The 288,358-nt window shown below is 46.8% G+C and overlaps 1 protein-coding gene across 2 annotated transcripts; it reads right to left on the reverse strand.

Annotated features, from left to right (window-relative positions):
* Window positions 1-6,445: 6,445 nt before the first annotated feature.
* FAM83H (family with sequence similarity 83 member H) lies at window positions 6,446-234,676 on the reverse strand. Of its 2 annotated transcripts, XM_078686617.1 has the most exons (6): window positions 234,509-234,676; window positions 116,507-116,994; window positions 100,395-100,559; window positions 63,274-63,398; window positions 13,439-16,419; window positions 6,446-7,154 (listed from the first exon to the last, which is right to left on the reverse strand). In XM_078686617.1, exons 2-6 carry the CDS (start codon window positions 116,960-116,962, stop codon window positions 7,144-7,146), a joined length of 3,738 nt encoding a protein of 1,245 aa, XP_078542743.1. In that variant the 5' UTR covers window positions 116,963-116,994; window positions 234,509-234,676; the 3' UTR covers window positions 6,446-7,143. The 2 variants fall into 2 exon arrangements, with proteins under 2 accessions (XP_078542743.1, XP_078542742.1); XM_078686616.1 differs by lacking the exon at window positions 6,446-7,154 and having other exon boundaries at window positions 10,892-16,419.
* Window positions 234,677-288,358: the final 53,682 nt, after the last annotated feature.

Genomic DNA, 288,358 nt, shown 5'->3' on the forward strand with positions numbered 1-288,358 from the left:
CGGGCGGGAGCGGGTGTACTGCCCCCAGCCCCTTTCTGCCCCAGGCAACGCTGGGGCGGACTGCTAGTACGCTATAAAAGGATGGTTAATACTTTTAGAACATGCTCAGTGGAAGGAGAAGATATTTAGCAAACTGAGTTAAAAAGGGATCATGTGAACAATATACATTTACTTAATGCCAACAACCAATTTCTCTAGATGACGTTTTCCTAGTGCAGTGCAGTGACCCAACAGAAGTTAGAGAAAAGAGGATTAAAAAGCAGAGGATGAAATAATTGAAATAAGGTGACTGGGAAACCGAACATCAATCAAACAATCTAGTGGTGTGTGGAACATTAGGGGCCCGATTCACAAAACTAACTTCCGACAAAATCCTCAACTTACTACTCATGGTATTCACAGAATGCACGTACGACTGTCCTGAGTTTACGTCCGTACTCGGGCCGGAATTTCCGCACCCACAGTGCATGCTCCACACCCGGAGTGTAAGCTCCACACCCGGAGCGGAATTTCCACCATTAGACCAGTATCTCCGCTTCCGAGCCGGAATACCCACAATCTGGTGTTAATTGACTATATCTGATGCATTGTGGGTATTCCGGCCTAGAAGCGGAGATTCCGGCCCGATGGTGGAAATTCCGCTACGGGGGTGGAGCTTACACTCCGGGTGTGGAAATTCCGTCCCGAGTGCGGACGTAAACTTAGGACAGTCGTAAGTGCATTCTGTGAATACCATGAGTAGTAAGTTTAGGATTTTGTCGTAAGTTAGTTTTGTGAATCGGGCCCTCAGTCTGGGTGGAATGTTGGGGGTGGAATGTGGAATATAACAGGCAGGAATTCTGAGTATATTAGTTGGTTCATGGAAGTTGGTTCTGGCAGCTTAGCTTCCGGACGTGCCTGCCCCTCTCCTTTACTTACCCACATCGTGATATGACGTTGTTTCCTAGACCTACCTGTTTGGATCTTCATTTCCAGCAGAATTCAAGAGAAAAATCGAAATTTCGAAAAGAACCAAAATGAAAATGTCTCTTCAGGGAAAAAGGACTTGAACATTCATCAACAAAACTATAGATAAGACTGAGACTGGGATCAAGAGCAAAAACAAAAACAATAATAATTGGCTAAGACAACAGGGCTGGATTTAACCTGCTAACATACAAAGATAATTTCTGGATGGCTTTGTTTGCATGTGTTAGTTCATTAAAGCCTAGGCTTAGGCAATGCTTTTTTAAGAGAAAAGGGAGGGGGAAGAACAATTGATAACCAATGGTAAAATTCATACAGGGGAAAATGTATGGGAAATAAACAAAAGTAGAAAGTTAATAGGAAATCCAGGGAGCAGCAAGAAATCAGAAGGTAGACAGGGAAAACACGCACACAACTTCGGACTAAAACATGAAAAAACTGGTAAGATGAGCAGCAACACAACAAACTAGCATTTCCAATGCAATAGGTCTCGCATTAGGAAAGTTTGAGCTATTGGTATTGTAAATGACAAATTTTTTATTTATGTTTTGGTTTTGAAAATAGCTAAATTAATAGCGTTGTCATTTACAATGTCAATAGTTTTAACTTTTCCAAATGTGACAACTATAGCATTTGTAATGCAATATGTGTTGTATTTACGTGACTTAGATATATTGATATTACAAATAACAATGGCTTTTAATTTTTTTAATAATTCATACTTAAAAAAGGTATTATAATTTATCATGGCAATAGCTTAAACTTTTGTAAATAACTTTTGTGAAGATTATGTTAAGTGTATTTTATTGTGACAAAATCCAAGAACAGAAGTGAAATATCAACATCTTTTTGTGACATTTGTAATAAAGCTTGAAACATTGAGAGAACATATTTGAACCAGTTGTTGTTGAATGGTTGCACAGATTGATACTGTGGTGGCTCTGAGTGATGTTGTGGTGGCGACGAGTGATGCTGTGGCGTTCAGTGATGCTGTGGTAGCGCATAGTGATGTTGTGGTGCCCCTGAGTGATGCTGTGGTGGTGCTGAGTGATGCTGTGGTGAGGCGATAGATAGATAGAGTGAGGGCGATAGATAGCTAGATAGAGTGAGGGCGATAGATAGAGGGAGGGCGATAGTTAGATAGAGGGAGGGCGATAGATAGAGGGAGGGCGATAGATAGAGGGAGGGCGATAGATAGAGTGTGGGCGATAGATAGAGTGTGGGCGATAGATAGATAGAGGGTGATAGATAGATAGATAGATAGAGTGAGGGCGATAAATAGATAGATAGATAGATAGCTAGAGTGAGGACGATCGATAGAGTGAGGGCGATAGAGTGAGGGCAATAGATAGATAGAGTGAGAGTGATAGATAGAGTGAGGGCGATAGAGTGAGGGCGATAGAGTGAGGGCGATAGAGTGAGGGCGATAGATAGAGGGAGGGCGATAGATAGAGTGTGGGCGATAGATAGAGTGAGGGCGATAAATAGATAGATAGATAGATAGCTAGAGTGAGGACGATCGATAGAGTGAGGGCGATAGAGTGAGGGCAATAGATAGATAGAGTGAGAGTGATAGATAGATAGATAGATAGATAGAGTGAGGGCAATAGAGTGAGGGCGATAGAGTGAGGGCGATAGAGTGAGGGCGATAGATAGAGTGAGGGCGAAAGAGAGATAGATAGAGTGAGGGCGATAGAGAGATAGATAGAGTGAGGGCGATAGATAGAGTGAGGGCGATAGAGAGATAGCTAGAGTGAGGGCGATAGATAGATAGAGTGAGGGCAATAGAGTGAGGACGATAGATAGAGTGAGGAAGATTGATAGAGTGAGGGCGATAGATAGAGTGAGGGCGATAGATAGAGCGAGGACGATAGATAGAGTGAGGGCGATAGAGTGAGGGCGATAGATAGATAGAAACACTACAGAAAACATAAGCTCTTGTGAATTAGAAGGCCAAGATTACTATGGGCAGTCAGAGATGCAGGGTGATGCAGGGCTTTAAGTGGGAATAAAATAAACTTTCGGGGGGGGAGGGTCTTTTAAACGGGTGTGGCCCATGTAACTAATTGCATTTATATAGTGGTTATTACAATTGATGAGGCGTCAAAGTGCTTTTTCGGCGATTAGTTTACCATGCTACAGGGTTTCTTTGTCATATCATAGACATTTTTACCAAAACATGTAGGCACGCTTTAGGAGCAGAGAACCATTACACACAGATTTTTTAGAGGCTGGACTGAAAGAAGCTAGATGCAGTGACCTCCAATAGCGAGCTGCAGTCTTGGGGGCTGTTTCCTCACAGTCGCTGGAAGAGGAACATCCAGTTAGCCAGTACCAGGCTATTAATGATCTCGGGCAATCATGGTGCATATGTGAAGCATGAGGTCTTCACAGCCCTGTTGTAACTTATGGAGGTGCTTCTGACGAACCAGAAAAAAACAAAGATTAGTGGTGACCGTCTTGGAAGGGGACTGTCCTTTGGAAATAAGGTGCCCACTTAAATGGTGAAATACAAAATTGCTGGGCCACACATTTAATGTGTGCACATACAAATATTGAGATGCTGTCCGGGCCTTTCTGCCTCAATATTCTGGAATTTAACTGTAGCATCAAAGAATGAGGGGGGTTTAAGTTATTAATGAGAGGGGTAATGCAGACACATACCCGACCGGGACCAGTTAATGTAACGCTTGTTGCCTGTTGGCGTAAAGCTTATTTTTCTTAGGTAATGCAGACATGCACCCAGCCGGGGCCTGTCAATTTGACCCCTGTTGCCTGTTGGCGCAAAGCATGTTTTTTTCTATTTATACTCTTTCTAGAATGGTTGAAAGTGAGTGCTGAGAACTGCCATGACGGAAACGTTGATGGGGTGCTTGCCACAGAATGCTTTTGAAACACCGCTAATGCGAGAACACCGTGGCCCACTCGCCAACATTCATTGCCCAAAATGTTTCAAAAGCTTTGATAGCTGTGGCCACCAGTTACAGTACTGACAGAGTCAGGGAGGCCAGGGCCAGGAGATTGGAGGCCTACATTTTAACACCATGATCTGTGAACAACATAAGTTTGTGAACAGTGTGCCACTAATTACATTGAGGTGCAGTCGCACATGTAAGCAAATATAATTAACAAGCCTTGGAAGAAGATCTGAGACTTCCGCATGCCCGACCTCAAGGGGTGATAAGAAAGGGCTGTGTACAGGGCTCGCCAGGCCTGAAGGTAAAAGTCACACTTCAAAGAATAGTAAAGAAGAGCAGGAGAAGGAAGCCTTTCATGACGACAAGAGAGCAAGAACTCATGAAGCCAAGGTGGCGGGAGAGGGGAGGTGGGGTATGGGGACAGGTGGCAGGGTGGGTTGCTGAGGAGGCCTCAGTGGAGATGGCGTTAACTGCTCGAAGGGACAGCTCAGAGAGCGAGAGGGGGTGGGGAGGGCGATAGACCGTGTACTGCCAGGGACATCTTAGGCGAGACCTAAAAAAGAAAGACGAAAAAGGCTGTTCTGCAATTTTGCAATGTGTTTTTCTTGCAATGCTGATGATATGTAGCCCAGAGCGGTAATAACATAATGAGAAGATCTCTGAATTCCACTGCAGGTCTGTGAGCAGACTCCGTGCATTTTACACCCCAGAAACGAGTGCAACGCCTCGCATGTTATGAATCCCATGTTTAAAAAAAAAGCATACAGCCTGCTAGGTGCCAGCAGGGACTGAATACACAATGGTCCTTAAGTATTCTGGAGACAGCGTACAAACATTTAAAGGGAAAGTATGTATGAACAGCAATCGGAAACACACATTAAAAAAAGCTGTGCTTACTGTAGCCAGGGAACTTCACAAACAAAGGTGAAGGTTTGCGTTGAATTTCACACTTTTGCTTTTTTCTGCTGCACAGAGCGTGTAGCCAACAGTCAGCCGTACATTTTGTCATTACACTTTTTCTGAGCCATCCGCCGTCAGGAAATCGATTTTTGTGGGGGTGGGGGGTCTATATAAAGGCACAGACCCCTTTGCAGCAGTATTATGAGTGCACGCACCGTACTGGATTGCGGGTGGGGGGTGTAAAAAACAACGGAGTGCGGGCAGGGGCGACCCAGGCGGCCCGCACTCACAATGCGCGATATCGTGGGACGGAGGGAGCGACCTGAGCCACATTTGACAAAGTGAAAGTCACCCGGCAGCTGCGCCCTGAAAAAAAAAGAAAGGAATGTGCGCGGCGTACCCTGGAGGATTCAAAGCAACATCGCCTGCATGCCAAGTGTCCTGGTGAATCACCATAGTGTAGTGGAGCCTGTCTGAGGTGAGCCGTGGAAGGCTCACATTGAGTGCGGGCGGACGGAGGAGGTTTGTGAAAATTCACATAAGGCACAGACCCCTTTGCAGCAATATTATGAGCGCGCGCACCGTGCTGGATTGCGGACGGGGAGTGCAAAAAGAACGGAGTGCGTGCGCTCAGAATGCACGATTTTGTGGGATGGAGGGAGCGACCTGAGCCGCATTTGACAAAGTGAAAGTCACCCGGCAGCTGCGCCCTGAAAAAACAAGCTCTTGGCATTGCTATTGGGGGGCGGGCGGGAGCGCATTGCAATGAAGTCTCATGGCGGGGGCGGGGGAGCAGCTTGGAAGGCAGCATTCCATTGCGGTGCGAGGCTGATGGGTTTGTGCACGCGCGTCTCACACGAGTGCATCACATGAACTGCACATAATCCGTGCTTGTTCAAGAGTTTGTTTCGCCTTCTATACACTCGGCTATTAATCCCTGCGGGATATAATAGCCGAGACCTAAAAAGATAGATTGCTTTCTATATACAATACATATGTAAGAGACATAGTTTAATGTATGAATATATCGTGTACTTTTGAGAATCAAAATAGACTCTGTTGCATTGCAATTCAAGCACTGGTGAAATGATACACCTAACAGCCAATAGAATGAGGTGTGAGAAATATATTGCTTCGATCAGAGCCAAAGCCAACTATATATATAGTAAACAATTAGTAACTATCGAGTAACATACCCAATAAAGACCTGAAAGAAATAAGTCCTTTCATGGAAAGTACTCAAGCATAAGGGATGAAAATAATGAACATCAATCAACAAAGCTATTTGAAAGGAATAGTAGTTCAAGAAAAGAAAAGAAAGAATGCCCCCCATATGCATTTTGGAAACTTAAAGATTCGGTAGCGAATATGTAAAAAAGTAAAGTTTTCTTGTTGTGGAGCCATAAACAGGAGGTAAAGAAATTCCAAACATTTGCTTTCCATTTTTTTGGTCTTATTTTTGTCTTTGTAGTCGTCACAAATAGTTATGTCTGTAAAATCAAGAATATGCAACTTAGAATTTAGATCTCCATTTAATTCTACCAAATTTTCCAAATATACTAAAATTAAACATATCAGGAGCCATCAAAAGGAAACACAAGAGCAACAGACATCAGGGTCAGAAAAAAATCCATGGATAGATATGACAATGAACATGGGTATTTTTTTAAAAAAGGTGCCTTTATTCAGGAACAGTTTTAAAAATGCTTATTTATTCAAGAACAAGGTAACTGTGCAGTTTTGACAATGTACAGATTTAAAACCAACCGTGCCCCTACCCCCGCTCTTGTTTTCCAAAGAGTACATCTATGGTTTGGTCCATGATACAATGCCCACTTCCTCCAGGGCTGCTCGACAATGAGCAAAGAAAGGATGGCAGCCGAGGCAGCCGCGAGCCCGCAGGGTTATGGTCCGCCACGTAACACTGTAGGAATGGCTTGCGGCCATTTCTCAAGATCAAGTCGCACGTGCTCTCTGAAAAAATCCTAGGTAAGTAGAAGAATTCTAAGACCTTGTGCATCCTTGTTCCTAGGGTAGTTGTAACAAAAGTGGTCCAGGCCGAGGAATATTCACACGTTCTTCTTTAGTCTTATGTTACCGGATACAGTTAAGCTAAGACTTGAGGCCATGTTTGCCTCAGATACCAAAGTACGTTCAGTGAAGAAAAAAGGATACCACAAAGAATGACCAGGGAGTGAATGGAGTAATCATTAGTAGAGGAAGAAGGTGGAAAGAGTGATCTTCAGACACAGCTTTGACAGGCAAGAAGATGGAGCAGCAGAGGCTGTAGTCCCAGTTGATCATAGGGAGGTAAGAGTTTGAGCCATACCGGAAAATCTTTAGGTTGAAGTTCCTTAGCTTAACTGTACCCTGTAACATAAGAATAAAGAATTTATTTGTATCTGTATTTGTGCCTGGACCAACTTCATTACACAGTTCTTCAATAGCTTGGTCATACAACGCCTCTACACACTTTCGACAGCTCTGCAGTACCACAATGTGCCGGATAAGAGTGAGAGTAACAAAAGACTGAAACTACCTTTTCCCTGACGTGTGAAGAACAATGGATATTTAGGCAGGTGGGAAGCAATATGAGCAGCCTTAAGCCATTTTGTGTAGGAAGAAAATTCCCTCAAGTACAACCAATTTAATTAAATTATGTTTTAAAGCGAGCTTCCCTGTATGCACAAACCTCTTTACGCCCACATCGTGGTACGTGTGACCTCAATGTTTGGAGCGGTCACATTATTCCCTATGTCAATTAAAAGTTAGGGATATCCTGTCTTACCCAAACCTACAGCAGGTCTATACCGAGTCATTTACATCTGGTCCCAGTGCACGTCCACGACTAATGCTTCCCTAAACTACTTCACTCTGAAGTGAAGACCTCCTCCTATGTGCCCCAATACATGTCAATTGTTCATTTACCTGAATCCATAACTATTTTTTGAGTTACTTTTAAATTTACAATCTTCCTAATTTATACCCCCTTTCGGGTGGTAAAAGCCAATGGAATCATAAAACCAATCAAAAGAACCACTGTGATCAAATCAAACTTATTTTTAACTTGCCTTCTTTTGCAGTCTGGTTGCCTATACATTCATTTACACCAAAAATAAATTTATCTAAACATCCATTTACATCTATCAATATATCTACATACCTAGCCATCTGCTTACCTACCTACCCTTCTATTTGCATGCTTATCTTACCAGGGGACTCAGTCTAACAGTAGAACGTCTACACACCTTAATAGAGGAATACACCTGGGCATAGGGGAAGCCGCCGTCTTAAAAACTGCTGAGTGAATTCTGTTTCAAGGCTCTACAATGTCAGAGAAATAAATTTCCAGAACCTGAAGAAGACGCAGAGACGACTATATTAGCGCTTCTGTGCACACTTCCATCACACTCAAACTAGCCTGGAACTCATAGCCGCACCGTTTGAGGAAAATTAGCTGATAGCAACTATGTCATTTAGGGTTCACTACAGGTTGCAACTGTGGGATCTTTGATATGTTTAAACCTGCCCTTTACTAGCTGATTAAAGCGTTTGAAGTCATTGGGTACTTTTGCACTACATAAGGATATTTTAATCCAGGTCACAGGCTATGTAATGTCATTCTTGTTATGTCATTAGAGTCAAAGGTCCTATGGGGGTCATAATGTGTAATGTCACTTCTGCTGCCCCAATGATGTTAGTCAAATGCTGACAGCAAAAAGTGGTCAATCTTGTTCTAGGAAGGCAAAATCCTAGAAGTAGCTTGTGATGATCAACATTATTAGGCTTGGCAAAACTCAATGTGTCTATCAACATCAACTTGACATGCGTGAACTGGCAACATGTTAACAATATTCGTGTTAAAAGTGCTGGTGGTTGTCAAGGAGCTACAACATTAGCACTACCGAACGCCAACAGAGTCCACAGGAACTTATTTAAAGCCTGTTGGAGGCCCAAGAACTACATTCTGGACCGAAACGCTATTTTTGCTTTCATTTATAGGTGTTTTCAGAAATGTCACGACGATTGATAATCCTAAGAAAGTGGTGTTTGCTTCACGTGTAATCCCTCAAAAGGACTGCTGTGATCAGTTTTGTAGAGGACAAGTATGACTCTTGCTCAACAGATACTTTAAGTAATCTCTTGCCACCCTTTACGTTCTACCACCTTTTAATTTCACCCCCACTAATATCAGTTCCTTTCACCGGCAACCCTCCTCGAAGAAACCAGTGTTAAGTTGACAGCATTGTACAGGCTGAAATCCGCTCCCCACCCACAGCATGAGCCTATGATCTGCATACTTGCATAGGGGATTCTCCCACCACAATGCCCATTTAGCCTGCCAGGGTTTCTCAGGAAACAAAAAAGACAAACAATATACCCAATACAAACCATTACGGTAGAAATTACAGAGAAAGGATTCAATTCTGGGTTTTGGCACCAATGCTGGGTCCGGAACCAAAATTCTGACGCTGTAAACAAGCTTGCTGTATTTGTAGTTCTAGTGGCTGCCCCTCGAGGACCTAAACACCCCAAGTAAACATTATGCTGTCTGGAGAGGATTTCTGAATGTATATGACCTACTCAAGAATACTACAGAGCAATTAGTGTGATTATTAAAACATTTGATCATTTCTGGAGTTGCCATGCGACGCGGAGTTTGACCAGCTGCTAGCGAATGGTGCCTTAAGTGAACCATGCAACTATCATGCCCGCTCCAAACCCGTTTTTGATTTTTTTTTTTTTTTTTTTTTACTTTGTATCCTAGTGGGACAGCCTAGTTTACCTTTAGGGATGAGGAAGCCCTGCGTAGCATTTCAGCTCAGGCCGACAATCTATAAACTAAATGTGTACTCGCTTTCGACATACAAGCATCTGTGAAAGTATGCCTGGCCAAGATATACTCCTATCAGGCAGACTTGTGAATGACTTGTCCACAGGAGCATGGCTATTCAGAGGTGCGTACCTGTTGTGGGGATCTGCTGGTATTGCTGGCATGTCTTAGTAGAGCACAACTCATAAATGTGAGAAGAGCACCTTGGATTCAAAATCAAATATTTGAATAACTGTTTATAAACTGCCAGGCCCATCTCTAATGCCCCTGGAATGCCTACATTTCACACAAAGGCTTTACCTGCCCTTAAGCTATACCTAGCTTTAAACTGCTGTGTTGTTATCCTGCTTCTGTTTTTGGACAATTTTTTATTCATTTACTTTTTTAGAACTTTGCCTGTCTCAGTCACATCTTGGTGTCTTTGTGTGGGACTGATTTAGCCTACCACCTCACTAATAGCTGTTGAGCTGCCTAGAGTCCCAGAAATGCAGGAGCTCTTGTAAAGAAGGTCTTCCGGCAGCCTGACCATCAAACACCCTGGAGGAGGAGTGCTGTAAACACAAGTCCACAAGAAGAAAAAAGAGACCACGCCTTTTATTCCAACAAAAGATGGCACTTCGTAAATCGAGGGAGAGGAATCTGCAGTTAGGAGACTGTTGAATAACATTAAGAAATAGTCTAAGAGAGGGCTAAAACTTCAAATTACAAACCATATGTGCTCTTGTAAACACTGTGCATTAGGACTACAGGGATGTGACAACAGGCACATTTTGACCACCAAATGAAAGACAGCTATGACCCCCTGGTCCATCTTTGATCACTTAACTGTCTCCTGTTTGCTGCTGCAGTGCTATGGAAAGAGTAAACATTGCAAATCACAGAATTTACAACTCTGTTTACTTTCTGTTCTTGCCGCAGCTTTCAGGCCCCTTGAGTCAAGGGGTGGCTAGGGCAAGCAAGGGGTGGCATCTGCCAGCACTGGCCCCCCTTATATACCTCCATACCTGCAAAGAGGAAGCACCTTTGTGCTAACCTTTTAGCCGGATGAGATGGCCTACCACAGAGAGTAGCCACTTCCATGCCCCTTTGGACATCATCCTAACTTTGGTCGCCATGGTTGAGATGGTGTTTGAGGGAAGGTGGCCGGGCATTGGGCAGTTACTGTCTGGAGAAGTTCGCTAAATGTTCACTTCTTTCGAGTTTTTTGACCTTCCTGTATTGCATACTTCTTTCCTCATTTGATGTTACCTATGCCGGTGAAGCAGCCAGATTCTTTTAGTTTAGTTCTTCCATGAAAACATACACTGCAAAATATATTTATAAAATGTATTCACTCCAAAATATAGACTGCCAAAATCTTCACCTTACATAGATATCTTTCTACAAAAAATATTGAGGCGGATTTCACGCTTAAATCAACACAAACTCGCCTTCCATTCAATTTAGGACTGGATTAAATTACTCTTCTAATCTCAATCATTGTCGTAGAGATTTTTGCCCATGAATGGAATCTTGGAGCGGTTGAGAGACCGCAGATGCATGCTGTGATCCATCTTGGTGAGTCTCATGTTATTGACCTTGAGTGGATGGCAATAGATCCGCCGGAATCCACCACAAGGCACTATACACATTTGCATATGGTACTATGTTTATTTGATGGGCCTCCCGCACATAGGTAATAAGCAACATGTGTAAATGTATTTGTCGAAGCCTCCCGGCAACATCCCCTATTACGAAAATGTATAGAACTCTAACCCATTGCCATCGTAGAGACTCCTGCATCGGGCATGTACCCCATTCCATGCAGTCAAGACCACTGGATATTTGTTATTTTGTGGCTGTGCCGTTTTCTGCATAGTTATGGATTTGCTGCATTTGCCTCATAATTGATCATCTGCTGCATATTTTGCAAAAAACTGTTTCTAGCTAGATCGGATAAAAATAACCTGAAACGACAACGACGTATGTTGCCGTGCAGTGAAAGGCCCTTTTCGAAAGCTGCATGGTTGGTCACCTTTCAATACCTACTGCTGCATTTCAGTGTTAAACTGTTACTAATGAGATGGGACCTTTGCCTAGGCAGTGTAAAACGTGTGTAAAAAACAGACAAAATGTGGCAGTAATACTGTCCTAAAATGTACTGCAGTACGCCACATAATATGGCTTTTCTTACCAAATGATTTAGTCAACCCTGCCACATAATTTGGCCTCCCCATCACATAATTTGTGCATAAGCACAACATTCTTTCATTCCAAGGCATAAGTGGGCTGTGCGCGTGAGGTCACTTCCTGTAGGCGTGACGGATCTGCTGAGACTTCCTGCTTGTGAGACTGGGGCTCCCGTTTGCTTGGGAAAGTGAAAGAACTGTGCTGAGCATTGGCAACAATGTTGGACACCTGAGAATCAACCCGAAATTAATCTGCCTTACTTCTTTGTGGTCTGGGCAGGGGCTTAACACAGGCCCCTGCAGTTCTTGCAGTACAGGGGGCTCCATTCTTCAGGGGCCCCCCATTCAACCCAAGGTCAATGAATATCTGTGACGAGCCTACATCTATTGGGCATGAGACTTCTGCCAAGTTACCACTCAGATGACAGAAGGCTTCGTGCCGCCTTCCAAACCCCCAAATTGGGTGTAAACCTGACCCTGAATATTAAGTGCATTAAGTGAGATCTCATGGCATTGCCCACAAGAAGAATGACCGAGCACTGGAGGGCTCTGGTTACCCACTGCTTTGGTCTCTGTATCACTTTCCATCCCTGAATTTAATTTTTCTGTCTGGTCTTAAAATGTGCATGGGAATAGTAAATTATACATCCGTACGGACCCTACCCATCATTATAAATTCATTTTGGAGTTTCATAAAGCGCTACACCTTGGTAAGTGCCTTTAGGACAACAGCTCAAGGCGATGCTTCTGTCCCACTGATCCACCGTGCACCATCATTAAGGTCTGCATGGGCCCATCTCATACAGCCAATGGTTAATGATATGTAAGGATTCTATATTGGACAATACTTTCTAGACCTGGGCATTCCATAGGTCTACGTCTTATGGCATGAGTGCCCGCGGGTTGTCCAGTGTCTACAAGTATGTACCACAAAGCATATCATGTTTGATATCAGACTAGGAGTAACTGGGGACATTCTTCTGGGATCTACAGCGTAGCTTCAATCCTGCCACTCTGAACCCATTACAGCTCCTCCGGAGAAACCACATATTATGATCATGGGGGTAAGCGGGGGACTCTAAGCATCACTTGGTGGCCAACGCAGGAATGTGGCAAACACAGGGAGAATCGCTATCCTAAAAACAAGAAAACAAGGGGATAAGGGTTTTGGAAAAGGCAAATTATGTTTTCAATCACTCATGGTTTTCCCAGAAGCTATGGTTCTCACGCTCGTGAAACACAAACGAGTCCCTGGTGTGGGCAGTGTCTCTTGAAGGTGGTTCATTTACACATTCACTTCCAGGTCACTTGACGTAAACATCAAAAGTGATTGTGCAACATCATAAATAGCATTACGCTTCAAGTAGGCCTCCAGTGAAAAGCTGTGCGCCTGCGCTACCTGAATGGCCCATTGGGCGCTCGACAAGCCTAGGTGAGCCTGTCGTAACTATGGCTTTTTCAACGGAAGCAGCTAAATGCGATTATAACTACCCCCCCTATTCCCCCCGCCCCAATTCCCATTCTCCAATAAGATAGTTGTGACCCTGGCGTTCCCGAAGGACAGGGTCGCTTAGATCATTTTTTGCTTTTAAAGGTGCCTAGTAGTTTGGGCATGAATTTGCTAATCCTCTTGTCTTTGTGGTCTGCCTCACCATCAGATTCTCCATTGTTTGGCTGCTCCTCTTTCTTGCAGAAGACCTCGAACCTGCTGTAGACCCGTTTCTCCTTGCGCATGCTTTCCATCTTCTTCAAGATGGTGTCCCTGTCCTCGGTCGATGTCTGGGGCCTCATGAATCGACTGCGGCTTATAAAGCTGTCAGTTCTCGTGAGGGCCTCGTCCTTTGGAGGGGCCTCTTCCTTTTGGTTGTCCAGCGAACTGTTGCTGCTGGTCAGTTTGGACTTTTCATCATCGTTGTTAGCCACGAGGGCCTGCTGTGCTTGTTTGGCCATCTCGGCGCGATTCTTCTGGCTGTGAGCAGATATTTGCTCCAGGATCACCTTGGTATCATCACGTAGATTGCTGCTGTAAATGACATTGGATGCTGAAGAGGGAAATCGGCTTTGGGGAGACTGGCTGGTCTTTGGCGTTGGAGCTGGCATGGGTGCTGGCGTGGGTGCTGGAGTGGGTGCTGGCACTGACGTGGGTGCTGGCATTGGTGCTGGCGTTGGTGCTGGCGTTGGTGCTGGTGTCGATACAGGTGGTGGTGCAGCAGGTTTTTTGAATTTATCATCAATCTCAGTCCCTGCTATTGACTCCAGAACATCTCCTTTCGAGTGGCGCTTATAAGCCAAGCCTTGCTTCTCTAACTTGGCGTTATCAGAAGTTGATTCTTCCTCTACTTTTTTGTCAGCTTTTGGATTCAAGAACTGCTTGAACTTTAATGATCCTTTCCTCAAAAACTCCATTGGCGACTGCTCCGGCTTGTCTTCTTCACACTTATTCCCAGCGTTTGATGACTCCGGATTCCTTGACAGACTTTCCAGCGCATTACCAAAAATCAATGCAGAATTTTGTCTGCTGGGTGGCTTCTTTGCCTCAAGATTAGACTGTTTTGGGGGTTCCTCGATTTCTGCCACCGAGGTTAGACTTTCTCTAATCTCTGTAAGAGCAGGTTTGCTGCTGTCTGTGGTGAAGAGTTCAGAGGACATATTTTCAACCTTGCTGCTCATGGTAACTATGTGATTGTCAGTGTTTGGAAGATCCGTAGTATGTGAGCTCACTGAAGACATATTATACTGTGCATTCAGAAGTGTACGACTAAAGGGCTCCATCGAGTCCAGCACCGTGGACTTAATGGTTTTGTTGTACTGCATGGTTTCGGTGCTGTGGCTCTGCGTGCCCTGGGAGTCTTCTTCTTGAACTCTGGAGACCGTCGCCCCTTGGCTCACGGACATGCTTTCTGTGTCTTTACCGATGGATTTGTACTTCTCCAAAATTTGTGCTACTTTAGAGGACATGATTCCGGCTTCGGTTTCATTGGTAACCTCGCTGCCAGTTTCCTCCTTCTGGAAGCGCTGCACTTTGACTGTTGCTGAGGCATGCTGTTCAACTTTGGAAGAGCTAAAGATCAGAGAAGACCTCAGACGCGAACTCCTCTGAATCAGCGGGTTCATTCTGGACCTAAAGGAGTCATGCCGTACTATGGAGGTTTCCTCGCCGTCTTTCTCCACCACTGCCCCCTCTTTTGCTTTTTCTGTCTCCAAGGCAGTGGTGTTGAACATGCCAGTAGGTCTGAATGGAGGAATCGGGTCAATGGAGTACCTTGCCAGAGTTTCACTAGTGTTCATTGCTCTCTCTGTTGCCACCACTGTTCCGGAGTACTTTGCCAGTATTTCACTAGTATTCATTGTTCTCTCTGTTGACGACACAGCTCCAGAGTACTTTGCTAGTATTTCACTAGTGTTCATTTCTCTCTCTTTTTGCACCACAGCTCCAGAGTACTTTGCCAGATTGTCACTAGGGTACATTGATCTCTCTGTAGGCACCCCTGCTCCGGACGTCCTGTATGGGGGAATGTCATCCACTGAAAACTTGGCCAGTGTTTCACTAGTGGGAACTGCTCTCTCCGGAGGAACCAAAGCATCGTCATCGTAGTCTGGCTCTATTGCCATCTGGAGGCCCTCTTCTGAAGGATCAGGCTGGTAGGCACTCATGTAAGATGAAATTCTCCAGTTCCGCAGACCCTGCTTATTCTCTTGAGGCTTCTTGTCCACCTCTTGGTCTTGTGAGAATTGCCTTTGCTCCAGACTCTGCTTCTGAGTTGGAGAGGTCTGGCACATGTACTTCTGGCCCACATTTTGCCTCTTCTGAATACCGTAACCCAGTCTACCCTCTGGTCCAAGGTTCACCTTGTCTGAGCCAAGTCGAGCTTCTCGAGAGGAGCTAGAGTGCACGTAATCGAGTCTCATAGGATAACCTTCCTGCATGTAATTTGGTTCAATTGGCGGAGGCTCCGGTAGGAAGCGCGGATCATTTCCATATTCATCCAGCTCTGGGAATCCCTGGCGGCCCGCTCTGATTTTCTCAAACAGACCCTGTGGCCGTGTAGGTCCCAAATTGCGCTCGGCTTGGTAGAACTGTTCTTTCTGGAAATGACTAGACTGGAATCGATACTCGTCGTTGTTGTTGACAAACATCTGCCGGCTGTACTGTTTGGCGGCAGAATAGTTCTCGTAGGTGCCCTCTGCAAAGCTGTGCCTCTTCAAGCCATCTACCTCCAGCTGTCGGGTTCGTAGAAAAGCTCTGCTCTGCTCCATCTCCATGGCCATCTTCTTCTGATCCGTTCGCATAACGTTGCCCTCCATTGTGTGCCGCATCATGTCGTCACGCCGAAAGCCCTGCAGGTAGTGCCGGTCTAGGTCGACCCGCTCGGCATATGTAGGGAGGGAGTTCATTGAGCCATCATCTCTTGGGAACATCATGTGAAGCTTCCTTTGATACAACGGCCGGGCTCCGCCGTAAGGGGTTATTTGAAATGGGTTATCCATCTTTATAATGGGGGCACCATCCAGAGGAACCAGGGGTTCGGACTGGGCAAAGAGTATCCGAAATTCCTCATCGAAACTGGAGACCAATTCGCCTTGGAAGACATGAGCGATGCTGCGGTGGATCTTCTCATAGGACCACATGAAGCTGCAAAAAGAGAAATAAAAGAGAAACTTAAAATGCTGCTGACAAATCAGTAAGCAGTTCTATTAAATCAACACATCAGATGCATAAAGTCTTATATTTCATAAACCTCATAAGTTGCTTTCTTCATCTTTACAAATATCACATACAACACAACCTTGGATTTTGAAGAGGCTGGAGCCAAATCAGTTCAGCCATTTACAGCCACCAGGATGTTGTATTGCTCATCAGTAACTCAAAAGTGGTTGAACCAACCCAACCACCCAAAAAGGCACTGCAGAACGCAAATGATTTTGAACACCGTAAAAACAGAACTACTTTTTTTTTAATAGAATTTCAGAGTTAAATGTAATAATTTGCACAGCCATGCAACGACTATGCACATCCTTCTTTAAATGTATGGAAAATTAAATTTAAAAATGGGACACGCTCCATTTGAGCTGCTTGTGTCTTTATCTTCAGAAGTAGGAACTTCTCGAAGAGCATTGAATTGCAAGGAAAATAGAGCAAGCTGGTGGGTTAATGTGACTTGCACACCATTCCCCCATCATTGCTGTTCTAGTGTTTACAGATGATACTGTGACATTCAGCGTCACAGTGCACCCCCCGAAACAGTCGAACTACTGACTTGTCACCCTTCCCCTATCAAACATGCTGTATCATTGATGAAAGTAAAAATCGATACTGGTTAAACAAGCAGCTTTGAACACGAAATAAATTATAATGCATCAAACGTATAAGAAACTTATATTAGAAATGTACCCTCACATCTGATATCCCCAAGAAGGCCAAGCCTTTAAGAGAGTATAAATGTTTATCTCAAGAAAGCCCCAAAGAGTTGATGAAGGAAAAATGAAATGCCGCAGCAACATCTGTTTTGCAGCTTGAGGTGTATATAGATTCACCTGCTGTGCATTATTCCGCCATCTAGTAGTTCGCTGCATCAGTTATTCTTCAGTGGCAAAGTATTTCTTCACTGTTTGAAGAAAATCCTAATTGCCCACCATGTTGATTCAAATAATCTTCAATTGTTGATCACAATAGGGATAATGATTCCCAACATGATGGGAGAAAATAGAGATGAAAGATGGCGATGAAGTTGTTGGGCATTGTGGATCAGGCAGGGCTGCTCCGTAATAGCGGAGGAGCGTCGTCCCACTGCCAGCAGATGAAAAATGTAATGATAATAAAATATTTGTATTATTATTTTATTTATCACTGCCTGAGAAGCCTGAGCTGCTGCGAGCCCGGGCCATGCCAAGGAGGAGTAGCGGTGAGCACTTATAAGTGAGCATACCAGTTTGGCCGGCTGTCCTAGGCTGGCCAAACACACATACGCTCTTAAATTTCGCCAACCGGGTTGGAGAAAAGCTACAGGCTCCCTGTGCCTGAGTGAGCATCAAATCAGCCCGCTCTGGCCCATCCAGGCGCCTCTCTCATGCTAGATATAGCGTGAGAGAAGCATCTGGATTGGGTAGGGAGCCTGTGCTGTGGCACATGGACTGCTGGGAGGAGAGAGGTAGAGGAGCACTTACGCGTCTGGCAGGTCAATCATTATATATATATATATATATATATATATATATTATCATTCCTCTAACATGCTCCCCCCCCCCCGCTCCCATCCTCCACTCTAGATTGTCAGTGGCCGCCACTGTTGTGCATTGAAAGTTTATGTCGTCACATCATACAGACTGCGCCCACAACTTAAAAGGTTTTACTAAGGTGCAACCGCTAAGTGGCAGTATAATGTACAGAATGTGAATCTAGAGTCGGGTCACGCTGTAAAACACCTCCTCGTGCATTAGCTGGCTGTAGTAAAAAGCTATTGCTTTTCTAAGGTCTGAACAACCTCTACATAGCACCAAACCATACCCGCCTTTGGGTCATGCTCCTACTTTATAAAAAAAACAAAAATAAAATAAATACCATTCCAAACCGTAAATCAATCCCCAGCAATTTCTTCATTCACAATCTTCAAACCAATGAAAATAAACACTGGCAATGCCTAAAGATCTGGATTTAAGGCGCTATTTCCCCTGATAGAGGTGTCTTTCATTGTGTATCTTGCTGTAGCTGTACAACATGGAGCTTTACGCAGTTGGCTGCACCAGCCCACAGCTGCTGGTACCAATTCACAATGTCATAGGGCGCTCAGTCAAAGAATAAAATATATATTTGCCTTCTCTCATCTATACTACTATTATAAAGGAAGAACTTTGAACCTTTGAGGCGGGTAAACTCGGGAACCACAGCGCCAATCCAAACACCCGATACATCGTTGTAATCGTCAGGGTGTGCAGATGGACATAGGCTATATAAACGTAATAAATATACGTTATTTAAAAAATTTACCGAAAAAAAAGTAGTCCCTTGGAAAAAGCGCCGACCGCGACGTGCGTGCTGACGTGAGGAGCGCGGGGAGGAACGGCATCCAGGAGCGCTAGGAGGACCGGCGGACATTGCGCGGGGAGGAGCGGTGAGCGGCGGATGAGGTAGGTTATTTGTTTATTTATTCAGGAGCGGTGAGCGGCGGAAAAATTAAGCAAAAATGACAATCGTGAGCAAGAGGAAGCAAACGGAGCATTACAAAAGTGACCCAAACGGTGCATTACAGGAGGAAAAAGTTACGTGTGCAGGTTACAAAAGCGTACATCGTGAGCAAGAGGAAGCAAACGGAGAATTACAAAAGTGAGCCAAACAGTGCATTACAGAAGGAAAAAGTTACGTGTGCATGTTACAAAAGCGTACAAAGTAAACATAGAGGTATAATACTGCATTACAGGAGGAAAAAGTGATGTGTGCAGGTTACAAAAGCGTACAAAGTAAACATAGAGGTATAATACTGCAATATATGGAGGAAGGCTCCGGGGGACCCACGGACAACTTCGGGGCAGGCGGGGGCCCTGAAGCCTAATTGCTCCCGGACAACGTCGGGACGGGCTGCTAGTTACAGATAAAGAACGTGTGCAGGGATCTTCAATATCATATGACACCCTCCAAGCATCACTGCCCTCTTTCCCCCCAAAACAAGGTCTACCTTCCCTGGGCTTTGAATTGATTAACATATTCATGGGAACTATTAAACACTCCACGATCAGCTTTCTTCAAAGAGCAAAATACAGGGCTGCTCACAATTAAATTGTTACTTACCTGTAGGTGCAGTTTTGCAGCTTGATGAATTTTCCCAGATTCACATGCTCTGCATTATTCTGCCATCTAGTCGTTGAGTCTGGAATATTGCTCTTTTTGTCCTCTTTCTCTGTCTTTTTTTTTTTGTTTTGGGTGTGTGCATCGTCTGTCACCATTTAGTGGTATGACCGTCCCGTACCCATTGTGATGTCAGACGTGCACCCTGCAGCCGTAGATGCTTATATGATATACCAACCCAGATGTGCGATACTGCAAATCTAACTACAATGTAGCGAGAATTAGGTGCTTCAGTAAGGCGCTAAAACACTGAAGGTGTATCCGTGCTAAATGTGATGGCAAATTGGGAACTTCAACAAAGCCAGAGGTGATATATTTCAGGGACAATGGTCAGCCGTTAAGGTTCTTAAGAGGCTGTGGTGTGATATCCTCACTTGTAGGGCTGCTCCTGAGATCAAATATGATTTATTGCATCACTTGGTTGGCGCATAGGTTTTTCTGAAGCTTGGTATATCCTCATTCAGTTATGACTGGGACGAGAAGGACGAGATGAGAGGGTAACGATCCAGTTACTTACCAGTAATGTTCATTAGCTTGATTCGTAATACTCCTTGCCCAAGTCCACAGCCTTTCCTCCCTTCCAAGTTTCAACTTCCATCTTGAGGTTGTGCAAGTTACAGGAGGAGGGGTGGTGGGAGGTTCATTCGTCTACCAGTATCGGTGGACATAGAAGAAGGACACAAGAAGTGAGCTAGGAATCCCATAGCGTGTCAGGAGCTCTGCCTGAAAGCAGAATCGCCTCATTCAGTCACAAATGGGACGAGGAGGACTACGAATCAGGGTAATGAAGATTACCGGTAAGTAATAGGATAATTTCCGTACGCTTAAACCCCACACCGATCAAATGCTGCTACCGCCCTCTCCTCCAAGAGGGTCAAGACATGTCATAGGTGCTGTCCCTCCCATTTAGCGAATGCCTCACATGGTGGCCTTGTAAACATTAGCCTGCAAGACAGCTGAAATGGCTGATGCACCTGCAAATGGGATCTTACACGAGCAGAACCTCACAGGTAAGCCACAATTCTAGTACGGTAGCTGAGTGCGTTGGTGCCCTGGTAGGAGACACTTGCTAGTGTAGCCAGCAGGCTCGAATTCCAGCCACACCGCTATGAGGTGAGCCGAATCAGCCTTTCACCCCATTAAGGCTGATAATGAATTATTTCCACCTGGTCAGGTAGCTGTCACTGCTATTAAGGAAATCACCAATAAACAATTCAACTCATGCCATGACATTCATGAACATTTGTGCAGCAAATAAACTATGCAGAATACGTGTTCTGAACAATTGCGATATTCTTGGCGCTTAACGCAGTTCGCTGCACCATTCCACAGCTGCTGGTCCATATGAGGTTCAACGATGGAACTTGATTATTTCCAATTGTTGCATACACAAATTTTTATTTTAACATTTTGTTTGTTTCTTTCCAGGATGTGACAGGCTTTTTTTTTACTTTGCATGCAATACACTAAAATCAAATAAATCTCTCAAAGAACGTGTTGGTGGTTCTGAGAGGGATGGTGACGTGGATGTGCATTTAATTTGCTTCTGTTTGTGCTGTTTATGACCAATCGATGCTGAACGTGTGGTTTTGGCTGGGTGCAGAAAGCTCGCCCAAATTCTCTGTAAAAACATCCTCTCCTGTGTGGTGAGGGGAGCATAAACATAAAAGAGTGATGACTGCTGACCCTGTGAATTGTTGTCATTACTGTGCACTACACTGCGTCATTGTCTTTCAACGTGGAGGCCATCTTGAGTGAGTGAACTTCCCTCCAATAGGAGTGTAAGCAGCACTCTCTCAGCAGAAGCATACACATTCTGCCCAATCAAATGGTGTACCCAGATTAAACAGCATATTGGCGGAGCCAACACCCCCTCTCGAAGTGCTTCTTAAAGGTCCTTTTTCTGATGATTACACAAGGTCCTGCAATAGCTACGCTCTCAAGCCAGACCTAAAGAATGGAGATGACAATACGAGTTTCAAAGTGCAGTGGGGCATGTGTCTAAATGCAGGCGTGAAAAAGACACGACCTACTCTTCTGCGGATGTACGTTGTTACGACGCGTGGTATTACCACGCGTAGCGTTACAACGCGTATTTTACAACGCAAGTCGTTACCACGACTTGCGCGGTAGGGGTGCGGACTTAGGAATAGTTTAATTTACTATTCCAACACCAGCCTACATACAGTAGGGAAGGTGTTAGAATAGTAAATCTACTATTCCTTGTCCTTTAGCGCCTCCAGCGCAAGTCGTGGTTACGACTTGCGTTCTAAAATACGCGTTGTAACGGTACTACGGGGTAACATCCGCGTCGTAAAGGATGTTCCCCCTTGCTGCAGATGTGACCACCCTGACAGCCATTTCTACACGGTGCACGCCCAAGCTGGAGGAGACGTGCAGTCCTAGCGCCCGCCTAGAAACTAGATGACAGAGCCAATATTATCCAAAATACTGGAGGAGGCAGGCACGGAATAGCTGCAAGGTCATGCAGAGCTAAACCACCTTCTTAACACCTGCAAAGGGAGCCCAGACCTCTACGAGCATCCTCGCCCTGGTCGAATGCCAGCAACCTGCTCTGAGCGCCACACGGCACGGCGGAACAATACACCCTGCAGGACTGAAGCAACGGGGAGCACAGAATAAAGTGCAGCAGAACGGATCTCACTGGTTCCTCTTGGAGAAACAGCCTGGGTTTGCACTAGATGCAAAGATTTTAATGTGATTACTTTAAGTGTTTGTTTATATAGCACAAAATGAACAAGATAGCTGTTTGGGAGCTACACTACATAGAAACAGTGCTTTAAATGGGAAAAAATAAGTGCAGGTACTCATCAAATTGAGCTAGGGGGCAGGGCAAGGGGCGGAGCTGAGGGCGGGGCTTGATTTTATAAAGACACTACTGCCATCTATCAAGTAATCATTTTGTCCTTGAATTACACTCATCAATAGTCTCAAATTTCCTGCATGTGCAAATTACCTCTGCACATGTGGGCATGGCATATGTAGACAATTAATAACCTGTCTCCTACTCTGCCCCTTTCAACTGTGTAAGCCGTCCATTGCATTTAAAGGGACATGTTAGTTACAGTAGTTTCAGCACACACCAAAACACATGATAAATGTATGAACATAAAGTGGTTAACTCAGGGGGGCGTGGCTTGAGCGCCGAGGGAAATGGCGGCGTGAGCCCGGAGCTCCGTGCCTATTCCCTACATTCATCCTGTAAAAGGGGCCGCAGAGCCAAGGTGTGCCCCGGCGCCGCACTGACCCTTCACGGAGACTGGCTGGGCGGCATCTGACCGACTAACGGCTACACGGTGGGCAGAACGACCGCCGATTGCGGCGCCCACCTGAGCGGAGTGACCGAGAGCGCCGCAAAAGATGGCGGCCGCGGTGCAGATCTAGGACTCCGGGGGACAAGCGGGGATCCGCGCTGCCGGAGCTGGAGCGCTGAGCGCGATCGCCGGCTCGGGGCCCCGGGCGGCGATCCCCCTGCTGTGGCGGCCGATCCTTCACCCTTGGCAGCTGAGCGCGGAGACCGCGACCGCGGGAGGCGAAGATCCGCCCGAGGAAGCCGGAGCGGGTGGTGCGAGCAGACGGCCCCCACCGCGGCAAAGACGAGCAGTAGACCGGCGCCCCAGCTCTGGGCCCAGGACACATCAGCAGGTGAGGGGAGGCTACTTTGAGCAGCGCACCACGAGAAACGGTGCACAGAGCGTATTACTGGGGGCCCCCTCCCCCCCCCCCCTCGCCTCGCTGCGGATGCTGTGGAGGTGTGCAGGGGCATAACGGGGGAGCCCAAAACCTAGTGGAGGATCCTCGGCGGCGCCGGTCCCCTGTGGCGATATGCACCAAGCGCACTAGCCCAGGGGGGTGGGAGCGGGCAGCCACAGGCCACAGGCCCCGGGGGACGAGCCACGAAGCGGACGATCCTCTGGTGCACGACCTCAGCGCAGAGCCACCCCATAGCGCACAGGAGAGGGCCACGTGGCAGGGGCCCGGAGCACCGCGGACTGCAGGGGAGGTCGGTAGCGGCGAGGCCTACTGCGATGGGGAAGCCAAAAACCAAGGCGGAGGAGGCGGCAACTTCTGGGGCGGCGGAGGGGGGCCCCACCGAGCAGACAGACCTGCAGCGGTTGCAAGATCGAATACTGGAGGCCATAACGGCCACCCGAGACGCACTCCACAATGATATAGCGCAGGTGGCATCGGGGCTGGGCTTGCTCCGGGCGGACCACGACAAGCTAAAAGACAGGGTCAAGGAGGCCGAGACGGTGATCAAGGAGCTAGCGCCGGCCCATAAGGTGACCGAGAGACAGCTAATGGAGGCCCTGGATCGCATACGCACCCTGGAACGGCGGGCGGAAGACGCTGAAAATAGGAGCCGGCGCGGCAATGTGCGAGTCGTAGGTGTGCCGGAGACGGAGGGAGCAATGGACATGGTTGCCTACATGGAGGAATGGCTAAAAACAGTGGTGGCACCGGAAGGACTTTCGCCATTTTTCACTCTGGAGCGGGCCCACAGGGTCCCCTCGGGTCCTCCCAAGCCCGGGCTTCCGCCCAGACCGATAATAGCCAAGGTGCTCCACCACAGGGACAGAGATCTTCTCCTGCGGAGGGCTCGGGAGGATGGCCCCTTTCAGATTGCGAACAGCAGAGTTACACTTTTTCCGGATTTCACTTTTGAGACACAGAAACAGCGGGCCTCCTTCCTCACAATCAAAAAAGAGCTGCGGACTGAAGGGATTGCCTACTCCTTACTTTTCCCTGCCAGGCTGCGAGTCGTGGTGGACGACAAGGCGGTCTTCTTTAGCACGTCGGCGGAGGCCTGGGACTGGTGGGAGACATACAAAGCTGGCACCGACGGAGCCAAGGCGCGAGAGGAACGGGAGAAGGAGCGAGAACGCCCACCGGCACGGCTGCGGAAATCACAGAGGCTGAGGAAGCGAGGGAGGGGGAAGCTAGGACCGACGGCCTCCCAGACTGAAACGGAACGGCGGGCCGCGATACAGGAAGTGGAGAAGCAGGCTCGGGCAGAGGGCCCCGACTCCAGAGGGGCCACGGACTCGGACACTCATGCATCGGCCTCGGGCTCAGAATCGGACCTTTCTGGGATTCTTCGGACTGGAGGGCCGCTGGTGACACCGCAGACGGCGGACGAGATCCTGAATGTCTGAAACACTGGCAGGACAAGATGGGTAAAGTTTGGGTGCTGGGAAGTGGACCCATGCCCACGAGTATAGCGGGGACCGGGGCACACCAGAGGGCTCAAAGCGGGGAGGACATGTGGACTTGGGGAGGGGGCAGGGAGTTGGGTGGCGCAGCACCCCTCGGGCCGAGTCCGCGCTCCGTAGGCCCTTAAGGCACCCACGGCTGCGGCTGTGTAGTCGAGACCTGGGTCACTCAGGTGTGGGAGTTTGGATGGGAACTAGTATCATGATATTGGGGCCTGTTCTGGGGGTGGGGGGGGGTTCCACAGTTGGGGATTGTTTGTTCTTCTTGCAGGTGTTGACCCTGGGTACACCGTGGGTAGGACTGTTGGGATGTTTTGTTTTGTTCAGGGGGGGCACCACCACCACCGACGGGCGAGAACTGGAGGGAGGATTTCGACCAGATCACTGGGACAATGGCTAATGTACAAAAGTTGAACTGTATTACCTGGAATGTGCGGGGCCTACATACTATGCAGCGCAGACACAAGGTACATGCCTATTTGGTACGAAGGGGAGTGCACATCGCGATGCTTCAGGAGACACATCTTACACGGCAGGAGGGGGCGGCGCTACAGAGGAGATGGCGGGGGCAGGTTTACCACAGCAGCTATTCAGCCTATGCTAGGGGGGTACTAATATGGATTAGAGCAGGCACACCTTTCCAACTAACGCGCCAGTGGATAGACCAGGAAGGGAGGTATGTGGTGGTGGAAGGGAAGCTGGAAGGTAGGGAGGTTACCCTGGCTAGTATATATGCCCCAAATGTGGACCAGCTGGCCTTCCTCACATCGCTTTCGGGGCGACTGGCTCACTCCCTGGTGGGCCCGATCCTTCTGGGGGGCGACTTTAACTCCATTGCGGACCCCTCTTTGGATAGGTCCCACCCCCCCTTGCACGATTCCCCGGTCCACAGGCTATCTAAGGGCAGAAGGGAGTGGCAGGAAAGTTGGGAACTTGTGGATGTCTGGCGCGGACAGCACCCGACTGACCGGGACTATTCCTTTTTCTCCGGGCTCCACGACTTACATGTCCGGCTGGACACGAGACTCTGCTCCAGAGGGGTGTTGCCGCACGTTACGGGGTCTGAGTACCTGACGAGAACGATTTCAGACCATAATCCGCTATTGATCCGGCTAGCGTGGGTGGCAGAACCACCCAGGGTCCCTACCTGGAAACTGCGGCCTGAGACCCTAGAGGACCCCCTCTTCGGAGCGGCCCTAGCGGAGGGGGTGGCTCAATACTTCGCGGAGAATGAAGGAACGGCATCCACTAGGGCGACGGAGTGGGACGCCTTTAAAGTAGTAGTCAGGGGCATCTGCATTAGGGATTATGTGGGCGTGAGGAAGGTGTTGTTGGGCGATTTGGCCAAGGCGGATACCAGGCTGAGGGAGGTGGAGAAGGAGCGGCCAGGGCGCCCTGAGCTCCAGGAGACGCTCTGCACGGCCAGGGAGGCAGTAGCCGTTGAAGTGGAGCGGCTCCGAGCCTTCGACCATAAGCGCTATGTACTGCGCTCCCACGTGGAGGGCGATAAGGCGGGCACCCTCCTAGCGTGGCTCTCGAACCCCACTCGAAGATGCTCCCCCATACTCCAACTGAGGAACGCGGCGGGCGCGGTGCAACATACTCAGCTGGGCATAGTCGATGGCTTCCAGACGTATTACGAGGGCCTCTACAAGAGCTCCCCAGGCGACAGGATGGAGCTGGCGGGACCCTTCTTGTCTGGATTGCCCCTCCCACGGCTGGAGGCGGAACAGGCAAAGGATCTGGGCTCGGACGTCGAGCTGGCAGAGATCAAGGCGGCGGTGCGGCGCATGGCGCGGAATAAATCGCCGGGTATCGACGGGCTCCCCATAGAGTTCTATAGTAAGTACCTAGACGTTCTGGCACCACGACTACTGACCGTGTATAAAGAGGCCAAGGACGCGGGCCGGCTGCCTCAGTCAATGCGGGAGGCGTTAGTGGTCCCACTGCTGAAGCCTGGCAGAGAGGGTGGCGACCCCGCGTCCTATCGCCCACTTTCCATGCTCACCGCAGATTATAAGATCCTGAGCTCCATACTAGCGGCGAGGCTCCTACCTCACATGACGAGCCTGGTACATGAAGACCAGAACGGTTTTATACCGACGCGTAACACCACCATAAACATCAGGAGGCTTGTCCGCCTCATGGACGGGCTGGTCGGCGGGGCTGGGACGGAGCTGGTCCTCTCGGTCGACATTGAGAAAGCCTTCGACAGCCTGGAGTGGGACTACCTCTATGCTGTGATGGAGCGGTTTGGGCTGGGTCCGGGCTATATTCATTGGACGAAAGTCCTGTATGCGGAGGCATTAGCGAGGGTGAGAGTAGGGGCGACGGTGTCCCTCCGCTACCCGGTAGAACGCGGTACTCGGCAGGGCTGTTCCCTATCGCCGCTTTTGTTTGCGTTGGCCATAGAGCCATTGGCGGCTGAGGCCCGGACGGGGCGGCATTTCCGGGGAGTGCGAGCTAGAGACGGACAGCATTTTATTTCGCTGTATGCCGACGATTTACTGCTCTTCCTCCGCGACGGCGATGAGGATCTGCAGGGAGCGGAAGCGCTGCTGGAAGGCTTTGGAGAACTGTCGGGCCTGAGGGTCAACTGGCCCAAGACGTGTCTTTTCCCGCTGCAGGAGGGCGCGGCCCAGCCACGACACCGGTCGGAGGCGGCCTGGGAACCCGCCTGCATCAAGTACCTGGGGGTCCACATTTACCACACGGCGGAGGCCCTGTTTGAGGGCAACCTGGGAAGATGCGTGCGAGGACTGCGGGGCTGTATGGCCTTTTGGGCCACGCTGCCACTATCGGTGGCGGGCCGAATCTCTTTGCTAAAGATGGTTGCCCTGCCGAGACTGTTATATTACTTCCGGACGCTCCCGATTTGGCTACCCAGCTCCTTCTTTCGGCTGCTTAAATCTCTGGTAACAACGTTTATTTGGGGAGCGGGGCGCTGCAGAGTGGCGCTCGCCACGCTTTCTCGCCCAAAAGATGAGGGGGGACTGGCGGTGCCGGACTTTGAACTTTATTATCTTGCAGCCCAACTACAGATCTTCACGCAAGAGGTGGCGAGAGTATATCGGGGCCCGGAGGACGACAGCTTGCGGGGAACACCCAGACACATCCTAGCGTATATTACCCTCCAGCAGCGGCTGGACAGTCGGGATTTATCGCTGGAACAGCGCACGTACCGACAATGCTGGAACAGAGTGCAGAGGAGGGCAGGGGTTCGGCGCCCATACGCACCGGAGATCCCTCTGGGCATGCTCACGGCTTTGCCACATGGGGGCGACTGGTCGCAGCTTCAGGGGTGGGAAGAGGCGGGAGTACAGGTGGTCGGGGACCTCTACGAAAATGGCGCGCTGCTCCCGTTCCAGGAGTTCATGGACCGCTTTGGTGTCCCGAGAGGGGGATTCTTGCTTCATGCGGCGGTGACCAGAGCAATACAGGCCCACTGGGGGGCAGGCCTTGAGGAACCTGGGACGGCGGCAGCATGCCAGTACACTATGATGGCGGCGGGCACGATCAAGGCGGTAACGTGCCTATACAACCGAATGGTTAGAGAGGCTGCTCCCCCCCTTCCAGCCCTAAAAGCCAAGTGGGAGGCGGACCTGGGTAGGGACATACCCGACACAACGTGGGCACAGCTAATCCGTAGGGCTCGCAACAGCACGAGAAACGCTCGCTTCCAATTAATCCACTATTACACATTACACAGGGCGTACATGACCCCGGGGAGGATCAGGCGGTATTTCGGGGCGGTGACAGCAACTTGTCCCCGGTGCCCGGAGGAAGGGGCGGAATTAGTGCATATGCTATGGGCGTGCCCGGCCCTTCGGGATTACTGGCAGGAAATAGGGGAAGTATTGAATGAGGTGACAGATAGGGCCATAGACTATGGACCGGCGGAATGTCTCTTGCATTGGTTCCCCCATACCCCCAAGACCAAACTCACGAGCAAATTCATCGATATGGGGTTGATGGTGGCTAAGAGGGAGATCACTAGGAACTGGAAGGCGAGGGTGGGGCCAACTCCACGGAGGTGGCGGCAGGAATTTCTAAAATGGGCTGCGGCTGACAGCACACATAGGTACCACCTGGCGCGCAGGACCCCTACCCAAACTGCAGCAGACACTGCGACCTCATGGGAAGTGATGGTTCAAGCACTCAGGGATAATGAGGCTAACTAAGAGGAGGAGGCCCCCGACGTAGGCAGGGTGGCAGAGGCCAGTTGAGCGCCCAGTGGCAGCGGTTATGCAGGGGGGCTCTTACCAGTACCCCAGACATGTCCGTTAGAGAAGCCTTAGTTGGGAGGTGGTGGGGGGGAAGGGGCATGGGGGGGGGGGGGGAGTTGTAGGAATGGCGCAGGGGGTGGGAGTTGGGGGTATTAGCGCACAGTTGGGTAGGACTATAAACGTAAGCATGCACGTGATCCGTTTGACAGCCACTCCTCTATCTAGAACGTCAGGCATGAAAGAGCAGAGACATCATCGCCGCCCAACCCCCGGGTTGTGGGCATAACGGCTGTGTACTGGTTGACGTGCCACACTGTATACCTGCTCGCTTTTCTGACGCTGTTTCTATATGTAAAGGCCTGTACAGGTATGCTTACAATAAAAATTATTTAAAAAAAAAAAAATAATAAAGTGGTTAACTCCTCACAAAAAAATAAATGAAGACCAAAAATGTGTAATGCTTTAGTTTCTGCATCTTTTTTTTATATTTGCAGCTTCAGTTCTTATTTGTTTTATTAGGTACAGCGTTCATACATTCTCTTGCTAATGAGCACGCATTCACACACAGGCACAAGAACAAGCAGACATGCACACACAAAAAATTCCTCACATTTTATTTAAAATACCTTTACAAACTGTCCCGATGCTCTCTCTGTCACTTCCGCACTCACATACAAAAGCAGACATTCACTGGCACAAAAAGGCTCACAATAGAATTAAAGACGTTGTTTGCAATTCCTACCTCCCACGGCTTTCTTCTTGCAGTCTCTTAACCAGTTGTCTGAACTTTCAGTGCCTGCACAATTGACACTTGTGATTTACAGTGCAGGGTCTGATCGGGCCCTGTCACTCACAGCGTGATACCCCTGCCACAGTAACAAAATGTAACGTGCCGCTGCTGAATGATTCAGCAGCGGCTCAGCACAGCGCTACAGTGGCGCTTTGACTGAGAGTGGCGTTCAGATAGCCACATCCTCAGCAGCACACGCACCACTGAGCCTACCAATCATGAGTACCGGTACACTCCGTGGCAATGAAAAAGTGCCGGTACTCAGGAGGTTAAAAATGAAAAGTGCCGGTACTCAGTACCGGTGAGTACAGGCCCATTTAAAGCACTGGTTAGAAAACTGTTGTATTCTCTTATTTTGTTGTAGTGTGCATTTCACTTTAAATGGAACATTCTAACTTTACTGATGTCATGATGCAACTTGTTTCTAGACTGTCAGTTGCTTGTTAGCCTTTGATGGGAACACCAGTATTTCTCTGTTACCTTTAATAAATAACCTCAACAACTTCTATAGTATTCTTGACTGTTAAACAACGATTACATCAAAAACACAATGGCAGCCCATATGGGTGGAAGCTGGACTGCAGCGGAAGGATGCGAGCTAAAGATCACACGTAGTGTTCTCAGCCTGGTCGCACTACACGGAATCAATATCATATGTTTTCGAAATATTGCCAGCTTACCAGAGCAATTGAGAGTGAACAGAAAGGTTTTCTAAAATTACACCCATTTTGAAGAAGATCCGTATTCGGGCAGCAGAGGGCGCGGTTGAGCGTTGTAACCAATATTAGGCAAATGTACAAAGTTTCATAAGGGAAAGGAGAGGACAGGCGCTGCAGCCTGGTTTGCAAACGCCCCAGGACTTCCCAAACCAAATGGTGGCACGCAAAGCAACCAAACAACTTTAATCATGGCTTGCTTTACTATAAAACGTGTTTTATGTGCGCGGAATAAAACACTGAATGTTTTCCAACAGCTGTTCCAAGCAGACATGGCACAGTATAGTTACAACCTGCCGGTTTTTCAACTCAGAGGCACATTTTATTATAGTGATTTCCAACCTCACAGGAAATTAGGTATTTAAATGGTCTAAGATGTGCTCCACCCCCACCCTGAAAGTCGAAAACATGGACCCATGTTACACACCTCCAAGGCAAAGCTGTTGTTAAGGTATCAATTAGCAACTAGAAGTGCCCCGGAAATGTCTCCTGTCCTTCAAACCTCCCATTGCAATGAGATTACAAGAAGCCAAGTCATGGGTCACATAGGCCCAGGGTCCAACAGAAACTATTTAATAGCCTTGAATGACTAACGCCAGCCACCAGGGTGTGCCTCAACTTGAAAGTTTGACGTTGCAAAACCAGCCCTGAAAGCAATATGCTGGCACCCCGCGGAGACTGAGAGAAGTTCTACTGCAACGAATGACGGCCATACCTACAAAAACTGGCTTCACTCCGCATTCTCACCAGCAAACTGTGTTAAACCTTGCAAAATGTGATCACATGGCCCCAATGCAAGCGTGTAATACTTGTTGAATGCTGTGGAACAGTAAATCACAGTTGAACCAACCGCGCCTACTCAGGACTTCTTAAAACTGAGCTCTTCAAGAGATCAGTTGCCGTAATCAATTCTGCTGAGTATCAGGCCACACAGTTATACCAAGATAACAAACAAAGCTTTACACAACTCCGAAATAAAATAAATGGGTCGCCATCAGTCCTGGAGTAACCTTGTGTGGGCTGTTCTCAGTGCTTAATTTGAGCCAGTGGTGTTCGATGATCGCCACCGGCACTTTATTGTCAACACCGGCTTTTATAACAGCATTCCACTTGGTGGCGCTGTTTGTCTTATTTGTTTTGAGGAGCACAACATCTGTAATTTAATAATTAAATATACATTAAAATCACTAATACCTGCCACCCAAACTATAAGGATAGCTCTGGCGGCATGTATTAGTCATTTTAATGCATTTTTTATGTATTAATTGTCACACTTGTATGAGTGTGATGGCTGGTAGTGTTTGTACTGTCATTGGGAGCCTAGTGGGAGCAATATGTGGTGCAAGCTGCAGTGACCTCTTGACATGAGCCCTGGCCCTTCCTGTCATAACAAATTAAGCACTGTTTGTTCAGGTCTGTTTGGAGAGACTCTCCCCCACACTGTCAGGACCTATGTTATGCTTTGTTCTGAGCCCTCCTTTGGCGACAGAAAGACGGCCCCTGCCTCATTTAGGGCCAGATGGAGTCTGTGTCCGCAAAACTCCTGAGCTGCAGAGTCAGAGCACCTGCCCCATCATGTTCCAAGTGTGTCCAGGTCTGGGAAGGATTAGGGTTGAAGGAAGCACCTGCTTCCCTGGGACACCGAGTGCGTCCAGATCTGGAGCACTCCGAAGTCAGAGCGTACCACATTTTGTGCATTAAGCATCCCTTGCATCTGTGGGAAAACATAGTTGGGTTCTATCATTAGAATGCTAAGCGACAGAATGATAACTACAAAATGGTGATGGAAGATAGTCAATGTTTGTGCACTTACAAGAACTGAGTTACAGAGAAAAGAACGATTATGTGGAATCGAGCTCACCACAGAATGGGGGAATCAAGAATATTTATTAAGACGTATTAACGTTTTTGGATCAGTAGGTTCCATACAGTGGAAGTTGGCTTGAATATTGACTCTGAACTGCAAGTATTTTTAAAAGAATAAAGTTCCACTGGTTTCTAGTACTGATGATACACAATGGAGGCACGGCTGTGAGTTATATGGGATGTCAAATGTTCACAGTGCTATAAATGTACTTGACAAGAGCAATTTTTTTTACCATTTTTAATGAGCTACAGGATAGGGTGATAGCTGCTCAAAATTCCTTCTATCAATAAATCACGAGGGAATACATAATTGACCTCTTCGATGCGTCGGACACGCCCCAGCCATCCGACGTCACAGTGGGCGTGTGCGAAGAACGGCCACGGTCCGTCCAAACCGCCCAAGCGTCGTTTTTTTTTCAGCACAGCGCGGAATGTCCGCTCCGGCGAAGGGGTTAAAAGACAAGCAGTTCATTGAATATTGAGAGGACATTAGTCCAAACTATAGTCATAGTAATACGAGAATATAGACTATAATAGGACAGCAGTGAATACGTACTGAAGTCCCTGTCACTGTCACGCATCGGTTAACCGCCATCTTCAAAAAGACGTAAGATAGGGTGACAGATAGTTTTTGTCTACGAGTAATAGATTACATGGAATAACGTAGTAAAAAGCCTACTGTTGTACTAATCATTAGAGAAAACTAGGCTCCACGTGAACCAAGTAAAAAAAAAACTATAGTACGCTCCAAGTGAACCAAGTTTAAAAAAAAAACTATATTCGGATTGTAAAGAAAACTACGATCACAGAGTAGAAAGCTAGCAGTTTTGATTTTACGTCTTCTAGGGAAGCACAGCCATAGAGATCATGTTACGGTTTTTTACTCCAGTTGCCATTTTTATAAATTACCTGAAGATTAGTAAGGTAGTATGTGGAGAAAGAAGTACATCGTTAAAGACCTGCACTAGAGGTATACGCCCCGTTTGCATACATGCCAGCACGGTAGAGCAGGCAAGTGGTATATTTTTTAAAAGTCAGGAAAATGCATTTCCCCTTATATTGAAGTAAAGGCAATCTGCCTGAATCGGGTCTATTGGAATATATGGTGACAATCAGCCCTTCATTTTTGGCAGTTTAATAACATAGCGTAACAAAAACAGAGTTCTAAACTCTCTTTTTGTTTGCGCTATGTAAAATTGATAAAAATAAATCATTGCACCTTGTCACATGCTCTAATTACTCCATCCAAGAATTAAGGAGAAATGGTTAGTCTTTAATGTCAGAGTTAATTCTTGGAAGAGGAGATTGGAGCGTGCGTGACGGGCATCAACTTTTTATTTTTGGCAGTTTTACAAAACTCTGAATGGGTTTCCGCTTGCAGCAATTGGGAGGCGAGAGACTAGCCTTGTAGTCGGTACTCTCCCGTCTGAATAGGGAGGGTTGACATGTATGCGCTTGGGACAGCGCGTAACAACTTTGATATGGGGTCTTTAAAACCTCTGCCAAGTCTGTTTCGATAGTGGGAAAATAGGCGGATGCCGCTTAAATAATGGTTGGATGCAGTATGAAATGGAACCCTGAGCCCATCAATGCACGTGCCGACTGGCACTTTTCCACATTCCTGTGAGGCGCCAGTCAACCCTAGAGGGAACAGTGGCTAACATCCTCCCCTCTATCAGCAGGCTGCGGCGGCAGGTGAGAAGCGTGAAAACGCGCCAAGGGCACGCGTGTTTCGATAGACCCAATGAGGACCAAGGGGCCGGACCTTCGTGATGCCCAAAAGGGGCGGGGCCTCGAGATGACCAACAGGGGCGTGACCTTTGAGACGGCCAAAAGTCCACTGTTGGCCACAATCGTAACACGCTGCGGGGAAGCGCGTGTGATACCTTGACCACTGGTTCAAAGCCAGCACTCTCCCCAGCAGCTCCGCCTGTCTGCCGGTCCCCAGCCTCCAGCTCTGTGCCCTCCGTTCAGGGTTCGAGCCAGCAGCCTGTCCCTGAACCGCTGTTCCACCCCTGCAGTCTGCCCGTTTTGCTGTCAGCACCCCCCCCCCGGTCCCTCATCGTTGCCCTTGTGTGACTGTTTTTTGTTCCTGCTCATTTGTATTTTTCGTATTTCCTGCTTACATTAATCTCGCTGTTAGTTTTAGCTTCCTGTTTCCCTGTGTGCTGTGTGTAGTTTTCTTGCCGCTGCTGCCCGGCCCCCTGATCTGGCCCGCTCCTGCCCCTGACCTTTGCTCCCGCCCCCTCCCCTTGATATTGCAACCCCGCGCAACGGGCGAGCCTAAGGCATGCCCGTCTGCGCCCGTCCACGCCTGGACCACGGCCAGCGCCAGACCCCCTGGCCCCCGCGAGCGCAACAATACCCGACGCCGCTACAACACCAACACCATCGATGCACTCAACGCCGGCCGATCCTCCACCTGCTTCCAGGCCACCCTGAAGCTCACCCATGGACCCTTCACCTGCCGAAACTGCAGCTACACCTGCCAGCGTACACCTGCACGTTCTGCGCACCCCACCAAAGCAGAACACAAACATCTCAGATGCATGCTACTCAACACCCGCTCAGTCCACAAGCATACCGTCGAACTCTGGGACCTGCTCGATTCATCCTCCCCGGATGTCGCCTTCCTGACGGAGACTTGGAGGAACGCCTCGTCGGCTCTCGACATAGCCATCCCGGACGACTACAAGATCACCCGCAGGGACCAAAAGAACAAACCAGGAGGAGGACTCGCCATCGTCCACAGGAACACCATCAGAATTTCAAACAGCCCCGAAGATTCCCTCAGCAGAGGCAAACACCTACACTTTCAGATCCACGTCGATCACAACACCACCCTCAGAGGAACTCTCGTCTCCAGCAGACCCCCGGGACCCCGACCGCAGTTCAGCGACTTCATCCCCGACCTCATCAGCACGCACGCCCTCGCCTCCACAGACCACATTCTCCTCGGAGACCTGAACTTCCACCTCGAGAACACAAACAACAGCAACTCCACAACCTTGATCAACAACCTCGCCAACCTCGGACTCAAACAGCTTGTCACGACACCCACCCACTCCACCGGACACAACCTCAACCCCATCTTCTCCTCCAGCAACCACGTCACCTTCAGCCACACCACCGAACTCCACTGGACCGACCACCACTGCATCCACTTCTCTTCGAGAAACACACCGTTCACAACAAACCTCAACGAATCCCACACTGTAGCTGGAGCAAAGTCACCCAAGACCACCAACCTCGCCCGAGGCCCTCCATCAGAGCCCTCAGACACCAACACAGCAGCCCACAACTTAAGACAAGGGATCGACGACTGAGCCAACACCCTCGCCCCTATCAGGAAACCCTTAAACAGGCACACCGACACGAGAGCCATCTGGTTCAACGCCAAGCTCCAGACTTCCAAGCAAACCTGCTGAAGACTCGAGAAGCAGTGGTGCCACGACCAGACACCAGACAACCATGCAGCCCTCAAGAACGCCAGACGCAAGCACCACCAACTCATCTGATCCGCCAAAAAGACCTCCTTCAAGGAGCGCATCGACAACAACGCACACAACAGAAAAGAGCTCTTCACCATCGTAAAGGAACTCGCCAACCCCAGCTCCAATGACATCCCGCTGTCGCAAGAACTCTGCAACTCCCTGGCCACCTTCTTCCACTGCAAGATTGCTGACATCCACGACAGCTTCGACACCCAGACTCCGATGACAGACGCCGACACCCCCGACTCAACGCCCACCAAACACACCGACCTCCTGCTCTCCTGACATTTCGTCAACGACGAAGACACCATCAAAATCATCAACATCATCCACTCCGGCTCACCTTCCGCTGCCCCCAGCACATCTTCAACAAAGCAAGCTCCATCATCGCACCCCAACTCCGGAAGATCATCAACAGCTCCTTCGAGACCGCTACCTTCCCGGAGAGCTGGAAACACACCGAGATCAACACCCTACTCAAGAAACCCAAGGCAGACCAAAAGGACCTCAAGAAATTTCGACCCATCTCCCTGCTCCCGTTCCTGGTGAAAGTCATTGAGAAGACCACCAATAGACAACTGACCCTCGTCCTTGAGGTGAGCAACATCCTGGACTCCTCCCAATCCGGTTTCCGAAGCAATCACAGCACCGAAACCGCCCTCATCGCCGCCACCAACGGCATAAGGGCCCTGCTGGACAATTGCGAAACCGCGGCCCTCATCATCCTGGACCTCTCGGCCGCCTTCAACACCGTCTGTCACCACACCCTGCGCACACGCCTCCACGACGCAGGGATCCGTGACAAAACCCTGAACTGGATCACCTCCTTCCTCACCGGCAGAACCCAGAGAGTCTGCCTCCCCCATTCCGATCCGAAGCCACCACGATCACCTGCGGCGTACTCCAAGGATCTTCCCTCAGCCCGACCCTTTTCAACATCTACATGGCACCTCTCGCCAACATCTTCCGAGCGCACCACCACAACATCATCTCGTATGCCGACAACACCCAGCTGATCCTCTCCCTCCCCAAGGATGAAGACCAGCCGCCTGAAACTGAACTCTGACAAGACGGAAGTCCTCATCCTCGGCTCCACCCTCTCCGCATGGGACGACTCCTGGTGGCAGCCACGCTGGAAACTGTCCTGACACCCACCAACCACGCTCGCAACCTGGGGTTTATCCTGGACTCAACGCTCTCTATGACCCAGCAAGTCAACGCGGTCCCCTCCTCCTTCCTCAACACCCTCCGCAAGATCTACAGATGGATCCCCACCGAAACCAGAAGGACAGACACCCAAGCCCTCGTCAGCAGCAGGCTGGACTACGGCAACGCCCTCTACCCGGGAACCACAGCCAAACTCCAGAAAAGACTTAAACGCATACAAAACGACTCCGCACGCCTCATCCTCGAAATCCCTTGCCACAGCCACATCACCGCCCACCTGAGAGTTCTGCTCTGGCTCCCCTGAGGATCACCTTCAAGCTCCTCACCCACGCTCACAAAGCACTCCACAATGCCGAACCAGCATTCCTCAACAAATGACTCACCTTCTACACCACATTCCACCAGCTTTACTCCGCCGACCTCGCCACCGTCCCACACATCCGCCGAACGACCACCGGTGGCAGATCATTTTCCCACCTTGCCGCCAAGACATGGAACACCCTCTCCATCCACCTGCGACAGACACAGGACCTACTGACCTTCAGGAGACTTCTCAAGACCTGGCTGTTCGACCAGTAGCTGCTCCCTCCCTCCCCCATCCCACATTGTGCTTAGACAGACAGGCATTTGGTCTTGAAAATGGACCCTGAGAGTTCTGACACAAACCCTTAAGGAGAGCTGCTCATCATTGCGAGTCAGAAAACAACATCTACTGAGTTGTGACGTCATTACAACTAACACTGGTTGCCATTTTTCCAAAGAGGCCTCCTAAAATACACATGAAAGGGGAAGAGGCAAGGGATTAACGCAGGTGACGACTCAGATTCGAGTATTGAGTCTGCATTTCAAGCTACACTGCAGTGACGTAATCAATAGGTCGAAGTTCAAAGTCAAAAAGGAAACCGACGGAAAATGTAGTTCACCAAACACAGGTGCTATGGGTAAACACACAGGACCCGTGTACCCCTGAGGTTCCGAAGAAGATGACGTGTTCATGGTAGATACATACAAACTGCCATGTATAGACTGGACGAGAATAATACGGATACTTAAAGACCATCACGATCAGTCATTTTAATAGATTGACAAAATGATGAATTAACATCACATTCGTACTAATGCAGGTTAAAACATAATTTGGATGAAGAAAATGAGAGGAGAAATTACTAAAATATGTGTTCAATAATCTTTATGACTGAACAAAAAATGTCTATGGCTATTTAGAAAAAAAGAATGTCAAAATGTATAATGAGTAGTAGAGTCCTACGGGCCTCAGCATTGATGAAACAGTTTGTGATGATCACAAATAGGGGTGTGCTCCTCCTTTTGTACACAATTATTTATAGTCAAAATAGGTACTTTAATTAATTGCCAATTCATTGTTGCGTAATGTTACATTATGAACATTGTTGTGATAATGAGTTACAAAAGTTATTTATAATTGTGAGAATTCTTCTTTACTTTTCATTTATATTTCCAGCTGCAGAGAAGGACACATTATGTATGTTAATTGTTTAATGCTCATAAGTACTGTCATCAAAATGTTTTCAGTACTGAATGTTCTCATTGCCCTGAAGAAGTGTGACATGAAACACGTGTCGGCGCATATTAAAACTACTAAACTCAGAGAGGACGTTTACAACGTGTATGGCACATTTGGATCTTATTGGATTTAAATTTATATTGGAAGAATAAAATTGACTTTTAAACAAAAGGATTTAACCGTAAACAATTTATTCATGCATCAACTGTAATGTGGAGCAGCATGTGGGTTTCTATTGTTCTCGATACAGTATTTATAGGATAGCCCTTGGGCTTAGGTCGATTTTTTAGATAAAAGCACAAGAGTGAACAAAGGAGAGAGAGAGAGATCACCTAATTGGGGTCTAGGGTGTGTCTGAACCTGGAAAACTCCTGGGCCAGAGAGACAGCCCTGGCACACTGGGGCACAGAGTGTGTCCAGGTCGGAAGATCTGCTGAGACGAGAGAGAGCCCCCTAGCTTATTGGGGTCCAGAGTTTCTCCAGGTCTGAAGATCTGCTGAGACGAGAGAGAGCGCCCTAGCTTATTGGGGTCCAGAGTTTATCCAGGTCTGGAGATCTGCTGAGACGAGAGAGAGCGCCCTAGCTTATTGGGGTCCAGAGTTTGTCCAGGTCTGGAGATCTGCTGAGACGAGAGAGAGCCCCCTAGCTTATTGGGGTCCAGAGTTTACCCAGGTCTGGAGATCTGCTGAGACGAGAGACAGCACCCTAGCTTATTGGGGTCCAGAGTTTCTCCAGGTCTGAAGATCTGCTGAGACGAGAGAGAGCGCCCTAGCTTATTGGGGTCCAGAGTTTATCCAGGTCTGGAGATCTGCTGAGACGAGAGAGAGCGCCCTAGCTTATTGGGGTCCAGAGTTTGTCCAGGTCTGGAGATCTGCTGAGACGAGAGAGAGCCCCCTAGCTTATTGGGGTCCAGAGTTTACCCAGGTCTGGAGATCTGCTGAGACGAGAGAGAGCCCCCTAGCTTATTGGGGTCCAGAGTTTACCCAGGTCTGGAGATCTGCTGAGACGAGAGACAGCACCCTAGCTTATTGGGGTCCAGAGTTTGTCCAGGTCTGGAGAGCCCTTGGGCCCCAGGGAGTGAGACCGGTTGCATCATTGGGGCCAGAGTGCATTAGGCTCTGGAGAAGGATCGGGCCACTGAGCACCCATTGAACACACGACTCATTTATTGGTGAAAGGATGGAGTATCTTTAAAAATATATTTTTTTTCAATTAAAAACCGACAAAGACTCATCAGAAACCCATACCTAGCGACCTGGCCTGAGAGACCGCTCTTTCAAGAGTTAGCCTCATCGTATAATCATCAGGTCCTTCAGATCAATTCTGCAACCGAGGCAGCAGTAAGACATTTTCTCAGTTTGATTCTGCCCCAAACATCTGCCTGGGGGTTCCAGAGTCCTCAGGCCTATACGCGTCCCACATCTGTATTGTGCATGCATTCATCTCAGACTGAGGTTTCTTCATTTTCATCTCTATGGAAGGTTAGCAACAGCCAGCACATACAATGGAATGAAAAAGGGATGTGTGGGGGTCTTTTTAAGGGGGATGAGGCTGCACAACCTTCGCCCCTTAGGGCGTGGTCTAAAATAAGTGAACTAGAATCCTGTACTTGACACAGCACATCGCCTGACCAGGTTTTGGGCACATCTAGGTGTGTTTTCAGTAAATGCATTCAAACATATCACACAGCGAGCAGACGCACCTAAAACAAGCAAGACCTCGTGGCATTGCCAATGCTTGTTAAGCACTTATTTTCATTCATTGTCAAATGAATGAATACCAACGACTTTGTCGTGAATAATTGAAATTTAAAATTCGATTCTGAAAATGTATGATTCGAAAAAAATCTGAAAATATAAGAATTGTAATAAAATTACAAGGACTGTAGAATATGGGATGCTCCTTTCGTTGTCTCACTCACTCCCACTTTCCCCTTCACACCACTACCATCTGAAAGATCTTTGTGTACCTCAGTTGCACCCTGTTTCTCCCCACAACTCTCATTTTGAAGTTTCTCAGTAGCATGTCTGACATAAATCTTCTTCCTCTTCATCACTGTCTTTTCAATGTCTCCCTCTGTACGTGCCTCCTTTTGTCTCCTCCTCTACGCCACCCCCTCTGCCTTACACATACACTCACACCCCACTTGTAAACACTTCATCCTGTGGATGTTTCGAAACTGTGTACCTCATTCACCAATTGCACACAGACTTGTAGTTACAATTAGCACACATGTGACCATTGATGTGTGCACTTTTCAGAGAGGCCAAGGAATGGATGAGCATGTATTAGGAATAACTCCATTACCCAAATGACAGGAAAAACTCACACTGCCTTGATCCCCAACTCCAGAGCTCCCTGCTGTGCGCCGCCATGAACACTCATTCACACCCTGAACCCACCCACACACCTCGAGGCGCCTCGGTTCATATCATGAGGCATAGAAGCCACATATGTTGCATGAATAAGAAAACTATAGAAACCAAACTTATAGGAAAAATTACATCTCGTTAGGGAATGGAGACACATAATGTGCAACGTGTGAAAGGAAACAGGGACTACATTGTCGAATTTGATTACCTCAATGTTTCTTACACTCATTGACGAAAATTATCACTGTTTTTGCTGGCAAAGATAAATATATGAATATGGGGGCCTGTAGGTACCAGTTTGAGTCAGATTTTTGATTACTGCTGGTACTTCCGTACTGGCAGGACCCGCCTCACGTTAAACCCCTGGGTTCAGCGGTATGACTGCCATATAATAAACGTGCAGGTCTGGCGAGCCCATCCCAACCTTTCGGTCGGTAGCCTCGCCTGCCCCTTGAAGCCTCCCTGCCCCCTGGTCTCAAAGACCGCAAGCTTTGATTGGCGTTCCTCCTAGAAGTTCTCGTCCAATCGCATCCTCTGTAACAAATCCAGTGCAGAGCTTCAACATTCAGACCATTCACTCTCTCTCTCTCTCAAAGAGTTCAAAACTGCTCTGAAAAGACATCTGTTGTAACTGAAAGCACGAGCGTCCCCCGTCCCCCTCTGACGTAAATATGTACAGTTAAGGGCTCGAGGCTCGGTTGGCTAGCAGATGTGCTTGTCTGATATGAAAACGTAGTTTAACGCTGTAGGCTCTAATAAGCTAATATATTTGTGTTGGTCGCCTGCCAATCATTCTCTTACAATGACTCAATTATCCAAGCTTAACGGCTTTTCCATCTGCTTATTTGAAACATCCCGCCGCCTTCCTGAACTACGTTTTAGGCGTTGCTGCTTATTAGTGTGGATTCTGTGAGGTCATGCGTTTCATTTTGGGTACGAGTTATGATTTGCATGTCTGTTGTGTAAGTTCTGGTGTGTGGACTCAAACAAAACTGGTGAATTTCCGTGTTTTTTTTTGGTTTCAGTTTGTTACCATAATTGAACTTTAACCCCTTGTGTGCTGGTGACAGAACCACTTCGTCACGAGCCACGGACGCGCTGTGCTGGTAACGGAGTGGTTCCGTCACAGCGCAGCCGCCAGGCCCACGCTGATAGAATTCCGCGCCTGCGTGGCGCGTTCTATTAAGCGGGCGGGGCAGTGACGGAACCAATCCGTCACAAGCACAGCGCGCCCGTGGCTCGTGACGGAGTGGTTCCGTCACGAGCATGGCGGCGCCGCGCCTCCCCCCTAGCGCCGCGGCGAAATTACCACCGCGGCCAAGGGGTTAACTGAAGTTTGTTAAGCGAATTTCAGGGTCTTTTCTACAACACATGTTATGGTATTAAAACTAATCTTAACAATAGATTCATTTTAGGAGTGGGGTTTTCAGTGAATTCCTTGGTTGTATGGGGGGCGGGGAGATCAGGGAAGCAGAGGGGTATGATCAGATACTTCAACACGCTCTATGTATGGTCCATGGCCAGGCCCTGTGACGACACACCCTGGGACGGCCAACCCCCACTGTGCAAATCCCTGTGCTCCAAAGTGGCCACACGGCCTGCCCAAAAGCAATCACACAGTGGGCGGCAACCCCTGTTGTGTACATCCTTTAACAATGTGCAGCAGAGTTTGGCTGCATGGCCTGGCCAAAGGCCATGTTCCTTGCCCAACATGCCACGGGCAAATGGTCCCCGCTGTGCATGTTCTTCAGCCGTGCAGAAAGGGTATGGCTGTGAGAAGTTGGAGTTTGGCTGCAGTTCCTACCCAAAGGCCAAGCCTGTCCTCTGCCCCAGTGGGCATTCAATCTGCACAGTGGCCACAGGGCATGAGCCCAACCCACCGCATTCAGCCATACGGGGCCCAGGAGCTCACGGAGACAAGCTCTTTTATTGAAATGGTGGTTCTCAAAAGAACCATTCTCGGTTTTTGGGGACCACTTGTTTGTGTATTTACTGTGTGTAAGAGGCTGGCTTAGTATATGGTGCTCACTTATGTAAGTGTAGCACCCTACACTAATCCAGACAACAGTCATGGTGATTTTAGTGGTCTCAGACAAGCTTAGTAAGCTCTCTAAGTGGTAGCTGGGGAGGGCAGCCTTCAGGCTTAGTCCAGAAGGAGTGTGAAGCAGCTTGTTTACCCGAACGTAATAGATTAAGTGAGAAAGAACCACACAGAGTATTTATTAAAATATGTATTTTCTATAAGACACTTACTAACACAAACAGATATCTCCTATCTGGAGATATCGACCATGCACACACTACTTTGCAAAGAAAACAGGTAAGTATCACGATATGCACAGTGGTCAGCGGGGGGGGGGGGGCCCAAACCAAATACTAAAATAGTGGAATGTGAACTACGACTCGAGTCAAGGCTATATCCAGAAGACGTAGAAGTGCTGGGGACCCAAGGAACCACCGAAGGTAAGTAACCAGGACCCCAACGAAGGCCATGTGCAGAGTGGGAACACAACCGCATGCCCAATTCAAGCCAATTTTAAAGAAGGAGGACCCTTCCCAGTGAACCCTGAAGAAACCCCCTGGAAGACAGAAGGTTGGAGAGCCACACCACCCATGGATACCCTAGGAACTAGGATACTGTAACGGGGTGTATAGGAGGGACTCTGCGTATGACAGCTCCTCACAGCCTACGGCTCCCACAACCCCTCGGGACACCGCACCTAGCAGGGAAGGGGTTGATGCTGTGTTGCCTTCACCCCCTACTATCTCTCTCTCCTCCTCGCAGGACATGGACTGGAACCCGTCGAAGACGGCAGAGGAGGACTGGCCCTTTAATTCTTGGACGCTGCAAGGTGGGGAGGAGCCTGCTGACTACGCGTTTCCGACAAAAGGTCGGGCCCCGGAAACACAGGTGTGCTTGTACACCTGGAGGTCGGAGGAGAGGAGGTCGGAGGAGCGGAACGAGCGGAGTAGCGAGTGGGAGAAGACGGAGAGCGGGACAGAGGAAGGAGGAGGCGGGAGACGACGGACAGCGGAAGGAACAACACGGGAGACAGAAGGCGACGGAGCACGGCGAATACCATCAGAGGCCGGGGGAGTACGAGTGGAGAAACCACAGAGGGAAGCTGAGTCGGCGCCAGCTGAGGACGGCAGAAAGCCAGGAGGCCACCGTTCCTGTGAGCCGCCCAGCCACTCACCCAGGAGAGGTGCGTGGCTCGTTCAGGTGCGTGATCGCTTGCGGGGCTGGGTTAGTGGTAAAAGTACATTAGGTACCGAAGCAGGGGAGACCTAAGTCCCGGTAACCTATTCCTGTGCACTACCCCTCCAACCACGTAGGACACTGTAAATAGTTGAGCACCGGTGAATACTCCCTCACTCCCTTCCCCTTTTGATGCTCACGAGTGTACAGTACTCACACTCGGTTCCTGTTTCTTTTCTGTTTCCACCACCGGGGAGGTGTCAGAGCCAGCCGCGACGGACTCCGAGGAAGAGCCACCCCCAAGAACCCCTGAAGGACACAGGAAGAAGAAGGCCCCTAGACGTAGAAGGAGCCGCAGCAGATCGCCACGAAGGCCCCCCTCAAGTCGAAAGAGCTGTACTGACCATTTGCTTACAATAATAAACCCACAAGTAACCAAAACAAAGTTGTTGCCTATTCCTGCCGCACCCCCACTCGAGCCCCTTTTTACAGATACCTACACCAGGGAAGCCGGGTGCATAGGTGTGACGTGGCATCGGACACTGCCATCAAACTCAATGGAGGACTTCAGGAAGAAGCCGCTGGCGAAGAAGGTTAAAGTGTCCGGTGGAACCCAAAGGTGAATTCAAGAAGTACCTGCAAGCAGAGGGGACAGTGCCTATGCCACTCAAGAGTGATCAAGAGGCACGGAAGACCAATGACCACGATGACGGAAGATGCAGGAGAGCTGACGTGATCTTGAATTTGCAGCATTGTGGACCAAGCGATGCTGTGGAAGACCAGGAGTCGTTCACGAGCTGTCCACATCGGATGTCAAGAGCTGTGTGGTGTCTATATGGAGCACCAACAAGCCTTGGTAACTTCAACCAACGTGGCAAGCAAAAAAGGTGCAGTGTCGGGACCAGCAAGGTCCAAGGGACTCACCACAAGCAGAGGAGTCAGAGTAGGCCCCGAAAGGACCCACAGGCCAGACACAGGAGTCGTAAGGGGACCTCAAGCAGCTCCTCAAAGATGCAGGCCCACGGTGCAAAGGATGCAGTGAGGATGAATATCTCTGTCAGAGGATATGCTTGAGGCTGCAGCTACTTGGAGTCTGAAGATCTCTGAGGAAGAGAGCCAACAAGCCCTGGCAGCGACAAGGCAATGAAATGCACAATGGTTTGGGTCCTGCGGTTCCGACGAGGGATACTGGACTCAAACTCAGTGAGAAGACAGTGCAGGCCTCGAGGGAGTTGTAGAACCACCACCTGTGTTGCTGAACCTTTCGGAGTCTGTGAGAGCCCTGGATCAGCAGACCAGTCAGCTTGATGGCGGGTAAGCATGAAAGCAGATCCTACTTTCCTACACTGTGTTTTCTTACAAATGTCAGCACATGACCACTTACAAACACAACAATTTGTATTCTCATTGATGGAATTTCTTCGAACGGTCTTCCATCTACGTTGCTAATCCCGGGATTCTTCAGATGTTTGTTTTCCACGCCATGCAGTGAGATGCAAAGTTGCTCATATGGGCATTGTTTACTCCAATTTCCTGAAGAAACTTGTAAGGAGCATTTTGTGGTTTATTCCTGGGAAGCTGGTGTTTTTTTTTTTCTTGGCTCTTCTAGGAACTGTTTTTCATGTGTTGACTGCAGATGTTGCATAAACATTGAAGTCCTAAATGATTAGCCACCGCTTTGCCACCTTCTCAGTTTTTCACCACACACTTTGCTTGTGACCTCACCTGGCACTATTACTTTCCAGGTGGGTGTGTTAACCAAACTCCTAAACAATGGAGTGCTTTGAGGATTTTTATCCATTGGTTGTTTCGCCAGTACAGAGGATTTTCTCTTCCAGAGCTTCGGATGATACAGGAACCTCATTGTCTGCTGTTCAGTGTTTAAAGCAGCTCTACCTGTGTTTGTGACTCAACATGCATTACTGGATTTACAACTTTGGAAAATTGACTTGTGTGTGGGGGGAGGGTAAACCTGTCAGGGGTTGGGAACCTGGGATGAGTTTGCAAACTTTAAAACGTTTGCAAACTCGTTTGCAAACGTTTAAAACGTTTAAACGTTTAAAATGGATAAAAAATGTTTGATGCATGGGGAGTGTAATGTTGTGATATGTGAAGGGCGCTACAGGGAGAGGGTCATACCCTTTAACTGTCCCGGGGGCCTTCTACCCCAAGGGCCTGTTCATATGTAAAAGTGAAGGAGGGGTGTCATCCCCCCTCCCTGAGCCTTTTTTAAGCCCCGGGCATCCCAACCCCTGGGGCTAATTCATATGTAAAGGAGAGTGGGAATTTTCTTCCTTTACTCAGTTCAATCACATCATAATGTGTCGAATTTTGGTTTTAACTAGTTACATATTGTTCTAGTCAATAGCATTATACAAAGTTCCCAAGGAGTGGCGCAGCAGTGTGTTTTGGTCCTTAATGTATAGCGTCATTATAGAATGTGTTGTCTAGGGTAGAATGTAGGTGCATAGGTGGGGAGCGCGTGAGGGTGGTTTGGACAGTTGACTTGGGGAGAAGTAAGTAGGACATTCGCCTGTCTGCTCCTTTACATGATAGGAATAAATACTTATACTCTTGAACCGATCATCTCATGTGGATCCATTAATATAACAAAGTTGGCAATGGGTCAGGGGAACCATTTTGAGGTGAGGGAGCAGACAGGTCTTCCTGTACCCGGGCGAAGAAGAAATCGCTATCCGCAGCGAACTGTAAGCGGGTTGCCAAATATACTGTGATCTGAATCACCTAGCTTCCTTTTGGCTACTGTAAGGTACGTGCTACCTTTATTTTGTCGGGCTGCAAGCGTTAAAAGCTGCGAGGACTTAAGAAGCAGCAAGGGTGCTAAAGGAGGTCACAAGTTCTCGTGTGGGGTTTGTGCCAGGTCACGCAACAGCGCACGCACACAGAATCAAGCATCTAAAAGGCCTATTAGTTTTTAATAGAGTCTGATGTCATTGGATAGACAGTCTATACGCTACACGGCAGCCATCTTTAATAAAGAGTGAACACAATAGCCATTGTTATAGAGCAAATAAGTGAATGACAGTTTGAGGAAATCTCCTAAATGAAAATAAAGAAGGTACAAGTAAAAATAACGACAAAAGTGGTGAATCAGAGATACTGCATACCAAAATAGTCAGGAATTTTTATTCCATTATTAGTGAAGAAGTCTCTACTTGTTTTGTGGATTTCACAGTGAAAGAACACATGAAGTGATGTGGTGAAATTTGGACAGTGGATTAACCCCGTTTTACTGGTGAAGTAAGGACACTGAACAATTCCACAATACTTTTTGCGATGAGTCAAAAGACGTTCTCATTGTGTCCGCCACAAGCATTTTGGTCATCTGGCTCGAAACCTGGTGTGAATGGAAGGATTATTTCTTGAATTACATTGAAACTGTGAATGGAGGTGGGAAAATTAAACCAGAACACAAGAAACTCATTTTATTACATTCTTTAAGCCCAAAGGGGTTGAAAACTTTTAATCAAATGCATAAAACTGTGGTGGGCAGTGGTAATGTGAGTGCTTTCAACAGAGCCATTGAAAATCTAGATATGCACTTTGCTCCCAAAGTATGCATAGGTGTAACACACTATACGTTTTTTCAGAGAAAACAATCGAAGAATGGATTATGTTAGCGAGTTAAGACAATTATCTACTGATGCATTTTGGGGGGTGGAGAGTTGCAATAAGACATAATACAGGACCAGGTTGTCATACATGCGTGCAATCCAGCAATCCAAGAACGTCTGTGGGTCAATGGTGATGCGTGTTTGAACGATGTATTGGCAATGGTTCGAAAAGTGGAAACTTCTAGCAGATGCACCAGCGCTTTCAAGATCGATGCTAGAGAATCCAACATTGTGTCGAAAATTAAGGGTAGTACCCAGTATAAAGTATAAAGGAAACTCTTTTAAGGAACCTCCTAAATGTTATTGGTGCGGTCATTCGGAGAATTTGGCATTTACCAGTGTGTGTCCAGCAAGGGAAGTAAAATGTGGCCTTGTTGGTAATTATGCCAATATTTGCTGCAGGAAGTCCAGGAAAGTAAAGTTTGTAAATGAATGTGACATTGAGTGTGATGATTCTGCAGAAAGTGAGGAAGAAACTGTTGAGTGTGTTTTCAAGCTGAAAGAGAAACTAATTATGAATATTGAAGATGAGTGTTTGTTGGTGGGTAATATGCCTGAATGTTGGATGAAAATTTGTCTTTTATTGGGTTGGCAGAATTCTGTTCAAAACACATACCAAATTTTGCGTCAGGTTTCATGTGGGCGTTTTCCACGCAGGGGGGGCGTTCCGTCGCAGGAACGCCCCTGAAAAGTGACTCAGGGAAATCTACAAGATTTCACTGAGTCTCTTTCCCAACGCTGATGCGTCAAAACCTTGCGCCTGCTTGAAGCAGGCGTAATGCTTGACGCACCACTTTAGAGATAGGGCAAGTTGGAATAATGCTGGAGTTGTGTGCCGCACGCAACACAACTTCAGCACTGCGCCAAATTCACGACCTAGATGCGACACGCATCTGTTTATTCCTGCGCCATGGTGCGCCGCATTGTAAATGCGGCGCATCATGGGTGGCGCAAGGATAAACTTGCGTGCCGTATCTTTCCTGGCGCATCTCTGCCGATTTACAGAGATGCGTCAGGCAACATAAATCTGCCCCTAGGTATCTACATTCTTGAAAACTGTGTGCCATAAAATCCGCTATGTTTGTATAGTAACTGTTTATTGTTAATGACGATCAAGAAGCATTTCATTGATTTTTCTTATGTTCGAAAATATACACATATCAATGAATTAGTTACCATTTGATGTTTCTGTTCATTTTGTCTTTATATTGATAAAACGCATATTACATGAATGCAATCATTTAGAATATATGGTTCACTAGGAATAGTGCTCTCCACAACAAGGTATCCTTTCCTGTTCTACTTGACCTAGGAGGATGGGACCACCACCGAACCGTTCAGCATGATATGCTCTTTGTGTTCAAGGCATCTGCTTGCCCTTCCCCTAGGTAAGGGGTGACAACAAAATCATCACCTCTCTCATTGCCTGATGTTTTTCAAAGTTCACTTTTGTGAATTAGTTGTATGCTTTTTAGCATGTAACGGTATAGTTGATTTACCAAAGGGTTGTGGGTAGGTACAGTAGGTAACTCCATTGCATAGCGGAGTGGGAATACTTGCATTAATTCCGTGTTTTCGTTGAAATGCGTAGTTACCAATTAAACGCCACTTCCACTAGCGGAGTTCATTGACCAGGGTTAATGCCATGCAATTCAGGGGGATGTGTCATGGTCCTTAATGTTGTTTAGAGTCATTATGGAATGTGTGGTTGCGGGAAGAATGGAGGTGTGTAACTGTGGAACACGTGAGGGTGGGGTGGACGGTTAACTTGAAGAGACGTTTGTAGGACGTTTACCTGTCTGCACCTTACGATACTAAGAATAAATACTGTACTCTTGAACCGATCATCTCGTGTGGATTCATGAACATAACACAGTGTCACTGTCACTCATTTACTAAATCAGCTCTCGCATGCATATCACTCACACTTCGATCTTTTGTCAAGACTACTCCAATATGGCCGCCAGAGAGCATAGGCCAGCCTTCTGACCCATGAACTTGAATTTACTTCTTTTTATACATTGCTCATTACTTCCCGACTCTGATACACCATGGCATAAGACAGATAACTTTTTGACTAAAGGGACCTTTTACAAATCCCAGATTGGAGGTACGCCTACCTCGTGGCCCTCTTTCAGCAAGTTTGGTTTCAACCATTTCCAATACGGTACTTTATTGCTCCCATGTACCTTTTAGTTACAAGAACAGCGATTTCAATATGGAGGTCCAGTACTTAGCTTATCGGCACGCTGAAATTTTAAAGAATATTATTACTTTGTACTGTTAAAATACTTAGGACCGCCACGGTAGGCATGCTGCGCCAATTATTGGATTCTTGTTTTAAATGCTAAAGTGATAACCTAAATTGCATGTCCTCTCTTTAATCGACATAACTGTACTATATCTTGATGTGCACACCTTTTTCTGAGAAAATTTAAACATTTTGAATTGTGACTACCAAGATCCATAGAAAAAATCCAGGTAAACTTGTTTAGCCCATAAATACATGAGAACCCTAATAATAGGACCATCATCAGTTATGCCCTAGATTCTTTATACTCCCAGGTTCCCTTAAGATGCTTACCTCATTAAGATCGCTACCTACTTAAGAAATGAAATACTCCCAACCTGACACCAAAAACACGCGCACTAGGACACGCCTAATAGAACACCCCTTGTCATTTTTTTTTACTACTAGCATGGAGCGTTGGGCAACAGTTTGTAGCGCACAACGTACCAACTTTAGGGCATGGAGATTGTACAAATAATTATTGTTGTACAACCATAAATTAATGTTTGCGTATTCTTTTTGTTTTTTTCATTATTTTTTTTTAAATTTAATTATTGCCCTTAAACCAAAACAAATGTTTGCAATACTGGAAATGTCTTCTGACGCCTTAAGTTGGGTATGAAGAGTATTTTAACTTAAGTGATGTGAAATGTGCTGGTTACCTGCATAGTCTTTCTTTAGTGTCTGTTGTGGCTGATGCTGTTCTATGTGATGCTTTTGTCATTGTGTTTGTGTGGGGTGAATCCTTCCCCCTTGAGAAGGGGTGCTCCCCCTTGGCTGCAAGGCCTCTCTGCTGCATGCTTGGTTCATGTGCTCACACAGCTTATTTAACCTCACCCCAAGCCCCCAGCCCAGATGGCACATCTTGCTATGGCATTGTCCCTCTTAGGGTGAAATGTTTAAGGCATCTCTCCTCTGATGTGATCTATTAGAACCTGGCCAGGGTCCGCACTCCTTTACTGTTTCACCAATTTCCAACCTTTCCCGACAGACACACCTGCCTCCCTCTCACCTGTTCAATAACTTAAGTGTACTACTCCCACAGAATCACTGTTTACACTCTCTCTCCTCAGGCCCCTTAGCATCCACACCTTTGGGTTATTCTAGTACCTTTCTAGGGTGAACCTCACAGCCCTCCCAACACGTCAGGGTATATGGTGCGTGCAAGTTCCTACAAGTTGCTGCCTACTGCACCAGCAGGACTACACTGAACCTACTGCGTCTGGCTGTCTAATGGTTGCTCCACTCTTTGGGTCAACTCTATATGGTACGTACTGCATGCATATCTGTGCCTCTGGTGTCAGCTTCTGTCGCTTGTGGGTGGGCTCCAGTCAGAATTCTTTGGACTTCCAAGGGATGGATTCCTGGTACTCATGGGTAGGCTTCTCATTGTAGGCTCTAATTGCTTAACTAGACCTCAAAGGGTTGGGTTTCTATTACTCATGGGTGAAAATCCTCATTGTATTCTCTAATGGCCTAACCAGACCTGCAAGGGTTGGGTTTGTTACTCATGGGCGAGCTGTATATTGTATTTTCCGATTGCTTACCTGGACCATCAAGGGTTGGGTTTGTTACTCATGGGTGAACTCCTCCATGTATTCTCCAGTGGCCTAACCGGACCTACAAGCGCTGGGTTTCTGTTACCCTTGGGCGGGCTCCAGTGCTTAGCTTGTAAAAAAATGAGTTCTGGTGCCCAGGGCTCTGCCCACCAGCCACGGCCGGTGCTTTTAAATGTTGGTCCACTGAATACCAAGGCTGTATTCCAAAATCATCCTCCTGCTTCTTTAATCCACTTCCAGACACTCCCTGCCTGTTTATCTCACTCTTGCTGGCTGCAGATTTCTCACTCTGTAAAGCTTTTTTTCTGTCTTTCTCTTCCTCCCTTGTTCCGTTTTGTGTGTTTTTCTCTTAAGTGCCGGTGGCCTCCACTGCCTCCCACCGGTTCAAATTAAGCACTGGTAGGCTCCATATTGTATTCATCGATTGCTTAACCAGGACATCCGAGTGTTGGGTTTCTGGTATTCATGGGTTCGCTCCATATAGTATTCTCTGGTTGCTTAATTGCATCTCTAGGGTTGGGGTTCTGTAGCCATCGGAGGGCTCAGTGTACCATTCTTGTGGTGCTTAACGAGGCCTCCACATCCAGGTGTCGGTCGCTCATGGGTGGACTTCATAAACTATTTTCTGTTTGCACCCTCGGACCTCAAGTGGTAGGACTTCTGTCACTCATTGGTCTGTCACTCCATATAGTCTATTTGTTTAACCATGTCTCGGGCCAGACTAAGACGTTTAGAGGCCCTAAGCACTTAAAAGATTTTTGTGCCCCCATATCTAATTCATAACATAAACAATAATAAACCATAAAATAAAATGTTATTTGTCGAAATTAAACAAAACTTACAATAAAATGGAAAATAATGTTTATTTTCAGATACTTCCACTTTATTTATAGGTTCATTGCAGTTTTGCACCATGTGGTCCACGGTAAATCTGGCAATTAAAAATGTCTGTGGTGCCCCCCCCCATCCCTTGACGCCCTAAACACGCACCTATTTTGCTTAATGGTTAATCCTGCCCTGTCTCTAAGGACTGGGTTTCTGCTGCTGTATGGCGATAGCCTCCTAGTATTCTGTAGCTGCTTAACTGTACCTCCGGCACCTGGCTTCTGTTGTTAGTGGGTGGACTCTGTCACCTCTCCCTGACCTCTCATCAATCCCCAGAGTTGGGCTTCACTTAATCCTGGGTAGAAAGATATTAGCACATATTTACAAGGCCCTTGCACCACCAGAGCATCACCTTTTTTGACGCTCTGGTGGTGCTCAATGCTGAGCCATATTTACAAGGTCACGCAAATCCACTGTGCATGGCTTTTCATGGCCTTGTAAATATGGCCCCTTTTCACACATTACTCTGTGTGAAAGGGGCGTTACCTGGGTGTTGCTGTGGGTGTTCCCACGCAACACCCATGGATTCTGACGCATTCCCAGCTTTACAATGTTTTGTATCCCTAGGAATGCGTCAGATTCTAATGCCCCCCCAAGGGAGGCATTAAAGTGCCTTCCTGCACAAAAACAATCATCCCTGCAACACAGGCACCCTTGCACCTTAAAGGGAGGCAGCCAATTGTTGCTGTAAATACGACGCATCCCTGTACTTTTACTGCGTCTGTTTTCAAAATCTTGCAATAGTTAATGCTTAAATGCAATGATTTCACCGGACCATGCTTAGAGCACATCTGCAGACCTACCAAACCACAGGCAGCACTTTCCGTGCAGTACTATCTACAATCACCATGCACTGTGAAAGGGTGCCCTGGACCCCAATCTGAGTGCTTTGTGACTGTTTAGCACATGAAGCACTGTATAACTAATACAATGCAAAACAACTCCAAGGGTGGCAAAGAGACAGCGTGTCTGCCAAAATGAGGTGATGAGCATATACGGGTCTGGAAAACTCTTTGGGTCAGAGGGAGACAACAAAACACCTTACTCATTTGTGCCTGGATACTGTCCGGGACTGGAGAACACAGCGGGTTAGACAAATAACAGATACTGTCCGGGACTGGAGAACACAGCGGGTTAGAGGAAGAATGGATACTGTCCGGGTCTCGAAAACACACCGGTTAGAGAAAGAACGGATACTGTCCGGGCCTGGAGAACACAGCAGGTTGGAGAAAGAATGGATACTGACCAGGTCTGGAGAACACAGCGGGATAGAGAAAGAATGGATACTGTCCGGGTCTCGAAAACACACCGGTTAGAGAAAGAACGGATACTGTCCGGGCCTGGAGAACACAGCAGGTTGGAGAAAGAATGGATACTGACCAGGTCTGGAGAACACAGCGGGATAGAGAAAGAATGGATACTGTCCGGGTCTCGAAAACACACCGGTTAGAGAAAGAACGGATACTGTCCGGGCCTGGAGAACACAGCAGGTTGGAGAAAGAATGGATACTGTCCAGGACTGGAGAACACAGCAGGTTAGAGGCAGATACTGTCTGGGTGTAAAGAACACAGTGGGTTAGAGAAAGAACAGGTACTGTCCGGGTCTGGAGACCACAGCGGTTTAGATAAAGAACAGATACTGTCCAGGTCCAGAGAACACAGCGGGTTAGAGACAAATACTGTCCGGGTGTAAAGAGCACAGTGGTTCAAAGAAAGAACAGACACTGTCCGGGTCCAGAGAAGACATCAAATTGAAGAAAGAACTTATACTGTCCGGGTCTGGAGAACACAGCAGGTTAGACAAAGAAGATACTGCGTGGTGAAGCCGTGATTGTTCAAATCATAGGGAAGACTGTCACGTTAATGCTAAAATTAAAAATACACGATCACTCTAATCAACAAATGATAAACATTACCAATGTTTTAAGAGATGACATTCATAAGTCTTCCTAGGTATGTGAAGTCTAAGTCACTATAGTATATTGCTTTTTAATATCGAATATTTCTATCCATCACTTTCTAATTTTATAGTAGTGCCAATGGCTTACTTGTTATTAGGAAATTTGATGCTACTAAAATTACCGTATATGTAAAAAATAATTAATGATAGGGGCTTTGAGCCAGCCTTCTTTGTTCCTTGGTTTTTGTTGCAACATTTTTTTTTGCTTTCATCCACCACAGGATCTAACCTGGGACTATGGGTCACCCCACTTGAGCCATTGGCTTCCTTCATTATGAGTGACAGTATTCTGCTTGAGCACAAAGTGCTTTTCTGCCTACAAAACAGTCCTCTTGAGTGCCCAGGACTGTTGATTTTTGATATATTTTTTGTATCCTGCGACACTGCTAGAACGCCCCATACCGCCCCATCCCCAGCGTGAACTGCTAGAAAAATACAATCATTTAATGGCTTTTTAATACCAGTCAAGGATTAGCACCTACGCATGCAGCTGCCTGTATTTGTAACCCCTCACCCAGGTGCCTGAGTTTGAATGTGCTTCCAACCTGCTCAAAGATGGCAGAAAGGGCGAGCATGCAGGCGGTGGACATTTTTTAATGGTTCTGTAAAGCTTGACTACCGAAACATTCAAAGATGCCTGCCAGTGTGCACGCATGCACACTGTCCCATTTTTCTTTCTTTTTGCAATAATTATTTACTAAAATATATATATTTTTTAAACAACTATTGGTAAAGGAACCTAGTCTGGCAATAATCACTAGAACTACTGACTTTGCCAGTGCTTAATATATTTTCATGGTGCATGTCTGTGCTTTTTTCCTCTTTCTGTCTCCAAATTCTTAAGTGTTAAATCTGTTTACTACTCAATGATTTTATTATGCGTTTTGCATCTATTTATAATGTTTACTTCTCATAATTTTTTACGTTGTATATGGCACTAACAATATTACTCTTGAAATGCATTCTTTCAAAATCCAATTGGATTATTTGCTTGTGACTCTTTGTTTTTCTTAAACTTAAATAAACATTTTCTAAATTTGATAGAATGAACAAAAGGGTACCTGCCTCATTGGGGCACAGTGTCTCATCTTCTGGAGAACTTTCTGGAGAGTGAAAGGGAGAGAAGAAGAAAAAGAGAAACAGAAAGACAGTGAGAAAGAGAGAGAAAAACAACGGGAAAAATAAAGCAGATGGCTGTCTTATTGACAAACGTCTGAAGAAATACTGAAGTCATGATGGGAGGGAGGGCGGAAGGGAGAGAGAGAGCGAGAGAAGGAGAGAAGGAGAGAAGGAGAGAAAGATTCTTAATACTCCAAAATTCGAGTGTGCTTTGAGCAAAGAAGTGACCAGTTATCCGCGTTTACAAAAATAGTTGCGTTTCCTGTTAAGATTACAAGTAATAGTTGTAGAAGACAGACAGACGGGAAATAACCTGGGTCAGGTTCTGTACCACCTCGTGCACCATAACCATCAGTGCATAATAAGGGTTTCACATGGGTATGTCACCTATTTGTGACAGGAAAATATTCTATGTAGGGTTTTCACATGAGGACACACGCAATGGTACTCTATTTATTGCCCTGAAAAGGATGAAAGGCTGATTAGACCGAAAGGATCTTTGATCGTGAGTCAAACACACATACGTGCAATGGGTAGATCGCCCACTGAGCCCTCAGACCCGTTTCATATAGGGAACCTTCAGTCTGTTATATGGGGAAAGTTCATTGCTTCATATAGGATGTTATCAGTGCCTCACCCACACCTCACCCACAGAATGTTTAGTTTTGTGTGTTGAACACTGAGGCCCTGATTACGAGCTATTGCGTTATTTATCGCCCCTCATAAATAACGATACCAGGGGGTATGAATATGCTACTTACCAGTATGCATCTGTTCTTGGCATGTAGGGCTGCTAACATTCATATCTTTTGCATAGATCGCCGCCTAGTGTTGGGTCCGGATGATCGCACATTGTTGTCCTGGAAGAGTCTTCGAAGTATCCTGAGATAGGTGGCTCCTCCCCTGGACTACAGTGCGCATGGGCATCGGCTCCATCCCCAGATTGTTTTTAGCCATTGTGGCAGAGATGGAGTGAAAAGTGTAAAGGATGTCCATGCTAATGATTGAATGCAAGAGTATATCTGCAGCTGCGACAGGCACCGGGGAGGAGGGTGGGCAATATGAATGTTAGCAGCCCTACATGCCAAGAACAGATGCATACTGGTAAGTAGCATATTCAGTTCGAGGCATGTGGGCTGCTAAATTCATATCTTTTGCATAGAATATATAGCAGTCCCTCCATTAGCGGCGGTTGCCCGTGCCAGCTGCAGAAACCTGAAAAAGTGTCTTGAGAACAGCCTGTCCTACAGCTGCTTGCTGCTTGGAATGCACATCAACACAGTAGTGTTTTGTAAAGGTGTGCGGTGTAACCCATGTGGCTGCTCTGCAAATGTCTTCCAAAGGAATGTTCCCCAGGAAAGCCATGGATGCCCCCAATTTGCGTGTGGAGTGCGCCCTTGGGGGTATTGTTAAGGTACGTTTAGCTTTTTGATAACAGATTTGGATGCACTTAACAATCCACCTGGCTATTCCTGCTTTGGAAATAGGGTTGCCTTTGTGCTGTGGCGAGAAGGCAACAAAAAGTTGTTTTGTTTTCCTAAAGTGTTGTGTCCTGTCAATATAGTACATCAACGCCCTCCTAACGTCCAATGTATGGAGCATTCTTTCTGCCACCGTTTGTGGGTTTTGGAAGAATGCGGGCAGGTCAATAGTTTGGTTGAGATGAAACTGTGACACCACCTTCGGAAGGAATTTGGGGTTAGTGCGTAGTACCACCCTATTTGGATGAATTTGTATGAATGGCTCCTGGATTGTGAGCGCTTGCAGCTCACTGACACGTCTTAGTGACGTAATAGCAATAAGAAAAGCCACTTTCCATGTTAGGAACTGGAGTTCACACGAGTGCAGTGGCTCAAAAGGTGTGCCCATCAGCCTGGTGAGGACCAAATTGAGGTTCCACACCGGAGCTGGCGGTGTTCTTGGGGGAATGACTCGTTTCAGACCCTCTAGGAAGGCTTTAATGGCAGGCACTCTGAAGACAGAGAGATGTTGCCTGTTCTAAAGATAAGCTGCTATGGCGGATAGATGGATCCGAATGGAAGTGTACGCTAGATTGCACTTGTAAAGATGTAACAGATAGCAAATGATGTTAGGGATAGATGCATCTAGCGGGTTTATGTTATTGGCTGTACAGTGAATGACGAAACGCTTCCATTTTGCAGCATAGCATGCTCTGGTAGTGGGCTTCCTTGCCTCTTTGATGATGTCCATGCATTCTGGAGGTAAGTGAAGGTAGCCAAACTCTAGGACTTCAGGAGCCAGATCGCCAGGTTGAGCTGTTGCGGATCTGGATGCTGAATGTCTCCATGGTTCTGCGTCAAGAGCCTGGGTGTTAGGCGCAGCCTTTGATGCGGCACCACTGAGAGTTCCAGAAACGTGGTGTACCATGGTTGGCGTGCCCACGTTGGAGCAACTAGGATGAGTGTCATCGAGTGCTGCCTTAGCTTTCTTGCCACCAGCGGTATTAGAGGTGCTGGGGGAAAAGCGTACGCAAATCTGCCTGACCAGTTCATCCATATCGCATTCCCCTGCGACTGTGGGTGAGGGAACCTGGCGGCAAAGTGTTGGCATTTTGCGTTTTCCCTTGTGGCAAACAGGTCTATCTCTGGATGACCCCACTGCTGGAAGTACGGGCGGAGTACTGATGGATGTAACTCCCACTCGTGCATCTGATGGCTGTATCTGCTGAGCAGATCCGCCATCTGATTGTCCTTGCCCGGGAGGTGTTCTGCCATGAGGAAAATGTTCCTTTGAATGGCCCTCTTCCACATGCTCCGAGCCAGATGAGACGAGTGGCGAGAGGGTGCCTCCCTGTTTTTGAATGTAGTACATCGCTGTCATGTTGTCCGTCCGGACTAACACTACCTTGTTGCACAGATGTACATTGAAGGACTTGAGCGCCATGAAGATTGCCATCAATTCTAGATAGTTGATGTGCATCTTTTGTTGCTGCGTCGTCCATAGTCCCTGCACTGTGTAATTGAGCACATGAGCTCCCCATCCCTGGAGAGATGCGTCCGTTGTCAGGATAATCTGTGGCACTGGCTCCTGGAACGGTCGGCCCTTGCAAAGGTTGTGTGGATTCCACCAATGCAGAGAGTTGTACGCCCGACCGGTAACCAACACTAGGTCTGTCATTTGTCCCCGAGCCTGTGTCCAATGATTTGCTAAGCACTCCTGGAGCGGACGCATATGTAACCTTGCGTGAGGGACTATGAAGATGCAGGAGGCCATCATGCCTATCAACTGCATGAACACTCTCGCTGGAAGCGAGTGTTGCGGTCTGAACCTTTGGATTAGAGACTGTATGCTGTCTATCCTGACCTTGTTTGGCTGAGCCATAGCAGTCAGGGTATTTATTGTCGCACCCAGAAACTGCCGCACATGTGCTGGTTGAAGGTGCGACTTTGGGTAGTTCAACGAGAAGCCCAGATTGTGAAGGAGGTGAATGGTGGTCGACATGTCCGCGGCGCACTGTTGTTCCGACTTGGCTTGAACGAGCCAGTCGTCCAGGTAGGGGTAGACATGTATGTTCTGCCTCCTGAGGTGCGCCGCTACCGTCGCCAGACACTTGGTAAACACTCTGGGGGCGGTGGTCACTCCGAAGGGTAGGACTTTGAACTGATAATGCCTGCCCTGGATAGTGAACCTGAGATACTTTCTGTGGGACGGGTGTAGTGGTATGTGGAAATAAGCATCCTTGAGGTCTAAGGTTGCTAGGAAGTCCCCTTGGTTCAGCAAGGGAAGAATCTGTTGCAGTGTAAGCATATGGAAATGTTCTGACAGTATATACAGGTTGAGGGGGCGCAGATCTAGAATGGGTCTGAGGGATCCGTCCTTCTTTGGAATAAGGAAGTACAGGGAATAGACCCCTGTGCCTTCCTCCTCCACTGGCACGAGCTCGATTGCGCCTTTTTGCAGCATCACCACTACTTCTTGCTGCAATAAGTGCAAGTGCTCTGCGGACATAGGTCGTTGCCTTGGTGGAATGTTGGGTGGAGTGGACGTTAACTCTAGACAATAACCGTACTGGACAAGTTGTCTTACCCACCTGTCTGTGGTGATGTTTGTCCAGACTGGCAGGAACTGCTGGAGTCTCCCCCCGACAGGTGTTAAATGGTCGGGGGGCAGTGACAGAGAGTCACTGTTTGTTCGGGGCAGAGGAACGGGAGTTGTTGTTTCCTCTGCCACGTCCCCTGGTGCTGTTTCCTCGATAACCCCCTTTATTCTGCTTGGGGTACGAGGACTGTGCTCCACCTCTAGTGAACTGTGATTGTTGACCCATCTGTCCTCGGGTAACACCACGTGCACCTGAGCGACGAAAAGTGTTTCCCCGGAATTGTTGTGACTGAAGGGCCCCCATAGACTTAGCTGTTTCGTTGTCTTTTTTAATCTTTTCGAGGGTGGTGTCAACATCAGGACCAAACAGTCTATCAGGATTGACGGGCTGGTTGAGTATGGTTGTTTGAATGTCTGGTTTAAACCCTGATATGCGTAGCCACGCTTGTCGTCTTAGCATGACGCTAGTGTTAATAGCCCTAGCTGCCGTGTCTGCGGCATCAAGTGCACACTTTATTGCTGCGTTGGAGATGAGTTTTCCCTCCTCTATGAGCAGTTTGGTACCCTCTTGAAACTGCGTAGGCAGGTGTTGTAAAAGTTGCTCTAGGGTGTCGTAATGCGCCCTATCATAACGTGCCAATAGCGCTTGTGTGTTTGCTATACGCCAGAAATTGGCAGCCTGCGCAGCTATTCTTTTGCCCCCTGCCTCAAGCACTTTAGACTCCTTGTCTGGGGGAGGAGCTTCACCAGTCGTTTGGGAGTTCGCCCGTTTGCGGGCATTTGCGACTACAAGAGAGTCAAGAGGCAACTGTCCCCGAATATATGCTGGGTCTGCAGGTGCCGGCCTGTATTTCTTCTCGATGCGTGGGTTGACCACTCTCGCTCTGGTAGGCTCCTTAAAGATCTCCGCAGCATGTTTAAGGACACCTTTGAGCATAGGAAGTGTCTTGACCGTTCTTTCAGAGACAGAAAAAGTGTCAAATAGAAAATCTTCCTCCACTGGGTCAGCATGCATGTCCACGTCATGATTAGCAGCTGCCCGTTCGATTAGTGCATGAAATCCTGCAGAATCCTCTGTTGGGGATGCACGTGCACTGAAAAGCTGTGGGTCTTGCCCCACTGGTTGGTTTCCCTGGTCACCTGTGTCATCATAGGAATCCTGTTGTGCATCAGGGTCATTGATGGGGAAACTGTACTGGTCTTCGAGTCCCCCCTCCTCTCCCCCAGAGTGGTCGGGGGAAGGTGTTGGACTCCTCCTAGGCGGAGGCTGGATAGGTTCAACCAGGGCAGGAATGTCCTGTGCAGGCCTTTTCTTTTTCAGTGGAATAACATAGGAGTCCACTGGTTGGGAAGTGATTTTCCGCTTATAAAGGGTCAACTTGCCAGTGTCCGCGTTGATATAACGCTCAGATTCTTCTCCTGAGTCGTGTTGTCGACCCAATAGTCCGCCAGACGTGGAAGATTCTGATGTCTTTGGTGCAAAGGCTTTCGGGGCCTCCTTCGGCGGCAGAATGTATAGAAGCTTGGCAGTAGGCTTTGCAGGCACGTCCAGCGTCTTCTGGTGCGACGGCGCGGGAGCCGACGTCGCAGTAGCCTTCTCACGAATTCTTTGCAGTGAACTAGCGATGTGAGATGCGCCACCCACCGAGGCACCTGGCGCCGACGAGGAGGCCACCAACGGGCCTTCGCCTCCGACGTTCTGTGGATCCTTTGGAGGCTTAGACGTCGACGCCGCAGCTTTAGACCCGGAGTCTTTGGACCTATGAGTAGAGCCTCCGCTCTTTGATCCGAGGGATTTTGTAGACTCCGCTTTGACCCCTCGTTCGTCTAACGGTGCCCCTGTCGGCACCGAATGTTTGTCGAGGACTTTTGTGGACTTTGCCGGCGTCGCCCCGGTCGACCCTTGACGGACGACCTTCTTAGAGGACGCATCCCCCGCCGATGACTTCGGCACTGTCGAGTCGACAGTCTTCTTCGACTTCTGTGGCCCGGAGGTCGACGGAGCCGATGAGGTAGCAGGCTTCGGTGTTTTAGATGGAACGTCCGCCATCTTAGGTGCACTCGAATCCGGTAGTTTCGGTTTCGATTTGGCGTCGTCCAATTTAGGTGCAGTCGATACCGATGGTTTCAGTTTCGGTTTCGATACGGGCTGCGTAGCCCCCGCAGGTATGTCCGTGGCCGGGCCTGAAGGCGGGGCCGTGGCTTGCGGTGCAGGGTCTTGGGTAAGGCCGAGTGGCGATCCCGTGACCTGAGCCTGATCCGTGTAACTGTCGGGGCATAGCTCATCCCCTGAGCTATCTTCCGCGGCCCGATAAACTTCTTCGTCGTCCCCTACCTCGTCGACGTATTCAAGGTCTTGTTCCATGACCCCGTCGTCTTCTTCAGGATCGGCCTCGACCTCCGTCGCAGGTGGTGAGATTTGAAGATGATGGCTTAGGCTCTCTTCTTCTGGGCCGTCGAAGATGTTATCGGGTGCCGGGGCCGCCCGCTGGGCCTCGAGGCGCACCGCGCGCCGAAGCTTGAGCGTTTTCTTCGACCTGAACTTGGAGCAGGCCATGCAGTTCTCCTCGTTATGGTCTGGCGAGAGGCATTTATTACAGACCGGGTGCACGTCGATATGTGGGTATTTGGACCCACAGACGGGACAGTATTTAAACGGGCTCCGGTCCATGTTGAAAAAGTCGTGGTCTTGCTGCGATGAGAAGGCCTCGATGTCCGAAGAGTAACTCGACTCCGCAGATTCCGCCTCAAAGAGACGGGAGAAACTCGAGACCGTACGCAAACAATACCGACGTAGGTAACGAAGGCCTTTTGGCCTTAACCCCTTAATTGCTGCCGTCGGCCAACGGTCGTCACGGCCACTACCTCCCCAGTGCTGCGCACGACCGTTGGACGTCCATTCAGCACTAGTTCCAATGGACAGCGCAGCACTGGGGAGGTCTATTTACAACGCTTTAAAGGGGTTAAAGAAGTAAGTTTTCTCGGTTCCGACAGAGAGACGTCGAGACCGCATCCGAACCCAATGGCGGAAAAAAACAATCTGGGGATGGAGCCGATGCCCATGCGCACTGTAGTCCAGGGGAGGAGCCACCTATCTCAGGATACTTCGAAGACTCTTCCAGGACAACAATGTGCGATCATCCGGACCCAACACTAGGCGGCGATCTATGCAAAAGATATGAATTTAGCAGCCCATATGCCTCGAACTGTTTTTTATCTGGTGTGATAAATAGCACCTATTATGAGTTTATGGGGAATAACATGTACTTTTTGGTTTATAACCCAACAAAATCCACATGATACGATAAATACTGTTAGTTTTACCTGGTTACATTTTGGCAATTTCGACCTAACAAAATTTAAAGAAGATTGAGTTATTTAACGTATCCGGTAATTTTAGGATATGTTAAATACCTTCATACTCGTAATTGCAATCCCTGGGTAAAGATGAGTTTTTGTGTGGGTTGTAAAATTAGGAGGAACTCATAACCAGGCCATGAGTATTTCATTTGAGGAGCACTGAGAACACTCACCTGTAACTTCCGCTCAGAACTACGTTGCAGTCCACCAGCAGAAACTTCTCCATCAGCTGGCCCTTGAAGGACTTCCCCGTTCGGCAGTAGTAGGTCGGTCCTGAAACTGTCCGCACCCTCAGGAACTGTGAAACAATGGACGCAAAAAAAATTAGATGTCTTCCTACAACAGGATTGAACAAACAACGTGTTATGGTGTGTACTTTACAACAGAAGGGAAAACGGGACCTGCTTCCAATCCGCCCTGCTCATCAAATACGTTGATTCAGTGTTTAAGAGTGAAATTAAAGACACTGAGTCCAGACTGAGCTTTTACGAATAGAAGAAAAAAAACACTACGGGCGTGATTCACAAAGGTAACTTACATTTTAAGTAGTATACACTTTTGAGTAAGTTTAATACATTTTGGCTATTCACAAAGAGAAACGTCCTTTAGGACGAAGCCAGAATAACGCTGTGCCTTCCCAGCGCAGCTAATAGAACGGATGCGCCTTTAGCACGCACTCATTCAGAACGTAAGTCGGTAAAATGACTTGTTTTTTGAGGGTGTATGGGTAGAATGCTGATGAATTTAAAGTCCAACATGTTCCCTACTGTTGCGCAGACTGGAGTTGGAATAGTAAATGAAAGTATTCCAAAATCTAGCGCCCCCATAATGCAAGTTGGTATAACAACTTATGTGCTGAACGAATGTAAATGTAAATGTACAGGAATTTATATAGCGCAAATCACCAAGCGGTTTCTAAGCGCTTGCTTAGGGAACCCGTCCTGGTATTTATTTACAAATTCCCCTATTTTGCCCCCTTTCCGTCTTTTTCCCCCGAAAGCCTCTGGATGCATCTGCAAACATTTGAAAATACCTAGACTAATCTCATCACTAAGAATTTGCCGAATTAAATGCCTATTCAAATAGTTATAAGTAAATCAACAAATGGCATTTAACTGACAAGATGTACAAAAGTGTTAATCTGTCAAACCCTCGTGGCACCTTTTCCAAATGATAATGGCCCAGAAACCAGTGGACAGATTTACACCAAAGGAGCACACTTTCAGAGTAAAGATTGACTTCATGTTAAGTTTGGTGTAAATCTGTTCAGTGCTTTTGGCTGTAGGCGCGATCAAAATGTCAAATGCAAGCTAGAATTGGAAAAAAGCCTTTTTTTTTAACATTCATGTACCTTTTTCCCCATGCACGGAACTGCCTGAAAGTTGGTATACATGACCATAGTTGACTACACAACACCATTTTGGTAAAATGTGCACGCTATATGACAAATGCAGTAAATTCATTGTTATAAGTAAATGCAGTCACAAAATTCCATAAATCTACTATCCTTTACCAGTGCACACTGTTTTATTAACAATTTATTAAAAAATATTAACATTCTAATTGTAATAAGTGCCCATGTTAGCTGCACTTTGAAAAATTGTTTCTGAAACGAACTACCCCCAAAATAACCCTGTAATATAACAAGCATTTGCAATGCAATAGGTCTCGCATTTACGAGAATTTGAGCTATTGGCAGTGTTAATGACAAAACCTTTTATTTATGTGTTGATTTTAAAACAGATATATAAAAGGCATTGTCATTTACAATGCAAATAGATCGAACTGTCGCCTATTGCATTTCAAATGCACTTGGCACCCGTGCAATAATAAACAGAAAGCATTAGGACACGGCGTGTCCTGCGTGCAACAGCAAGCGGGAGAAAGCAATAAATAAGACACATTGGGACTTGAAAGCAACGTCAGCGGTTTTCTTTAAAAAAGTGACAAAGTCCCTTTCTGTATGGTCGGTCTTGGAAACTTTTTTGAGATTTTTTGACTTGCAGACTTTCACCAGGAGATATCCACTTTTTGTATCCGACCCAGGCTCTATCACAGTCAGCCATTTTTTTAACTCAATGTTCCCGGGGTTGCTATAGAATTTCAAACTGAATGCTTCACCATTTATTTTGAAGTAAATGTACTTCAGTATATATGTTTAGACCTACAAGCTACATTACTGTGTCATTTTGAATAGTCTCCATGCTGCTGCACAGCTTGTCTGTATGCAGGTGTGACTGTACTGCTGTCTAGCTTATGATTGGTTGTGTGAGTGTGTGGCTCACACGGTGTGCCCCACCGGGTGCCCATGTTTAGAGCCACCTCTCTGATTCTTTTCTACTTTTTCTGCTCTGAGCATGACTTCAGCTTCAACGTGTACATGATGTATTACTTTTACTGACAAGCAGAAACTCGCTGCGACTGTTTATCAATGCATTTTCCTTTCACCTCTTCCTGCTGTTGTGTCCAGGTTCGCGTCAGGCACTGGCGTCTTTGCTGCTGACATGTTCACATAAATGCATACTTTCATTTGAGCGCTTTTTACTCTACCCGTCCCAACCCTCCTGTCAAGCTGCTGTGGGTTTGGTTCTGGCAGACGGCTAATCCAAAGGTACAGGGATGCCCGCTCCCTCCGCCCCCGCCCCCCCGACGTTTCAACATATTCATATACGCACCAATGACCTGTCATTATTGAGGTGCTCTATTTTTGATCTCTGTATTCTCAGTATGCCACCGCTAAGGTTTGTCTAGGAGCCTAGCATTAGTACAGTCCCGGAAAAACACACAGCTGTTCTTCAATAAATGATGCCTTTTATAGGCGCAGCGCATACCTCATCTCGCTCCATTGCTAGGCCAGGCCCCCTCGGTATGCCAGTCTTGCACGCTGATATATTTAGACCAAGCTTACCAACTAGAACATCACTGTTGCTCTTTAATATGGGAGGAGTGTGTAATGAGTAAAAAAGAAATGCCGTGGATGCTCGTAACAAAAGTGTAATTTAAATAAGGGTTGCTTCATGAAGTTCATAACTCGCTTCACACAGCGCTTCGAGCACATTTTCTGTGGTTTCTACGCACTGTACAAAAGAGGTGTTGTACTTAGTTTAAAAATAAAACCCTTTCCGACCTTGGTAATGTAAGATTATGACATGGATACGAAGGTCTGATTCACAGATGTCAGCGGTGGGCGTTTAACATTTCTTACTTGAACTAATGCGTCATATCGTTTTCTCAGAACTGCTCCTTCCCCGTGCTCGCCACAGTATCATTCCATTCCACCACTTCCACTAAGACACAGTTGCATGCATTTGCCACTTTATCTCCGAAAACATAACTTCTACTGTAACCCCATAGTCTCTGCCTTCTGCACCTAATTGGATTCCCAGAGCAGATTTAAAACAAGCGAAGGATAATGTCGTGAGCATGCGCCTCAGCTGTACGGGCGCACACTCAGTCACGCTGTGCGCGTTTCCGTGTACCGTGAGCGTGCACATCGGACGTCTAGGAAGCTCGTCATCCGCGAAGCCAGCCGGAAGATTTGCAGGTGCGTGATCATAGAGAGCCTCGACTGCTGCCAAGCCTGCATCTCTGACACACACCTGAGGAGGAAAGACCGGCCTGGAGAGCAGCGGGGGAGTCCTGAGTCAGCCCGGTGAGTAGGGGGGACTTGTTTTGTGGTGCATCAGGCTAGCGAGACAGGAGATGGGCACTTCGAGTGTATGGATGTGCGTGTGTGTGTGTGTGTGTGTGTGTGTGTGTGTGCGCGTGAGCAGGTTGGGGGGGGTCACCTGTGTGTGTGAGCGTGTGTGTATACAGTATGTGTGTGTGTGTGTGCGCGCGTGCGAATGAGAGGCATGGCTGACTGACTGAGATGTGCACGGCTCGGGAGGCGGGGCATGCGCGTCCACGAGGTGCAATCGGCGCTCGTTCCCCGGCCTGTGGTCCCTTCAGAGCTAGGTGGGCAGCAATAAGTCTTTCGCTGACGCGAGACCTAATAACAGGTAATGCGTACTATTGTCTTAGACTGTATGTATTGTAATTGCCTTTCCATAGCTCTTACTAGCCCTCACGAGGCTCTAAAGTGCTTTGTGGCAAGCAGCATGCTATCCGGGAGCCCAAGGCTAGTGGTTAGTGCAGTGGTTATTGTTGATGACTAGAGTTTGTCTTTTGCTCTCAAATAAATCATTTGATGCATTTACTCTCGTTTCTTATGGTAGAGTAAATGAATAGGAGGTAGGGGTGATTATTAGTGGGTGGTCTGTGGGTTCACGCAGATGGTTGGTGGAATGCATACATAGGCTCTGGTTCGAAAGCAGGTGGAGGTGTGATCTACGCAGCGAGGCGCAGGCAATTCGCAGAAATACAATAATGGAGAAGAAGGCTGACAGTCATGCAACTTAGAGCAGGAATCAGGATGTAATCAGAGAGAGGAGGGATGCAGAGGGTGGAAGGTAAGGTGAGGACCATTTGCAGGAACAAACCATTTTAAAGTCAAGGGCAATTTTTCAAGCAGGGTTTTGGAATACAGTGAAAAGAGGCTTATTGAAATAGCATGCAATCTAAGGATTTAAACCTGCAGCAAGAAACATAATATGCAATAATTTATTATATTGAAGCATTTGCATAGCACTTACCACCCCTATGTAGGGTGCAGAAGTGCTAATCCACACGGACATTGGTCCTGGGGTTGGAAGTCTGCTGTCTTTGCTTTCAGCCTAAGTGGCCATGCTTGAAGTCCACTGAGATTCGGTTATTGTGTTTTGGGACTAAGCACTTGGCTGTCTGAGGCATGAATAAAGTGTGATATACATATGCATTTTTATAGTTTGTGGTATGCTAGCAGGGCTGCTTAGCTCTGAAGGCCCCTGTTAAGTCAAGACAAAAAGGTGCAGCAGAAGAAAGATGTATCAGAGGACTGGCTACGTCATTTGGCAGCGACCAGATGCACAACTGGTAAGAAGTTACCTGCCAACATCCTTTGAAATGTACAGAATGTTCTTCTCGGGTTCTGCATGCGTGCAGATTGTGTCGAGATGTCGCTGCACAAGAACACCAGCGCAATACACAAACACACAAAGCTAGGACAAAATACACCTCCTTTTTACATAGACAACAAATAACACATGGAGACGCACAGTACACACCAACCTGACCCACAGCACAGACCTACAAATGAGATCCAAACAGGGAAACAATAAAAAGCACACAAAGGAAAACACAATTAAGGGCCTGATTAGATCTCGGCGGACGGGTTGCTCCATCACAACGGTGAGGGATATCAGGTCGACCGAAATATAAATCCCATAGGATATAATGGGATTTATAGTTCGGCCTGTCCGTCACCGTTGTGACCGAGTAGCCCGGCTGCTGATATCTAAATCAGGCCCAAAATCCAGTATATAAGAGTTCCAACTCCAAGCAGACCATCTAGTGCAACAGGAATAAAACTAGGCATAAATTCTCACCTACACAGGACATTTTCCAGATCGGCCCGCTTACGGGCTCGAATGCAGGATGTATTTTGCCAGTCAATGGTGGAACAATTCCAGGAGGCACCTTCACTCAGAGCCCCATTGTACATAGGCCCACCACTGGCAACATCAGGGAAACACTCCGGGTGGCGCCAAGGACTTGTTCCACCGCTTGCCTCCTCCCACCTATGCAGCAGCCCCTCACACCTGTGTGGAGAAGTGTGGCTCAATGGTTAGAGCAGCAGACCCTGATGCAGAGGTCTGGCCCGGGACCAGGGTTCAATTCCTGCCTCCGCGGGTCTTGGGTTTAATTTCTTCAGACCTGATAATTCTCGCCTCTGTGCCTATTCTAATCATGGGTCCCACTCTGCAACTCTGGGCAATAGCCTGCTTAATCTCCACAACAGCGCTGGGATGCCTGGCTTCAACTTGGGGGTGCCCAGGAGTGGACATTTCACAGGGAAAAGCCAGGAAGTGTTCCACAGCGGTATGCGTTACAGTGCCAGGAAGTACAAATTACATTACATTACACCTTTATCACCAGCTCTTCATGGCCAAATCGGAGGTCACTCTTACTGACTTCCCATGGAAGTTTGATTCTTACCTTGTCACCTTCACGATTCTAACCTTCTTTTACACACTGTGGAAATTATTAAGGTTTATTTGTGGCTCTTGACTTAACAAAGCACACTTTAATGCACTTGCATTGCACTGAACCCGAATGACCAGAACTGCTGCACACTAATAGACTCCACTGGAAAATGCCACAGCCTTTCAAGATTTTGTCAAAGATAAAATGAGCAGTCTGAGAAGTTAGAGGTTTGCCACATTACAAGCTGTGTGGGTGTGCATCGCCAAGAACCATTTGTTTACTGAGAAACATCTGTTTTTCATTCAAATAGTACGTCCATCACCATTTTGTACCAATAAACGTGTGCATGGTGTTTACGTATATAGGTACATGTGATGATGCTGACCAGGTGTAAGCATCACCACAAACATTCACTACTACAAGCACGCACCACACTCACCACAAGCAATCACTATAAGCAATCACCACCATAGACAATCACAAGCAACCACCACCATAGACGACAAGCACTCACCACAAGCAATCACCACCACAGACATCACAGCAAGCAATCACAACAATCAACACTTCTAGAGTGCAGTTACCTCAGACGTGAGGCGATGCACAGTCGGCTGCTATGGTGGAACACCAGGAGTCGGGGCTTCCAATTACAACAAATTACCCGACAACAGGCGTGGGATCCAAGACTCCATGGTTATCATCATTGCTAAATCACGACGAAAAGGTGCAAGAAAGATTTATCGTACAATGGCCCACGGAGCGTGGAAAGGACTAGATGCACAAGGGGTAAGAGATTAACTTCAACATCCTTGACTCCACTGACTGTTCTACACGGTGCAGACACACCAGCTGGAGACGCCAACACATCAGGACATCAGCATGGGACACAGGCACAAACACCAGGACACAACAGTCCTTTTATGGTGATGCTAATGTTTCTTTATGTTCTCAATCCCAATTCCTTTGCTAGTTGCAGCAGGAGATCGTCCACTCTGTGATGTTATGGATCTGGAGGAGGTAACACCCGTGGGGCAGGCGGGAGTGGGAACCAGAGATCACCCTGGACAGACTGCACTACGGTGCGCATCGTCTCGGGGTTCTGGTGACATTTACAAACCACTCGCCCATCAGCCTCATGATATAGGCACAGGTATGATTCCAATGAAGAAAGAAGTAAGGACAGTGGAACCTCTTATCTAACAGCACCTAACCGGGTTTGTTTACTCTATTGGTAATTTACCCACTATTTCTGGTGGGAGTTGTGTGCACACTGTGGTGTGCACACAACTCCCACCAGACCAGGCGTGACCGTCTGGACCTGATCCAAAGCGGTCGCTCCCCCACGCTCCCTGACCACAGATCTCCGGTCTGGTATCGTAGCCTTCCAGAACTAGCGCTTTGAACTGAATATAGCGCCGAGCATCGGAGAGCCTCGCCTTGTGCTCTGACTAGTAGCGCGACATTGCTTAGTATAATTTCGTGCTCTGACTAGTAGCTTTGACTTGATTAGTATAATTGCGTGCTGTTTCATTTGCTGCATTTATTGTGATAATTTGTAACTCTTGTTGCCTCTACCCCCGTTTCGCTTTCTATTACGACCTCCATCTTACTTGTTGTTGTGCATTCCCCTGGCCCGCCTCCCCACTACCGCCTCCCAGCTGCCCCTCCCACGCTCCGCCCCCTCCACTCCCTATATTAGTCAGATGAATCAACGCGCAGCGTCCACGCGCTGCGGCCGCGCCGAAGGTGCGCCAAAGGTAAGCCCGTCTACGCCCGTCCGTGCCTGGACCGCGCCCAGCGCCGGTCCCCGCTACACACAACCCACTAGAGTCACATATGATGCAGCAACTCTCCTCGCCCTCAACCCCGGACGCACACCACAATGCTGCGAGGCCACCCCGGGACGTACACACGGCCCATTCGCCTGCCTCTCCTGCAAGTTCAACTGCTTCAGGACCCTCACCAAATCAACCTCCTCCATACACAGCTCCGACTCTAACCACCTGAAGTGCTTCCTGCTGAACACCCGCTCGGTCCACAGACACGCAACTGAACTCTGGGACCTACTCGACACTGCGTCACCGGACATCGCCTTCCTTACAGAAACATGGATGAACACATCATCAGCACCCGACATCGCCATAGCCATACCGAACCCTTACAAGATTATCCGAAAAGACCGTACCAATCAAACAGGAGGAGGCATCGCCATCATCCATAGGAACACCATCAAAATCACGACAAGCTCCGACGATAATCTTGCAACCGCCGAACATCTCCACTTCCAGATCCACACCGACCCTAGGACCACACTTAGAGGTACCCTCATCTACAGGCCTCCAGGAACTCGCACTCAATTCAGCGATGACATCACTGACTTCGTCAGCCCACATGCCCTCGCCACCGAGAACTACATTCTCTTAGGAGACCTCAACTACCACCTTGAAAACAAACACGACAACAACACCACCACCCTTTTGGACAACCTGGCCAATCTCGGACTCAAACAACTTGTTAACACCCCCACCCATTTAGCCGGACACACGCTCGACCCTATCTTCACCTCCAGCAAGCACATTTCCTTCGATCACACCACAGCTCTCCATTGGACAGACCACAGTTGTGTTCACTTCAGCTACAAAACCACCTTGACCCACAACCACCCACAACCTATTCCTCGGAGAAACTGGAACAAAATCACCTCCGACCAACTCCTCACATCACTCAACCAAAACCCTCCCACCCCCTCATTGGACCCAAATCAAGCGGCCACCCACTCAAGCAATGGATCACCCACAGTGCTGACGAATTAGCACCCCTGAAAAAGCACCGGATCAAATCAGGCAGCAAAAAGGCTCCCTGGTTCAATGATGACCTTAAAAAATCCAAGAAGCTATGCCGCACCCTTGAGAAAACATGGAGAAAAAACACAACCACCGACAACATGGCCACCCTCAAGGCAGCCACCCGCAAACACCACCAACTGATTCGATCCGCCAGGAAATCAGCATTCAAGGATCGTCTAGACAACAAAACCCACAACAGCAAGGAACTTTTCAACATCGTCAAGGAATTCCCCAACCCCACCGCAGCATCTAACGACATCACTCCCTCCCAAGACCTCTGCGATGCGTTATCCTCCTTCTTCTACAACAAAATTGCCGACATTCACAACAGCTTCAAGAACACTCCCAGCGATCAACCCTCCCCACCCCCCTCAGATCCCACACCGCTAACTAACATCCTCAGCGCCTGGAACCCAATCACTACTGAAGACACCATCCGCCTAATGAACTCAATCCACTCTGGCTCACCAACCGACCCCTGCCCCCACCACATCTTCAACAAAGCTGACTCCATCATCGCACCCCATCTCCGTGATGTCATCAACTGCTCGTTCAACTCTGCCACCTTCCCAGAAAGCTGGAAACACGCCGAACTCAGCGCCCTCTTGAAAAAACCCACAGCAGACCCCTCTGAACTTAAAAACTACAGACCCATATCCCTCCTCCCTTTCCCCGCCAAAGTTATTGAGAAAGCCGTCAACAGCCAGCTCGCCGCCTTCCTTGAATCCAACAACTCCCTCGATCCCTCTCAATCCGGATTTCGAGGCAAACACAGCACCGAAACCGCCCTCATTGCAGCGACAGACGACATCCGAACACTACTGGATAACTGAGAAACAGCAGCCCTCATTCTACTCGACCTCTCCGCCGCTTCCGACACAGTCTGCCACAGCACCCTCATACAACGCCTCAGCAACATCGGCATACAAGGAAAAGCCTTGAGCTGGATCATCTCATTCCTCACCGGAAGAACTCAAAGAGTCCGACTTCCCCCATTCAACTCAGAGGTCACTGAAGTCATCTGTGGAGTACCACAAGGATCATCACTCAGTCCCACCCTCTTCAACGTTTACATGAGCCCACTCGCATCCATCGCGCGCCAACACAACCTCAACATCATGTCTTACGCCGACGACACCCAGTTAATCCTTTCCCTCACCAAAGACCCTAACACCGCCAAAACCAATCTTCACGAAGGCATAAAAGAAGTAGCCGAATGGATGAAACATAGCCGCCTAAAACTCAACTCAGACAAAACGGAGGTGCTCATTCTAGGATCTTCCCCCTCTGCCTGGGAGGACTCTTGGTGGCCTTCCACCCTGGGCACGGCACCCACACCCACAGACCACGCACGTAACCTTGGCTTCATCCTAGACTCCTCTCTCTCGATGTGCAGATAAGTCAACGCAGTCTCATCCTCCTGCTTCAACGTACTTCGCACTCTCAAAAAGATCTTCCGCTGGATCCCCCTCGAGACTAGAAAGACTGTCACCCACGCACTGGTCACGAGTCGACTGGATTATGGTAACACACTATACGCCGGAATCACAGAAAAATTACAGAAAAAACTCCAACGCATCCAAAACGCATCAGCGAGACTCATATTAGACATTCCTCGCCAAGATCACATCACAGGACACCTAAAAGACCTCCACTGGCTTCCCGCCAACAAGAGAATTACGTTCCGTCTTCTCACCCACGCACACAAGGCACTCTACAATTTAGGACCCGAATGCCTCAACACTCGACTGTCCTTCTACACACCCACCCGCCAACTAAGATCGTCAAATCAAGCCCTCGCCGCAGTCCCGCGCATCCGAAAATCCACCATGGGTGTCAGATCCTTCTCCTTCCTACCTGCCAAGACCTGGAACTCACTCCCCACCCACCTCCGCCTTACTCAAAACCACATCTCCTTCAGAAAAGAACTTAAAACCTGGCTATTCGACAAATAATGAACTCCTTCCCCAAGCGCCTTGAGACCCTATGGGTGAGTAGTGCGCTATACAAATGCCCGAACTTGAACTGTACAGTACCCACACCACAGTACTAGTTCCCAACCGGGACCACAGTCAATTTTCAAACAAAGCAAAGGTGCACCACCCAAAGATTCTATCAACAAAGGCAAATCAAATGTCCATGCCCAAAAAAGATTCAGGAGGTCTTCGATGTTTCTTTTAATTTCTTTTTTTTCTTTTTTTCTTTATTATTGTTCCAGGAGAAACAGTACAATCAACACAACGGATAGCCGACTTGTTTCGTCCATATACAGGACTTCTTCAGGGCATGGGAAAGGGGTGGGATCAGACCCATCCAGATGTTTTCAGTAGAGCGTATAAGTTCTTACTGGTTGTCGTTCCCCATCAAGAACAATATAGTATACAAAGTAGTCATCCTAGATTCTCTTGGTAGGAAGTGAAATTGATCAACAGGGCCACGTCCACATATAAGGGCGTCGTTCCCCGACGTAAGTGGTATTTAATTGTGAGTTATTATCCTGAGTATGTCTCCCAATACTGATTAGTATTCCCAAATAAAAGATCATCCAATTTGGTAGGCGTCTCGATATGAGAGCCTCTGATTGAAGGTGACAATTGAGGAACGGCGAGAAATACCTTTTCTCTGACGGTTCTTTTAGAATCCCGTCAACTCCATCTAACAACATCTGCATGTAGCATACAAGCCTACTATGGGAGAAGCCATATTTGACCTTTCACGTGCAAAATCCGAAATAATCCCGTAGCGCTCCTAAATGACTTCCTTTTGAGTGCGATATAAGCCCGAACTAGTATGTATCGCGGAGCACCTAGAATTTGTCAATTACAGGAAAAGGACGTCCCCATAGAAGAAATTCTTGTTGGATATTAGTCCCCAGCGTGTCTCCAGATCAGCCAGAATGCGGGCATGACGATGCGGACCTCACTACGGGGGGAAACGGCGAAAGCAGCAACCTTTGGGTGGTGCACCTTTGCTTTGTTTGAAAATTGCACATGTACGATTCCATCACACACATAGAAATGCTGAGAGTGAGAAATGGGGATATACCATGGCCCTAGACAGGCAATGCCTTCGCCCTCGATCAACTATGACCGGCAAAGGCACAGACAGACACACATAAGAAATCTTGGAAGATGAGGATAGTGGAAGAGAAATTGAGAAAGGAAGCCATATCACAAAGAATACAACAACCTTCACAGGAAAGTGTCCTCCTTAGAGCTCAACTTCATTTCCAGGTACATTTTGTATTAACAGAGGACATGAAGGTGACCGATTAAATTGAAGCCCACGCGAGTTTGAGTGAAGTGATGATGCAAAACTCACCTAACATGATATTTTTTCTTTTTATGCATCCTGAGCTGCACTGATGACCTGTTCAAGCTTTTTTTCACACAATATTGAAACTGCATAAGAGACTGGAACGTGGTGTGCATGGTATAGATCAAGAGATAGTTAGGTTTCTACAGGAAACTTTAATTTCTGTTTTTGTTTATTTTGTACGGAGTGCAAATGCCCAAAGGCGTTCTGGCGCTAACACAAAAGACGAGGAAGCGGTGAGCCCTGGATCTGGCCCAGCCTAGTTTTTATTGCCTTTTGAAAGTTCCTATAACAGAAGATTGACGCCGGATGGAAGGGGGTTCTCGTGCGACGCCATTTTTAATGAAAAAAAAAAACCAGCCGATTTATCCAAAATTTTTGACTTTTGTTATTCATAACAGGGAAACACGAGCAGGTCAAAAGGAATGGACAGGAATATAATGAACAAAGAGATGTTGAAGTGCAATTATTATACAGACCTTCAAAACCTATGCAGAGGAGCTTGAATATAGCGTCTTCATTGGTAGGAAGCCAGTGCAGATTAGTAAAGTGGCTAGCTATGGGAACAGAACAGGAACGGGAGAGTGTTCCTGGCCAGTTTTGAGGTGTGGGTAGTAACTGTAGGAAGGCCCAGATAAGAAGTGTTTGTATGGTCCAATCTGGAGCCGACAATCGACTTGAATGATGTTAAAATGAGTGTGTCGAGGAAAGAAGTTAGGGCCTTCTTCAGGACTTTTAAGTGAAAGAAGCACGTGGAGCACGTTAAGATCCTGGGGTGTAAAAGCAAGATTATCATTGAAATGAACTTGCATTTTGTCCACAGATGTAGATGGAGAAAGATAACGTCGCAGGCACTCTGGGTACCAGGCGAATGACCAGATCATGGGTGGGTCCTCCTAGGACTATTACTACCTTCATATCTACATAAAGCTTCATGCAGTGGTTGTTTATCCATGCAGCTGCATCGGTGAGGCAAGCAACATCAGAGTTCCGATGTAATCTTAAAATCAGCTGAGTGTCTCCTGCATAACGCATGGTAGCCAGGCCGAAGGAGCGAATCAATTTAAACAGGAGTAATACAAACGGTAAAGTGCACAGGCCTTAGAGATAAGCCCTGAGATACTCTAATTGTCAGCAGTGCTAGAGATCGGTAGTATAGAGGTATGAAAACTTGCTAAGACCCAATCCAAGGCTTGCCCATTAATGCCCACCACATGAAGACTGGAAATCAATGCACTGTGAGCTATCGTATTGAAACTGGTGGGAAAGTCATGCAGGACAAGGGCTGTTACTCCGTGTTGGTCAATGATGATATAGAACTAATTTTGCACTTCACCGAGTGCTATCTCCAATCTATGGGCGGGACAGAAACCTGCCTGGGTAGTACCCAAAAGGGAATTTGAGAAGATGTGTGAGGAAAGATGAGCAGATACCTCCTTCTCTGCGATCTTGGCAATGAACAGGAGTAAAGAGAAGGGACACTCGTTGCACATTGTACCTACGTTCAGGGAAAGCTTTTATACCAAAAGGCTAAGACGGGCATTTTTCCATTCTCTTGGAACCCAGACAGCTGAGAAAGAAGAATTAACCAGTGCCTGGATTAGAGGGGCCAATGAACAGGCAACCTGTTGAAAAATTCTGGTGGGACACGGATCCTCTGACTTGCTAAACTACAGATAACGACCAACTGAAAGGGGTGAGAAAGTCAGAAAACCAGAATAGGAAGAAGTCCTAGGGAAGTTTATTTTGGGAAAGGAGTAAAAAATTGCCTGAATCTTGGTTTTAAAGAATGCCAATAGGGAGTCATACAACCCCAGAGAAGGAGCAATGGATTCCAGCGCACAGCTAGAGTAAGTAAATTCACACAATATTTTAAACGATTCCTGAGAAAAAATATAAGCCCTTGATATCCGGAGCAAAAACAACAGTTGATGGACAGAATGCAGAACAATGTCATACATTCACCCCAGTACAGAGATCTGGGCCTAAATCCATCGTTTTTGTGCTCACCATGCCATTCCAGTTTGAATCCAGCATATGCAAATCAGTCTTGACCCTGTGCCCCATGGGAACAGTCCAGCCCGAACTGCCAAGCCATGTCCTCCCTGGACTGGAAACAAGCATCATAGGACCGCTTTCGGACTTTCAGTCCTCATCAGCCAGGATAGCTTGATTCCAGTGGCATGGAGAGCACGGGACTCAGGTCTGAGCATACCCGTCCCACTCGGGGTGAAAAATGCAAAAACAACAGTTGGACAGAATGCAGAACAATGTCATACATTCACCTCAGTACAGAGATCTGGGCCTAAATCCATCGTTTTTTTGCTCACCGTGCCATTCCAGTTGTAACCCAGCCATATGCAAATCAGTCTTGACCCTGTGTCCCAATGGGAACAGTCCAGCCCGAACTCCAAGCCAGGTCCTCCCTGGACTGGAAACAAGCATCCTAGGACCGGTTTCGGGCTTTCAACCCTCATCATCCAGGATAGCTTGATTCCAGCGGCATGGAGAACACGGGACTCACGTCTGAGCATATCCGTCCCACTCGGTGTGACAAATGCAACAAGCATTTGCAATGCAATAGGTCTCGCATTAGGAAAGTTTGAGCTATTGGTATTGTAAATGACAATTTTTTTATTTATGTGTTGGTTTTGAAAATAGCCAAATTAATAGCTTTGACATTTAGAATGCCAATAGTTTTAACTTTCGCAAATGTGACACCTATAGCATTTGTAATGCAATATGTGTTGCATTTACGTGACTTTGATGTATTGTTATTACAAATAACAATGGCTTTTCATTTTTTTAATCATTAATACTTAAATAAAAGTTATTTTAATTTATAATGGCAATAGCTTTTGTAAATAACTTTTTTGAAGATTAAGTTCATTGTATTTTATTGTGACGAAAATCCAAGAACAGAAGTAAAATAACATCTTTTTGTGACATTTGTAATAAACCTTGAAACATTGAGAGAACATATTTGAACCAGTTGTTGTTGGGCAGGAGAGGGGTGTTGGGCAGGAGAGGGGTGACTGGGCAGGGAGAGGGGTGTTGGGCAGGAGAGGGGTGTTGGGCAGGAGAGGGGTGTTGGGCAGGAGAGGGGTGTTGGGCAGGAGAGGGGTGTTGGGCAGGAGAGGGGTGTTGGGCAGGAGAGGGGTGTTGGGCAGGAGAGGGGTTGTTGTGCAGGAGAGCGGTGAATGGGCAGGAGAGCGGTGAATGGGCAGGAGAGCGGTGAATGGGCAGGAGAGCGGTGAATGGGCAGGAGAGCGGTGAATGGGCAGGAGAGCGGTTAATGGACATGAGCACTGAAATGGGCAGGAGAGGGGTGAATGGGGATGAGAGGGGTGAATGGGGGAGAGGGGTGACTGGGCAGGGGAGGGGTATTGGGCAGGAGAGGGGTGTTGGGCAGCAGAGGGGTGACTGGGCAGGAGAGGGGTGACTGGGCAGGAGAGGGGTGTTGGGCAGGAGAGGGGTGTTGGGCAGGAGAGAGGTGTTGGGCAGGAGAGGGGTGGTTGGGCAGGAGAGCGGTGAATGGGCAGGAGAGCGGTGAATGGGCAGGAGAGCGGTGAATGGGCAGGAGAGCGGTGAATGGGCAGGAGAGCGGTGAATGGGCAGGAGAGCGGTGAATGGGCAGGAGAGCGGTTAATGGGCAGGAGAGCGCTTAATGGACATGAGCACTGAAATGGGCAGGAGAGTGGTGAATGGGGATGAGAGGGGTGAATGGGGGAGAGGGGTGACTTAGCAGGACGGTGGTGAATGGGGGAGAGGGGTGACTTGGCAGGACGGTGGTGAATGGGCAGGAGGGTGGTGAATGGGCAGGAAAGGGGTGAATGGCGGGTGAGTGGATAAGGGGTGGGAAGGCGGTGAATAAGGAGTAACAAACAGTAACAAGCAATACACACAGTTCAGGTCACAGAAGTCATCCATATTCACTAGATTAAGAAACAGGAGACCATCTCAGTGGTGTACGCTACCAAAGCTAGGGCACGGTTTGTGCCCCTCAGCCACACCAGGGCAACAGGCGTTGCGGAGAGCATATGCGTAATACATTTATATAAAAACTTTAGAACTCACTTGGACTAAAGATGACCCCAGTCATGTAAGGTTGGCCAAGTCAAAATAGCGCATGACCCCAGTTTCCAAACGTTGTGAATAACTACTCTTAAGCCCTTGTCCTATGAATGCACCGCTGTGCCCAACAACTTTACAGTCCTTTTTCGAGTATGCCAGACCAGTAGTCGTGGGCCCTGGTGCAAGCAATGAAAACTGTCCACTTGCCTGCTGCTGGGGTAGTAATAAACAACAATTATTGGCGTTCAATGGGCCCGTGCAGTCACTGTGCCCCGATGCCACTGCAGTTCCAATGGTAGCTATGCCCCTGGGTCAGAAAACTCCTAAAATTCCAAACAGTAGCATACTGTCTGGCGCAACAGTCAAACATGCCATTTCCTCAATATTTCATGAAACAGCATCTCTGCGCAGTCATGTTACTGGAATAAACTAGGCTTCGTTATCTGCAGCGCAGCCTCATCATACTGACAAACCGCTCCAGCAGCCCCAAAGTTGTCCAAACTTTGTATCCCAAGCATGTGACCCGCCAACACAAACGGAAAAACAAACAATGCTATAGGCATCCTACACGCTCCCGCCTGCGTTCCAAAGCCCAGTGTCACCCATCAGAAGAAGAAAGTCACAGTGCGTCATCTTCTAGTTCCCAGTGCGTCATTTTCTAGTTCCAGTGAATGAGACACTCATCCATCTCTCTGATGGGCGTCGGACCGCCCCACCCCCGCCCCATGACCATTTGTTCACACTTACAGCCAGTTATCTCTGGCTCACACAAGTGCCAAACAGGACGGCCAGCCTGAGACCCCAGACAAACGGGACCAGTCCCGCTACACCGCTGTCTGCATTCCAGCCTGGCCTCCTCAAGGCTGATTCCTGCGCCCGTCTGCGCACATGGTAAGGAAGTGTAAACAATAACGCAAAATGTATGCTTGCAGTTTTTTTATAGCGTGAACTTGGCCAAAGGTTATTGTTTGTAGCTTATTAGGCACTGATTTTCCCAGCATGTTGAACCGACACCGGTTTACCAATACCCAGGGCAGTAGCGCTGGACAGCTTGTAGAAAGTAATATTGCTGGAAAGTTCATGCGACAACTGTCGTGAAAAATGCATAAATACATAAATAAATAAATACCGCCTTCGGGTAAAGTCCGCACTATATAAAAATGCATAAATCCATAAATAAATAAATACCGCCTTCGGGTAAAGTCTGCGCTATATAGAAATGCATAATTAAGTAAATAAATAAATACCGCAAAACATCCTCGTTACTCTGCCGGCCTGCGACCAGGAAGTCAGGCAGGCCGGCGCGACAACAGGAAACAGGAAGTAGGAGGGCGGGAGCCTACCCCGCCTCCCATGGAAGAGCCGCGATTGGAGCCGTGTTTGGAGCACCGGAGCAGGCAGGAGTCTACCCTGCGCCCCGGTGCCGAAGGAAGGAAGAAGAGTCCTGCTGCCGGGCCCTGCAGCTGAGAGCCGCCGCACGAAGGAAGCCGGTGAGTGGGTTGCTGGGGGGTGGGCAGCGCATGTGTGTGCGCGCGCGTGCGGGGGGGGGGTGGTGGTGTCTCTGTATGTGTGTGTGTGTGTGTGTGTGTGTGTGGGTGCGGCGCGTGTGCGTGTCTGTGTGTATGTGGGCCTTCCTGCCTGCGTGTGCATGTGTCCCGGGGTTGGGGTGGGAGGGGTGGGGGCTGCCTGTGTGTGAGCAAGTTACTCTGCGCATGCGTGGCGCTGACGCGCGCTCACGCGGTGAAAACTGCAAAGCGCGTGTCAGATTGGTGTCCTCAAAACTACAGACGGGAAACATTAGGTCTGAAGCAGACAGTATGTCTGCTCGACCTAAAAACAACAGTTGATGGACGGAATGCAGAACAATGTCATTCATTCATCCCAGTACAGAGATCTGGGCCTAAATCCATCATTGTTTTGCTCACCATGCCATTCCAGTTTGAACCCAGCCATATGCAAATCACTGTGCCATTGGAATCAAGCTATCCTGGCTGAAGAGGGGTGAAACCCCGAAACCGGTCCTAGGATGCTTGTTTCTGGTCCAGGGAGGACCTGCCTTGGCAGTTCAGGCTGGACTGTTCCCATGAGGCTCAGGGTCAAGACTGATTTGCATATTGCCAGGTCTAAACTGGGGTGGCATGGTGAGCAAAAGAATGATGGATTTAATCCAGATCGCTTGACTGGGGGTGAATGTTTCGATTTGTTCTGCATTCTGTCCATCAATTGTGTGTCTTTTGCTTGATATCCGGAGGGCATAAAATTGCATTCTAGCAACTGCAATTTCTTTCTTATCAGTTTTCATGGCCGCGTTATATTGAATTTAAGCCTAGCTGAACAGTCTTGCCGCAAAAGGCGTTCGAGGTGCTTCCATCCAAGTTTAAGTCTCAGTGGAGGATTGATTGTACCGAGGAGCAAGGAGAGCTTAGCTCGCTGTGAAGTAACTTATCTGACTCAGGCCACTATGTCAGAAACTGTTGCTAGACGGTTGTAAAACTTGTCAGTATTGTGTTTAGGGACACCATTAAAGGCAAGGACCGAGGTAGATAATTCTGTGAGAGTGGAGACATGAATTTTAGAGAATAACGCTTCACAAAGGTGGTGGCTAGACCTGCCTGACCGGTGAGGAACCTCAAATTACAAAGAAAAAAATGGCACCTAGTCGGCCACAGCACAGGGAGAGATTTTAAATTAGTCAGTATGTCTCCATTAGTGAAAATTACATTTAGCGTGTGATCTGCCTCTTTTTGGGATCATATAATAATTGGGTTGGGACCAAGGATGCGCAGACCTCCTACTTCACCATCCATCCCACCCAAACAATCCCAAACAAGTGTCCTTTCCCTACAGCAAAACACCCGCCACATTTCACTAATGAATGCAAAATTTGTTTGCAACAAAAAACTTTTATCACTGATCACTTAGACAAACTCTTGCTTTTATAATCATGGTAATGCTGATACAAATTCCTGGAAGCAATGGCTGCCTTTCACACCCCTCACACAACATTTGTAACACTGTCCATTAAGAAAAAGAGCCAATGCGGGACCCGTACTCAACCAAACTCTACAAACCACCCAAATGTAGACCTCTTCCACTCAGCATTTACACACTTCTCTCCATCTACTTTAACCCAGCCTTATGTACCACTATCCAGCTCTACTACCTGGTCCAGTCAGATCTGAATTCAGTCAACTTCACCTCCTTTTTGCCAACCTTCCTCCAACAGGTCCCTTTAACCAGTTGGCACCATCAACCAAAACCTGCAGAATGGAATCTTCAGTGACTCCTCTGCTTGCTTGAACCAGGCCCCCTTCGGAACCGGAGGTGTTTAATGCTTTAGATAGTAAGTACAGAACTTTCAAAGATGAACCCTGTTATTAAGGACAATTTGCATGCACAGAAATCTTTGGTTATAGCAGACTCAGAACTGCAACTCCATCCAACGTTTTAGACAAGTGAGCTAAACCGCGGGAGACCCAAGTCAAAACAAATTCATGCAGAAATGCCTCACTTTCTCTAATGTGCAGTAACACGGAACAGTAATTTTATGCCATAGTTCGAAAAGCTAGGTTAAACTTGACAAAGTGTGGGGTTTTCTCCCTCTGGAGGCTCCTTTTGTGGTCTTTCGATGGAAAAGAGGTTGCTTCTCTCTGATGGGATAAAGAAGAACTTAGATGACACAACAGCATGGGCATGGATTGTGCCCTGTATATGCATAAACGTGCTTGGTCGAACACATATAACATACGAAGTAACACCCATGATAAAGTCATGGACTTCCTGTTCATTGGGAAGACTCTTCTCCTGCCTTTCAATGGGGTGGTCTTAGAGAAAGGCAAAACCACACATTGCATTTTATAGTCCTTAAGTGCCATCTCAACACCATCCTAAACTGGGTTCTTATCTTATCCCCTTTGAAAAACTTTAGAAATTCTAAAATAGAGTTTTCAAAGGAAAGTTGTCTGCATCTAAGAAAATGTTGAGATTTCGAACTCAAACGCTCACCGTGCCTCATAGGCATCACTAAAACCTCAGCTTGACTTCTTTCAGACGGTGCGAGGATCTTTTCTAGACATCGTGGAGATGGCAAACCCAGGGGAGGGTGGGATTAAGGGGAAGACGCAGGTGTGGGTAGAACTGTGTTGTCCTTTTACCATCATATTCGAGGATACGTAATTGGTTAAAATAAAAATGATAAGTGTGGTCTTCACTTCCTCCACCATCACAGATGAGATTTTATAAATCCACATTAGACCTCCGAGGAAAAACCGCAAAACGGTATTTAGGAGCAATATAGCTGGGTCCAGAGAATGACAAGAGGCTGGACTTTTACTTCAGATACTTTAATATCGTCAATAAATACAGGATCATCAGTCTATTAATAGACTTTCATGAATGAACCCAATCCCTATCTTTCCACATGTAGACTTCGGCTCCGATTCTAGGGGACCACATAGAGAGAAGAATGAATGATCTCATTAGCCTCCAGGACACTTAGTTTCCCATGCAGTTAAAGAGAAGCCTCATTATTGCAGAAGGTTTACAACTAGAATCCACCACTAGCATAACAGACCCTTCAGGCTAAACTCTGCCACAGAGGGTTAGTTACTTAAGCCGGCTAGTGAAGGATGTCACAATCTGTTGTACAGCCCAACCAGACATCATCAAACAAAGGAACATTCCAGAACCCTTATCGTTGATGATTGTTGATGATACCAGATTAGGTAAGTGGACAGGCTTTGTTCCTTCCGTTATATATCCCCTTTAATGCATGTTGTGTCCGTGGTGGCCACGCATCATGGCCAACAAGGAGTTCAATTGTTTCTTTCCACAGATGATTGGCCAATCAAGACTGTGGATCAACCGTTATAGAGCCTTCGGTAGCATGCAGACACCAAGCACGACCTGCGGATCTCAATGAATTTGAAGAAATCCCACCCGATTCTCTTACAAAAGGTACCATTTAATGTGATAGTGATAGAGTTCAAGACTGGAATTTTCTCCTCTGGAGAGTTCGGATCTTGAGTCGATCATTTCAATAATGCTACACATGCCCGGTCGTGCTACTGGGGTGGTTCTGGAAGCTCCAAGGATGCACGGCCTCATGCATTTATGTCATCCCTTCGAAAGTGTGCGGATGCGAACTCTTCACCAGCATCTGACTTGGAACTGCGATCAATCACTAAAGCCTTATGCTCCCAATCTTGAGTTGGGGTCTGTTTAACAGTGGACAAGAGCTACCCAGTAACACAAGCTTGATCTTAGTATGACGGGGAGTGCAGTGTCTACACAATCAAACACATGGGGCCAGATGTACGAAGGTAAGTGTTTGTGATTACCAAATAGCTAAGTTTTGTGATTCACTACTTGATAACTGCAAACAGCAATGTACAAATGTGTGTTTAACACATTTTGCGATTCCCAGTGGGTCGCAAATAGACCTACCTCATTGATATTCATGAGGTAGGTTTCGGTTTGCAACCCTTTGGGAACCGCAAAAATTACAGCGATGGTGTGAATGTTTTGCGACCGCATTTCAGTCGTAAAATATTTGCACATTCCACTGCGATTCGGTAATAGGAAAAGATGCCTTAAGCACGTCCCTTCCTAATTCCGAATCGCAAACCCAATTTGTAATTCAGTAATAGGCTACCAAATCGCAAATAAGGCCTTTGTACATTGAAAAATGCCTTTTTTTGTTTGCAAACGGCCCGAATCTGCGAATACGGCCGTTTGCAAATGAAGAAAAACTTGGTACATCGGCCCGTCGTCTCTAGTCCGTTCAGGACGAGACTCTTCACATTCCTAGAACTCAAAGCCCTCTTTATATACTTCGAAGTGGGCTTCAGTATCCTCTGGAAGAAAGTTGTTAATCTTCTGCTACTACTACGTTTTGCCTAGAAGATTTCTCAGAGGTAGTCTCATCCCCCGTTTCCAACGGAGCAATAATATAATATTAAGTTCACATCTAGAGACAAATAAGAAAGTGGGAGCCTATACTTTGAGCCGGAGCCACCAAGCTCCCATAAATAGCAGTTCAGTTACAATGAGCTGCTGACAGTTTTTAAAAGACTGGGCACACAACTTTTTGCCACAGAGGTAAATCACCAGAGCCTCAAATTTGAAGTAATGCTTGTTAGTATTGGAAAATCATTTTGCAATACCACTTGTAGGACAATATTTATTTCCAGGGTGTGACCACATCTCAAAAGTATTGGAGGACAGAGCTGGGTTTTCTCTACTGGAAATAAAAGTTAAAACATATCGAAGCATTTACACCTGCTTTTTTGCACGTAAGACAACAGACGCATAGTCTTGTGCGCGAAACCAAAGACCACAAAACCTTTGAACAATTAGGCCTGGAAAAGTGCGACTGGTGCAGGTTTTCAGATGTAACCATGAAAAGATTTATGAATTCCTGTAATACATTTGCACCCAAGCAGGACCGGTGATCCCTTGACTGAACTTTGTATCTTGATCCCTTGGACAGCTCTGACGAAAATACTGTAGCTATGTGTGATAGCTGAGGAACGTTTCACCAGGAATCAATAACAAAGCAAACTGCTTCTGCAACTAGGTAGCGGGAGACAACTTCAATCAATCAATCAGTAGATTTGGAGAGCGCTACTTGTCACCCTTGAGGGTATCCAGGTGTCTACTAAAATCCTCCTTGAATGCAACTGTCCTTCAGGGCACAATTAAATGCCTTTTCTGGGGATTGTAGCCAGGGTTGGATTGGGATTACAAATCGGCCCGGGCACGCTAAAAAATTGTTGACCACGTTTGCATATTGCCTTTCTGCAAAACACTGCTTTGGCGAAAGTTTATTTTAAAAAAAAGGGGGGGTGTAAAAAAATGCACTGATTAGTTTACACTGGTGAAACGCCTATTAACAAGTGAGGCCACTTTTGCTCAGGCCCCCTGCCCCTGCTCAATATGCACACATGAACAGGCCAGTCCAGCGAGAGAAAGGGAGTGACACCTCTACCATTGATAAAAGGGGGGTAATGGATGCCCATCTGCCTCCAGCAAGACCACGCAGGCATCCACTGGGCCTCCGGCTCAAAAAAGCAGCCCACCCTGCATCTCGGACACGGTCCCTCGGGCATTGCCCGAGTGCCCCCGTTACCAATCCGACCTTTATTGTAGCATCTTCATCCACTCATTCCAGATCCTTCTCACGATCACCAGAGGCTTCTGCCATTTGGTGTGCAGGCTTGGTCCAAAGCCAGGTATGGATCTTGCTGAAAACCTACAGACACTGTGATTCGATCAGGTAACGAATAGCCCAACACCCCTTGAGAGAGCCATCACGGAGCCACCAATAGAGCCCAATAGGTAGACTTGATGAATGCATCATCTAAAACATTTATTCAACAAAAACTATTTTCAATATACAGCAGGAGGAATCAAACCCAGAGAACCTAGAGAAATGCTCTCTGTGCAGCCCGACAACACTGCAAGGACGCCTTGAAACCCTCAACCTTCCACTTGCCCTCCCAAAACAAATCTCTCCTTGTTTACAGCCCAGGAAAAGAAAGTGAGTGTTGGCTATCAAGAGTAAAGCATCTCTTGTTTCATATAGCATAAAGCAGGATTGCCCAAAGTAGGTTGATAAGGGGCAGATTTCAACCAAATTTTTAGATTAACCACCCATCTGGTGAAAGAGTTTAATGACATGGATCCGACCGTTCGGAACTTACAATCTGATACTCAAGTCTGGACAAATTAAAATAACATTGTCTTCAACATGTCCAAAATGTTGATACTTCTGATCGACCCGGCCCTTTCTCCTTCCATCGCCTACTACAAGCACAAAAGTAGATACAACCGGAGTGGGATCTCTGAGCAAGAGCTATCCTTCATACCTCATGTTGGAGCCAGAATCAATCAATCTCTATTTGTATAGCGCAACTAATCACCCGCGAGGGAATCCAGGCACTAGGTTGATCAGAAATACAGGTCTTCAAGTGAGATTAGCCAAGGGTGTCACAGACTCCCTCCCATTTGAAAAAGAAAATAAATTAAAATACTACCTGGAGCTATTTATTCTTGTCCTCTACTTAGTGGTTTTCCTATTTCCTAGGACTAGTCCAGTTATAGTTGGTACACAATAAAGCATCCCATTTTATCTTCTATTCTAAGTTTAACCCTTTTGTTGCGCCCGTCGGCAAACGGCTGTCGTGAGCACTACTTCTGTAGTGCTACGCACGTCTGTTGGCTGACGCGGCCCCGCCCACTCAATGGAACGCCCCACACTGCAGCGAATTACCGCCGCGGTTAAGGTGTTAAGGAGCACTTGATGCCGCTACAGAAAGATATTTTCAGGCTTCCTCTGAATCGTAGGATTTAATTTGCCTCGGTGTGCAGCATCCTCAGAGTGGATACTAAAAACCTGGCCCATTTAATCTCTAAGCCTGGATCCATCACCATCTACAAAGTATACAACTGGGATCCATAAATAGAATTTTTGTGAAAAACTCCACAAAAAAAAATCAAACCTTGGGAACTCAGTTACAGGAGAGCTGGCCTCAAGTGTATTACATTCTTATGATGCCGCACAGACAGAGCTTTGCAGATACATACTCCAGTCTAGCTGTGTGCCGAGTTTAAACTTTGCATTGAAAATAGACAAAGTTGGCAAACTTTGCCCTTCTCGCTGGTTGCAAAGTTAATGAATAAATCTCCACGAAGTTGTGACGGTAAGAAAAAACGATATGAACCCTATTCCAGTTTCCCTTCAGCAGCCACCTCTCTCACACCACCACCATTTCTCACTCCCTCAAACTGTCCTTTCTACACCCAGTTTTACGGTAACCACTTTGTTCTGCAGCGCTAAGAAGTGGTTTCTCAGCAGCAGAGCGCACCATACAAACAGAAGAATCAAGTTATAGTTAAAGACCAGTGAATGGTGTGAGCAGGTTCTGCTTTGTTGCCCTCACTCTAGCAGACACCCTTTCACCATTAGTTACCTACAGATATCTCAGTCTGAGCTACACCTTCTGTGGCTGATGTGGCGAGTTACCGTAGCCCAAGGGCGCTTAATGTAGGTACAGGAGGCTGGGGCCATGTTGGATCTGCTGGGATCAATTTACCTGCATTGAGTCTAAACTAAGCTCCTTTACATAGCAAGTGGTTATCTGAATATTTGTCATGGATATGTGCCCGAAGCCCTTGCTCTACCTAGTGTACCTTGTGTCTCACACCTACTATCTTCTTCTCTAACTCCTCCCACCATATGCCACTGTCAATGTTGTCCTCGCCCCAGGACGTTATCGCCTCTCCACCATCTTCCTTTCATGCCAGCTGAATCATCTACACGCGGTACAAAAGGGGGTGGTGATGGACGAAGCATCTGAACCAATGAAACACTCACACCCAGTCAAGAGATCTGGGTTTGATCCATCACCGTTCTTTAGCCCACTCTGCCACCCCAGTTCAGACATGGCCATATGCAAATCAGTCTGACCCTGTGCCTCATGGGAACAGTCCAGCCCGAACTGCCAAGCCATGCCTTCCCTGGACCGGAAACAAGCTTCCAAGGACCGGTTTCTGGCATTTAAGCCGTCTTCAGCCAGGCTTGCTTGAATCCAGTGGCAAAGTGAGCAAGGGACTCACGTCTGAGCATACCCTGCCACCTTATGGCAAACAAAGCGGTACAAAAGGGGGTGGTGATGGACGGAGCAAGTGAACCATTCAAACACTCACACCCAGCCCCATTTTGAACAGTTTGAATCATCTACAAGGCCAATAGGAGCAGCACCCCCTGCAAACCTGGTAGAGAAACTAAGAACCTTAGGTGGTCACCACCCTGCCAGGAGATCACTGGAATTGAGGTTAAGAAATGCAAGAAGGAAGCGTCCTGAAGGCAGACGTCTTCCATCTATTGCAACCAAGAGATGGAACAACATCCCTATAAACATCAGAAAGCCTACTACCCCCCTACAATTCAGAAAGGAACTTCAAGCCCATCTCTTGAAAGAGCTCTACCTTCCTTGAGAACAGGAACCCATTCTAGCATCCTTTCTCGTAAACGAATTTAAATCGTATCGAAGACCTCGCCCTCTTGATCAGAACTCCACTACTATCCAGGTAGGTCTGCACTACACAAATACTTTCACATACAAACAGGCTGTGTCATAACTTGTAAATTACTTTTTGATGGACATGTCAGACATTCCTGTCTCTAAGAGGTGCCTGCCAGCACTTATTTACCAGCTGTTCTCCAACATTACACTCATTCCACACATCTGTACGCCTCCGCTCAACCACACACCCACTTGATCAGCTCTGTCAGGCTCAGGTGGAGGCATTTTTCACATTTTTATGACGTTCAGCATTAAAAAGAGCACCTGGCTACATCTCACTCTGGGCTCTGGGCTCCACCCATGCAGGGGATCTGGATCTGCTTGGTTTACCGAAATGAGAGATCTTGGCAGATCACTTCATCTCCCAGTAGTTTAACTTTCCTATTTTCCAGTTTGATCATGCCTTGAAATAAGCTAATTGCCAGTATTTAGCCCTAGAATACATAAAAAGTGAACACCATTAATACTACTGTAGTAAGTCGCATCTAGGGTACTCACAAAAGGAGAGGACCTTCAATATCAATTCTAGACATGTTTGATACACAATTTACACACGTCATATGCTTAGCCATATTTTCCACAACCTCACACTGCACACGCTCAACCACTAATTGTCCAAAACCGCGCAGGGTGTGCACTGTCACCACCATGCTTAGAAAAGACTGCAGGACATCTTGGACGAACACAACTGTAATTGACATCTGCTCCAGGGCCTGTACACACTCTTCTCCACACCTTCGGCCTGGCTGTGTGAACTTTTAGTCACTCTTCTGACACTTGCAGCAACTCTGACACAGGCACTCCACATTCTCAGCCACTCTCCACACTTGCCCACACAGGGCATCCCTCGGCTGAGAAAGGGGTCACGATCCATCATTATGCAGATGACACTCGGCTCTACCTGGAGGCCCTTTCTGGACAAAACATTGACGGTCAAATTGACCCCACAAAGGTAGAATTTGTACTCATTGCCAGTGACAGCCAACAACATGAAGTGCAGGGTGGCTCCCCGCAATGAATGTCGACCGCTTCCCCTCGCCGCTCACAAATAGAGCAAAATCCTTGGTATGGAACATGTGTGTGGATTGCAGGCTCTTCATGCCAGAGGTTGGAGCCATTCAAGTAGAAAGTAAATCTGTATTCCATGTAAGGCTCTTAGGTTTTCAGGCAGAACACAAGGATCCCACTGAATCATTATTAGAATCTGGGACCCCCACAGAGTCAAAACGGACACCTGGGTTTGAACCATAAAACGATACACCAAAAAAGCAGAAACAAGCATTCATCAAAGACACAAATGTTGAAATATTTGATTTAATTCAGAAACAAATATAAAACAATATCAATTTAAATTTTAATGGGAAGATTGGAGCTTTTCTAGATTTAATTGAGGTCACTCATCGTACATACATCATACTATATTCTGTTTGATGCACCTGCCCTGCTCCCACAAATCAGTCTGAGGATACCAACTTAATTTTTAGCCTCCGATTTCAGTTGCTTCACATTTGCAGAAATTTTTTAAATGTTCACTTTTACATTTTGCTTCTTTATATACACTTTCCTAATATGTTAATATTATTTAATTTTCTAAGCAGTCATTGACCCCTAGAATAGGTTTCACGGACCCCCATGGGTCCCCAGAGCACAGGTTAACCCCTTCGACGCTGATGACGAGCTGGGCTCATCATGAGGTAGCCTCCTGCTACGCTGATGACGAGCCCAGCTCGTCACGTTACATGCGCTTTAGAATATCTCAGCGTACGAGCGGAATTCCGCCCGCACGCATGCGGTTAAGAACCACTGTTCCACAGCACGCCCACTCAGCCCACAAATACACGGGCATCGAAGGTCAGAATCTCAACCCCCTTTTCTTACACACACATCAAACTGGACATGCCACGTCACTAATGGAACACCAACGCCATTGTAAGCTTCAAGAACCCCATTGGACACAAGACCAAGTCTTTCAAATCTGAAAAGTGCGGGCATTTCCATTGGAACCTGATTTTAGAGTTGCTGCCAAATGTTTGGTCCTGTCTCCCCTCGATTGTGGCAGCACCCGAGCAAGCAGGCCAGCGGCGGTATGTCCATAGGCGCACCAGAGCATGTGCATGGGCCCCCCAGCATGCCAGCCGTCGCATATAAAATATTTTTTTGCAGTAAAGTGAATTTAATTATGGTCTGCCCATGACTTCTATAACCACACCCGATGACATACCTAGGGCAGGTCCAAGGCAGCATGATGATTGACAATAGCCACGCCCATCGCAGTGAAATGAAGTGCGTGTCAGTTTGGTCGTTTCGTTTTCCACAGCACACCTGACATGCGTACTTCAGCACCTCTCAATGTAAGCTGTACAAGTGAGCAGAGACGCAGCCTCCTGGTCTCTAGATGAGCGCTGTGTCTGCCTGCCCTATGCAATCCGGGTGCTGCTTTCAGGCTGTGCACTAATAGAAACAACATGAAAGCAGCATGAGGATTGGTTTATTTGGCGGGTGACACCTCTGCGGGACCACAGAATGCATCATGGGAAACATCGCCCAGAGGTGGAGAAGCCGCGTAAGGAGCTGCCTTTGCCCGAGGGTTGGGGAGAAGCTGTGGACCTTGACGGGAAGGTCGCGACATCAGCAAAACCACCAGCTGGATCGCCCCGATAGACTGGTATGAGAAAATACCGGTTTCACTGCCATTATCGGGTAGTGGGAGGCGGGGTGTTTTCCGCTGCGCTTTCGCTTGGCAACCAGGCCTGCAGTTTTAATGGCACTTCCCTTGCCATACAAGCCAAGCCTTCTCTGCACTTTGCTTCCACAGGAGACTGGTTGCTGGAACGGGGCTGTCAATGATTACAGTGGTAAGGGAGATATTTACAGATATGCGTGATTCCGTCCAGGGAAGAGTTAAAATGGTGCACACCTGGGTGCAGTAAAATTCGGTCCATGACGAGGCAAGTAGAGTACCTCATGGTGCCGGGTCCAGTGCCGTTTCACATAAAGTGCAGGTGGAACAGCGGCCTCTTGTTTAGGTGCAATTAACGGGTCCTAACCCCGAGATCTTAAGGGGACACCTGTCATGTAAACTGCTGTGCATTTTGAGACCCCCTCACTGGAGGGGGTCTCAAAATGCAGAGGTCTGGGGAAGGTTCTACAGTTTCAATTAGGGCCTGGAAGAATACCTCGCTACATATGTCCGATGTTAAGAACTCTCTGCTTTTCTGTTCCCAGCAGTTGCTGGTGTTAGTGACCTCTGCTCTCAAAAAAAATAACAGTTTTTGGTTGGTAGTTTTATTTAACTCATACAAATTCCTTTGTTCTCTTTCCGCAGGACACTGATACTCAAATCTAAACAAGCATTTGCAATGTAATAGGTCTCACATTTCGAGAATTTGAGCTCTTGCCATTGTAAATGACAATAACTTATTTATGTGTTTTGAAAATCTGCAAGCGTTGCCTAATTACGCACTCTGTGCTTATAGTCCTTGCTTATGAACAGAAAGGCTGGCAGTAAAAGAGGTGCAGTTACTGCCAGCCTTGCTTCTCATAAGCAACGACTATAAGTACAAATATAATTAGTTGCTTTGAAATGTGAACAAATAATTATTATATAAATTCCAGATTAGGTTGTACTTTATGTAGAGCTGATGAAGGGAAATTTAATTCTACATTACCCATAATGATTTGCATGCAAGAGGTACCACAAGTACATTCAAATTGCTATGTCCATGTATACAATTAGTAGCTTTGAAATGTGATAAAATAATTATTATATATATTCCAGATTAGGTTGTACTCTATGTGGAGCTGATGAAGGGAAATTTATATAAGGTCTAGTATAAATGAGATGTGGTAGGTGCCATACAGCAAGCTGCGCCTAGCTGTCCCCAGCAAGCAAGGCAGCAGCACTACTTGTCTAGGTGCAGTAGCACAAGCTGTGCCTAGAAGTCACTAGTGAGCATCATAAACTTTGAAGATATGGTAAATCTATCCTACCCATAATGCAAGACAGTACGAGGACTATATTCAAATAGCTATGTCCGTGTATACAATTAGTAGCTTTGAAATGTGACACAATAATTATTATATTAATTCCAGTATAGGTTGTACTCTATGTGGAGCTGATGAAGGGAAATGTATAGAAGGTCTAATATAAAAGTGGGATGTGCTAGCAAGTAAAGTGATCACTGCCAAACTAGTTTAGGACTAAGTGGGTGTCCTGTCTGAAGGCCTTTAAGAAAGTAGTGCCTTGAGTTGAGGTTGTAATTAAAACCTAGGGCGTAACAACACATGTAACAAGGGGGGTGATCATGGGACGTTACAAGAAGAGACAAGGAGGTACTAAGGAGGGACAACAAAGCCTAATGACTGGTGAAAAGCCACCATTTACAAAGGAGAGGAGCCATTTAAAAAGATGGGTGGGAAGTAAGTGAAGCTTTATCCACATATCCTAAATACAGCATGTCTTGAAGAGACAGCGCAAGCGCTGCCTAGGCGAGACCTACGAAAAATACATATATTGAACAAAAATATTATGTATCTAAAGAGTCAGATGAGTGTTCTTGTTTGTATACAATGGATTTCGATCCCTACAAATGCCGGGGCATAGTGAGGGCCAAACAGGTACTTATATCAAGTGGTTCAGAGGAAGGGTACAATGGGAGAAACAAGGGGCGCGATTAGAGAAAGGGAGACACAGAGGGCCAGCGAGAGGGACAGAGTTACAGAAAAGGACAGAGACATACACAGAGAGAGGCACAGATCGTGACAGAGAGTGGCGAAAGATATAGCAATGACAGACAGAGAGACAGGCAGATAAATACATAGAAATGAATTTGCTAAGGACAGATAGTGGAAGACAGAGGCAGGAACAGACAGAAGCAGTTAGCAGAAGACAGAGCCAGGCAGGTAGAGTCACACAGAGGCATATATTATTTGGATGCACATGGATAGACTGAGGCAGAGATGCATAGATGGTTAAGAGAGATAGTTATAAAAAGAGTGTTAGATATAGATCTGAGCAGAAATACAGATAGATAGATAGATAGATAGATAGATAGATAGATACATAGATAGATAGATAGATAGATAGATAGATAGATAGATAGATAGATAGATAGATAGATAGATAGATAGATAGATAGATAGATAGATAGATAGATAGATAGATAGATAGATAGATAGATAGATAGATAGATAGAATAATGATATGGCTTGGCATAGTTTCAGAAATTTTGCATCAAAGCTTAGTACACCATTTTCAAATTTACATGAATTACAGTGATTTAACTTACATTTCGCCCAGACCTTAATTCTCACTCACTGAGTCGTCATACTAGACATTAAGACCCGGCTGTTTGAGTATATGTGGTGTAAAATCCACTATTTTAATCCATTTTCTTTCAAAATGGGGGGGGCTACACCTTCCTTTTGCATTACAGGCTTGATCGCTCATTATACTCGGTTACAAAATTTCGCCGCACCACTTTGAAAATCCACCAGCCGCCACTGACGGAGGCATTCCCGAAGCACACCGGGCTCCCTCGAAGAATGCCCTTCATGCTGAAGCTTGTCAAATGAAAAGTTGAAGGAAATATGACCGTCACTACTACTTTCAGAGCACTCCTCCAGCTCTCACTACCCTCCCGCATCACTTACAAGGCAACATATTGGTCACTCAAGCACCCTACTAAGCAGCAGCACTGCCAGGCTCCAGACCATAAACTGCAGAAAGAAGATGAGACATCAATGCTCCAGTTGTCTGAAAATCCATCTGGCTCCAGATGTGGCACGCACATTTTTGGAAACAGCTGAAAATGGTGCTTTGAAACACCTCAGCAGTCCTGCCAAGCGTCACGCAACAGGTGTGACACTCACGCATTCCAGTGCGGTGATCCGCATCACCGCACTGAATGCATTTGTCACGCATTTTGCCACCTGTGCTGCCAGCACGCCAGCAGCTCCTGTGTGCCCGGGCTCTGAGTTCTGAGACTGCTGCTTTGCCCGAGACGTGCCGAAACAGAAACCGAGACACTGCAGCTGAGCTCTCTGAGCTCGTGAGCGGCGCCGCGCTACAATGTATCTACTCTGCTCTGCCTGCCAGAGTAGAGTCTGACGACTGTTTTCTTCCTGTTGCCCTGGAAACTGAAGCGATTTGTGCAGTCGCAGGGGGGGGGGGCGGCCCGCGCCAGGCCTGCCCGCAGTCGATACAGCCTCAGAGCTGTTTATCACTGGCGCACCACAGGGGCCGCCAGTATTATAAATCCGGATGTGCCGGCCTGGGATGGGCCGGCGTCACGTCCGGAGGAAGGCAGGAAGTTGAGTTCACAGAAGCGGCGGGTGATTCAAGAGTGCAGGTTGGTGCACATCACTCTCAAGCATCATGGCCACCCGCCGCGGCCCCCCTGTGCAGCCCCCCCCCCCGCTAAAACACAGCTGCAGACTGTGGCAGCTCAGCTGACCCGGCGGCGACACCCGCCGCTCTGGCCACCAGGAAAGCAAAGCGCGGCCGTGCCGGGCCCGGGGGCCGGCGGCAGCGCCCCAGCCCAGAAGCAGCTCACTGTACTAACTACCACTAAGTAAGTGTCAGCCGGTGTTTATCATGGGGAATGGTTTTAGTCAGCCGGTGTTTATCATGGGGAATGGTTTTATTTTATATTTATGTATGCATTTAGCGCCGGACAGTAATTACCCGGAGCGCAGACGTCATCGCTTCATAGGAACAGTACTGAGTGAGTGAGAGAGACTCTGACATGAGAAAATTACAATACTACAACAAATATTACACAATTTTTATTTATAGCAAACGTTACATGAGGCAAATAAAGTGACAATCGTGAGCAGCAAACAAAAATACACAGCAAACGCGGGGCATTACAGGAGGAAAAAGTGGCATGCGTGCAAGTAGCGTGCAAAGTAACAAATAGAGCCTATAATATGTTCTAAATGGCAGACAGCAAGCACCCAAAGAAGAAACGCGGCAATGGTGCCAGAGTGGCACTTGTGCAATCTGAAGCAAACAAAATGTACGACTGGTAGCAAAGTGTGTTAAGGGAAAAGTCAAGTGACGTGTGTGCATGTTACAAAGGAGTACCTGGACACAGGTAGAAGGATAATACTGCAATAAATGGCAGACACACTCTCAACAGCACAAGAACAAAATGTTACGTAGGCAATCATGGTGGCACTCGTGCAAGACGTGTCTAAAGCAAACACAATGTACTATAGGAGGTAACAAAGTAATATTAATGTTACAAGAGAAAAGTGACACTCTCAGCAAGAGCTCAGAGCTGGTAACTAAACTTCTTTGTAGCCGCTTGCCTCCCGTGACATTGCGTTTATAAAAAAAAAAAGGCAGAAAGCACCTAGGCTGCGAATGAGGGAACAGTAGTTTTCAAAGAAATTGGGTACCGGTAGGCCAGCCAGCCTGAAGGTGAGGCACTGTCACACAGCAGCACCTAAGAACTGAGCCTTCAGCATTATTACAGCCCATTCCCCTTAGTCCTTCTACAAAGAGCACTGCGTCCAGACAGGTATTCACATCTACTTGCCTGGCCGTAGCACCACGGTGACCTTTACTAAACACATGAGTCATGATACAAAATAATTTCACATTATAAAAAGCAAGCATCGATCTGCAGGGCTGCTCTGTCTGCTCATCCTTCTGGAGTCAGAGAGCCTGCTGCCACGTGCTATCACATTAGCACCTGCTCCGAGTCTCAGATCTAGGGCTGTGAATAGTGGGTATTAGTGGGTATTATCATCAAGTCGGGTCAGTGCATGGACATAGTGTTCTTCACATGATCAGTGTCTTTTTTTTAATTTGTGTAGCCTGCCAGAAACACACTGAAGTCACACAGACGGAGTGTGTTGTTGACTAAGTTCGGTGGCTCTGATCACACTGGTTGGAGAAGCAGCGTGGGCCCGACCCGCCGCGCTATTTAACGTATGTCTTAGATTAGCATGATGCAGCACTGCATGGTTGGACTCGAAGGGAGACTCGAGGCAATAATTACACCCCTCCCCCCGCTCTGGACCGGCAGGCGAGATCGCGACCTGAGGCAGTGATTAGTCCCGGAGAATGGTCAGCAACATAATGTCCGGGCGGCATCAGAGGGCTGAGGTGTGATCACGATAGGGCGGCCGCCGAACGGGACCCGGGCAGTCACCTTGCTGAAGTGAAATTGGAGCGGCCTCGCAACAATGGTGAGTGCAGCCGAGTTTGTTAATAATCCCTAAGCGAGGGTGACTGTTTGTTTTAAACACAGAATCTAATATAGGCAGGCACCCGTTTCCAAGCAGTCCGATTTTGTATGTAACAGAGTACATGAAGATCGGGTGTGGACAAAGATCACACAATACTGATAAGTGCATATAACACTGAGGTTTCCAGATTCGATGTAGGAGTATGACAATGTATTATTGGGGCAAGATATAGAGCTTCTCTTTACTCAAATGGGTGTGATTTCATATATTTATATATCTCCCTAGTTTCGTTACATGATTTCGCGCACGAGAAAGTGTCACTCATATTCCTTGAAATGTCACTCATAATTACCCAAAAATTATGAAAATGTCACACATAGCAATCTGAAACCTTGGCAGCTATGCCTCAGTGCTCTTTGATGCACCGTAACTGGACTACAGCCAATCGCATTAGGTAAGAGCTCAAAAGCTGAGCAAAAGCGTGACTGACAATATGCCAGGCCAATGGCTGACAGAGGGTGGTTAAAGAAAGCAAATAGATGAAAGGGACAGATGGCATGCCTTCTTTCAAAACCCAGACCTAAAAAACTTTCTTATTTCAAACACTGCAAGTGGGCAAAGCTAGGCGCCTGCTGGATTACCGGCAGAGGCAAAGCAAGAAGCACATGCACCACTAAGGGATCTCGAAGCTCCATGGCTACTGCCAATGCTTAACTAATGAAAAAATTATAATAAATGCAGGGGCCTAAAACTTTTCTTAGAAGCGCACATCCAATGCTGAACACCCGAGCTGCCTGGTGGTGATTTCACTAAAGTATACAAAAAAGTGATGGATGGAATGCTTGAATGAATCCCAGTCACTGGTAATTACTCGGGCCACATCCCAAGCCATCGTTATTTTGCACACCATGCCACCTCAGTTTGGACTTATGCAAATCAGTCTCGACCCTGCTCCAATGGGAACAGTCCAGCCAGAACTGCCAGGCCAGGTCCTTCCTGAACTGGAAACAAGCAACCCAGGAGTGGTTTCACCCTAGTTAGGGCTCATCAGCCAGGTATAGCTTAGTTCCATTGACACAGTGGGCATGGACCCACATGTGGGCATACCCGTTGATTTGACATCAGGCCTATCGATTTTAAGGAAGCCCCATCAGCATTTCATATGTACTCTTTAGACGAGTGACACCTGTTGTTCGACACTACAGCGAGTTATGGTTCTAGAGAAGGTCTGTTAGCGTGAGATATTGGTAACATTGAAAATATTCAGTTTCGTGCAGCCTGATTGATGACTTTACATATCTAGCCACTAACCTCCTGTGACCTCAAATGGAATCAAATCAAAACACATCTAATCATAATACTGAATAAATGGGACCCTACCAGCGTCTGACACATGAGTGGACTAACTACCCTAGGAGAAAAACTACATGGAGATGAGAATAGCAACATAATGATGTTTTTCTATAGCGCCTAAATGCTGCCGCATGGCTGTTTTTAAGCACTATTAACAAGAGGTGTTACTAGTACCTGATTTAATGGTGCTAAATGTATTGGCCTCTATAACATGAAGGCTGAGTTGGCCACGCTTGGAGTGAGTTCGCACCAGATTTGCGTTTCACTCCCACTTCCTCTCCACCAACATTGAAAGAATTTGAACAAACATCAACTCCACAATTCCCACCAACTCTCAAAGCCATCACTGCCTAACACAAAAGTACTTTGTTCACCACCATCTAACTCACCACAATGCAGTCACACCGTGTAAAACCATGGCAAGGACACGTGGCACACGTACAGGATGGGTCTCAGAAGACATGACTTTTATACCCACCCAATAACCACCTGAAAAACAGACGTCTTTGCATCGACAAGATAACTAGAATCCCCATGATCAGGACAGAGCCCAATGGCATATCAACAAAACCACACTCACAAAACATATGCCTGTTCTCAAGCACACCTAGCGTCAACCCAACAACCATATTTCTTGGAATTATCGTTGACTCAAATCTCAGAAAAACATGGCAATCGTATGTTTAGCGTCAGTAGCGCTACTAAGAAAACCCTAAATATTGCTACTGTAAAAGTACTTTGTAAGAGCAATGCAAGCCTGTGTACTCTCCTAAGTCAACCAATCAACTGTGTTTAAGTGTATCGGACCTACCAGATTCTTACAAGTGTTGCAGAACTCGGTGGCCAGACCAATAGCGGAATCAGGAATTGGGTCATATCACCCCAACGCTATTTTGAGAGCAATGAGTATAGCATTTCGTTACTACAGCTCTACGCTGCCCTGAATGCATTGCTAATATGTTTCATTATTTTTGTAAAACTCAGCCAAAAGGAAAGATATAAGAAAACCTTTGTTTTTGACACATCCTTTTAAAGTCGCTGGCTTATGAGAACCATCTGGAGGCATTTAAAATGATTAGAATCCCACCTCCTATGCACCATTGTGCCTAACAAACAACACACCATGATGGTGCACTGACTGCACCACCATAAGATGCACAAACCAACAGGGGGACCTTAGCAGCAATTTGCGCCGAAACGTGTATTCAATTTGTGACCTTCTATGCTGCATAGCTCACCGAGATCACTAATTGATAAAAGTATTGTTTAAAATTTCCAAACATTCCCCACAGGCATCTTACCATGAGGACCCACTATGAACAAGTCGGCAACTCCTCTGCAAAAAGTGTCGCTTACCTCTGCGTAGTTAAGGTTGACCCGGCACTTCGCAGCCATCTCCATGAAGAGGTGGGAATTCATATGGTCCAGCAGGATGTAAACAGGGACTCGCCTGGCAGCCACATCCAAGATGTCACTGAAGAGGTCCACGTCAGTGAAAATATCCATCACCAAGGCAACCACCTGGAAAGCAAGGGGACACTGTAATTGGCCTCCTTGGTGACAAATGAAGAGAGGAGGTGATGACACAGCCCATGATACACAGAAAACGACTACTTTTGGAGTCATTTGGAGGTACTATATAGGGAACCGCAGGGCTCTAGAATGCTTCCCATTTGGGATCCATTTATCTTGAAAAACATGCTTGGAAAATGGTTTTGATGTTAGCCAGGTAAGTGCAAACCAAAATTCTTGATAGCTTTCAAGCATGCACACAGATTTGTTTAGTTGACAAGTAAAAAGATCACATTTTATTGACTACTCTATTGCAATGTCAGCTAGGTGTGACATTGACTTCACCTTTGGGACAAGTAGAAGAGGGATGGGAACCTAGTAACTTATCTAACGAAAGCATCTTTAAACAGTCTTAAATAACAAAGAACACCGTGCACTTCACTAGCCTGAAGTATATTTTATGCACTTGGCAAGTCAAGTTAAACTGGTTTAGTTGACACTGTGGATTAATGCATGTGCTATTTGTAACAAAAAACAGGCGCCCCTTTCATCCAAATTAATCCCACAAAAATGTCACTTTACAGTGGAAGACTGAAAGGCAGAGGTGAAAGGCAGAGGCTGACTCGCTTGCAGGCCTGGCAGTGCTGCCTGCCTTTCAAAGGCCCAGAGCTCTGAGAACTCGAGATTTCCTTAAGGGGCAATCGGCTTCACAGCCTTGAATGCACATTCCAAAAGCATGTGGATGTGAAAATGTCTCATGGGTTATTTCTGTAGAGTTTGAAAGTAGTCGACCCGTAGAGCACTTTATAAATGTCATAAAAAGAAACTTTTAAAGAAAGTGAAAGGAAAGGAGAGCCAGGGTGGCTGTAGATACTTTTGGCTATTCACCACTGTGTTTTGCTCAGTTGACCTGCCCTAGGTGGCACAAATATGACAAGATCTGGGTCCCTAGGGTGTTCCGCCCCCCGCCCCATTGGGATTTAAAGTTGCATCTCATCATTAGGTGGCCAAAAAAAGGCCAAAACATGTCTATGAGTATTTGAGTTACAATTCAGAGGAGACGAATCCTAGTAGTGTGCGAGACTAGTACCTCTGGGAAGGGCCAAGCATGATCTGCACGTGCTTGCTCTGTGTCTGTTATGATCTAGGGCCCGATGTAGGTAATTCAGATTTACCGACTCTTAAATACCGAATCATACCGATTCGGTATTTAAGAGTCGGTAAATCTGAAGCAGGCAGATGTAGGAAAAAAATTACCGAATCTGTACGAGTCGGTATTTACCAAATCGGTAAATACCGAATCGCTATTTCCCATTGATTCCTATGGGCCTTGAAGCCCATAGGAATCAATGGGGAATACCGAATCGATATTTACCGATTCGGTAAATACCGAATCCTACAAGGGTGCAGGGGGTGTCACTTTGACACCCTATAGCACCTCAAGTACAGGCATGTGTGCCATGTGGCACACAGACATGCCCTAAGGGCATGTCTGTGTGCCACATGGCACAGGGGAACATGCACAGATGTGCATGTACACCTGTATTCGGTATTTTATCACCCAATAGAATTGGGTGGTAAAATACCGGATTCTGAAGGCCTGTAGCACTGTAAACAGTGCTACCTACATCTGGAATTTACCGAATCGGTAAAATTACCGATTCGGTATTTTACAGAATCGGTAAATTTACCGATTGTGCAAAATATTGGCCCCTACATCTCACTCACCAAATACCGGTCAGTAACGGCCGAATTCGGCCGTTACCGACCGGTATTTGGTGACCTACATCGGGCCCCAAGTGAGCAAACAAATAGTGGAATGGGATGATAGATGTATCGTCTTCCCCAGCCTGGAGCAGGCATATAGATTACGCCACACACTGGAGCTGCGGTTGAGCATATCTTTATTCTCCAATGTTCCTTCGTACTCTGACCATTACATCATACTTCCCATAACTACCCCATACCACCTCCTTCCTGTTCAGAGTCCACCCAGAACCATGAGGGCCACTGTGCGCATAGCATCATCTCCCCCTTTGTTAATGAATAAGTGGCAGACATCACTCAAATTACATCTCCTTAATAAGTCTGTGAGGAGCTCACGCTTGTTTACCAGCTCGGGTGATCTGACGTGATCGAGGTCCACCCTCATCAGGCAACGGAGTCTCAGGCTCAGGAGCCAAACCTGGAGGTTTGGTCACCTCCATAGTAGCATCAGGAGCTGGTGAGTGGAAAGGTAGGAGTTTGAAGTGCGATGTGCTCTGAGTGATATATTTCTCAGGATGATGTGCTGTCACAATGTGTACATTGCACTCCACCACCTGCAGAGGATTGGTGGCGAATGAGGTGTCCATCTTTCGTTACCACATCTGGATCCACGCTGCATCTCAAGATGTGGCCAAAAAAGGTCAAAACATGTCTATGGTTATTTGAGTTCCAATTCGGAGGAGACGGATACTAGTAGTGTGTGAGACTAGTACTTCTGGGAGGAACCTAGACTGATCTTCACATGCTTGCTCAGTGTCTGTAATGATACAGTGAGCATCAAAACAGTGGAATGGAGTGGTGCTCAGGGTCTTTAAAAGTAATAAGGCATATTCTTGCATCACTTCGGCGTGGGTGTCAGTGCTGTCTCTCAGAGGTCATGTGCAGATATGGGGCTCAATAAAATCAATGTTGCATCAGTTTGGGGTGCCATGGGTCCTTGGCAGACCTGTAAGCTACAGCAAATGTGTGTATATATAGAATGCTGCCATTAGAGCAATACCCGCCTCGGATCTTAAACTGAATCCCAGGGCAGTCTTCAAATGTTTTTCTGACTTCTTTGAAATTCCATTCAACCAATGCTCAGAAACTGTTGAGTAACTGAACCCCCCCATTTCCCCCCTTCCATGTAGATAAAATATTGCTCTCCATTAGCATTCTATAATCAAAATGATATTTCTCCAGCAGCTGTTTAAAAAAACTTTGTTGAAAGCACACAGCCAGTTCTTATTTTAATGTATATGGAACTATATCACTGCCTATGCTCATAATATATGTAGTCTATTTTCACTACCATAAGGCGTCATGAGAGAGAGAGATAGAGAGAGAGAGAGAGTGGTTTGTGGATGGTAATGGGTGGAGAACTTGTAAGTAACTCCACACTACTTCCACATTGACTGTATATATGCAGACATAAAGTTTGTGCCACTGTCAGACACAACTTCCTTGGGGAAACCCACCCCGGTAGAAATCCCCATCAGGGACTTTGCCACTGCAGGTGCAGCCACAGTTCTCAGAGGGATTGCCTCTGGATACCTAGGGGTGTGATCCACCAGAAACAGGATGAACCTATTGCTTGACAGAGAGAGAGAGATATGGTTTCCACATTTCCATTTGTGGTTGAGAGTGATTTAATTAAGTGCACATGTCACCTCTCGCTGCCCTGTAAAGGACACATTGCCACTGTTCAGTATTGACATGCCAGTTTAGCAATGCCCCATTAATAAATGGAGGCGACTGAAACAGAGTTTCCACGCTTCCATTTCAGATTCACAGTCATTAGGCAAGTGCACATTGCCAGACCACTCCTGGTCTAAAAAGTACACACTGCCATTGTTTATTACTCCCATGCCAGTATGGAAATGCCCCATTAAGTATACATTTCCATGGCAGTCTCAACAGCAGTTTGGTGCATGTTACAAAGCAAAGATTTTTAACATCGTTAACTAGGGGTTTCAGCTCTACAGCTAGACACTACTGCTGCTGAAACATGGGATGGACAGGACAGGACAGGCTAAGCTGCAGAGCAGGTAAGTGCCAGCAACCACTCCCGCCTTATTGGTTGCAATATATGGTGTCCCATATAGGTTATATATCCACTGCTCTCTTCTGGGGCTCTTGTTCTTAACCACAGTTATTAGGGAAATGAGTGTGGAGATATAAAACGAAAATGATGGCAGAAGTAAGGGCGAGAAAACAGACCATATAGAGGAAAGCGCTTAGAAGCTCATGGAATGCTGGCATAGAGCAAATGAACGTGTCTTCAAATGAGTCAGTTAATAAATAGGCCAATGACCGCCTCGTTTAAACAAGGTTAAGAACTAGGGACTGAATAGATGAATGAGGAAAGAAGGTCATACATATGTCAGTTGGCAAGGGATGTGTTTGTGGCTAACAGTGGTCGCGTTAGTGAGGACATGAAATAGTGAAGGTACAAGTCAGTGAAAGCTCCTTGTGATTAAGGGGATGGGTGTGAAGGGGCCGTTTGGTGAATGATGTTACAATACAGCTCAAAAGCCAGGAACACATCAATCAAACAACACTTTAGGGCACCTAGTGTTGGGGATTGCTAGAGTTGCAGGGCAGGCAAAGAAAACGTTCCCCTTTAAATACCCATGGGCAAAGTCAACAGGTCTGGCCTTCGCTGGTGTGATGGTTAATTTTTCCAATGCAAGATATGCCACAAAAGAAAATGAAACAAAAAACCTACAGCCATCTACATTTGGCTGGGATAATCTCGCAATAAGAAAATTAAATTAAAAAAACACAAATTCACTGATATGGACGCTTTACTAATGTTTTTTTTAAATAGAAAGCATTTGTGTTTTATTTTTATTTGTAAAATACACAAGAATAAATAACCACCAAACGGAATACTCAACATGCAGGCACCTATAATGTTACTGTCACTTAAAGGCTTTATTCCAGCAAATTTAAAAAGGAGACAGAAAATAAATCGTCACTTAAGTGCATGCAAATTAAATAGCCAGTATTTGAAGTTAACAAACAGAAATAAAACAAAGCATACTTTGAACCAGTTTTGTCATTGAAAAGCAAGGAACTATTTTTAGGCGGATGTAAACAATGTGCAAGGGCTTTAGTGCAGTCACTCAGAGTGAAGGGAGCCGGTGGGTAAAGTGGGCTGACCCATTGCCCCATGCGGTATGGTGTAACTGGGTGGAAATAGTTTTGGGGGGAAAAGTCTGTTACATGAGGAAAATCTGGCTCCACACACACACACACACTACAAAAAAGTCTTAAGAGGCAACAGCACTATCAGGCCCCAGACTGCTACACTCCCACCAAGTGCTTCCCTGAAACTTAACGCCACCAAGGCAGAGTTCATTCCTATCACCAACAGCTGCAAACAAGCCCAGCTCCAGCAGAGGCCTCTGACATACAATGAGACGAGCTCACGCCACAGCTTGATGTGAACAAACACTTTATTATCAACAAACTATCCCACAGAACTCACATCACAGTGCAAACTCTGAGTGTCTACACTGTATGTTTGTTGATGTGGCTTAACATGTTTTATTGGTGTACAATTGGTAATATGTAATGCTATACAGTGCATTCCAGATGTGTGGACACTCTTCCCTCACCCTACCTCTGATACCTTTCACTTCCCTATTTTTCCTTCCCATCTTTATCCCTCCCCAAGCCACAGTTTAATTGGAACTGCTGTTTTGTTGATTTGAATGTACTGATGAATACCAATAAAAACAATAATTTAAAAAAAAACTCTAAGTGTCTGGTACAACAATCCCTCCCTGGGCAATGAAACTGTACCTGCTTTGAAAGTTTTAATAACTACTGTGCAAGGGGAAACAGCCTAAACCACGAGGTCTAAACAATGCATGGCTAAACAATGCAGGTGGAACTGCGCACGCCTAAACCACGCATATGTCTTTACCAAGCATATGCGTGGGTATGCGTGGTTAAGACGTTAGTGGTAGTTAGCGCTCTAGACTCGGGTAGAGGGTGGACTGGGTGGAGTTTCGGAGGTGACTTCCTGCCCGGACGAGGAACGTCTTGATGAGTACGATTTGTTTATTATTTATGTTGGGGAGCTTTTTCTAAAAAACAAATATTTATATCTGGGAATTTTATTACATTTTGTATTATTTATGTTTGGGAACTTTTGAAGGTTTAAGGGCTCAGGGTGGGGGGCTGGGTAGTTTTCAGGCTGTGTTTTAGGGCTTAAAGGTGGAGGATAGGGTACTTTTTAAGGTGAGGAAAGCTTTAGGGCCTAGGGCGGGGCAGTGGTGCTTTCTAGTCCTGGGGTGAAGGTTATAGGGCTCAGGCTGGGAGGGGTTGGGTCGAGTTCCTGGGTGAAGGTTTTAGGGCTCGGGGCAGGGGGGTCGGGTCAATTTCAAATCTGGGGGCCGGGTTTCAGGATTACTGAAAAAGTGCATGCAAAGGGAAAAATAATCCCTTATACCTGCATACACCCTCGGTAACCGGATCTTCTTCAGGATCCGGTTACCGAGGGTGTATGCAGGTTTCCAGTGAGTGCCTGGCGTTGAGGGCGGTGTGCCGATTTCGCCACCACCCCCCTCCCGAGGTCCATAACATGAGATTGTCTCACTATCTAAGTGCATTTTAATTTTGGAGCTCCATAATTGTGAGCAACCCTATGGGATTATTTTTCCCTTTGCATGCACTTTTTCATTAATTTTTCACTTTCACGTCCCCAGGTCAGGGTGGGCCTTAGCGTGCCCATACCGCCGGGGTTTACTTCACGATAGGTCCTGACGAATGCCAGGTAAATTAACACCTACATTGGCAGAAACATGTTGACCACCACTTAAGTCTATGGGAAACAACCAAACAATTTATTTGGCTTAGTTTCCAACACATTGTTTTTAAACATGTCCAACTGATCAATTAATAAATCTTTTTTTGATACTTTTAGACATTTTTAATCCCGCCATCAACACTATCACTTAGCACTCACAATTTCACTGTACCTGCTCCGCAGTAAATCTGGCGTTGAAGCACACTGGGGAGGCATTCGGCCTCTCCCAGTGGGGCCCGATGATGAAGAATGTCACCAACCAGGTTGGTGAGTGAGGGCCTTCTATACAAACCCAACTGGTCTTGTATACTTTCTTTGTTCTGGTTGTCTTATTGAGAGTCTCTCTACACTCTTTCCTTGTTTTGAACGATATATTTGGGGATTAAGAGTGTTTTACTACGTTTTCCCTACCTCTCTTTTTGCTGAACTCAACTGGAAAGCAAACCTGTATTAAACAAGAGAATGTGTTAATTGAATTAGGGAGTGAACGCGTTCTTACGTGGATTTTTTTAAGTGAACTTAAAGAAGATGCATTTATTTGAATTAGTGAGTGAAGGTGTTTTACGTGAAGTAGTGAGTCAGTGTGTCCTTAAATCAACTATAGAGAGAACATGGAAAAGTTGAATTAGCAAATGTACACGGTAAGGCTGTCTAATGGCTAGAGTTCAGTCAGTTGGCTGCCAGGCTTCCCACGACACAAATCTGCTGGTTAGACCTCTCAAAGCAGTCTCTTCATTCGATGTCTTTGCTCATCTCTACCTGAGGCTTTTAAATGCTGTCAAGTGTCTCCTTTCTTTATCTGATCATCACACAGATATAGTTCGCCTATTGTGATTGGAGGCTTCCACAAAAACCTTATTAAATAAATACATGAAAAATGTAAAATGCGGTAACGCTTGAATGTATTGTGTTCATGTAAAGCGAAACATGTATTACGTGAATTATTGAGCGAATACGTTCGTAAGTGAATCGGTAAGTGGAAACGCTACTAAACTAATGAAAGGGTGCCTTAATTTTTAAATAAGGTGATGAGTTAATAAATAAGAAATTCAATTAGTGAGTGAATAATGTAGTAATATCCGGTCCGTCAGTGAACAAAGGAATGAGTGAATAAAAGAGGCTTCGTTAATTGGTGCCAAATTCAAAACAGAGCCATTGTATGTAAATGTTATGTCCGGATCGGAAGTGAGACTTATGCTTGTCTTTCTAAACTGAAGCATTCGGCACCCGATACTGCAGAGAGCAGTATCTTCCTGTATCAATTGCTCCATCTATGGCCTGATGGACAGGACGCTGGTACACTCTGTGACCCTGTCTCCTTGCCTCCTCGGCCAAACCCAAAACCATTATTTAGAGGCTTTGATGGGCCAGGAAGCTTCAACAAACCTCCATGAGCGATCAGTCCCATTTTTCCACTCATGCAAACGTTTGCACAAGACGGTAGAACAATATCAATTTTGGGCAGAAGGATCTTTGGATCAGGGGATGACCAAGGGCATTCGACCTAATTCTGACCACTTTTTCAAAAGGTTTGAGCTAACCTGCATCTAAGTACCGAGCCACCTGTTCTATGCGGACCAGTGGGACTTGGGGTGCTATACCGCACTCTGCTCTACACTGTCTTCCTAGATTAGTTCTTCACAGCCCCCAGGTTTCCAGCTTCCTGATCCTCTTCAAGAACGGTCTACTTCTTTCAGCATCATGCTGGGGGCTCCAAGAGCATCCTTCTCGACGGGTATATTGGAAACATTGGACTGTCATGGGTGCCTTGTGTTGGCCATTGAAGTCTCACCTGGCTGTGTATGCCTACACTTTCCCTGCACTGTCTGTAGCATGTATTTGCATATCTTCCATACCTTTTTTTCTGGGAGCCCTAGGTTCCCACAGCTCTGCTTCCCTGTGCTCGAGGTGCTGGATGCTGCTAGGGGGTTGCCGTGTATTGAAGGTGCTTTCCTGAGGGTTTAAGTTCCTCCGTGATTGCACACTGCTCTGAAGACCAAACTGAAAGTCACTCATCCTCTGGATAAACTTGTCTTGGTGGACTCACACCTTGTGTTGTGGCCTCTTAGGGCCATCACATCACTAAATGATTCTACTTTGAACTCAGCGTAAACACCTCTCACCTCTGCAGTCCCTCAAGTCTCCCGCCCCTGGGAGTCTTGAAGGTGCGTTGATATTTCCTGCTAGGTCGGGATATGCTGTATTCAGAGCGATGAAATATAGTGATGTCTGGTCTGCTCCGAGTGATCCAGGTAAGACGTGAGCATTCCATAAACAGATAGACAAGATGACATTAAGGCAGAATAGAGATGAAGCTCCTCGGCTTCCTCACCTGTGGACCACCACAAGCTTGTAGTGCCCGGTGCCGCCGGCTGCAGGAGAGGACTTGGCCCAATCCACAATGGCCCTGTAGAAAGGCGCCCTCCATGTGACGGGCCTGTCAGCACAGGAGTGTCTGCCCTAGTTTGGACAAGTCTCACTCACTGCAGTTCCTTTAATCTCTGCCTGTAGAGGTAGGAAAACAAACTTTGATACTAAGCGCACAGTGCTTAACTCCTTCCATGCTGATGCCGGCCACCGGCCGTCATGCACCACGGTGGGCGTGTGCTGATGACGGCTGGGGGCCGTCATGAACCCGCCCACTCAATAAAAGTGCCGCACAGGCGCAGAATCGCGGCCGCGCCCAAGGCGTTAATAATAAAGAACATCTGAGCAGGAAAGCATCAGTAAAATTGAAAAGTTGATGAAACCGGCAGACCTCTCCCAACAATAGGTCACCGTGAAAATGAAAGATACAATACCTTGTTGATTTCGACCAAGACTTTATGAAACTGAAACATAAAATTAAAAACTGGATCAAAGACAAAAGGAATGGAAAATATTAAAATATGGGACATGAGCAATATATTATGAACCAACATGTACCAATGATTTTGTACGGTAGTGTGGGAAACAATAACATACGTGGATTACGACAGTTGGATATTCGGAAGCTCTTGCAAGAAGAGAGAGAACTAAACTGCGCTTTAGGGCCATATGGAGAAGAGAGTGGATGGCCTGAGAAACAGAGACATACTGTAGTTTAGTTTCCAAAGAGTCTTGGGAAATGTAGTTTTTTCAGATTGTTGTTTTACTGTTAGTGTTGGCTGCTGGGCGTCAGAAGAGATAAGCATAATCCACTCCTCTGTGTTCTTAATGGAATGTAAACTTTCATTCACTACAGCTAGAACATGTCTATTCCTAAATGGTGCAAGTGCTTATTTGTAGGGTATATGGATGAATCAGCTCCTTCAAGGACCAGCGGAGTAGACTGAGGAACCGCCTGAGTGTTTTGGTCCAGTAACCCAGGGCGTCACTCTGTTACCCAAAGCCAGCTTTAGACTAAAGGCAAAAGGAACAGTGGCAAAATTATTGCCTGGAAAAATTTAAATTTAGGTTTCTTTTTAAAGCACAGTAGGGCGATGAAGATGTCAACCCAATTTGCAACTCAAGTGTCATTTAGGGCGTCTCAACAGTCTTTATAACTAGGTCAGCGGCGGGCAAGCCACCCAAAACCAAATTCAAGCCACATTTCCGAATGGGTAAATAGTTTTCCTTAATACATAAATCTGTGCTCTGTGCGTTCACCTGGCTTGAATATCATTAAACCTGGAGTGGGTTTTACTAGTCAGTGAATCAAATTCCCAGAGGCAGCTACAGACCAGTGAAGTAGGGTCAAGTACAAGCAGGGGGCTTGGATAGTTAAAATCTTTCAAAGGATGCTAGATGATGAAGAAAGTTAGGAACAGTGTAGTGACTTTGCCTATGGAGTGTGACATTCTTTAATCAACCTGTTCTGGATGTGTATCCTATTATGTCGGGTAAACATAAGTATAGTAACTTTGCATTTGCATTCATGGTAGATGACAGTGAAGTGGTGAGGAGCTATGGCATACTTTATATTGTGAAGACAGTAAAAGGACTCAAAAGAAATGGAAATTTGTAAATTTCTTTGTCAGTAGTAGGTCTTCCAATTAGTTACTGTGCATGTAGGGTGATGCAAATGTAAGTAAGTAAAGTAAGTAAGAAATTGACTTATAGAGCGCACGAATTCCGAGGCGTCTTGGCGCTGGAGTTGCAAAGAAACGTGATGAACTAAGAGACGCCAGGTCATTTCTGTGAAGGGAATAGCCAGGTTTTGACCAATCTCCTAAACTGGGGTCTGGATGATTGAAGTCTAATATGGGCCGGTAACTCATTCCAGAGCTTTGATGTTCGATGTAGGAGACATCTGCCTCCCCATCTTGCCTTCTTGATTTTAGGGATCCGAACCAGTGCTTTATAGGCCGATCGGAGATTCAGGCGGGGGTGTACCATTGATATAGTTTCTGAAAGTCCAGTGGTTCTCCACCATAGAATGCTTTTTGCACCAATCATAGTGCCTCAAATTCAATTTGCTGTCTAACTGGAAGCCATTGAAGATTCCTAATAGAGCTAGAGATATGGTAATATTTAGGAATATTGGGGTATTTAGGAATATTGAGCAAAGTTTGTGCTGCAGCATTTTGCAGAGATTGTAATTTTGACAGTTGCCATTTGTCAACGCCTAAATACAGTGCGTTGCAATAGTCAATTTGAGAGAGAATTAGGGTGACCACAACAGATTTTTTAAGGTCTAAGGGAATATATTGCAAGATTTTATGCAACATGTTTAGAAGAAAGTAGCAGGATGACGCCACCTGGTTAATCTGCCCTGAGAAGTTTAACTGGGCATCAGACAGAAATTCTAACTTCCTCACTTTTTATACTGGGACCGGACAGGATCCTGCCACCATGCTAGATTCCAAATAGGAGGCCCATTACCAAATTCCATGACCTCTGTCTTATCCGTATTTAGTTTAAGATAGTTCTTATGCATCCATTCCATGATGTGCTCAAGACAACTGTGGAATTATCCGCACATGAGGAAATGGAAATAACAATTTTTGTATCGTCGGCGTACGATACTTGCGAGAAGCCATGAACCCTAATTAGTTTAGCCAGAGCCGTCACATAATTGTTGAATAGGGTTGGCAACAGTGCTGAACCTAGGGGAACTCCACAGGGGAGGGAGATTTGAGGTTATCCTCACACACTCTCTGTTCTCTGGCTGTCAGGAACGAGATGAAAAGGGTTAATGCAGCGTCCTTACTTCCTATTGCCTTCCGCCATTGCGTAAGTACCATGTGATTTACTGTGTCGAACGCGGCCGACAGGTCATGTAGGATAAGGACGGCTCTGCCTCCACCATAAAATAGCAAATTGATTTTCCCAGTGGCCATGATTAGCGCTGACCCCGTAGAGTGGCGCGATCGAAAACCATGTTGGGTGGAATCGAGGTGGTTAATGGTTTCAAGATAACCTGTTAGATCTGAGTTAATGGCTTTTTCCAAAAATGTGGTCGCTAAGGGTAGACAAGAGTTCGGACAGTAGTTCTTTACTTCGAATGGATTGAGGAAAGGTTTCTTTAGGGTGGGTCTAATACAGGCTTTCTTCCAGGAAGCAGGGAAATATCCTATACTGATGACATTATTCAGGAGAGGGGTTAGTAGAGTACTAACTTTACCCGAGACCAGATGTATTATGTCCGGGGGGCAGGCGTCTGTCGGGAGCCTGATTTAGTGGCTCATAGCAGGACATTGACTGTGTCCACTGTTAGGAGTGAGACACTAGTCAAATGGATAGTGGTGGAAGAAACATCTTCCATTGATTGTGCGAGCGAAATAGCAGGGGTGTAGATCCGACTTGCTAGTTCCTCATAAATTGTTTGGACCATCTGTTGGGTGATGTGGGGTCTATTGGTCTACACAAGGGGGGTGTGAGGAGGTCAGTCCCATGGTCCAGTCCATACAGATTTAATGGGGCTGTGGAGCGGGAACGACAGGATAGTATAAACTTACACTAGTCTAGTTAGTAAGTGAGGGTGTACTATTTATCTCAGGAAGTAAAGAAGCTCTTCATATGAAGTTACAGGGTCTCGTCCTTATTCATAATTCCACACACTAAAGAAAACATCCCAAATATACATCTGAATGTTCATATATGGGCAGCAATGCACAAACATACTTTGTGTCCTCATTAACCTTACACTACAATGACCCACGTTTGTGGATATTGCCCCAAAGGTGGAATCCATGTTAGTTTTAGCTGGAAACAGATGATCCTTGACCTGCCCAGGGGTTTCACACAGTTGTTGCCCTCTTTACTAGGTGTACTCGCTCTTCCTGAGCCTTAGTTCCCATGGTTGGTAAATTTGGGACCACTTAGAATGGGGCTGAACGCTGGTGTTAAGCACTGCACACATATCCAGACTGTGGAAATGCAAGATTTATTGAAATGTCTCAAAATAAGGTTCTGCCACAGTGCCTTGAACCATGTATAAAAAAAGGTTTGGGAAAAGAAAACACAGATCACCAGGACAACCACTGTTCAGACCGGGGCCGACTTTCATACTCTCCGGAGTTTCCAAGATTGGATACGGAGCTTTTCTGATCGTCGCACAAAGTCCTTTTGACACTTGCGGATGGGCGGTGTCCAGAACATTTCAGTCATTCTTGAATTTTTCCTCCATTCAATTACTGACCAGGACACCTTTACAAACAAGCTCTTTGAAATGTAAACGTAGTGTAGATCAACATACTTGATTTGTTAAGGCTGACTGTATGACATGTTGCCAATCGCATGCCTGGAAAGCCACTTTTAGTCAGTATAAATCTAAGATGGACAAATCTTGGCAGGTTCTGAGAATCAACCAGTTGAAGAATCCCAATTGAACATGTCCAATAGCAGGAGTTCCCCGAGTAGTTGTACTCACCATTATAGCTGTAGATATCCAAGTCTACATGGGACGACGAAGAGTCAAAGAATTTGTGCCCAAACCACATAGGAGAATATCCATTTATTGAGGGCAGGTCGGAACAATATGTATTGCCTTAGAGTTCAGGGTCTCCATCCCGCTACAGAACATTGTTTTGTTACCTTTGGCCTGTCTCCAGGTCAATTTTGAACATGGAACACAAGTATGCCTTGGTTTTTAAACGTATTCCCCTTAGATACAGATTTATTGACAATATTCTTTCGTAAGTATGATTTTTTTCTTACTTACATTTACTGTGAAATCTCTAAGGATGCAATATTCTTGGAAAGACACCTAGCTTTTTAGAATTAAATGGCAGTGAGAGTCAGGAGGCGTGCAAGAACGTATCTGAGTACGGGATCATGGCTAAACCAGGGGAGCTCCACCTTTTCCTCCTGACGAACTGCACTCAGATAGATAATTTATAAAGAGGACAAAAGATAGGGATCCATAGGGCAGTCTGGTCTCTTTTAGATAGTCTTCAGGTGTTTCATCAGTTACCTCAAATCTACTACAGCTATAGTTATTTGAATGAAATCTAGTTAGCTTATGCACCTGTTCAAATTCCTATTTAGCATCACAGGAAGTATCTTATTTTCTTCAAAAGTGTGCTCTTGACAAATACAACTGCATTGAATGAAGCTCCCTCACCACCTCAGCTGACTGCCACAAAATTGACCCAAAATAATTCCCATTTCTTTGCAAACTCAGGTGAAGATCAGATCTAGGAATGACTTGCAAACAGAAAGCGCTTCGTCCTCTCTCCATGAGCATTACTAACTCTTCCCTCTTGACACTGAGCTTTCCTTCAAACGGTTACCCTGCCAGGAAAGTCCAGACAGAAAGCAACTAGCTCTTACTGCTGGAGAAAGTAAATTCTTATCTCCCTGAACCAGATTTCATGTCCACTTGGATATTAATTTACCTTAAAGAACATTCCTGGTCCCCCCCCCGAGAACTGCCATTGTCTTAAAAAACTAGTACATCACAAACAAAGCAACCATACTTGGTGTTCTGACCGACGAGACACAAAGAACCACTTCATGTGCAGGCACGAAACCAAAAAGCATACAAAAACAAAAAATCTGAAGACAAGCCTTCTGTCGTTCTATACTCTTTTTATGCTCCTAGGATATGGCATAACCTCACTCCACAGCTCCACATTGCCCCTCACTTCGTAAATGGGCATCAGTGTGGGGATTATGGAACCGATATAGGGGGGAGATTTGTGTACCACCTGTGGACTCCACCTTTGATATTCCGGTTTCCCCGCAATTTCTTAATACATATGTACTCTGCTCACTGTTCCCCTCCCCTTCCCCCTACCTTCTCCGGTAAGATGTAATACAATGTGGGAGAGTGTCTCCTCTGTACTATGCCTTTATTTTTTGATGCCTTGTCTTAAATAAAAAGAAATATTTAAAAAAAAACATTGCCCCTCACTATATCGGTCTCTTCAAGGAGAGTCTCATTGGCAAGCTGGAAGTCTCCTCAGAACTCCACCGCTCTCTGGCTAGGTTTGTAGTGCATTATTACCAACACTTAATTGGTTTACACAACCGAATATATTACTTTGTCAATTACGGGAGTCCAAAGGATTGCATTTGCTTGGAGAAGATCTGATGGGATTTTACGTCCATAGGAGGCCTTCTTTATATTTTTATGAGTCAATAAAGAACAAAACGAGACCAAATCTATTGTATCTGCCTACCATTCTGGTGAACAGTGAGAAAGGATATTGTTGAAGAAGGTTAGTGGGTTGTGTTTGTTGAGGCCTGGTACGGCAATGTGGCTGTGTAGGTACCAAGCCGCAAATCCTTTTTAGAAGAAGGTATACAGGATGAGACGTGGTGCCGAGAAGGCACCTGCACGAGGTAGGAGACAATGTACTTCGGGAGTGGCGGAATGAACGGGGGTGATCAGATTTGTTCTAAATTGAGTTTCGCCAATATGGTTGGAAATTGAAGGAGTTAGAAGAGAGGGGAGGAACCTTGGTAAGAGAGAGTAAGAAACAAGCAAGGCTGGAATGGGGGACAAGCGACTGCTTGTGTCTGGAATACATGTGGGATTCAGACCGAAGGGTTGAGCTGGCGGTAGCGAGTCGGGTCTTCATTTGGAGTGAGCTGGGTTGAGCGAGTGATAAGAAATGAGTGTGTGAAGAGGAGAGAATTCAAGGAAACTGGAGCGAGATGATTGTATGACCTTGGAGACCCTCATGGGTGGCAAACAGTTCTCTAAAAATCCACCTTACCATGTAGGATTCATTGTGGGGAGCAAGTAGGTCATGTGGGAGGTAGATATGATGGAAAGTTCATCGCCCTAAACTTGCTGCCAATCACAGTAGAGAATAGGAAGAAGCAAGCTGTATAAGGATTTGCACTCTGGTCACTCATATTTTTTCCACTACTCTTCCACATTAATTTCTCTGTTCTAAGAGCAAACCCCTACCACTATCAGTCTTCCACAGAAATGTCCTCTGTCCCACAAGCAAAGCACTATCATTGTCAATCTTCATACCTGTTGAGCGCATCGGATCATCTTCCTTGCCTCCTCCTTGATGCTGGGATTGTCTGGTGGCGGCGGGTGGATGAGCGTCGTCACCTCTGTTCCCTGAAATCCATAGAACGTTGGCCAGCCAAGGTCCAGTTCAGGGGCCGCCATGTCCGATTGCATGGGCCAGTATGTGCCCGAGGAGCCGTCCACATCCATGTCACTGTTGTATAAGGGGTCCTCATCAGAGGCATCCTGTGGTGCATAATGAGGATTCTGCATGTTTTTTGTGATGTGATCAACTTCCATTTCACATAGGAAGTCGGGGAGGCCCTCGTCCGATAGGAAGCCCGTGTAGCTCTCCGGCCCATCCTCGGCCAGCCTGTCGATGGCTATTCGGTAATACTCCTTGTAATGTGGCGGGAGATAGTTCGGATCCATGGGGTTATCCCCCTGGGAGGAGCTCTGAGACCGGCGCGCCATGGCTCACCAGCAGATTGGGACACAAGTCCGACCTGGAGAGGGGGTAACAAGAGACAGATGTTAGAACAAAGTTATTGACAGAATGCTGGAGCTACATTCATTCACAGAAACCAAGGCCTACTTTCTTATCGCAAATTGGTAGGAGGCATTCGCTAAAAAAGACAAAGCTCCCTCACATGTCTACCAGACTGGCTCTGATATGACACCCACCATAAAGGAGTTTCAAAGACCTATCGACGAGTTTGAGTCGACCTACAAGACAGATGTAACGCCATACCCAACAAGGTAGAATGCATCAGGTAAAATGCTTGAAGTACAAAAATGGAAGGAGGTTAGGTGTGAAGGCCAATAGCCTGTACAACCATGTGCATTGAAACATCTGAAACAGTGGAGTTATAAAGACCTGAAGCCTCCTGTTACTGTCATAGTTATCCAGTTGGAAATACCTAATGGGTAATAGGTAGGTTAATGGTTAGCCAATGGTAAATAGGCAGGTTATTGGTTACCCAAGGCTGTTCGTAGCACACAGTCACCACTAAACAATGCTTGTTTATCATCGCCATCGAGGTTGGAGTACCAGCATGAGGCGGTGCCAGACTTGAAGTCTTAGGCTGGCATGTGATGCAGGTGGGTTTGCGCCAACAGCCACCTAACACTGCTCATCTGCTAGAGGCATGTCTTACTAGACCTCAGGGACCAGAGGGGAGAGAAATTGTTGCAGGCCAGCTTGGGTAGAGGTGAGAGATCTGTGACCTGGGAGAAATGGAAAAATTGTACTATGGACAAGCCGTATACATCCAGCAAGACACAGTGAGACGAGGACCCTAGAGAGAGGAAATTGTGACCTACCCCTTGAGAGAGGAAATTGGGATCTACCTCTAGAGAGAGGAAACTGTTCTACCCCAGAAGACAGGAAATGTGCACTGGACACAAGAAACTAGGCTCTACCTCTGGAGACAGGAAACTGTGATTTACCACTAGAGAGAGGAAACTGGGCTCTAACCCACAAGAGAGGAAAGTACCACCGGACACAGAAAACTGAGATCTAACCCTGCAGACAGAAAACTAGAAATTACCCCTGCAGACATTAAACTGGGATCTACCCCTGGGGACAGGAAACTACCACCAGACACTGGAGTCGACTCTGGGAGACAGGAAACAGGAAACTACCATCGGACACAGGAAACTGGGATCTACCCTCGAAAGACAGGAAACTACCACCGGGACACAGGAAACTGGCAATTAGCCCTGGAAACAGGAAACTACCACCGGACAGAGGAAATTGGGATCTACCCCTGGAGACAGAAAGTAGGAAACTACCCTTGGAGATAGAAAACTGGGATCTATCCCTGAAGGCAGAAAACTACCACCAGACACATGAAACTAGTTTCCACCCCTAGAGACAGGAAGCAGGACATTACCCATGGAGCTAGGAAAGTGGGCTCTATCCCTAGAGACAGGTAACTACCACTAGACACAGAAGACTACGATCGGACACAGGAAACTGGCATCCACCACTGGAGGCAGGAAACTACCATCGGACACAGGAAACTAGGGGCCTCATTTATGAGGCCTTGCGTCAGTTTTGCGCTTCCGATGGGTCACTTTTTGTGACGCATCGGCGGCGTAAAACATGCCTCCTGTTGCGCACTATTTACAAAGTGATGCATCTAAGCAGATGCGTCGCTTTGTAAACCCCTGTGCTACATTATACCTGCGTCAGGTATAATGTATGCAGAGGGGGCGTTCCCCCACAAAAAGCCTCGTAATAGTGACGCAGTGAATTCTATGAGATTTCACTGCGTCACTTTTAGGACGCTGTTGCGTCAAAATCTTGCGCCTGCCTCATAGCAGGCGTAAGACTGACGCAAGCCCTTTCACATGGGGCTTTCCCCATGTGAAAGGACGCATTGCTGGAGTTGCGTCACTTTTGTGACACATTGCCGCAATGCGTCACTTTTGCGCCTACAGATACGTCAGAAATACTGATGTATCTGTAACTCCTTGCGACATGATGCGTCATACTGTAAATATGACCCAGTGTTAGTGTCGCAGGGAGAGCGCAGTGAAAAGTGACGCATTGCTGTTTTCTCGCAGCGATGCGTCACTTTTCATAAATGAGTTCCTAGGTTCTACCACAAGTGACAGGAAAATGTCAACTACCCCTGGAGAAAGGAAACTGGAAACTACACCAGAAGACAGGAAACTTGGATAAATCCCTGGAGACTGGAAACAGGCATCTACCCCTGGAGGCAGGAAGCTGAAAACTATCCCTGAAGAAAGGAAACTGCAAACTACGCCTGAAGACAGAAAGCTGGGGTCTCGCTTGCCTTCTCACCAAACTTAGCTCTTTCTAAACTCATTTCGGCATTTGCCAATGCCATTGATTCTCACTGCCATGCCTAAACCTATCTGTGACCCCATCCCATTGGTTACAAAGCACTTTGAAGTAAATTCAAGGCCATCTGTTTGATGCAATATTAAAAGCTCAAAAATAAAAAGGATAAAGTACACCCTACAGTACATTATAAAAACCCTGCAAGTAACCGAAACAGAAAAACGACACGCTGCTCCCTCTTATAAGGTCAGAGAACTCTGGGGGAGGCTTTTTTTATACAAAGTGGGGGTATTTTCAATTCTTGGCCTTCTGATCCTTCAAAACAAAATCTTCTGGCTACAGATTAAATATAATTCAAGTGGAACGAAACAAAAATCACCTTGTGATTTCCTGCAAACTGCAACTCTTAAGCAGTTTAATGCAAGTCAGAATTAAAGCTACGTTTGCGTCTTATGATGTGTGTGTAACACACAAGCAGATTCCTGCCCCTGAATTGAACTCGAACAGTTAAATAAACATTATACCACAAACAGTTGATTTATTGTGAATTTTCCGGACAGAAGTTAAAGAAGAAAGGAATCTGCGAAGCTAAAACATGGATTTCCCATTCGGGTTGCGATTGAGTGTTATTTTCAGTAAACTGTTCACACTGTCAGCCGGTGCAGGCATTCTGATGCCACTACTCCACTGTAATAAATTATTACAGCACGAAAACGATGTGGTTTTCTTATTAAAGCTGGGTGACGATGTCACACAAACACATGCATACAAGGAGGCTCCTGTGTCTTCTTTCTATGCGCTTCTTCAGCGCTCACGTTTGCCCAAACACAACAAAGATGTCACATTTACTCTGCAGGCCGGAGGGGAAAGAACACATGGGCGACTTACACTAACACAGAACTGTAGACAAATTGTACTATCGAAGAATGCCGCAGCATTCATGAACTTTGCGCGCTTTGCATACAGTCTACTCGGGGCATTTTTGAAGAAACTCACGTATTTGTCACTTTAAACAGTTGGTGTTGTCATCACAATTTAATTACTCCCTCGAATGCACACACCGGCTCCAGGGTAGGTTGTGCCTACGCAGTTGCAATTAACATCCACTTATTTCAATAAATGCGTAGTTACTATGTACGTAGCCACGCCCTGCGGCCAAAAGCATTTTCAGCAAGGAAGAACCTCAAAGTGAGAGGCTGTCATACACAACAGTGTTCATTGACTGTCCCACTGACGCTGAGGTCCCGCGTGATGGTGTAGAAGGCCGCAGAGAGCGCGCAGCCATGTTAGCGGTGTGGGGCCTTCTTTAATAACCACAGTGCGCAGGAAGTGGGGAGGTTGCACCCTAGGGGAAGCTGTGGGGAGATTGGACCTCAGCGGAAGGCGTAGTCAGGTTTACTAAACTCCAGTGGGATGTTTAGGCAGGGTGTTTGGACCCTACTGAAAGATGTGGGGAGACTGAACCCTACTGGAAGGTGTCGGGAGACTGAACCCTATTGGAAGGTGTCGGGAGACTGAACCCTACTGGAAGGTGTCGGGAGACTGAACCCTACTGTAAGTTGTCGGGAGACTGAACCCTACTGGAAGGTGTCGGGAGACTGAACCCTATTGGAAGGTGTGCGGAGACTGAACCCTACTGGAAGGTGTCGGGAGACTGAACCCTATTGGAAGGTGTGTGGAGACTGAACCCTACTGGAAGACTGAACCCGACTGAACCCTACTGAAAGATGTGGGGAGACTGAACCCTACTGGAAGATGTGGGGAGACTGAACCCTACTGGAAGACTGAACCCGACTGAACCCTACTGAAAGATGTGGGGAGACTGAACCCTACTGGAAGATGTGGGGAGACTGAACCCTACTGGAAGATGTGGGGAGACTGAACCCTACTGGAAGACTGAACCCGACTGAACCCTACTGAAAGATGTGGGGAGACTGAACCCTACTGGAAGATGTGGGGAGACTGAACCCTACTGGAAGACTGAACCCGACTGAACCCTACTGAAAGATGTGGGGAGACTGAACCCTACTGGAAGACTGAACCCGACTGAACCCTACTGAAAGATGTGGGGAGACTGAACCCTACTGGAAGATGTGGGGAGACTGAACCCTACTGGAAGACTGAACCCGACTGAACCCTACTGAAAGATGTGGGGAGACTGAACCCTACTGGAAGATGTGGGGAGACTGAACCCTACTGGAAGACTGAACCCGACTGAACCCTACTGAAAGATGTGGGGAGACTGAACCCTACTGGAAGACTGAGCCCGGCTGAACCCTACTGAAGGTGTGTGGAGGCTGAACCCTACTGGAAGACTGAACCCTACTGAAAGATGTGGGGAGACTGAACCCTACTGGAAGACTGAACCCGACTGAACCCTACTGGAAGGTGTGGAGAGACTGAAAGATGTAGGAGATTAAACCCTACTGGAAGACTGAACCCTACTGAAAGATGTGGGGAGACTGAACCCTACTGGAAGACTGAACCCGACTGAACCCTACTGAAAGATGTGGGGAGACTGAACCCTACTGGAAGATGTGGGGAGACTGAACCCTACTGGAAGACTGAGCCCGGCTGAACCCTACTGAAGGTGTGTGGAGGCTGAACCCTACTGGAAGACTGAACCCTACTGAAAGATGTGGGGAGACTGAACCCTACTGGAAGGTGTGTGGAGGCTGAACCCTACTGGAAGACTGAACCCTACTGGAAGGTGTGTGGAGGCTGAACCCTACTGGAAGACTGAACCCTACTGGAAAGTGTGTGGAGGCTGAACCCTACTGGAAGACTGAACCCGACTGGAAAGTGTGTGGAGGCTGAACCCTACTGGAAGACTGAACCCTACTGGAAAGTGTGTGGAGGCTGAACCCTACTGGAAGACTGAACCCGACTGAACCCTACTGGAAGGTGTGTGGAGGCTGAACCCTACTGGAAGGTGTGTGGAGGCTGAACCGTACTGGAAGACTGAGCCCGGCTGAACCCTACTGGAAGGTGTGGAGAGACTGAAAGATGTAGGAGATTAAACCCTACTGGAAGGTGTGCAGAGATTGAAATCTACTGGAAGACTGAACCCGACTGAACCCTACTGGAAGGTGTGTGGAGGCTGAACCCTACTGGAAGACTGAACCCTACTGGAAAGTGTGTGGAGGCTGAACCCTACTGGAAGACTGAACCCTACTAGAAAGTGTGTGGAGGCTGAACCCTACTGGAAGACTGAACCCGACTGAACCCTACTGGAAGGTGTGTGGAGGCTGAACCGTACTGGAAGACTGAGCCCGGCTGAACCCTACTGGAAGGTGTGGAGAGACTGAAAGATGTAGGAGATTAAACCCTACTGGAAGGCGTGCAGAGATTGAAATCTACTGGAAGACTGAAACCGACTGAACCCTACTGGAAGGTGTCGGGAGACTGAACCCTACTGGAAGGTGTGTGGAGGCTGAACCCTACTGGAAGGTGTCGGGAGACTGAACCCTACTGGAAGGTGTGTGGAGGCTGAACCCTACTGGAAGGTGTCGGGAGACTGAACCCTACTGGAAGACTTAACCCGACTGAACCCTACTGGAAGGTGTGGAGAGACTGAAAGATGTAGGAGATTAAACCCTACTGGAAGGTGTGCAGAGATTGAAACCTACTGGAAGACTGAAACCGACTGAACCCTACTGGAAGGTGTGTGGAGGCTGAACCGTACTGGAAGACTGAGCCCGGCTGAACCCTACTGGAAGGTGTGGAGAGACTGAAAGATGTAGGAGATTAAACCCTACTGGAAGGCGTGCAGAGATTGAAATCTACTGGAAGACTGAAACCGACTGAACCCTACTGGAAGGTGTCGGGAGACTGAACCCTACTGGAAGGTGTGTGGAGGCTGAACCCTACTGGAAGGTGTCGGGAGACTGAACCCTACTGGAAGGTGTGTGGAGGCTGAACCCTACTGGAAGGTGTCGGGAGACTGAACCCTACTGGAAGACTTAACCCGACTGAACCCTACTGGAAGGTGTGGAGAGACTGAAAGATGTAGGAGATTAAACCCTACTGGAAGGTGTGCAGAGATTGAAACCTACTGGAAGACTGAAACCGACTGAACCCTACTGGAAGGTGTCGGGAGACTGAACCCTACTGGAAGGTGTCGGGAGACTGAACCCTACTGGAAGGTGTCGGGAGGCTGAACCCTACTGGAAGGTGTCGGAGACTGAACCCTACTGTAAGGTGTCGGGAGACTGAACCCTACTCAAAGATGTAGGACATTGAACCATACTGGAAGCCTGAACCCGACTGAACCCTACTGGAAAGTGTGGGGAAATTTAACCCTACTGGGGCAGGTTGAACCCTACAGGAGGGTGTGGGGAGGTTGACCCCTAGTAGAAGGCTCAGGCAGTTTGATTGAACCCCAGTGGAAGATGGAGGTCGAGCCGCATCCCTGACTAGACACATCAGTGGCGCTCCCAGGAGCTGCCCCAGGCTCTAAACCCTTCCTGCTGACGCCTAGGTCTGTCTGCACTCACCAGTCAGATGTACTAAAGGTCTTGTGTAAGGTGTCCTCATCTGTGAAGGCGGACAGGGCCATGGAGTGAATGCACACCAACAACCACAGGCAGCGGGACACTCGCGTCTTTCATCATCAGGGTTGGTGGGGGTTGCTATCTATGCAGCCACCATGGGAATGTATCACGGTACAACACATTCCTTTGCAATGCATGTCATTACCACACATGCATAACCAAGCAAACGCATTTACCACGTATAACCTTTACCACACATTTTTTATAACAAATTTGCCTTTACCACGTATGACATTATAACCAATTTCACTGTAAAGGCATGCACGTTAAGGCCTATGCGTGGTAAAGGTTTTCCCTGACCCCTGTCCTCAAACTGGTCCCCGGTGACCCCGCCCCCAGCTGTTTTTAAATATACCCGACCCCTGCCCTTAACCCTAAAACTAGACCCCGTACAACTCCCCCCAGGCCTCCAGACCTTTTAAAATACCCAGCCCCTGCCTTAAGCGCTAAAACCAGACCCAGTGGTTCTACTCGTCCATTTATCCATCCTTCGAAGATCAACAAAATAATCCCCAGTGGCTTGCGCAAGAATAAATATTCAGGACAGGAGGGAGCCACAATCTGAAGGAGTATTTCTTTCTGCTTGCAGAAAATCAATAAATGTATTTGTCATGTGCGAATATGGTTTGGAATCTCTTAGTTTACAGGTTTGTCACAGCATTTTGGAATTACTGAACTGTTTAGAAGATCCACCTCTTTTAGAAACCCTGATTTTTTTGTGTCCTAGTTTTTCCCTTTCATTTCATAGATATATAAGTAACTTTGCATAGTTTATTATTGTAGTAAGTTCAATAGCAAAAGTTGTTTATTATCCCTTTAAACTATACTCATTGTATGGTTGTTTCATTTTTTTTCTTGTAACAATATTGCATAAGATATTGTTGTTGAATGCTTCTCTATGAATGATTTAATACATTTCATTGTATTTTTATACTGAGTAGCTTCGAAATATAAAAAATTTTAAACAAAAAACAGAAAGAAACTCTGAGAGTGTGTCAATACTCTGATGAAGATTTCAGAATTAGGATCATATTATTGATTTGCACAATATTTTGTTATCTTTAAATTTACAAAACTAAATCTTAAGGGAAATGTCTTATCAACACTTTCAAGGCAAAATCTTTCTGACCAAGCATCTGCCAGAGAATGCAGAACTTTCAGACAAAAAATGCACACACTCAGGCTGATTGGTGGCCATGTTTGGATCAGGCACACAGGTACACTATGAAAGCACGTTAAAAACGAAAGTGTGCCTGGCATTAACATGGCTGCTGCTTGGGAGGCATCTTTGTTCTATTGCACTGGATCACGTGTGCCCTGTTTTTAACTACCATCGAGGGCACATTTCTGCGCTATCGTCTGTCCACAATAACAGCTTTATACAGTTTACCTGATGAAGCACAAGATCGTAACGGCAAAACAAGCTCGGGGAGCCTATATACGCCATGCTGATGGCACATAAGAACTGGAATTCACTGTATTTCCATGTCAACAGATTGGAAATGAAAAAAATATTGTTTCTTGGTAGTCCTTTTGTGGATGCATGTATGAAACTGTCTAGAATGAGAGAACTAGTGTTCTCGTCACACCATCACACTAACACATGATCACTCACTAAACACATCACATACCACTCCTAAAAACACTCTACACACTTGTGCACCACCACCCAGCCATCATAGGACAGCTGCCTGAGCTTGAAATGTTCAGGGCACACTCATGCCATTACAATGCTAATCAAGTGTCTTAGATAACTAGATCATTTGTGGTGCTTCTCTCCGGAAGCAGCACAGATAGGAGGAGGGCAATCATTAACCTACAAAGATTTTTAGGACTGGCTTGACTGCATTCGCAAACTAGACCTACTGGCATTGCCAATGCTTGTTTATTCAAGTAGCAAATGCTAAGTTTGGCTTTTCAGAGTTACTTAAAGAAGTCGCATTATTTTCTCTCATCAATAATAAATATCGAAGTATATTCAATCGTTCACTCTGTGGTGAAGCCCTTCCCCGAGAATTAAAAAGCGTATCTCACTTTACCTAAAAAACTTTAATTAGGCACTACATATCTCTCTAATTGTAGACCTATGCGAAATCTTGTGTCTACGGTCCTGGTCTGGTATTTGGCACATATTCCTAGATGCAAGACCCATTTTGTTTTGTATTTTGCACAGAGTGTTATGAGATTCTTTCTCAACATACTGAGTGCTAATCATGCCCTCTATTTCCCTCCTTCTCTCACTATTTCAGGTTAAAAAAAAAAGAAATGTTGTGCTTTCTACAGATCCCACCCCAGTTTGGGAAGACCACTAGAGTTCAAAAGCACTGCTCACTGAAACTGGTTTCCTCCCTGGCTCGGGAAACAGCCAATCCATCAGAAGACAGTCCAACCAGTACTTAATTTGAGCCAGTGTTTTCTGGCGCTTGGCACCAGCAGTTAATTGATAGCACCAGCACTAGTGACAGTGCACCACATGGTGGCGCTGTCTGTTTAATTTTGAAAGGAGCACAACAACTGTGTTTATGAAGTCAATTTGCTTTTGGAATTAATAATACCAGCCTCTCACGCCAGCTTTGTGTTTCCTGAAATAGTCTTAATTGTCACACTTGTAGGACTGCGATGATTAGGCGTTATGTTGGCACTTTCATTGGCACCGCTGGCAGGGGTAATGCTTTCGAGAAGGGCACTGGCACATCATTTTTTACAAATTAAGCACTGTGTCCAACCCATAGATTCTTGTATGTACTATAGCAATACAGCCCGTGGCCAAGGGTTGAAATGGTTGTTAATGGCCCTTTGCTCAAGTTAAAAACACAAGCCTCAAGCGAGGGCCTATAGCAGGTGGCCTTTAACAAGCTCCACAGTACCAGTCATAAGGACTCGAATGCTGTTAGAACAGTCCTCCCACTGACGGTAGAATGTTCCTAACTATACGAGAATCATACAAATGCACATTGGAATGTTGGAGCAGAAGGACTATACCGGCCATTATTGGCCCTCTGCCAATCCATTGTCTCCAGTGGAGCTCCCGGAATTCTATTGTTCTATTATAGCCTTAGAGCCAGACGTAGCTGGCTCTACCATCCGTTCGGCTCGGGCATTTAACAAGAGAGCGGGCCTTTAATGGCTGGTATAGCCCACCTTCAGAGGGTTCTAAGGCTATTAGAACATTCCGCCCCTAGAGGCCATAATGTTCTAATTTGTAAAACAGAGCCCTCACGGAGCCCGAGGGGGTTGAAATCCCCTCGCTTTCCTTGAGGCCTTTATTTACAGCAACAGCAACATTGGAATGTTGGTGCTCTAGGCTTCTACCAGCCATCAGTGGCATAACAAAAATTGAGGGGGCCAACCTGCAAAGTACATGGAGGGGGGCCCTCCACACTCCATACCCAGTCAGGAGCTTTCAAGCAAATGACTCGCTGCCCGTGCACATTGCCAGAAGGGGCCCCCTTCAGCTTGGGCCCCCCACACCGCAGGGGGGTGCGGGGCTTTTCTTACACCTTTGCCAGCCATTAGAAGCCCGGAGCACTCCATTGTCTTCAATAGAGTGCTCAACATTCCAGTGTTCTAATAATCCTGATGTTTGTTTTTCTTCGATCCACCAGTTATCTATCGGGTCGCAGAGGAGGCCAACGACCTGGGTTAACATCACCCAACATCTGCAACATCCACGTCTCCTCTGTGTGTCTGCAGGGCCTCGCATAGACAAGCAAGCCTCCAGCTCAGCTTTTCCTGGCACTTTACAAGTACAAGAGACATAGTCGGGTCAGTTCTCATGTGAATCAGACAGGCGCCTTCACAGCAACCTTTTAACTACAAGCACAGAAGGGAAGGAGCCAACAGGCTGGGCAGTGCCAAATTTAAAGGGTTGAGAGTTCAACCAGAGGAATGGTGGATGTTTTGTTTTCTCAATTCTTTATTAAATTTTCAAAAGAAGAAAATAAACAATGAACCACATACAGATGTCTTTACATATACTTGAAGTGTACATATTATGCAAAACAAAAGAAAAAAATAGGGAACTTATGATCGGAAATAAGTAAAAAAAATAAGTTAATAATAAAATAAATTTAAAAAGGAGAAGGAAAACTATATTCAAATACCATATCTACATATATAAAATATAAAATATTTCGTTTGCATAAATAAATAAATAAAGCCGCTAGCGTCTATATTCACAAACGTCTATATTCACAAACGTCTATATTCATATGTATAAAATATCTTTGAGAAACGTGGATCGAACAGTATTACATTATATAAACTGTTACCAGGAGCCGACAACTAGAGACACCCATATACTGGATGAGCTGCACAAGCAGGAAACCTGGGCTCCATCCCAGCTTCCCTGCATGACAAAATTGTGTGATCCTAGGCAGATAGCTTATTTCACTGTGCCTTTTTTCCTGTAATATGGCATTAAAGACCACCTTGAAATGCATTAGTTCAGTATGTGCACTGACAAAAATCCACGTTTTACTGGCCTTTACGCCACATATGGGCTATATATGAAAAATGACTTGCCACCTGGTTCACTAATGACATCATATAGCCGGTGGGTGAGGAGAAAGAATGCTTCTAAGTTCACGTTTAGAAACTTTAACTTTTAGTAAAACCACCCATTACAGTGATACAACCTGGTGCTCTAGAGTGAAACGCGCCTGCGTGTTTTTCTTAATGTTACAGAGTCTCTATCATCTATTACCTTTGTTGGAGAATTTACAGGCTCACTATATTGTAAGTTTGGCCCTTGGGCCAAGCCAGGCCCTTGCCTCGACTCGCCTGAGAATCTTCGAGCTCGCCTACCTCTAGTAGATAGTGTGCATAGAGTGAAGAATCTGGGCGCACTCCAACGCTCTTGACTGCGCTAGGGGTATATAGGCCATTGCCCTGCTTGCTACTGTACTATGGGCAGCGATGGGCAGTGTAATACAACATGTATTCACACACACAAGTCACAAGCACTAATTGCTCTTGAAGAAAAGCATGAGGTTACCAAAAACAATTTAATTAACTGTCCCAAAGAAACAGCAACCTAGATGATGGAACACTGCTTGAAATTGAATGCTGGAAAATCTGAGATCTTGCTTTTCGGCAGAGCACACCTAGTTTGGGATAACACCTGGTGGCCCCGGGAGTTGGGAGCCTCCCCGGAACCTAAGCGAGTGGCTAAAGATTTGGTAAAAACAAATTGACAATGCACTGACAATGCGGGACCAAGTCCGAGCACTGTGCGGTAAGAGCTTTGCTACACTGAAAATATTAGGAAGATTGTTTGCTTGGATCCCTCCAAACTGCAGAAAGTCCATCATCCAGGTTCTATTTTCCAGTAGACTTGACTATGGGAATGCGCTATACGTGGGTATGACCAAGTACCTCTTTTCCAGACTTCAGGTGGTCCAAAATGCTGCTGCTCGACTGGTTTGCAATAAAAGCAAATACAGCTCGGCATCCGAAAGTTTGAGGGAATTGCATTGGCTGCCCGGACGCCAAAGGGCTACGTTTAAGTTCCTGTGTTACTCACACAGAGCGCTACATAAAAGTGGTCCCAGCATCTTGCACAATAGAATAGATTTCTATACTCCCTCACAAAACTTGAGATCCAGCCATCAGGCCTTGTCCAAGTTCAAATGGACCAAGAGGGTCAGGGCAGGAGGTTGTTCCTTTTACAAACTGGCGGTCGTTCACTGAAACGAACTTCCATTGGAACTTCGCCTAATGGACGAATATTTGCCCTTTAGAAAGAAACTAAAAACATTGATGTTCCATAGAGCTTAACTGATGCTACCTACTGCCAGTCTGGCAGAAGCCCCTCCCATTAAACTGTTTGCAGTTGCCATATCAGGATAATGCTTTCCTAGCGCTGTGATGTCCCTCAGGATGAATGTTGTGCTTAATAATTATAAATACAAATACAAGGGGGGACCATGCTTTGCAGGATGGGCTTTAAAGTCTGGTACAGGCCTTCTACGTTTGTCTTTCTGGTGCTCACTTCCCTTTCAGTTTACAACATTCAACCCTCAGTGGGTGTTATGTTCTAAATACATTATTTCTAGGGTGACCAGACGTCCCGGATTGCCTCGGACAGTCCAGGTTTTCAGAGGACTGTCCCGGGGCTTTTCCTACTTTTCAATAGATGTCCCTGTTTTTGGGACATAAAGTCATTCTACAAAGCAGAAATGAAACTATGCTATCCTTTCACGAGACGCCTCTAAACTGATTTTGTTTATTATCTGTTTCTTTCAAGCAGCAGAGGAGGAGGGTGGCTGCAGGCTTGCAGCAGAGGGAGGAGTGGGGAGGCAAGCAGGGGGACTCAGGGGGGAGGTCCTTCCACAGCTAATGTTATATAAAGTAGCCTTGTAAATGTGTGTTTAAAATATAATATTTATGTACACACATGCATTTACATGGCTACTCAAAAACCGGGACAGGCCAGACATAAAAGTAATCCGAAAGACTTTAGTCCTATTTTTATGTCTGACCTGTCCCGGTTTTTGCTTCTCAAAATCTGGTCACCCTAATTATAGCCTTTCTGCCACGTGCTATACAGTAGCGGTTCTCTGCTATGGCAAAGGAGCGTCGCTCCCCTACCAGCGGCCTCGCAATTTGACAAATAACGATAATAAAACGTGTTTATAATCATTTTATTTTTCCTGTGGCTGCTGTCTCAGGATGGCCAAACCGTCATGCGCACTGACATCTCCCCAACCCGAGCTCCATTGCCGGATGGAGAAAATAGCAGGTGTAGGCTTCCAGTCCCCTTTAGAGTGGAAAACAAGCCCACTCAGGTCAATCCAAGCACTTCTCTCTTGCATAAGGGTTGACAGTGTTAGCAAATGTAAAAACTACAAAATAATGAAGTAATACTATCCCAAAATGTGCTGAATATTGCTGCATAATATACCTCTTCTTGACGCATAATTTACACAATCCTGCCAGATAATTTGGCCCCACCCTGCCGCATAGTTCCAGTGACCCTGCCGATAACTCTGGGAGAAGGCATTTAATAAATAGTATAGCCTTATGGCAAGAGCCTGTAATGCCAGATCACTCTCCAAATAAGGAAAATCATATTCCTGAGAAGAACATTTGTTTCAAACTTAAAACTGTAACCACACAGTAGATTCCAGGCATCACGACATGTAGACCAGGGATGTATTTGTATTTAGAGGGCATTGCAAAAAATAATTGTTTAAAGATTGTATTCCAGTAGGTAGCTGTGACCACAGTACTTCTTTGCCAAAACGAAAACTGAAAACATGCCTGCAGAACGGGCGATTTGCAGTCATGCAACTTACGTCACTAGACAAACCAGTTCAGACAGATCCTCAACTTTACATTTTCCATTCCAGCCGGTCTGAAAAAATGTAGCAAGTACTGACAGAAAACAACCCTTCGCTCCTCCAAAAACCATTGCAAGGGGAGCTTTTCAGCGTGCTTGAGGCTAATTACACAATTCTCGGAGGGGTCCAACTATACAACTGACATCACAAGTTAAACGGACACATTCTGCTTCTCAAGCCGTATAAGAAGGAATATTTACTAATTTTTAGGGGATCGCTTTTCAAGCGGGACAAACAAGATCCATGTACTAGCTGAGCAGTAAGAAAGCCAACAGTGATGAGACTGTAGCAGCTTAAAGCGGTTTAAAGGAAGACCGATAATAGACGTTTTCTTGAGATAATCGTTATTTCAAATTATAATTTTATTTGCACCATCGCCATCTTGAGAGAAACAATGGCGACTGCCTAGTCCCTTCTCGATGTTTATTGCATTATTCACATGAGGTCCAGGGGCCTGGGGTTTTCTACATTGTGTCAAGTTATTTCCACTGTTTTTTTGCCAGCTTCACCGGTCTTTCTGTTTCAATAAATTAAGACTGATTTTTTTGTTTGGTTTTCAGCATGACAGGTTGATATTGAAAAAGAATCACTGCACTTTCACTTACCGGTGTCATTGTTGTTTTGACATATACAGTTGAATTTTAAAAGTAGTAGACACCCAATGAAATTTGGGAGTCTGTAATAATATGTGTTTTGCTTCAAATACTGTTAGTTAGTACCCTTGAACAAACATTTAAAAATCTGAGGTGAAATAAGAGTTGGCTTAGAGAACTGAACAGCGGATCTTTCAAAAATAACTATAGGCTATGATGACAATTTGCATATTATTAATCATTTAAGTCAACATTTAATATAGAACAGTTATGGAAACTGACACCTGGCACCTGTAGGAAAGCCGTAAACAGTGCAGCTCCTCAAAGACACTTTACAGACCTCTGGCTGAAGATGTCCTTCAAAATGGCAGCGCTGCCGCAAAGAACTTTGTTTTCCAATAAACACACGCCGTGTTTTGATTTTAGCATCTCTGTCCAGCTGGCCTGGGTTCTTCTTTACCATATCTGAAGTCAGATTTGGTTGGCTGCAATTGTTTGTAGTCTGAGACCTCCATTAGTGACGGTACCTGTGGAACCAGTTCTGGTAGGATCCGGTTCTTTTGACCCAGCTTTTCCCAATCCTAACGCTATATATTTGTACCTCAGTTCTGGCAGGTTTCGACTCTTCTGAACCCGATTTTCAACTTACTGATTGCACCGCATCTCTCATTGAGGGTATTCTTCATACCCTGTTAATTCCCGCTTTCTGTCTATTTCAATGCTCTCGGCTCTCGTAGACTTTGGCTCTTGAGAAGAGTCTGTCTTCCAAATCTCTGGTTGTATTCACACAGGCTCTCTGAACTTAACCAGCCTCTTAAGTCTCCATATCCGGTTATCCCACTCTTCGTTGGACCTTTACTCTCAATTCTGGTGGGATCTCCACCATCTTAGTCCTGATTATGCCTACACTCGCTATTTATTTATTTATTTTTATATTGAAAGTTTTATATAGCGCGAACAAGATCTTTGCAGATATCAGAGCACTTTATGCAAGGTACCGGTGGGCTGCGAGTCCTCCAAATGTACTCTTGCCTCCTGACTTTGATTTCCCAGACTCTACCAACATTGCTGGTTCTTGTAGCTTGAGACTTCTCAGGCCTCCATAATACAATTCTTCACTCTATCAACCATCACCGCGATGATGGTCTCAGATATCTCAAACCGTGATTTCCTGATTCGTGGATACCTCTGGAGATTCCGTCCAGCCGTGGAAGCTAATGGCATGCATGCAGATCGAACCAGTTCATGCTCTCAAGGGGGGGAGCTGGTCTACCTCACTCCACAGAAAAGCATGATGAAATTAAACCAGACCACACCTACACATGAAATTAGATATCCGGGAGGGGCAGATGGGTCACTGGAGGGAGAAGAGGCAAGATCCAACACAAACCACACACCAACAGTCACATCTTATGGCCCACTTTCACAACTCTGGGCAGCTGTCCAAGACTCCTCCATGTGATGGGTCACAACCTGCGCAATGGATAGCTTGTTGATTCCTCCAGATGACGTGCGCGCCCATTGACATGACGCTGAGTCACTTTCAGTGAGGCGGGAGATGATCTTGGCTTCTGGAGAAGGGCACAGGTACATCTAGAAGGACGCGTCTTCGGGGCACGGTCCTCCTTTGTAACTCAGTGTAGTGTAATCCTACTTTTTAGATTCAAGCTTGGTTTGAAACTTGTTGTAAAAGGGGCACTTCCTGTGCTTAGTTTGTAAAAACAAAGATATTCAGGAGTCCTCCATGCAGAATGTCGGAGCTGCCGAACAGCAAGGCTGCTTTGTCTTGATTTCATCTCATGGCTTTTTCTTCCACAGTTCTATATTTCCTGCTACTTTTTCCCTGTAAATCCCTTTCTCCTTCTTTCTACTGTTTTTTTGTCTTCCTCACTCAGACTTTGGAGCAAAGTCCGATGATGATGAAAACCAAGTCCTTGTTCCCAAAGATGAGTGCTGGTTCCCACTACCTATAACCACCAGCACAAATTAAGCACCAGCCAGTAGCATAAGTAGTCATTACTGCCCTACACATGGAAGCCAGCAGGGGGCGAGAGTGCTATAGTTGTAAAGGAGTCCCATATGCAGTACAGTACAAGGACTTGTTTGGAGGTGGAAGGATACCACCAAACTGCCTAGCCCTATAGCATTAGGTGAGAATGGCCTCCTCCTCTAGACCGAGTCAAGAGGTGATTGACAAACTTTCATGCCAATGCCTGAAACAAGGAGGTCGAAGAAACCAATGGTACAAAGGGGCGGACCTAAAGCCCACTTGATGTACTTCGTTAGCAGTAGGCCGTGTCTGACAGGTGTGCTGTCAAGGCCAGACCTAACAATAGCACTAACAAGGCTTCCCTATCCGATGAAAAGAAATTCACTGGTCCGCAGCACCGGTCATCCCCGACTCAGTCGCCACCAGTATTCCCAGCTCCTTGAAGACCACAACTCTGGTTTACCTGGGCGCACAAATAAACCATCCGAGGACATGATGACGACAGTCCTCGTGGGTGGATGCCCCAAACATGTGTTAATCACACGCGCTGCAGTGCAGTCCCTGGAAAACGGAAGCAGCTGTCCAGACTTGGTTACCAACATGGCTGCCGTGTAGCCTGATGGATTATATTTGCCCCTGAGGAGGCCTTGAAGCGCTCTGACCGAGCTCTCGCCCTCCTCTCGCTAAAGCCTTGAGTAGGCTAAGCAGCATGTTGACCAAGGCGTGAGTGGGAGCTGTAAACTCGGCCTCCATTGTTCCTTTCTTTCCTGCTCAGCCGTCGGTGACTGCACAGAAGGCCTTCCTTCCTCTCTTCGAAGGCTGCCTGCTCTGTGTTTACTTTTCGTTCAGGAAAGATGGCCTTCCAGCAGTCCACGCGTTCGTCCCACTGAATTTACAATCCGGGTTCAGGAACATGGGCCTGTGGATAAAGTGGTGAAAAGCCTGGTGTGGTGTGAAGAGATGCAATGATTAGGGGACGGAGGGGTGCATTGAATTGAGGGGTCGAGAGGTACTGTTCCATGGGGTCCCGGCAGATAAGCAAAAATGGGGTATCCATGGAGGGGGTGGGGCTGAAGAGGATAAAGGGGAGGAAATATGTCTATGTGGGTGAGTAAGGGCTGAGTCAGCAAGTGGAGAAAAGTACATTGTACCAGGGACGTAACTGACCCTTCAGAGGGGCCCCGTTCAGCCAATGAATATATATGCGAGATATGGGACACCTAGGGGGCCCTCCTCACATTCTGCGGGAGTGGGGGAGGGGTGGGGCATTTTACGTTACGTCACTGCATTCTACAGGCTAGAAGAGGCGAGTGGAAATTTCCACAGCGGGATGGAGCCGGAGGGAGGCTGTGCGGTGAAGGCACGGCTGGGGGAGGAATGATGTGCGAGACTGAGGAAAAACAGATGTGAATTTCGAGGAAGGCTAACAATAGACACACCAGGTTGGAGTAGATGTACGACCTCTCTCTTCGCAGGGTGCTTCGCCGCCTCTACTACCCCGCGGCGCCTCGGGAGGCCTGTGGTAACGCCTTCACCTGCCTCGCGCGTGCTTGATGGATGAGTCGGCGCCCCCCCCTCCCAGCCCGGCAGCTCTGGGGCCTGCCTGGGCACTGCCGGCCTAGTGGCCTCTAGGGTCCGCCTCGGAGGCTGGAGAGGGCATGGAAGCCTCACAGGCCCATCCAGGTCTTGTGGTAGTCAAAGAAACTTATAATAGGGGTACATCATTGGCTACCTCACCCCACGGGTGCTGGTGCCACTGCACCTGCTGCACCATTGATAGCTAAACGCAGGGAACCCCACCAATCCCTATACCTAGGATATAACCATTGGAATGCTCAAAGCAGGCACCTGGGCACTTTTGTTATGTAGATGATGAGTTTATAGTACAACATTTGCCCATTACTTGGCCTCTAGGCGCTTTATGCAGTAATCAATCTGCAGTTGTGATTCATCCAGCGGAGTTTCTCGGGTGGGGTGAGGGGTTTATTTATTTATAAAGGTTTATATATATCGCAAACTTGATCCCGAAGGATATCAGAGCGCTTTACAATTTGAGTCAATTAAATAACTTCCCACCCTATTCCCCTAAGGTTGTTCCAAAACATATTCTTCTGATCCAATCTCCCTGCCCTGAAGAACCTCTCTTCAACTCATGGACACCCACCATCACTCACTACAATCACACTACCCCTATCATTACTCTCCGTCGCCAAACACCCACCATTATCACATCAACTGATCACACCAGGAACAACAAACTCACAATTAACAAACAACACAAGGCCAATCTTGACAGCTTGATCTCTAACCTTAGCCCTCCTGCGACTGTAATCCCCACAGGCACTCCCCTCTCTATCCCTGATAATCTGAACCCTCCCCCACAATCTACCCCTTCCTCCTACACAGACACTGTTCCCCCTCACCCTTACTTCCCCCTTGTCCAACGTCATCTCCAATCCAATGGTCACTCTCCCCCCTACTACCACTGCACACTCCCCTTCCGATCTCCCACATCCACAGACACAACCTGTCTCCTCCGCTTACCTCATTGACAACCCCCGTGACATCCCCATGTCCAACGCCTTCATCAATCAGACACTTTCCCCCCTATTATCACTGCCCACTCCCTTTCCGCCGTCGCACACCCACATACACAACCTGCCTCCACCGCTAATCTCACTGACATTCCCCGGAACTCGGACTTCCTACCTAGAATTTCTCTCCCTCCTCACTTGGACACTAGTCCCACTTCTCCTCTGAACTCCTTGATTGGGAACATTACTAATCCGGCTCCCCGCATCCAATCTCTCCCCTCTCCTAATCCCACGGATTCCATCCAATCCCCGACCCCTGTTCACTCTCCCTCCATAGACCCAAGTCATTCTCGGCCCTTACCTAAAACCTTGAACTTTTTCAGCTCAATAGCACAGCAACTGAACATAATGGAGCAGAAAATTAACTCCCTTGCTGCCGATTTCCTATACTTACAACAAAACCTTCTCAACAGTACCAAGCCACCGTGCTCCTTCTCCCCGGGTAGATTTGCTCCCACCCTACTCAATACCTCTCCCATGGCCCCACAGAGCACCCCTCGACCCTCCAGTCCGTCAGCGAGTCAGGCACTTCGACCCAACCGGGATCGCCAACCCTTTTCGGTACCGAAACCTGATGAGATCAACGACTCTTACCTCGCTTTGAGCCAGAAGTCAGCCCCTTTCCCCATCCCTGATATTATTGGCACAAACAGAATCCCTAAAACTGTCCACTCGCCTAGACCTCCTGCTCAATACTCCTCTATCCACCTAACTCCCCCATCACCGAGGCTCCCCGCCCTCTCTCTTGCATGCTCCTAAACTGCAGATCGGCTGTACAACACGCCACAGACATTGATGAAGCTCTACTCACTGAAGAAATTGGCATCGCTTTCTTCACAGAATCCTGGCTCAATGTCCACTCCACCCCCATTCTTGACATTCTCACCCCTACAGGGTACAACATCATCAGACAAGACAGGCCGATCAAAACTGGGGTGGGGGGACGACTAGCCATCATTCACAAAGCTGGAATACAGATTACCAAACTTAAACCTGCAGAATACCTTTCGTTTGAATACATGGGTGTCAAACTCACTGCCAAGGGCACCTCACCCATCAAATTCCACACCATCGTTTCCTCAAAGAATTAACAGACCTAATAACACGGTTGTCCATGACAGACTCTAAAGACGTGTTCCTGGGGGACCTCAATATCCACTGGAATGACCCAGAAGACTCCACTGTCCAGAACCTATCCAACCTACTTGAAATATATAACCTCAAACAACTCTGTAATAAACCATCTCACATCAAAGGTGCAACACTGGATGCAATCATTACCAACAATGAACTGGTCTCTCTGAGAGCGATTTCTCCCATTGACTGGTCCGACCACCACCTCATTCTGTTCAAGATTGACTTGTCAGCCACCAACCTATTCGTGATGACAAACCTAAACACTGGATCAGAAACAACAAAGAAGTTCCTTTATACGAACTTGAATCCAGGATTCATGCCCATCTTCAACTCCAACCCTCATCATGAACGGCCGATGACCTCACTACACACTTTAACAAAAAAATGACAGAGGTTTTAGACCAAGTAGCTCCACTCAAACTCAAACAATTGAGGCGAACCAAATCCAAACCCTGGTTTAACATGGATCTGAATGATGAAAGGCGTCAACTGAGACAAACGGAAAGGTCTCGGAGACTAAACCCCTCGACCTTGCACCTAGCACAACTTAGATCTGCTCGGCAGGCATACAAAAAACACATTTTCAGTGAAAAGGCGTCTTTCTTCCGCAGTCACCTAGATCTGGCGAAAAATAGACTGAGAGAACTCTTCAACATTGTCAAAAGCCAAAAAAACTGCACTCCCTCTCAAGAAATCAAAGCCACCAAAGAGCGATGTGAAGAAATTGTCACCTTCTTCTCTTATAAAGTCTCAAAAATTGATCAATACTTCATCCAAAATACTAACCCTCCTTCCCTCTTATCCTGCCCCCCTTTAACCACCCTTGACCATTCAGAAAGAGTTCTTACCAAGGACAATCAGGTCTGCCTCCAGCTAAAAAACAATGCGAATTGGTCTGACTTTGAGCTAATGTCGGAAAACGAGGTCTTCAGTATAATCTCTAACCTAAAACCTTCCTCCCACCCTATGGACCCCCTCCCATCCACAATTATAAAATAACTCAACCACACCATTTCCCCTTTCTGGACAAAAATCCTCAACGCCTCTCACCTCAGGCTGTGCTCCAGACTCCCTTCAACTAGGACAAATCACAACCATTCTCAAGAAACCAGGGGCTGACCCTAATGATCTTAACAACCTCAGACCTATCTCCAACCTCCAGTTCCTTGCAAAACCATTGGAGAAATGTGTTCTCCACCAACTCAACAAACACATTGATGAGTTCAACCTCCTCGACACCTTTCAATCAGGATTCAGGAAAGGCTGTAGCACGGAAACAGCTATGCTCAACGTCTCTGACGATATTCACAAGGCTTTAGATGAAGGTGATGCCTGCCTACTCATCCTTATTGACCTATCTGCAGCATTCAACATAGTAAATCATCCAGCTCTTCTGGAGACCTTGTCGAAGCGCTCCGGCATTAATGGCACAGTACTAAAATGGTTCACCTCCATCCTTCAACACCAATCGCAAAAAATTAAAATCAACTCCTGTCTCTTGAAGCCAACAAAAGTCACACTTGGGGTCCCGCAAGGCTCGATCCTCTCCCCGTCCCTCTTCAATATCTTCATGGCGCCCCTCACAATCATCTTGAACAAAGCTGGAGTGAATTACCATTTTTACGCTGATGACACCCAAATCTATTTCAAAATCAAGTCTCCCAGCAACATCCGACACCTCAATGTCACTCTAACCGAGATCCAAACTTGGTTCAACGCTAACCACTTAAAGCTCAACCCAGATAAAACGGAACTAATCCTTTTCTCTCTAAAAAGCAACCATCGACCAATCCAAGAGTGGCTCAAGAATCTGGTTGCCCTAACCTGCCCCCTCGTCCTATCCGACTCAGTTAAGTCTCTAGGCATCACCCTTGACAAGAACTTATCAATGGAGGCCCAGATCAAAAACTCTGCAAAAAGTACACTTTTCTCTATAAAACACCTCAAGAAATTGAAACCTTTTCTTCCTCATGAGGACCTCAAGACAGTAGTCCAATCCCTAGTTCTCTCTAAAATCGACTACGGGAACGCCATCCTAACAGGGACTCCAAAAGCTCACTTAGCCCCACTTAGGGCAGTGCTGAACATGGCCGCTCGACTCATATCTGGAGTAAAAAGACTTGAACACATCACTCCAGTTGAAAGCAACACAGGGTACAAAGTTCCCCAAGGGAAGTGAAAGAACAACCAGGTGTGTGTTTAGGAGTGGAGGGTATCTGCACAGGGAACTGGGGGGTTCCCTTATTGGAACTAGAAAGCCTCACACACCCAGCAAGCTAGATGTCATGTTTCATCACTGGCCTTCTGCTCCTCGTCAGACTGGCGCTGCAATGTCTGACGGGCACCTTATAAGTGCTCTTTGTCGGAGTTCTTCTGTTCCGGCCAGTTGGTGAGGGCGTGTGAGAGGTTCGAAAATCGTGTAGTCGTGCGGGAGTGGTGATTTAAAACAAGGTGAAACAGTCCACAATGGCCTTTATTGATGTGGCTGGTTCCCTTAGTTAAAAAGTGGGAGGGGAGATAGAGAGACAGGGAGGGTAATGGATAGCTATCTCAACCCTCTAGTCAGGTCGACATGTTTCTTGCCTAACGGGCAATTCTTCAGGACCTATAGTGACAGTACTACACAGTGAACAAATGTGAGAAAGGAAAAGAAAAATTACAACCTCACTAGGTCGGTAATTGGTAGGCTTAAGGTCCTACTCTGGTATGATGACCCCTAGGGATACCCTATCGGGCCCCGCAGACTGTTCCTGTGGGACCTGCATGGTCTGGTTAGGTACCGTAGCGGCGTGCGGTCATCGCCTCTCACACCTACCCCCACAACACACGCGACATTCGGTGTATGGAACAGCTCTCCAGCTCTCAACTCCCTCAACTGGCTTCCCATGGAAGGGAGGTGTATTTACAAGCTGGCCTGCATCACACACAAAATATTTCACTCTCCGCCCCCCAACTACCTGAACAACAAACTGGTAAGAACAGGTCAATCCAGAACACTGAGAAGCTCCAACTCACTCCTTATTCCTCTGAAACTGAAAAAGAAAACCACTCAATACCGATCGTTTTCTGGCAACGCTCCCAGGATGTGAAACGCTCTCCCTAGAGTCCTCAGATGCAACCCCTCCTTCTCCTGTTTCAAAAGGGACCTGAAACAAATACTCTCCTGACCAACATCAACTAACCTAGACTTCAATATCTGAGTTGACTCCTCTCTTTCTTGACATTCAAGGATAGTTGGTGACCGGACTGTGTTAACCACCTTCTTTTTTGTTCTCTCCCTCTGCTGCACTGTTAACTTATTTTTCATGCTGTATTTCTTTATCTCTGGTTTGCTTCCTTACTGCCTGCCTACTATGTAATGACATTTCCTTCTGGTTTTTACAGTGTGTATGTAAAGCGCTCTGATACCTACGGGTCAAGCTAGCGCTATATAAAACTTTTAAAATAAATAAATAAATAAACTCTTGATGGCAATGATTTGTAAAAGTACAATTCAACCTCGAAACGCAGAGTCATTTTGACACAGAATGTCTGACCCCATGAGGGCAGTTGTCTCTATTTCAGCCAACAGCGCTTTGCATGCTGGGAAGTTAAAGTCCACACTTTATAAAGTGGAAGGGAAAACTACATGCCACACAATGCAAAGCGATGTTGGCTAAGAATTTAGGACTGAGTTTCACACATGACATGGGCCCACTTGGCAGCAACCGAGAGAGGTAACACTAGGAGAGAGAGGGCAGATAGAAAGGCGGGGCGGTGGCAAGATGAAGAAAAGAGACAAGAGGAAGTAGGCGAGGATTGAAAATGTGGACAGACACCTGAGAAGGTGACATACCGGCTGGCACAGCTGCCCAGTGTTCTCGGCTGCCATGTAAACAAGTGCCACCGTCTACGCCCTTGTGTCAAGTATCCATCAAGTGATACCTACCTGGTCCCAGTGACTCACTGTCACTGTACACCCGCGCCCAGGGCAGGGTCTGGTTCCCTGGGAAATATCTGAGCTTACTAGAGTTCTGCCCAACACGCCCACTAAACTGCACATGCCAGGAGTCGAACATATGACCTTGCGCCCTGGCAGGGCCTAAAATTGGCACCCTAATCACCGGAGCGATTGACCGGCCAAACTTGTTAGTCAAAGGACACAATTCATGCTGCCAAAAGCAAGCATTGTGTCTGTGCTCATGCTTAGGTCTGGCCCTGGGGCATGATGGGAAGTTCAGAAGACAACACTTCTCCCAACAGAAAGTTTTATGATTAGCACTACTTGCTTTCACTAAGCAGATCATAGAATAATTAGTGCTTAAATATTTTCTTAGTTATAGGCTAGAGGCATCACTAGCTGTCTGCTGGAGGTCATTTCATACCAATAAAACCGAGCCTTTGCTATGGGAACTTGAGTCTGGCATCTTCGGTCCCTGACTGGCTGGGAGCACTTCATGTTTTCGAAAAGCTCACGGCACCGCATGTAGAATGTCAAAGAATAGACCGCAAGAGCAGATCAGCACAGAGCAAACAGATCACACATCAACTAGATGGCTGATCATTGAAACGGTCAAGCCTCGAAACCTATTTGGTTTGAGAAAGAAACTGGCTCATTTAAGATGGCTGCCTAATATGTTAATGTGGCAGCCATCTTAGATGAGGGGACTCTCTTCACCTTCCTATAGGGTTAGCAGCAGCATCTGACTGGAAGGTGAATTTTGGTCAGTGGCCCTGCTCAGGAGAAAGGCAAACTGTGCTTAGTACTGCAAGGTAAACTGTAAGTTGTAGTTCGCAAGTCAAATTATATCGGTGAATGGGAATGCTGAAGCAGAGACTGGGACTACAACCCACCGCGTACCGTTTGCGGTATGACCCACTGGCTATGAGACTAGAACAATGATGATAATATTCACATATATGACCCTCTTATGGAAATCTCTCTTTCTAACAAGCCTTCATGGTCATTGCGCAAAACTATGAATACCAGTGGGAGGTGAAGTCCAAGAGGGTTTATGGGGATAGACTGACCCACTTTTCTGACATGCTGGGAATGCAAAGGGGGCTCCTTCATAGTAGGCATCAGTGTTATGTCTCAGTGTACACCAGGGTCTTTACACTACAATTAATGGTTTCTGCTCCAAAAAGACTGGCGCACCAGGGAAACTCACTAAGTAAGCCCATTTGCGATCATTCCCAGGCAAGGGTACCGCTTTCAATCTGAAGCCTCCTATGGTCACCAGGTCACCTGACTCTTAGGATCCAGATTTCGTTCTTCTCCTGCAGTTTCTCAGGTGATCCTCTAGACAGACATGGAGATCACGTAAGGTCCACCCAGCCAGTTGAGGGCGTGCAGCAAATACTGCTACGGACAAAGATGTCAGGAAAGTTCTCGCAGATCCTGCTCATTTCCACAGACTAATATTTATAGGTGGAGCAATGTTTAACTAGTGGGTGAGGTCAGTGTCGGAAGAGTGGTCTTAGAAGGCAGCTAGGTGGACTGCTGATGGTCTGGAGAGGGTTATGTACACGGACCGTAAAGAAGAGACCAGAGATAGATGTCCAGAAACATGTAATTCGACATCACATATACAGGAACGAACACACACAGGAACGAGACAACACACACACACACCCTGTAATAGGAGGTCTTTGCGATGCAAACCTCAACTATTTAGAAGATTGTCCATATGCTGCCCCAGGTTCTGCCCAGTGACTGCACGCGTGGTTCTGACCAGTGCCTGTGTGCATGGTTCTCCCATGTGACTGTGCACTTGGCATAGAGAATAAGAAGAATGCAGAGATGGCATTATACAAATTACGGCGTCTTCTTAAGCTGTAGACAAAAGAGGAGTGTCCCTAACAGCACCGCTTCGCTTGTCATCGCCTGTTGACACAAGAAGGCATGTAGCTCTAATATGCACAGGTTCCTCACAGTTAACTTCACTTCAACCACAGCTGGATAAAATATCTAATAAATGCAAAAACTGAGAAACAAACTCCAACAGTTGGCCCAATTCCTGTCCAGAGAGAGTCAGGCTTCTAGCAAGAATCCTTCTCTGCACTGCCTGAAACGCGACATGGCCGTCTACATTGCTGCCATGGTGGATCAGTGCACGCCGTACGTCGCCGACACTTGGGAGTGTTGGCCACTACATTCCACAGATCATCAGCCACATCCAGGACTTAAGAGGCCATCCAATGAATAGTGAGTGTCTTCTCACCCATTCATACATCATCAACCATCACATCCGATAAGGGTTCCGGGAGGTTCCATCAAACGTTGTTTGTTGACATCAGGTTGGGTTGCAAAACCTATAGTGGCCTTCATTCACCAGATGGCCAGAAAGAACTGTAATTAATGGGCAAAACAAACCAGACCCAGCAAAACCTTTTGACTGAGTACCCAGCATCAACCACCCCTTGTAGAACCACACCACTGGGCGGGTCAGAAAAACTGCTTCAACAAAATGTGGGGCTTGCATCCAACTGGTGAACACGAATAAAAAATAAAAATGTGTCGATAATAGACTAAATAAACGTCGGACCATTTTCTCCATGTTTGTTTTTCATGTAAAACACATACAACCCATATCATAACATATAAAGCCTGATAAGGGAATAGTTTAAAACCTCGTCGGACAAGACACAGCACTGTCCTATGTTTACTCTGAATGTACTCTCTACCGATGGCCGATATATCACCCTAGCGCCTAGCTTGTCACAGACTTCTGCCCCAGCCCTGATCCGGTTGTACAACGTGGGCCTCAAAAGATACTAGCTTTCTTGCTTAACCGGTTCCCGACGATACTTTCGCTCGGACAGCGCCCACTCTCCAGCCAGAAGGCTTCTATGTGATCTGAAGGTTGACAACCACATGTTTCACAGGTTAGCACGTGCGTCTGAAAGCGACAGGGCTCAGCAGAAAGGTAGTGCAGAATCATGAAACATTAACTAATATAAATGAAGTTTATTATCCAGTAGTAAGGTAGCTCATCCATCCGCCTGCTTTTATTTTAGGTCTGGCATAGAGAGAGAGCTTTTGCTGTATCGCCTGTCTCCTGTTTTCCAAAAATTCTTAATAAAAATACATACATGCAGAGGTTTTCGTCTGCCCTCTTCATCCCCTGGTCGGTTCGAGTGCATTCAGTTTTCTTGCGTGCACCACAACATAGAGCACGGGGCAGTGGGACAGCACACTTCATCCATTGGGTGCCTTGCACTGTGAGTGACAGCATTTTGTTTGATCCCATGTGCACAGCTGCTTGAAAAGGAGTCAACTTCAGTGCCACGAATGGTGTGCCTGGAGAGCGGGGTCACTACTTTATTGTTTATATCATTTTATATTTTGACCAGTTTTCCTGTACATTGCATTTGATTAAAAAAAATACATTTAATAACAAAAGTTTTGTACGCTGTCAAGATCAGACCTATTGAATTTTCCGAAGATTGTTGTGTTTTACAATGGGTTTGCAAGCTCAGGGGCTGCTTGTAAATTCAGATGGAAATACTGCTTCCTGTGACTAGAGAATTATTTTTAGAAATGGCGACAATGGATCAAAACGCGGTCTAGTCACAGGTCAAAACCTTCTCCATAGGAAGATTTGCAAAATACCCTGAAATCTTACCATTAGATTATCAAATTCAGAAATAAACTCAACACCCTTAAAGCAGCCAACCGGTGTAGAGTTATCTTCTCCCAGTCCTGCATCACTAACAATCGCCAACAATAGGCGTCTAGAATGCGGAATGGTTTGATGGCGTCTGCTTGGGTATTGTAGCCTGTTGTGACTTCATGCACCAGACGGTCCCTTTAAGCGCAGTCACATACGGATCATCAAGCTTACTCACAACCAGCGGTGGAGTGTCGCTCCACTGCTCTGGAAATATAAAATGATAAAAATGGCTACGGCGCTATGTTAGGGCGGGGCTGGCGGTTACAGGGAGGAGGAGTGGTTTGTGCACCATAAGTGCGCATGGCAGTTTAGCTGGATGTCTTGTGCCGGCCAAACAGTCATTCACACTTAGCATTTCTCCACCTGGCTGTGTTTCACAGCCGGGCGGATAACAGCCCTAAGGCTCCCAGGCACTATCTGAGCGGCTAAACAGGCTGCTCAGACCAATCACCTCACTGCTGTCATGCTGGTGACAGAAGCTTAGTGATTGGCTTAGGGGCGTCTGTGTTCTATTGGGAGGCAGGAAGAGAAGAAGACGGAGGAGAAGCTGCAGCCGTAATCAGGTATGTGTTTTTTAAAAAATTGTGCCCCAGGCCCACCATCCCCATTCTGCAGCAGCCGTCACTGCTCACAACAGTCAGCTAGTCCCTCAAAACAAATGTGTTCAACATTGAGCAACTTAGCAGACACATCTTTAGACTGTGTGAGGCAAAGCAGTTAAGTGAATTACTCTTTTTACAAATACTGATCTGCCCTCTTTTAATGCACAATGACAGTGGGGTCAGTCGGCTGGCTCTGGTGCCTTTTGAATAGATAGGGCAAGGGGGGCAAGTAGTGTGTTTTCATTTATTAGACTTGTATCCAAAGAAGGCATTTACCAGCAACATCCATGGAAATATCTGCACTATAACTATGAGGATGCTCAAAAAGGTATTTTCGAGAAGGTAAAGAAGTCGTCCGTTAGTACTCCTTTGCATACTCAAACATATCTTTGTGTATTGGTCCCATATTTCTAAAATGGGAATACAATTGAAATAATGAAGAGATATTCATATGCAATTAGTACAAATAGGAAGGACTGTGCCCTATTTTAACTTTAACTAATAGGGTCGATTCACAAAGGCATGTATGAAGAGTACGTAAAAGAGTTCTCCTGTAGTACTACTATCTGTACTCATAAATCCTTCTGGGAACCTGTCTCTGTACCTTCAATTGGCTCTTGGCAGGGTAGTACCAACTCCCATCACTATACAAATGTCTCTGCACTTGCAAACGTGAAAAAGATGGGAACCCCTCTTCGACGTGGCACTGTCAAACTTTTCATGCAATTAAAATGTGGTTAAATGTGATCATAATCATCAAATATGTCACATCAACTATTCCTTCTAGATAAAGCGCATCTGTTTGTACGCATCGCTAGAAACAATGAGTCGATTTACCATTATTACTGGGAATTGCCTTTTCCAAAGGTACTATACAACAAATTTCAGCAACCCCTCAGCAATGGAAGAAAAGATCAACCGTTGACCACAATTTAGAAATCCAAGACTGCAACTGAAGGGTGGCCATTTCCTCAAATTAATTTCCAACCTCTCAGTTCACCTAACCCATTTACAGTCTGACGAGCTTTCATCTTAATCAATTGTACAGTTACTAAACCCTTAACACATTCAATGCAAAGCAACTGAACTCTTAACATATCCTTAGCACAAATAAGGTGAAAGTTTACCACTTGCTCAGCAAACCCTCTTTGTGCATGTACTACACCCTCAACAAACCTTCCGTACATTCTATCAATGAAGTCTTTGTGAAATTACTCATGTTTACGCATTTCCTCAGATTTGTTGACAGTAGATTGGCAGGTAAATTAGTGGATCTCCCATGAATACGTGTGTGGTTCATATTTCTCAGTGAGTCCCCTGCAGGGTTCCTAATCTCTGAACAATCAGCGGTACAATTCTGCCTCTTTCGATACTCTCAGTGACAGTCTTCTAATCTCTGCGTAAACAAACTCCAAGGCATAGACTCTCGCCTTCACCCAGTGGTGTTGTTAATACTCAAACATACACAGTGTGTCACTGATCCTTCAATAGGTTGCCACCACTAGTAAGACAGTTGTTGCAGGTGATCTCATAATAACGTTAGTAGTCTTAAAACCATGTTCAAGAAGATGTTTACAAAAATAGTTTTTCTGAATTTTGATTGAACAGCTGTCAGACAGACCCATTGCTTAGAAAATACAATATACATATAGAGTGGGCTTTGGTCCTCCCCCTCCCTTTACACCATTCGCTTTTTCTTTCCAAACAGGCTCTTGCAGCCATTGGCTGGAGACTTTTTCAATCATGTCTTGGCTCAGCCAGTGGAGCTTCTATCTCTTACCTAATGCTATTGGCTGTTTGAGAGTATCTTTCCACCTTCACATCAATGTCTGTGCTAAACCACGAGGGACTACTTTACAACCATGGCTGCCTGTACTATCTTGCTTTTCTCTATAATATACGAACGTTACATGTATTAACACATTAAGCCACACCTATTGGCACCCCCTTCCTTTCAGTTTGGCTTCTTAACATTGGTGAGCCGTTAATGAGAACAACCATCGGGGCGCATTTATTCGCTACGCCGACAGGTAAGAAATGATAGAATGGTGTTTTGATTAATATTTTAAAAAATTCTAAATGAATGAAAGCATTAATTAGAGCTTTTTTGTACTATAACAGATGAATACAGTTCTACCTCCACCTTAAACCCGGCTGGGTTTGCAAGAAGGTGAGTGCTATTAGTTTAGGCATGTGAGGCCCTTAGTTAATTCCAGAATCCAATCTCACAAAACCATCTCCTTTTAATCACTTAGGCTGTTTGCTGTCCCCCACAGTCCTGATGAAGACCCGCTAGTGACGCCCTATGTGCGCTCGTTGAGGGTTGAAACGTCGACAAATAAGTGGATCTGTTGTATCAATATCCTGTATTTAGTACTGACAAATGCAGTGTACAGTTATAATTGAAATAAGCATAGACCACGCCTAATCATAGTTTGTTCTTTCCCCTTTGTATATAATATTTGTACAGTTTCGTTGATCACTGTTGCGCCGTAAGCACTGAGCACTATAAGTCACTACTTGCACTATTTGTTCACTTTTTGTACAGCCTATCTTGAAACTCATATATGATATAAATATTTATGAATGACTACAATTTATAAAACAGTACATAAATATACTGATGGTCTTGGATTCTGATGCTTACTCTAAATTCTACATAATCTATGAGAAAGTAAAGGAAACATTGTGCACCCGAATGAACCAATTGTTGATAACATTGATTAACTGCCCAGGTTCATAGGGATACTGGGTTTACCCCATTTGACATTTAACTACTTTACAACCATGGCTGCCTGTACTATCTTGCTTCTCTCTATAATATACGAACGTTACATGTATTAACACATTAAGCCACACCTATTGGCTCCGCAAATGCTTGTTAATGTTATGAATGGATGAATGACTGAATTAAAACGCTTTCTTTTAGAATGTGACTAACAACATGGAAAGGTATACAGGCACTTTGAGTACAGATGCTTGGGGAGGCCAATAGTTAAAGATGTACAGCATACGAGGTTGCAACAAGGGTTCACCTAGCTCTATTTCTGTAGCTCTACTCTGCGGCGCGTCCCTTGTGATGCAGAAGGAAGGAATCTATTTTAAGATGGAGCAGTCTAAACTTTTCCATGGCAGGAAGTGTATCCGAGCAGAGAAGGGCCTGATTGAAGGGGGCTATGCGGCAGGAAGCCAAGCCGGCTACTACACCGCTGCTTGACACTGACCAATACTAGAAGGAGGGGGAACACTTCGAGCAGTGGGGGCGGAGCCATCTTCACAACCAGAATCAAAATTAAGCTGCGGGAGTGTTGGGGTTATCTTCACAGTTCAGTGCTTAATTTGTAAGATAATCAGTGTTGGTGCCCAAAGCTCTTCCCCAGCGGTGCTATTAAAAATTGGTGTGCCGAATAACAAGGCTGCATAGTGTTGACTCCACCCCCTGCCTCTTTATTCCACTAGGAGACACTCCCTGCACCCTTTTTATTTCACTCTTGCTGGTCCCTGCTTTCTCCATTGGTGTCTGTGTTTCTGTCTTTCTCTTCCTCCTTTCCCGTTTGTGTGTTTATCCTTCTCTTGCTCGCGATCAATGTCTGATGAGGAAACCTAAGTGGGGGTCCCCAAAAATGAGTGCCAGTAGGCACAGGCAGCTACCGGCTCAAATTAAGCACTGATTGTGAGGAGCCATTTTTCTGACCAATAGGAGGGAATTGTGCAATTTAAAGCATAGGGCCAGTAACATTTAGCGAGACTTTAGGACTGTCCCATAAAAAGTTTTATTAGCACGAATAACAAATCTTGCATTTTAATACACATTGACCCAGCGACGTGGGATTCTGGTTTCTTTTCACTGGAACCAACGGGGCCTTCAAAACCCGATGGTTCGGTTGTGTTGGACTGAACTGAACAGGACTTAACAAAACTGCATTTTACAAGAAACAAAGATTTGAGAAATTGGTGTTGATGCTTCAGATTAACAAAAAGAAGCAACAATATCTCAACTGGTATCATTAAGGGAGTCAATTAAACAAGTTTGTGCAATACATCACAAGGAAGGAAGAAGGGAGACTCTTGATACGTTTTTAAAATGTGCACATGGCATCATATAATTAAAGTAACAATTAAAACGGTACAGTTGTAACAGCACTGTAGGCATAGAATGCAAAGGATGTATGACGGTACAACGCGTGCTTTTACAAAGCGTACCGTTACCACGCAGGTTTTACAACGCAAGTCGTTACAACGACTTGCGTTGGGGGGCGCTGGATAGTGAATAGTTTAATTTACTATTCCAACTCCAGTCCCCGTGCATAGTAGGGAAGGATTTGGATAGTAAATTAAACTAGTCCCTATCCTACATCGCCCTCCAGCGCAAGTCGTTGTAACGACTTGCGTTGGAAAACCTGCGTGGTAATGGTACCGCGTTGTAAAAGTTTCGTGGTAAAGGATGTTTTCCGAATGCAAAGGCAGCCGAATTGGATTTGGTGCACAATTGTGCTTGAGACACATAAAAGTGGCGATGCAAGTGACAATGTGAAATTAGTGAAAGGCGCACAGTGACAACATTGTGAGATATGTACAATGAACTTTTTGGTTCAAAGGAACGATTAACAATGATTGGGTAGGTAATGACTGAGCGATTTAATTGAACCACAAGATGTTTTGCGCCAGTCAGTTGCGCTGAGGAGTCGACAACGTTTCGATCCTAGTGAATCAGGATCATCTTCAGGACGGGGTTGCCAGGATGGGTAGTGCTGAGGGTCAGGCTGGGTGGAGAGAGCAAGGTGGACGGGGGGTCCAAAGGTCGCGCAGCAAACAACGTCTGCGTGAGGGCGAGCCGGTGGCTGAGATGGACACGGTCCCGTGTCCACAGCGTGGCAAGAGGAATCAATCCAGATGGGAAGGCTGTAGGTGAGGGGTGGTGTGGGGTGAAGCGTGGAGGCTCCCATGGGGTTCAGGAAGCCCTTAGGACCGTGGTTCCCAAACTGTGTGCCGCGGCACCCCAGTGCGCCGTTATGCGTTGCCAGGGGCGCCGCGGCACGACGTGGGAAATTACTGTGGCAGCCACTGGTGGCAGCGCTAGACATTTAGAAATGACACCTGAATAATCGTTATAACTCCGCCACTTTAAGGAAACAGGAATATAAAGAAAGGGTAGTCTGATCTGTAAGCAAAATGCAGAGTGGAGCTGCAGGGGCTCTTGGAAGGGGTGAAACAACAACAAGGCCTCATTAACATGCAAATGGTCTTTAAAAGACCTGTGAAGTGCTCGGGTGCAGCTGCTTGTGTGCCCAGGAGGTCTTATCCACAGGCTGCCACACACAACTAGAGCCCTTTGAGTTCAGTGTGTGTTGCGCGCCTGAGTCTGAGGGCACAAAGAGAACAGGCATGGAGATAATGGATAGAGGGCACGAAGGGAGCAGACATTGAGGAAAGGGGCAGTCTTAGGGCATGACGGCAGCAGGCATGGATAGAAGGGGGAGTCAGAAGGCACGTATGGAGATGGCATGGACAGAAGGGGTAGTCGGAGGTCACGAAGAAAGGAGGCATGCACAGAAGGGGCAGTCTGAGGGCGCGGGGGCAGGCATGGACAGAGGGGGCAGTCAGAGTGCAACAGGAAGTACACCCAAGGTTGGGCTTACATCCCCACCCACCCGTCCACGGTAAAAAAAATGGGGGGAGCCATGGCCAACTGCCAATTAGGTCAAGGGAGCCACGGGTCAAAAAAGTTTGGGAACCACTGCCTTAGGAGATAAACACGAATGCCACAGGGTCGGGGCTTCATACAGCTGGGATGCCGTGAGTGAGGATCGACGTAGACGGTACTTGGAGGCGTGTGATTCTGGAGCCTCTGTGTGACCCAGGATTTGGGTGCGGTCGGGGGAAATCGTTAGGTGTGGAGTTAATCCAGCAGGTAGAGCGACGCTCCAGTCAGCGTAGAACACAGCCACAGTTGTGTGCGGTTTGGGGGACGCTTCAGATTAAGCATTCTTCTTCTGATCTATAAGTACTGCAGCCCACAGCAGTGTGGCTTTTCAGTTGGTAGCCTCTTTAATGCCTGTTACACATGTGACCTTGCACATATGACTTGTATAGTTGTATACTGTAACAAGCATTGGCATAGCCAATAGGTCTCGCTTTTGGGACCTTATAAGTAATTAGTTATGCAACTGTTGCATGGCTAAACACTTATAAGGCCCCAAAGGCGAGACTTATTGGCTATGCCAATGTTTGTTTGCAGATGTCCCGCGTCCGTCAAACTCTAAACCCACCACCCAGTGCCTAGTGAGATGTGAATGGAAAAGTACAGCTTCCGCACGTTTGTGTCCCTTTTCCCCATTGGCTACTTATCTGTACAAAAAGTTAAAGGGAAAAAAAAAACTTCTGGAAAATGTAGGTAAGTCTAGAGGAAGCCAAGTTTTAGGTCATCAATATTGAATCCGTCACGCGGAGGGCTCCGAAACTCCAGAAAGAGGCCTGTCTTTGTGCAGAGGCCGGGAGGTGGGCGACTCACCCACATTACATCACTTTATCCAAAGCGACTTTCCGTCTGGTTTCTTAGGCGCTATGTGCCGTTCGAGACCGGCTTCTGCACTCGAATCGGGTCAAGTTCGCGCTATATAAAACTCAGTAAAATAAAAAAAAGCCCGTCCACAGCTATTTTGACCGCGTGCTGCCGATTCCTTCTTTCCTTTCTGAAAGTGAAGGAGCACAAGAGAAGCAGCACACACGGTGCTGTGTACACAGCTGCCACGGAGACGGCCCTGTATTTACACCCCCGCCCTCTGGGAGCACCGCCAGCAGCTCCCTCCAGCTGCCGCTCCGTGCTTCCTCTGAGGGCCCGAGTGAGAGCGCAGCGGCGCCCGCGTGGGGCAGGAGGCAGTGGCACCCGTGTGGAGGCCGGCGGCGGCGGGAGTCTTTTTCCCGCCTCTTCCCCCGGCCCCTTCCCCCCTCCGATAGACAAGGTAAAGGAGGGAACAGAGTGACCACTCGGCAAGGAGGCAAACTCTGGGCAGTGACAATGCGTTAATATTGAGGACAACAAACGTTCAGGGCAAAAGGTCAATTTTATGGACACATCTAAGTAAGCCAAGAAATAATACAAAAGTAAGTAAAAGACAGGGCGGACACAAGAACAAATGTAAGGCTGATTTTCTTTGCGTTGTATAACAGATAGCACTATTGATAAAAAGTGAATAAGTAACTACTGACTTAAAGAATAAACAATAAAACATGCACGCTAAGCAGAATTTGAGAGAGGGATTTTCGTTTGGGAAATACTGTGTATGTGGGTGTATATTTCGCATTGATTATGTCTGATTAAACTAGTGGGAAGAGCCAGCAACAACCCCCTTTCTCCCTCCATTGCCACTTACTCGACCCCTACTTCCACCAACCAGAAGGGGCTTGGTCTTGGACACTAACTTCAAGGTCTTGTACTACAAGAAATGCCAGCTTGAGCATCAAGAAACTCAAACAGGCATTAGCAAAGCCAATTGGTTTGACAGCTGCACTTGAGTGCTGACAAAAGCAATAGTAAAATCCTATTGCAGTGTTAAGAAATTAAAGTAGGATTGCTTTGTGCATACATGGGCCCAGGTGACACCTAATGTGGTTCACAATCTAATGGGAGATAGTTCATGTTTACTCTGGGGCTCACACAGCCTTTTCAAGGTAGGACTACTTTCTAAAGCCACGCCTCGACCAGCCGCGGCCCATGCAGGGAAGAGCGGTGAGGTGGTAGGACCGGGTAGGGGGGATTTCGACAGACGAAGATGAGGGAAAATTAATTATATATTTAATTTCCCCTTGTGGTCGTCTGTTGAATCCCTCCCCCCAACCCAGCCCCACTGGTCTTAGCTGCACGGGCCGTGGCTGGCCTCAACTTTGGACGCATTATGAATACACATGTTCCTGCCAGAGACCTGTCGGGTCGTCTCACCGACACTCAGGCTTGACCTTGGTGGAGATAGTGAACGGACGGGGTGGAGGCTTAGTGCATAGTTAGGGAGTGATGCTAAACTAATGGCCCAGGTAATGACGGAGGCTGACACTTTCAAATGAATGTAGGGATGGGGCACTCCCCACTAAACATTATGGGAAGCGTTTAAGGTCACGATCCGAGGATTTGAGATTAGTAGCCCAGCAGGCCGCAACCGACTCACGCAGGAAGCTATGGCGGGCGGGGATCCTCATCCTGGAAACTTCCTTTTCTACTTCACACACACCTGAAGTACTCTCACAGAAAGCCCACCACAAATGTCCCCTACGGCAGACTGAAATAAACAGAGATCGGAGGCCATGATGGTGATGCAACACCACATCTACCACTGGAGAAACAAAATAGGAAAGCTCCTTTGTTAGGCAACCGAACAAGTTGAGCTCAGTCACCTCATTGGCCAGATCCAACTCCCAGAGGTCAATCCAAACGGTGACCTCCTTTGGCTTTACTGGTTATTACCAAACCATGTGTGAGGTGGTCAGCCCTCCCCTTGTGGAGGCAATGCAGAACTTTGTTTGTGACCTTCCATACAGTGCTTTTCTGACAACCTGTCAGCCTTAAAGAGCTGGGTGAGGCGATCAGCCTCTCGTAACAGGTTAAACAACAGGTCCTAATGGCTTACCGGTGGAGTTTTCTAGGAGCCTCTTTGGTAAATGAATCCTACATTTGCTTGCAGTGATCAAGATCTCTGTGGCAGGCTGTGGCAGTGATCCGACCTGGGAGAGGTTCAGATCACCGTGTTCTTTCACAAGCCAGGCAGGCTAACAGAGTCCTATGCCTCGTACAGACCGCTCTCCCTACTAAACATAGCGATACAAATTCTTGCTGAGGTCCTGGCAAACTGCTGTACTCTAGCAATTACTCCCCTGGTGCTCCCAGGTCAAAATGAATACATGCTGGACTGGTCTACGAAGCATAACATTAGACTCCATCATGCATAGGGCCTGGCGCACTGCTTGTAGGGTCCCTCGCACTGCTTAAGTTGGACTTGGAGAAGGCCTTTGACTCTGTAAACTGGGACTTTCCTTTCACTATCTTTGAAAAGATGAACTTTAGCCCAGGTTTTACCTGGTACAGCCACCTCCTCCACACACAACTCACAGCTGGAGCCTGTATTAAGGTATCACTGTCCCCTCCCCTCCCAACAGGGCAGGGTATGAGGCGGGGGAGTGGGGGCCCTTATCCCGGCTCTCATTTGCCTTAGATTCATAGAAGCTCTGGCAGAATGGCTACACCGAGATAGCCAAACTGTGAGCTTTGGACCAGAGATAAGGAGGACAGAGTGTTCCTCTATGCAGATGAGCTCCTTCTTTACCTGCAATATCCTGACTAGTCTGGGCCAGGAGCCCTAGAAATGTTGCATTATAGGAGGCACATTTTCAGGTCTTATGATTAATACAGACAATTTTATTTTCTCTACTTGATCAAGCGCAATACCCCCATGATGCACAGGGCCATGGGCCTCAAAGTTGTGACTGATGGTTTTAGAAGCCTTGGCATCTATGTATCAAGAGATGAGACGAGTCACTGGCAGGGAATCACGGCTCTCCTGGTGGATGGTCTCCGGAATTATACGTGTCCACCCTTCTACTTTCCTTGACAGGGCGAATCCCCGTAATTCAAAGGGTGTCATTCCTGCAAATACAGTACCAAGTTCACAATTATCCTGACTGCAAGCCCTTCTCTCTCTTTTCTTATTTACGGAGATCAATTCTGAGTCGAAGAATTTATTTGGGATGGGTGATATCGCAGGATGGCCTTGAGTATATACATCAAGTCCCGGTATGATGGAGACTTGGGTCTGGCAGACATGCTATCGCCTTCCGACTGTTGGTCTAAATATATAGCACCGACTTAGCCCCACTTGGGTAACCGAGGGGTGATAATGGATGATTTATACCCTCTCCATCTTCTATACAAGGGAACCCTCACCCCCAGTCTCTTGCCACAGGCCTCCAAGACAGTTTGGAATGATAAACTATGGCTCATAGGTGGGAAAAAACACTCAGAGGTGAAACTGTACTAGGGCTGGAAACAATAGTAAAAGGAGCCAATTCCCTATCAGGGTTTGGACACAAAGACATCTCTGAATTTCAGGGGTGTCATGCATACCACCCACAAATTTACTGACCTACACTCTGAATATGGGCTCCATACACAGCAACTCTTTGCATACTGATGGCTTTGTCATGCTCTCTCATCATACCTACAATAGATGGAACGCCCTCCTAGGGTTTAACCTACTCGAACCCAAGCTACAGATGGTGTAATGGCAGCATCACCAATGCTGATCACTCATACCCAATAACACCAATTTCTTCTTTACACACTGTACGAGGACTGTGATTCAGACCTAGGCCCACTCACAGGTAAGTTGTGAGACACCTTAATGTCTCCAAGAAAGGCGACAATCTGAGCCCAATTCAGATTAATCGAATGCAGATACCACCACCACATCTACTTGCAAGACGAGAAGCTCTGGAGTATTCAACGCGACTCCTACCCTTGATGTCTAAGGTACAATGATGCGGGGGGAGGGATTCTTGCACACAACCTGGCTGTGCCCCGAGATGCAGAACATTTGGTGTAGCGTGACCTACACAGTGTTGCAAGGGCTAGGATGAGCTCTTGAGCTCACACCCAAAGCTGGCATCCTCAACATTCTACTGGACAGGGAAACAAATAGGTAAGCCAGAACATTTCTATACACCAGTAGCACAGCGGGTATGAGAGACATTGCACACAAATGGTGTAGAGCAACTACCCCCAGACGTGGAGACTTGGGCATGCGGCCAAGAACACTGAACAACACTTGAGATCCCGGTGTACATGCCCAGGGCTGCCCTCACAAGCACCAGAACATAGGAAGTTCCTGGTAAATATATTACTATTCCTGGGATTCAGGAGGAATTATGCCGTAACAGATGTAGGGGCCACAGACCCTTGTGGCAAGAGCTTCTTGAGAGGATGACCTGTGGGAAGTATTTGTGACTAACTATTGCTCTTCAATGCCACTGTTGGCCCGAGTTGCCAGCATGTATACTCAGAGTGAGAACATATGCTGTGTGATGACACAAAGATATGTGCTTAGTTCTATGTATGCTCTAGTGAAAATACCAAAAAAGTTTATTGAAGAAAAAACAGTTTGTTCATATTTTTTCATTCATTCATGTTTCCGTCCGTGAATTCACCCAGATCCATCCATATGTCTATCCACGCCCCACCAAGAACCATTAATTCATCCATTCATTCATCTGCTAATTCATGAACCCACCAGAATCGACTCACCCAAGCAGATCAGTCCGGCCATCCATTCATGCATGCATCCATCTGCCAATCAGCCAGCCATCCATATATGCACCAATTCATCCATCTATCCATCCTGCACCCACCCACAACCACATATCCACCCAGGTCCATCAAGCCATCTTGCTGACCAACGAAGAATCCATCCCTCCATCTACACCTTCTATATCAATCCCCACACTCTTCATCCATCCATGTATCCATCCACCCACCCATCCATCCATCCCAATAATTACAAAAACATCAACACGCTCAAGATAAATAAAAGCATAGGTGCTTAAAAAACTGTGTGCCAAGTTTTATGAGAGCAAAACAGTAAAGGGTTAAAATACATTTGCAAACCGTAACAGTAAAAGAACAACAGGTTCCACAATGGTATCTGTTCTGTGAAAAACATGTATCTGTTCTATTGAAATACATGCCAACATTTTCAAACGGGGAAGTGGGAGATTTTGTACAACAAATCGGGGGAATGTTTTTCCCATAGGCTTATATTGAAACAACGGCAATTTTAGGGAGGAGGCAGCTAAAATAAAGCCATTTTATCTTCATTAATCTGGACAGTGGGACGTGAATGGAGGGGGAGGAGGGTGCTGAACGGTTCCTGTGAGGGGGACTCTGCTCTCTGTTTCACCAAGAGGAGAGGGCATCGTACTAAAAGGGAAACTGGTGAGGGAAGACCTTTTTTGGTGCACCAGAAGCCAGTCAAATGTCTTTCTGGCACGTGCAGAGAAGGTTCACATGACATCACGGCAGCTAACAGCACAGCGTGACACACACCTGTAAAATGGAACTTCCTGAAGTTAAGGACACAAGTACAACGGACGACAGACATGGACGTCAATTCACCAAAATGCCTGGGGTAGCGGAAGTGACATCACGCGCCCTTTTACCTCTACTTTAACTCTCACATATACTTACACATACCCACAAATTCAAACAGGTACACTCTCTCACACGTAAACACAATCGTCCGCAAGCACGCACACAACAAACATTTAAAAGCATTTTTTACTTACCTCAGCTGCCATGGAAGGCATATTCCAGCTTATTGTACTTCATTTTCATTACACTATTAGTGAATAATATATTTTATTTATTCACTATTAGTGTAATAACAAATGAACAGAAAATTGAGTGGAGCTCCAGCTGCCCTTGAGTTCCTGCCACTGAATTGGTCACCTCTGAGGCAGGGGTCGCAAAGGAAGTGCTAGAGGTAGCAAAGGGCAAGCCAGAGGTCACAGCTGCGACCCCTAAACTACTTCCACTGCTAAGGACACTGGGCTCAAATTATGCACAGATGGTTATCCTGGGCAGGAGACTAATGTGAAGCTGAACTGACGTTTGTTCGTATTTTATGGAAGAAAGCCTTGCCTACATAGTCTAAGATCCAGCCACTCCAACTTTCTTCCAGGTGGCTTTAGAAGATAAATAAGCATTGGTAAAGCAAACAGGTCTGTGCTTGGTGTATTTCAGCACGGAGTGTTAGCAGATTAGAAGGAGACACAAGGGAGGGAGCCAGCAGAGAAGGGCTTTCTAGAAAAATACTCCTTAATGCAGTTCAATGCAGCACTGGCGTGGAGGTGGAAGGATACATCCAAACAGATATTAGCGCTGGCTGGGTCCAAGATACACTCTCCACTGGGCTGAACCAAGACATGATTGACAAAGTCTGAAGCCAAGCACCTTTCAGCCATTACTCTGGTTTTAGCAAAATGTACTATTCTCTTGCCAAGCAGTCCTTCCAAACAGGAGCGTGTGTGTTTGCGTAAGGGTTAAGAGTGTGCTCTGATCTATTTGTGTGTGATAAATATGAACCATGCGCTTTGCGTGTTTGATCTTTGTGTCTATGATCTGAGTAGATTGTGGGTGTGTAATGTGTGCATTGTAAGTAATCTGTGAGCATGGTAAGTGTGCAGCGTGTATTTTATCCATGTAAAAATGTAAATTGATACTTGTATAGCGCACTACTCACCCGCAAGGGTCTCAAGGCGCTTGTACGAATACCGCTGTGGAACCCATCGTGGCTTTCCCTGTGAGGTGTCCACTCCTGGGTACCCCCAAGGTGGAGGCCAGGCATCCTTAGCGTTGTGGGGGCCGTTGTGGAGATTAAGCAAGCTATTGCCCAGAGTTGCAGAGTGGGACTCCATGATTGGAATAGGCACCGAGGTGAGAATTATCAGGTCCGTGGAATTTTGAGCCCAAGACCCGCCGGGGCGGGGAATTGAACCCTGGTCCCGGGCTAGACCTCTGCATCAGGGTCTGCCGCTCTAACCATTGAGCCACACTTCTCCACGTGTGCGTCCTTGTGTGTTTTTACATGTGTGCGTGTATTTGCATGTGTATTTTGCTTGCGTTTATGCATGGGAGTATGTTCATTGACCAGTGGGTGCTTATGCATGTCTGTTTTATGCATATGTGTGTTTATGCAATGGTATGCATGTAGATACATACATACACATAGTTCAGCTTATGCATGTGTGTGCGCGCGCGAGTACGCCCCTTGCACCAGGATACTTAAACAGCTGGTAAACGGCTGAGGGCTGTTCCTACAGCAGAGACAGCTCTGTGGTGTCGGGCCTCAGGCCCACATGGCGGCAAATCACTGACGCAGACACAACGTGCTACTGGACTGTAACTGGCCACGAGCACGAGCGCTCGGCCCCTTTTATTAACTGGGTCACGTGACTCGTGACGCCAGTGGTGGGTGGGTGTAAAGTGTGGGTTACATCCTGTAAACAACTAGACCGTGTCCAGCAGGACACTACATTCCTCCCCAACTTTAATAAAAGTTGAGGCAAAACAAAGTCCGAACCTGTCGGAGGAAAAATACAAAAATATGCAGTGTCCTAACTTTAGAAGGAGTCTCTTCAGCTGCTTGCTAGATGACGACGGTGGAAACTTTCAGCTGAAACGTTCGTTCTCTTGGGCTCGACGTCCTGGTCCTCGGTGGGCGTGCTCTTCTGGACTTGCGAAATGGCAGTGTGTTCTTGTCCATTGAGATCTTGCTTTTGGGGTGACACCGAACAGGATGACCAGATGGTAGACTTGATGGAGGTTGTCTTTTACTAGTCTGTTGGGTTTCTTCACTGTAGGCAGCTTGGCTTCACATTGCAAAGGAGTGAGTGGTTGAAAGGCATCCCTCTCACTGGGACGCCCCTCTCGTGGGTGTTCTCCTGCCACGAGATGTCCCGGAGGCCCTCTTCTTCAGGTTTCCGCAGGGCTGGGTGTGCTCAGCAGCATTGCTCCAACTCTACAGACTGGTGTGAGTGGAGGAGGCGATGAGATTACTACCTCGCAGTCCGTAGCTCCACCTGGAGGGTGGCTGTTGACTCTTTCCTTTGCGCACAAGTTCCTCTTCTTCCTGGGACGTGCAGGGTAGACGGCGACGGACCCATCTCTCGTGTCGGGACCCTCTGCCACCGGCGTCCCTGAGGCCTTTGCCCCTTGGATATCCACGGGCTGGTGTGGAGTGGTCAGTTCTCCTTCTGCCGGACGTCTGATCGCTCTCCACATCCAAATCTTCCGCTCAATCCCAAAGGTAGGTGTCACCAATGGTCCAGCCTGTACTCTCCTGTAGTGAACCGGTCGTCGGGGAACTTGTAAGTATATGCCTGTTCTGTTTCTAGCGCCATCAACGTTCTCCTGGACATGTGGGTCACTGCACGCGGTGTTGTGGTGCGTGTCACCTTTCCTTCTGGTGGGTGTGTAGATTTGTCACACCTCGCCATTCTGGATGTTGCTGCTCATGATGGCGTCGTGCCACATGACTCCTTTCTTCTTCTCCTTCCTTCATGGCGTCGTGCCCTTCTCCGTTTTCCTTTTCGCGACGCGGTCTGGTCACCTCGCTGCTTGTCCTCCTGACCAGGCTTCTCCAAGCGGCGTGCACTCCACCCGTTTCCCTCTGGTCTTGTCCTGGCTCTAGGACACTGTCTTCTTTTCCACTCTGTGACTGGACCAGTCGCCGCGACCTTCTCCTGTTGATGGGTTTACTTCTGGTTCTTGAGTATGTCGAAGTTCGTTGGTCCATGTTCGCGTACCACGTCTTACTTGAACTTCTCGGACCTCTTGCCGGTCCGCACTGACGGTCTCTGGCAGTGGTGTTGTTTGGCGCAGGTGCTGATGGCTGGGGTGGTGGTGGTTGCCAGCCATGTAGAGACTCTGGATGATAGGTGTTGGGGACTTGCTGGGAGTGTTGGATGTCGGGAGAGATTTGGCAGCCATGTGCCTCTGCTTTGTTGATGTTGACCTTAGGTGGCGGCTTGACACGTAGAGTGTTGGTTCCTCTCTTGCCTGTTGTGGGGCCACTGCCGACTCCATCTTGAGGCGGTGAGAGGGCGGCCGCTCAGTGCTGATCTTCACCCTTGGCATCTGCGGACGGGAGCAGGGATGCCGACTGACTCAGACTGCCGACGCTCGGGGATGGACGGTCGCCTGGGGAAGCGTTGGGATGAGATGTGGACTGCGCTTGCTGCGGCTTATGTTTTGTTCATCCGTGGGGCTGTATCCTGTGACGTCGGTCCGCCTTGGTGGCTATCTGGCGTGTCAGGGTGTGCTTCTTGGCTGGCTGTCAGTCCTCGGTCTTCTCCCTTTGTTTGCTTGTTCAGTCCACCTGTGCTCATCCGGTCTTTGGGGTGACAGAGCTGTCACTCTTCTTTTCTTCGAGGGCGTTGCATTTGGACCTCGAGGCGGCGCTGTCGTGCCGCCGGCTTCTGCTTTTGCTCTGGCGTGCTTTGCTGGCTAGTCACTTGGTGAGGCGCTCCTTGTTTGCTGGGCGACGTGACGTCTGGTCTTGTGTCGCTGTTCGTTGGAGCACACGGTGCTGTGGCGGCCTGCCACATGGGGTGTGCGACTCCTCTCTTGCCGATCTTGGGTCGTGGCCGACTCCGTCCTGAGGCAGTGTGAGGGAGGACACCGTGGGTGGTCTTCGGCCTACTGTAGGGCTTCGCTGTGGTGGTGGAGACGTGTGTGCTCTCTAACCTGCGTTCAGCAGTGTTTCTGCGTGGAGAGGTTTCCTGGGTGCTGACTGCGCAGTCAGGTTTACAGGCGCGACCTCCTGCGTGCTTCAGGCTTTGCGTGCTAGGTGTCGTTCCTGGATGCTTTCTTCTGGTACTTGGGGTGCCTGTGGTGTGGCTTGTGGTTGGTCTTTTCACCAGTAGGGCGAGTGATGCGACCTCTTCACTGGTGGTGGCGTTGGGAAGCCACGTGTGGTGCCTGCTCTGCACCAGTCTTTGCTCGTGCTGTTGGTGGGGATAGCTTCCTTGAGGTGGTGCTGTTTTGGCTGGTTGTCCACTCTTGCTAGTGGGGCTTGTGTCGCAGTGTCTTTGCTGGAGGTGGAGTCAGGCATCTACCGGTAGTGCGTGCTTGTCTTCAATTTCCCTTGCAGCCCAAGGTGTGGCTGGAGACTTTGCTGTCTTTAAAGGTGTCCTTGCTGCTCTCGCTTGCGATGTGCAGAGGGCTACTCTTGTTGCTGGTCAGTCCGTGTGCTGGACTGTTCTTTGGATGCGCTGGTGGGGATCCTCCTGCTAGGATCACTTGGGAATCTCCTCTAGCTGATCCTGCCACATCTGGCAGGGTAGTGAGGTGTCAGGGCCTCTCTTCTGACAGAGAGGCAGCCCTTTGGGGGCATGTGGTGGAAGCGGCAGAGATTGTGGAGAGATTGTTGGACACACTTTGTTGCAGCCTGACTGGACAGTGTCCGTTTAGAGTTTCCTGCTTCTCAGTGACCGCCAGTGCTGATGTCTGCATTTTTGGGTGTGGACGACTCTCGGCTTTCTTTACCACCGGCTGCGGGCAAGATGAGGATACCTCTTGGTGCCTTGCAGTGAGCACCACGTGGCTCAGCAGATGTCTGGTTGCATCAGGTCCTCGGGGTGGCAGCGCGTCAGTGTGGTACTCGGTATTTGCTTGCTGGTGTGTGGCAGTGTCGCTGGCAGTGGATGCCAAACTGGGGGTGGAGATGCAGCTCCACGATGAGTTGGTGGTGCTAACACGTCCCCAGTTTTTCTTGCTGTTATTCTAGGTTAAATGTCCTCCTACACGTCACTGTAGTAAGTGGCGCAGCGCTGAGGGATCACTGCAGACTGTGTACCATTGCTGTATTTATTGTGGTGTGTTCTTTCAGTTTGGGTGCAGTGCGCCCGGTGCCCACTAGATGGCAGTGCCACGATTCAAATTTGCAGGCCCCGGCAGTCTGTCTTAGAACTGCGGGCCTCTGCCGACTCGGAGTTGCAGGAACTAGGTGTGTGGTGTCATGCTGATTCTGCTGGCTTCTTGCTGGAGTCTGGACACGTATGAGCAAGCGGTCGAAAAGAGAGGTGGTGGCTCTTGTGCTTTAGTAGGTGAGCAACTATTGGCGGGCTGTTTGTGATAGTTGCTTTAGCACCTGTCTATGCCTTTTATAATGTGTTGGGCTTCAAGGCGACCTGCAGGGGCGTTGCTCTCTATCCGCCGTGGTGCTGGCTGACCTCGCAGGCTGTGGTAGTTTGTCCACCGACCGCAGGTTGCGAATGTCGGTGGGGACATTGGTGCGTGGACGATGCAGTGGCGCAGTGCAGGATTCCCGTTCCTCTGGTGGCGCCACGGGGGGCAGTGCTGTCTGCTTTGTGTGAGGCGGCGTGGTGCCTTACAGCCTACCGAAGGCCGCGCGGTGTTCCTCTCTGTCACTGTGTAGACTGTAGAGGTAGGCGCTCTTGCTGGACTCAGGTGGTCGCGGCGCTGCGTGGCTTGTCCTTTCAATGGGTGAACCGGCAGGCAGGACGGGACTGGCGCAGCTAGCGTGGGCTCTTTCCACTGCTGGGGCGGGCTGACCTTGTTGCACAGGGACCTGCGCCCTCGCACTCCGTGTCCTTCGTTGTGGCGGTATCAGTATGTCCCCTCCCGCACTTGCGATGTGGCAGCACAGAGTGGGTGCTAGCTGCACCGGCGAGGGGAGATGAAGCGGGGGAATTCGCTCATGGGTTACTGAGCCCTGCAGGCACACTGGTGAGCGGTGTTTCCACACTCACCGGAATCACTAGTATGTCCGTCACCTTTTCGATGCTAAACTCCGGTTAACGCTCCATGCATTGTAACGACCTGGTCACCACAGCAGTCACTGCTGGCCGTGGACAGCGCTGTGGGGGGTGCTGCCTCTTGGGCACGTATCCTCTCCCATGAGGAATGATGAAGTGCCGAGCTGCAGGCACGCGGGGCGGGCTACCCGCCTCGTCGCCAGTGTGGTGTCGGGCCTCAGGCCCACATGGCGGCAAATCACTGACGCAGACACAACGTGCTACTGGACTGTAACTGGCCACGAGCACGAGCGCTCGGCCCCTTTTATTAACTGGGTCACGTGACTCGTGACGCCAGTGGTGGGTGGGTGTAAAGTGTGGGTTACATCCTGTAAACAACTAGACCGTGTCCAGCAGGACACTACAAGCTCCGAGGGGAGCAGCTTGGACTTTGCCTTGTTGAGCTGTGCTCTGTCTTTGGCGTGACCTGTACCCATCAGGCATTGCGCCTCTGTGCATACAGCTGTCCTCTCACTGTACGTCTCGGCTGACTTCACCACGCTACAAGTTCTAAAACGTGGAACTGACTCGATTACTTATTAATAATCTTCCATTTCTTCCTGACCTCGTACAAATAAGAGTACACACCACACGAAAAAACAGCTCTCTCCCCCCCTGTTTTTAAAAGCGCCTAAACTCCCAGTTCCCCCTGAGACACTCACTCAGTCACAGGCTGCCCCACACTAGGTGGGACGGATCAGAAGGATGGAAGTACCAGGGTAAAGGTGGATAACGAGGAGATGCACTGGGTGGAAATGAGATTACCTGTACTTTACCTGTACTATATCAAACCTTTACCCCAGTGTCCTTTTCCTCGTCCCAGTGCTCACTGGTGCAGATAGGATGTATGTCAGAACAACGCGATCTTTTAGATTGCGGTACTTTACAACGCGGTTATTACAACGCAAGTCCTTACAACGACTTGCGTTGGAGGGCGCAGATTGAGGAATATTAAATTTTATATTCCAACACTAGTCCACGTAACAGTAGGGAAGGTGTTGGAATATAAAATTACAATATTCCTTAACCAACAGCGCCATCCAGCACAAGTCGTGTTGTAATGGCAGCGTGGTAAAGGTCGTGCGGTGTAAACACCGCGTTGTAAACGACGTTTACCATGCAGATATATAGAGAGCCAGTGCTCAATTGACATCCCTCTGTTTGGATAACAGCCTTGGAATCCACTGAAGAGATACTGAGACATTTAAGCTGAGTAGATTACAGTATGAAGGCCAGATTGCTCGGGCGACCTTCAATGCACCATCTACACGTTTATTAATGGTGTCGGGAGTCACAGCGCCCTCTAAAACCTTATCAGTGGTTACATGGAGGTGTAATTGCCTCCAAAACTTTATCAATGGTTACAGGAGGTGTAGAGACCTTCAAAAACTTATCAATGGGATCCGAAGACGTAGCTACCCCTGAAACAATTATTGACGGTGTAAGAAGGCATACCTTATCAATAAATCAACTCTGGTTTGTAGAGTGCGACTTATCACCCACAAGGGTATCAAGGTGCTCGGCTCATGCTGAGATCAGCCGAAGAGGCAGGTTTTGAGGTCCTTTCTGGATTCCTGGAGCAAGGATGATGTTCAGAGGTGGAAAGGAAGGTCGTTCCAGGATTTGGTGGCGAGATAGGAGAAGGAACGTCCTCCATTGTGGCTTCGGCGGAGGCGGGGAGTGTGGGCGAGGGAGGCGGACCGCAGGTGTCGGGAGGGTGGGTGAAAGTTTAGGTGGTGGTTGATGTATGCTGGGCCGTGGTAGTGAAGGGTAGGCGTGTGTAAGCATCTTGATCAATGAGGTTAGTAGGCATATCTGCCTCCAAAATCCTATCAAAGGGGTCAGCCAGCCTAGCTACCTCCAACACCCTAGAGAATTTGCTAACAGCTAAAAATCCAATAGCCCACCTGTAAAAACACCAGAAGGCTGGTCTCCGCTTCTTCCCACCCAGCCATTAAGCTAGAAAAAAAGTAAATCATCCTATGAACTAAGTCCCACCATCCTGCTTCAATGACTTTCTTGATGACAGGGTAAAGGGACAGGATGGTGATACTGCCAAAAGAGGGAGTGTGCTCCCCTTTCGATGATAAACTAAGACAATCACTGAACGGAAGGACCATTTTCAAATTCAGACAAAATGACAAAAAAGGTTAATTAATTTTGACCGAGCAGGCCATTGCGTTTCACATGCAGATGACAGACCACAGCAATACACCAAACAAGCACATGAAAGTACCAGGGGTGCACTGTGATAGGTGCACCGGTGCATTGCGCATGCTTGAACTAAACAAACGAGCATTAAACTATCTCTACCCCCCACAGTGAGAGGCTCAGAGGTAAGTAGCAATGCTCGCCCACCTACTGTTGTCTGTGGACCATAGGTTGCAAAGAGTTTGCAACTACAGACCTCATTTTGTTCCGTTAGGGCTCCAAGCTATTCTACTATTTCCTCCATGTCGCTACGTTAGGGTTCCTGGTTATTATGCTGTTCCAGTACTTATATTCCTCTGCTACAGGCCTCTAGGGTGTCCTATCTTTATAGTCCTTTGTCTAGTCTCTTACTTTAAGTTTCTCTATCTGAACCCCTATCTCAGTTTCCATGGTAGTCCCTTTTCTATTGCATGGCCAAGTACAGCAAGCAACGGTGCAAGTTTAGTATTTCTTCTCTTTTTATGATTCCATCTCCTCCATGAAGGAAAATGGCTCCTAGGAATTCCTTCCTCTGCAGGACAAACCTAATTATAAGGAACTCTTAGACAACTGAGGACGGACAAGGAAAAGCTAAAATGTTTTTTTGCCAGATTTTCAAGCTTTAGCAAGTTTCAGTTGCCACCATGAAAGCAATATAAAGGCGTATGAAAAGAAAGACATAACAAAGTACAACATGAGATGTAAATAAAAACGTATTATCAACAGTAATAATACAAAGGTTAAAAACAATTAAAATAATCCTGTCTCTCATTTTCAGATAAGGTAGCAGGGCAAGACTGTCTATAAAAGACTGAGCTGTGAGTGCAAAGATCAGAGCAAGATGCAGGTCTCCGAGTTATATTATCCAAACTGCACCAGCTCTAACCTGACAGTCCTCAGACTCCAACAAGCACTGTGAAAGCCAATAGATCTAGCTTTATTATGTGAAAGGATGCAAACAGCATTTAAGCTTGCCTCTGTAGGCACATTATAGCCAGACCTATTGGCTGTGCCGCTGCTTGTTTCTCAAGCTATAGGGAGTGCTCCGACAGGCAAAATGCGAGTACTGAATAACGCATCAAAAAGCTTTCTACAGTGAAAAAACAAAAAAATATTTTCTGTATATGCTGCATGTATGACAAACATGTCATGTGTGATGATGATGTTCTGGGCGAGGAAGAAACACTGATTTGTGGTGAGCCATAAAACTAGTAACAATAGGTATGCAGAAAACTGCACTGTCAAACCAGACATAAAGACTAGCAGCAACAAAGCCAAAAGGACTAACTTTGATTATAGCGAAAAGCTTTTGTGCAATGCTTGAAATATGAGTATTGTGTGAAGTAATTTGCATGAGTTTCATTAAAGAGAACGCGTGTGTGGTAAGACAAGATGCAGAAGCATGTCAAATCTCTCCAGTCGTTTCATGCAATATTTAGCATTTATAACTGGACTTTGGTGTCCAAACCCAGACACTGGACGTAGACTGTTGGAGCCAAGGAGCGGTTTCTAAGTAGCATCTTTGGGATTGCGACAGGCGTGAACTCCAAACAATTCATGGGCCAAGGGCCCTTATCTGCTGCCAAGGTCTATTCAGCTGCTTATCAGTATATATGCAATTGTTTTCTTGCAGCATTCCCTTGGTTACTGTGTTATTAAGTAGACAAAGAAACCATTGTAGTTGCACCTCCTCCTTTGTGCTCCTAATTCTGACCTTCCATTTTGAAGTTTGCACCCAAAACTAAGTATTTTCTGAGAGGCAAACGAGTAGCCAGAGTCCCCCTCCTGTACTACGATATGAAAAGATATTTGATATCAGCGGCCTAAGGCACCCTTTGGCTAGATCTGAAGAGGGGATAAAGACACAATGTGAGTCACAGTTCTTGGGGTAGTAGAAAGTATTTTGCACAAGCTGTCGTGTGTAGATTCAAACTAACCTATGTGACAAGGTTTTTAGGCAAAATTCGAGTGTTCGGTAGTGGCAGGACTTGTACTTTCAGGGGTGCCGTCTCCAAAAGGTTACTATTTTCAATAGGGTTTTTCAATCCTGGTCATAAAAGAAACTTGGAACCATCAGCATAAAAAAGTTACAAAGAGCAGGTCATCTCACCTGGGTACAACCTGCAGGGCCAAGGGCTGATGTCTTGACCCCTCCAACTTGGCAGCCCCACCCCAAGGAATCTGGGGATCTGGTTGAATCCCAGATCTTCATCAACTCCCAAATCAATAGAGTGGTTAGAGGATGGAGTCAGCAGGTACACCTGCTCGGGGAGACTCTTCTTAGTTAGACCTAGGTTTGAATCTATGGAGAGCCGGTTCCTCCCATCAGTGGACTATGCAACCATCTCCGTCAGCCTTCCCATGAAGCACACTGCAAACCTCAGGAGGATACCAAACAGGGCAGCAAGGCTATGCAGTACACCTTGGAAATACAGCCATATGAAGCCTGCTCTGAAAACTCACTCTACAGTACAAAAAGTGAATTTAAAATCCAGTGGCCATGAGCGATGCCTTCTCGGCGAAAGATCTCCGACACTAGCTCCTTTCTATATCCATGCCAAGGCAGTGAGATCCAGACAGTCCATATGCATCCTTCAACTAAAAGACAGAAAAAAAACAGTGGAAGTTCCTCTAAAAGGAACTGGAACACACATCTGGATGAAAAAGGACCATGCTCTAATTGTGCATGTAAACTATGTGAGATTCAGGAAGGACTTGAAATCCATACTTTCAAGAAATTAATTTGAGCATTATTAGTGATGGCAGACTCTAAGGTCCAGGCCACCAGATAAAAGCGAGCAAAGATGAGCAGTCGACCAACCCTCCTCTTGCATCATACATGCGCTGCCTGCTCCCCTACCATCAGCAGAGTCGGAAAGAAGCCACCCAGGGTAGAGACCAAAACAGTTCTCATTGGCCAGTCCTACGTCACTAACAATCACCAACAATAGGCATTCCAGAATGTTCCTTTGTTTAATGATGCCAGTTGTGTGGGGGAGTTGAGACCTACTGTGACATCATTCATGCGTCATGCGACGGCCCCTTTAACATCTAGCCTTTCTGGACCATGCAGCTGGCTCTTTTCCACGCATAAAATTGAACTGAGGAACTCAACGCAAAACGTGTTGGACCTGTGGACTCCTCCGCTCTCAGACATGGTCAATAGACTAAATACCTTTAGAAGAACTATAAATAAAATGAAGTGTGAGCCATCTGGGCCAACCAGGTGAGGTGTCCTTGTAGATCTAGGCCCCTGCTTCTATACATTAGCATACACAAGCATGCTTCGCTAGAGCATCACTTTGCCACTGGATTCAAGCAAGCCGGGTTGAAGACGGCTGTAATGCCAGAAACCGGTCCCCGGAAGCTTGTTTCCTTCCCAGTGTAAGAATTGGCTTTTGTAGTTTGGTTTGCCCTGTTCCCATCATGCACTGGGACAGGAACAGACTAATTTGCATACAGCCAGGTTCTGAAACTGGGATGGTGCAGTGAGCTAAAAAACGGTGTTGGATCTAGCCCTGATCTCTTGACTGGGTGAGAGTATTCTGCTTAATTCAGAGACTCTGTCCCTCACCACCCCTTGTTGTAAATATATCGCTAGAGCATCGGGCACCCATGACACATGCCTGTGCCCAGATGTGAGTCTCTTGCTCACTTTGTCACTAGAAGAAAGCTGCAACGATCGATGAGCCCCATTGAGGGTTAATCCGATCTTGTGTTGATTGTGTTCTGGTTCAGAGAGCATCTCGCTTAGCAGTCCGGGCTGGACTGTTGCTATTGGAGGAGAGGCAAGACTGATTTGCATGTTGCTGGATCTAATCTAAGGTGGCATGGTGGACAAAAGATTGATGGGTTGGAATGGTACCCTGAGCGACTGGCAATAGTAAGACTTGCTGCAAGCATCCTCCCATCACCTTTTGTGTGTTTGATGTGCCCATCACACCATCCTAATCATTTATGATCCCCCTTATTCAGCACTCGCCGCTCCCGCTCCATACGTACCCTAGGTTGACGAGCAGTGGCCTGACACTGCCCTGGTTCTGGTTACCAGCTCTAAAGGAGCTTAGTTTAGTGGAACTTTCAGCTCCACATTCACCTTACAATCTGCATATCTAATGGTGACGACAATCCCTGATGCTTGCAATAAGCCCATTCCATAAACCCCGCGTCTACCGTGCTCCTGCTGAAGCCAAATCCCACAGTGTACCTTTCCATGTCTAGCTGTTGTCATGCAACAGAATTGTTTTATTGACAAATAAGTACCGAAACAGGAAAGCATAGCACAGCTCGTTTTGAGTAGTGTTTTAAATGGAAATATGTAATTGCTCGGACTCACTGTCCCAAGTACATGTTTGCGCCTGAAAAGCGCCGGTACTCTCTCACTAAATGTATTGAAGTCCGCATGAAGCTTTGGCGGCCTTCTCGGGCCGGCCTCACAGTCATGGCACTTGGAATGTTCTGCATTACAGCCTGGGTGGAGAATATGCCTAGGGCCCCAATCCCGATCTGATCAAAGAATTACGGCAATCAGACCAATCACAATGCTGCATTGCAACGTTGTGATTGGCTCAGGGGAGCCTGGCTGCTTCCTGTGAGGCCGATGGAGGAGAGACATGTGGGACAGAGCGGCAAGGAGGTAAGTGTATTTTTCATTTTTTGCACTCCCTTACCCCGCCGTCCCACAGATCCGTACCGGCTGTCACTGTTGCCTACTGTTTTTAGCTCACACAAGAAGAGACATGGGTTAGACATAGGCTGTCCACAACAGATTTGCCTTTCTAGGACTTTTTTTTTTTAACAAGAAAAGGGCACAATAGCCCAAAAAAGTTCAAGGAAATAAAAAATGTCCACAGTTGCAATTATATTCAAACTATGGCTTCCGAATTTGGAGTCTCCGAAGTATTCTTACAAGTGCACCTCTCCATTGCTGTCCATTCCATTTATTCCTGAATCCCTCTCTCCTCGTGCACACACATCTGGATGGATGCCAATGCTAATGGCTGATCTGTGTTCCATTTTGTATGTCTGTGTATGTGGTGTTTGTATAGTGCCTAGACCTTGCCGTAAGAGAGTGAAGCACTGTACACAGTTAAAGTAAAAATACAATCAATAATTGTATTTTATCAGTGATGAGTAATTGGAGGGAAGCTGGGTTCTGAGAGCGAGAGTGGACTGTCACGTCACTGTGATGTAGTGTTCTTTAAAGAGGTGAGTGAGCCTTTAGCCTATTCCTAAATTGGAGCAGCGTTGGGGCGGTCCCAGTGGATATAGGGATGTTATTGCACATGCTAGCTTCTTTTAGTTAAGTGTGATACAGTTCCTCTTTCACAACTTTACTATATAAAGTCTTTGAGCTCAGCAGGCATACATCATTGTAGTAAAACTAATACACCAAGTGAAATTTCTGATAGATATTTAGCTCATATTAGAGCTTTGGTGAAAAATTGAAATTAGAACGGCTTTCAGACCAGCTGTGCCACGTTCCTTTGAGAAGCTATAACATAAGCGAAACACGTGTCAGGAACTGCACTCAATATATTTTTTTGTATTTTGTATGTATGACACATATTACATGGTCCATAATGCAGAGCAAAGCTGGAATCAAAGAAAGGGCAATTTAAGCCAAGAACTGCGCCTGTAAGTGATTTGTTGGCCTGATGTTGCGCGCCCTGTTGTTTTTAGGATGTGGCTCTAGAACTGGCACGACAGGTCCGCCGACCAGCCCATTTCTTTGCAGTGCAGTCTGGAGTCTCCAGCCCGACTTTACTCTTACATGTCAAGGACCCCCACTCCTCTGCACCGAGCTGTTTTGAATAAAGATACCAATTTTGTTAACACCACTTACGCTGGGAGAAGATTCGATGAAAATACCTAATTTGACATCTGGTGCATACCTTCATGTCAGATTGGCCACCTGACCTTTGACACCAGGAGCGCACGTGAACCTGACCTCGGAAGTACAAGGTGACGAGGGTGTAAGACGCTCCACGTGGCCCAGCTCAATAGCGACTGCCGCATGCTACAGGATCACCACTGCCCAGCGGTTGTCTCACGTTTTAAGTCCCTAGGAGTGGACATTGTCTGCAGATGGCGGGGAGGGGTGAGTCGGGTGACCCAGCCCGTGATCTTCTTACTCTGATTAGAGCTGCTGTCATATCTTTTTGACATTCCACAGAAACGATTCACACCTTAAATCCCAGACAGAAAGACAATCCCCTTAGTATCACCCGTTACACCTACAATACAATTACGCATACATAAACACACATGGGTTGTAATTAATATCTTTTCACATGGCACTTCCCAAAAGAGTCACTGTACTGCAAAAAAAAAAAAAAAAAAAAAACAGTAGATGTTCTATAAACCAACTCAGTGCCACTGATTTTATTGACCATACTTTTTAGAACCACAACCCAGTTTGTAGAAGGACAAACTTTTACGACCCAGTCAGCTTTAATGGACACAAGGCAGGCACGTTTTTAATGTAACTAAAGCATTGTGTGATAGAGAATTGTCATTTACACGTTTTCCTTTGAAATGGGCAGTATGTTTGCACACACATACAGTTTTACTGATAAAACGAAACTGCACACAAATGATAATGTGGGGGAATCAAAGGATGCTTGAGCCTCCAGCCTGACTCTATCCTGGTTCCCCAGCTTCAAGGTCAGCCGCTCTAGCCATTAAGCCATATCCTATTAAATTATTTGTGTCCTTCACACTTCAAATTACAAACAAAATGTGATTCATGTTTCCTAACTGCTGAATTTGTCCAGTTCATGTACAGGTATTTACATCTTGTTGTCAGTAGCAACAAAAACAACATTGTACAGCCCTTCCTTTCACACTCCCTGTGCCACAGCAAGAGTGTCCACATAAATGACTTTAATTTTCTTTCTCTGACTGCAAAGTGAGAGGAGTTTGTAAACACCAATAGGAAGAGGTGTGGCGCCGCGGCCAGGGCGACTGACACTGGAATCTGGGGACCACGGTTCGATCCCCGGCTCCGGCGGCAGGTTAGCCCAGCACCATGTGACTCTGGGCTATAGCTCGCTTAATCTTCCCGACGGCCCCCCAGCGCCTAGAGACCCTTACGGGTGATTGTGCGCTTTACAAATGTGGACTTTACTTTTTACTTTTTACTTTACATGTTAAAAACCACGAGCAGGAATTTGCCAGAAGAGTTAGCCTGACACTTGACCTCTGGTTTTGAAGCGCAGCAAATGTGACAAGGTAAAAACAGAATTTAAAGGCATCTTTAGTTATTGCTTGGACATTCATGAACCACCAAAAATCAGTTCCCGACCAACCCACAGCTTGAGAAAGTGGCATAGAACAGTGAAAATGTAAGATGCCGAAAACAACATTGTGGCAATAGCAACAGTAATCCACTAAGCCAGGGGTTCTTAACCTTTCGACTTCTGTGGACAACCACTGAATCATTACTGGACCCCAGGGACCCCCACTGAGTCATTAGTGGTAACCATGGACCCCCAACCTGAGCAATTTCTATAATTTGCACCTCAAAACAATACACAAAAATACAAAAAACAAGTATACACCACACAAATGCTTAAATATTGAAATATTTGTAATTAACTATAGAAAAAGTTTTCACTTTTTCAAAGATGCTTCTTTATTTGTATTTGCTTTATTACTTTATTCGTATTTTTTTTTTTAAACAGTCGCAGGCCACTTGAGTAGGCCTTGCAGAACCCCAGTGGTCCTCCGACCACGGTTTAAGAACCACTGAACTAAGCTATGTTAAAGGCTGTGTTTGCATGGAATACGTTTCTTTCTCAGGAGAACGACAAAATGAATACCTATGATTTGGTAGTAATTGACACCAATTAATACCTTCCGCAGAGGGCGTTAACAGCTATTAACTGTCCACCTCACAATTATTGGCCTGTAAGCTGAGGTTGCATATTATTGTGTGTTAAATTCCAATGGCATGTGCACAGTAAGGATATTAGCATTCACCTCTCTGTATCACGTTATGCAGACAAATTGGCCAACTGTCTGCTTCAATCACCCGATCCGCACTATCGCTGAACCTAGAATGCGGGAAAACAAGAGTGGCTAGTGTCAAGATTCTAAGCATTGTGATTGGCTGAACCAGTTTCAGCATTCCACACAGGGTTCTACCATGCCCTGAGTCAACAGAAGGCAGGAATGCAGCAAACCATGCAGATAGTTTCAGTATAGTGGTATGAAGCAATGTTGCTTGTGTCGTATAGTCTTTTCAGGGAACTTCGTATTGTTACACATATCAGAGCGATCATTAACCCCTTCAGTGCTGTGCGAATTCCGCTGCGGTGCTGAAGGTTCTAAAGAACCAATGGACTCATGACGGAACGGTTCCGTCATGAGCACAGGCCAACCGACGCTCATGACGGAACCGTTCCGTCATGAGCACCGAAGGGGTTAATGACTTTTGTACTAGAGACTTCTCCTGTGAGTTAAAAACAAACTACATAGAGCCAATCATGAAGAAGAAAGTATTCAAACCCAAGGCCCCGACAAAATGGAGACTGAGTGTAAAAACAGCATTCATTCTCATCACAGATTTCCATGTGCAATACAACTGCTGTCCAACAGGACACATATTTTAGCCTAGAGGAGGCACCAAACCAGCCATCTGACAAGCTCACCTGGCATGCAAGTGGAGTGGTACTGTGACCTGTGAAGACTTGGACAGCATTTCAGCAACCCCAGATGACCTTTCTCTGCTCTCTACTACTTCTGCACTCTACTGATGAAGGGCTAAACCCAGAAACATAAGTCTAAAGACAACAGCACTACCTGCGCCAACTTTGGTGAAAAACAACAGCAACTTTCAAGTAAGCGTACTGCACAATGGGATGACCTGTGCTGAGATGAGAGGCAGTATGCCCCCTCCTCCTTCTCATTACTCAAAAGACAGGTGTCCCCCAAAGCTCAACCATCATCCCCTCTTCTGTGCAACATAATCTGTCCCACTCAAATGTAACTCTTGTAAGCTTCCTTGTTTCAACCGAGCTGTTATACCCAGATTATAATAAATCTGGAAAAACAATCAGACCGAGGGAATTCTGGATTCTCAAAATGTATGCAAGTAGCAGACATGGGGATGATACACAATCACCTGAAACTAAAATCCTGAAAAACTGAGGTCCTCCTCACCGATGCACGAGAAAACCTATGAACCCACGAAGGCCGAGTCTATCCATATTGGATCTCCTCACAGTATATCGACACAAGGACAGAATCTAGATGTGAGTATGGACTTATCTCCACTAAGAGAACACTATGCTGAATCTTTCCTTAGTTGGGTCACCAAAAAGGGTCCAAGCCTTAATGGCCTTTGTGCTGATCTGACCTTGATTATGTGAATGGACACTACATCTGATTTAGAAGTTCTTAAAGAACGAAGTTCAACAAATTAAATATGTTGCTGCCAGACAAGCATGTCTGCATGTTGCAAGTAGAAGTTTGTGCAAGGCACACTGCATCAACAATCAACAATACTGAACCAATTTTGTTTATAGACCAAATTTAGGTTCTGCCCCGAAAGAACAAACCTCAGATTAAGAATTGCACCACTCCTGATCATCTCCCCTTTCAGTCAATACCACGTAGGCGGAAGCGCATCATTTTTGGTACAAACCTTCAAACCATAGAACACACTGCCCAAAAAATAACCAAGTAGAGGCACGAGTCAGCCATAATTCGGAAAAGCATTAAAAAATGTCTTTTCCCCAAAATATGACTTAACTCACCCTACGGCTGTACATTCTCAGATCGTTATACTGCATAAACCTATGGTGTAATAATGGGGCTGGTCCCCTTGCTTCTGAAGACACGATTTATTGAAACAGTCCAGAAAGTGCTATGACCCTTGCAAGGTGTAGGAACGCATTTTATAAATGCCAATACCAAACTATACTATATTGGTTTTATCCATCTAATAAACAACTTGAGAATTATAGGACTGTCTACTTCAAGTGTCAGTGGACGTTTTAGCCTTACTCGCTCTCCGTAGTCATAAAAACCAAGACAAATAACCAGAGGTGTGCACAAAATCCCATAGCTTCCATAACTCATTTGGGGTTTTGGCAATGACACCGTTTTATTTTAATCTATACAGTAACTTCAAAAGAAGATTTATTATTACTAATAACGAGCAGATAAATAAAAGATGTGGGTAATGTGTTTAATTTCACAGAAACATCTAGTAAATGTGGTAGGTTATGTTAGGTTATGTTATGCAGATTTGTAGAGCTCACTATCGCCACGGAGTGTATCCTGGGGCTGAGCAAGTTTGAGTCTAGGCCCACCTAGGGACTAGCGTGACTACTTCAACAGCCAGGTCTTCAGCTTCGTATGGAATTGAAGTGTGGAGGAGGCTCTTATATGTAGCAGCAGGATGGTCCCCGCTTTAGGAGTAATGTATGAGAAGGCTTAACTGCCGGACCTGGTTTTCCGTATGTGTGGGATTTGTGCAATGAGGAGTCCAGAGCAGAGGTGTCTTTAGGATGTGTGAAAGAAGATGCGATTATTGAGATATGTTGAGCCAGAGTTATGTAGTGCCTAGAAAGTGTGGGTGAGGAGTTTGAATTGTCCCCGAATGGGGAGCCAGTGGAGCTCCATCGGGTAGGGCGTGAAGTCAGTGAACTGGAGGTTGAGAGTGATTCTGGCCGCCGAGTTCTGACTGGTTTTCTGCCTTCTGGTGAGTTTTGTGTTGGTCCCAGCCTAGAGGGTATTCCCATAGTGCAGCTTGCTTGTGACCAGGGTGTGCGTGATGGTTTTCTGGGTGCTGATTGGGCGCCATTTGAAAATCTTCCTCAGCATCTTTGGGGTATGAAAGCACGGACCGGAAACATCATTGACTTGGGTAGTCATGTCGAGTTTGCCGTCAATGATGATCCAGAGATTATTGGCGTGATGGGTGGTGGATGTCGGTCCCAGCTCTGTTGGCCAATGTGTGTACAGCAATCTAGAGACATTTGAATTTTAGGTGTGGCTCAAGAGTTTCAAAAGAGTAATACATTTCTTAATGGGCATATTCCCACGGAAAAAAATATTTCTTTTGGTCGATGGTTACCTTCACCGCCAATGACATACAATTTCTAAAGCTCTGGTCAGGCAGCAACTTGCTACTATCATGCTGAAGGCGGGATTTCCTGTGTGAGGATTGAAAAGACGGATGTTCTGAGTGAAGTTCCAGGCTCTTGCTAAGGATTATTGCGAAACTGTCAGAAGGGGATAAGAGGACAAAAAGTACACAGCAGACTGCAGGCTAGAGTTGTGCTAAGTTTTCATTTTTGCAATGGTCACAAAGCTCTATGAAAAACTTAGAAGCTTTGGAAAGGTTGCAGATTTTTTTTTCTTTGCCGTTTGACGCGTGAAAACTTTGATATTTGCATTATTATGCAATTACGCCACACCTCCCCTTATTTAACACTAACAAAACACTGCTGCATGCCATGCGCTTTAGAGAAAACAGTGTTCTATTTTGTACAATAACATGGAGAAAAGAAAAAAACTGAGCAAAAGATACATTTTTAGAGAACATTCTGCACACATTTTTCCAGCTTGGCAACGTTCGATTATATTGGAAAATATCTTTTTATACAGTAAAATTCGTCTCAGAATGTAGAAAAACCTTTACTTGCACAAACCGGGAATCTTTGATAAAGGCGAAAATTGATAATGCGGCAAAATAGATGGCAAATAGGGAAAATGTGGCTGTATCCACATGAAAAGCGTGGAAAAGATCAGAAGAAGAAAGTCTTGCTTGGATAGGAGGGGATTGAAAAAGAGAGCACAGAGCCCACCGCGAGTGAAAATGGAGAAGTACGTTTGGAGAGAAAGAAAGAAACAGGCACAACAACTTGAGCCAATGAAAGACAGTAAAAGGGATAACTGCGAAGCAGAATAATCAAGCGTAGCGCCCTGAAAAAGCAAAGAAGACTTATGATGGCAGTAAAAGGTATACTAAGGGGGACAGACCCCGCGGCCCCTGCTCAAATAAACATGGAGTTGTTGAGCAAGAGTTGAGAAGATGGGTAGAGTGTTCTCCAGTCAGTACAAAGACGTAGAGCGCTGCAAGACCCAAAAGGACCCCAAGGACTACTGAAACCAAGGGATGGGATTGGAGGAAGCACAGATGGGTCCTGAGGCAATACGAGGGGCCAATAGATTTAAGAAGTCAAATGGCGACCTGACAGAATTGGGAAGTAACATTTACATTCTGCACTACAATTCTGCATGGCCGAGCGATTTCTAGGCACTGGCGGCCAACCCAATTCCAGGTGCGAGAAAAGTAGAAAAGGGCACTTCAGAACTGGTGGAGGGGTGAAGATGGGGTGGCAGGGTCTACCGTGTTTGGTGAACTGCCTGCCTCCCTTGGAGACCAGGAGAAGTAAGGACTGGCCAAGCAGGCTAGCTCAAAGGACTGGGGAGGTCAGCAAGGAGTAGACCTCACCTTTGAAGGGGCCCTTCAGTGAATGATGTCACAATAGATTTTACACCCAACAATGCATCATCGATTAAGGATATTCTGGAATCCTAATTGTTCGCAACTTTTGAAGATATAAGATTTGGTAAGAAGAGAAACTATAGGCCTTTTAGTGGATAGCCCTGTTTGAGAGCTAAAAAGTAGAATTTGATCCACCTACAAATAAAACCGTAGCTGTGAAGGGCAGAGGAAACACGGGGGGTAGTGTAAGGCCCTCTGTACTGCTAAGATGCTGTCCATATTCACTACAGCCACAAATAAGCCAAAAAGTGGCATTATGATCCAGAAGCCACAGAAAGACTCTGGCCTGGATAAGGGTGTTGCTGTGTTTCATCTGCAGTCCTAAAGCCAGCCATGGCCCAGCTTTGTTGGTCTGACAGATGAGAGGAGGCATCATCGGAACCTTGAAGAAGCAGCCTTTGATGATGGAAACAAATGACAGGAAGGGGGTCAGGATCACCTCAGCGCCCACAGATTGTGAAATGTTTTGACATTGGGATGATGTTCAGAAGTTATTATGTGATCCACCTCTACAAGTGCGCAGAAGAGCGAGGGATGTGTGGAGACAGAAGAGGGTGGGGAAGGCACAGTAGGGCTATGCTGTCCTTCTGTAACTTTAGTTCATTTGTAATCACACTGCTCTGACCTCTTCTGCCAAGCCTGCAGCCTTCTGTTTACAAGATATGTTCAGACCAGAGTCTTGTTCAGTGCTATTAATGAACTACTCTATGATAACATCTCACAGCTAGGATTGGAACTCCACTGCAGTACCTATTACAAGAGCATCTCAAGATTAGTGACTTGGAAATTTTATTTGAAAACAGGTCATGTTAGAGACCTCTTCACTTTATGTATCTCTTAAATGTTAGATCCCCTACCAAACGAAAGAACAAGATGTTTGAAAAAGACATGAGTGATTTATTAAAGGTGAGGAGTTCTGTAGGAGAAATCAAGCAGTACAGCTATTTAATTCACACGTGCTTTAAGAAATATATACTGATGTCAAATTTCTTATTAAACACATGGAAACATTAGGATATGTTCAAAATGTAGGACTTTCTACACACATAGACGGGCCCGGTTCAGGCTGGATTCTAACACAGAAAGTTGGTTTGGAACTTTTGAGCCTTGGTTGGACAGACGACTCTTTCATTGAAAATAAGAAACTGTCAAATTGACTTAAATAGATTTTAGGAGCTGAGGAAAATGTATCCATAGCAAAACATTGCCTATTGAGTGTGCTATTGATTGTTCTATAGGTGAAGAGAGAGAAACTCTTGCAAATGAACTGAATTCACATTTTAAGCATATTATTGATAGCTTTGCTCTGATCACTCTGGAAATGGCTGAAAAGGACAAAAATTGTTTTTGGCTTTTTCAACCCCCCTGGAACTTTTTCAAGGGAAATTCACATTTTATTTGTGTAAGTTCCCACAAATAATCGACAGCTTGCTGTCTGCCAAGTGTCTTCCTGTTGGCAGAAAACATAAACCAGTTATACTGCACATGCCACTTGGTTTCACAACACAAGGTGGATAGACTAAACTAGTGGATCTTGAAAACATAGACAATTTACTTAGTTATTTAATGGATCTTCTACACAAAAAATGACATGCAGCCCGTTGTTCCGGTGACACACTGCTATTAAATGGGTTAGCCTTTATTTTTGCAGTAATCGTTAATAAATTATTCAAGCCGAGTATTATGCCCGCCAACCTAAAACGAGCTTGTACACAACGTAAAATGTGCCAATTTTGGACATTTTGCAAGTGTGAGTAAAATTTTGCCTAGGCCTTAGTAGCTATCATCGTGAGATCAATTATTGGGGCACCTTGAAAATTGTCTTACCGCAAACGTGGACTTATAGTGATGCATTGTGAAAAATGTAGAATTAAACTCCCCGGGCCGTAGCTTGGATCACAAGAAGGCACATATGATCCTGACCTTTTGTAGGTTGTATTGACTGCTAATTGCCCAGAGAATAAAGTTCAATAGCCTAAGCTTTCTGGTAGTCAAGGGATCATGAAAAATCTCTCTGACATATGTCATGGCTGTGTTTTCTCTGTTCAGACAGGTAATCTTTGGAACACTCTACTAATGAGCATGAGGAAAGTGACTCATCGAGTTGCATATGGAAAGGTATCAAAACCTGGCTGTTCGCAGCTCTAGGCCTAATTAGTCTCCAGCATTAAATTCACACCTTGGCAGACTCTGTAGTGTGACTGGATAGAGTTTGATCTGTTGGGACTTGTTTGTATGGAACCTACACTCTAGTCACAGACAGCGGGCAAAGTTACGCATTGCGCCGTCCTGTCCTGCAATCCATGCATGCAAGCCAGGCCTGCACCAGATCAGATTGTGCCTTCAAGCATGCAAGCTTGCGCTTGCACCATATCACATTGAGCCTGCAAGCTGCAGCTTGCTCTAAGTCGGATAAGGCAACCATGCTCACAAGAGTCAGTTTGCTTCAGACTGAAAGCAGCTACAGAGTGCCACAGCGTACAGAAATACACATCAATTGAGGGTATGGATTGAACTAAAAAAGGGTGTTATTCTATCCACATCACTAATCTTCACGACACCAGATCGCTTTTGCACAGTGTAGAGTTCAAAGCACCTCTACAATCCTCACGCATAATACACAGGACACAAAATATGGGTACATTCGACCAGCCATGCGCAGATCTCATGTGCACCAAATACGGAAAAGGCAACTCCGCTCCCAGGCCACAGTTTGCATCAAACTGAACAATGCAACCTGGCACGTGAGCTCCAGCTTAGACTATACTGGACAGGATAACCAACCATTCAATCGTCCACTTGCAAAGAATCGCAACTTGTAGCATCAAAGCACTATACAAATAGCATACACCAATTAAAGAACTGCTAGTTAGTGAAGCTATCCCTTGAGAAACCCGATCGTGACCAAGGTGTCTGCGACACCGAAATGCGTAGATCTCTCGCCTTTTGAACCCTGCCAAAATGAAAATGGTCTTTGATTAAAAATTACGGAGTTGTGGAACTGCTGGTGGGCGCCTCGTTTTTCCTTCGTGAGAGGGATTGTGCTTTGATATGTATATATATATATATATATATATATATACACATATATAAACAGATATAAACAGATGTAAACAACTGCATATCTATATAAATACCAATATTAATGCATGTACATACATATGCATAGTATGTACATAAACGTTTTAAAAAACACGAATAAAAGCAAAGCTAAAAGCGACCTTGTAATAAAGCTAGGACACCGTTTAAGGTGTTAAACTTATTTATTTCTTCCAGGAGCGCCGGGGCTGGCTTCCTCTAGCCTGCGCGCCAGAGAACAATCCCCGCCTACCACATCCTGTGACGTGGTTCCTGTTCCGCTAAAGGAACACTAGAGCGCTACCACATCTCCCCCCTTTATGCACCATAACCAAATGTACAAAGTCTTACTTCCAGTCCATTTCATAGTCCTTGAATCTCTCAGGTACCTTAATTCTCCTCCCTGCTCGAGTCTCCGCTCTCTCATTCATTCTCTCTTCTCCCGTTGTCTCGTTCTCTCTTCTTTCTCTCGTCCCTTCTACTTCCTCGTCCTTCGTCTTCCTTTCACTCCCTTCTTCTCCTCTGCTTCTTCCTCCCGTCGTTTCACTCCGCTCTCTTTCTGTACCTGCCCTGAGTCCTTCTGTTCCTATCTCCTTCCTTCCTGTCCTTTCTTCACTTTCACTTTCTCCTTCCTCCAAGACATCCTCTGTTCCTTCTTCCACATCATCTTCCCATTTCAGTATCTTGCTGCATTTAGCCATTCTGTCCATCGACCAAATCTTACCATCGCTCAGGAGAGCCGATCTGGCGTAGGGTTCCACCACTTTAAGGGGAGGTGAGAACTTGCTCTCTCCCTTTCTCTTCATGATGGCCAACTTCACCCTTACCCAATCACCTTTGTCCAGTTCTGTGCTGTGAGTGTTCCGTCTTCTGTTGTAGTGGGACGTGTAGACTTCCTGAGCTCTCTCCAAATTTTTCCTGACCACCGCCGGTGACCACTTGCTCTGGACAATCAACTTCCTCCACGCTGCATTGTCCTTGGTGAACGCTTCTCTGCCTCTTAAGATCTTGAAAGGGCTGTAGCCTGTGCTACCCGGTGTGATCCGGTATGCCCAAATCATCTTCTCCAGCTCCTTTTCCCAATCCATTCCATCTTCAATGGCTGCCTGTATGGTGCCCATGATCACCCTATTGAAGCGTTCCACTTGGCCGTTCCCCGCCGGGTGGTAGATCGGGGTGTGCTTCACTTCAATTCCGTTTCTTTTGGTGAAGGCTGTCCATTTTTCCGAAGTGAACTGGGGTCCATTGTCGCAGGTGATGATCTTTGGGATTCCTTCGCTGACAAACGTAGTACGCAAAAACTTTATCACGGCTTCAGTGTCCACCCGCTCCAAGATTTGTATCTCAGGCCATTTAGAATACCTATCGATGGCAACCACCACATATTTTTGAGTGCCTTCCTTGTTCAGGACTGGCCCCATTATGTCCACCGACAACATCTCCCACGGTCCATCTGGAATCGGAAACCTTCCCAGCGGTGGTCTCAGCATGCTCTGAGCTTTGTCCGACTTTGCACAAGACTCACAAGAGCGCACATGTCTTTCCACCTGCGCGTCGATGGCAGGCCACCAGTATGCTTGCCTGGCCAAGGCTTTCGTTTTTGTGATTCCCTGGTGCCCTTCATGTAGCAAGGACATCAGTCGTTCCAACAAGTCTCTGGGCGGTACCACCTTGTCCCCTCGGAGTAAGAACGTTGGATTTTCGGCCAAGGACAGTTCCTCTCGGACTTCCCAGTACCTCTTCAGTTCCTCCTTTAAGTGTCTTTTCTCTGGCCAGCCGTGAATTACATAACTCTTTACCGCTACTAAGTCTGTATCTTCACCGTAGGCCTCCTCCCATTCCTGGGCGCTTATCACCTCTTCAGTGTCCTGGATGGTGGCTACCACGTACCCATCCCAATCTTGTCTTTCCTCGTTCCGTGCTTCTTCCATGGCGGCTGCCCTACTTAGGAAGTCGGCTACTTTGTTCTGTGGTCCCGGGATGTGCTCGACTTCATAAACATAGTCCAATAGCCGTAGAGTCATCTTGGCTATCCTGGGTGTAGCGTGGTCATGTCCGCTGGATGTCAGCACGCGAACCAATGGCTTGTGGTCAGTTCTCACGAGGAATTTGGCGCCCCACAAGTATTGTCTAAACTTCTCGACCGCCCAGACCACTGCCAGCATTTCTTTCTCTACCACACTGAACTTCTCCTCATTGGGTGAGAGCGAGCGGGAGGCGAAGCTGACAGTCGACATCTCTCCTGACTCCTCTTTCTGCATCAGTACAGCTCCCAAGCCTCGATCGCTGGCGTCTGTGGTGAGAATAGACTCCGCTTTGGGGTCGAATCCTTTGAGGGGAATGGCTGTTCCCATTTCCAGCTTGAGCGCGTCGAACTCGGTTTGCTCATCCTTCCCCCATTGGAACCGGTTCCTTTCCTTGAGCAGCTGTCGTATGTGGTGTGTCTTTGTAGCGAAGTGAGGAATGAATTTGCTGTAGTACTCGGCCATTCCTAGGAATGACCGAACATCCTCTTTCTTTTCCGGGGTGGGTGCTTCCATGATGGCTCTCATGTTTGTTTTCTTCGGCGTTATCCCTTGCCCGCTCACCTCATGTCCGAGGTATGTGACTGACTGGACGCCTAGATTGCATTTGGTCCATTCGGCGGTCAATCCACTGTCCTGCAGCTTCTGCAGTACCTTGTGAAGTTTCACATTGTGTTCTTGCCTCGACTTCCCCATCACCAGAATGTCATCTTGAAAGAAGAGGACGTCTTTCATGTCTTTCAGGAGCTTGTGCATGATTTTCTGGAACACAGCAGCGGCTGAAGCTAGGCCGAAGGGCATCCTCACGAACTCATAGCACCCGAATGGCGTGATGAACGACGTGAGGTGGGTGCACGACGGATGGAGTTTGACCTGATGGTAGGCCGACGAGAGGTCCACCGTGGAGAACCATGCGACGTCCTTCGTTTTCGCCAGCATTTCACTGATGCGTGGTAAAGGGAATTTGTCTATGACAATGTTTTTGTTCAACTCTCTTAAGTCCACGCAGAGACGTACCTTGCCATTGGGTTTTTGGGCTACCACCAGGGGCGACAGCCACTCTGCGCTCTCTATTGCCCTTATGACTCCCTCTTTTTCTAACCTTTCCAGTTCTGTTTGTACCGCCTCCCTGCTGCGGAACGGGATGTTCCTCACTTTGTGGACGACCGGTACTGCTCCTTCTTTCAGTTTGATGAGATGCGTGTACTTGCCCAGCTCACCGATCTGCCCGTTGAATACCTTGGGATATGTCTTCCTCCACAGCTGCACGTCTTCCTTGATTTCCATATCCATGAGCAGGATTTTCTCTATGCCTCCTGGGTTGAGCTGGATCCCCAAGGCTCCCTGGTCCTTCCAACTCAGTACGGAAGGGCCTCTCTCTGCAACGTACAGCTTGCACTGCGCATGACGGCCTCTAAATTCAAACCAGAGCGGGCAGTAGCCTAGCATGGGGATCTTTTGTCCAGTGTACGTTACCGGTCTCACATCCATGGGTAGGAGTGCTCCTTTGATCCTCGATGCGAAGTTGTCTTCCCACACCTGCCTCTGGACGATCGAGATGGGCGCTCCACTGTCCGCGATCATCTCCAAGGGTATTCCTCCTATGTGCATATCCAGCCTGGGCTTGACTGAGTTGGAACCATCCATCTCCAGAATCTGGACGTCAATGTACAGGAATTCCTCCTCTTCCCCTTTGTCGTCCTGATCGCTGCAATCGTCTCGCAGATCCTGGTCCACCAAGCGCACCACGGCATTCTTCGGTTTCCTGCGACACACCTTCTCGTAGTGTCCAAAGATGTTACAATACGAACATCTCACTTTGAAAGCAGGACACGCCTTGTCGTTTCCTAGGTGGTTATTGCTCCCACATCTGTAACACTGGTTTTTTCCTGTCTTGTGTGCCTTGCTGTCCACCTGTGATTTGTTGGGGAAATCAGCTCTATTTCCTCCCTGGGTCTTCCTCGTCTCATTTTGCCTCCAACGGTCGTTTCTGTTTGGCGCCATTATTCTACACACTGCTTGCGTTTCCTGGGCGTCTCTCTTCGCCGCTTGGGCGCACCTCCTCGATAGTTCTGCTTTCTTTACCATCGCCCAGATTTCCTTGAGTGGAGCATCGCCGTTCACCCACAATTTCTCCTGTATGTGGGCACTAGAGGTATGCATGATTATTTGGTCTCTGATGAATTCATCCAGCAGTCCTCCAAATCTGCACGTGGCAGTTAGCTTTCTCAGCGCTACAACATATTCATCCACTGACTCTCCGCTCTTCTGCTTCCTCTGAAAGAAGTTAAATCTGTCAATGGCGACGCACACCACAGGCCTGTAATGTGCGTCTAAGTCTTCGATGGCATGGTCAAATACCTCCGTGTCCGTTGCGGCTCTTTCTCCTTTCACGATCGTGTCGTAGATCCTGAGCCCTTCTGGACCTAAGTTGTGGAGCAGAATCTTCTTTTTTCTCTTTCTCGAGAATGGGGTGTCCCCTTCTTCTTCTAGCGCCTCCAGATAGTTAAGGAAGTACCTCTTCCAGTCTTCCCATTTCCTTTCCGGTTCTCCGCTTTTCGTGAGGAATGGAACTAGTTGGGTGAGGGAAGTGCTCTGGCTCGCCATGGCTGGGGCGTTCCTCCTGGGCTTTGGTACAGTGACTGTTTGCCTGGACGGACTCCCTGGGGCGTCTTGCTCTTCTCCCTCGTCTTCTCTGTGTTCTCCCTCGCTGTCCTCTTCCAGTCCACCCTCTTTGGTGCGAGTTGTGGCTAGTGTGCTGCCTTCCCCCTTCTTACTCGATGGGCCTGCGGTTTCCGCCAGCGTGCACCTCTTCTCTCTGGTGCAGAGGCACTTCAAGGGCTCACCGTGATGTTGGCCAGGTGCTTAGGGGATCCTCCTGGTGACGTCAGCAGCCTCGCAGTGCGCACTACTCCCTCGGGATATAGGTACTTCGGGCTGTGGCCTTTTCTGGGCTCTGGTAACTGTGTGGGGTCCCCTTCTGGCTTGTGTGCGTTTTTCGAGCGTTTTGGCGCCCTTTCCACGCTCTTTGCTGCCTTGCCGGCTCCTCTGCCGCGCTCCGTGTCCGTTTTTCCGCTTCTCACGCGAGATGCGTGCAATTTCAGGGGTCGCGTGCGTTCGGGTATTAGTAATCCCGACTCGTCGCCATTGTAATAAAGCTAGGACACCGTTTAAGGTGTTAAACTTATTTATTTCTTCCAGGAGCGCCGGGGCTGGCTTCCTCTAGCCTGCGCGCCAGAGAACAATCCCCGCCTACCACATCCTGTGACGTGGTTCCTGTTCCGCTAAAGGAACACTAGAGCGCTACCACAGACCTAATTACAAATAGAGTTGTTTAAGCTTAACTAAAGCTGAGACCGTTGCATTGCAAGTGCTTGTTTTCTTATGTAGTCGGGCAGCAAAGCATCGATGGTGATGTGTAGCATGGCTAAAAGGCATTGATTAGCAAGGCTAGTAGGATCCAGAGGTACGATCAATTGGCTTTGCCAACGTTTGTTTAGGTTGATCCTAGGGTGTACATTTCTCATTAACAGTCACATCCATCATGCCTCTCTCTGTTTTTTTGACTTCCCAAAATGGAGTTGGATGCAACCATTGCACACTGAGAGGGAGCCAGCCCCGAGCGAGCACCTCCGCCCTGGAGCCTTCAAGGCGCACACTGCATCGGTTGTACCTCTCGGCTGCACTATATTTGCTTTTCACAGTCCGGGGCCGAGCCGGGCATGAATGAAACCGCCACGCACCTCGAAACCTGTGCTACCGGTACTCGGTGTGCTATTTCGGGAACGCCCCAGCGCGGCATGCGGCCCCGCCCACAAATTCCAGGCTCGTGCGTGTTTGAACAGCGCCCGCCGCGTGCGTCGGCCATGCCATGTGCAAGGTGTGACATTTAGCAAGGATTACAGGCGCTACAGCCGGATGAAGCACCGCGTGCAGGGGGACTTCCGGTAGCAAGAAATCTGTTCCGGCACCACAGAGGAAGAAGGCACTTAATGGAGCATAAGGCCCGACCCTGGCATCAGAACTGCACGAGGCAAGATACAGAGGAAACCCTGCATGCTACGTTTACAATTTAGCGTGTTGTGCTTGAGACAGAGGAGCAAATTTGCTTAATTTATGCCAGTCCTCATTTTTGGGAACCAGGACTCATTTGCCATCATCATACTTGGACCCAGAGCAAGTAACACAAAGGCAGAAGAGAAGGGGAAGAGAAAGACATGAAAATAAGACAAAGAGAGAAAGCAGGGATGAACAGTCTGGAAGAAGGAGTTAAAGAGGCAGGAAGGTAGGGTGGAAGACGAAAGAGGCCTGACCCAGAAGCAAGACAAGGCAGCCTGGAGTTCATGAGATAAAGAGACAAGAAGTGAGGTGTGGTCATGACTAGGGAGCCTTGCTGTTTGGCAACCACAGCATCAGTGGTGAACTCCTGGAAAACCTTAGGCTCTTGAATTTATTTTTTTACCAATGAAGCACTGATGCAGTAACCCTTGGGCAAGAGCAATGGCTTCTCAAGAGTGTTGCCTACACAACCTTTACCAACGATAACCGAAATGACATCACAACAAGACAACCCCCCAGCAGAAAACATATTATTTGTAAATTAAGGGGAGGATAACAAAAAATAGACCATGTACAGCACTCGGCTGCCATTTGGCTAGGTTTGCGGGATGGAAATACCATATATACGTATATACATAGAAAGAAAAAATAGAACCATGTAGTGTCACTCACATTGGGAGGTAAATGGCTACCAGAATTATGGACACATCACCATACCTGGTGTTCGTGCATTTGCCTCACCCTTGGATATGTCAAACAAACAAATCATTTTACAGAAATTGATGGGCGCAGCCTGGCAGCATCATGAAGTGATATATCATTGCCTGAATGATGGTCATCAGAGCCACAAGGTATGCAGCCGAAACAATGTGGGTCTGCCAGCTAGCCGACTTCCACATTGTTGTGGAGGATTGAATGGCAAACATTTAGGTATGTTATTTGGAAGCAATGTGGAAGGACCATAGGACATTCCTCGGTTATAGACAACTGACAAAAAACTCGATGAAAAAAATCCCTACAAGTTCCACTGCATGTACCACACACAAGGTATGCACAGCACACAGCCCATCCTGCAGGCCTTCAGCAACTGTATGGAAACAGAATCTAAAACTGGTCACAGTACAGCCATCCTTCCAGCAAAACAGAGCGGCCAATCCAAAAGGCCCTTTGGAGTAAGTAAAGTAGAACTCCTTTCGTTTTATGTAGTCTTACGTGCATTAAAAGATGATTTAAGATACTCTTACATGCCTTTGTGAATTGGTCCCAAAAAATCCTAAATGGGAACAAAATGGGAATATATTCATAAACAATTATTATAAGCAGAAAGGACTGCATACTTCTCACTTTTACGAATAGGGAGTTGGACATTTTTGGCAGATTCACAAGGGTCTGTAGTATTATGAAAAAGAGTTTTCCTGTAGTACGCCCTATACTCACAAATGCTTTTGTAGATCGCCTCATAATCTTTCACTTCAATGTTTACGAGAGGACACTCACGTGGGATTACACCGCAGAGCCACGGTTCAAGCATAAGGCGTGAGTTTTTACTATTTCAGGACTGTGCTTAAAGTCCCACTGTGCTTGTAACATGATGTTGGCGTACAATCTCTCGATAAATGGCCAACACAGGGAGAACCACAGTAGATGAACAGGGACATGTTTCTTTCCAATAGAACAAAATACATTATATTTGGTGGTATGATGTCTGTTACAATCATAGATTAGACACAACATTAGTTTACCCACTAACTCTAGCCCCAAAAAGAAGACAATTGTGAGATCCCGTTACATCATTCTTTGATATAAGTGCTAGGCGTTCTTTGTCTCCACCTCCTCTACAACAAGAGGTTGCTAAACCTCCATAACTTCTTTTAGGTCGATATATTCCATTTGTTATAACATATATCTTGTTTTTATTATATAATGTGTTATATATTTATTTGATTCTTATTCTGCTAATTGTTGGTTTTATTTGCACAATGTCCTATTATTATTAACTTCTTTTTCCATTGATGATTTTACATCTTTCGCTGTATGCTTATCACATCATTGTTAATACTGTAATTGCATATTTGTATTTTATTTATATCAATAAACTTTTTTTGAACTGAAAAAAAAAGAACAAAATACATTATAACATTGGGCCCAATTGGCTACTGGGTGTACTAGCCAAACTATGCAAGTTGAAAATCTTCTTAAATTTCAAAGGTTTCTGCCAGTGTTACCAGACAGACGACAGGGTCAACGGCTCCAATGCGCCCTGAAGCCGTTTTTGAGCCACATGACTATCTAACATAGCAAGAAGGGGTCTAACAGCAACAGTATATGGCTTATTCATTGTAAAGTTTAGGAGGCAGATTCAAGAGACAATTATGCTGGGGGCAACCACTGAAGAAACAAGCATTGGCAAAGTAAAAAAAGGTTTTGCCTAGTTTACCTATTGCTTTGCCAATGCTTATTGCTAATGCTGCACGGCATAGAGAAAAAGCAACATTCTTTTGTGAATGCTATGCAGCATTGTGATACAAATTTAAATAAGAAAGCCGCAATGAGATTGGCAAAATCATGCGTGATGGAGTACGCCTACCTAGATCGTCACACACATGTGCATCCACGTCATGACGTGCTTGGTATTTTCTTACATTTTGTTATTTAATAGTCCAAGACAGCAGATTCCCCATTGACCCATAAATAAATAAAATTATTTTTTTAGAGCGAAAGGTCTTAATGCAGTGCGGAGTGTCCCAGCAGCAAATAACAGTTGCTGGGCCCTGCAAATTAAAAAAAAAAGTGAATAGATCTGCAAAAGATTTGGGGAGCCAAAGAGGAGTGGACGGGTAGGTGGAAACAAACAGGGAGCGGGTGGGGAAACTAAATAAAACTAAAGGCAGGTGGGGGAGAATGGAAAAGAGGCACAAGAGAAAGGGAGCAAAATGAAAGGCCAGGTTTGATGCACACGAGGGAGAGAAAACAAATGGGTGATGCAACAAGCGCACGTTGGAGAGAACATCAAGGATTATGGGGAAGAGAAGCACACAATGGAGACAGCTGGAAAACACATGCACTCCCAGGAGTGCTTAAGCAAAAATCAAAATGAGTTCCCTGTAAGTGACCAGTGGAAGGATAGAAACTAGCCAGTCAGAGAGATGGTAAAGTGCTCCAGGGGAGGATTAAACACAAGATGGACACGTTGGGACAAGGAAAGCAATTGAATTAGAAGAACGCAAATGAGACTGTTAATTAAGTATGCCAAAGGTAAGCAATTGGAGTGCTATAAGCCCCTCTAAGTTATTGGTTAGCTCACAATAGGTATTTTGAACCAAATAGCTTGCGCAGTCTGGTAGGCTCATCCTAAAAGGAAACACGCTTTGACAAAGCAACTAAGTTTGGCTTTTTGTTAGGGTAAGTATTTGATGATGGCTGGGTGATTGTGTATGTTGGCCACAGCTATCCTTAAAAGAAAATCCCAAACTGAAGCAACATTTTCGGCTAGAATACTATTGAAGCTAGGAGTAGGGCTCCTTTGATTTAACAGATGCAATAGCAAAATTGTGCTGTAGCACAAAAAAAGAGTGTTATGAAAAGGAGTCAGAAGATAAAGCTTGCACTGAAAGTGATGCAACTTAAAAGGCAAACACAGCAAAATGTAGCATAGAAGGCACTTTGCCAAAGTTGCTCCTTTAAGAAAGCTTGTGTGTGTGTGTGCACGCTTTTGCTTTGTGAACAAAAAACATCTGTAAATCCAACATGTTATCATAGCAGCAAAGTAAAACAAATGATCATGCAAGAGCACGAAGAGAATAGCACTGTGTCTTTACAGCAAGGCAAGGCATTTAATTAGCAAGCACTTCCTAAACAAAAAGCCATAAACTAGCAGTTACCATGTCATTGTGTCATCAAAGTAAATACACCAAAGACCAAACACTGTCTCCAAAGTTAATGTTTCATCAACGCAATGTCATCATCCCCAAAATGACACAATCTTAAAGGAGAGCCAGCCAAGTAATGGCAAACCAATAAAAACATGTGCAAGCCAGTGGCTGAGGGGGCTGACCCAAACCCACTCTCTCTGTACGTTTAACCGAATTGACGACAAAGGACCAACCAGACAGCTCAAGCAGTCAGTAGCGAGACATAGAAAGCTATAAGACATTGAAGAGATTTGATATAAGCAGAGCTCACCAAATGTTGGGGCATTTTTTCTCAAATTTTCATGACCCCCAAAACTGATACATGGACCTAAACCTCATTATTGCTATCAGTGTAAACTTCTCAATTGCTCTCCAGTAGAGATTTGCTGGTACAGAAAATGGTGCAGTTAAACACTAAGGGGCAGATTTATGATGACTGGCGCATCCCCAGGGATGCGCCAGTTATATTGCGCAGCTGCTCCGCCACCCATGGTGCGCCGCTTTAAAAACGGCACAGATGCGTGACGCATCTGTGCCGTAAAGGTGGCGCATTGCTGGAGTTGCGTCGCAAGAGCGACGCAGCTCCAGCAAGGCTCGGGTGTCCCCTATCTGACCAATGCTGCGTCAAGACCTACGCCTGCTTCAAGCAGGCGCAGGGTTTTGACGCAGCATTGGCCTGAAAGTGACTGAGTGAAATCTTATAGATTTCTCTCAGCCACTTTTGCGAGGCGCACCTGCCCCGGAACGCCCACCCTGCGCCGGAACGCCCACAAGTGGCGCAGGGCTTTACAACGCGACGCATCTGCCTAGATGCGTCACGTTGTAAATGGGTCGTAGGGATGCGCCACGTTTACGCCACAGTTGCGTGACGTAAACGTGGCGCATTATCATCATAAATCTGCCCCTAAAGGTGAACGCAGCACTTAACAAAAATAACCTATATGATGGAATAGCCAATGCACTGGTTTCGCACACAGGAGCCTCTTCTATCAGCCTTCCATCACACTTTTTTCTAGATAATTTAGTCCCTGTGCTAATCTCTTGTAGGAAACTGCCTAAATCAAGAGAACTTCTTCAGAGTACAAATTGAACAGCCATCTTTAAGTGGTGAACTTGGCTCTAATTGCGACTGACCTTGCTAGAGATCTTTGTGAATCACACCACTGAACTGTTGCACTCATCTTCCATTCCATAAAGTAAGATCCGGTTAGTGATACATATATTAAATATGTTTGTTATGCAGCTTCGCTTTCTACGTAGGAGCGTTAGCAAATTATTTCAAAAATATTTTAGAAGAATGTTCGAAAGAACTGAGACAAACTCATTGTTCAACGTAGCCTGTTCAGATTTGACTGACAGAATGCACACCAACGTGCTCATATTCAAATGTTATGAAGACGGCTGCTGTAATAAAACGCATATAGTGAGTGCAGGGCCCATCTTTCAGAGGGTCAAGTGAGCACGTGTCTGTTTTCCGGCGCCATCTTTGAGAGGGTGAACGGGTGTTTTGTAGCACCCATGTTACTCGCCCACAGATAATGGTCTGCTTGTGCTCGTATTTACCTAACGAGAGCAACAAACAGCAACATGGCAAATGACCACAATCAAGAGAGGTGTGCATATTTTAATAGTCTCCTGCTCTCTTCCTCTTCTTTTATTGCACACAAATTTACTGTATGTGATTTATGTCGGAACTGGAAAGGTCACGTGGTCTTGAACATGATTTACAGTAGCAGAAAATGTGGTGCATATATGGAAGCGTTGCATCCACCAGCAGTAGGCCTAGGCTACAGACAGTGGGCAATATTACTAATTTAGCTGGGGCAGAGCTGTAAAACACTAGGGTCTGTATTCGAACAAGGACAGTGAGTCAGAAAGTTCCACCACGATGTTTCAGTTGACACTTCCGGTGTGAGGCAGGTTTGAGTATTCATTGTGGTGTTCAGGCTGCACCTTTGAAATTCTCCAGTGTTTGCGTCCAAAGGGTACTTTTCGACCTTTTGCCCAGTCTTATCGGTGAGCGTTTCTTTCGAAAGCCATGAGGGAGGAGACAAAGCTGCGGCCGGGGTGAAGCTATGAATGGTGCAGGCAGGTGCAGTGGAACGGGGGTCTGGGGCTATAAAGGTGGTCCACTGCACCCCTATTGTGGAAGTTTTCTCTATCAAACCAGGAGACGGACTATTAATGTGGTTGCAATTGCAGCTTTGGCATCCATGCTGAGTGTCTAAGCAGCAGGCCTGATGGCACCAACACGGGCAACAAGTTGCATTTTAATAACACGTCACACTTTTATTAGGTTGAAGAGTCTCAGTGACGAAGAACCAAGGCACAAGTTAGGTTCTACCATGCCACTCTGGAAAGTCCTACAGTATACCTGCGTCAAGTGGTGGGAGGAAGATCGTAGACGGTGGATGCTGACTCTGAAAACAAGCACTGGAAAAGCAAAAGGGTCTTGTCTATTGGGCTTGCCAATATGTTTTAGTCATGTTGTAGAGCAGAGTGGCTGCTGTAAAGCATGGCTAAGAGTTACAAAGAAAAGCTCTGTGAAAGTTATTATTTAAAAAAGCACTATGACGCAGGAAGTTATTTTAAAAAAGCACTTTTTTTGCTAATGGCGGGTGGGAGTGGAGCTAACAATGAAGTCAACGAATGGTAAGCAATGAGTGGGCGCCATGCCCCTATTTGTATACATTATTCCTTGCAAGAAAGAGTGCATGCAGTGCGTGCGCTGTCTCAGGCGAGACCTAAAAAGTATGAGGTGCAAATGCATCCAGGTGAATCCTTATGGAAATTATGTCCTAATGTGATATTTTGCATACCCGGTATTTGAAAATATATACAACTAAAACATAAAATCACATTTTGCTGCTACCGTAATTCAATAAGACTGCATGTGGTGTCTGTAAAAGCTCAACAGGACTCTGGCACTGTCTACTTTCATGCTGTGTTATTCACGAGCCTGGCTTCTACAAGTGCCCAGAAAAGGAAAGATAGGATTGGGAGCGTAATCCTCCCTACTTCTTCAGCTAATGGAGAGAACAGGGGCCTATCCACCCTATTTGCTTCCATGCAAATGGCCGTTCTATAAACACAAGCACTGGAATCATCACGATGCTAATAACGAACAAGGGAGAGATCAAAGAAGCTAGGTTCTCTCAGCTTAAAGGGTTCATCCAGTGAGTGATGTCCCAATACGTCTCAAAACCCAAACTGATGTCATCAAACAAAGCAACGTTCTAGAACGCCTTTTCTTGGCGATGGTTAGAGCTGCAGGGCTGGGTAAGGAGAACTGTTTTCACTGTACACTGGATGTCCTCTTCCGTGAGGGTGATGTGGACGCGAGGTACTTCGAGTTATAACAAAGGAGACACAATGTACTCTGTGTGAAGGCCAAGGGACATGCTCCTTCTCTTTGAAGGCATCCCACCTTTTTCTTTAAAGGCATACCGCCCCCATGCGCCCGCTGAAGACTCAAATGGGATTTACCTGTAATGTCCTTCAAAGGTTCTCCTCCTACCTTTCCAACCGATACTAGTTTGTTCACATGGACACCTCCAGGTTACAAAAGATCTCTATCACCTGTGGAGTCTCCCAGGGTTCCATAATGTCCCCTGTCATCTTCAAACTCTACATTGAGCCACCCAGGTGCGGCTCCTCCAATAGGGCGGAGGAGCATCCCCCCCACTGCTTTCTCGCAACGCGAGAAGCAGAACATAAAATGGTATTTTAAATACCATTTTATGTTCTGCTTCTTGCGCAGCAAGAAAGCAGAGGGCAGGGGCATGCCTGGTTGGTTTATGCCTGGGTGAGGGCAGGCTGCATGCAGCCTACATAGAGAAAATGGCCTCCATGCAGGTGCCCGGCTGGGCGTTGTCTGCACCAATCACAACTCTGCCATTGCAGCGTTGTGATTGGCTTACAGGAGGGAGAAAGCATGCCTGTTCCTGTTCAGGAGCAGGAAAACACAGGAGCAGAGGCGGCACGGACCCGGTCATGTAAGTTTTATTTTAGTATGGTACATGTTAGCTTATGGTGGCTTAATCTATTATAAGCAGACATACATTATACTTAATTCTATAACATCATAGGTTTATCATGTGGGAACAAGATGGCATATATTTATTTTTGTTCTCCCAACTTCTGGCACCATCAGTGCTCCTGACAAATTATACTCTTGTGTCCTTGAAACCCAGTACAGCTTCTTTACACTTCTTTACACAGACAGCAACACCCACCCTTATCTTGCAGACAAGCTCACCAACTGGTGGTTCCCGGCACACCCGGAGCCAGGACACCATCAGACTGCAGACTAAGAAGTGTAAAAAGAAAAAAACAAGAAAGCAGGTCCTTTTCTATCTATGCACCCAGGATCTTGAACAACATGTCCACATTCATCAAGACCATTCCAACATTGCTCCAATTTAGGGAAGAGCTGAAGATGCACCTATTTAAAAAAAAAAACACAAGATCGCAGTGCACATAACCATCCACAAACCAGCTTCCTCTCCTATCACTCATTGACTTTATGTTGTACAGTGTATCCCTGTTTTTTGGCTAGGTTTGCACTATAGAAATACCATATACATACATACATACATGGTGGGAGAGGGAGTATATGCTTCCAGGGGAAGACATGAAGCAAATCTGCCATGGCGGCCGAAGAAGACAATGCTCCATTTTGGGTGAGAGTAGGGTCGTAAAACAAACCAAGTATTCTTCGCCAGGGAGGGAGAGAATGAGAGATCTAGTGTTCTTTAGCTAGGGAGGGGGGCAAAACGAGGTACCCAAGACCCTAGAGAGGGAAAACTATGCAGTATCTTTGTAGAACTATGAGGAACTTTGTAAGCAAGAGGAGGTTCTCTCTGTTGGCGCAAGGGGAGGAATGGCAACTGAAATGTGTGCCTGGACTGGAGCGGGTACAGGTGAGACCGGTTACCAGTGTCTGCAAAAGAGGAGGAAAGTTATAGACAGTAACCACTGAAAGGATTGGAGGGCACAGCTAGACTAGACTATCTGGGAATAAGGGAGACCTGACAGGAGAAACAAAGATACACTGCGACTACAGACTCGTCACGAGAGGGACCACGAGTAAAAGAGAAAAGAAAGACTCAGGGTCAGACACTCAAGCCGAACAGGGGGTGCAAGTGAACCTGGAAACTGGGGCTGTCGCGGAATAGCAAAGCCAAGTGCTCATTCTCTTGAGGATCCCAGGGGTGCCAGAAGAAACCAAATACTCTATCTGGAAAGAGGAGTTTCAGGAAAACTGGTCACTATCTTGGGAAGTGAAGGGGTGCATTTAGGGTGACTACCTCACTCCCGGTCATTATGGACACTGTCTTCAGTCCTGTACTTTCCACCTACAAATCATTGAATTCAGGTGTGTTGATCTAGTAAGTTCAATGGACGCAAAACAAAACTACAACAACCAGAATGCATTAGGTGAGGACATCAAAGTTCAGGACTGGAAACAGTGTCTGTAATGACCAGGAAGGAGGAGTTCCTCCTGTATATCATAAAAGATAATGAACATTACGCCTAAAACCTAGGTTATGTTTAGTCTGGGTTGTGTCTGGGCTAATTGGTGGAATTAACAAGCCATAACTAACTCATGCACAGCCTTTCCTTAACCAAGGCCATACACAACTTCTAACCAATTCTGTTTGTTCACAATTTCTTGGCAATTTATTGCATGTCCCTGGTTAATTCATGCTATGAGCAAATCCTTCCTGTTTATTTCTAGTATGACGAAGCCCCAATTACTTCATAGACTGCACAAGCCCAGCTAAATCCCACTGATGCTAAGCCCAGTTCCCAGCCAATGCCTGGGCTGCGTAAATCCTCGTTAATTCACAGAAGTGACTGCTAGCTCAAAGTATGTGAATAACCCGGCGAATGCATGACGTGCATACCATACGTCATGGATAATTGACTGCATTCTGGCTCTACCATGTTCAAATACCGGAGAAAGAGATGGCCTTTAATGGCGCCTGTTACTAGAAAGGTACAACAATGTCATATGTCTGTCCGGTGATGGCCAGAGGGTACACGTGCAGCATTGATGCTAGGCTACAAACAGCAACACAGACCGCAATTAGAGGTGAACGGGCCACTAATTAACAAGGGACCCGAGCCAAGGGCCTGGCTTGGCTTTAATAGCCCCTGGCCACGTCGAGAAAATGTTTGGCATTTAAATGTGCAACAAACATCGGGTTAAAATATGATAAACTCTCTTAAAAATAAAAAAATAAAAAGTGAATTTATTTAACATAGAGAAGTATCTCATTTAAGTGCATTTGATGACATCAGTGAGGAACATTTATTAAACCTGATAGTTTTCAAAACGTAGAAACATTCATGCCCTGATGACAAAGCCATTCCTGAACCAAGAGCGGAGTCAATTGTCATTCAGAGGTCTATGAGGCCCAGATTTCTGAAATATCTGGAGCAAATCTGTAGTCTATTAAATACTGAATGGGATCTCATAGGTGAAAATAAAGAAAAATGAAGCTGGATAAAATCAAATATTTACCTGTGGCCGCATCCAAGCTTTGGAACACTCTTCCTTACTCCATCCCTTGCCTGGCAACCCATCTTCCTTTCCATAAGGCCTTGAAGACCTGACATTTTGCCTTGTAATGCCCCCTTTAGGTCAGGGATCATGCACTGAGCCCTCCTCAGTAGACTAACTGCATTGGCGCATTGACGCCTCCCGGCATTGTGCTTTTTAAATTTCTAAATCAAATTAAATCAGGATCACACAATTTGGTTTAGCGAAGAAGCTGGGATTGATCCAATCTGTTCTAGTTCCACATTGTGCGATTCAGCCACTGTGCTGGTGTTTCTCCTTCTCTCCCCTGTTTTACATCACAGATTATAATGCTTTTCTATCCAATTCTTGGCCCATGAGGTTAGAGTGTTGGCGGCAGACAGAAGATACATGAAAGCTTGGCTCCCTAGGGCTCGAAGGTTCAAGTGGACCTCGGGCTAAGGGCGTAAAGCGTACAGCAGGCCCCTGGAGAGCAGGGGGGCTCCTACCTTTCAGGAGGCCCCATTCTGCCTAAAGGCTATGAATAGCTGGATGTTATGCAAGTCTCATGCCTCTGGTCAGAGCCAGGCATTTCCCACCTCCAACCATAATTGTGGCTTTTTCAAGTGAGCACTGCAGGGGAATTTTTCTGATGAGAGGACACAGCTGAGTGCATGAACAATTCCTTTTACTTCAGATACTTACACAGTTATACTGGAATTGTACAATTCTGCAGCCACAGCACTTACTGCAGAATTATGGATTTACTGGACTCTCCACATAAGCCACCCTCTGCTGCATAATTTGCACATTTCAGCAAAAAAGAAATGTTTCTATCTCAAATGGATAAAACGTTACAAAGAGAGTACCATGTGGTGCAACACAGTGGCGTAACACCGGCAAAGGTTAATTGGCTACATTTCAGTTGCTGATTGCTCTAATTAAGTGTTAAACTGATACTAATGAGATGAAACGTTTCCCTAGACAGTGTTAATGTATGTTTAATTTAGAAAATAGTAAAATAATAACGCAAAAAAATGTGCTGCGTTGCACCATATTATTTAACTTTTATTGCCGCATAATTTATGCAACCCTGTCACATAATTTGAGTCTTTACTGTTTTATAATTCCAGTGACCCTGCTCTTTAATTGCACATACAGCATGCCAGATTGCCCGCACGGGAGCAGGATGCATCCCAACCACAGTTCAAACTCCTTCCACGGACAACCCCTACAAGGATTTTACAGCACCACACATTACTGAGTTCTATGCCTGAGCAGGGAGATCCAGTCACGTGTACATACAAATACACAGCACAGGATACAGCATTGTTAGATTCCAAACTATGCTCGGTGCTGTGCAAAGCCGGACAAGGAACTCAAACCAGCCCTGGCAATTTTGTCACACCAGCCCGTGGGGAGGGTGTGGGTCAATCTGCAAGTGTGAAGCACTGCTGCTGCTTTTGTTACTAGGGGCCGATATTGCAGTACAGCTGCAAAACCAGCCCTCAGTAACAAAACATGGCCCCACCCTTCCAGCCTCCTGGGAAAGACGATCGATGCCCGCTACAACCAGTCCGGCCCTGGTGCTGCGCTTGTGATGCCGCAGTTTCGGGTACATATCCTTTACAGGCAGCATTTGGGTTTTTAAAGACTTGAAGAACTCTCGAGAGAAACACAAAAGGAAGGGGCCAGAGGAGGTTTAAAGACCAGCGAGGGTATGCTTCCCTTACTCCATTAATTGAAAACACAAGAACCCACGGGTCTAGAGGGAGATGTTAAGGTACAGGGGGCAACAATAAGCCCTGAGGAGCCGTCCCTTTTTAGGACAGTCTCCCTTACCCCTTAAAGGTGGCATGCTTCATCATTGGGGAACCTCCTCACACCATGAAGCCTAGTCATGGTGCGGGCTACAACCCTCTCACTGACAGGGAGGAGCTCAGGGATGTTTTTAATTTCTAAGGGGGGTATCTACTAAATACCCAATGTGAGCTGAACGGCGTGGTGAGAGGTGCAGTACAATGAGTGAGTGAATTAAAACTAGCTACAGGGTTCGCTGCACATCTTCATTAAGATGACTCGGTGCTAGGATTAAAAACCAAAGACAGATAAGCATGGCGGGAAATATTAGACAAGCTATTGTTGCATACAGATCAAGATGTGTCGGCCCTTGACCTAGTTAGTGTCATGGCCTTGGTCAGGATCTAATAACTGCAACAAAGAGTAGTGAATCAATAAAAAGAAAAGGAAATTCCAAAGAATAATATATACGAAACCAGGGATCCATTCATCTTGAGGGTGGATTCACAGGTTGTACCCGCCGCAGTCGGGTATCATATTTCAACTGTCCTAGACATGGGTGCTCTACGGTAGTCCGATTTGCAACCAGGTGGTCAAAGCTATGAAAAGAGCTCCAGTAAAACAAATAGAGGTCCTACTCGGACTTTCCATTAAAATGCTGTGGTCTGGCTGATTAAACGTTTAGTAAGGAAATGATAATTTTGTACATTAAACATGTGGGTGCAAAAAGTCCGGATCTGAAGTGTTGGCGACTCCACAGCTATAAAAAAGGCCCCTGCTAGAGGTGTCTCTAAATTTTCCAATCAGTGGGCGAGAGCCTCCGCTCCCACATGAGCAGGCTACTTGTGGGCTGGATTGTCTGCCAGGATGAAGACAACTGGTGTGCATGACGACCTCCCAGCAAATGGCCACCCAAGCCTGCAAAAAAACCCTGTTTCTCTTGAAGAACCCCAGTTACGGGCATCAAGGACATTTTTTACATGTTGGGCAGTAGCCCTCTCCTAAGGGATGCAAACAAAAGTGAAGGGGCAATGGCCCGACCCTGCCCAGTCTTGCCGAAAGAGCAAAAATGTACAATCAGGTATTAAAGTAGGAGATGTCAAGTTTAATTCACAAACAAGGTAGAGAGCAGGTAAGAATAACAAAAATGTTGCTGGCAATGGTTGGACTTTTGCCTCTTATAGTGTCTTCAACAAATGGACCCTGCCCATTTAGTCCTCCAGATTTTTTTTGCATTTGACTTCCAGTTTTTGTAGCTTTTATTTATTTATTTATTTTAAAAGTTTTATATCGCGCTGGCTAGACCCGGAGGTATCAGAGCGCTTTACATGAGCATCAGATCATAGTTACAGGTTACATCGTTACAAAGGTTACACAGTTCTTAGAGCATGGCAACATAGTTACTTGTAAGGTCGAGATAAACAATAAGCACAAATACGTAAGGGGAAAAGAAGGCAAGGTGAGAGATTCAGGGGGGGTTGGAGTAGGGGAAATAGACAGATAATGAAAGTGGGAAAGAGGAGGGGAGGGGAGGGTGAGAGTCACAGCATGGGGAGAAGAGGGGAAGGGGACACAAACCGGTAGACAAGTCAAGGCAACGTCCAAAGTCCAGGTAAGCTGTGATCCCAGGGGAAGTGGTATCCCTTTCCTATCTCTATTGCGAGAGGCTCCCTTTATGCAGTGAACTCTCTGAGAGGTCTCTGAGACTCCAAGGCCTACATACATTGAGTCTCACTGCCTGAGCCTCAATCGAAGCAAATTCACAGAAAGCGGTCTGAGCATGACAACCGCCAGTGTCTACCTTATAAAATAAGCCAACCGCTGCGCAGCTAGGGTAAGAGACTATGAGCCAGTTACACATGGACACGTGTGTGCACATGTGTAGGATCTGCATGTGAGACAACTTGAAATCTGCACACGGGTGGCCTGAAGCAGAAGGGAGTCTTCAAGGATTGATGCTGACCCGAGTTTGGCCTTAACTTGCGAGTGGGTGTTCATAGTGTAGAAGTGTGTTGCTTACACTGTGTACACATTATAGGGGAAACATGCACTACAGTACAGTTTCACTCCACTAAGGCCTACAAGACCCAGCAAGGTATCAAACTCTGGTAAAACATGCCTCCTGAGTATGAATTTCTGGTCGGTCCCCAACATCCACCTGGACATCTTACGGCACTTTTTGTCTTAATTCCTTGGGTCAGCTCAGAATCAGATTCCAGGCCTTTGTCCCGCCTACTGGGCCAAGTTATTTACTCTGCTTCCTAGCAGAGGGATCAAAAGCCTCCCCACACCAATGAGCAATTAACAGTGCTTGACACATTTCCTGGGAAAGGAAAGGGTGGGGCTGGAATCTACATCGGAAAATTAGATGGTAGCACTTTTATTACACTCACACACTACTAAATGCTATGCATTAAATTATACATATACACATCAGGTAGATGAAAATACCTTCGGTGACACCCTCATATCATATTAAGTCCACATTGAGTCCTGAACCCTGTAATCACAATACCCACCTCCCCCGCACCGATGGAACGTCACGATATAAGGAGTGTCAGTATATATAAGGCAAGCCTACTGGATTTTTCAGGGAGTCACCACATTAATAACAACAACCACATGTTATACTTTGTCAGTGTAACTCCACTGAAATTCATGAGAACAATATGAGTTTTCATTATAAAAATTAACATTGCACTGTTCATCAGCATTGTAAATAAAGCACTTTCAATTCTAAAACATGTGTCACAGTTTTTCCTCCCATTCCATAGTTCATAAAGTGCAGCCATAGAATCAACTACAAGGGAGCTCCATACTCCAAAGCCCAAGAACAGAAGCTCCAGCTCTGGGAGAGAGTGAATGAAGGGTAAACCTCTTTCAAGAACATGATTGTAGCTCCCTTGGAAAACTTAGGGCAAGTTTGTAAAGAGCAGTCTGGCAGAGGAGAGGAATTGCCCACTTTCCACCCCCAACATTTATGACACATGTTGGTGGTGCCGCTGGCCTCTTTGGGGCCACTATATGCAAGCTAAGATGAGATTTCAGTTCCCTCGCAAAGCATTATGGGATACTCCTCGCCCATTTCTTTGAATAGTTTATTAGCGCCTCTCTGCGCTCTATCTACTTTTTTGGGTTTCGCCTGCCGAAGGCTGCGCTCTGCGCAGCTCTTCAGCGCAGGTGAAATCCTATGTCGTCAATAAGGACTCCTGGAACGTCCCCCGGCTCTCATTGGTTAGCTCCATAAATGGAGGCTAGCCATTGAGTGCCGGATCTGTCCATCAAGGCTGGACCAGATTCGGGGGCGTTCCGGAGATTTTTTCCCAGGGCGGAGTTACGTTTTTTCCCGTTCCCTCCCCTTTCACTGAAAGTGAATTCAGATGCGCTGTCCATTCCCGCCCCCTCCGTGTGCCTTTCCGCCGCCCTTGCTGTCCTGTGCACGTTTCCCGCCGTCCGTGTCCTCTCCCGCCCCCTCCCGCCGTCCGTGTCCTCTCCTGCCCCCCTCCCGCCGTTCGTGTCCTCTCCCGCCGTTCGTGTCCTCTCCCGCCCCCTCCCGCCGTCCGTGTCCTCTCACGCCACCAGCGAGTGCCCACCTCGCGATTTCTGCCCGCCTGCCTGCCTAGCGAGGGCCGCCGCGCTGCCCGCGGCGACCCGGAAGTACCTGGCCGGCCGGCCAATCCCTTCGCGGCCGGCCGGAAGTCCCGCACCCGCAGCCCGGGGGAGGGAAAGGGAAGCCTTGCTGTTTGCCGCTTCCCCCTGCCTGGGGGAAGCCTTTGTCGGTGTTGCCGGTCTCCCATGCCTGGAGGGAGACCGGAGAGGAGCCTGACGAGGGTGGAGCGGAGGGGGCGCGGGGCACATTGTGGTGCCCGCCCCCACCGCAAATCCGTACCGGCAGCAAGGAGGAGGGCAGCAGCGATCAGGTAAGGATCAGCCTGGGCCTGCCTTTAGTCACGGCGCTTCCTCGAGCACTCCGCTGCCCCTGGCCACGAGCACAGCGTGGAGTTGCTGTGGCGTGGCGCGCCGCTGACTGACTGCCTGCCAGAGCGGGGCGTGTGAGTCCGGGAGGGATTTGAACCCTGCGGTGCAGAGCGGAGACAGCATGGCTGGAGTCTGAGGTGCCTTGTGTGGAAGAGGGTCCCCTACCCCAGCATCAGATAACGTCAGGAGGGCTTCTCGCCGCTGCAGGGCTGTCGTAGGGAGCATAACCTGGTTGGGGAATCCGGAGAGCAAGGGATAGTTCCGGCCGACAGGCGGCGTCCTGTCCAGCGCGGGAGGGTGCGCCACCATGGCACCCTGGCGCCCACCGCCGCAGCGTGCCCTGCTCTGGCTCACCTTTGGGATCCTGTGCTGCGCGCCCAGACCGGTAAGGGGGCAGCTGATGGCGGGTGGCGGCCCGGGGCACTACTGTCAGGAGGTGCTTGTTTGGCGACTCTGAACTGCCTCTCCAGTGGCATCCGGGATGTACAATGTGTTGTGGGTGACTTTGAGCAAGATGTAAGGGGGGCAGAGTGGCATGTCGTGATCGTGCCCTCAGAGGTTGTCATTAAGACAGGCTCGCATCATGTGCAGAATGTAACCCTGGGTTTGGCATCATGGCCACCTGGCAGAGTTCAGAGGTGTTTAAAGGAGAGGATGGAATGTACCAAGTGCTTTCATGAGTTGTCATTAAGTTAAGATGGCATGCCCAAAGTAGGCATGGGTGTGAATGAGGGCACCATGGCATGTCCTGAGTATTCCTCTGAGGTAGGCATTACGTGCTGAATGTGTCTTTCCAGTTGCCATAAGGTAGGAAGCCACATGCTGAGTGTTACTCTGAGGTTGGCATTAACGAGGAATGGCATACGAAGAGTGTTTTCTGGGTTTGACATGAGAGTAGGCTGGCATGGGCTGAATGTCTGCGTGGCTGGCATAAGGGGCATGTGCTGATGGTGTCTTTGCGGTTGGTGTTAAGATTGTGTCACTTGGAATAGCCACAGGACCGGCTGGTATGTGATGAAGGTGACTCTGGGGCTGGCATCATGACACCGTGGCATTTGTTTAGCGTGACTTGGCATCAAAACAGGATGAAGTGAACTTTTGGAGTTGGCATAAGGGAAACCAGGCCTCTGCTGAGGATCCTTAAGGAGTTGGAATGGGCTGAGCATGTCATTGTGGTTGGCAGCTCCATGGAACAGTGTGCATTAAAATGCGTACATGGTACCTAGCATGGCATTAGAACAAAATGTCACCAAATGTTATGGTTCTGATGCTCACATCGCTGTGTTTGGCATGGAACAGACTTGGGTGTGCAACATGTTGCCCTGAGTTTCACGTCATGACATCATGTGGCGCATTATGGACTTTTAGGGAGCATTTTAACTAGGCAAGGAGGAAATGTGCCAGGTGTGTCACAGGTGTGAGCTACGTATTAAAGGTAATGTCGAGTCCTTCTCTGACGCTGGTACAAAGGTGGGATGACGAACTGAGTCAATCAGTCAAATAACTTTATTCGCATTTAGTAAATGCATAAAAGTACAAGTAGTTATCACAGTACGAATTGATCAAGGAATAATTCAAAACAGTTAAAAATTAATTGTATACATTTTTCCTTTTAAAAGATATCAACATTTATATGCATCCACATTACTGGAGCTAGCAGCTATACATTTATGAGAGGAATATTTGCAGTAATCAATTTATGATGGTAACACCCTCACGTGTGGTTTGTTCAGAATAGCCATGCACTGGAAACATGGTTGTGCTTGCTTCCCTGCCCCCTGGCTGTGCTTTCTTCCCTGCCCCCTGGCTGTGCTTTCTTCCCTGCCCCCTGGCTGTGCTTTCTTCCCTGCCCCCTGGCTGTGCTTTCTTCCCTGCCCCCTGGCTGTGCTTTCTCCCCTGCCCCCTGGCTGTGCTTGCTGCCCCGCCCCCTGGCTGTGCTTGCTGCCCCGCCCCCTGGCTGTGCTTGCTTCCCCGCCCCCTGGCTCTGCTTGCTCTCCTGAGTGTGTGTGTGTGACTCTGGGTGGGTGTGTGTGGCTCTCGGTGGGTGTGTGTGGCTCTCGGTGGGTTGCTCCCCCGCCCCCTGGTTCCCCTTACCCTGGTTCCCATTCCCCTGGTTCCCCTTCCCCTGGTTCCCCTTCCCCTGGTTGTGCTTGCTTCCCTGCCACCTGGTTGTGCTTGCTTCCCTGCCACCTGGCTGTGCTTGCTTCCCTGCCACCTGGCTGTGCTTGCTTCCCTGCCCCCTCGCTGTGCTTGCTTCCCTGCCCCCTCGCTGTGCTTGCTTCCCTGCCCCCTCGCTGTGCTTGCTCTCCTGAGTGTGGGTGAGTGTGGCTCTGGGTGGGTGTGTGTGTGTGTGGCTCTGGGTGGGTGTGTGTGTGTGTGTGTGGCTCTGGGTGTGTGTGTGTGTGTGGCTGGCTCTGGGTGTGTGTGTGTGTGGCTGGCTCTGGGTGTGTGTGTGTGGCTCTGGGTGTGTGTGTCTGGCTGTCTCTGGGTGTGTGTGGCTCTGGGTGTGTGTGTGTGGTAGTAATTGCTGTCTGCTGAGCTCGTCCGTAGGGTACAATAGGTCTCACATTTGCGAGAGATTAAGCTAATGGCAATGTAAATGACAATGCCATTTATTTATTTGTTTTCAAAACCAACACATAAATACAAATTTTGTCATTTACAATGCCAAAAGCTCTAACTTTTCCAAAGGCGAAACCATTGCATTGTAAATGCTTGTTGTTTTGTGGGGCTTCCCAGTCAAACACAGGGCCCTCCACGAGAGGCAGGAAGTAGTAGGGGGCTGTGGTGAAGGTCCCAAAGCCCCACTGGCCCAAGCCGGCTCTGCACGCTGGGCAGGAGCAAGCATCATCATTGTTCTGCTTCTGCCCACATTGCTGCCATCGGACCGTAGAAGGATCCAGCATTTGCTTCTCCCGCCAGTGCTGACCACCGGTGGGAATTGCAAAAAACACAGTTGATGATCCTTGTACTGGGGTGAATGTATGACATTGTTCTACATTCTGTCCATCAACTGTGTTTTTTGCAATTTTCACCCCGAGTGGGCTGGGTATGCTCAGACGTGAGTCCCAGGCTCTCCACACCACTGGAGTCAAGCTATCCAGGCTGATGAAGGCTGATAGCCAGAAACCGGTCCTTGGATGCTTGATTCCGGTCTGGGAAAGACATGGCTTGGTAGTTCGGACTGGACTGTTCCCATGAGGCACAGGGTCAGAGCGGATTTGCATATAGCCAGTGTCTAACCCAGGGTGGTGTGGAGTGCAAAAAAATGATGGATTTAGGCTTAGATCCTTGTACTGGGGTGAATGTATGACATTGTTCTACATTCTGTCCAGCAACTGTGTATTTTGCAATTTTCCCCCCGAGTGGGCTGGGTATGCTCAGACGTGAGTCCCAGGCTCTCCACACCACTGGAGTCAAGCTATCCAGGCTGAATGAAGGCTGATAGCCAGAAACCGGTCCTTGGATGCTTGATTCCGGTCTGGGAAAGACATGGCTTGGTAGTTCGGACTGGACTGTTCCCATGAGGCACAGGGTCAGAGCTGATTTGCATATAGCCAGTGTCTAACCCAGGGTGATGTGGAGTGCAAAAAAACGATGGATTTAGGCCCAGATCCTTGTACTGGGGTGAATGTATGACATTGTTCTACATTCTGTCCATCAACTGTGTTTTTGCAATGACCACCGGTAGGAGGCTGAGAGCAGGGTGCCCACTCCCCAGACCCGGGCACAAGGGGCGGGTGAAGCACCCTGAAGGTCCTCGTCTTTGACCTGGTCCTTCTGTGTCCCAGGGGATAAGATCCCTGGGAAGTTGACTTGTGTTGAGCCCCAAGGAATGGGATCCACTGCGCTGTAAGCTGGCTCATGGAGGGGCCCCATGCTTACACCCTGCCCTTTAAGAATTAAATGAAGGAAAGATGTGCCGACCCCCAGGCCCTGGACCAATCCACGGGTAATTTATAGAACTTGCTATGTGCCAATTTTTGTCATTTTTCTTCCTTAACCCCTTCGGGGCTAATGACGAGCTGGGCTCGTCATCGCGCTTACCTGTCCTGCGCGGATGACAAGGCCAGCTCGTCATCAGCCCCACCCTCGGGGGAAGCGCTGGCGCTCCCCCCGAGGCTCTCTGATCTTCGGTTTTGCAATGGGGGCGACAGCGGAAGAGCTTCCGCTGCCGCCCCCGCCCCCCCCCATGGTAATCCCTGATGACTTCAGCGCGCACAGCGCGCGCTGACATCATCAGGGATTCCCAGCGCTCAGGAAGCCATTTGCTTCCTGACCGCGCTGGAAGAAGGTAGGTTTCTCGAGGCTGGCGGGGGTTTGGGGGCAGCGAAGAGGCATCAGGGGAGAGGAAAGAGATTTTCCTTTCCCCTGATGTCTCTTTGCAGGGCATTTCTGCCTCACGATCGCGCACAGCGTCGCGATTGTGCGGCGGAAATGCCCCCACTAGACACCAGGGATATACTTTTAGTTTTTAGGAAGTGACCCCTTGGGCAAGGGTCGCTTCCAGGCGGGCTGGCAATATGTTTTCGTTTTTCTGCCCCCCCTGGGGGGAAATCGGCCCGTTTTTTCGGCCGTTTTGCCCCCAGGGGGGGCAGAAATTCCCCACTAGCACCAGGGATATTGATTTTAGCCAAGATGGCGGCCATTGATTTTGTTTACGTTTTTCTGTCCCCCCTGGGGGCAAATCGGCCCGTTTTCTTTTGCCGTTTTGCCCCCAGGGGGGACAGAAAATGCCCACTAGACACCAGGGATGTAATTTTAGTTTTTAGGAAGCGACCCCTTGGGCAAGGGTCGCTTCCAGGCGGGGTCTGAGTATGTTTTCGTTTTTCTGCCCCCCCTGGGGGGAAATCGGCCCGTTTTTCGGCCGTTTTGCCCCCAGGGGGGGCAGAAATTACCCACTAGAACCAGGGATTTTTGTTGGGGCAATGTGTTTGTTTTGGGAAGCGACCCCTTGGGTAAGGGTCGCTTCCATGTGGACATGATTGTGTTTTTGTTTTTCTGTCCACCCTGGGGGCAAATCGGCCTGTTTTTTTTGCCGTTTTGCCCCCAGGGGGGGCGGAAAATGCCCACTAACACAAAGTTTTTAGGAAGCGACCCCTTGGGCATGTTTGCTGGTGGTGTGTGTGGGGAGTGGTACTTGGCTGGATGGTGTGCGTGGAGCGGTGCTTGGCTGGCGGTGTGTGTGGAGTGGTACTTGGCTGTCGGTGTGCGCTGAGTGGTGTTTGGCTGGCGGTGTGCGTGGAGGGGTACTTGGCTATCTATGCACGGAGTGGTGCTTGGCTGGCGGTGTGTGTGGAGTGGCGCTTGGCTGGTGGTGTGTGTAGAGTGGTACTTGGCTGTCTGTGCACGGAGTGGTGCTTGGCTGGCGGTGTGTGTGGAGTGGCGCTTGGCTGGTGGTGTGCGTGGAGTGCTACTTAGCTGTCTGTGCACGGAGTGCTGCTTGGCTGGTGGTGTGTGTGGAGTGGCGCTTGGCTGGTGGTGTGCGTGGAGTGCCACTTTGCTGTCTGTGCACGGAGTGCTGCTTGGCTGGCGGTGTGTGTGGAGTGGCGCTTGGCTGGTGGTGTGCGTGGAGTGCTACTTTGCTGTCTGTGCACGGAGTGCTGCTTGGCTGGCGGTGTGTGTGGAGTGGCGCTTGGCTGGTGGTGTGCGTGGAGTGCTACTTTGCTGTCTGTGCACGGAGTGCTGCTTGGCTGGCGGTGTGTGTGGAGTGGCGCTTGGCTGGCGGTGTGTGTGGAGTGGCGCTTGGCTGGATGGTGCTTGGCTGGCGGTGAGTGGTGCTTGGCTGGTGGTGCTTGTGGAGTGGCGCTTGGCAGGTGGTGTGCGTGGAGTGCTACTTTGCTGTCTGTGCACGGAGTGGTGCTTGGCTGGCGGTGTGTGTGGAGTGGCGCTTGGCTGTTAGTGTGCGTGGAGTGCTACTTTGCTGTCTGTGCACGGAGTGCTGCTTGGCTGGCGGTGTGTGTGGAGTGGCGCTTGGCTGGTGGTGTGCGTGGAGTGCTACTTTGCTGTCTGTGCACGGAGTGCTGCTTGGCTGGCGGTGTGTGTGGAGTGGCGCTTGGCTGGTGGTGTGCGTGGAGTGCTACTTTGCTGTCTGTGCACGGAGTGCTGCTTGGCTGGCGGTGTGTGTGGAGTGGCGCTTGGCTGGTGGTGTGCGTGGAGTGCTACTTTGCTGTCTGTGCACGGAGTGCTGCTTGGCTGGCGGTGTGTGTGGAGTGGCGCTTGGCTGGTGGTGTGCGTGGAGTGCTACTTTGCTGTCTGCACGGAGTGCTGCTTGGCTGGCGGTGTGTGTGGAGTGCTGCTTGGCTGGCGGTGTGTGTGGAGTGGCGCTTGGCTGGTGGTGTGCGTGGAGTGCTACTTTGCTGTCTGTGCACGGAGTGCTGCTTGGCTGGCGGTGTGTGTGGAGTGGCGCTTGGCTGGTGGTGTGCGTGGAGTGCTACTTTGCTGTCTGCACGGAGTGCTGCTTGGCTGGCGGTGTGTGTGGAGTGCTGCTTGGCTGGCGGTGTGTGTGGAGTGGCGCTTGGCTGGTGGTGTGCGTGGAGTGCTACTTTGCTGTCTGTGCACGGAGTGCTGCTTGGCTGGCGGTGTGTGTGGAGTGGCGCTTGGCTGGTGGTGTGCTGGAGTGCTACTTTGCTGTCTGTGCACGGAGTGCTGCTTGGCTGGCGGTGTGTGTGGAGTGGCGCTTGGCTGGTGGTGTGCGTGGAGTGCTACTTTGCTGTCTGTGCACGGAGTGCTGCTTGGCTGGCGGTGTGTGTGGAGTGGCGCTTGGCTGGTGGTGTGCGTGGAGTGCTACTTTGCTGTCTGTGCACGGAGTGCTGCTTGGCTGGCGGTGTGTGTTGAGTGGCGCTTGGCTGGTGGTGTGCGTGGAGTGCTACTTTGCTGTCTGTGCACGGAGTGCTGCTTGGCTGGCGGTGTGTGTGGAGTGGCGCTTGGCTGGTGGTGTGCGTGGAGTGCTACTTTGCTGTCTGCACGGAGTGCTGCTTGGCTGGCGGTGTGTGTGGAGTGCTGCTTGGCTGGCGGTGTGTGTGGAGTGGCGCTTGGCTGGTGGTGTGCGTGGAGTGCTACTTTGCTGTCTGTGCACGGAGTGCTGCTTGGCTGGCGGTGTGTGTGGAGTGGCGCTTGGCTGGTGGTGTGCTGGAGTGCTACTTTGCTGTCTGTGCACGGAGTGCTGCTTGGCTGACGGTGTGTGTGGAGTGGCGCTTGGCTGGTGGTGTGCGTGGAGTGCTACTTTGCTGTCTGTGCACGGAGTGCTGCTTGGCTGGCGGTGTGTGTGGAGTGGCGCTTGGCTGGTGGTGTGCGTGGAGTGCTACTTTGCTGTCTGTGCACGGAGTGCTGCTTGGCTGGCGGTGTGTGTGGAGTGGCGCTTGGCTGGTGGTGTGCGTGGAGTGCTACTTTGCTGTCTGCACGGAGTGCTGCTTGGCTGGCGGTGTGTGTGGAGTGCTGCTTGGCTGGCGGTGTGTGTGGAGTGGCGCTTGGCTGGTGGTGTGCGTGGAGTGCTACTTTGCTGTCTGTGCACGGAGTGCTGCTTGGCTGGCGGTGTGTGTGGAGTGGCGCTTGGCTGGTGGTGTGCGTGGAGTGCTACTTTGCTGTCTGTGCACGGAGTGCTGCTTGGCTGGCGGTGTGTGTGGAGTGGCGCTTGGCTGGTGGTGTGCGTGGAGTGCTACTTTGCTGTCTGCACGGAGTGCTGCTTGGCTGGCGGTGTGTGTGGAGTGCTGCTTGGCTGGCGGTGTGTGTGGAGTGGCGCTTGGCTGGTGGTGTGCGTGGAGTGCTACTTTGCTGTCTGTGCACGGAGTGCTGCTTGGCTGGCGGTGTGTGTGGAGTGGCGCTTGGCTGGTGGTGTGCGTGGAGTGCTACTTTGCTGTCTGCACGGAGTGCTGCTTGGCTGGCGGTGTGTGTGGAGTGCTGCTTGGCTGGCGGTGTGTGTGGAGTGGCGCTTGGCTGGTGGTGTGCGTGGAGTGCTACTTTGCTGTCTGTGCACGGAGTGCTGCTTGGCTGGCGGTGTGTGTGGAGTGGCGCTTGGCTGGTGGTGTGCGTGGAGTGCTACTTTGCTGTCTGTGCACGGAGTGCTGCTTGGCTGGCGGTGTGTGTGGAGTGGCGCTTGGCTGGTGGTGTGCGTGGAGTGCTACTTTGCTGTCTGCACGGAGTGCTGCTTGGCTGGCGGTGTGTGTGGAGTGCTGCTTGGCTGGCGGTGTGTGTGGAGTGGCGCTTGGCTGGTGGTGTGCGTGGAGTGCTACTTTGCTGTCTGTGCACGGAGTGCTGCTTGGCTGGCGGTGTGTGTGGAGTGGCGCTTGGCTGGTGGTGTGCGTGGAGTGCTACTTTGCTGTCTGTGCACGGAGTGCTGCTTGGCTGGCGGTGTGTGTGGAGTGGCGCTTGGCTGGTGGTGTGCGTGGAGTGCTACTTTGCTGTCTGCACGGAGTGCTGCTTGGCTGGCGGTGTGTGTGGAGTGCTGCTTGGCTGGCGGTGTGTGTGGAGTGGCGCTTGGCTGGTGGTGTGCGTGGAGTGCTACTTTGCTGTCTGTGCACGGAGTGCTGCTTGGCTGGCGGTGTGTGTGGAGTGGCGCTTGGCTGGTGGTGTGCGTGGAGTGCTACTTTGCTCTCTGCATGGAGTGCTGCTTGGCTGGCGGTGTGTGTGGAGTGCTGCTTGGCTGGCGGTGTGTGTGGAGTGGCGCTTGGCTGGTGGTGTGCGTGGAGTGCTACTTTGCTGTCTGTGCACGGAGTGCTGCTTGGCTGGCGGTGTGTGTGGAGTGGTGCTTGGCTGGCGGTGTGTGTGGAGTGGTGCTTGGCTGGCGGTGTGTGTGGAGTGGTGCTTGGCTGGCGGTGTGTGTGGAGTGGTGCTTGGCTGGCGGTGTGTGTGGAGTGGTGCTTGGCTGGCGGTGTGTGTGGAGTGGTGCTTGGCTGGCGGTGTGTGTGGAGTGGTGCTTGGCTGGCGGTGTGTGTGGAGTGGTGCTTGGCTGGCGGTGTGTGTGGAGTGCTGCTTGGCTGGCGGTGTGTGTGGAGTGCTGCTTGGCTGGCGGTGTGTGTGGAGTGGTGCTTGGCTGGCAGTGTGTGTGGAATGGTGCTTGGCTGGCAGTGTGTGTGGAGTGGCGCTTGGCTGGTGGTGTTTGTGGAGTGGTACTTGGCTGGAGGGTGTGCGTGGAGCGGTGTTTAGCTGTCTGTGCACGGAGTGGTGCTTGGCTGGCGGTGTGCGTGGAGAGGCGCTTGGCTGGTGGTGTGCGCTGAGTGTTTGGCTGGCGGTGTGCATGGTCTGGTGCTTGGCTGGTGGTGTGGGTGGACTGGCGCTCAGCTGGCGGTGTGTGAGTAGTTACTTTCTGTTGGTCACTGCACACACTGCTTGTTGAGTGACACTCCACGCAGTCCATCAATTTGTGTAGTTCCAGTGTCAGAAATGTGGGCGTGTGAAAGTGATGGGCCCTTGAATGGCGCTGTTTGCTGGTGTGAGTGTTGAAATGTGATGGGTCCGCGGCTGGCGTTGTGAATGTTTTGAATGTGTCACACGTACGAAAGGTGTATGAATGGCCTGTAAAGAGGTTGGTGCCTTGACGTGGCTTTACAGCTCACGAGCTGTGAGTCAGTGGTTCAGTTTATCATACTTGCAATTATACACAGTGTATTTCATTTTTGTGAAATTACTTGCGTATACAATTGTATGTACTGAATCATCACTCACCCTCGTGCCAAATCCAACCAGTATGTGTGTGTGCTTGCGGATTAGATGGGTGTGCAGTAATAATTGGGGTTTTTTCTCTTTCTGCATTAGGGTGTACCTTGTCCCTTATTGTGATTGTTGTAATGTGTTGCTTTTATTCCAGATGGTGTCAGTGGTCTTGTTTGTATCAGGTATGAAAGGTGCGTGAATGGCCTGTAAAACGGTTGGTGCCTTGTCGTGGCTTTACAGCTCACGAGTTGCGAGTCACTGGTTCGGTTTTTATGCATTTATTTATTGACAGAGCATTTCATTTTTTTGAAATATCTTGTTAATAAAATTTTATATACTGAACCATCACTCGCCCTCGTGCCAAATCCAACCTGTATGTGTGTGTCTTTGAGGAATAGATAGCCGTGCTTGAATGTTTGACTTTTGAGTAACTCTGTTAAGGTGAGGTACCCTTTTACTCGGGAGAACAAGGGGAACGCTGGGTGGTAGGACATTTTTGCCGGCACGGCAATCCCACGGCAACATTTTTGGAAAAGTGCTATTTTTACCTAATTAAGGTTTGCAAGGAGTTCTGGGTAGGAAAACATTGGGGGACCCACGCATGCCATACCTCCCTGGACTCCCCCGGGTGTCTACTTTTCAGAAATGTGTGGGTTTGGTAGGTTTCCCTAGATGGCTGTCTCGCACGGGGCCAGAAACCCAGGTAACCCCTCTTGCAAAAGCTGGAGAATTCATGTCCACCAGCTTTTGCAAGAGGGGTTACCCGGGTTTTTGGCCCCGTGCGAGACAGCCATCTAGGGAAACCTACCAAACCCACACATTTCTGAAAAGTAGACACCCGGGGGCTTCCAAGGAGGTATGGCTTGCGTGGATCCTCCAACGTTCCTTTACCCAGAATCCCTTGCAAACCTCATTTTTTGCTTGGAAAAAATCAGTTTTTTCACACGTTTTAGTGTGGGCAAGCGTGGCATCACTGGGCTCACACAAATTACCTCCCACCCAGCGTTCCCCAAGGTCTCCCGATAAAAATGGTACCTCACTTGCGTGGTTAGGCATAGCGGCTGCTTTAGGAAAAGGCCCAATTCATACTGTGGAGACGAAAACATTACCTTTAGCCAAATAATCTTATTTTTTGAGGGGGTCACCTGAGCTTTTGGCCCGGGGCTTGGCAGGCATCTTTGGACACTACCAAACCCAAACAGTTCTGAGAACTACACACCCGGGGGAGTCCAGGGTGGTATGGCATGCGTGGGTCCCCCAATGTTTTCCTACCCAGAAACCCCTGCAAACCTGAAATTTTGGTCCAAAAACCCACTTTTCCATACTTTTTTGGGTGGGATCTCGCTGCCGGAACAAATGTCCTACCACCCAGCGTTTCCCTTGTTCTCCCGAGTAAAATGATACCTCACTTGTGTGGGTGGGCCAAAGGCAAGTGACTTAGGCTGGGGTGCTTAATTTGTAAAACGTAAATGTGAGTAAAAACTACTTTTTTCAAAATTCATTTTTGGGGTGTTCTGCTTTGGGGCACCCACACAAGTGAGGTATCCTTTTACTCGGGAGAACAAGGGGAACGCAGGGTGGTACGACTTTTTTGCCGGCACGACGATCCCACGCCAAAAAGTTTGGAAAAGGGCAATTTTTACCTAATTTTAAGGTTTGCAGAGAGTTCTGGGTAGGAAAACATTGGGGGACCCATGCATGCCATACCTCCCTGGACTCCCCCAGGTGTCTAGTTTTCAGAACTGTTTGGGTTTGCTACTTTGCAAAGAATACCACCGAGCCCCGGGCCACAAATTCAGATCCCCCCCCCCAAAATCAAGGTAGTTTTGCAATAAGGGGGCACGCTGGGTGAGTGGAAATTTGTTGATCCACGCAGATTCCAGAACTAAATTCACCACCGTACGATTTGAACCGTTTCCTGTTGCAGCCACTATGTCTACCCACGCAAGTGAGGTACCGTTTTTTTCGGGAGACCTGGGGGCACGCTGGGTGAGTGGAAATTTGTTGATCCACGCAGATTCCAGAACTTTCCACCACAGAAATGTGAGGAAAATGTGTTTTTTTGGTCAAATTTTTATGTTTTCAAGGGATTCTGGGTAACAAAACCTGGGGGTAGGCAGACGAGTCACCCCATCCTGAATTCCCCTGGGTGTCTAGTTTTCAAAAATGTATAGGTTTGCTAGGTTTCCCTAGGTGCTGGCAGAGCTACGGCGCAAAAACAAAAGGTAGTCTTTTTGTCCGAATCGTGCTAAATTTCACTGGGAAATTGAGGTGCGACCATGCTGCGTTTTGCGCTGTTTCATGTCGCAGCCACTATGCCTACCGACGCAAGTGAGGTACCATTTTTTTCGGGAGACCTGGGGACACGCTGGGTGAGTGGAAATTTGTTGATCCACGCAGATTCCAGAACTTTCCACCACAGAAATGTGAGGAAAATGTGTTTTTTTGGTCAAATATTTATGTTTTCAAGGGATTCTGGGTAACAAAACCTGGGGGTAGGCAGACGAGTCACCCCATCCTGAATTCCCCTGGGTGTCTAGTTTTCAAAAATGTATAGGTTTGCTAGGTTTCCTTACGTGCTGGCAGAGCTACGCCGCAAAAACAAAAGGTAGTCTTTTTGTCCGAATCGTGCAAAATTTCACTGGGAAATTGAGGTGCGACCATGCTGCGTTTTGCGCTGTTTCATGTCGCAGCCACTATGCCTACCCACGCAAGTGAGGTACCATTTTTTTCGGGAGACCTGGGGGCACGCTGGGTGAGTGGAAATTTGTTGATCCACGCAGATTCCAGAACTTTCCACCACAGAAATGTGAGGAAAATGTGTTTTTTTGGTCAAATTTTTATGTTTGTAAGGGATTCTGGGTAACAAAACCTGGGGGTAGGCAGACGAGTCACCCCATCCTGAATTGCCCTGGGTGTCTAGTTTTCAGAAATGTATAGGTTTGCTAGGTTTCCCTAGGTGCTGGCAGAGCTACGGCGCAAAAACAAAAGGTAGTCTTTTTGTCCGAATCGTGCAAAATTTCACTGGGAAATTGAGGTGCGACCATGCTGCGTTTTGCGCTGTTTCATGTCGCAGCCACTATGCCTACCCACGCAAGTGAGGTACCATTTTTTTCGGGAGACCTGGGGGCACGCTGGGTGAGTGGAAATTTGTTGATCCACGCAGATTCCAGAACTTTCCACCACAGAAATGTGAGGAAAATGTGTTTTTTTGGTCAAATATTTATGTTTTCAAGGGATTCTGGGTAACAAAACCTGGGAGTAGGCAGACGAGTCACCCCATCCTGAATTCCCCTGGGTGTCTAGTTTTCAAAAATGTATAGGTTTGCTAGGTTTCCCTAGGTGCTGGCAGAGCTACGGCGCAAAAACAAAAGGTAGTCTTTTTGTCCGAATCGTGCAAAATTTCACTGGGAAATTGAGGTGCGACCATGCTGCGTTTTGCGCTGTTTCATGTCGCAGCCACTATGCCTACCCACGCAAGTGAGGTACCATTTTTTTCGGGAGACCTGGGGGCACGCTGGGTGGGTGGAAATTTGTTGATCCACGCAGATTCCAGAACTTTCCACCACAGAAATGTGAGGAAAATGTGTTTTTTGGGTCAAATTTTTATGTTTGTAAGGGATTCTGGGTAACAAAACCTGGGGGTAGGCAGACGAGTCACCCCATCCTGAATTGCCCTGGGTGTCTAGTTTTCAGAAATGTATAGGTTTGCTAGGTTTCCCTAGGTGCTGGCAGAGCTACGGCGCAAAAACAAAAGGTAGTCTTTTTGTCCGAATCGTGCTAAATTTCACTGGGAAATTGAGGTGCGACCATGCTGCGTTTTGCGCTGTTTCATGTCGCAGCCACTATGCCTACCCACGCAAGTGAGGTACCATTTTTTTCGGGAGACCTGGGGGCACACTGGATGGATGGAAATTTGTTGATCCACGCAGATTCCAGAACTTTCCACCACAGAAATGTGAGGAAAATGTGTTTTTTTGGTCAAATTTTTTTGTTTGAAAGGGATTCTGGGTAACAAAACCTGGGGGTAGGCAGACGAGTCACCCCATCCTGAATTGCCCTGGGTGTCTAGTTTTCAGAAATGTATAGGTTTGCTAGGTTTCCCTAGGTGCTGGCAGAGCTACGGCGCAAAAACAAAAGGTAGTTTTTTTGTCCGAATCGTGCAAAATTTCACTGGGAAATTGAGGTGCGACCATGCTGCGTTTTGCGCTGTTTCATGTCGCAGCCACTATGCCTACCCAAGCAAGTGGGGTACCATTTTTTTCGGGAGACCTGGGGGCACACTGGGTGGATGGAAATTTGTTGATCCACGCAGATTCCAGAACTTTCCACCACAGAAATGTGAGGAAAATGTGTTTTTTTGGTCAAATTTTTTTGTTTGAAAGGGATTCTGGGTAACAAAACCTGGGGGTAGGCAGACGAGTCACCCCATCCTGAATTGCCCTGGGTGTCTAGTTTTCAGAAATGTATAGGTTTGCTAGGTTTCCCTAGGTGCTGGCTGAGCTACGGCGTAAAAACAAAAGGTAGTCTTTTTGTCCGAATCGTGCTAAATTTCACTGGGAAATTGAGGTGCGACCATGCTGCGTTTTGCGCTGTTTCATGTCGCAGCCACTATGCCTACCCACGCAAGTGAGGTACCATTTTTTTCGGGAGACCTGGGGGCACGCTGGGTGGGTGGAAATTTGTTGATCCACGCAGATTCCAGAACTTTCCACCACAGAAATGTGAGGAAAATGTGTTTTTTTGGTCAAATTCTTTTGTTTGAAAGGGATTCTGGGTAACAAAACCTGGGGGTAGGCAGACGAGTCACCCCACCCTGAATTGCCCTGGTTGTCTAGTTTTCAAAAATGTATAGGGTTGCTAGGTTTCCCTAGTTGCTGGCAGAGCTACGGCGCAAAAACAAAAGGTAGTCTTTTTGTCCGAATCGTGCTAAATTTCACTGGGAAATTGAGATGCGACCATGCTGCGTTTTGCGCGGTTTCATGTCGCAGCCACTATGCCTACCCACGCAAGTGAGGTACCATTTTTGCGGGAGACCTAGGGGCACGCTGGGTGGGTGGAAATTTGTTGATCCACGCAGATTCCAGAACTTTCCACCACAGAAATGTGAGGAAAATGTGTTTTTTTGGTCAAATATTTATGTTTGCAAGGGATTCTGGGTAACAAAACCTGGGGGTAGGCAGATGAGTCACCCCATCCTGAATTGCCCTGGGTGTCTAGTTTTCAAAAATGTATAAGTTTGCTAGGTTTCCCTAGGTGCTGGTTGAGCTACGGCTCAAAAACAAAAGGTAGTCTCTTTGTCCAAAGAGCTTAAGATTTCACTGGGAAATTGAGGAGCGACCACGTTGCATTTTGTGCCGTTTCCCGTCGTAGGCACAAGGCCGACCCACACAAGTGAGGTACCATTTTTTTCGGGAGACCTGGGGGCACGCTGGGTGGGTGGAAATTTGTTGATCCACGCAGATTCCAGAACTTTCCACCACAGAAATGTGAGGAAAATGTGTTTTTTTTGTCAAATTTTTTTGTTTGAAAGGGATTCTGGGTAACAAAACCTGGTGGTAGGCAGTCGAGTCATCCCATCCTGAATTCCCCTGGGTGTCTACTTTTCAAAAATGTATAGGTTTGCTAGGTTTCCCTAGGTGCCGGAAGAACTAGGGTGCAAAAACTACAGGTAGGCACTTTGCCAAAAAAGGGTCAATTTGTAACTGCAAAATTTAGGTGTGACCACGTTGCATTTTGCGCCGTTTCCTGTCGCAGGCACAAGGCCGACCCACACAAGTGAGGTACCGTTTTTATCGGGACACTTGGGGTAATTCAGATTTGTAAATCAACTGTTATTACCAATTGAGCTTTCTTGCATTTCTCCCTTTGAATGAAAGATATTGTGTAGAAAAAAAAACTTTATGAAAAATGACCAATAATTCTCATGCTAGTATGAGTATTCCCAACTTTGAAAATGTGCAATTATATACTGTTTCTGAACTCTATAATTTGTACCCAATTCATACATACATAGGTGTCTTTCATACAGATTATTCCATGTGTACATTTTCCAAGACAAAGTGCACTATACCCAGTAAATGAAAAAAATACCATTGCAAGTTGCTGCTCAGTTTTTGGATCTGGGTTCGTCGGGTTCTTGGTGAAACTACAAGTCCCATATATCCCCACAACCAGGAAGGTCTAACGGATGTAACGGTATATTGCTTTCCAAGAGCTGTCAAAATTAGAGAAAGTTATAGGTGAAAACGTTGAGACAAAAGGCCGTTGTTTTCAACAAGTTTTCAAATATTCCAATATCTAACTGTTAGTTTCTATAACGAAACCTTTATGGATTTAGACAAATGACCCCTTTCTGAATTCAGAATTTTGTCTATTTTTCGGAAATGTAAAGCTTTCCAGGATCCATTATTGCTTTCAAACTCATTTCTACCATTAACTGGAAGGAGGTGGAAAGCTCTAAAAATAGCAAAAATAGGCTATGTCCAAATGCCAAAACTGAGTGAAAAATTTCGGTTCTCTGACAAAACACTGTCATTCCCTAAAAGCTGAGAAAATGGAGAATTCAGCCCCACAAACCCTTTTTTGATACCATATTCAGGGAAAAAGCCAGAGGCTTTCATTTGCAGCCCGTTTTTCCCATTTTTCTGAAAAAAACAAAAAAAACACTATATTTTGGTTAATTTCTGGGACCCCTCCAAGGGAATCCACAAACCCTGGGCGCCTTTAGAATCCCCATGATGTTGGAAGAAAAGGACGCAAATTTGGCGCGGATCCCTTAAGTGGTCAAAAAGTTACAAGGGCCTAAGCGGGCACTACCCCAAAACACCAAAAAAAGCCTTAGCACAGGAGGGGGAAAAGGCCTAGCAGCGAAGGGGTTAAAGGGCAAAGCTTTAAATAGCCATACCTTTACCCTTATGGCCCCTCCAAAAGCAGCCAGCAAAGCACCCTCCTTGCCACACTCCCCCGGTCTAGGATACCGCCCAGCTGCTTGAAGGGTGGTGGTGTGTCAGTGGAGTCCAGGGCCAGTCCACAGATGTTAGAGGGGAGTCATCCAGGGTCCCCCAGCAGGTGGTCTGAAGTGTGATTCCATGGTGACACCATCATCTGTAGACTGTTATCTAGCCCTTCAAATAATGTATTGATTTTTCTAAGTGATACCTATGAGTGCCATTGTTTTGATTAAACATTTATACCCAGGCCCGTGGATTTATGGGTAGCTCTTGTAGCCTAAAAGACGTGAGAGTCTTAAGGCAGAAGAAGTAATGCCCCTCATCCTTTACAATCTGGGAGAAATAACAAACTTCATAATCGTAAGAGGAGAAATAAAACCCATAATTCTTCCTGGGCCAACAGAGATAAAAACTCTTGTGTTAAGTCTGTAGAAAACAAGCATTTGCAATGCAATAGATCGCGCATTTGCTAGAGTTTAAGCTACTGGCATTGTGAATGACAATGCCTTTTATTTATATGTTTTGATAATTAACACATAAATAAAAGTCACTCATGTACAATGCCAATAGCTCAAACTCTTGTACATGCAAGACCTATTACAAGAAGCGCCCGCTATTGTCCCCGACTGCTTAACCGCATGCGTGCGGGCGGAATTCTGCTTGTACGCTGAGATATGCGAAAGCGCATGTTACGTGACCAGCTGGGCTCGTCATCAGCGTAGCAGGAGGCTACCTCATGACGAGCCCAGCTCGTCATCAGCGTCGAAGGGGTTAAAAAGTGAAAGCCTGCATGGCCCGCTGAATGTTGCAGGAAAGCATGTCGTGCCTGCCGTAAGAAAAACGCATTAAAGAAAATAGTGCTTACAGACAAAAAAGACTCACCATGTAACAATCGAAAATAAAGGGACAGTCCTAATGGAAGGTAACGAATGACGACAAGGCGGTACTAAGGTTGGACTAACAAGCCTATTAACGAATCAGAAGCCAGCATTTACGAAGGACAATGACACAAGCCAATAACAAATATGGGAGGAGAGTGGGCGGGGCTTCTATTTCATACTCCAATACAGCATGGCTCGCAGAGCAGCGCATGCGCTGTTCAAGCTCGACCTAAAAACATCCAAATATTTCCTGTACCCGGGCGTAGAATAGGCACCAACACTTTCCTGCCAGGAGACATGTCTATGAATACTCCTGTGTCATTGACTGATGAGCTGGATGTACATTCTCACTGCTGAAGAAGAATGCATCATGCTTGCCTAGCACTAATTAGAACATTTACATATAATAATCATGACCATCATAGTTCCCGTCTCTACCAAACACTGATAGAGACGAAACTCTACATAGTAGTCAGGAACCGCCATCTCTGCCTGGATGGAGGATAATTGTCTCCATCTGGACTCCACTAATTCTGAGATCCTCCTACTAGGTACAGACTCCCATCTATGGGGCAGCAATTGGTGCCCCCCGAAGATCGGCGCACCCCCTCTGCCGAAAACTGTTGTAAAAACTCTAGGCAACTGGGTCGATAGCGCACTCACCTTTGAAGATCATGCAAAGTCTGTAACAGGAAATTGTTTCAGCTTGTTGCGGGGCCTCAAACCCATATTTTTTTTTTTTTACCCCCACACTTGCCAGCTGATTGTTCATGCCACTGTTCTAGCCAGTACAATACAATAGCTGGTCCCAAATGACAGTTTATCAATATCAAAATGACAATGATAAAGAAAACACATAGAGAGCAAACATAGAAATGCTTGGAATGCAGTGTTACACTCACATCAATACATAGCATCATTAAACAAATATCAAAATAGTGCAGTGCCCCAGGTGGGGAAGGAGAATAAAGGTGTGTATTGTGATTCTCGCATCGACCGGATGGTAATTGTTTCCCGAGCTTACGAGCCAGTGAGCGACTGAGACATTGACCCATTGCCCTACACTTGAAATCATCAGATTAACACTCCAAGGTGGAGTTGAATAGCCGATCCCCTTGCCTGTTACAAGTATCGGATCCAGTGACTATTTATTGCTCTCGTGTTCTCTGGAGCCTGCGCACCTACATCCATGAACTAGCCCCAAGCGGAGGCCTTTTTATGGTGCCCCTCCCATGCTTTCCTGTCCTGAGGAAGACCCCCACGTAAGGGATAAATAGCCTACAATATCTTAGGGGTCGAAACGTCGACAACTTTCAATATCCGCCAGCGTGGTCAACAGCGATTATTCACTGTGACACTTTGTTCAAATATGGCTACCCATTCAACTGATTGTATTTCGAACTTTGTGGCTTGAACTATGAGCCTTGTTCTTTTAGTAATAATTATTTGATTGTCACTGTATTCTCTTTACTTATCCCCTTTTTATCCTCACTCCAATCACAATACATACCTTTATTCTCATTTTCCACCTGGGTCACTGCACTATTTTGATATTTGTTTAATGATGCTATGTATTGATGTGCATTCAGTGTGATTAAATAACACTGCGTTCCAAGCAATTTTTACGTTTGCTCTCTATTTATTTCCTTTATCATTGTAATTTTGATATTGATGAACTGTCCTTTGGGACCAGCTATTGTATTATATTGCTTGATACCCAGGTCCCAGGGACGTATATTGGGTTTATCCATCTTTTGTAACTGTTCTAGCCAGGCTGGACTATTGCAATGGACCGCTACTTGGCACCAACAAGTCTGTGACTAAAAGACTAGAGGGCAACCTGAACACTGCATCCCGCACGCTCTTTGCCCTCCCTAGGCACTGCTCAGTTTCCATCCCTCCGAGTCGACTTCTCTGGCTGCCTACAGAACAGAAAATTTAATTTAAAGCACTTTGCCTCACTGGCAAGATTCTCCCAGGCTCAGATCCAGCGATTTTGATTGATCTATGCCTTCCCTACACCATGACACGTGATCTACGCTCACCAACCTCCATCTGGCACAAGTTCCTCGGTTTCACTGAACCAGAGCACCAGCCCTCTGGAATGTTATGCCTCTTTCCATCCGAAGCATCCCCAACCTCCTGACATTTAGAAGGGCGGTGAAGACCTGGCTCTTTCACCGACCGTTAGTTTCCTCTCCCATCCTCCTTTCTCTGCTTCTAGCGCTGTGACTTCCCTTTGCCAGGACAGCCATGCACTTTACAAATTATATAACATAACATATACATCACAGAATGCCAGCCCGTGAGCTACTGTGCCAGAGAAAACCAGCCAATGAGTTACTGTGCCCCAGAATACCAGCCAATGAGTTACTATGCTATGGAATACCAGCCAATCCGTTCCAGTGCTATGAAATACCGCCCAATCAGTTACTCTACCACAGAATACCAGCCAATTAGTTTCAGTGCCACAGAATACCAGCCCATTTGTTAACTCTGCCATGGAATACCTCCCCATGTGCTCACTGTACATTAGAGTGGAGAGAACTGTACACCTTCAAGCTTCAGAAAAGTGAAACCACAGAGGATGCTGCAGCAACAGGGACCTGAGTCCATGAACAAGAAATAAGTGTTTCTGTGCACCAAATACAGATTGGCCGAAAATCTTGAAGGTGTGGAATAACGTTGTTTTTAGTAGTTTGGTCTCAAAAGCAGATTTCAGGTTCTTTTCACTGAATGGCTAAGGAATTTAGTCAGAGAAAGAGTTGTGGTTCAAAGAAATCCACATTTCAGTGCAAAGCACAGGTTTTTCTTGTTCATCTACAATTTGGACTTTGTCATCAGGGTCTCTTCCCTAGGGGGAAAAGCCCTGCTGCTAGATGATGATGAGTAGGATTTGCATAGCGCACAGATGCTGCAAGAAGTGTCTCAGCGCTAGTCTTCCACTAATACAATTACAGCTGAGTGTAAAGCCATGTTTTCAAATTATTTTTGAAGATCTGCTCCGAACTTGCCAGATGGAAGTCCAAGGGAAATGTATTCTACTCAAAGGGACCAAGAACAGAGAAAGAGCGCCCACCTGTCCTACTATGGTGAATTCTTGGGATCGTGACTAGGGACAGAGCTTCCTAACTGGACAGCAGAAGTGAATTCTGGTTGTCCAGTATCTAGGGCCTATCTGATGTAAGGTTCTGTAGATCAGAACCCATGTCTTAAAAAAAATCATTTGCTCACTGGGAGCCAGTGCAGAGCAAACAGGTAAGTATTCTCAGAGGAAGATTACGGCTGCTGCATTCTGGATCACCTGCAGTCCATGGATAACATATAGTCTGCCAGTCCAAGGTGCAGAGCGTTGGCATAATCGAGCCTAGAAGTGATAACGGCCTGAATTACAGTCTTGCTGGCTGGAACAAACACAAAAAACAAACTTTTTCAACAAATGGAGCACCCCAAAGTTAAAGCCCAGACTAAGTTTGGCTCCCTTTTGCCTAGGTTCGGTATAGAAGTACCTCATAGATACATGTATTAAGAATATGTGGGTTGATTCTGAACTGCAGAAGCTTGTTCAGAGTGGTGGCAGCACACCGGTGTGTTTAGGTTTCACACAGGGAAGTCACTTTGCGCCAGTGGCGGCTGCCAGCAAGGAAAAGTAGTTGGGTGGCGAGTGGGACGATAATAAATAAATTAAAAGGAAAACGTACCTGGCCTCGGTGCTCTTCTGTTCCTGATAACAGGCCGCCAGAATCCCCTGCGCCAATCTAGGCGCAGCTCCCATGCTGGTAATACTTTTACCCAGCGTGAGATAAATGATGGGATTGGGCTTAGCAGGCTGGTTTCACACTCCCAAAGGGACTGGGAGCCTGTGCCTGCTGTTCTCCACGCAATAGCCTTGAGATATCCAAATGCGCATGTCGGTCTGGCCGCCCTAAGACGCCCGGCCAAACTGCCATGCCCACTTGCGGTGCCCACCACTTCTCCTCCATGTTGCTGACAGAGGATGGCCCCTCCCTCAAGACTCGGTTCCTGCTCTGACATGAAAAATAAAATGATAAAACTGGTTTATCATCATTTTATTATATATTTTTGCCTATTGGCTGAGGCAGTGGGGCAAGATTCCTCTACCTCGCGACTGAGTAACTTCTATATCTAGCTGTATCTGGTAGTTCATGTGTTGTTTTGGCTCACGGCACAGCAGAGAGAGCGAAGTGATCCATGGAAGGCAGTGTGCACATTTCTGTCCAATCGATACAAATATTCCAGGCACAGAGCCACATGCCTCTGTGATTGGCTGTGGAATCAGATTGGAAATTCCTGGCAGTTTGGAGACTACACAGATCTTTCCTGTCCCTCTGAGGACACCGTAGCTTAGTAAATACTCCGCCTTGCCGCATATCCCGAAGATCTCGTCCTGTTTAGCAGGTCAACTACAGGTCGGACCAGACCTGGCCCTATCTGTCCCAACCAATGATGCTGTGTCCAGGCGACTGTCTACTGGCCTAGCAAGACATGATTAAATGACCCTTCTAAGAGCGTCAGAACACAAGGCGCCAGCAGAGACATCAGTGCAAGGCTGCCGGCCGCCTTCCCAGACAGCTCTCAGTGCCATAAACTATTATCACTGATGACCTGTGACCCCTGGTGGGGTAGAATGAAATGCTTCTGCACCAGTGAATTCAGGCTGTGCAAGTTTCCCTTGGTTCATGATGATTGAGAATCGCTTGCGTATATATTCAATACAATTTAACATTATTAATGTTTCCCAGTGCCTTACTCTGCAATATTACGTGAAAGTCTGCAAAAGAGCCTTGTCATGTGCAACCTATGCACCCTTGGTGTTTATTTTGTTTACATCCACCATTTCTTTCACTTCTTCACGCACATCTGGTGTTAACTTGAAGGCCACATTACCACAGTCTAAATATCAACCTGCAATTAAATTGTGATCATGATATTGGCTCAAAAAAAATGTTAAAGTAAGTGTAGATGTCCTCCTATTAACTCTGTGGTGACAATATTTCAGAGTTGGTATTAATGACGTACTAAAGTGGTTCAACCGCCTCATGGTCAGCATTGGATTTGAAAAGATATTGCCTAGGTTTTTCCCCAGTAAAACGCATAAAAGTCCCAGATATAATCATCTTAAGAAGAGAAGCTTCCATTCTTGGGAACTCAGCACCCTGCCCATGAACATTGAACTCCAGCTCCGCGAAGAGCGCGCTCTCCGCCGCTGACCTACGAAGCGCTGTGATGTGATTGGATGGTTTGCACCTCCAGCCGCACCGCAAAAATCCCACTGCGGGCCTTGTTGGCATTTAACAGGATGTCAGGTGACTTCGATCTGTTTCCATCTGAAATATATAGTGGTGCTGATGTTTTAGATATTTTTAAAAAAAACATTTAATCTCTTATGGTCCAAGTCAGTTTTAAATGAATGATTGCAAAGCCTGCTGCTGTGGTTGTCCGACTTCTCCCTAGACTACCCTGCAGAGTCTCCGGCAGGCCCGCGGCATTCTTTATATCAGAGTATGCATGTGACGCCCCGGACGGTGGGTGAGTAGGTGACCCTGTCTATTGTCTCCACTTTGCAGATATTTGAACTAGACTCATGGCCTAGCTGTAGGGGTGGGAGGGGCTAGTGATTACTACGGCGGGCTCGCTTCAGGGTGGCCCTGGCCCTCACTCAGGCTGGTTGTTCGACTGACCATTGTCCGGGCCATGTTACGTCACCTGCATGGTCCTGGTGCATGGCTGGAGTGTGTGCACCCGTTGGGTGTCTGGGCTTGCCCTGGGTGGTGGATTGGTGACTGGGCGTGCTCCTGGTGCTCAGTTTGTGGCTTTGCATGCCCCCCGTGACGTTGCTGGTCTTGTCCTCTGGATCGGGGTGGTGGCTGGCTCAGTCCTGGCTCTTCTAGCCCGTCTGGGGTGGTGGGTGGCCTTTACCGGAAACATATTTTTTGCTGTCTATGAGGAGGATGTTTTCTCAGAGCAGATCCCTTTGCAGTGTGGAGTCCCCCAGGGATCCTATTTAAGTCCCACCATGTTTAACATTTACATGAGATCTCCTGCAGATGTGGTACTTCCCTGAGGGATCCACATTGTCACCTTTGCTGATGATACCCAGTTGGTGGTTTCTCTCAGTCAGCAAGATAAATCTGAGCCGGGCTTAACATCATGCCTTGGGAAGGTCTCTGAGTGGATGGAGCTGTCCTTTATAATAGAGCTAAGACAAAAATGATGCTCCTGGGCCATTCTGCACCCACGAACATAGACTTTTTGTTGCCCAGCTGTCTAGGCCTCCTTCCTGCACCAAAAAAACAAATCAAGAGTTTGGGAGTCTGGTTTGACTGCAATTTAGATTTTAAAGTTCAAGCTCGTAAAGTTGCAGCCAACTGCTATGGTATTCTCAGGCTGATAAGGAAGATCCTCCCCCTCCTTCCTTTTGATGCCAGACGTGTTTTGGTCCAGGCACTTATACTGCCCCGGCTGGACTATGCGAATGCAGTCTATTTGGGTGCGCCACAAGGAACTATTAAGATACTGCAGATTGTCCAGAACTGCGCAGCCCGCCTCTTAATGAATACTCCAAAACGCAACTCAGCCAAACCAGCGCTTAGTCTGCTGCACTGGTTCCCTATCCAGGAAAGAATTAGGTTCAAGGCAATGTGTATTGTTCATAAATATATTTCTGGAAAGGGCCCTCCATTGTTACAGTCAATGGTGCAATTAAATCGCACCAATAGGACTCTGAGATCCAATAATAAACAACTACTCGCAGTTCCCATGATCAAGCGATCACGAACTGGAGGTCGGCGGTTCTGGAACCAGCTCCCAGATTATATACGTCTGGAATCCAGTTATCTGAAATTCAGGAAGTAGCTTAAAACTTTTATCTTTCTGTGATCAGTTTGTGTTTTTAAGGTGTCACATGAAGTGCTGGGATGCCTTTGGGTAGCCATGTGCTATATAAGTGGGTATTCTTTCATTCATTCACTGGAGTGCTGGCTTTACGTCTGAATGTTGTGGCTGCCGGTGTTCTCGGGGTAAACGTCGTTTACAACGCGGTGTTTACACCGCACGACCTTTACCACGCTGCCATTACAACGCAAGTCGTTACTACGACTTGCGCTGGATGGCGGTGTTAGTTAAGAATTTTGTAATTTTATATACCAACACCTTCCCTACTGTTACATGGGCTGGTGTTGGAATAGAAAATTATAATAATCCTCAATCCGCGCCCTCCAACGCAAGTCGTTGTAATGACTTGCATTGTAAAATCCGCGATGTAAAGTACCGCGATCAAAATGATCACGTTGTACTATCATACATCCGTTCTCGGGCTGGTGTTTGGACTTAGCACACGCAGACTCTCGGCAAGAGACGCTGCCCCCTAGGAGGAGGTACTTGTGGGAAGAGTGATAGGGGTTAAAGGTCGCAGGGTCTGCTCTCCTATGAATGAAGCCTAAGAGAAGTGGATCTCAGCTCCACTTGGTTGAGGTCGCAGAGGCGCATGCGCAGAAGTGCGTGTATTTTTTTTTTAACTTATCACTGATATAAGCCAGACCGGTCATGCAATATACTTTTATTTAAATGATTCAAGAGCTGTGTCCAGTTACACTGGGCCTGGTACCTGATTTCCTCTCCTCAGGCCATCCTCTGTTCTCTCATGGCTAGTGTCCGTTCCTCACGGGCCTGATACTGTCTCCAGTGTCTCGTACATAGTGTCTCATACATTCTCCAGCGTCACACTCACATGGCCATGTGCATTCTCCAGTGTCCCTTGGATAGTGCCTCATGCATTTTCCAGTCTCCCTCACTGAGCCTTAGACATTTTCCAGTGCCTCATCCAAACGGCTTCTTACATTCTGTAGTGTCTCCCTCACAGACCCTCATACTTCCTATATTGTCTCCCTCATTGGGCCCCATACATTCTCCAGGGTCCCTCACCAGGTCTCTTGAATTCTCCACTGTGCCTCACAGGGCCTCATACATACAGCACCAGTGCTGAGGCCTCCTGCAGCACCAAGGCATGGCCTCCTACAACAACAGAACAAGGACAGTCACAACAGCGGCTCTCAGACGTGGCCTTCACAATACTGCATGCAGTTTTTTGTATATTTATAACTTATGGAACTAAAGCCTGCCCTGCAGAAACAGTCCCCATTCATTCTCTCTGCATCCGTTTCGCTGCTCCAATTAAGAGTTTAAATACAAGAGAAAGAGAGAGAGAGAGACAGAGAAACAAAGAGTTGGCATCACTGCAGGTGTGGTGACAAAGTGGGAGGTTGAAAGTGAATATGGAAACTTCAGTGTGCCCTCCAGGATCTCACTGAATCCCTTCACACAACCCCTGGCGCTGATGACCTCAGTTACGGCTGTCACCCTCACAAGGCCCGGACCAATCCTTGACTCGGCTCCAACCCAAAAACAAGCATTGGCATAGCCAATAGGTCTCACATTTGGGACCTTATGAGTGTTTAGCTGTGCAACAGCTGATGTTGTTGCACCAAGGATATTGTGCTGGATAACTAAACACTTATAAGGTCCCAAAGATGAGACCTATTGGCTTTGCAAATGCTTGTTGTTATTTGCAGCTCATAAATTCTAACCCTTCTAATATAGCACAGTGAGCTTTAAGGGCATGTGGCTACTACACCTTGTAGCCCTCACTGTCTCATGTGACACATCTCGCACATTGATTTACACATATATGATTTGTTGTCAATGTATAATGTGTATGTGTGATGTAAAGTGCTCGTACACCCTGCATTTGGATGAGTAACACTATAGACCTATAAAAGAAATAAAACAAAATAGTGGTATTTAAATTTGTATTTGTGTAAATACTGGGACAGACCAACACATCTGACATTCTTACAGTGCATGCAAATGTCTTATATACAGGGACTGAACAAAGACAAAAGTATGCCTCTCTTAACTACTGTGAAGTGATAAGCTGTGTGCCTTTGTTTCCCCTCCATTGCATTTTGGTGTGAGGCTCCTGATAGCGCCATGGTCCTAAAAGGAAAATACCCATCACTCACATCCTCAACATAGGCAGTAAATAGAGGTAGAATTGGGGCCCTTCAGACCTTTGCGCACCGGGGCCACGGCACCTGTTGCACTATTGATAGCTACGCCATTCCAATGAGCAACATGTGCAGGTGTGGGCTCAGCTGTGAGGGGCAGCGGGTGTATGCACCTCCCTGACCTCCACAGGTCACAGAGCAGGGAGGTGTGGGCGCGTCAGTGGTTATCTGCTTGGATGGGTAAGGGTATCTCTGCAGGAAGCATTATGGGAAGGTGTGCGCGCGTGCCTGCATTCAGCAGCACGGGCAAGTACTGGCACCTCTGCATGAAGCAACATGGACAGGTGTGGGAACCTCAGCAATGAGCAGAAGAGGCACGGATGGACGCCTCAATAGTAAAGAGTATGGGCAGGTAAGGCCACCTCTACTATATAAGGTTTGCATAGGGGAGTAGCGTGGGCACGTCTGTGCCGCAGAGCATGTCGTAGCCGAGGCAACTCGGGCTGCACTGCAGCCTCTGACATGGGCTGCATACCAAGTGTTGCCCCCTTATTCATTTGATCCTCCCCCACTATGCATGGGTGACATCCTTTGACATTTACCAGTCACCGGATCGACTCCTCCTCCCCGCGCTCTGGAGGAGAAAGCCCTCCAAAATTCAGGAGCTGGTACAGCCCGTGTGTTCTCACTGCACCCACGGGTCATTCCACAGCCGACTAGGGAGTTTCAAATCCACCGACCAACTTGCGGCAGGACTGAGATCGACAGCGGTCCCAGGGCACACGAGGGAGGGAGTCACAGACTAGAAAACAGCAACTCTGCCACAGACCACTACACTGCAGAACAGGGCGCAACGCAGTATCCTCCATTGGAACAGAGAAAAACAGACAATTATATTGTGACAGACCATCCCTAAAGACAAAGAGGCAAGGAGCCACAGGCTACACCCCGCGGTTGCCTCCCACAAAGTCACGGAAATACAGACCACCCCACGGCCATCAAGCGTGCTACAAATGCAACCCCCAGATCACCACACAACCACTGATGCACACCGGCCGCCGCTGACAGACACAGAAGAGCAGACCCACAATCAAGCATTAGAGAGCACCCTCCAACCGTCCACTGAGACACAGAATCACAAAAAAGCCAGGCAGAGTCACAGGACCTGGGACCGCTCTACAGCAAACCACGGAGCAACAACCTGCAGCTGAGACACAGGTAGAGACGGGGAGAGTTGTGTGTGAGCGAGAAAAATATACACAACAAAGTGTGTGAGGAAAGACAACATATCATTGAGGAGAGACAGAGATAGGGGAGAGGGAGAGTAAGTAAAAGAGACAGAAAAGAGGGCTAAAGGAGAAGTAAATAAGCAGAAGGTTGAGAGGAATGGAGGATGTAGGGCGTGGAAGAGAAAAAGATGAGAAAAAGACAAATAAACAAATAGAGAGAGAGCGAGGGAGAGATAAAAGGGGAGTTGAAGGGACATAAAAGAGTACGAGAGAGGTGAGCGAGGATGTGAGAACCCGGAAGAGCGGGCTATACCAAAATAAAGAAGCATCCGGCAGCAGGGGGGAGAGATGGGTGGGCTTGCGTCGGATTCCCTTGCGGGAGCGAGCAGCAAGATGCGATAATTGCTACAATATGGCGCCGCTTGCTCCCGCAAGGGAATCGCCAAACGTGCACGCGTTGCCATTTAAAACAATGCAACGCATGCAAGTTTTTGTCTAAAAAAGTGAAGCGACGGCTAAAGGTCTTTCCTATGGAGCCCATGCGTGCTGCGTAGGCGAGACCTAACCAGAGGGGCCAGAGAGAGGGGTTCTAGCATTCACGTTTAGAATGTAACAGATTTTCCCCAGTCAGGTGTCTTGTAGTGAAAGTGTGAGGCCTCACGTAACTCTTGTGAAAATGTGTGAAATTTTATACAAATTTAATGAGATTACATACAATTATTCTTTTTGAATGAAATTTACTTGGCCGGTATCTCATGTGACTTTTTTAACATGAGCGCACACTTCGATGAAAAAGGATCTAATAAGTTACCGGCAGGAGATTGGTTTGAGAAGCAAACATAACTCAGAACATATTTCATGCATAAACCAGTCCCATAGGTAAAGATTAAGCAAAATTGCACGAAGCAATATTTTGAGAATTCGCAAACATTTCGAGAAATTTATAAAAATATGCAAAATTTAGAAATCATGCAAATTTGGATGCCTAATTCACATTTCTCCCAGGCCTACTGATAGTACAACTTTACTCGAAGGTAGTACACTTTTTTTTTTCAACCACGCCCTGCTCACCATCAGGAAAGACCTGGAAACTGACCTTTCCAGCCCAATCATAGAGACCTCAGGGCCTCCCAACATCTGTGAACCAACTGATGTAAACAACATGTTCTGACAGTTTCCCTAAATGTCAGATAAGGGATGAAGCATGTCTTTTGTCGCAAGGAGTCCTGCCTGCAGTGAGATCTTGCGCAGTGGCGGAGTAAAGGGCATGATGTCTCAAACAGAGAGAAGGCAGGAGGACTGCTTCTCTGGAGATAGGCCGAGAGCTCTCACAAAGTACCAAGGCCACTGGTAAATTATGCGGCAGGTGAGAGCCAAATTATGTGACAGGGGGAGTAAATTATGTGGCAAGAAAAGGCAAATTAAGCGGCACATTTTCTAATAGTACTACAACTTTATTTGGTCATTTTTAAATTTGGTAACACTGTCTGGGCATTGTACAAGTTTAATACCCAAATATAGCAATAAGCAAAAGAAAGGTGAACAGTCTAGCTTTGCAATGGGCCTTCCATTGCACAGCAACAAGTGTTGCTGTATAATTTTGACCTGATTGAGGTAGAAACTATTTTTTTTTGTTGTAGCTGCAGATTATGCGGCAGATGGTGGATTATGTGGCAAATGTGGAAAATCTATAATTATGCTGAAATTGCCGCAGCTTCAAAATCGCATAATTCCAGTGGCCTTAATCATAGAAAGAGAGATTGACATGCCAGGCGCAGCAGTTCAGTCTTCGGGAGCAAAGGAGGGAGGTCTCAGCTGGCACAGTATTGAGGTGTCTCACAGCAGTGATGAGAGGCCGAGCGCTGTGAAAAGAGATGACACAGAGGCCGAGAGAGGCCCTGCCCATGGAGAGGGAACGTGGGTTTCGTGCATAGGTGAGAGGTCTGGCACTACAAGAGACACACAGGTCTTGCAAAGCGAGGGGTCTCGCTGCGATGGTTCTGGTACTGTGGCACACGAGGTCTCTCACCAAGTGAGAGGTCTCAAAAGGTAGTGAAAGGCCTCGTCTGGCACGGTGGGGCCTCACAGAGTGACAAGCGCCCTGGAACTGTGAAGAAGCGCTGACTGTCCTCACACACCTAGCCTTTTCCTGAAGATCCCAGCTTCCGGTAGAGACAACACACAGCTGAATTCCTTGTAAGTTTCTTTAAAAAGTAAAAGCGACAAAAATTGAAACGACTGAAGTTTTACAGGAGTTGGAATAACAACTTCATGACTTCCAAAAAAGACTTCAGGGGGCCACGTTGCAAAGAAGAGGGGGCGACTTCACAACCCCAGATCAAAAGTCCCCTTAGTGCGCTGCCCGAGCACCCCCCGGTGCCAACAAGTTCTCGAACACTTTAAATCGCCCAGCACTAGCGCCTGGAAGCCAATCCGCCGGCAATGAGCGCTACAGAAACTTCTCTCTGAGAAGTGTTGGGATTACGAGACACAGCAACAAGTGTTCCCCCGCCGGCTTCCGGGCCTCCCGCCCCTCCAGTCCCCTGGCCCCTCACCTGGGATCTCCTCCGTCCTTGCAGGGCCCGGCCTCAGCCCGTTCGGTACACGCAGCGCCCCGGAGCTGGGCTCATCCTCCAGGTGTGGCGGCGGCCGACGGCCTGGCGCTTCCTGGTTCGGTTTTTTCTCTCCCTCCCTCCGGCCGGGAGTCGGGTTTCTGATTCCCTGGCACCTCGGCGAGCGAGGCTCCGCCCCGAGGAGGGAGGCCGGGCGAGGAGGGCAGGGCCAGCGCCGGGACCGGGAAGATAAGTGCACATTCCAGAGGCGGCACTCCCTGCGCCTACCCCCGGGCGGCGCACACGGGGACTCCCGGCTCAGAGTCCTCCCTGGCTGGCACACGGGCCCTGCTCACAACTGGCACAACACCAGGTCTCCCCCTCCTCCCACACATACAAGGGCAGGGGTGGCACAGAAGGCCTGCGCAGGAACTTCAAGAAAAGTACACATAATAATGGAGCCAAGCTGTGCGCACGGGAACTCCCGGCGCAGAGCCCTCCCTGCAGACGCGGGTTGTGGCCCTGCTCACATCTGGCACAGCACCAGGCCTCTCACACACTTTTAAGGGCAGGGGTGGCAGAATCGAATGCTCCGGGACTGGGAGAAAAGTACACATTGGACTGGAGGAAGCTGCACACGGGAACGCCGGGAGCAGAGTTCTCCCTGCTCGCGACTGGCACAACCCCCCTCATATACACAAATTCAAGGGCAGGGGTGGCACCGAAGGCCTGCGCAGGAACAATAAAAGTACACAGAATGGAGCCAAGCTGTGCGCACGGGAACTCCCGGCGCAGAGTTCTCCAGGCAGACGCGGGTTGTGGCCCTGCACCAGGCCTCTCACACACTTATAAGGGCAGGGGTGGCAGAATCGAATGCTCCGGGACTGGGAGAAAAGTACACACTGCAGAGCCGGCTGCATCGGGAACGCCGGACGCAGAGCCCTCCCTGGCAGACGGGGGCTGTAGCTCTGCTCACAACTGGCACAGCACCAGCCCCCCACCCCCACACACATACAAGGGCAGGGGTTGCAGAGTAGGCCTGCTCTGGGACTGGGAGAAAAGTTCACACTGTAGAGCCAGGTTGTGCCCAGGGGATACTCTGGGAGCAGAGTCCTTCCTGGCACACAAGGGCCCTGCACGCACTGCCACATCCCACCAATGACACGAATTCACATGGAAGCAGAGCAAAGCACACGTCCAACTCTCGCATGCAGGGTGGCAGCGCACGTAGGATCTGGAACGAAGTGCGCACTCTTTATAACCCCGTGCCCCTTCCGTGCCTGTGTGAACTCCTTCCTTTGCACAGAAGGTCCCCCACTAGTGCACAGAACCAGCTGTGTCTCACACGCAGGGTGGCATCGCCAGCCACCCAGGATTGAGACAGAAGTTCAGACTGATGTCACCCCCCTGACATGCACAGCCTTGGACTCCCACCCCGTCATCCTCCCTGGGCACAAGGCCCCTTCACACCTCGAGGGAGAGTAGAGACCTGGTTGGACCCAAACTGACTCAAAACAGTTGGCATTGCCCACACGTTGATGGAACCAGTGGAGTGAGGGAGAATCAAAATGGCGGCAAATCCTTCACAGAAGATTAAAGCCAAAGGAACAATGTGCTTTTGGGCACATAGAATCCCAATTACGCAAGTGCCTTGTCAAGTGAAACCCTTGTGCAAACACAAGCACTTGTGCCCATGGTGGAGGAGCACTTTCAGAGCCAAAGATTAAGAAACACAATTTCACATGATGGATGTAAAAGCCCACTCCCATCGTGAACCCAGGGATGCCCTATTATGATATATTATAATCAGTGCTTTAAATGGGCCGGTACTGTCTAGAACGGAGTACCAGCATTTTTTTTTGAGAGGGAGAGTACCTGCACTTCTCAAGCGTAACGTAAAACATGTAATTGGAGAGTACTGGCACTTCTCCGAAACAAGCAGGCACTCTGGTATAGAGTACCTGCACTTCTATTTTTCCATTTCAAGCACTGATTATAATATATGTTATGTTACTGTGTTGTGTTATGTTATACAGGTTTGTAAAGCAAACTACCCAGGAGGATAGCCTGGTGCTGAGCAGGTGTGTGTCTAGCCAAACCAAGGGCCTAGTGGGACTACTCGAAATGCCAGGTCTTCAACTTCCAGCAGAATTCAAGTGAGGAGGAGGCTCTTATGCGTATGAGTGGCAGAGTGGGCTAAAGAACGGTGATGGATTAAACCCAGATCTGTTGACTGGGTGTGAGTGTTTGATTGGTTCAGATGCTCCGTCCATCACCACCCCCTTTTGTACCGCTTTGTTCGACATAAGTTGGCAGGGTATGCTTAGACGTGAGTCCCTTGCTCACTTTGCCACTGGATTCAAGCAAGCCGGGCTGAAGATGGCTGTAATGCCAGAAACCGGTCCTTGGAAGCTTGTTTCCGGTCCAGGGAAGGCATGGCTTGGCAGTTCGGGCTGGACTGTTCCCATGAGGCACAGCGTCAGACTGATTTACATATAGCCATGTCTGAACTGGGGTGGCAGAGTGGGCTAAAGAACGGTGATGGATCAAACCCAGATCTTTTGACTGGGTGTGAGTGTTTGATTGGTTCAGATGCTCCGTCCATCACCACCCCCTTTTGTAGGGCTCTTATGCGTAGCGACATGTCATTCCACGCTTTACGAGCCATGTAGGTGAAGGTTCGACTGCCGAATCTGGTATTCCGTTTGTGTGCGATTTGTACAAGTAGAAGTCCGGACGAGCAGAGGCCTCTGGAGGGTTTGTGAAACCAGATGCGATTGTAGAGGTATGTTGGGCCAATGTTATGTAGTGCCTAGAAAGTGTGGGTGAGGGGTTACAATTGTGCTAGTTTGTGAATGGGGAGCCAGTGGAGCTCCTTCAGGTGTCGTGTGATAGGTGTGCGGCCTGGGAGGTTCAAAGAGATTCTAGCAGCCGTTTCTGAATGGTCTGCAGCCTTCTGGCATATTTTATTAGATCTCGGCATAGAGGGTGTTCCCGTAGTCCAGCTTGTTTGTGACAAGCACATGTGCGATAGTTTTCTGGGTGCTGATTGGGAGCCATTTGAAATTCTTCCTCAGCATCTTAAGGGTATGGAAGCATGAGGGTTGACGGCATTGACTTTGGCGGTCATGTCGAGTTTGCTGTCAGTGACGATCCTGTGGTATGGGTGGTGGGGTGTCGGTCCTAGCTCTCTTGGCCACCAGGTGAAGTACCATGGTGAAGTGCTCTCCCCATAGGTCACGATTTCGGATCTTGTCTGTGGCCAGCTTCAGACAACTGATCTTCATCCTGCGAGTGATTTCAGTCATGGAGGCATTGAACCTGATGAGGTACTTGGCGTCTGCGAGGGAGAGAATGAGTTACGTGTTGTTGGGATAGGAAAGGACGTTGATGTTGTGAGAGCGGATGATGCCGGCTAGAGAGATGATGTATGCATTGAAGAGAGTCGGGCTCGGGGGAGCCTTGCAGAACTCGGCAGATGAGATTGCGTTCCTGCTGGGTCCTTCCAGTCAGGAATGAGCAGATCCACTGGAATGCGTGTCTTTGGATTCTGATGTCATGTAGGATTTAGATTGGGTGGGGGACTCCTCCATCCAGAGTCATGTGGTTGTCATCCCAGTTGGCAATGAGGGTAGTTTCTGTACTGTGGTTGGGTCTGACACCAGAGTGAGTGGTGTCGAGGAGTTGGTGGTCGTTGAGGTGGTCAATGAGGCATCTGTTGATGATATACAGTGAAGATGTTTTATATAGCGCAGATCTAGCCTTAGCGTATTAGAGCTCTTTACGTGAGCAAAAAAATATATCACACGTTTTTTAAGGTATTGGGAGATAAGTGATTTGTCTAGAATCACAAAATGTTTATCTGAGGCCAGATTACCCAATTATAGGTCAGAAGCTGTAACCAAAGGACACATCTCTTAGCATAAAAGATAAGGTCTTAGTTGGGTCCGAACCAAAGTTGGCAATGCATAACTAGGCCTCAGTACTTAAATTACTACATATCTCAACATCAATATATGTTATTACACTATATTTTTAATGTGGGTTTATTATTTTATTCTTTATGGCTGTGTGGTGTGCTAAAACCTGACAGGCATCGAATTATGAGTCCACGTTTACCCGTTAAATAAATGCAGAAATATACGAGTTATCCCCTCATCTGTTTACAAAACACAAAATAAATATGGATAAATACCAATAAGATGGCCACAAAATAAATATGGATAAATACAGACGGAAATGTTCCCTAAATAAATACCATGAAACCGGGAGCCCTAATTATAATTAAATTGATGGGTGAGAGGATAGTTGAAACGGTATCAGGATGAGCGCCCTTGGTCCTGGATGACGAGGGTTCGCCTCACTAGCAGTCAGTCCTGGAATGCTCTCTGCAGGTTCTCGGTCCTCTTGCTGCTCAGAAGTTCTCGGGTGAGGTCTGGTAGCTGGGCTCAGTGTCCTCGTTCGCTCTCTTGCGATGTCCTCCCTGTAGACTGCGATCCGCTGGGCCTTGCTTCTGGATCTTTCTGGTCAGGGACCTGCTCCTCTCCATACAGGGACCTTCCAGATTCTAGACCTGGTTCGGGGATGCAGTTACAAGCAGAGTGCTGTCCCAGGCAAATGTCACTCTGGGATGGTGCAAAGACCTCTTCTGTACAACTGTCCCTGCAGAGGACACTGCACATAAAGCACAATATCTGATGCAAACCATACGAGAGAGCAACCTCAAAGAACGCATTGGAGATGGAGGTTGGGAGAGATGTTTTCCTTTAACCCGGCTGAAGACCCCCAATTTGGACAAAACTGATCTTGGTTTGAAGGAGGACCTGGCTGGGCTGTTCGGCCTGGATTATTCCATATAGGAGCTGGGCAAGACTGATTTGCATATGGTTGTGGTCCAAACGTAGGCGCAGGGAGTTCAAAATGAAGATGGATTGGGATGCAGTCTTGAGTAATTATCAGTGGCTGACATTAATTCAAGTATTCCACCCAACTCTTTTTTGTATACGTCCTTCCGTAAAGCATTGTTTTCAGGTGTGATAGTCAAGTTGAATTGAACAAAATCAAGCCCACAAGTCCCAGAATGCACCAGTGTGGTACATGAAATCCTAGGAGTGGGAACAAGATACCCCCTTCACATGGAGTTGCTTGATAGCGTTTCCCCGTAAACTCTCAGTTTAGACACCTTGTACGTCCACCATCTTTCTCCAAAGTGGCTGATCTTTGCAATGCTCTTGAGTTACCAGGTTACAGGAGTAGCTCATTCAGTTAAGTTTTACTTTGTATTCTGGGACTTGGAGTCCTGTATATCTCATTATTGAAGGAGGACTAAAAGTACCAGATTGGGAAGAAGAAACCTGGACTGGAAGCGCTACCCATGCACACACCTCTCTGAAATTTCAAACGCAGTTAAAGCGTGGCTCACATTCAGTCCTGATTTTTGAGCCACTATCACCAGCAATGTGGGCAGAATGCTTCTGTTTCTCAGATCCATGACTAAGTAACAAATCCAGTCCATGTTTTCTATTTGCATTCTGGGACTTGTTGTCCCCTTTAGCCTGTTATAACAGTCGGACTAGAAGTCCCAGGATGCAAAATAGTAGCCGGGACAGCATGAGTTACGCATGGATGGGCCTGTTACTTGAGAGGGCTGAACTAATATGCTCCTACTTGAAAGAACCATTGAGATTACAGGTCCCAGCATGCTTAGTGCTATTCCAAGAAAAGCCAAGACTTTCTGAAAGTTTCCCTGATTACATGGAGCCACCAGTCGACATCTACTGACTTTCTTTATCCCAACACTACATGTTTGTTTCCCCCTTTTTTAGGTCGAGCCTAGAGCAGCACGCATGCCCTGCATGCAAGACTTTTATTAAGGGGTTTCAGAAAGCTCACCACACTCACCACACGCTCGTGCGTGTGTTTTTGTTTTTCTCACAGGCTATTGGGCTTTGCGTGCGTATTTCTAAGAAAGACAGCATGCAATTGGGCAAAGGCGGGTGCATTTCCCGCCTTTGCTCTGCCCATAGCCTATTGCTTGCGTTTACCCGCACAGGCATCATCTGTTTTGAATTATCGGGCCCAGACGCGTGTGCGATAATTCAAAACAGATGTTTTGCTGTGGCGTGGGCACACCACTCGAGTGCTTGTCTGCTCTTAGAACTGGCTTTCTGCAGTTTTACTGTGTAGGGCGCAGAAGACACAGATCTCTGCAAGCAATGTGTGCTGATGATGGAGAGACTTCGGGTGTGAACGGAACGGCACTGTGGGTAAGGGGTAAATCTCCACTTCAGAAGGGGAATCGACGGTGGCTGTTTTCCGCTGAATCAGTGTGTCCTTTTTCACAATAATGCATGCTGTAAGCCGAGCATGGCTCTAATAAATGAGCCCTTCATTGCTCAGTGGAAACGCTTTTCATATTCTCAATCTGCTCTCTATCAAGCCCCGATCTAGGACGTTTCCAGGGAGGTTGAAAGGCCATCCCGAGAAATACCATCTGTTTTCCTCCTGCACTATTACGAGGGTGGTTATTGGTTTGCAGCGAGTTCAGCATGGCACCCCTGCAAGTGTGTGGCTGTTTGTGATTGACATCAAATACTCGTCAATCTGAGGGTTCGCCCCCACTACCGCGCCATTACCGGTCTTAAAATGTGCATTACAACTCTCTTTTATTCCACGCCATCATCTACCTTAAAATGCACATTAAAGCGTCTGCTTCACTATCTTGTGTGTCTTAAAAGGTGCATTACAGCTTACTCATGCCCTTCCCCACCCAGTTTTAAATATGCCTGCAAACCCCTGGTCGAAGAGCTATCCTGACTTAAAAGGTGCACTAAAGTTCACCCGCACTTCCCAACATCCTGTCTGAAAATGTACATTGCTGCGAACGCCTACAATGCCAACTTCTGTGATTTCAAATATGCATTACAGCGCACCTTTACTTGTATGCCATAAAACGTGTATTATAAATCACCCTTTCTTCGAGCAATCGTCTGTGTTTTCAAATATGCATCTCAGTTCGCCCGGTCTCGGTCCCATCCCCAGTCTTAAACATGCATTACAGCTCACCCTTACCCAGTGCCATCTTGTTTATCTTAAAATGTGCATTACCACCCACCCTTGCTCAGTGCATCATCTGTCACTTAAAATATGCGTTACAACTCACTGCTGCTCCACGCTTAAATCTTGCATTACAGCTCACCCTTACTAAGCGCTATCATCATGTCTTAAACCATGCTTTACAGCTCACCCTTACTAAGCACCTTCATCTGTCTTAAACCATGCTTTACAGCTCACCCTTACTAAGCGCTATCATCATGTCTTAAACCATGCTACAGCTCCCCCTTACTAAGCGCTATCATCATGTCTTAAACCATGCTTTACAGCTTCCCATTACTAAGCGCTATCATCTGTCTTAAACCATGCTTTACAGCTCACCCTTACTAAGCGCTATCATCTGTCTTAAACCGTGCTTTACAGCTCACCCTTACTAAGCGCTATCATCATGTCTTAAACCATGCTTTACAGCTCACCCTTACTAAGCGCTATCATCATGTCTTAAACCATGCTTTACAGCTCACCCTTACTAAGCGCTATCATCATGTCTTAAACCATGCTTTACAGCTCACTCTTACTAAGCGCTATCATCATGTCTTAAACCATGCTACAGCTCCCCCTTACTAAGCGCTATCAACATGTCTTAAACCATGCTATAGCTCACCCTTACTAAGCGCTATCATCTTCTTAAACCATGCTTTACAGCTCGCCCTTACTAAACGCTATCATCTTCTTAAACCATGCTTTACAGATCACCCTTACTAAAGGGCCATCATCTGTCTGTGTGCTCTTGTACAATTAGGCATCTTAAGTTAAACAAGCATTGGCATAGCCAATAGGTCTCGCTTTGGGACCTTATAAGTATTTAATTATGCAGACACAATATCATTGGTGCAACATCAACTGTTGCATGGCTAAACACTTATAAAGTCCCAAAGGCGAGACCTATTGGCTATGCCAATGCCTGTCACCTCATGCTGTCTCTGCCTACTTTTCACCCATTACCCATACGCTCCCGTGAGGCCTCTCTCTCTTTTCTTTGCACTCCACCTCCCTTGGGGCTCCTCTGCCTTCCTTTGTCTTGTTTCTTCTCCTACTCACTCCCAGAAGCCTGCGCCTGAGCTCCCATGACCCCTCTCGCCACATCACCCACAGCTGCCAGGTTCACCACGAACAGCTCATTTCACCCTCTGCTATTGCCCAAGTCAAATTCGTTGGCAGACACACTTTTTTTTAAATCCAACAAGAAATTCCAAAAGGAAAAGATCATCTTGCTTGTTGACAGCTGGATAAATTAGAAATTCTGATTTAAAGTGATCCTGCCCTTTCATTACTATAATATTTAGCACTCGAAATAGGCGATTGGCTGCGTTTTGGGTGAAAGTCTAGTTTTTGCGCAGAAACACTCATAACCACCTCAATGCACAGCACTAAAAACGCTGTTTCAGTCCTGGCATTTTCCGTGACAACCTGATGCCTTCTGGGTAGTGTAGTCTTAGTTTACATTAGTTGACCAACTCAGACTAACATACATGATGAAAATGATTTGAAGTGAGAAACCCAGGACTGGAACAGTGTCAAGGACATGGAGTGAGATGTCACTCAAAAGCCATTCACCTGGCGAATATGCAATCACTGAATTGTGAGCTTTATTCCAGGTGCGCACCTGACCTCTGTGAACAGAAAGTAAAGCTGCCACGTGTCGCACTTCCATGCGTGACTAGTTAGGCATGCCCGAGTTTTTTATTAGCATTTTGAGACTTGTAATCTTTATTTAACCCATTATAAAACCAGTACAACAGGTCCAAACATTCTAAGAAAAATGGGCCTGGACTAATTAATCATGCTTGGAACTGGGAAACGTGGCAGCTGTGATAAAGTCCAGTGAGGGAAGACAAGCCCCGCTGACATGTTGTGATCTTGCAAACCGGAACATTACTCAATGAAGACATGCTACGGCTCCGACAAGTTGCCCAGGTCCGTGTGTGATGTGCTGCTGCAGTCCAGGTCTATGCTTTGGATTCTGGGACTTGTAGTCCTGTTTATTCTGTTATAAAAACAGGACCACATGACGTATGGACCCATGTAACTTGGCAGCTATGCATGCATTAGGTCACACGCATGTAACTCTAGACCTCTTCGGCTGCGCTCAGTACCTATGTTGAGAAAACCCCCACTTTACACAGTTGAGGCCTATCCGACATAGAGAGGTTCCATGTACAAGTGCACCAATCAGGACACTTTCACTCAGAACACTCCAGTCACACAATACCCGGGGTACTACACACACCCTCAACCAAGAACCCAGCACCGACCTCTCACCCTGAGATGTGTAAAATCCTGAGTGCACCCTCGTTGCAACCCTAACAGACGTGATACCAAGGGGGGGATCTTGAGGGCAACTTTTCAACCAGTCATGCGCGACGTAAACAACACAAAACAGCACATTGTATGGCACAGAATGAAATGACCAACTCGAGAGGACTGAAGATAGGATTCTGAGATGTGTAAAAGGACATACACGTCATGGCGCATGCATTACGAGATAAGACACTTCAACGTGCACAATCGACTGTAGAATCAACCAATGTGCATAAAAGTGATAGCGAAAAACACTCTTTTCTATTAAAAAAATAGGACGTTTACTTCTCAGAAAAAGAAAGCATTTTGAATTCTCTGACAGCAAATAAAGAACCACGAAAATAGATGAGGCACATAAACCAATGGGCACATGTTCTATGCTACAACACTCTATGTGAAACCTTAAATGTCGAACTACTAATGTGTAAAACATATAATTTTCGGGTTAAACCACTCAATGCCCAAATACACAGAGAAGAAAATATTTTTTAAAAATCGAAAAATTACATGATTTATATAAAAAAAAATAGCATGGCAATTATATTTATTTCCAAAACAACTATCACACTTTACTATATTCAGGATCACTGTAGTTATGAAATTCTGTAACACTTCTGTCTGCGGGCATACTTATGGATTTACTGCCATTGCCACACAATCCATAATAAGCTACACAATTTGCAGATTTAAATTAAAAACAATGTTTTTGATCACATGGACCAAAAAGTTACTAAAAGAGTACCAGAAAAATTGCTGTGCAGAGGCCCTCACTTTCCTAGAGTAATCTGGTTACCTTTCAGTAGATTATTACTGACTGAAACGGAAACTAATGAGGTGAAAACTTTGCCCAAATGGTGTTAATGTGTGTGTGATTAAGACAAAATAGTGGAATAACATTGCTTCAGAATGTGCCGCATGAAGTCCAGAAATTAGCGTTTTCTAGTCACCGGTGCTATTCAGTTTAGGTCACCACAGCTGCATAATTCCAGTTGCTATGTTTCTACTACTGTTCACTCTCACTAGAAGAGCATTACACCTAAGCTTGCTTGTGCTCCTTCATTGTTTAACGAGCCTTGACTGATACTACACAATACTAACTGTAGATCATTCTCTTTCCTCCTTACTATGGGTTTAATAGACAACCTCATTCAATTCTAGATTTATATTCTGTACACAGACTCTTTCCTCCTTTGTACGTATTCTATAGACAATCTTGCACCTTGAGCAGACAGTCTTGTTCCTGTGTATTCTGTATATTGTCTCCGTCCTCCTTAATGTGTATTCTGTAGACAGTTTCCTTTTTCCTTACTGTGTATTTTTAGATAGTCTCATTCCTTCTTAGAATATATTCTGTAGCCAGCCTCCTTTCTCGTTAGTATATATTCAGTAGCCAGCCTCTTTCTCTTTAGTATATATTCTGTAGCCCGCCTCCTTACTCCTTAGTATATATTCAGTAAACAGCCTCCATTCTCTTTAGTATATATTCAGTAGCCAGCCTCTTTCTCCTTAGTATATATTCAGTAGCCAGCCTCCTTACTCCTTAGTATATATTCAGTAGCCAGCCTCTTTCTCTTTAGTATATATTCAGTAGACAACCTCCATTCGCTTTAGTATATATTCAGTAAACAGCCTCCTTTCTCCTTAGTATATATTCAGTAGCCAGCCTATTTCTCCTTAGTATATATTCAGTAGACAGCCTCCATTCTCTTTAGTATATATTCAGTAGCCAGCCTCTTTCTCCTTAGTATATATTCAGTAGACAGCCTCCATTCTCTTTAGTATATATTCAGTAGACAGCCTCCATTCTCTTTAGTATATATTCAGTAGCCAGCCTCTTTCTCTTTATTATATATTCAGTAGCCAGCCTCTTTCTCTTTAGTATATATTCAGTAGACAACCTCCATTCTCTTTAGTATATATTCAGTAGCCAGCCTCTTTCTCTTTATTATATATTCAGTAGCCAGCCTCTTTCTCTTTAGTATATATTCAGTAGACAGCCTCCATTCTCTTTAGTATATATTCAGTAGACAGCCTCCATTCTCTTTAGTATATATTCAGTAGCCAGCCTCTTTCTCTTTATTATATATTCAGTAGCCAGCCTCTTTCTCTTTAGTATATATTCAGTAGACAACCTCCATTCGCTTTAGTATATATTCAGTAAACAGCCTCCTTTCTCCTTAGTATATATTCAGTAGCCAGCCTATTTCTCCTTAGTATATATTCAGTAGACAGCCTCCATTCTCTTTAGTATATATTCTGTAGCCAGCCTCTTTCTCCTTAGTATATATTCAGTAGACAGCCTCTTTCTCCTTAGTATATATTCAGTATACACCCTCTTTCTCTTTAGTATATATTCAGTAGACAGCCGCTTTCTCCTTAGTATATATTCAGTAGACAGCCACGTTCTCCTTAGTATATATTCAGTAGACAGCCTCCATTCTCTTTAGTATATATTCTGTAGCCAGCCTCTTTCTCCTTAGTATATATTCAGTATACAGCCTCTTTCTCTTTAGTATATATTCAGTAGACAGCCGCTTTCTCCTTAGTATATATTCAGTAGACAGCCGCTTTCTCCTTAGTATATATTCAGTAGCCAGCCTCTTTCTCTTTAGTATATATTCAGTAGACAGCCTCCATTCTCTTTAGTATATATTCAGTAGACAGCCTCCATTCTCTTTAGTATATATTCAGTAAACAGCCTCCTTTCTTCTTAGTATATATTCAGTAGCCAGCCTCTTTCTCCTTAGTATATATTCAGTAGACAGCCTCCATTCTCTTTAGTATATATTCAGTAGACAGCCTCCATTCTCTTTAGTATATATTCAGTAAACAGCCTCCTTTCTGCTTAGTATATATTCAGTAGCCAGTCTCTTTCTCCTTAGTATATATTCAGTAGCCAGCCTCTTTCTTCTTAGTATATATTCAGTAGACAGCCTTTTTCTCCTTAGTATATATTCAGTAGCCAGCCTCTTTGTCTTTAGTATATATTCAGTAGACAGCCTCCATTCTCTTTAGTATATATTCATTAAACAGCCTCCTTTCGTCTTAGTATATATTCAGTAGCCAGCCTCTTTCTCCTTAGTATATATTCAGTAGACAGCCTCCATTCTCTTTAGTATATATTCAGTAGACAGCCTCCATTCTCTTTAGTATATATTCAGTAGACAGCCTCCATTCTCTTTAGTATATATTCAGTAAACAGCCTCATTTCTTCTTAGTATATATTCAGTAGCCAGCCTCTTTCTCCTTAGTATATATTCAGTAGACAGCCTCTTTCTCCTTAGTATATATTCAGTAGACAGCCTCTTTTTCCTTAGTATATATTCAGTAGACAGCCTCTTCCTCCTAATATATATTCAGTAGCCAGCCTCTTTCTCTTTATTATATATTCAGTAGACACCCTCCATTCTCTTTAGTATATATTCAGTAAACAGCCTCCTTTCTTCTTAGTATATATTCAGTAGCCAGCCTCTTTTCTCCTTAGTATATATTCAGTAGACAGCTTCCATTCTCTTTAGTATATATTCAGTAGCCAGCCTCTTTCTCCTTAGTATATATTCAGTAGCTGGCCTCTTTCTCTTTAGTATATATTCATTAGACAGCCTCCATTCTCTTTAGTATATATATTCAGTAAACAGCCTCCTTTCTTCTTAGTATATATTCAGTAGACAGCTTCTTTCTCCTTAGTATATATTCAGTAGCCAGCCTCTTTCTCTTTAGTATATATTCAGTAAACAGCCTCCATTCTCTTTAGTATATATTCAGTAGACAGACTCTTTCTCCTTAGTATATATTCAGTAAACAGCCTCCATTCTCTTTAGTATATATTCAGTAAACAGCCTCCATTCTCTTTAGTATATATTCAGTAGACAGCCTCTTTCTCCTTAGTATATATTCAGTAGACAGCCTACATTCTCTTTAGTATATATTCAGTAGACAGCCTCTTTCTCCTTAGTATATATTCAGCAGACAGCCTCTTTCTCCTTAGTATATATTCAGTAGACAGCCTCCATTCTCTTTAGTATATATTCAGTAGACAGCCTCCATTCTCTTTAGTATATATTCAGTAGACAGCCTCTTTGTCCTTAGTATATATTCAGTAGACAGCCTCGTTCTCCTTAGTATATATTCAGTAGCCAGCCTCTTTCTATTCAGTAGACAGCCTCCATTCTCTTTAGTATATATTCAGTAGACAGCCTCCATTCTCTTTAGTATATATTCAGTAAACAGCCTCCTTTCTTCTTAGTATATATTCAGTAGCCAGCCTCTTTCTCCTTAGTATATATTCAGTAGCCAGCCTCTTTCTCCTTAGTATATATTCAGTAGACAGCCTCTTTCTCCTTAGTATATATTCAGTAGCCACCCTCTTTCTCTTTAATATATATTCAGTAGACAGCCTCCATTCTCTTTAGTATATATTCAGTAAACAGCCTCCTTTCTTCTTAGTATATATTCAGTAGTCAGCCTTTTTCTCCTTAGTATATATTCAGTAGACAGCGTCCATTCTCTTTAGTATACATTTAGTAGACAGCCACCATTCTCTTTAGTATATATTCAGTAGACAGCCTCTTTCTCCTTATTATATATTCAGTAGTCAGCCTTTTTCTCCTTAGTATATATTCAGTAGACCGCCTTCATTCTCTTTAGTATATATTCAGTAAACAGCCTCCATTCTCTTTAGTATATATTCAGTAGACAGCCTCTTTTCCTTATTTATTTATTTATTTATTCAAAGTTTTATATAGCGCGAACAAGATCCTTACAGATATCAGAGCGCTTCACAATGACAGGGTAGGGGCAGTAGGAATGAACAGAGGTAATGGGAGCATTGTAGTAGTCACTAACATGAAAGGATAATAATAACATACATAAAACATATCAATATACAGTCAGGTAAACAAGTAATATAAGACGGCACAAGTCATTGATCCCACTACAGAGGTGTTCAGGTACACCTTGGGTGAGTGGAAGGCTTATACCAGTGTTTTAGTATAGAGAGAGCACTGAGTGGGGGCATCGGGAGGGTGAATCAGTGACCCAACGTGTAACATATATTGGTCGGTAGTAAGAAAGTAGCGTAGTAGTGTCTCCATCAAGTAGAGGTATAGTGCCAGAGGACAAGGTGAGCATTGACACGAGGCAATGCAGAGTCTCTGATCCAGCACCTATAAGGTTCAGGAGATCTTGGCCAGAAGGATGGTTTTCACCTCTTTCTTGAAGAGTGCAGTGGAGGAGATACGCCTTGTTTCAGGAGTGAGCGCATTCCAGATCCTGGGTGCCATTCCTGAGAAGGAGCGCTTGTAAGTTTTCTCTTTCCGGAATCTACGGGGTTTCAGGGGTAGATTTTTTGAGCTTCTATTGGATCTCGAACCTCCTGATATAGACAACTTTTGAGCGAGGTAGTTGGGTGCATTGTGGTGCACGGCCGCGTGTGTCATAACTGCAAATTAGTATATATTCCTCCTTAGTATATATTCAGTAGACAGCCTCTTTCTCCTTAGTATATAGTCTGTAAACAGCCTCCATTCTCTTTAGTATATATTCAGTAGACAGCCTCCATTCTCCCCTTTCTCAAAATAATTCCAGTGCTTAGAATAAGGTGCTAATATTGACGGCCTTCTGGGAGCTTTAATGTCTAAAGCCATCGCCCTAGAATAGCTGGGTGTTGAAGAGCATGCTTTTCAAGGCCAAAGCAGCGAGAGGCAGATTCGCTTACTGCTTCTAAAGACTGAATAGGAAGGTAAAGGGGTTGCCACAGGAGACACGGCTAAAAGGGAGGTAGGAGACTTACTGTAACACTCGGAAAGTAGCATGAGAAAGGAGCCAATTGCCAATAAATTGGAAGATTTAAGCCTCTTGTAACTGCAAAACTGCCCCCACTGGAGCCAGTACCTTTGTGAAGATTCTCACGAGGTGGATAGGTCAAAAGGGAGCAAATTCAATCGATAATGCTGATCCGCTAATGCAAATCTCAGAAAATGCTGAGAGAATTTGAACAGGAAAATATGGTCCTGCAATTCCAATCTTACCCAAAAAAAATCTCCCTTTGGTATTAGTGGAATTATGCTTTGGAATGTGAACATCCAGAATGAAGTGCAAAGGGCAAATTTGTTCAAACTTTTTAAGTCCAGGACTGGCATGAACCTTCCATCCAAACTTCCATCCAACGTAGGCACAAGAAAGATTGTAGGATATATCCCAAGTCCTCCCTGTGAGGATTGTGCTAGGTGCATGGTTTCGGCAACAGAGACGGCACTCTTTGCACCATGGACTAGCCAAGGGTGTCGGTGTCATTTGTTTTCAGGAAACATAGTTATCGACAATACCCCAGTCATTGAAGGCTTCGCCCAACTGCACCGGCCTGCTAGGAAAAAAAGGTTTGGCCGTCCCTCTGGGGGGATTATGACGCTTACATCTACCAGGATTGCGATAAAAGAAATGTTAATAAATGCATCTTGTAAATGGTTGTTGGTGTGCAAGGTATCCCTACTGGTTACAGAAATGAAGGGCGACTACCTAATACTTGTGAATGTCTATATACAATGGGGTTCCCATAGGAGTATGAGGTGGAAATGGGGCATTTTAAGGATGACATGGATGCTTTGTCCAAAAAGTATGAGAATGACTTGATAATTGTATTGGGAGATTTTAATCACAAATTGAATCCAAGAAAACTAGATCCCTGGTTCAAAGAAATACTAAGAACATATGAAATAGAGACAGCAGACTTCCCCAACTGCGCTTCCACTAGACAGGATGTAGCATTGGAGAAGTACTTAGGGTCAAAGGGGTTATTTAGTTTAAATGGCAGGATGGAATCTGACCGTCCAGCCAAACAGACATTCAGGATAGTCTCCCAGCACTGCCCCATTGACTACGTGTTTATACACGCCTGGAATTATGCATCAGTAAAAAGGTTCCAGGTAAAAACACAGGTAGACTGGCGGGCCGAATTCCCATCCCATGTGTTCTCAGCCATATTAGACTCTGGTACTAACCCCAAAACTTGGAGGGGGCGGTAATGGGTCCTATACACAAGAAAAGTGACAGGAAGGCCCCAAGGAATTACAAATTGATCAATCTGCTGGACGTTGGTGAGAAGGTTTTCGACAAAATAATCCTGGTCAGATTGAAGGAATGAGTGGAGCAGAGGTCGATTGTCCCGGTGGAACAAGGAGGTTTTAAGGACAGTCACTCTACGATTGACCACTGTTTTGCGCTATGGGCTTTGGCGCAGATGTCTATGGAGCAGCGAGGTAGGCTGTATGGTTGTTTTGTTGATTTCCGCGTGGCCTGGTAGAATAGGAAATGTCTTTGGGAGACTGAGAAAATATGACATCTCAGACAACCTCCTAGCTGTAATTAAGGAGCTACATAGCCAGAATTGGGCCCAGATGATTAAGGATTCGGCGGGGGGCCTAACACATGAAATAGCTATTAATAGGGGCCTAACACAGGGCTGTGTACTGGCTCCGCTGCTTTTTGCAATTTTTGTAGCAGATTTGCCATAAATTTTGGAAGTAAATAGAAGTGCCAGTCCTAAAATGAGTGGGAAACAAGTATCCTATTTACTGTATTCTGATGATTTGGTATTGCTCAACCAGACAGAGATGGGGCGACAGAGGAATCTAAATGCTTTCAGCATATATTGTACGGCAAAACCATTAACGGTAAACATGGATAAGACCAAAATCCTGTGTTTCGGCAAGAGAGACCAGAAATTCAATTGGTATCTGGGCCAAAGCAAACTGGAGATTGTAAATGAGTATAAACACTTGGGGCCTGGTTTGACAAGTCTCTAAAGTGGTGCATGCATTTGGAGGCACAGAAAGCAAAAGCTCACACGTCCGTGTGTGGGCTGAAAAAATTCAATCACAGCTATGGTGACATGTCCCACAGACCATTGATAAAGGCCTTCGGTGCTATGATACCCCCGCAACTACAGTATGGAGCAGAAATTCTCTGCTTAGGTGGAAAAAGCACCTGGGATATTAAAGCAGGAAAATGCATAAAATCTCTAATGTCATTACTGGGCTCATCTATGATCCAGGCAATTAGATTGGAGATTGACATGACCTCGTGGAATGCTCAGGTACAAGTGGGCCTATTACGTTTTGGTAAAGGTTGGGGACAGGAGACGAGACAAAAGTGTCACAATGCTGTAAAAATGAGATTCAGCATAGTGACCTAAAATGGGCCAAAGAGGACAGAAATAAATTGTACACTATTTGTGAAAAATGAGACGTAAGAATTGATCAACAGACTCTTCAAATAGACAAAGAGCGAACTCAGAACAACAAGGAAGGAATGGTCTAGGCTAGAAGACATGGAGTACCTGAGAAAGAAAGATTCTGTGAAATGTATGAGAAATAGTTGGGTGAAATTAATTGGTACCACCATTTGGATATTCTACCTAATCAATGGCTCCGATTGGAAAAACAAGGCTAAGAATTGGCATTAATCCTGCTAGGTTAAATGATAGAATAAGAACTGAACTGAGGCGAAACAATGGTAATTGCACATACCGGTTGGCACAAAATGCGATAGTTTACATATCCTGATGGTCTGTGTAAAATTGTTAGCCCCACGGAGACAGTTTTTACGCCCTATCTTTTTCAAATATGGTACGAGGCTGCGCACACAAGCACTTGAACTTCTCACAAATATTCCAAACCTCGAAATTACAATCGCCATTGAGAAGTTCATGAAGGCTGTAAAAAGGTTTTCCATGGAATAGTAAATTGTAAGCTATAAACCAGATTAGAAATTATGATGGATAGGGATTTTAGGAAACTTTTACTGGTTAATTACCTTTTATAAACTTGTTAGATTAGGAATTTTACTGCTCTTAAAATTATGTATGTTTATATACAGGTGTGTTTAGGACTTACGCATGGAGTAGCGTGTAAAATTGAGAGGAAGGACTTGGAAGACAAGCGTCTGTAACGATGTTGGTTGATGAATTTGTAATGTTTTTAGAATATTTATACAAAATGTCACGTTTTTATGTTGTTTAAGGACCAATGGTCTGAATAAACTTTACTTTTTGCTGGTAACATGGCTTCTCTTTTTTAAATCTGACCTAGGAAACTGATTCATTTTGAAAAGTTAGAGGGGTGGTGAAAATGCAAATGTTATCCCATAACCATCCTTTACCATGGATAGGGCCCACTTGTCCCTCACCAGATCCTTCCACTGGTGGAAAAACTTTTGATCCTTCCCCAACTGCATCAACCATCAAGTCATAGCTTTGGAATTTTCTGGGTATTACTCGTCTCACAGCACAACCCCCCACCCTCTAGCCCAGCCTGGAAAGAGACATCAACCCTTTTAGACCCCTTGAGATGGCTTTCTCTGAAGAAAGGATTTTCTCCCTCATGGTGCTCTGAAGGGCTGAAGCATCTTTCTTCCTTCTGCGGTTTTCTATTCGAATCTTTAAATTCAGGGCCCAACAACTTAGGTCTCAGTAAAGGAACATGGTACATCCATGATCTCTGGTTAGGCTCCAACTTCCAGAATCTTAACCCATCTTTTGCCGCTGTAGCGGAGGACCATAGCGAGTCAAAGGTGGTGTCTGTGAGAAATTCGGCCATTAGTTCCATATTCCCAAAGATGGAAGTGGGAAGTACTATAGTGGTTAGAACTCTTTTAGTAAAGCTTCAGAGGCATAAGCAGAGGCATAAGCGGAGGGTGCACTAGTTCCTACAGAAACGTTAGCCACAGTGTAAGCTGTTTTAAGTGAGGCATCCATTTTTCTGTCCTCTGCATCAGGAAGTGAGGATTCTTCTGTTGCCAGAGAAGATAAAGGCGCCATGCTTGCCAATATCGAGTTGGCTTTGGGTCTCTGCAAACTCATCATCATAGTGTTTTAAGCAAAAATATTGGCAACAAGGATGTGCCTATATCCTTCCATTCTTTGAGAATTATATTTTTGATGACATCATGCAAAGGTGCATTCTCCACTATTGAAGTTGTCGTTTTTATGGCCTGGGCAAAGAGGGCAGTTGCCCAGGGTCCCCACCTTCCGTGGGACCCCTGGGTAAGGGAATCATCTCTCTAACTCACTTCTGTACCTCTGCCTTCAACTTATCATTCAATATAGTTAGACAATAAAGGGCTTGAATTAGCAGAAAGTGGGCAATAAAATTGAAAGGTGGGCCAAACAGGGGCCCCAAAATATTTCTTGCACTAGGCCACCAAAATCTTGAATTGGCACTAGGAAAGGGCTGTCGATAATCCACTGAACAGTGATATGAGGAGGGAGTGATGCTTTATTGATGGGTGGTGTGAGGAGTGAGTGATGCTCCATTGGTGTGTTGTATGAGGAGTGAGTGAGGTTCCGTTGGAGAGTGACGTGAGAAGTGAGTGAGGCTCCATTGGAGTGATGTGAGGAGTGATGCTCTATAGAAGGGTCGTGGGAGGAGCGAGTGAGGTTCCGCTGAAGGGTGATGAGGGAATGAGCGAGGCTCCTTTGCGGGGTTTTTATCCAGATGTGTGAGGAATGAGTGAGCCGGCGCCGGTGCCGCGTGCGCGCGAGGCCTGTGTACTCAGCGATGCGCTCGCGGCTGATGCAGGAGTGAGTAACCCTGCGGGCGGCGCCTGCACTTGCGCCGGGATGTTTTGCAGGTAAGTCAGACACCTGAGACGAGCTGACTCAAGGAGTGAAATGCACACCGTGGGCGGGGCTGACAGGCTCCTCTTTTCATCTGCGGCCCCCTCAGCCTCTCACTCCACTCCTGGCGGCGAGGCCTGTAGGGGCCCTGCTCTGTGAGGCCTCAGCTTGACAGCTTCTGCTCTGTGAGGGCCTCAACCTCTGCTCTTTGAGGGCCTCAGCCTCTGCTCTTTGAGGGCCTCAGTCTGCTCTGTGAGGGCCTCAGTCTGCTCTGTGGGGTTCCTTTATTCTCCTCAATGGGGTCGTCCTTCACCCCTGGATTATGAGGGCCTCCTGCCTCCGCCTTGTTCTGTGAGGGCCTCTGCACACCCCGTTCAGCGAGGGACTCATCCCTGGTGGAGACACTGCCCTCAGCCCCAGTCTCTCCAGCCTCTGACCTATGCTGTGAGGGCCTCTCCTCTGTAGGGGCCTCAGTCAGCTCTGGTCTATGTGGGCCCAGCTCTGCCCTGCAGTGTGAGGGTCGCTGTGCGCTGCAGTGTGAGGGTCCCTGTGCCCTGCAGTGTGAGGGTCGCTGTGCCCTGCAGTGTGAGGGTCGCTGTGCCCGCAGTGTGAGGGTCGCTGCGCCCCGCAGTGTGAGGGTCGCTGTGCCCTGCAGTGTGAGGGTCGCTGTGCCTTGCTGTGTGAGGGTCGCTGCACCCCGCTGTGTGAGGGTCGCTGCGCCCGCAGTGTGAGGGTCCCTGTGCCTCGCAGTGTGCGGGTCCCTGTGCCCTGCTGTTTGAGGGTCGCTGTGCCCTGCAGTATGAGGATCGCTGTGCCCTGCAGTGTGAGGGCTGCTGTGCCCCGCAGCGTGAGGGTCCCTGTGTCCTGCTGTGTGAGGGTCGCTGTGTCCTGCAGTGTGAGAGTCGCTGTGCCCTGCAGTGGGAGGTTCGCTGTGCCCTGCTGTGTGAGGGTCACTGTGCCCTGCAGTGTGAGGGTCGCTGTGTCCTGCAGTGTGAGGGTCGCTGTGCCCTGCAGTGTGAGGGTCGCTGTGCCCTGTAGTGTGAGGGTCGCTGTGCCCTGGAGCGTGAGGGTCCCTTTGTCCTGCTGTGTGAGGGTCGCTGTGCCCTGCAGTGTGAGGGTCGCTGTGCCCTGCAGTGTGAGGGTCGCTGTGCCCTGCAGCGTGAGGGTCCATGTGTCCTGCTGTGTGAGGGTCGCTGTGCCCTGCAGTGTGAGGGTCGCTGTGCCCTGCAGTGTGAGGGTCGCTATGCCCCGCAGTGTGAGGGTCTCTGTGCCCCGCAGCGTGAGGGTCCCTGTGTCCTGCTGTGTGAGGGTCGCTGTGCCCTGCTGTGTGAGGGTCACTGTGCCCTGCAGTGTGAGGGTCGCTGTGCCCTGCTGTGTGAGGGTCGCTGTGCCCTGTGTCGCTGTGCCCTGCAGTGTGAGGGTCGCTGTGCCCTGCTGTGTGAGGGTCGCTGTGCCCTGTGTTGCTGTGCCCTGCAGTGTGAGGGTCGCTGTGCCCTGCAGTGTGAGGGTCCCTGTGTCCTGCTGTGTGAGGGTCGCTGTGCCCTGCAGTGTGAGGGTCTCTGTGCCCTGCAGCGTGAGGGTCGCTGTGCCCTGCAGTGTGAGGGTCACTGTGCCCTGCAGTGTGAGGGTCCCTGTGCCCTGCAGTGTGAGGGTCGCTGTGCCCTGCAGTGTGAGGGTCTCTGTGCCCTGCAGTGTGAGGGTCGCTGTGCCCTGCAGTGTGAGGGTCTCTGGCCCTGCAGTGTGAGGGTCGCTGTGCCCTGCAGTGTGAGGGTCGCTGTGCCCTGCAGTGTGAGGGTCTCTGGGCCCTGCAGTGTGAGGGTCCCTGTGCCCTGCTGTGTGAGGGTCGCTGCGCCCTGCTGTGTGAGGGTCGCTGTGCCCTGCTGTGTGAGGGTCGCTGTGCCCTGCAGTGTGAGGGTCTCTGTGCCCTGCTGTGTGAGGGTCTCTGTGCCCTGCAGTGTGAGGGTCTCTGGGTCCTGCAGTGTGAGGGTCCCTGTGCCCTGCTGTGTGAGGGTCCCTGTGCCCTGCTGTGTGAGGGTCCCTGTGCCCTGCAGTGTGAGGGTCGCTGTGCCCTGTGTCGCTGTGCCCTGCAGTGTGAGGGTCGCTGTGCCCTGCAGTGTGAGGGTCGCTGTGCCCTGCAGTGTGAGGGTCTCTGGGCCCTGCAGTGTGAGGGTCTCTGGGCCCTGCAGTGTGAGGGTCGCTGTGCCCTGCAGTGTGAGGGTCCCTGTGCCCTGCAGTGTGAGGGTCGCTGTGCCCTGCAGTGTGAGGGTCGCTGTGCCCTGCAGTGTGAGGGTCTCTGGGCCCTGCAGTGTGAGGGTTCTGGGCCCTGCAGTGTGAGGGTCTCTGTGTCCTGCAGTGTGAGGGTCCCTGTGCCCTGCAGTGTGAGGGTCCCTGTGCCCTGCATTCTCTGGGCCCTGCTGTATGAGGGTCCCTGTGCCCTGCAGTGTGAGGGTCCCTGCGCCCTGCAGTGTGAGGGTCGCTGTGCCCTGCAGCGTGAGGGTCCATGTGTCCTGCTGTGTGAGGGTCGCTGTGCCCTGCAGTGTGAGGGTCGCTGTGCCCTGCAGTGTGAGGGTCGCTATGCCCCGCAGTGTGAGGGTCTCTGTGCCCCGCAGCGTGAGGGTCCCTGTGTCCTGCTGTGTGAGGGTCGCTGTGCCCTGCTGTGTGAGGGTCACTGTGCCCTGCAGTGTGAGGGTCGCTGTGCCCTGCTGTGTGAGGGTCGCTGTGCCCTGTGTCGCTGTGCCCTGCAGTGTGAGGGTCGCTGTGCCCTGCTGTGTGAGGGTCGCTGTGCCCTGTGTTGCTGTGCCCTGCAGTGTGAGGGTCGCTGTGCCCTGCAGTGTGAGGGTCCCTGTGTCCTGCTGTGTGAGGGTCGCTGTGCCCTGCAGTGTGAGGGTCTCTGTGCCCTGCAGCGTGAGGGTCGCTGTGCCCTGCAGTGTGAGGGTCACTGTGCCCTGCAGTGTGAGGGTCCCTGTGCCCTGCAGTGTGAGGGTCGCTGTGCCCTGCAGTGTGAGGGTCTCTGTGCCCTGCAGTGTGAGGGTCGCTGTGCCCTGCAGTGTGAGGGTCTCTGGCCCTGCAGTGTGAGGGTCGCTGTGCCCTGCAGTGTGAGGGTCGCTGTGCCCTGCAGTGTGAGGGTCTCTGGGCCCTGCAGTGTGAGGGTCCCTGTGCCCTGCTGTGTGAGGGTCGCTGCGCCCTGCTGTGTGAGGGTCGCTGTGCCCTGCTGTGTGAGGGTCGCTGTGCCCTGCAGTGTGAGGGTCTCTGTGCCCTGCTGTGTGAGGGTCTCTGTGCCCTGCAGTGTGAGGGTCTCTGGGTCCTGCAGTGTGAGGGTCCCTGTGCCCTGCTGTGTGAGGGTCCCTGTGCCCTGCTGTGTGAGGGTCCCTGTGCCCTGCAGTGTGAGGGTCGCTGTGCCCTGTGTCGCTGTGCCCTGCAGTGTGAGGGTCGCTGTGCCCTGCAGTGTGAGGGTCGCTGTGCCCTGCAGTGTGAGGGTCTCTGGGCCCTGCAGTGTGAGGGTCTCTGGGCCCTGCAGTGTGAGGGTCGCTGTGCCCTGCAGTGTGAGGGTCCCTGTGCCCTGCAGTGTGAGGGTCGCTGTGCCCTGCAGTGTGAGGGTCGCTGTGCCCTGCAGTGTGAGGGTCTCTGGGCCCTGCAGTGTGAGGGTTCTGGGCCCTGCAGTGTGAGGGTCTCTGTGTCCTGCAGTGTGAGGGTCCCTGTGCCCTGCAGTGTGAGGGTCCCTGTGCCCTGCATTCTCTGGGCCCTGCTGTATGAGGGTCCCTGTGCCCTGCAGTGTGAGGGTCCCTGCGCCCTGCAGTGTGAGGGTCTCTGTGCCCTGCAGTGTGAGGGTCGCTGGGCCCTGCAGCGTGAGGGTCGCTGCCCCAGTCTCGGGGGGCCTGCCCTCACCCCCGGTCGCTGAGGCCTCTCTACTCTCTACCTGCTCGGCGAGGGCCTCCCCTTTGCCCCGCCCCCTGCAGGCAGCAGAGGGTTAAGTGTGACGCGGCGGGTGCGCCGGTGCGGCCTCCCCGCCCCTCTCATGCAGGCGCTTTGTTATTAAACATGGCAACGGCCCCGAGGCGCGCGCAGGGTGTGGTCAGGGGGGATGGCTGAGCCAGAAGTGCAGGTGCCGGAGGGCGAGAGGTGAGCCGAGGGGGCGGGGCGAGGGGGGATGGGCAGCAGGAACTGCCAATGGGAGCGCACCTGGCCGCTCAGGCAAATGTCTTGGCTCATTCCTGCCCAGGAGAACACAGTTCACAGCTGCCTCAGCCTGCTGCCACCGGGAGGGCGAGAGATCGGGGAACAGTGCAGAGCCCTGGCAGTTAATCATTAATAATCAATCAGCGTGATTACTAAAAACATAAGATGACAGCATCTGTAAATGTACACCCTCCTCGCATGGGAGCGGATTTACGAGCTGTTTTGAATACACAAAGCTTTCCACGCGTACAAATACAAAGCCGCACACGCTCCGTAAACCCGCAACAATGACTGGGCTCCAGGAGAGCTGCTCGACGAGTTTTGTGCATTCCTAATTAAATGTAAGCTCAGTACCGCGTGCGTAACAACACAACCCACACTGGCTCATGCGAAAATGTCTTTAGGCTAATGGATTATTATTTTCTCTGTGGAGACATACATTCTCTCCCCCTGAAGGAGGATTCACCAATGTGTAATATTAAACCACCTTGGCGTAATATTCCTGATGGATAACCCACTGTTTGTGAATTCCTTATTAAGTCAATGTAGGTTCAGTGCCGCAGGCGTAACTGAACACAGCCCACCCCTGCTCATGCGAAAATTTCTTTAGTCTATGGATTATTTTTCCACAGGGAAAATATTTTCCTTGTAAATAAATCCATTTTTTACCCTGTGAGAAGTTACCAATGTGTAATATCAGTTATAGACAACTACCTTGCAAATTTATTTTTTGTGAATGGCAAAGTGATTTGCACACGGAAGTTCGATAGATGTGTGCGTGGCTTTGTGGATCAGACCCTGATAGATGGTATTCGTGTTTAACCTCAGTGCAGGGGTGTGAGCCTAGACTAGACTGAGACCCCCGACTCCCCAATCACTGGCAATACAAGGAACCCTCAGCAACACAGAGAGCCATATATCATATCATATCCACTTCACTTAATAGTAATCTCACAGAATTTGTGTTCCACCCTGGTGGACCAACACCTATACAGTTTGTAAAGGCGAGCTTAGAATTTCCTTATCATAGATACTCTTTGCCTGACCGGAGACCGACGCTGCTGTCATTTTTAAGAAGCAAGGCTTTCTACACCCACGCCTCGCGGTACCCGCTCCGCGGGTCCCGCTTCGTTTTTCATCTGCCTGACTTTGTTGAATCCCCTGTTCTAGCCGTGCCTGTGGGGTCTGTTTGAGGCTGCAGGGCTGCGAGCGCAAACCGGGACTCGCCTTCCCAGGAGTCCCGGTGATTAGTGGCCGAGTCACCTGGCCCCGCTCTCCCTGACCGCCCCGCCCCACCTCCAACAACTGAAAAGGGGTAAGGCTCTTCTGCTACGTGGGATACTCTTTGCCGGACCTGAGACCGACGCTGCTGTCATTTTTAAGAAGCAAGGCTTTCTACACCCACGCCTCGCGGTACCCGCTCCGCGGGTCCCGCTTCGTTTTTCATCTGCCTGACTTTGTTGAATCCCCTGTTCTAGCCGTGCCTGTGGGGTCTGTTTGAGGCTGCAGGGCTGCGAGCGCAAACCGGGACTCGCCTTCCCAGGAGTCCCGGTGATTAGTGGCCGAGTCACCTGGCCCCGCTCTCCCTGACCGCCCCGCCCCACCTCCAACAACTGAAAAGGGGTAAGGCTCTTCTGCTACGTGGGATACTCTTTGCCGGACCTGAGACCGACGCTGCTGTCATTTTTAAGAAGCAAGGCTTTCTACACCCACGCCTCGCGGTACCCGCTCCGCGGGTCCCGCTTCGTTTTTCATCTGCCTGACTTTGTTGAATCCCCTGTTCTAGCCGTGCCTGTGGGGTCTGTTTGAGGCTGCAGGGCTGCGAGCGCAAACCGGGACTCGCCTTCCCAGGAGTCCCGGTGATTAGTGGCCGAGTCACCTGGCACCGCTCTCCCTGACCGCCCCGCCCCACCTCCAACAATCCGGCCCAATAGCCTTTGGCCTACAAATATAGGAGTACAACGCTGCGCGGGAGCACGCGGGAGCGCCCGGGGCTAAGCCCGGGCAAAGGGCGGGCCCTCAGTGACCTGAAGCGACTGGACTGGGCAAGATCCCTTGGTTGAGCGTCACGGGATCCACCCGGCCCATTTATCCACGTATGTAAACTGTCTATTGCTAGAGTGTAACATTCACCGTAAAACAGAAACTGTGTTCCCGGGTCTCGCGCCCTGTGTTTTACCTGGACTAGCTGATATCTGTTGGTGTAAGACTGTTGGTTTTATTGCACTATCGGTCACCATGCCTAGGAAAAATGCCCCCGTGGCACCAGAATCATGTAATACTCTTGACAATTACTTAGTCCAAGTGATACACAAAATAAACACCGAAAGAAGGCAATCGCTAGGTCTGAGTCAATCCCCTGTGCTCGACATAGGGAGCCCTGTCCCGAGTGTACATACCTGTGAGGATTCAGAGCAAGACCAAAGTATAAATCTTCTTGAGATTAACCCCCCTGACACTGTATGCAGCGATCAAGGCTCAGATTTATTGGTTGATTTAGAGACAAACGTAGCTCCTGACCCAGAGCTTCATATGGACCCTTTAGTTGATGATTTATTATCTCCTGTGGTTACCAATAGGGCGGTGAGAACATGCAGACGAATTCTACCTAAAAGAGGGGGGGCACGGGCGGGAAGGAAAAGGGTCAATACACCCCCAAAACTAAAGGGAAATAGATCAGAGTCTGAGGACATGAATGCTAGACAAGCTATAGATGACAAACTTTTTTGTAGGATATCAGACATGATAGATCAGAAAATAAAAACAATTATTAAACCGATGATTGGGAAAATCGATAGGGTAACCGCCGAGGTGAAAAAGTGGGGTGGCTTGCAAGGTAAACTAGCTGAAGAAATTGAGAACGTAGTATCCATTGTTTCCAAACCAACAGACCTAGTGAATGAAAATAACATCACCAGGGGAGGCAGTGTAGTAGCTGAAGGCCTACCGGACCCCTCTCAGCTAGTACAAGTACCAGTCGAGGGTACTGGTCGAGAGGTGGCGAGGGAGGACTCTACATTACCACCCCCTATACCAACCACATTAACACTGACACCATTAGAGGACGACTCCCAACAATTCATAGTCGAGGCTTCACCGGTGGTATTGGTCCTAGCAAATGCCCCCACCTTATCCCCTGGTCAAACGGAATCCATCACATCCCTGACAAGCAAGGCCCTACACTGGCTATCAAGCAATATGCAGATGGCACAGTATGGGAAAGAACAGTTGGCCGAGGAAATTGTATCAACAAGGAGGATGTCTTGGATTGGGAAAAAGCAAAAAAAAGTTTAAGGGGGACTGCATAGTGATAAATTTTGCAAATGCATCAGTACTCCCGAATGTCCTACAGAATATACTCCCACCCCAACGCAGAAGTGGATCCATTATCCCCCTCACATTAAATTTTTTTTATAACGAGCGACAACACGCGGATCACCCAAACACCTCAAGATTGGGGTGGGCGACAAGTTGTAACAGAAGGGGGGATGGCTTTAGATCAACATACGATGGGAATGGCCTTGGTCCGTTAGACAGATTTGGCCCAGGGTTTCACAATTACCAACAGAATATGACGTCTTTTAAAAACCCTAGACCACTATGGAACACCCAGTACAGGCGGGGTTTGGGGGGTTTGGGTGGCATGGGGACAGATTGGGGGAATTGTGGAAATAGGTATGGAGCCTGGTTAGGAGAAGAGCAGTTCCCAATGCGTCCTAATACACCCTTACCCAGGTGGGACACAGCTGTGTTTGGGCGGGGATTAGGGGCTACACCACAGGCCTGGGGGTTTGGAACTGAGAATAGGTATGGGGTACTGGCCAATTTAAATGACTGCGACTGACGCAGGGAGGGTACATATATGCTATATGATGGCCCAAGACTCTTTCGCCCACAAATGAAGCCTAGTGATAGGGGCTTTGGCACTTTGAAAGGTCTAAACAGGCTTGAGCCATGTAGTTTGGCTGACCGTGACACACCAATTTGCCTGGAAAGGGAAACTATCTGTGACCAAGTACAGGCTGAGGCCAATGAGGATCCCTATTTAGAAAACGTAAATGGAAATGACAATGCCTATGCCGAGTCTACGATCGTAGAACCAGAAAGCATCCGTTTGGCTATAGAAACGCCGCACGCGCAAGTAGGAGAAGGAGCCTCATTAATCAATCCCGCAGTGAAGAACACTACGGATACTTGTAAAATACTAAGTTGGAACGTAGCTGGCCTTAATGCCAAAAGGGACGATAAGGAGTGGGTAAGTTTTGTTTCGGGCCACAATATTATTGCCCTCCAGGAAACTTGGGACATATCTGCAGGTTACTGGTTGGACGGTTATAGTAGTTTTGTAACGGCCGCGACCCCTAGCCGTACTGGCAGACCTAAGGGTGGCCTGCTGATGCTGTTCTCTTTGGCTTTGAAGGGTACCCTACAAGTGATCAGTAGCGGATCTCAAAATATCCTCATAATAGAGAGAGTCATTAACTGCGCCACAAGGTCCTTATATATTAATTTTTACAACTCACAGAAAAGGGAGGATAGTGGCAGTAATATTGCTATTTTAGATGCTTTACTAAGGTCAGGCAGTCAGAACTTACAGTGCGACACAGAATATATATTATTAGGTGATTTTAATATTCATCCCTGTAAGCTAGCCTGTAGTCCAATTAACCAGGTTTGGGGCGAGGGCCCCGAGCTCCCACATTTTGAACATACAACAGATGGCGAAGAGCTAGAAGACCTCTTGGCAGATTTCAACCTGTATGAACTAGAGGGTGGCTCAAGAACAGTTACCTTTACCGGCACCAACCCAGGAACCATAATAGACTACATTTTTATCTCACAGGGCATCCTAAATAGAGCGACGGCCTATCGCACTATACCATCCCATTTTAGTGACCACAATCCCGTTCTGTTAGAAGTTGCATGGGGAGACCATATGGGTCCAGCTCCGGGGAAAGTGAGGCCTCATCATACCTTGCGTACCTCCGACCAGGGCAGGAGACTCAAGTGGGCTAAGGTGGCACCAGACAACTTCTATGCAGCAGTATTCCCTAAAATTATGGATCAGGTGGAGGTTTGTCAGAACCCCAGCGCCCCAGGAAATGAAGTTATAGGGGCTTTTGAGGCAATCTGTAGTCAGGTAGCGCAGGACCTCCTGACCAAACCTAACAAGCATTAGAAATGCAATCGGGCTCGGATTTATTTGAGTTTGAGCTAATGGCATTGTAAATGCCAATGTATTGTTGCTATGTGTTATGGAGTGTGTTCATGTGGTGTGTACTGCCAGTTATCTCCTTGTGAGTGTGAGAATATTGCACCGTTACTGCCTGTGATGTCCTTCTTGTGAGTGTGAGAAGCTTGCACCTCTGCTGCCTGTGGTCTCCTTGTGAGTGTAAGAAGCTTGCACTGCTGCTGACTGTGATGTCCTTCTTGTGAGTGTAAGAAGCTTGCACTGCTGCTGCCTGTGATGTCGTTCTTGTGAGTGTGAGAAGTTTGCACCGCTGCTGCTTGTGATGTCCTTCTTGTGAGTGGGAAAGGCTTGCGCCTCAGCTGCCTGTGGTATCCTTGTGAGTGTAAGAAGCTTGCACAGCTGCTGCCTGTAATGTCCTTCGTGTGAGTGTGAGAAGCTTGCACCGCTGCTGCCTGGGAGTATGAGAAGATTGCATTGTGCATCTCTGTGCTGTGCCTGTTCTTTGTAAGGGACTCTTGCTCTGTTGCTGCTGCTGCCTTGGCACCGGACCTGCTGTGAGTGTGTAAGGGCAGCTTGCACCACTGCTGCTTGTGATGTCGTTCTTGCGAGTGTGAGAAGCTTGCACCTCTGCTGCCTGTCGTCTCCTTGTGAGTGTAAGAAGCTTGCACTGCTGCTGGCTGTGATGTCGTTCTTGTGAGTGTGAGAAGCTTGCACCGCTGCTGCTTGTGATGTCCTTCTTGTGAGTGGGAGAAGCTTGCACCTCAGCTGCCTGTGGTCTCCTTGTGAGTGTAAGAAGCTTGCACAGCTGCTGCCTGTGATTTCCTTCTTGTGAGTGTGAGAAGCTTGCACCGCTGCTGCCTGTGGTCTCCTTGTGAGTGTAAGAAGCTTGCACTGCTGCTGCCTGTGATGTCGTTCTTGTGAGTGTGAGAAGCTTGTACCGCTGCTGTTTGTGATGTCCTTCTAGTGAGTGTGAGAAGCTTGCACCGCTGCTGTTTGTGATGTCCTTCTTGTGAGTGGGAGAAGCTTGCAACTCAGCTGCCTGTGGTCTCCTTGTGAGTGTAAGAAGCTTGCACAGCTGCTGCCTGTGATGTCCTACTCACTACTCTACTCACTACTCTACTCACTACTCTGCTCACTACTCACTACTCTGCTCACTACTCTCCACTCTACTCACTACTCTACTCACTACTCACTACTCTACTCACTACTCACTATTACACTCACTACTCACTACTCTACTCACTACTCACTACTCTGCACTCACTACTCTACTCACTACTCTACTCACTACTCTGCACTCACTACTCTACACTCACTACTCACTACTCTACTCACTACTCACTACTCTGCACTCACTACTCTGTCTGGGTTAAGGGAGACCCTCGAGGCCCTGGTGTCACTGCACCTGCTGCACCCTCACAGCCACTGGTAGTAAAATACAGCACTGTCTGGATTAAGTGAGACCCTTGAGGCCCCGGTGTCACTGCACCTGCTGCACCCCTGGACTTCCACCGCCACTCGTAGTAAAATACAGCACTGTCTGGGTTAAGGGAGACCCTCGAGGCCCCGGTGTCACTGCACCTGCTGCACCCCTGGACACCCACAGCCACTGGTAGTATGCTGTTCTGTGTTATGTGGTACTGGTATGTTGTGCTTTGTTATGTCACTTTAACTATTGTTGTAATGTTTGAAGTTATGATACTCAGTGTTATTTTTCTATGTCATGTGTTTCTATGTTTTGTGGTCGTGCCTTGATGTGCCCTGCTAAGTCGTGTCATGCGATGCTATGGTATGTCGTATCATGCTGACATGCCATCATGTGTTTTGTTATGGTGGACTACGTACCCCACGTCATGCCCCCGCCCTCAAAAAATAAAAGCGGTCGCGGGCACTGAGGAGCCTTTTGAAGGCGTGGAGGCATCCCAAGGGTCGTGAGAGAGGAACACGCAATCTCTTTTCAAATGTATTTGCAGAAGAAAAAAAAACGGTGGCTCTTCGTTACCAACAGAGGGTTAACTTTCGAATCTTATGTTTGTAACGAAGAACACACATTTTAGAGTCTGCGCCGCTGTGATTTCAGCAGAGTAGAGCTTGATTTCTTGGGCGGGGCTGGCCATTTCCAAACAGCAGGGAAGTTTTTTTTTTTGGGGGGGGGGTCTGTGTTACTTGGTCTCCCCTCTCGAAGTACACTCACTGAAGTGCTTTTAAATACTTATTTAGGATGTCGGCGCTGATGTGACGTAGATAACGTATTTACTGCACCCCAGTACCCCGGCAGGGGCTTCCATGGAGCCTGAACTCGGAGTTAATAAGTCGCCAAAATCAAACTCGGCATAAACACCGGTGACGTTAGCAGTTATTTACTCACCATCTCAGATATTTTAGATTGGGGAGTAGGGAGGTTAGGTCTTCCATTGCGACCCCTTATTTGTAGTGCCTTTAAGAGGACGAATTTGCAGTTAAACAGGTTGACCCGGTTTAGAATGACCGGGTCAGCTGCTGCGTTTCTTCGTGTGTGTGGGCGGGGCGAGGCGGAACGCCGCGGTACTCCGGCTCCACAGGCCGCCGTCCGATCCCGCAATGTTCCCGTGTTCGGGCCTCGCGGGTGCGGGGTGTAGTCATTGGGACCAGGCGTCCCGGGTTTGCCCGGACAGACCAGGTTCTTCGCCCGCTATCCCCGCAGATTTCAGGAAAGGAAGCTCCTGTCCCGGTTTTGAGTGAGGGTCGGCGGGAAGGTATCTTTTTATGTTTTGCAAAATAGGTATAGTTAGCAACTGTTATGAGAAAGCAATTTTGTGAACATGTGTGCTACTGGTAACTTGGTTAAAAAAAAAATAAAGCTATTTATGTGTGCTGTCTTCTGGGATTCTCGGCTCAGGAGCGCTGTCATCCTGGGCGCTGGGTTGAAGTAAGATTGTAGTCCTATTCTTGGGAAATGTCCCGGTTTTTGGCTTTAAAATGATGGTCACCCTGGAGATATAGCGCACATTATTCTCTCTGCGTCGTTGATCAACGTAAGGTCTGCGCAATATCACCAACTAGCTGTCAGAGGCGTAAATTTCACTGTCTTTTAATTTTATTTTTCCACCTTGCCTGTGAATAAAACATTAGTTATTTTAGTCCGTCAAGTAACTGATTATCGTTTACTTTTCATTACGCTTCACAAACTCATGCATAGTCCCTGGGGAACAGGTTGTAGCAGCATAAAGACGATGCGACCCGAATTTCTACCAAGAGTGGTCCCCTGCAGAGACTCAGTGGGCTGAGCGCGCGCTGCGGAGGTCAGTGTGCAATCCTCAGGGCACCGAATCGGCACCGAATCGTGGCCCAGCAGGGCCGAAACAGCTATTCATCCTAATGGTTTTTTTTTTTTTTTTAAGGTAGTACAACAGCCCATTGAAAATATCAGATTTTTAGTGTCATACTAGCATTTCCGTTAAAAGCAAAACCTTCAGATTAAGAGGGAGTTGGATTTTTGAAAAAGAAAAAGCCTTTTCACCGAGCACTCATTCCAGCCAGTGCAGAGCATTAATATCGCGATATCTGTAGAAAAAAACGGAAAGACATCGTGCATATTAAAAAAAAGTCGATTTAAAGGATAGAATTTGTATCCCCCCCCCCCCCCACAGACAAAATATAAACAAAACGTTACCCGCAGTGGCTTTCCCAAACCCTATAAGGACGCTCGCACCGTTTACGACCGGGAACTGGGTATGGCGCAGCGACCAGAGCTGCCGACTCGGGAGCTGGGGTCCCGGTTCGAATCTCGCAACGTCCTGAGAGTCTGGGCAATTCACTTTACCTCCTTGTGCCCACGTACAGCGCCTGGAAGCCCTCACCGGGGATAAGCCACGCTATATACATCTTCAAATTGAAGCAGCTCAGGTACGTGCGTCCGTTACCTAAGCCACACTATTGTTTAATTGCGGCACAGGACGGCTCACTTGAAATTAAATTGTGTGGTGGTGAATTAAACAAACATTGGGGGTCGCAGCAGATTCCTCATCGAGCGCCCCCCCACCCCCCCCCCTTGCAATCCCATCACGGCAGTCCTGCAATCGAAGATGGAAAAAACAAACATTGGGGGGAGGGCGCCCCCTTCCACACGGTCCTTAAACCCAGCCTCCGATCAGTGTCACCGAAAAGCATTAATTAAATGCAATTTATTCTCTTTTCGGTGTCTGACACGCTGCGGAGGAATGCCAGCTAATCACGGGGTGTTAATTGGGGCCAGCCAGACACTTGGCTTCCCATTAAACCCCGCCAGCGCTTTCTGCAGGGAGCAGCAGGCTGCGGGGTTTGAAGACAGATAAATAACAGTTCAGGTGGGGGTGTTCGGAAGATGCGAAGGATGGACGCACCTTGTCAGAAACTGACAAAGAAATACACAATTAACGCTTTTTGCCAGGAAACAGCATGGCTAACGAGGGGTCATGTTGTATAATTAGATTTTGACAAATATGCCACAAAGACACTAAACATAACCAGTATTTTCGCCGTTTGTTCCACATTGTTTTGATGAAGCTTGTGGACGAGCATGTATGAGTCATCTTCTGTGAGCCTCGCCTGCTGCCTCTCGTCATTTAACATTGAACGCGCTCACCGCTGTGAACGCGTTCGCATCATCTGGCTTGCATTACACGGGCACTCTGACAGCTCGTAATTAAGATTAATCACTCTGCCATGCTCGCTCTCGCACACAAAATGCCACATCGGGCACGCGTACATTACTTACAGCCTATCACTTCAAGGCTACTACATACACAGCACAGGGAAGACGAATCACTGACCAGATGCCAGAAAACGCAAAGGAATGTGTGGAATTCCTCTCACCAAGGCCCTTCTTCTTCTTCTTCTTTTTTTTCTTATAACATTAGGATCTCGAAACTCCTCCCCCAGGGGGAGGAGTCCGAGCCCTAAAAAGGGGGCACAGAAAATGATGCGCTGGTTTGACAATGCATGTTCAAAGGCACATAGATCTTTGATGGCCGCCCTGAAAAAAAAAACCCAGGGTAAAGGACGAAATTGCTAGCTTAAGGAAAAATTATAAGTTAGCAACCAGAATTAGAAAAGAATCAATTAAAAGAGATGCCTGGGAAAACCTCCTCTCTGTGGCAGTCCGAAAGGACAGTCACAAATTTTGGGAAATAATTAAACATCCTCTATTTTCCGACCAAAAGAACGAGGCCATGGATTGTGTCATCCCTGACGATAAGTGGCTTACCCACTTTAAAAACGTGTACGGGGAAAATGATGGGGCAAGCAAAGACACGTTGCCGGCCTTCTTAGAAGCTACCCCACTACAGTTCACTAGCCTTGAAGTGGAGAAAGCTATCATAGCCACAACCAAGTACAAGGCCCCAGGGCCTGATGGGGTGCCAGCTGACTTCTTCATACATTCACCAAAATTGTGGGCAAAGGTACTGGTCAATGTATTTACTGCTGTAAATAGCAATTACGCACCATCTTCCTGGGACATCTCAACCATCGTGCCTATCTTTAAAAAGGGTCAGCGGGACGATCCCGGGTGTTACAGGCCCATATCCCTTTTGGACTCCTCCGTAAAAATTTTAGGTAGAGTGCTACTGTCCAGGTTGAGGGATAGTGTAGAGAGCTGCGGAGGGCTGTCTGAAATCCAGTATGGGTTCAGAGAAAGGAAGGGCACCATTGAACAATGCTCCAATCTACATCTGCTTATTTCAAAATAAACGGTGGCCAAGGGGGGGTCCCTGTACTTAGCATTCATGGACCTCTCCTCAGCGTTCGACCTGGTTAACAGGTCCAAGCTATGGAAAATTTTGTTGGAGATGGGGATTGAGGAGTCCCTGGTAAAGTTTGTGGCCTCCCTACATCAGGAACTTTTCGCGGCCGTACGGGTCACAAATGAGGGTAGGTGTACGTCTCGTTTTAAATCCTTGAAAGGAGTAAGACAGGGCTGTATATTGGCTCCATTGCTTTTTACCATCTATATCAACGGCTTGGGCACCTATTTGGAAGAGAAGGAAGTTGACATCCCGCGTGCAGGTGCAGTTAAAATCCCAGCGCTCCTGTACGCGGATGATGCCGTGCTAATAGCCCGTACGGGTACTGGTCTCCAACGTCTCTTAAACGCCTTTGGCCAATTTATGGATCAGCTCGATCTGAAAATTAACATCAGCAAGTCACACACAATGGTAGTGGGCAAAGAAAGCCGTAAAAAGAGAACTAAAACCTTTAGCTGCAGAGGGGATATAGTATCTAGGGTTTCTACTTTTCCCTACCTCGGGGTCCTATTCGACCAAAGAGGAACTTGGGGCCCCCAGGTGAGGGCAAAGAAGTTGGCGGTTTCGCGATCGTCATCTGCCCTTATGGCCTTTGCGGGTAGGTTAGGTGCTAGGCCTATGGAAGCACTATTAAAAATATATAGGAGTAAATCTGTATCTCTCGCGTCATATGGTTCACCTCTATGGGGTTATGTAAACTTGGAACCTATCCAGCGAGCTGAGAACAGATTTATAAGGTCACTCCTTTCTCTGCCACAGTCCATGCCTACCTACTCAATACATAGGGAGGTTGGCCTAGACTACCTTACCGACAGGCTGAACATGGCCCCCCTGATCTTTTGGCTAAAGACATGGCTTAATGAAGATCTGCCTCTTAACCACAGGATCCTGTTGGATGTCTTATCCTTGGACCACTCCAAAAAGATCCCGTGGCTGGCCTATTTGCAGAAGGCGTTCTCAGATTTGGGACGACCAGAGCTTTTTAGCTCCCCCCAAGATATTAAGGCACAGGATGTTGATCTGGTCAAAACCAATTTTATGGAAAGGGCAAGAGTGCTTCATGAAGAGAAGGAACTAATGAAACCGTCAGTGAGGCGCCATTACTTACTTATTAATTCTCCCTCTTTGGCACCTTACCTTGGTTGCGTTACAATCCCGTTTCATAGGTTCCTTTTGACCAAACTGAGGTTCAACTTGTTACACTTTTATTTAGGCACTTTTAACAAATGGGAAAAACCGGAACTAGCAACCCCATGCAGCTGTGATGATCTTGCAGTGCAAGATACCATGCACTTTGTCATGTTTTGTCTGTTTTATGCAGAGCCAAGGAAAAAATACTTGGTACCACTCTTGAAGGCGAGTGGCTTCACACAAGTAAGGCCGGCTCTGCTTTTTCTACAATCCTTATCCAACATATATTCTACTTTCTGCATGGCCAATTTCTTGGTAGCGGCTGCAAGGATAAAAAAGAATCTAAATTAGTCCCATTTTTCCCTTATTATTTGTATGCCGAGACTGACTGCAGCGATAAAAGGGTTTTTAGTGTTAAATGTCAATATATATGAAATGTTTTACATTTGTGTATGAAATGTTTTTTAAATTCTTTGTATGACTTGTAAATGAGTCGAATAAAGATATTCTTGACTTGACTTGACTTGGCCTTATCATAGCGGCGTGACTACTTACACAATTATGCATAAATATATAAATGACTATATTTCATTTCATAGCACACAACATCACAACAGCCTTTGCAATGCTTATGTGTATTTCTTGGATGTCACTGCCTTTGCTCACTCTCTGGTTTCCCACTACATTGTGAACCTTCTAGTTATATATTCGTCAATCTGGCATCATCATTTTTTAATTGGTTGCTTAGTATGTTTCTAATCACTCCCAATGTTGGCAGCTAAAGCATCTGAGGCATAGCAGTCACACAATGTGCTCTACAGGTGAGCCAGGAATAGAACACAGGTTATCCTGGTTCCACGTTATCCCATAGACACACCTTCCATCCACGGGCCTCGTTTCCGGTGCTTCTGTGATGACTAGATCAGTGGTAATTACATAGGTCTGGTGTCTGCCACCTGTTGTCCAATAGCAGGTGGGGTGTTGTGGGAGAATTACTGAGTTTCTCTGTAATTCCCCATTTTTCAGGAGACCCTCAGGGTCCTACAGATAATATTCAGTAACTCTGCTCCCTTGCAGTTAATAATTCCTCCGGGTTACAGGGTACCTCGGGGGCACTCTGAATGATACCCTATTGTAACTGTAATTGAATTTACATAGTGCTTGCTACCCCTGACGAGGCGTCGAAGAGCTTTTCGGAGAGTAGCATGCTATTCTGGAACCCAAAAAGGATTAGTGGTGAATTAGTATAGGGAGATATGAAATTAATTTTGGAGCAGTGGACATGTGAGTTAGTTATTTGGATTGAAAAAGGATACTGCAGGGATAGAGGAGGGAAGGGTTTGCATTTATACAGCGCTTGCTACCCCTGATGAGGTGCTGGAGTGCTTTGAGGTAGATGTTGTCACAACATCCCTTTCCAGAAGAGAGGGAATTCAGCTAGTGTCAGTCCGGAACAAGCTAAGTAGGTCTGAAACTCACAAACCTCTCAGGGTTCTTGCCCAGATGTTAAATGGGAAGAAAAAGACAAAACATAGTCTGGGGTGAGTTGGGGCAGAGCTGACACTTAAATAATCTGCCATGTTAGGTTATAAATAGTTTAAATAGCACACATCCAACATTTACTTGAACTTGGGGGGTATTACAAAATGACGTGTAGTTTCAGGTTTGCTCAAGAGAGGCCTTCTTTGGTTGGGTCTGAGAACAGACCACGCCCATTATATTATGAGTGGTGTTGTGTTGCTATTTCAATTTCCTCATAGTTGTGTTTCAAAGTGTAATGTGGTACTGCTAGGGTGTTAAATGAGCATGTGCTCTCTGGTACTGAGTACCTGCACTTCTTTAATTTGTAAAAAAGAGTACCTGCACTTCTCAGCATTGATGCAATACATTTAATGGGAGGGTGTAGGCACTGCTCAGGAGCAAACTCTAAATTGTGAGTACCTGAACTTCTGTATTTTCATGATGTGAAGTTGTACCATTTTACCTTTGTCTTTGCGGGGTACATTACAGCAGGGAGAAAGCCTTCTGTCCCTTTACCTAACCCCTGTCAGGTCTAGGGTGTAATCCATCCACTTGGGTCTTCTCAGATCTTATGATACACAGTATATTATTTCAGTAGTCGTGTATATTGAGCCTCTTGTCATGCTACTCGGCTGACAATCTCTACAGTACTAGAAGATGGGGTTAATTGTGTTGTCTAGGCTGGTCCCAAGTGGTGACAATCCACGGGTACAACTACATCTTCTACTTACTACATTTATGTAGCACCTAATATTGTAGGGTCTCTTGGTCTCTGCTGTAATTTATCAGGGCAGTACTAGATTGGTTATCTATCCTGCCCAGTGCCCAATTTCCTTTACCTCCCTGTTGCTGGGTTTGTACCTTGCTCACACAAGGAGATGGTGGGCAGAGCACTGAAACGTTTCAGACACTCACCCCCAGTCACTATTAGATCTGGGTTTCATCCATCATCGTTCTTTAGCTCACTTCACCATCCCAGTTTAGACCCAGCCCCATGAAAATCAGTCTTGACCCTGTATCTTATGGGAACACTCCAGCCCAAACTGGCAAGTCAGGTCTTCCCTGGACCAGAAACCAGCATCCTGGCATCGGTTTTGGTGTATTGCCCCTCATCGGCCAGGCTAGCTTGAATCCAGTGGAACAGTGAGCAAGGGACCCACGTCTGGGCATACCCTGCCAACTTAGGGCGAACAAAGTAAACACAAGGCAGTAGTGGACAGAGCGCTGATACTTCTCAGACACTCACCCCCAGTCACAGATCTGGGTTGAATCCATCACCATTCTTTAGCTCACTTTGCCACCTCAGTTCAGACCCAGCCATATGCAAATCAGTCTTGACCCTGTTCCTCATGTGAACAGTCTGGCGCCGAACCGCCTGCCTCAGATGGCACGGCATCTCCTGTGTATTGCCTTTAGTTTTCCCATGGACAACTTTCCTGACCGCATGGGGCTTGATGGTCTACCTTAGAACACACACTTTACGACATTTTCTGTTTGACATGCCAGCAGTTTGAAGTCCATCGGGCAGCTTCCCTGACCACAAAGCCGCACTGATAGCGGAGTGTTTCTACTCTCCCTTTAAACGCCCCATGGGGTACTAAAGCAATGAGAGTTGATTGGCTTTAGATTCCATGTTAATGGCTGCAACCATGCGAGAATCCATTCATTTAAACGCATGGCCGGTCCTGCAAATTGCGGTTTTCGCCTGCAATTTTTATACAAACACTTTGTAATGTAAAATTTTTTTTATAGAGCGCGACTATCACTCCAAGGAGCATCTTGGCGCTGAGAAAAAAAACCAGACGGATGGAGGGGCTGGTTTAACTGCTCATCGTGGTGCACCCAACACATCAGATTAGGCTTTTAGACTGCGTATCGGGCAGGCTGTAGATCCAGGTCTTTAGTAATTTCCTAAACACAGATTCGGAGCTGGTTTGACGAATGTGCAAGGGGAGTTTATTCCAAGCCTTTGACCCTAGAACTGCCAGAGCTTTCCCTCCCCTGGTGGTAAGTCTAAAGGAAGGAATGGTCAGCAGGTTTGCGTTTGAGGATCTCAGAGTTCGCGATGGGAAGTATCGTTTAAAACTCTTTTGGAGATATTTAGGTCCCTGTGAATGAAAAGCCCTAAAAGTGATCAATAGGACTTTAAACAGTACTCGCTTGTGGATCGGTAGCCAGTGGAGGGCATCCATCGCCGCAGTGGCTGATGATTTCCTGGGCCATCTCAACACCAGTCTGGCCGCTGCATGCTGGACCATCTGCAGTTTATGCGTGACCGCTTTGATTGTACCTGCATATAGACTGTTGCAGTAATCTAGCCGAGATGTTATGAGGGCCACTGCTACCATATGCCTGGCTGGGAGTGGTAAAAAATCGAAGAATTTCCTCAGGCCTTTAATGATACTAAAACAAGAACCCGCCACGGCTAGGGCCTGTTGCTTGAAGGACAGGGCAGCATCGAACTTGGCTCCTAGATTCCTCACTACATTAATTGTATTAGGGGGCACGGTAGCGTCTTTAGGCCACCACTGCTTGGGGCTGAAAAGATGACATGGGCCAAAAGGCAGGATTTCAGTTTTCCCTGAGTTACACCTCAGGTGATTATTGCTCATTCATTTAAAAATGGCTGAGAGGCAGTTTTTTAAATTTTCTTCCGCTTCTGTTGAATCCTCATCCAGCATCAGGATGAGCTGCGTATCATCCGCATAAGAGATGGTGTTAATCTTAAAGGATGATATCAGTTCAATCAGGGGGGTCATATATACGTTAAAAAGTGTCGGGCTCAGACAGGATTCCTGAGGACACCTCTGGTACCATTTTAGTGCCATGCAATATGTTTACATAGGGGATCACACATTGATTTTATTCATTTAAGTTCACTGTGACTATACATTCTAATACTCATATCCTTGGACTACCATGGTTCCCACCAATACATTGTTCCATCTCATCTCACTACTGGAGTCAACCGTTTACATTGTGCTGCTTTACACTGAAGTTGTATTACAATGGAATTCCCACTTGTCCTTCTGTTTATAGGACTTAGATGCCCCCTCGAGTTTGTGCAGAGGTTAAGGTGATACTGATTCCCTTACATTGCGGGTAAGCTTAAACTGTATACATACACATTATGGTTTCACTAACTGATGATGTGATGGATGACAATTTTGCATCCCAAACTATGCCCACAACGACTCTTGTTTGGATACCACGTTGTATTTTTGGAGTGAGTGCAATGGTTTAATTGTGCATGATATTTTGATACATTGTCTCTTTCAGGTAATACACCTACCAGTGGATCCTTGGCTGAGTGGCGATCCGCTCCACCCACTGGTTTTGTATATCATTTCTTTATGGTTTAGTATGTTTGCGAGATGGGCCATACTACCCCTCTTTCACTTTGGCCCTGAACAAAACCACCACACCTCTACAGAGGGTATAAGGCTGAAACATGTCGACATTCTCTGTTCTATGACAGGTAGAATACCCTCCTTTTGTAGGTCTGCTTTTAATCCTGACCTTTGGATGCCCCAATAAAGTTACTAGGAGTTAGTTTTATCTCACACACACGTTCTTTCTTTTCTGCTCCTCAGTCACCACACTCAGCTTATCCACAGGTTTTAGGATACCTCTTTCTCACATTTAAAACATTCCTGAGCTCCTCCCTCTCAGAGAAGGGGTAGTAGGCCGCATTGTAACCAGGTTCGCAATGCGAGGAGGTTACCCTATGATGAAGCATGCCACCTACAGGTGGGTGTGGGAAATCGTCCTGTAAAAGAGACACTGCAGCAATCCTCAATATCACTCAGACCCAGGGGCCTTAATCGTGGGCTGTTAGGTACATTTTTATAACATAGAACAATAGTGTGGTGTCCTTGTACTGGAAGAGTCTGGAGGAAATACAAAATGCTACTCAGATGATCCTGTTGTTTTTTTTTTAATTGCTGGAGTGTCTCCTACTGAAACTAGCAATTCCAAGAATTGGACAAGGTGTGCTCACTCACGTAATGTGACATGCTTCATCATAGGGCACCTTGTCCTACCCTGGTACGGTGATACTACCAGGGCGGACACGACCTCAGGTTGCGCTATCCAGAGGGAGTTCTTAGATATCATTTTTTTCTGCATAGCATGGAACCAGTTACTAAACTAAAAATTCCTAATGGTACATACACCACAAAAGTATACTTTTATTAAGGTGGTACCTTGGGTCTGGTTAAAAAGTTCTGTAGGTAACTGCAGAGGTTAGGTGTGGATGCTATGATCCATGCATACCACTGGATTCAACCGACATGTTTCTGCCCTTTACTAAAAGCCTAAATGGTCTTGGGCATTCCATAGGGTTAATATATACCTCCCTGACCCTACCTTAAAGTGAAGTAAATCATTTGTTATTAAAAACAGAGGAGACCTACCTCTCTGTATTTGATACCTTTAGTCAAGTAGATAAAAAAGGGATATATTGCAACAGCCTAGAAAATATCAGGCATATTTCTGGTGTACATTTCCTGGTCATCTTGACCACACTCCCAGCATATTGTGTGGTAATCTGGCTGGAGTGGCTTTCATTAAAACAAGTGACAAGTATATACATTTATTTCTACAAACATACAACCACAGTGGCACATGTGAGGAAAAAGCAAACTCACACAAGTGACAAAGACACAGCTGAAAATCAGGAAGGAACCAATGCTTACTTAGAGTATTTCTGTGCAAATATACCTAGTCACTGGGGGCGTTTTGCCTCATGGTCTGTTGAGGGATGGCAGCTCCTATAGTCACACAGTGAAAGAATGTTGCTAAATAACATAGAAATAGGTTAAAAAGTACATCAGGTGTGTCAGGGTACCTGTTCCCAAGAGGGAAGGTTTGGCTATGATCTTGCTAAATGCACAAGAAAATATGTCCCAATGTCATTTGGGGTGCATTTTTATTACAGAATTAAACAAGCTGCATACTGACGAAGGTCTTCAATCCCTTCCATATAGGATTGCAATTGATAAGCAAGCACCTTCGTAGACAGGTCGGATTCAGGAGGGATTTGTGTCCAATAATTGAATGAACATAAGAAAGTCCAATTGGTCGCACACTGCTTGTCCTACCAGCGTGTTGCCCCAAAGCATTGTTGTCCATGAAGTAAGCATCAGCGAGTGCGCCTGATGGAGCGAGGTTTGAAATTAAATTTATTTGGACTCGCAAAATCATACTTCCATAACATTGAATAAAAATACTAATGTTGTATGCTATATGTTAATTAACCCAACCTAGATTAAGTTTGCACCACATATGAACACGTGGGAATTAATTACATGTGCTCTTGTTGCATTTGCAAATCTGTTTTGTAACATATGATTAACATTGTTTTGTTTGTCATGTCTGTCCTATTGTCTTTGTCACTACTAAAATGCAGCTGATTATTCATGGCATGTGCTTTATTATATGTGCTTATATGTTTGTTATATGTTGTGATTGTCTGTCTGTGTATCATTTAATCATCTTTTAATTCTTTCAGATACATAAAGCTGGGCTATATGAAGAATGGTAAATATTTTATGTGCTGCTTTATTTGTTTGCTTCTGCTAGTTGTCATTTATTAATGGGATAATCACTAGCAGGGAAGGGTGGGGAACAGAAGGGTTTGTTTTATCTGAATTAATCACTCTTTTTGTGTTTGTTTAAATAATAGGCCTAAAAGTGATTTGAGGCCTAGCTTTGGTTCTGAATCTGAAGAGAAGTTGGTCGGCCTGTACGTGAGCAGAGTTGGAGCCAAGTGCAGTCATCTTGGAAACTTTCCATGGAGAGTTCTATTTTGCTTATTTCATTGAAAAGACTGTGGCTCTGACATTTGAAAAAAAACTGTGGTTCCTCTGACAATGGAACTTGTTCACGGACTGCTCAGGATGTTCTTTTCTCAAGGCCGAGGAAATGGCAGGGTTGATTTTGTCGAGCTCTGGTGGAAGTCAAGAGAAGCAACTTTTTAATTTGTTGCAAAGACACTCGGAAGCTGATGTCACTATGTCAATGGACAATGGCATGGTGACGCTCACACCCTGGACGTAGTGATTTTGGTGGACTGACAGACAGCAACCAATCAGAGTGCTGAACTTTTAGAAAGAATTACATTTTAGTTAGATTAGCGAGCAAATAGGGTATAAAAATTGGCCTCTTGTAGGGATCGGGGCTGACTGATTCCTGAGGGCGAAGTGCTGTTCGATTTCCCATGGGCTTGTAAGCATTCAACTGTTTATTCATTTATTTTCCCTTTCAGGTCAGAAAGCTAACTTAGGGTCTAGGGCTATGTTTTCTTTAATTCATTATTTTATGCTGAGTTAAACTGTCAGTTTTTGAATCAATGATTAATGCAATAAAGCTTACTTATAAAAAAATTAAATGCTGATATTAATAAAAAGCTAATTGAATTTATGCAATTTTGAGAATTTTAAAATAAACCTTTAAAATGACAAGCTGGTCTTGTTTATTGAAAAGAGTTTAAAAACAACATATTAGATCCAATTGCCTCATGTTTTAGCTGCTCTGTTGTTTCTTATGGGCCTGGTTTTGATTAGTAAGTGTGGTAGTAGATAGTGATGTCATTTATAAAGAATTTCTGTTAGAACGCTACACCAATTTGGTAGCATTCAGACGGTTATATGTTGTTTTTGACATGCATGTTACATACATGTTGGTATAGACATAGGATCAATGTTTAACATATGTTGAGTTTTTTTTGATTTTGTCAAACTGTTATATGTAGTCTTAAGGAATTTTTCCAGTAGGGTGAAAAGTTCCTGGTTAATTGCCGGCAAGGTAGTGTGACTGGAAGAGTTACACAGTGCATTTGTCTGTTTCAAAATTGTGGTATAGAATATATCACGTGTTGTGGACGTACAACACAAGTTTAGGGACCTTAGATTGCATGGTTGAATGTATAGTGAGGATTGCCTATGAAATTGTAGCATTAAGCAGAGGGACCTGGTGAGCCTGTTTTAAAACTTTCTGGGAAAAGAGTAGTAGGATTTATCCAAGCTTGAGAGAAGGGTGAGATAGCGTCGTCTATTCTTATCAACGCCTGACGTTTTCTGTGGTTGGTTCAAGTCCTGCCAAGAATTCGTGTATGCATGATTAGGGTTTTCTTGTTTGAAAGTGTATGAATGTTTTTGTAAACTGAAGGGTAGGGTAAGAATTACTCTATTGACAATTGAAACTATTCTGTGAGAATAGCGTTGTCTATTCCACACTAAGAATACTTGAATGAATGTGTAAAACTATCTCTCCGTTAGAGAAGCAGACAAATGGTTTGTTTCCATGTTGTTATTAATTACGTTTTAAAAAGATAATTGGAAAGTGTTTTTGAGCACTTATAGTAAATAATACGCTATTTTAGAGTATTGCGCGTTATTTTAAACATCCTAAAAGCATTCTGCGCTATTTAAATACATTTAAAAGTGCCCCGATCGAAAATTCTGAAGGGAGGGGCTGTTTTGAGAGTGGAAGCATGTGAGGAGAGCCTGCAGCTGCAGCCTGCTGCATGCGTCAGAGCTTGCCGCGCTCTGATTGGTTTATATCCCTGGAAGCGTCAGAGCAAGCGCTCTTATTGGTTAAAGCGCGATTAAATGTTTGAAATATTATTTATATTATAAATATTTCATTTTACTCATTGCGCTATTTTAAAAAGCTTGACCCCCATCCCTACGAGCTTTCTGCTATTTGTGCTCTCTTGGCAGGCTTCGTAAATAAGTGAGCGCCTAAACGATGCGCCTGGCTGTTCACGCTGACAGATTGTTTTCCGCCGAGTAATTTAGTGAAGGAGGGGGGGGCTGCCAAGGAGCGAGGGAGAGGGGAGAGAGAACAGCTGCAGCGCCTACCGCCGCGCTCCTATTGGGTAAGAAGGCCGACGCGTCATACACGGAGCCGCGCTCTGATTGGGCGAAGCTCCGTGTATTAAGTGGAGACTGAACCTCTGTGTAGGTCGCATGGGAGAGCCGCGCTCTCATAAGGCGAGGCTCCGGCGAGGCCTTTGTGTATTAATAAGCTGTATTTCCTTGGCCTGCTCGCCTCCCTCGACATTAAAACATTTACGAAGGGGCCGCGCTGTGATTGGTTAAGGCCCTGCCAGATCGCGCACCTATTGGCTATTGACGTGCAGCGTCACATAAGGGCTGCAACCTCATTGGCCGAGGCTCCGTGAGCCCTACTCTGATTGGGCGAAGCTTTCCCAAGCTCTCCCATTGAATCTCGGTGTCAGGGAGGAGTCGCGCATTAGATGGTCGTGACGTCTGCTGTCACGAGAGAGGAGCTGCGACCTGATTGGTCAGAGCTCCGTGTAGTTAGACTTCCTCTTCTTCTTTCAGAGGGAGTACTGGCGAGCGGGGACTGGCTTGGATGAAGATCGATTAGTCTATTGCTATTGTGAAGCGCTCTGTAATGTCCGCGCTATAAAAAAAAAAAACAAATTGTACAAATAAATAAATAAATTCATTAAGAAAAGGCTTGCTGTGTCCTGATTGGCTAGGGACACTGCAGTGTCATACAAAGGCCGCAACCGGATTGGTTGAGGCTTCGGCAGATATTGTGGTTGGTTGAGCACTGTGTAACCACAAGCTGATTGGGTAAAAACACTCATACTGATGCACATTGTTTACCTTTTGTCGAGTACGCTAGTAAATGCCCAGAGGTTTATTTTAGTAACTGATTAACATTAAAAAGTGAAATTTTATAAAGCATTAAATATTACAGCAAGTAGCTATCTTGATTATTTAACAATAGCAACAAAAGTGAATAGAGTTTATTAAATAAAAGATAATTAATAAATAGTTATCATTAAAATTGTAAATTGAATAAAAAGTTATAGTAGAAACAGAAAAACATTGTGTCACAAACATGAGTTTTTGGGATGATTATGAGAAGAAGCCTTCATGGTTACAAAAGGTGAAAAATTATTTTAAGCCTGACAAGAAAATTGAAACACGTGGTGGTAAATTACTTCATAAGTATAAAACACCAGCAGCATATATGGAAGGCGAATATGGTTACCATACTGTAATTTGGTTTGATAATTGGATGCATTATACTAAAAATGATGGCGTACTAGCCTGGCCAGAAGATGGGTCATTTAATTTGAAGGTTTTACAAAATTTAAGAGGAAAAATGATGGATCTTGTGCCAAAGCCAAGACCTACACAATTTGAAGCCTTAGTAGAATGGGAGGTTGAGATGATGGAACTTGAACGTGAAAGCAAATGTACAGCACCTAAATATTCAAAATATGTTGTAAATAGAGAAACACATGAAGAAAAAGTAAAACGCTGGAGAAAGGCAAACATGTATGAGGGTTTGTATCCAGTGAGAATAATGATTACTGAAGATTTACAAGGAAAAGTAGCTGGTAAAAGAATTGATGAAGAATTAGATGATGCAGTTTCAGAAGATATTTATGCAACCAAAAACAAACCGCCTCCTTATCAAGCAGGTTCACAATCTACCCCGAGAGTTTCTACAGAAACTTCTCCAAGTGCACCTCCTAGAGAAGTTGAAGAAGGTTCTCCAAGATTTTTGAAATTACCTGAAAGAATAGGATCAGTAAATAATTGTAGTACACCCAGAGAGAGCAGAGTCTCACAGGAAAATAATTTTGTGAAAAATCAAGAAAGAATACCTGTTAGCATTCCAGAAATTTCTAATTACAACAGAGCGAAAGAAGATTTAATTCAACAATTAACAAAAGGCATGGAAGCAGTGACAGTACCAGTTACTATTGGTCCTGTTGTACCAGTTTTTGATCAGGGAATAAATAGACAAACAGCTTTAACAGTTCCATTAAATACAGAAATTCAAAAGGTTGCTGAGAGATTTTATTCAGAACTTTCAGAGATTCATAGAGAAAAATCTATGATGCCAAATTTAACTTTAAATGAAAACTTGTCGAGTTCACAAGCTCCATCAGTGGCAGTTTCAGATTCAGGTTTGTCTGAGAAAAGTCTGAACAGAATGGAATCAACTCAGAATGGAATGAGTCCTGAAGTTCCTGATTATAAAAAACTTGATGTTGCTAAATTAAAAGCTGATTTGGAAGAATTAATCATTGGCACAATTGGTACTGACAATTTGAAATTATATCAGGATGATGAATTATTGTTCATCTGTAAAAGTATTCAGTGGAAAACAAAAAATAGGTATGAACAACTGGAGGAAATGGCTGCTGAATTAGAAATTGATTTGAGTAAACATAAACATTTGCAAAAACATTACAGAGTGGATTTCTCTGAAAGGGACATTGACAATCTAAATACTGCGGGAAGAATGACACATATAAGAGAATTAATAAGTTTTCTCAGAAAATTAGGGGAAATAGGTAAATGGAGAATGAAATGGTCTAAGAAGGATCAGGAAAAAAAATCAAGAGATAATGTTGTTTCTGAATTTCCAATGAGCGAAATAGCTGGAGGAGGGTATGTACATGTTCCTTGGTCTAGACAGGATATTCTTCTGTTTACTAATGATTTTCCAAGGTTGAGAGAGAAGCCAGTCGAGTGGTATCGACAGGTAGACAGATTTATAAAAGTATCAAAAGTTCTGTGGATTGATCTGGATGGATTCTTTGACATTGTTGTCCCATCAGATCTCTGGACAGAATGCAAGATTTCTATAGATTGGCCAAAAGAAGAACCTCCTCGAGATCCAGTTACAGGTGCACCAGCAAAGGATGTCATGGACATTTATAATAAAGTGATTTATTGGTTGAAAGGGAAAATTCCCCCAAAAGAAGTGGATTGGGTTAAAATTGATAGAACAAACCAGGAACCAAAAGAATCAGTTCATTCATTTTATGAAAGGTTACTGTTGGTCTTTAAACAGTATAGTGGTTATGAAAAATTAAGTGAAAAGGACATGAGCCACTTTATATACAGATTTGTATATGGCCTGAGACCTGAAATTGGAGACATGATTAGAAATGGAATTGTATGCTGGCAAGCACTTTCAGTTGATGACATTCTGAGAAAGGCAAAATATTGCAGTGATGAAATAGATGTGAAGCAGAAAAATCTCAAGGAGAAAGCGATGTGGGCACAAGTGAAGGTAGCAGAACAGCAACAACAACAGTTAACTTCCATGCAGCAGCAGACTCAAGGGAAATTCAAAAACAATTTTAATAATAATAAGCCAAAATCTAATGTAAATTTTGAAGAACTGAAACAAAAGCTCCCATGTTTTAATTGCGGTGAAATTGGACACTGGAAACGAGAGTGTAAAAACCCGTCCAGAAATTTTAAAAATAATTCATTGAATCCACAGGTGCAGTGTGAGTTAAATCCGCAGCAACAGCAACAGCTACAACAGCAATTAAATGAATTGAGTCAACAGCGACAGCTACAGCGACAGGTAGCGAATCAGCAGAGCCAAATACAGCAAGGCCAGTTTCAGCAGCAGAATCAGGTACAGCAAAATCAAGTTCAACAAAGTCAGATACCTCAAGCACCTTTTCCCGGTAGAGTTAACACACAGAGATTTTCTCCTGAAACAGGTTTCTGTGGAGGTAATTTGGTCAAAGATGTGTCAAAAGTTAACATGTCAAATGTTTCTCAATTTTGGTTACAAGACAAAAGTGAGAGTGATTCTTCAGAAGATTACTCATGACGGTGCCTGAGAGAGGAAGAAGAGTGTGTGCTTGGACCCGCTCTTGAGGTAGATCAGTCTGGTCCTTTTGTGAATGGTAAAGTGAATGACAAAGATATCACTTTTCTTGTGGACACAGGTGCTACCCGTTCTACTGTTAGATCAGCAGAAATAGAAAACCTTCCTCTCTCAGGTGAATCAATTCAAGTTGTAGGTGTAGCTAATCATCAAATTAAAACAAGCTTGACAGAACCAGTGAAAGTGGAAATAGGGAATTACAAAGACAAACACAGATTTCTAGTTTGTGACAGCAGTCCTGTGAATCTGTTGGGTCGTGATATATTATGCAAGATGAATTGTAGGATATATTGCTCACCAGATGGTATTGAAATACAGACAGCAGAAGAAGATGGGCTTTATAAATTAACTATGTTGATGGTTGAAGAAGAGAAAACTTCATTATTTCCTGTTTTTAATAAAAATGATTTGCCAGAAGAACTCAAAAAGCCAGTTAATCCAGCAATTTGGGACCTAACAGGAAATGAAATGGGTCTTATGAAAAATATTGATCCGGTAAAAAGCACTGTTAAGCAGGGAATTGATTTTCCAAATGTTCCCCAATATAAAATGAAAGCTGAGACAATAGAGGGTGTCATTCCAGTGATTGAAAAATTCACAAGTCAAGGTGTGTTAAAAGAAATTGAAAGCAGCCCATGTAATTCACCAATTATGGGTATTAAAAAGCCAAATGAAACATATAGAATTGTTCAGGACCTGAGAAAAATTAATCAGATTGTTGTTCCATGTTGTCCAATTGTTCCAAATCCTGCAGTAATTCTTTATCAGATTCCACATGATGCAGAATGGTACACAGTTATTGACTTGTGTAATGCCTTCTTTACTGTTCCCTTACACCCAGAAAGCCAGCAGATTTTTGCTTTCAGATTCCAAAATAAAATCCTAGCATGGTGTCGTATTCCTCAAGGGTATACTGAGAGTCCATCTATCTTTAATCAGTTATTAAAGAAATCTCTGGAAGATTTGGTGTTGCCAGGTAATTCCACATTGGTACAGTACATCGATGATTTGCTTGTGGCTGCCAAAACACGAGAAAATTGTGTTGCTGATACCATTACCCTGTTAAATCGTTTGGCAGATGAAGGACACAAAGTGTCACCTGCAAAGTTGCAGTTTTGTAAGCAAGAAGTGAAATACCTTGGTCACAGAATTGCAAAGGGAACGAGAGAAGTGACAGCTGAAAGGATAAAAATGATTCGAGCAATTCGACCTCCAACAACTCAGAGACAGATGAGAATGTTTCTGGGAATGGTTGGATATTGTCGACAATGGATCAGTGGATTTTCAGTAATTGCAAAGCCATTGCAGAGGTTAACAAAATCAGATGTAAAAGATCCGATTGTACTGAATGACATTGAGTTAGAAGCCTTTGAAAATCTGAAAAGATGCTTGTGTGAAGCACCAGCATTAGGCATGCCAGATTATGACAAGGGTTTTGAGTTATATTGCAGTGAAAAAGAGGGATGTGCCTTGTCTGTGTTAATTCAGAGACATGGTAATTTGAGGAAACCAATTGCATATTTTTCAGCAGTCCTTGATCCAGTTGCAAAAGCATTGCCTGGTTGCTTAAAAGCAGTTGCAGCAACAAGTGTTAGCTTGGAACAAAGTGAAGGGATCATAATGGGATTTCCTGTGAAAGTTTATGTTCCACATTCAGTTGAAATTCTTCTTACCAGAAGTAAAACACAACACCTTACGAGCAGCAGATTAACAAAGTATGAGAAAACTATCTTGGGAGCAGATAATGTGTCAATATCAAGGTGTGTGAATTTAAATCCTTCCACACTGTTGCCTGATATTAAGAATGTTGATGAGAATTTTGAGGAACATGAGTGCTTGGATGTCATGGAATATTGCACCAAGCCAAGGCAAGACATCAAAGATGTACCTTTACCTGAATCTGATTTAGTCCTTTTTGTAGATGGTTCCTGTTTAAGATCAGAAGGAAGTGTATTAAAAGCTGCATATTCAGTATGTACAGTGGCAGAAGTTAAGGAAGCTTCATGTCTTGAAGGAATTCGTTCAGCACAGGTGGCTGAATTAATTGCTTTAATTCGTGCTTGTGAAATTTCAGAAAATTTGAGGGTTACCATTTTTACAGACAGTCAGTATGGGTACGGAGTTGTGCATGATTATGGACAGCTCTGGTCTCAGAGAGGCTATATGACATCAGCAGGTTCTCCTATTAAAAATGCAATTTTTATTAAAAGATTAATTGATGGTATACAGTTACCAAAGGAAATTGCTGTGGTAAAATGCGCAGCACATCAAAAAGGTGAAGATTTTATCACCAAAGGCAACAATTATGCAGATGAAATGGCAAAATTCTGTGGGAGGAATAATGTAGTTAAGGTGGAAGAAAACAAAGAAAGTGGTTCAAGTTCAGTGATGCTAACATCTGTTGTTGAAACATGGCAGGAAATTAGAGATTTGCAAAATGAAGCTGATGATGAAGAAAAAGATACATGGCTGAAAGCAGAGTGTAGGCCAAGAGATGAGGATGGAGTTTGGACATACAAAGATGGCAGGGTAGTCTTACCAAATTGTATGATTGCTGACATGGCCAGATTGTATCATGGTCCTGGTCATATTGGGAGAGATTCAATGATCAGACTTTTTAAGGAAACATGGTTTAATACTAAGTTCAGGACAATTGCAGAATCTCTTTGTCAGAGGTGTGCGACTTGCCAACAAATGAACCCAAACAGGAAATCAATTGTGGGAACTGGAATCATAGGTCGGGAGGGTGGTCCTTTCACCAGGTTACAGATGGATTTCATTGAAATGCCCATACACAACTGCTTGAAATACGTTCTGGTAATTGTTTGTTTATTTTCAAGATGGGTAGAAGCATTTCCTACACGTCATTGTGATTCAGTTACAGTAGCAAAGTTACTTCTTAGAGAGATAATACCAAGATACGGTTTCCCTGTCACTATTGAAAGTGATGGAGGAGGACATTTTGATAACAATCTCATGAAATTGATTTGTGAAGCACTACACATTGAGCAGAAAATACATTGTGCATACAGACCAGAAGCATCTGGGGTGGTTGAGCAGATTAATGGAACAATTAAGAACAGGATTGGTAAAATGTGTCTTGATACAGGTATGAAGTGGACAGATGCTCTTCCACTTGTTCTAATGATTTTGAGAAGTATTCCTGATAAAAAGACAGGTTTGAGTCCTCATGAAATTATTATGGGTAGAGTAATGAGACAGGCTTTTGTACCAGTGGGAAAATTGTTGAGCATAAATGACAGTGCTGTTTTGGAATACTGTAAAATTTTGTCTGAAATAGTAACTTCTGTGTCTGATCAGGTGGGAACTGAGGTACAATCAAAGGACAAAGTACAGACACACGATTTGAGACCCGGAGATTGGGTTAGAACAAAAGTTCATCGGAGAAGAAACTGTTTGGTACCGAAGTGGCAGAAACCTAGACAGGTGATACTTGTAACAACAAATGCAGTGAAATGTAGAGGATTGAAGAGGTGGATACATCCAAGTCACACTATTCCGATACCTACACCTGATAACTCTGATGAAGAGAGTGACACTACAGATGATTCAGATTCTGAAGATGAAACAGAGGTAATTCCAGATACCGAAGATCGACAAGGAGGTCGACATCTGGAAGAACAGACTGTGAATGGAGATTTGATCAGAAAGAATTTGGAAATCATTGAAATCAGTTCTGAAGGTGATGATGATCTGATAATTGTTGAATCTGACAAAGAAAGTAAACAAGAGAAAGAGACAATAAAAGAGTCTAATCAAGTTCAGAATAAAGACCTGGAGAGTATCGAAAGGCAGACAAGCTCTAAAAGCAGGAACAAAAATTCTGGATCTGGGAAGTTGAAGGTGATTGAAGAGGAGAAGGAGAACGAATTACCAAGTACCAGTGACGGAAGGAAAAGTGATGTTCCTAATGGAGTGAAGTCGCTGACTAGAGAAGATTCCAGGTCAAAAGTTCAAGTTTCTGACAGTGACTCTGGAGATAGTGATCCAAATTCTTGGAAAGAAAAACTGAAGAGGTCGTGGAAATCGGAATGTAATGTGACTGAGCCAAAAAGGAAAATTCTGAGGAAAGGAGATAGCTGGCCAACAGAAAACAAAGGGTTGAAGGTCAGATTAGTGAAAAAGTCAAAGGAGCAAGTAAATGAGATCTCAAGTCAAGGAGATCCTGAAGGGAAAGTAGAGAAAGGAAGGAAAATAGAAGTGGTTTCTAGAAGAACAAAGAGAGTACTGAAACCAAATCAAAAATATAAGTCACCTGAATGGACTTATATAATAGTACCACCTATAATTGAAATAAGTAGCAGTAGTCAGGAAGAAGTAGAGGAAAACAGTGA

The sequence above is a fragment of the Lissotriton helveticus genome, chromosome 4_1 (genome assembly GCF_964261635.1).
Source record: "Lissotriton helveticus chromosome 4_1, aLisHel1.1, whole genome shotgun sequence".
Classification (NCBI taxonomy): domain Eukaryota; kingdom Metazoa; phylum Chordata; class Amphibia; order Caudata; family Salamandridae; genus Lissotriton; species Lissotriton helveticus.

What these genes read in the sequence shown, in the direction of transcription:
- FAM83H (XM_078686616.1), bottom strand. Translation starts at nt 116,962, where the DNA reads ATGGCGCGCCGGTCTCAGAGCTCCTCCCAGGGGGATAACCCCATGGAT. An exon ending in TGATCCGATGCGCTCAACAG is followed by an intron (nt 100,560 to 116,506) that starts GTATGAAGATTG and finishes CTTGCTTTCCAG; the next exon opens with GTGGTTGCCTTGGTGATGGA. An exon ending in GTTCTGAGCGGAAGTTACAG is followed by an intron (nt 16,420 to 63,273) that starts GTGAGTGTTCTC and finishes CTCTTTTTGCAG; the next exon opens with CTTCATGTGGTCCTATGAGA.